The 288,358-nt window shown below is 43.9% G+C and overlaps 3 protein-coding genes, 1 long non-coding RNA gene and 2 other non-coding genes across 11 annotated transcripts; 3 read left to right on the forward strand and 3 right to left on the reverse strand.

Moving 5' to 3' along the window:
• Positions 1-53,889: 53,889 nt before the first annotated feature.
• Positions 53,890-212,380, reverse strand: USP46 (ubiquitin specific peptidase 46). 3 transcript variants are annotated; one of them, XM_044387728.3, is made up of 11 exons: positions 212,049-212,242; positions 188,635-188,715; positions 185,914-186,127; positions 184,258-184,487; positions 171,830-171,906; positions 164,068-164,151; positions 161,685-161,882; positions 160,761-160,839; positions 125,445-125,465; positions 99,120-99,183; positions 53,890-55,147 (listed from the first exon to the last, which is right to left on the reverse strand). In XM_044387728.3, the coding sequence occupies exons 1-10, from the start codon at positions 212,082-212,084 to the stop codon at positions 99,154-99,156; spliced, it is 1,050 nt and encodes a 349-aa protein (XP_044243663.1). In that variant the 5' UTR covers positions 212,085-212,242; the 3' UTR covers positions 53,890-55,147; positions 99,120-99,153. The 3 variants fall into 3 exon arrangements, with proteins under 3 accessions (XP_044243663.1, XP_057165630.1, XP_026364662.1); XM_057309647.1 differs by lacking the exon at positions 53,890-55,147 and having other exon boundaries at positions 94,566-99,183; XM_026508877.4 differs by lacking the exons at positions 53,890-55,147; positions 99,120-99,183; positions 125,445-125,465 and adding an exon at positions 156,525-159,932 and having other exon boundaries at positions 212,049-212,380.
• LOC130543221 (uncharacterized) lies at positions 211,955-238,897 on the forward strand. Of its 2 annotated transcripts, none has more exons than XR_008958391.1 (3): positions 211,955-212,127; positions 226,102-226,278; positions 238,434-238,897. It is a non-coding gene; the product is annotated as an uncharacterized LOC130543221 (long non-coding RNA). The 2 variants fall into 2 exon arrangements; XR_008958390.1 differs by lacking the exon at positions 238,434-238,897 and adding an exon at positions 234,305-235,027.
• A 5,125-nt stretch (positions 238,898-244,022) lies between these two features.
• Positions 244,023-254,357, forward strand: LOC113262487 (translation initiation factor IF-2-like). The gene is made up of 4 exons (XM_044387637.3): positions 244,023-244,055; positions 246,203-246,714; positions 247,494-247,697; positions 252,937-254,357. Exons 1-4 carry the CDS (start codon positions 244,023-244,025, stop codon positions 253,094-253,096), a joined length of 909 nt encoding a protein of 302 aa, XP_044243572.2. The 3' UTR covers positions 253,097-254,357.
• LOC113262579 (small nucleolar RNA SNORA26) lies at positions 246,983-247,104 on the forward strand. The gene has a single exon (XR_003318860.1). It is a non-coding gene; the product is annotated as a small nucleolar RNA SNORA26 (small nucleolar RNA).
• An 8,620-nt stretch (positions 254,358-262,977) lies between the features above and the next one.
• LOC130543239 (uncharacterized) lies at positions 262,978-271,887 on the reverse strand. 3 transcript variants are annotated; one of them, XR_008958436.1, is made up of 4 exons: positions 271,747-271,851; positions 271,322-271,460; positions 270,245-270,813; positions 263,926-269,853 (listed from the first exon to the last, which is right to left on the reverse strand). XR_008958436.1 is itself a non-coding variant. In XM_057309740.1 (3 exons), the coding sequence occupies exons 1-3, from the start codon at positions 271,812-271,814 to the stop codon at positions 263,618-263,620; spliced, it is 318 nt and encodes a 105-aa protein (XP_057165723.1). In that variant the 5' UTR covers positions 271,815-271,845; the 3' UTR covers positions 262,978-263,617. The 3 variants fall into 3 exon arrangements, 1 of the variants encoding a protein (XP_057165723.1); XM_057309740.1 differs by lacking the exons at positions 263,926-269,853; positions 270,245-270,813 and adding an exon at positions 262,978-263,728 and having other exon boundaries at positions 271,747-271,845; XR_008958435.1 differs by having other exon boundaries at positions 263,926-270,813; positions 271,747-271,887.
• LOC113262580 (small nucleolar RNA SNORA26) lies at positions 270,950-271,071 on the reverse strand. The gene has a single exon (XR_003318861.1). It is a non-coding gene; the product is annotated as a small nucleolar RNA SNORA26 (small nucleolar RNA).
• Positions 271,888-288,358: the final 16,471 nt, after the last annotated feature.

The raw sequence follows: 288,358 nt of genomic DNA on the forward strand, positions 1-288,358 counted from the left end.
TGCAGCGTGAAGCCCCCTGTTTTCTAGGGCATATGTCAGCTCACTCCGTGAGCCAGAGTACAGTCAGTGATGAATTGCCTTTGGAGGATTTTGTCTGACCCTAAAGCTCATTTTTAAAAAATGTAATATCAACTTTCCCCCCATCATCCAGAGCTTAACACTTAATGTATATCCAGCAGCAATACAGAGTTCACTATGCTCATGTTTAGATATTACATAAAATGTAAAGATTGCATAAAAGATTACATACAATGTAGTCTACACCGGGCTAGGTTTTTAAATCAGTGCCAAAAAGAAATGTTCACCCTGGATCTTCCTTAAATAGCCCTTCAAGTGCAGTATGGAAATGTGACACTCAAAATTTTAACAACAAGTATGGCACAGCCATGACCAATAAAATGGACGCCCTGCTTGTACATCTGTTGGGGGCACAGTCAGACCCAAGCAGGGAGATGCATCTCTGAATGGTGCAGAGCACATCAGTGGTTCCCAGTTGGGAAGGAGCCCTCCTGCCCCACAGGACATTGGGCAATATCTGGAAACATTATTTTGTTATCATGCCTAAGGTTGGGACTGTTCCTGGCATCTAGTGGATAGAACCCATAGATACTGCTAGACGTCCTGCAATACACAGGAGAGCCCCAACGAAGAATTCCCTCGTCCAAAATGTCATGGTGCTGAGGTTAGGACTTCTTGGGACATAGGACTCTGTGTGCGGTGTGTTTATGTATTTGCATAAATGTACCGTGTTCACAGCAATGTATTATTGAAAAGCATCTCTTTAAACACACAGTGAGATACACAAGCAACGAGCCTTACTGTCCAAGCTCAATGTTTCCATCTCTGCTCGCTGAGGCATTTGCTCAGGGAGAGAATGACTGGTGGGTGGCGTTGTTGGCACCCCCAGATTTTTCCATGTGTGTGTATGTGCCTGCTTCCTCTTATAGGTTCTTTCTTCAGCTAGGAACTGAAAGTTTCTTAAATCACGTAAAAGTAAGTCCCAACTATGGAAATCTTTAATGAACTGACAATTGTAAAATGGTTTATACTTGGACTTTTCACCAAAAGTTTTAATGATCAAAGTAATATATCATAATTATTTTAAAAATTGGCTAACATAGAAAAATAGGAAAAACTAAAACAAAATAAGAAATTGGACATAATGCCATCATCCAGAAAATATGACAGTTAAAATTTCAGTGGGGTTCCTTTTTGTATTTTTTTTTTGTTCTGTTTCCAGCTTTATTGAGACTTAGTTGACAACATTGTGTAGGGTTAAGCATTCTACACGATGACTTGATACACATATATATCGTGAAATGATCATCGCAACAAAGTTCGTGAACATATCTATCACCTCACAGTTACCTTTGGTTTTGTTTGTGGTGAGAACATTGAAGATCTACTCTCTTAGTAACCTTCATGTGTACCTTATAGTGTTGTTAACTATAGTTACCATGCTGTGCACCCTTTTGTATTATTTTTTTAAAAGATATTATTTATTTATTTAACAGAGAGAGAGAGAGAGAGAGAGAGAGAGCACAAGCAGGGGGAGCTGCAGAGGGAGAGGAAGAAGCAGGCTCCCCGCTGAGCAGGGAGTGCAATGCCGGACTCGATCCCAGGACCCTGGGATCATGACCTGAGCCGAAGGCAGACACTTAACCGATTGAGCCACCCAGGTGCCCCCGTATTCTTTGAATAAATGTATATTTTCTTCTGCTTGACATCATACTATGGTTTTACTGTTGCCCCTTAACTTTATGAACAGTTCATGGCTATCTAATTAAACCATGTGGATCACAACATACTTACAGATTTCATTTTTATGAAAAATTTAGATTGCTTACACTTTATTTACCGAGGTAAATTGTACAGCACTGAATATTTTTCTGTGTGACTCTTTCTCTACATTTCTGATCCTTAACAGATTTCCAGAAATGTATTTATTGGAGCAAAGATTATGCCTTTTTTTTTTTAACTATTAATGGACAATGCTCTTGTGAAAAGTTGCATCTAGTTTGTACTCCTGAGAGAAGCACAAAAGAGTGACCACCTCAACATTCTCTCCAGCACTGGATACCATTCACTGTTGTTTGAAAGCTTTGGCATCGGGCAGGTGAAAAATGGTATTGTGTTATTGTCTTAATTTGCATTTCTCTGATTTCCAGTTAGGCCAACATCTTAAACTCTGTTGATTACCCACTGTGTTTTGTTCTTCCTGTTCTCTTGATTTTCCCAGGCTTTTTAAGACTGGTTTTGATAGGCTGTTTATCCGATATCAGTACTTCATGAGTCTGGAAAACTAAATATTTCTATAAAGTTGCAAGGTTTTGACCCACCAGCCCTTTAGAAATAAGCTTACTCATCTTGAAGCTTGACCTGCGGGAAGGATGGCAGCTTCCTTTTTGTCTGTATACTGCTTGAGAATATGATTAGGAGTTTTCAAATTTTTCTTGGAGCTGAAACACCTCCTTGAGGTCATGTGATCTTTATGGAGCAACCTAAAACATGAATATACTCTTAAAATAACAAAATAAGTTGGCATTTGATCAGTTTCCATCTTGTCTTAGAGTCTAGTACTGAAGCTCTAAGAAAAATTTGGGTAAAATCTTTAACATTGAGAACGTGAATCCGATTAACTCACTCTACCCATGAGCTGGGGCAAAACCTCTCTTAGGCACTTGTTTTTAACAGGAAAACATGAAATTGAAACATAAGCATCCCAGAAAAACCTAATTTCGGGTGTAATGACATAGTCATCACCAAATCCTACATCTTCCACTAGAATGCAAATTCCCTAAAAGCAGGGATTTTTGTCTGTTATAATTACTATTGGCTTCTCGATGCTCAGTAAGCCAGACATACAACACTTGCTTAATAAATATTTCTTGAATAAATAAATTCTGCCTCCTTCAGCAGATAATATGGTGCCTTGGAAAGAGCACGTCTTTGGGATTAGACAGACCTTTATGGAAGTCAATTAATTTTTATCAGAAATAACTGCTAAGTACCTAGGGCACCACACCTGCTTCCCTTCTCTCTCTGAGCTAAGGGAGCCTAAGCCCTCCCAGGGACTTCTGGGAAAGGCTGCTTCCTGAAGCAGCAGTTCTTTCAGGGAAGGAGAAAAATGGCTATATAAAACTTAGGGCATAAGGGAATTTGAGCTCTTTGTAAGCTCTCAGATTATTTGTAATGAAGGACTAGATTTTTCTTTTTTTACTTTTTATCATCACAGATCAATACTTTTGTAAATACAAAGAAAAAATAATTACTAGAAAAATTAAGTGAAAAAATACAAAATATATGACCAACTTTTTATTATTATTAGATTCAGCAGACATGAAATTACAGTTCTATGAATGTAGTCATAACATAGAGAAAAAGAAAAAAATCACAAAAACGATAAATGTTGCTCATTAAAAGAGTGAGTGAGTATAAGTGATTAAAACAGAATTGCAATTACACTTGTAAATTTCTGTTTTCTGCAATCATAACAAAAGAATTAGTGAGTGAATAACCCATTTTAAACATCTGTATGCACTTAGAACAAACCCCATGTACATTAGTTTTTAAAGTTTAATGTGACTAAATGAGCTTGCTTCTTGCTGACTGATTTATGTCACCTATGCAGCCACTTTGCCATCAAACGATCCTCACAGAGGATAATAGATACCTTAATAATTTGTATATTTTGCTTTCATAGTAGAGAAACGAATCTCACAAAAGCATATTGATCAGAATGAAAGAAGATATTTTAAGGCAATTTCAGCAAAGTCAAGATATTGATTTTTAAATTTTATCCAAAATTAAGCAAGTAGAGCTATAATTTCAAACCTTTCATCAGTAACCAGTCATACCCACACATCTTGGCTCTGCTTAAGCCCCTCTCCCAGCTGGGAGTATAGCAAAAAGAAAGTGTGGAGTCAGAAATGAATTTGAGTTCTGGAAAATGTACAAAGTTGTATTTCTTCATGCTAGACTTTGTGAAAAGAGATTCTCATTAAATGTTTCATATATCAAAAAAAATGACTTTTAATGGTATCTTGAGAAACTCCTAAAATCTACCAAAGACTGCTGTTTTGTTTGATGAAGTGAAAACAACCCTTCTGAAATGTAACATTTTCAAAAACAATTAGCTTGGTAAAATGTCTTCCTTTAATTGGACCTCTTTCTTGTGTATTTATTTATTTATTTTTCTTTCTTTTTCTTTTTTAAATTTAAATTCGGTTAGCCAACATAGAGCACATCATTAGTCTCAGATGTAGTGTTCAATAATTTGTGTATAACACCCAGTGCTCATCACATCACGTGCCCTCCTTAGTGCCCATCACCCAGTTACCCCATCCCCCACCCGCCTCCCCTCCCGCAGCCCTCATTTTGTTTCCCATAGTTAAGAGTCTCTCCTGGTTTGTCTCCCTCACGGATGACTTCCCATTCAGTTTTCCTTCCCTTCCCCTATGATCCTCTGTGTTGTTTCCTATATTCCACATTTGAGTGAAACCATATGATAGTTGTCTTTCTGTGACTCACTTATTTTGCTCAGTATAATCCCCTCCAGTTCCATCCACATCGATGCAAATGGTAAATATTCATCCATTCTGATGATTCAGTAATATTCCATGGTATGTGTATGTGTGTGTATATATATATACATATATATGTATATATATATACATATATATGTATATATATATACACACACACACACACACACCACATCTTCTTTATCCATTCTTGTGTATTTAATGTAAAGGAGAATCATGTGTTCCAGAGAAAGATATATTTTCTAAGGTGTTAGGTTGGGGTCACAGCCAAATGGAACTTGGCAAAATGGGCAGCCCTGCCCAGTCGCTTTAAGCACCTTCCTCGGGGTCTGAGTAAAGCCCAGATGAACCCCAAATGCCAAGCACTGGAAAAAAAAAAAAAAAGAGGGAAACAATATACCGCTCCTCAGGCATCTCCTTTGGTTACAACTGAACTCACTTAGCAAACAATGAAAAAGTAAATGGAATGAATTTTGCTCTTTTTAATAGCTGACATGGCTATTTTGATCTTTTCCCATACAATAATAGAGGCAATCGTGCCAATGACAGATTTTATTCTGTGCAGTGACATTTTCTTAAAGGAGTCCCAAGTTTAATAAAGTGGAGAAACATTTTTTTTCAAATCAACATAAAGCTTTGTGTCTGTAAGTAATAAAATCTAGAAGAAAACACCTGTAGTACTTAGCCCAGTGTTTCTGTTTTCCCCCAGGGTGGTTGATTAACAAACTCAGGAAGCTAGCCAAAAAATTCAATGATGTGTCCACCAGCAAGAGAAAAATTGTCGTTGAATCTGCTTTAAGAAGTAATTACTATAAGGCAAATAATGACACTGTGGGATTAGAAGGAGGGAGAAAACCATTAAAATGCTCTTGGTTTACTCAAATTACTCTTGGTTTACTTACTTAAAGGAGTTTGCCTGTTTAAGTGAAATTACACCGGAGACCTCGGACGACCCCCAGCATCTGTTTTATTAACCACGAGGAACCTGCGTAGACACCTTGGCTAACCTCTTCCTTGTCGGCTGAGGTAAACGTGCCAGAAAAGGGATTGGGTTTGGCCAAGAATGAAACATTCTCTACTCCTCAACCATTTTCCCCCCTTTGTCATAAGGGAGTGCTCAACTGGTATTCCAAAGGCACACGTGCAAAATGGAATGATCTCTGCCTGGTTGTGGTGGCTCTTCCTGTCCCAGGACACTTTCATAAGGACTATGTCTGTCCCCAGTGGGACATGTGTGTCTTATAACTCCGGAGGGACGCTTACACTCCGTCTAATTGGGTGGTCAACATTTGGACTCAATTTTAAAAATTCTTTTTCTTCTGTTGTCCTTATACACCAAACAGAATAAAACAAGTGTGGTGAATTGGGTTGTGTCTGGGCTTTAATTCTCATCCATCTGTAGCTTGCAGCTTAAATTTGAAACAATTAGACCAGACGACTCCTGCCGTCAGAAAATCATCCTCTTGAGGCGTGTGCACGTGTGCACGCATGCGCGTGTGATTCCGGTACCGAAACACCAGGAGTCACCAGACTGTAAGCACTTTGAGGGCAGATCTCCTTTGGTTAAACTTTGCATTTCTTCGTCTCAGTTGAGTACCTGGTACAAAGCAGGCATCCACAAAGCGTTTCATTCAGTTATTTTTTTAATTTAATTCTCACAACACCACTATCAGGTAGGTACTATTAGTCGCACTTCCTAGGTGTGGAACTGAAATGCAGAGAGGTCAAGTAACTTCCCTGGGGTTGCACAGCTAGTAACTGAGGGAGCCCTTGCAGTCCGACTCTAGCACCTGTGCTCTTGATCACGCCACACACCCTGCCCTCCCCGCCAGTCCCTGCGCAGCAGAGGCCAGCCCACGACAAAGGGCTCCGTGTACCGAGGGCAAACTTTCTTCTTCACCCACAGTCATAACTTCAATAAGGAAACAGGATTTGGTTGAGCTGTACTGACTAGCAAACAAGCAGGAGCTTGATGAACCAACGTGAGTGTAAGGATTCCATTTGTCCAACATTGTGTGTGCCTCCGTGTGTGTGTGTGTGTGTGTGTGTACATAAACGAATACATGGAAGAATACTTACCAAAATATGATGCTTGTAATCTCGGGGTGATGGGATTATCAGGTGAATTTGACCTTTTCCCTTACATTTTCTTGTGTTGCTTGAATTTTCACAATATTTACGATTACACAATTTCTATAATCAGAATGAAACATTCTAAATTATTTTTTATTGTGAAATAAACAGGGATGGCTCTGGAGTCAGCTAGGGTTCGAATCACTTTGCTCCTGAACTTGGGCGAGTTTCTTATCTTTTCCAACTTGGGCTTCTTTATAGGCAAATGGGGCTCATGGAAGTACTGCTCGGGTCCCAGAGGGAGTGAGCAGGACAGAGGACAGTGCAGAGCCCTATTCAGCAGTGCCGCTACCCTCACCAGGCCTGAGGGTGACAAAGGATGAATGACCCTGTGTTCATGGAGCTCATGGCTTCTGGAGAACAAGTGGAATTTGCATGCTGAACACAGCCTCATTGCCGAGGACGGCCAGGCTACCCCGTGGCCATGACCCAAGCAGTTAGACAGGTTCCAACTCCATTTGGGTTGTTAAAACCCCTTTTCTGGTTTGTATCAGGAGTTCAGAACAGTCCCAGGCAGCAGCCCTCCTCATGACTCTGCCCCCCTTGGTTTTTCTTGCCTGGGAATCTCCATGTGAGCGACATTCCAGAATGTTTAGTCCATTCATCTCCTTTTATCTGGCCAAAGAGGAGGCATTTCACACAAGACAGCTACGGTAGTTCTTGTCCTTCATGCTGTCACTGCATGTGTGCTCCTTGAAAAGAACAGCAATTGCCAATAAAATCCATCTGGGACAGGAATGGAGGCTGGAGAGAACGGGGACCACCAGTTTCACGGCTGCTCGTGGGGTGGAGGACACTCCTGGACAAGGTCGTGGCAGCTCAGAGAAGAAAAATGCAGGAGTCCTGGGTCTGAGCCGTCATAACCACACCTTGTCACCTTCCCTGGCTGTGGGAGAACTTCCTGCTATTTGGAGGAATTCCCTGGCTTTCATGGCCAGGTTCAGTAGGCACCTGCATCCCTAGGTTTCCTAACTGCCAGGCAGGGCTTGTGACGGGGGCTCCTCTCACCAAGCTCACTCAGCTGAGACTTGTACTTCAGGGGGCCTCGTCTCCTGCTAAGGGCTGCATGGAGGTGTCTGGCTTCCTGAGGTGCCAGAGGTTTGCAAGGTCAGGTTCCCGGTGGAGCAGTGGGGCAGTGAACGTCTGGTGGGGCAGCCGTTGCAGTTCCTTGATCAGACCATGCTAGGCATTGTTTTGTGCCTCACTCCGGGAAACTTAGCCTCAAATCACCCCAAAACTTTTTACTAAACTCTCTCTTCGTGGTTAGCAACAAGCTTCTTTATGTTCTAAGAACGCTGAGAGGTGCAAGTGCTGAATATTGCAGGACAAAGTTGCCGCTAACAAGTCATGCACTTCGAGACTTTGAGCGCAAGCGCACTCTTTGCCCGCCCTTGTATCGCCGTCCAGGACAATGGTCATCTGAAGGAGCTGGTCACCACTTCGGCACCCTGGGTTTCTAATGCCCTCAGTGTTCGTCACATGAGTTTTGTTCCCATGTCAGTGGTTCTCACATTTTGCCACACATTACAGTCATCTGGGGAGCTTTTAAAATCTCTAATTTAATCTCAATCAAATTCAAAGAGTCCCCGGGGCCAGGGGTAGGGGGTTGTGGGCATCATTCATTTTTATGTGGTTGAGTCTCCAAGCCAGTGGTCTCATCAGTGATTCTAAAAGTGTCTCCCTAGACCAGCGTCACCTGAGAGCTTGGTAGAAATGGCAGATTCTGGAGCTGCACCTAGACTGAACCAGAAACTCTAGGGAGCGTTTGGCACCCCACACACAACAGTCAGTCCTTCAGGTGGCCTCGTTGCACGCTCGAGTTTGAGACTCACTGGCCTAAATCAGTCCCAGGCTGTCATGTAGGCATGTTTCAAGTTTACTCTTTCAGTTCAGTGCTTAAGAAAATTGTTACTCTTGCAACGAATAGGTCATGATACCGATTTCTGCATAGAGAGAATTTTTTTGTGTCCCAAAGTACAGATTCCAAACCCACTTTATTCCTCCCCCTCAAGTTTAGGGTGAATCCATTTTTTCAAAGCCCAAAGTATCTATTTCATTGTGTTTATTTAACCAGACTAATTCAATTTGGAAAGGTTGAACTAAAAAGAAAATAAGGGGGACGCTTAGCATAAAGAATACAACCAGAGACTCGAACCATAGCAGATACACACCTACACGGACGCACGCACACAAATCCACAACCACACACACACACAGACTCTCGCAGACACACACGCCATTCCATGAGGTGAGTATTGCCTGTCGCTAGCAGCACTCCTGGATCTAAGGGACAGGAAAGAACAGGTGGTTGTCCAGGAAAGACCTAAATGAGATACTGCTTGCCTAGCACAAGCCCCTACCGTTCTGGCGGAGGAAAGGTTGTGCTGAGACCTTTTCTGTGTAACAGAAGATTAGATGGGCTTTCAAAGTCAGCTTCTGTCACTTACCGGAAACAAGATGAGGATAGTGATTTTAATCCTGTAGTAACAAGTCCCATCAATAAATGGTTTTATGGTAGTTAATTTTATTATTGCTATTATCATCATGGCAGTGGGCACCTGGAGGGCTTCCAGATACAACCACCACTGGAGACTTGCAAGCACGGAGAGGGATTTTTCTCATCAAACTTCTTTTTTTCTGTCCAATCCTGAAAAAGGAACCCTCAAAACAGCCTGAAAGGGGAGGTTGGATAAACTTCAACCACAATGTCCCTCCCCAGCCTTCAAAATAAAATGGAGCATCCGGATTTCAGGAAGTCATAGAAGAAAGTGGGTAATTAAGAATGCTATAAGAGGTCTATTCATACATAATACGCTCCTATTTGCTGTTTTTAGGATAGCATTGTGATTAGCAGCTAACACGCTTCCCTGAAGGGCCTACTAAGGGACTAACAGTTAAGCACTCAGTTAAGCATCTGCTTTCAGCTCAGGTCATGATCCCAGGGATCCAGCCCTGCATCCGGCTCCCTGCTCAGTGGCGAGTCTGCTTCTGCCACTCCCTCCTACGCTCTCTCTCTCTCTCTCTCTCTCTCAAATAAATAAATAAATAAATAAAATTAAAAAAAAAAAAGAGAGAGATGTTTATGCTACGTCTTCTGCAGTGGAAGCCCTTAGAGGAGATCACACCAACTTAGAAATGAAGGAAGCAGAATGCCAGGGATCCCAGAAGTAATGGTAAAATCACAATCAACATTAATTAAGCACTTAATTAATGCAAATTAAGCACTGATTGTCAGGTCCTGAGTTGAGGACTCTACCTCATTTTATCCATGTCTAATCATGAGCCCTGGTACCGATGGAAACTGAGGGACAGGAACATTCCATAAATGGTCTTCCAACTGGGGAATGTCTAAATTTTAACCTGTTTGCCACCCTTGACCAGCCAAAGAGTAAGAGGTGACTACCCTCGTTCCCATGACGGAACCCTCTGGAGTCCTGCTTATCCCTGCTATAAAGATACCATCGTACTTACTGTCTACCAATTATGTGATCAAAACTGCCTGAGTTTGGAGGGGATGTGACAGGGGTTGAGGTAGGCACAGACCATCTTCCAGTGGGCATGCAGAATAATAATTGTGGTCGGATGTGATCGGTGTCACCCTGGGAGCTTCTCAGTGGGAGTTACAGCTGAGCTGAGACCTGACAGCGTCATCACTGGCCAAGGAGGGTGAAGAGAATCCCAGGCTGTGGAAACAGGCCGGTGAAGGCTCGGAGGTCAGAAAGCATGGCCCTTCAGCGAGATGTGAGGTCAGCGTGGCTGGAATGCAGCCGTTAGCTTCCTTAAGGGCTTCTGACTTGCCCTTGGTAACTGAGGAGTCATCGAAGGCCCTTAAATAGGGAAGGGTCTTGACCAGATTCGAGTTTTACAAAGATTGTCCTGATTGCAGCAGGGAAATGAATTGGATTTGGGTAGTTGCTGGCCAGAGGCAGGGAGCCCATCAACAAATATTGAGTGCTTACCATTTGATCAGCATTTGAGCATTGGCTTCTGTGGTAAACAAGACAGCAGGAGTCATGTTCTCCTGGAACTCACATTCTAATGGGGGAAGGAAAAAAGAGTAAGTCTCCAAATACAGAGAGGCCATGGTAACCTCCCTTCAGTGAGAGGCACCCCTCAACTCAAACTACCTGTACTGAAAGATTGGATTTTCCCCCCATTCATCCCAGACTGATGTGTGATTCTAATGGGCATGATTAGTACACCCTCATGCCACATGGGACCCCCCACCTGAATATGACAACACCTGAGTTGGCTGCTACTCCATTCCAAGTGACAAGTCCATTGATTTTGCACATAAATGTTCCAGCAACGGGAAATTACAATAAATATGCTAGACTCTTGCTCTCAGTGGCTCACAACTGGGGAAGTTATGAGATAGAAGGATGTCTGGAGGAAGGGTCCGTGTTGGAGGCACTGATGAGACCGGGGAATACAAGAGATGTCTGGGCAAATGGATCTGTGGGTTTGAATTCTAATTCACAAACTCAGGTAGGAAGGGAAATAAGCATGATCATTTCCATTAGTTCCTTTAAAGATTTTATTTATTTATTTGACAGAGAGAGAGACACAGCCAGCGAGAGAGGGAACACAAGCAGGGGAAGTGGGAGAGGAAGAGGCAGGCTCCCAGCGGACCAGGCTCTATCCTAGGACCCTGGGATCACGCCCTGGGCAGAAGGCAGATGCTTAATGACTGAACTACCCACGCACGCCCCCCCCCTCTTTAGTTCCTTCAAATCAACTTAAATCTGCTTCTGATTCAGTGTCCCAGCGTCTGGGATCAACTCATTTAAATGATAAAGCTTATTGCAAAAGACTCCTGGTGAAAAGAAACAAATGATATTGTTAACCAAATTCTCTTTCAGGGCCTTGAATGTGAACTGTGGTGGAGAAGGGAACCTGAGTGGAACAGACCCAGAAGCAGCATGATTCCTAGTATATACAGCCAGCAGGGTGACCTAGACCCTGCTGGTAGGAAACTGTATTTTCCCAAGAGGCCTTGACTCCCTGGTGAGGTCCTCCGAGGTCTGAACCCTGAAGAGAAATTCTTGTTCCCTCAGATGTTGGAAACAGAGAGAGATCCCAGCTTTCTCCTGTTGGGCAGCCAACAGTGGAATTGTCTCAATGGCCTTCCCTCCACTCTCACAGTCAAGCTCTGGGATCAGAGCCTGGCTCTTCTGATGGCCTTCAGCCCTGGGGCAGTGCCTGGCTGGCTGTAACCAGCCATCCCAGAGAAGCTCTAAACATCCCGGAGAAGCACTTCAGAGGCTTTCCTACCCCCAAGAGAATTTTTCTAACAAACATGGCATCCAAGGGAAAGGGCACACAACATTTCACTTTGCTTGTGGAGTATCGGGAAGACTGGGATGGGGGACAATTCTGCACTCCCCACCTCCCCCTTCCCTTGCCTCCTCTCACTCAGCCTTCACTGAAGGCTCCCGGAAAGCCAGTCCCCCTCAGCACTATTTCTGGGAGGGTGGGAAGGCCTCTCTGTCTCACCTCATTGTGGGAAAAGGCCTTGCCAGTCATCCCAAAGACGGTGTCAGATGCAGTCACAGACCAAGGTGTACGAACACATTGAGAGAAAACTATACCATGTCCCAGCACTAGGCCAACTACCATCATACTTTAAATTGATACTATTACAAATCTAATCCTTTCACGGAAACGCAGTTACAGTATATTCTATTTGCGTGTGTGTTTTAAAATACCAAGCAGTTAAGGGGCCCCTGGGTGGCTCAGTCGTTAAGCGTCTGCCTTCGGCTCAGGCTCAGGGTGTGATCCCGGCGTTATGGGATCGTGCCCCGCATCAGGCGCCTCCGCTGGGAGCCTGCTTCTCCCTCTCCCACACCCCCTGCTTGTGTTCCCTCTCTCGCTGGCTGTCTCTCTCTCTCTGTCAAATAAATGAATAAAATACCAAGCAGTTAAATATAAACATGTTTTAAATATTACAGTTACCATTTCTTCATTTTTTAAAAAGTAAACTGAGAATCTCAAATAATGGAATTTGTCTGGCCCTCTCCCTCCTTCTGAGACACTTCGCTTCTCCCTCACACATACCATCCGTAGGAACCTGTTCAGTTCATTTTCTTAGTTAAAAACAAACAAAAAAAAGAACAAGAAAAAAATGATTTTCCCAGCAGGGGGCAGCAAGAGACAAAGAATATAATACAGCATTCCGCTTCCCCCCCCCCCACCCCCAACACCCAACTTTGTCTGAAATCCTAGATTAGAAGGGTTTAAATTGGGAAGAGGGCGGTAGGGGAGCAGGGACGGAATCCAAACCACAGAACCCAAATTCATAAAGTTAAGTGGATGCAGAACTTGCTGGAACAAGATCTACCAAGAACAATAGCGAGACTGCCATTTTTTTGGAGCCCCATGGAAGAAGGCAGCCCAGTGGAATTTTTAAAGAAAATCTGGCTCTCTGTGGTGACGTCCACAAACTTGGTAATATGAATGTGATTTAGGAAATATCCCATGGATAAGAATAAAGAATGTGGTTCCCTTTGAATAAAATCTCACAACCTGTATTCATGCCATTATGAATTGGAAACACGGCTCTCACAGCCTGGGAATACCTGGGCAATTGGCATGCGCCAACAGTATGGGGCATCTTAAGTAGGACTCACCTGACCAGGTGAGAAGAGATGTGGGATGCTGGAAAGCGGGTGGAGGAAGGGAGCCTGTGGTCTGGCACAGAATCTCACTGGCCCAGGAATCCTTGAGGTGAGTAAAACTGTGAAACCTAGGGGCACCTGGGTGCCTCATTCAGTTAAGCAGCTGCCTTCGGCTCAGGTCATGATCTCAGGGTCCTGGGATCAAGCTCTGCATTGGGCTCCCTGCTCAGTGGGGAGTCTGCTTGTGCCCCTCCCCCTGCTCCTGCTCTCTCTCACTCTCTCGAATTAATGAATAAAATCTTTAAAACAACAACAAAAAAGCGAACCCTGATATAAAGGACCTGAAGGAAGAGTGTAAGGAGAAATAAGAAAGAAAAGGATTGTGGGGGGGATTTTTGGTTGGGAAATGCTTGTTTGGGGTCCTAGGCTGTAAACGGTGTGGTTAAAAATCCTGGCAACAATTGCATGGCACACATGGGCTTGTGTCCATTTGGGGGAATCTTTATTGGTTTCCCAGGGCCTCCAGAATAAAGTACCACCAACAGTGTCTTATTACCACAGAAATTTGTTCTCTTACAGTTCTGGGGACTAGAAGTCTTAAATAAGGTGTTCGTAGGGCCGTGTTCTACAGTCTTCAGAGAAGAATCCTTCTTTGTCTCTTCCTAGCTTCGGCGCCTGCCAGCAATCCTTGGGGTTGCTTGGTTGGTGCTGTATTGCTCGATTCCTGCCTCCATCACCACATGGCCTTCTTCCCTGTGCGTGTGTGTCTGTGTGACTGAATCTCCTCTCCTTTCTCTTACAAAGACACCCGTCACCGGATTTAGCGCCCACCCTGATCCGGTATGGCCTCATTTAGTGTGACTCATGACATCTGCAAAGACCCCATTTCCAAATAAGGTCACATTCTGAGGTTCTGGGTAGACATGAATTTGGGGGAGGACACTATTCAATCCAGTATGTACCCCAAAGAGTAGTCACGTTATGGCAATAAAGCTAGACAATGCTGCTCTCAGATCCTGCCTCACCCTCCTCCTGTCCCTTAGTCTCCCTAAACTTTGAAGGGGTAGCGAGAATCCCTAATGGGATTGTGAGACAGATCAGAAGTTATGTGCTTCATGCAGTCGGCGTATAATAGTGGTGCAGCCAAGAGGCTGGGAGAGGTGCAGTGGAGGCTCCTCTCTCCCATGTGCTGGCTGCCCCAAGGGACTTGTCCAGAGCTCCCAGAATGTTCCAGGCATCTTCCCAACTGCTTTGCCCCAGACTTTACTTTCAGGAGTTTTGCTTACTGTGTTTCTGCTTGGGATCGGATTTATTTACATTCACTTATGAGTTGGTGTGTGTCTCTTCCCAGGTGAGATACTTTTAAAGGGGACATGTCCTACTTAGATGCTTCAGCTTCAATGAGTGGTGGCAGGAGTCTCAGACACTGGTGCAGACCAGTGGGGAAAGCGTTGGGGGGACTTTGAGCAGGGGCCATGATTGCTCAACCCTCAAGCGACATCAAGTGACATCAAGTGACAGGGGGCGGGAGCAGCCTGGCCGTAGCAGGGCTTTGTTCTGGAAATTTGGTGCAATCAACAGTCACAAATCCTGGGGGTGGGGGGTGGGGGGGAGGCAGAAACATTCAGAGTTGTGCTGCAGGCTTTTCATGGGAATATTTCATGTTTCCAGTGGCTCTTACCTTGAGGCTGGTCTAGGCCTGGTTTCTGTGTTTAGCCTCCACACCAGAGTCACTGAGATGACTACAGAAGTTATTTGATATAGTATTCACTCATTTAGTAGTCTGAAGTCTTTACTGCATCTCTCTTGGACAAATTTACTAATTTCAAATGTGGGGTTTTGGGGGGCTGATAACAATCTTTTTCTGTTTAATCAAGGAAAGATTTTCTTTTATAAGTCCAAGATTTTTGTAAGCCTGAGTTTTTCTGAGTCAATGACAGCTCACTGAAAATGCTTACCTTCCACAGTCAGATTGGCAGAACCCAACTAGACACAAATAAACATTTTAAGGACATGCCCTCTCCATGCCCTACTGATTCAACAAAGCTGTAACAACATCTAACTTTCTAACAATTTGAGCCTTCCAATGAACAGTGAACAATATTTATTGTCTCATAGTTTCTGTGGGTCAGAAATCTGGGCATGGCTTAGAGAGCACTTCACTGAAAGGTGCTTTGATCTGGAAGTGTCAACCAAATAGATTGACTCTGTCAAGAGCGTCATATCATTTGTTCCTTCATAATAATTGGCATCAGACATATAACCTCATTTATCCAGCTATTCATTCAACAAATATCCAGCATCTTATGGGAGTCTGCTTTTAACATGTCTCTCAACCATCTCTACTTCTACTACACACTTATAAATATCCCCTTTCACATGAGCGTGGGCTGGGCTAAGTGACTTGCTTCTGATAAAAAGAACTGTGCAAAGTGATGGAATGTCACTTAAAAATTAGATTACAAAAGACTGACTTCTGTCTTGCTCTCTTTCTCTGTCCTTTTCTGTCTCTCTCTCCTCTCTCTGGTCTCTTCGCATTCGCTTACTCTGATGAAGTAGGCGGCCATCTTGTGATCTGGCTGCCCCAGGGGGAGGCTCATGAGGTGAGAAACTGAATCCTGTGACTATGCGAGTGAACTCAGGAGAATATTCTACCCCAGCCCAGCTTTGTGTTAACTGCATTCCAGGTTGACATTTTCATTCTGGCTGTTGAGAGACCTTGACTCCCAAGACCCAGCTAAGCCATGCCCAGATTTCTGATCCACAGAAACTATAAGACAATAAGTATTGCTACTTTAAGCCACCAAATTTTGGAGTAATTTGTTACACAGAGGTAGATAAGTAATACATACTTTACTGGCTCTGAAGATACAAATTTGAAAGAAAATCCATGATCTTTTTCTCAAGCCATGAAATAATTTTTAGGGGAAGCAGTGAATGCCCTCATTGGATCTCTGTTCAAAACACAGTGGTTATATAAATGAAGATGTGATCTGGGTTTTTAGTCTAAATATACAGAATTCATGAAACTGGCCAGGTGTTAAAGTGATTGGGAAGGATTTTAATTGTGTGTGAAATCTCGGATTGCTTAGAAAAGGTTCACTACAGACTGGAGAATATGGGTACACTTCAGAATAAAAGGTGTCTGGAGCTGGGAATAGGAATTACATCAGGGATTATATCTGCCTCTGGAAAACCCATCTTTATTAAAAGAACCACTGAAAACAAAACTAGATAAGGAGGTAATAAGGGTTTCCCACCCATTTCTGTCACCTCATTTTCAATCAGCATTATCTTTTTTACTTTAGAGCAGTTGTATGAAATAGACTACAAATAAAGTATACAAACCATATTCATGCCAATGGGAACAGAAAGACTTTGAAGGAAATCTAAAGGAAACACTCTTGATAAAATGTTGGGCCATGATGCTCTGACTCAAGATGCCGGACTTTAGGATCTGTTAGAAATAGCCTTATTTCTGCTCTACCCACATCCATCTTGCTAAATTTAATTCCAGAAAATTAGGTTCCTCTCTTCCATATGGAGTGAAGATAAGTAATGGAATATAAGAGCCTGGAGTTCAGGAGAAGGGTCCAGGCCAATGAGATCTCCAAGGGAGTGGTGGCGATAGAGAAGAATGGAGCTCCAAGGACTGAAGCCTGATACACTCCAATGATAGGAGGGCTGGAAGAAAAGGAGTCCCAGAGAAAACTGAGAAAGTCTAGCACAAGCCAGTCCAAAGCCAGGTTCACTGGGAATCGGCAAATGTTCACGTTAACTCGTAAAGATGGCGTGCTTCGTTCTTTCTGTCCTATGTCCTCACTGTTGGTTATCTCATTTATTCCCATGTCTACTGCATATTCATCCCCACGAAAATGACTCCAAAACCAATGTTTCTATTCTGACCTTGGGACATCTCTGCCTGGAAATGTATACCCAACTGGCGTCCCAGCACAACATGTCCCAAATAAAACTGTCTTAAATCTCTACACAGATGCCGTCATCTACAGAGAGACCTGCCTGGATCACCTTCCCTAAATAAATCTCTTATCCTTTCCCCAATCACAATCTCCTTAAGTTAAACGTTTTATTTTCAGTAATAGCACTTGCCAACATGATGTGTTTATTTCTTTGTTCCTTCTCCCTCTCCTATACTAGACTATAAGCCCCATGAGAGCAGGGACTTGGCCTGATGTATCCTTAGCTCCTAAAATGGTCCCTGGTCAGGCTTAATAAGTATTTTCCAGTTCTGATTTTTTTGAAGCCTCTCATTACTGGATTTTCAAAATCAAACCTATTATTTTAATAAATTTCGGTAAGTTTAAAATTAAAATAATAGTTCTAATTTTGAGATAATTTTAGGTTTACATGCAGTTGTAAGAAAGAGAAGGGATCCAATGCACCTGTTACCCAATTTCTCTCATCTTACAGAACTGCTGTGCGATATCACAACCAATAGTATTGACATTGATAGTCAAAACAACATTTCCATCAACCACAAGGATTGCTCGTGGTCCCTTTTATAGCCATGTTCACTTCCTTCTTAGCCCCCGAAAACCACTAATCTGTTCTCCATTTCTATAATTTTATCATTTCAAGAATTTTATATCAACAGAGTCATAGAGTACGTAAACTTTCGGAATTTGATTTTTTCATGTAGCGTAATTCTCTGGAGTTTGATCTGGGCTGTTACATGTATTACCACTTCCTTCCTTCTTGTTACTGACCAATCCTACACAGGATGCATGTGTCAGTTTGTTTAACCATTCAACCACTGAAGGACCTGTAGGTCGTTCCCAGTTTAAGGCTATTACAAATGAAGCTGCCATAAATATTTGTGTATAGGTTTCCTTGTAAACATGTCTTCATTTCTCTGGGATAAATGCCTCCAAGTGTGATTTCTGGGTTGACTGGTAGCTGCATATTAAGATTTTAAAGAAATTGTCAAACTGTTTTTTAAAGTGGCTGTACCACTGTACATTCCTCCCAGAGATGTATGAATGAGCCAGTTTCTCCACATCCTTGCCAACATTTTGTGTTTTCTCTATTTTTCATTTTAGCCATTCTGACAGGTGTGTGATCGCTTGTTGTAGTTTTAACTGCCTTTTCCAAAGGCCAATGATGTTCAGCATCTTTTCATGTATTTATTTTCCATCTGTATATCTACTTGCTGAAATGTCTGCTTAGGGCTTTTGTCTATGATTTAATTGGGTTATTTGGGAGTTGTTTTTTATTTTTGTTATTTTTACTGTTTCTAGAGTTCTTTATATATTTAAATACTAGTCTTTAGTGGATATATGGCTTGAAAGTGTTTTCTCCCAGTCTGTAGCTTTTCCACCTCTTAACAGGGTCTTTCATAGGGTAGAAGTTTTACTTTGAATGAAGTTCAATTTATCAATTTCCCTTTGATGGATCATGCTTTTGGTGTTAAATGTAAGAACTCTTTGTGTAACGCTAGATCCTGAAGGTTTCTCATTTGCTTATTTTTTCTAAAAGTTTTATAGTTTCACATTTAAGCTTACGATCCATTTTGAGTTAATTTCTATATAACCTGTGAGACTTAGGTCAAGGTTCACTTTTTTGCCTATGGATATCCAATTGCTCCAGCACCATTTGCCGAGACGGTTGTATTTCTTCCGCTGAAATACTTCTGTACCTCTGGGGGAAAAAATAGCAGGGCGTATTTTGAGAGCTCTATTTCTGTTCCATTGATCTGCGTGTCAACCCCTCTGGCAATACCGCACAGTCTTGATAACTGTAACTGTTTAATAAGTCTTGAAATGAAATAAACTGATTTCTCTCACTTTATTCTTATTTTTCAAAAATGGTTTTAGCTATTATAGTTCTTTTGCCTTTCCCTATGAATTTTGGAATAATATTGCTATATACAAAAAATACCTTGCTGACATTTTGATAGGAATTTCATGAAATATATCAGTTTGGGGAGAATGGACATCTTTGCTATTGAGTCTGACAATCCATGAACATGGCATATCTCTTCATTTATTTACATCTTCTTTGATTTCTTTCACCAGCATCCTGTAGTTCTCAGCGTTCAAGTCCTGTGCTTATCTTGTTAGATTTACACCTAAGTATGTCTACCCTACCCCTGCAACTGTAAATTGTAATTGCAATTGTAATTTCAATGTCCACATGTTTCATGTCTTACGAATTCTATTTGCTAATATTTTGTAGGATTTTTTTGTATCTATATATTAGTGAAGAATATTGGTCTACGCTTTTCTTTTTATGTACTGTATTCATTTGGTTTTGGTATCAGGGTAATACCACCTTTATAAAATGAGTTAAGAACTATGCCTTCCTCTTCTATTTGGTGGAAGAGATTGCGCAGAATTCGTTTAATTTTTCTTTATATGTTTGAAAGATTTCTCCAGTGAAACCACTTGTGCCTGGTGATTTCTTTCAGTGGAATTTTAAAATTACAAATTCAATTTCCTTAATGGTTACAGAGCTATTCAAATTATTTCGTATTGGGTGAGTTATGGTAGTTTGTGTTTTTCTGAGGAATAAGCTTATCAACACAATGTCAACATGATGTCAGATTTGTCATCAACAAACATCAAATTTATGTGTGTGGAGATATTCAGAGTATTTTATCCTTTGGTGTTGCAGGGTCTGTAGTGATAGTCTCTGTTTCATTCCTGATGTTGATAATTTATGTTTTCTCTTTTTTCTTTGTCAGTCTTGCTAAAGGTTTGTCAATTTTGTTGATCTTTTCTAAGACTCAGCTCTTTCTTTCATTGATTTTTGCTATCATTTTTCTGTTTCAACTTTATTGATTTCAGTTCTTATCTTTATTATTCCCTTCTTTCCACTCATTTTGGGTTTAGTTTGCTCTTCTTTTCATATGTTCCTGGAATGGTAGCTTATATTACTTCTTTGAAAGTCTTTTTCTATTCTAATGTACGCATTCAATGCTATAAATCTCCCTCTCCCACTGCTTCACTGTGTCCCACGGTTTTTTTTTTCAGTTTTAGTGACATATCATTGACAAATACAAATTGTATTTACTTAAGGTATACAACTTGATATTTTGCGATACACACGACCACTTAAGATCTACCTTCTTACCAAATTTGTGTGTACAATACAGTATTGTTAACTATAGTCACATTATTGTACATGAGGTCTCCAGAACTTACCCATTTCGCATAACTGAAACTGTCTCACATGTTTTTATATGCTGTATTATCATTTTCATTCAATTTTTTTAAATTTCTCTCGAAAGCTTCTCTTTGATCCCCAGAGTATTTGGAAGTGTGCTGTTTCCAAGTCTTTGGAGATTTTCCTGTTCTCTCTTCTATAGATTTCTAGTTTAATTCCTTTGTGGTCTGAGAGCACACTCTCAACACTGTATGATTTCCATTCTTTTCAATGTCCAAAGCTCAAATGAGGTTTGTTTTATGGCCCAGGATGTGGTCTGTCCTGGTATGTATTATATGGGCACTTGAAAAGAATGGGTATTCTGCTATTGTTGGGAGAGTACGCTATAAATGTCAATTCCGTCTTGGGATGGTGGTGGTGTTGAGTGCTTCTATATCTTTGCTGATTTTGTTCTGTTCAAGTTGTTGGAAGGGGACATTGAAGTCACCCACTATAACTATGGATTTGTCTATTTCTCCTTTCAGTTCTTTATAAAATGAGTTAAGTTTTGCTTCACATTTTTTGTGCCTCTGTTGAATAAACATTTAAGATAACTACATTTTCTTGGTGGATTATCCCTTTTATCATTATATATGTTCTCCTTTGTCTCTGGTAATTTTCTTTGTTCTGAGGACTACTTTATTTGATATTAAAATAGCCACTCCTTCTTTCCTGTGATTAATGTTTACATGATGTAACTTTTCCCATTCTTTTGGTTTCAACTGTCCTACACCATTATATTTGAAGTGAATTTCTTATAGACAGCATATAGTTGAGTCCTGTTTTTTAATTCACTCTGCTAATGTCTTTTAACTAGTGTATTTGGACAATTTCCATTTAATGTAATTATTGATGTTAGTGCATTAAGTGTGCCATCAAAATTTTTGTTTTCTTCATTTTTCTGTTTTTCCTCTTTCTTTTTTTTTTTTTTAAGATTTTATTTTTATTTATTTGACAGAGAGAGAGAGACAGCCAGCGAGAGAGGGAACACAAGCAGGGGGAGTGGGAGAGGAAGAAGCAGGCTCCCAGCGGAGCAGGGAACCCAATGCAGGGCTGGATCCCAGGACCCCGGGGATCACACCCTGGGCCGAAGGTAGACGCTTAATGACGGAACCACCCAGGCACCCCTGTTTTTCCTTTTTCTTTCCTTTCTGTGGATTATTTGAATTTTTTTAGAATTTCTTTTTTATTTATCTATAGTATTTTTGACTGTATATTATTATAGATTTTTTTTAGTGGTTGCTGCCCATATTACTTTATATATACAGAAGTTAGCACAATCTACTGGTGTTGCAATTTTGCCAGTTCAAATGAAGTGTAGAAAACTTACCTTCCTCGATGTCCCTTTATTTTCTCCATTTATACTGTAAATATTGTAGATATTTTCTCTACGTGCATTTAGAACCCTAGAGACAGTACTATCCCTTTTGCTTTCACCATCAAAAATAATTTAGAAAATGCAAGAGGAGAAGGAAAGTCTATCGTATTATTTGTATGTGTTCCTTCTTCCTTCTTGATGATCCGAGATTTCTTCCTTCCTTGTTTTTTGTTGCTTTTTCTTTCTTTTTTTTTCTGCTTAGATAACTTTAGTTAGCCATTCTTTTAGGGTTGGTATGCTACTGACATATTCTCTTAGTTCCTTCACCTGAGAAAGTCTTATTTCTCCTTCATTCTGAAAGCATATTTTCCCTGGGAACAGGATTCTGAGTTCATAGTTCTCTTTCAGCACTTGGGGAATGTTGTGCACTGGCTCCCATGGTTTCTGATGAGAAATGCCATCCAATGTCATTCAATTTGTTTTCCCCCTTTAGGTAAGGTTCTGTTTCCCTCATTGATTTCAAGATATTTTTCTTTGCCTTTATTGTTCAGAAGTTTGGCTATACTGTGTTTTGATCTTAATTCCTTTAGGTTGATCCTGTTTGGGATTCACTCAGCTTCTTACATCTTTGAACTCAGATCTTTTGCAAAATTTGGGAACTTTTCAGCCATTATTACTTCAAGCAATTTTTCAGCCCCTCTCTTTCTTCCTCTCTTTTGGAGATTCTGATGACATGAACATTAGATCTTTTGTTACAGTCTATCTTTAGTATAAGAAACGGCATTCTGATAAATTGCAGGGAAGGAGTTTGCCATTTTTCTTACAGTCCTTGACCAGGCACTGCATCCAACATGTACGCAGAAAAGAAACTTACGCCCACCGTGGATCCATTTTTCTCACAATGCAGTGACCTTCTGTTAGGGTTCCCATATTTCTTTCTTTATTAAAGGCAGGTTAGGACTTCACAGCATTTAATGGGCTCTTTATCTCTTACAGACAATTTTATAAAGGATATATAGGAAAAGCAAAATGAAACTTGGAATAATGAAAATAATTTTTAGAGAAAAAGATCAAAGTGGTAAAAAGATTAAATATAATGCTTTGTTAAAAGCCTGGCTCTGAACATAATACACCCTCAAAGAGGCTTGAAGAGAAATAAAATGGTGCTCTAAAACTCCTAATGCAGGCTTCAGAGCAGAGTGATTTCCACTTGATTAACAATTGGAAAGCCCTGTTATGGAAGCAGTTTGAGCCGCCCTTATTGAAGACGGGTGGCGCCGCTAAATTGTGTGTTTTTTTAATGTTTTTTTATTAAATTATGTTAGTCACCGTATAGTACATCCCTGGTTTCTGATGTAAAGTTCGATGATTCATAAGTTGCGTGTAACACCCAGTGCACTATGCAATATGTGCCCTCCTTACTACCCATCACCGGTCTATCCCATTCCCCCACCCCCCTCCCCTCTGAAGCCCTCAGTTTGTTTCTCAGAGTCCATAGTCTCTCATGCTTCATTCCCCCTTCTGATTACCCCCCCTTTCTTTATCCCTTTCTTCCCCTACTGATCTTCCTAGTTCTTATGTTCCATAGATGAGAGAAATCATATGATAATTGTCTTTCTCTGCTTGACTTATTTCACTTAGCATTATCTCCTCCAGTGCCGTCCATGTTGCAGCAAATGTTGAGAACTCGTTCTTTCTGATAGCTGGGTAATATTCCATTGTATATATGGACCACAACTTCTTAATCCAGTCATCTGTTGAAGGGCATCTCGGTTCCTTCCAAGATTTAGCTATTGTGGACAATGCTGCTATGAACATTGGGGTGCATATGGCCCTTCTCTTCACTACGTCTGTATCTTTGGGGTAAATACCCAGTAGTGCAATGGCTGGGTCATAGGGTAGCTCAATTATTAACTTTTTAAGGGACCTCCACACTGTTTTCCAGAGTGGCTGTACCAACTAGCATTCCCACCAACAATGTAAGAGGGATCCCCTTTTTCCACATCCTCTCCAGCAATTGTTGTTTCTTGCCTTGTCAATTTTTGCCATTCTAACTGGCGTAAGGTGGTATCTTAGTGTGGTTTTGATTTGAATTTCCCTGATGGCTAATGATTTTGACATTTTTTCATGTGTCTGTTAGCCATTTGTATGTCATCATTGGAAAAGTGTCTGTTCATATCTTCTGCCCATTTTATGATTTGTTTATTTGTTTCTCACATATTGAGTTTGAGAAGTTCTTTGTAGATCTTGGATACCAGTCTTTTATCTGTAGCATCATTTGCAAATATATTCTCCCATTCCATGGGCTGCCTCTTAGTTTTTTTGACTGTTTCCTTGGCTGTGCAGAAGTTTTTATCTTGATGAAGTCCCACAAGTTCATTTTATCTTTTGTTTCTCTTGCCTTTGGAGATGTGTCATGAAAAAGGTTGCTTTGGCCGATGTCCTAGAGGTTGCTGCCTATGTTCTCCTCTAGGATTTTGATGGATTCCTGTCTCACATTGAGGTCTTTCATCCATTTGGAGTTTATCTTTGTGTATGGTGTGAGAGAGTGGTCAATTTTCATTCTTTTGCATGTAGCTGTCCAGTTTTCCCAGCACCATTTATTGAAGAGACTGTCTTTTTTCCACCGGATGTTTTTTCCTGCTTTATCAAAGATTAGTTGCCCAAAGAGCCAAGGGTCCATTTCTGGGTTCTCTATTCTGTTCCATTGGTCTATGTGTCTGTTTTTGTGCCAGTACCATGCTGTCTTTGTGATCACAACTTTGTAGTACAGCTCGAAATCCAGCATTGTGATGCCCCCAGCTTTGTTTTTCCTTTTCAACAGTTCCTTGGAGATTCGGGGCCTTTTCTGGTTCCATACAAATTTAAGGACTATTTGTTCCAGTTCTTTGAAAAATGTCCTGGGTATTTTGATCAGGATAGCACTGAAAGTGTAGATTGCTCTGGGTAGCATGGACATTTTAACTATGTTAATTCTTCCGATCCATGAGCATGGAATATTTTTCCATCTTTTTGTGTCTTCCTCAATGTCTTTCAAGAGTGATTTATAGTTTCTAGAATATAGGTCCTTTACGTCTCTGGTTAAGTTAATTCCAAGGTAACGTATGGTTTTTGGTGCTATTGTAAATGGGATGGATTCCCATATTTCTCTTTCTTCAGTCTCATTATTCGTGTATAGAAATGTAACTGATTTCTGAGCATTAATTTTGTATCCCGCCACATTACTGAATTGCTCTATAACTTCTAATAGTTTGGGAGTGCATTCTTTTGGGTTTTCCATATAGAGTATCATGTCATCTGCGAAGAGAGACAGTTTGACTTCTTCTTCGCCAATTTGGATACCTTTTATCCCTTTTTGTTGTCTGATTGCTGTTGCAAGGACTTCTAGTACTACGTTGAATAATAGTGGTGAGAGTGGGCATCCTTGTCATGTTCCTGATCTTAAGGGAAAGGCTTCCAGCTTTTCCCCATTGAAAATGATATTTGCTGTAGGCTTTTCATAGATGGTTTTTATGAGATTGAGAAATGTACCCACTATCCCTACACTCTGAAGGGTTTTAATCAGGAGAGGATGCTGTATTTTGTCAAATGCTTTTTCTGCATCTACTCAGAGAATCATGATTTCTGAATTCTTCCTTCTGGATAAAATCTAAGACACTGATAGTTTTGTGAATGTTGAACCACCCTTGCATCCCAGGTATGAATCCCACTTGGTCATGATGTATAATCCTTTTAATGTACTGTTGGATTCTATTAGCCAGGATCTTGTTGAGAATTTTGGCGTCCATATTCATCGGGGAAATCAGTCTGTAATTCTCCTTTTTGATGGGGTCTTTGCCTGGTTTGGGGATCAAGGTAATATTGGCCTCATAGAATGAGTTTAGTAGCTTTCCTTCTGTTTCTATTTTTTGAAATAGCTTTAGGAGAAGAGGTATTATTTCTTCTTTGAATGTTTGGTAGAATTCCCCAGGAAAACCATCCGGGCCTGGAGTTTTGTTATTTGGAAGGTTGTTTATCACTAACTCAATCTCTTCATAATTAATTGGCCTGTTTAAAAAATCAATTTCTTCCTGTTTCAGTCTTGGTAGTTTACAGGTTTCCAGGAAGGCCTCCATCTCTTCCAGATTGCTTAATTTATTGGCATAAAGCTGTTGATAAAAGCTTCTAATAATCCTTCCAATTTCATTGGTGTTGGTTGTGACCTCTCCTTCTTCATTCATAATTTTATTAATTTAGGTCGTTTCTCTATTCTTTTGGATAAGTCTTGCCAGTGGTCTGTCAATTTTATTAATTCTCTCAAAGAACCAGCTTCTAGTTCTGTTGATCTGCTCTACTGTACTCCTGGTTTCTAATTTATTGATTTCTGCTCTCATCTTGGTCAACTGCTTCCTCGTGCGTGGATTAGGCCTGTCCCTCTGTTGCTGTTCCAGCTTCTTGAGGTGAGAATATAAAAACTGCATTTTAGATTTTTCTATTGTTTTGAGTGAGGCTTGGATGGCTATGTATTTCCCCCTTAGAACTGCCTTTGCAGTATCCCACAGGTTTTGGACCATTGTGTTTTCATTCTCATTGGTCTCCATAAATTGTTTAAATTGATTTTTGATTTCCTGGTTTATCGAATCATTCGTGAGCAGGATGGTTCTTAGTCTCCAAGTGTTTGAGTTTCTTCCAAATTTTTCCTTGTGGTTGAGTTCCAATTTCAAAGTGTTGTGGTCTGAGAATATGCAGGGAATAACTTCAGTCTTTTGGTATCAGTTGAGACCTGTTTTGTGTCCCAGAACATGGTCTATTCTTGAGAATGTTCCATGGGCATTAGAATAGAATGAGTATTCTTTGGTTCTGGGGTGTAGTGTTCTATATATATCTATGAGGTCCAACTCATCGAGTATGGCATTCAAAGCCCTTGTTTCTTTGTCGATTTTTTGCCAGGGTGTTCTGTCTATTTCTGATAGTGGAGTGTTGAGGTCCCCTACTATAAATGTATTTTTATCTATACGTCTCTTTATTCTGGTTAAGAGTTGGCTTGTGTATTTTGCTGCTCCCCTGTTGGGGGCATATATATTTATAATTGTCATATCCACTTGTTGGATACATCCTTTAAGAATAATATAGTGCCCTTCTGTGTCTCTAACTATAGTCTTTAGTTTAAAATCCAATCTGTCTGATGTGAGAATTGCTACCCCAGCTTTCTTTTGAGGTCCATTTGCGTGAAAGATGGTACTCCATCCCTTTACCGTCAGTCTGAATGTATCTTTGGGTTCAGAATGAGTCTCTTGTAGACAGCAAATGGATGGGTCATGTCTTTTTATCCAATCTGCAACCCTGTGGCATTTATGGGAGCATTTAGGCCATTTCCATTGAGACTGATTATTGAGAGAGATGATTTTAGTGATGCCATGTTGCCAGTAAAGTCTTTGTTTCTATAGATTGTGACTTTCTGTTCTGTATTACTCTTGGGGCCTTTTTACTTTTATAGAACCCCCCTTAATATCTCCTGTAGGGCTGGTTTCGTGGTTATGAAATTGGTTAATGATTGGCGATTCTGGAATGTCTTTATTTCTCCATCAATTCTGAATGACAGCCTTGCTGGATAAAGGATCCTTGGCTGCATGTTTTTCTCTGAAAGAGCTTTAAAAATGTCCCCCTCCCCCAACCCTTTCTCTCATTCCAGGTCTGTGTAGACAGGTCTGATATAATTCTGATACCTCTGCCTTGGTACGTGAGAAATTTCTTTCCCTGGCTGCTTTCAATACTGTATCCTTGGATCTAATATTTGCGAATTGCACTATGACGTGACGTGGCGTAGGTTTGTCGTGGTTGAGCTTGGGAGGGGTCCTCTCTGCCTCTTGGACCCGAATGTTTGTTTCCCTAGCTAGATTGGGGAAGTTTTCAGCTACAATTTGTTCAAATATCTCTTCTAGAACCTCTGTTTTTCTCCACCCCCTCGGGGATGCCGATGATTCTGACGTTGGAAGGTTTCATTGAGTCAGTAATCTCCCGTAACCTACATTCTTGAGCATGGATTTTTTTGAGTCCAGATTCTATTTTAGCTTTGTCTTCTACTAACCCATCCTCTAATTCACTGACACGTTCTTCTGCCTCATTCACCCTGGCCATCAGAGCCTCTAGTTTTGACTGCATTTGGCTCATAGAATTTTTAATTTCTGCCAGGTTCGCTCTCATTTCCGCCCTTAGAGATTCTATATTCTCATTAACATTTTCGTTAATACTTTTTTCAAGTCTACACATCATCTTGACTATTGTTACTCTGAATTCCATTTCTGATAATTTGGTTATATCCATATCCATTAGTTCTGTGGCAGAGGCCACAGACTCATTGTCTTTTCTTTGCTGGGGGGGACTTCTCCTTCTCATCATTCTGATGAGGAGAGGTTACAGGGTTGTCCAGAGCCCAAATTATTGACCAGGACCCAGGCCATGCGCCCTTGTTTTATAGGGATCTTAGGGACATGCGCTTCTTCTTTAAAGATTTTATTTATTTATTTATGTGGCAGCCAACCAGCGAGAGAGGGAACAGAAGCAGGGGAGTGGGAGAGGAAGAAGCAGGCTCCCAGCAGAGGAGCCCGATGAAGGACTCCTTTTCCGAATGCCGGGATCACGCACTAAGCGGAAGACAGTCGCTCAATGACTGCGCCACCCAGGTGCCCGGGTTGTGGTCTTCTTGATTTTTCAGCCTGCCTTCTGGGGGAGGGGCCCGCCGCGCCGATACTCAGGCAACCCTGTTTGGGTAGAGTCTCCGCGTCCCCTGCGAGGGGGGATGGAGATGGGCACACTGTGAGCCGGTATTTCCAGGCTTTTGTTCTCTGGCAGCTTTCCCTGGCGGTTTGCTGTGCCTCTTCTGAGAATCAGAGCAGCAGGGGCCAAATCTCAGCCTCTGTCTCAGAACAGAGGGATCTCGGCCCATTCTCCACTGATGTTCTGGCCACTTTAACTCTGTTTCTGTTGGTGCTGCTCAACCCTGCGGCGTCCCAGGTTGTGCGTCCCACACACGGCATCCCAGCCCTCACTTCCAGGGCCAGTGGGTCTCTGTCCTTTGAGTTTCTAATGCCGCCAGCCGCCAGTCGCCCCCACGGGCTCCGGAGCTCCTGGTCTCAGTCTGGTTCCAGTGAGCACACCGGAGCTCCGTTTCAGTCTGGTGGCGTGCGCTCCCGGCTCACGGTCCCAGTCCGCTCTCTCGCGAGTGCCGGTCCTCGAGTCCGCCCGCTCCCCCGTGCAGGTGGCTACCGCTTCCTGGCGCCCTAACGCAGCGGCTCCCTCCCCCTTCCATTTATCTTCCAATATCTGTGCGCGGTTTCACGGCTCCCCGATTCGTACCTCAATACTCAGTGCCGGAGATGTTCGTTTGTAGAGATCCAGATGCATCTTCCTGCATCTCAGGCTGGTTCCGTGGTTGTTTAGGCTGGTCTGGTACCTATCCAGCTCGAATCAGGGGACCGGCTGAAAAAGGGGACCCCTACTCCTCCACCATCTTAACTCCCTCCGCTAAATTATTTATCAGTGTTAAGATGACAAGTCCATCCCTTGTGTAAGCTCTGGTCTCCTCAAACATGGGCTCACACCTTTGCTACCCAGCAAACTAAATTTGGTCTGACTGTCAGGTGCAGAGTCTAATGAGGGCAGAACATCATTATTTGTCCACAAACCTCAAAGTGCTTCCAAAGCCTCCTGAACATTCCCTGTTAACATTTTTCACACTTTGCTGATATACCTTCTTGAGCATCTGTCTCCTGAGGTAGACTCTGCTCTGTGAGGTCTAACAAAAATCCCATCTTTAGGGGGCACCTGGGTGGCTCAGTCTGCTAAGCACTGGCTCTTGGTTTCAGCTCAGGTTTTGATCTCTTGGGTTGTGGGATCGAGCCCCAAGTCAGGCTCCAGACTCAGCGTGGAGTCTGCTTGAGATTCTTTCTGTCTCTCTCTCCCTTCCCCTCTCCCCCTTCCCCCACTCGTCTGCATGCTCACTGTATCTCTCTAAAATAAATGAATGAATAAAATCTTTTTTTAAAATCCCATCTTTTTAATCATCAAATGGGAGCCCTGAATAAATGTTTGCCAAATAAATGCCTAAATAAACAAGATCTCTCTAAAAGTATAGAAAAATATCTCCCCACTTCAAACTCTATACCTTATTCATTCAATCATTTATTCCAAAAAGAGTTTTAAGAAATGTTTACTATGTGCCAAGTGAGGTGCAAGACATTGTAAGTACAACAAAAAAAAAAAAAAGAGAGAAAAGAACATGATTTATATTCTGTCCAGCAGTGCCCATGGAAATATGTCTGACCTGTGCTCATCCTTATTGGCTTGGGCTCCCACATGTGTCCCTAGATCAGGGATTACCAAATTATGACTCATGGGCCAAATCTGGCCATTGCTTTTCTTTCTTCCTTTTCTTCTTCTTCTTCTTCTTCTTTTTTTTTTTTTGTAAATTAATTTTGTTGGAACATAACCACATTCATTTATTTATGTATTACCAAACCTGCTTTCACACTACAATGACCAGCAAATGCCTAAAATATTCACTATGTGAACATTTCCAGAAAAAAATATTGTCAACACCTGCCCTAAATCATGAATTGGGGAATGATTGACACACCCTCCCCTTACCTGGAAGTTCCTGCAGTGTCAAACAGGCAAAGTCATGATTCTATCCTTTAGTCAACACATCCTGTGGTCAAGACTATCGAGGGAAAAATAATTAATAAAGAAAAAATATATTGTCCCTAACACTCTCCATATCACATATTAGTGTTAACCAAAGAACCTGATTTTAATAGAATGTCTTTTATCTTCATTAAAACTCACAGAATAGAAACCCGAAAGGTATTCAGCAATCAGAGTTCAGGACAATTGCTTGGTCCCGTCATTTAGCAGGGGGGAACACTTAATGTTTATTCATATGCAATGTACAGCTCACATCCCCATGGTTTGCTTGGCATGTTTGAGATGTTTGGGGAATAGTCAGGGGTTCAGTGAGACTGGAGGGGAGTGAGTGAGGGGCTGCAGCGGGAGATAAGAGCAGAGAGCTTGGAGGGGGAAAGAGAGAGCCACTGAATGGATGAGCCATCAGTTGGTTTTGAGTGGAAGAGTGACCTGATCTGATCTGTGTTTTGGGGAGATCACCCTGGTTGATGTGTGGGGACTGGACTGTAGGGGTGCAAGGGTGGAATCGGGGCCATTAGTGAGAAGGCCATTGGAATGATCCAGATGAGACATGACAGTGGCTGAGCCCAGGGAGCCTAGTGAAGATAAAAGAAGTGGTTAGATTCTGCACGTTAGTGATGGAGCCAATAGAAATTTTTGATGGATGGAACATAGGAAGAAGAGGAGAGTCAAGGAAGGCTGCAAGGCTCTCGACCTAAACAACTGGAAGGATAGCATTGTCATTGACTAAGATGGGAAAGGCTGAGGAGAATCAGGGTTTGGGAATGACATCAAGAGTTCATTGTAGACACGGTATGTTTGACATGTCTTATTTTTTCTCAATTGTCATCCCTCTCCCTTGGGTTACCCTCATTCTGAAACCAGGACCTCTCCCTTCCAGTTTATACATCCGTCCACTCCCTTTACTTCATCAGCCTCCCACCCAGAGATAGCCCTGGAGCATGGTGGTTAGAAGAGTGGACTCTAGAGACAAAATTCTGCATTCAAATCCCAGTCTGCCATTTTCTAGCTGTGTGACCTCGAGAAAATTACTTAAGTTGACTGAAATATAGTTCCTCTATTTGTAAAGTAGAAAAGAAAATAATCATTGCCTTTCTCTCAGAATTAAGGTGAGGATTAAAAGGGATAATATATGTGAAATGGGCAAGTACATAGTAAGTATCGGCTCTCTGCTACATCCCAGGCTTTTATCTACCAAATCTTTCCAGTTTTCTGTGTCATATCTCAGGGCTGGGGTGTGAGGATGAGGTTGTTGCAGGGAGGGAGACAACGTGGTGCAGATGGGAGGGGAAGGAGCCAGGATCCAGTACAAGAAGCCCTGCCTACTAGAAGGGGCTGGAGGTTGGGCACAGGTATGACTGACAAAAGAGAGCTGACCAGGCAGACAAGTCACATTAGCACCTGCTGGTTCTTGGACATAAACCATGGCACCTCTCAGCTGTAGAAGAGGCGGATGAGGAGGTGGAAGCCAGGACCTGACATGAGGCAGGGCCAGGAGAAGAGGACAGTGGAACAGTAGCTGAGCAAGTAATGCCTGGTGTCCGAGGTTGAGGCAAGGAGCATGAAGATGCAGAAGAAAATCTTCTATTACCATTATGAGAATTCACACATCCAGAGAAAAACAATTTCGCTTCAGAAAATTCTAATCAAGGTGGCCTTTGTGTTAATTTTTCCTACGTGTGCAGCCCACATGGCTACTGCACCAAATGCCTTTTAATGCTTTTTAAGGAGATGCTTTACCATCGATTGTCCGGACTCTTGCCCTAAGGAGGCATCTGTGTAGAGTTCATAGCAAGACATTCTCCTTGAGCTCTAATCTGGTTCTCTAAGTTAGTAGAAGTGCTTTTGCAAAGCAACATGGTAGCATGTAGCAGAAGCCTCAAAGATGTCAGAAATTCTATTCCTAAGAATTTATTCTAAGGACGTGTTAATCAGATGGCAAAAATTATATGCAAGAAGATGCTTCCTGCAAATGTTACCTAAAAAATACCAAAAATATGAGGAGTGAAGTCACTGCACAACAATGTGGGAATAATTTAGTAAGTTACGGAATATTGTGCAAACACTGAAATTTTTAACTATGAAGGCTTTGGAAACATAGAAACTTCTTGATGTGCTGTTAAGTGAAATGGCAGAATTCAAAATAGACATTGCTTTGTGGCTGCAAGCGTATAAAATGCTTATGCGTGGACGAGCAGGGGTAGAAAATGGGCAAAAATGAAACACTACTTGAGGGTGCTGGAAATAGAATTTATCCCTTCAAAATATTTGTTTATGGCATTGCTATGACAACTTTTCAACAAAAATGTTTAAAATAATTAAGGAAACCCAAGGCACCAAAGATGTGGACTCCCCAAGCCTGGGTGAAATGATACGCTCTCATATACACTGATTGCACGACAAAATTCTTTTCTGTTGCTTAGACGCAGGTTATAGATTACCTGCTGACATTTGTCTTCTCACCGAGGCAGGAAGCCACGGCTGCCTGGTAAATCTTCAATACGTGACTCACAGACATCAAAGCCCCCAAACCTATGTAGCCAGAACTGGAAATGCTTGCAGCCTCCACCTGGAATTTTATAATGATTGATTTCCTGTTCCCAGAAACTGGGTCTGGCTAAAAGAAAAAGTTTGACTTATTTCCCTTTACCTATAGGAACCATATGGTCCTTGCTTTTGAATAATTAGCCCTCTAAGCCAGACGAGGCTTGTAAACAAATTCATTTTTTCCTGGCCCATAGTCATTCATTCATTTGCTCACTCACCAAGCCCTTATGAAACGTCTTTCATGTGTCCAGCATTTGCTCTGCATGAAAAATTAAAATTCATAAGAAATAATCTTACCAAGGAGCTCACAATCTAATTAGAAAAGACAGACACATCTTTAATTTCATATGATGAGTTAAGGTCTTGCTTTCATCATCTGTGAAGTGGAGGGAGGAATTCCTACTTCACAAAGTTAAGAGAGGATTTAATGAAATGACACATGTACTTAACACCCAGAAAATAAACAATACTCAGGAAATACTGGTTTCTTTCCCTTTGATATTGAGTGTTGGACTGCTGTGTCATTCTAACATGGAGGAAGAATAGAATTCCTATGATTTTGCTAATGATGGACAGGGAAGGCTCCTCAAATGCAGAGGCACTCATGCTGGGTCTGGGAAGATGAGTGGGATTTCTCTAGGGGAAAGAGAAGAGATAACACAAGAGAGAGGGGGAGGAGGAGAAGGAATCCCAAGCAGACTCCCCACTGAGCATGGATTCTGACGCAAGGCTAGATCTCAAGGTCCTGAGATCATGACCTGAGCCAAAATCAAGAGTCCTGATTCTTAACCAACTGAACCACCCAGGAACCCCCGGAGTTCTATTCTTATATATGGTCTGGCCACTGTCTGTACACTCAGTCTCAGGTGAAATTAAATGACCCAGGTGTCCCATCTTGCTTAGAGTGAAATGTTTCTTTTTCTTCCCTAGGTTTCACCTGAGGGCTTGCTGGTGTCCAAAGGATCAATTCTGAAGGCTTGGAAGATAACTCCACTGCAGCCCAGCCCCCAAGCTCCTTCCATGCGGTCATTACTGTCATTCCTTCTGCCATTCCTGGTCCTGGCCTTGGACCCTACCTGTGTTCTGTCCACAGGCACTTTCTGGCTTTTCTTCCCTCATTGGTGGAACCAGAACTCAGCTCACTCTTAGGAAGCAGACTTTGGATTATAACTGACAACAATTTTGACTATGATTCTTCAAAAGACAGATTTTTCCCATAAATGGGTATTTCTGATATTTCCCTCTACCAAAATAAACAAACAAAAAACTGAACTCACAACCTAATCCCACCAAAAGCACTGTTGTGAAAAGCTTGAATAATAGAGCCCAGGCCTGTTGTTTTTCTTTTTTTTTAATTATGTTCAGGTAGCCACTGTATAGTACACCATTAGTTTTTGATATTGTGTTCAATGATTCATTAGTTGCGTATAACACCCAGTGCTCATCACAACACATGCTGTCCTTAATGCCCATCACCCTGTTACCTCCCCCCCCAAAACCCTCAGTTTGTTTCCCAGAGTCCGTAGTCTCTCATGATTCATCTCCCTCTCTGATTTGTCCCCCTTCAGATTTCCCTCCCTTCCCCTATCATCCTCCATGCTATTCCTTAGTTCCACACATGAGTGAAACCATATGATAATTGTCTCTCTCTGCTTGACTTATTTCACTTAGCACAATCCCCTCCAGTTCCATCCATGTTGATGCAAATGGTGGGTATTCATCCTTTCTGATGGCTGACTAACGTTCCATTGTATATATGGACCACATCTTTATCCATTCATCTGCTGAAGGGCATCTCGGCTCCTTCACAGTTTGGCTATTGTGGACATTGCTGCTATGAACATTGGGATGCATGTGCCCCTTCTTTTCGCTACATCTGTATCTTTGGGGCAAATACCCAGTAGTGCAATTGCTGGGTCATAGGATAGCTCTATTTTTAACATCTTGAGGACTCTCCATACTGTTTTGCAGAGTGGCTGCACCAGCTTGCATTCCCACCAACAGTGTAAGAGGGTTCCCCTTTCTCCACATCCTCGCCAATATTTGTCATTTCCTGTTTTGTTAATTTTTGCCATTCTAATGCTGTAAGGTGGTATCTCATTGTGGGTTTGATTTGTATTTCCCTGATGGCTAGTGATGTGGAGCATTGTTTTCACGTGTCTGTTGTTTTTCTAACGAGCTGACTCTGGGCGGGGGTAGAAGAAGAGAACTGAGAGGAACAAGGAGTTAATATGCCGTTTGGATGGCCTCCCTGCTAATCAGATGTCTCAATCGCACTCTTGGCAACTGCTGAACTGCAGTCAATTCTTGGATAAATTCTCTGACAGGTGTTCAAAGTGATGATATTCTGGGTTGTTGATTAAAGAGTGATCCATATGTTTTCGATGCCAGATGTGTAGGCAGCAAAGTCAACAGTTGAGAAAATGGTAGGAGCTTGACTGGTATTTTCCCCAGATGGACTGCAGGGGCATTGGCAAGGGAGCGAAGTATTACTTTTTTACGGGGTAGGTCATAAAGCATGAAAGAGATCATTCTGGACTGCAAAATTAGAAAGCATATTTGAAAATCAGTTTTAATCTGCTTGGATCTCAATCAGTGTATTTTTAAATGACTTACTCTTGCATTTAAGGAAATAAATGTAAACTGAATGCCTACGAGACTAGCTTTCTAATTACTGTGAAGACAGGCATTTTCCAGGTACCCATAATATGAAATAAAGGGTAAGTATGATGTATTGGCCGATCCTCATAACACTGTTTTGAGCTAGGGCAGGGCTACCGGCTACCGGCCAATGGAATAAGGCACTTTGGCTCAAAGGGGATCTGTCCTCCACTTGCACATAGACCTACTAGATGCAAGCACTGTACTGAATTCTACTGTGGGTGATCAAAGCAAAATGACATCTGTCTAAAGCAGTGGTTCTCAACGGAGCCATTCTGTCTCCTGAGAGACGTTTGGCAACATGGAGGCAGACATTTTCAATTGTGGGACGCACTACAGGCATCTAGTGGACAGAGGCCGGGGATGTTGTTAAACATCCCACAATGCACAGGAGAGCCTCCCACAGCAAAGAATCATCTGGCCCCAAATGTCAATAGTGCAGAGGTGGAGAAACCCTGGTCTTGGGGGAACTGTGTGCTCGCCTCCCCTTTCTCGCCTCACCTTCCTGCTGTGCCCCATGTGTATCAGCCAGTCACTCCCTGGACAACCCATGAATGTTGACTAATACAGAGTAGTCTCTCTGCCTGCACATCCCTTTCCTCCTTTCTCTCTGGCAATTTCTTAACTATCCTTCAAGACCCTGTTTAAATGCTAGACACCTGCTTTCTGACACCTCCAATCCCCTCCTCCCAGCCCACCCTGTCTCTCTAGGCAGAAAAAACTCTCTCCTTCCCGCTCTCCCCTATGACATGCATCACACTGTATTATGATTGTTTGTTTGCATTATAGAGAAAACTGAGCTCCTGAAAAATTAGACATGGAGCCCTTTCCATCTCTGGGTTCCTAAGACCTGGCACTACCATTCTCACACCTAGTAGGTAAGCAATGATTTTATGCCAAGTTATTCCTTAAAAAAGATCCCCAAGTACTATGCCTTTCCCACAGGGAGCCCAAATTTCATAGAGAGAAACAGCTTTTGTTGTGACTCAGGAGAGCATGTGTTGTCTGGCTTGTATGTAAATCACCTAGCGGAGTGCCTGACACATAGATTTTATTAAATGAGCATCGTTTCCTTCAGTTTCCCTTCAAAGCAGCCACGACAGCTCGGGGAGACGCATGGTAGGTTTGGGGAACACACAGGTGTGAAGGTATCACACCACACTGCCGTTATAGACTAGTAATTGTCACTGAGCAGACGGTAATCCTGCCCCGTTCTCGCCATCGCCTTGCACCTGCATTCTGGGCCCGTTCACGTGTGGCGAAGGAGACCAGGTGTACAGCCAGAGCCAACCTTCTCGTCATTGCATGCAGGTGCCGCCGAGAAGAGCTGCCTAGTTAAGGACCGAGTGGTCCAGGCTCCTTGAATCTTGCTGTGGGCCTAGGACCGGTTCCCAGAACGTGAGCAGACGCGCTGCGTGTTCTGCTGGCCCAAAGCTTTTGAGAAGCAAGCATGTCTCCTCCACACCTTCTTTTCTCTTCCCCTGGCCCGGCATCCTAGGGATGGCAAAAACACTGGGGTTCCGGGATCCCTGCATTAGGGAGAGCTATTGCCGAAAATCTTGGGCCATTATACCAATGTGAAATACCCTTCTATTACATCAAATGCATTTTAGGATCAATGTGTTACAGCAATTTAGCCTACCTTCATCAACACAACACGCCCTGTTTTTATAATTTAAACAAATGGAGCAGTGCCTCAGATGACAAACTGAACATAATGTTTATTTCCTGTCTCCCATGATCACCCTAAAGCGACACTAAAGAATGACGGCCAGGACAGGAGGGAGCCCATCGGAGTAGGAGGGATCTTAACAAGGTCCCAGGAGACTGGAAGCAGATGGAAGAATATTGACCGAGGAAGCAGGCTGGACAGTGCAACTCCTAATCCTGGCAGGCCCTATAGGGACAACGGCCGGGTGTCCCCGGGGTCCTGCTGGCCAGAGTCCTGAGGACATGCCAGCCTTGCAAACTGCATATGATACAATGGAGGACAAAAATGAGAAGTGAGATAGAAAACCCAGGCATTATTTAAGAGTCAAATGGAACCAATGACCCCCAGGGGCATCCCTCCCCCAGTTCTGTGCTCAGAACAAGCAGCAGTCAGGCATTTAGCTCCCCTACCTCCACAAATGCATAGAGGGTTCTTCTCTAAAGAGACCCCAGAAGGAGAAAAAGGAACCCCTGTGCTCTACTGGGGGGAATGCAAATTGGTGCAGCCACTGTGCAAAACAGTATGAAGGTTCCTCAAAAAACTAAAAATAAAGGGGTGCCTGGGTGGTGCCTAGTCAGTTACGAGTCTGCTTTCAGCTCAGATCATGATCCCAGGGTCCTGGGTTTGAGGCCCGCGTTGGAATCCCATCTTGGCAGGGAGCCTGCTTCTCCCTCTCCCTCTACCCCTCCTCCTGCTTGTGCTCTCTCTCTCTCGCTCAAATAAATAAGTAAGATCATTAAGAAAAAGAAAAACCCTAGAAATAGAATTACCATATGATCCAGTATTTCCACTACTGGGTAGCTACCCGAAGAAAACTAAACACTAATTTAATAAGATATATGCATGTCTATGTTTATTGCAGCCTTATTTACAATAGTCCAGATGTGAAAGCAACCCTAGTGTCCCTCCGTAGATGAATGGAGAAAGAACGTGTGATATAGGGGTGCCTGGGTGGCTCAGTCGGTTAAGCATCTGCCTTCAGCTCAGGTCATGATCCCAGGGTCCTGGGATTGAGTCCCACGTCAGGCTCCCTGCTCAGCGGGAAGCCTGTTTCTCCCTCTCCCTCTGCTGCTCTCTTTCTCTCTCTCTGTCAAAAAAATTAATAAAACCTTAAAAAAAAAGAAGGTGTAGCATATATCTACAATGGAGTATGACTTGGCCATCAAAAAGAATGAAACCTTGCCATTTGCAATGACATGGATGGAGCTAGAGTGTATCATGCTAAGTGAAATAAATCAGTCAGAGAAAGAAAAACACCATATGATTTTACCCACATCTGGAATTTAAGAAACAAAACAAATGAACAAATTAAAAAAAGACAAACAAAAAAATAGGTTCCCAAATACAAAGACCTAGTGGTTGCCAGAGGGGCGGGGACATGGCAATGGGTAAAATAGATAATACCTGAAACTAATATCATACTGTATGTCAATTATACTTCAATAAAAATAATTGAAAATAAAATATATTAGCTTAAATTAAAAAAAAAATAAAGAAACTACATAAGCTGTCTATGAATAACCAGGATAACTAGTGTGAGTGTCCGTGTCTCAGATAAATCTCTCTGCATTCTGAAGGCCCCCCAGCATGAGGAACAGCTCTCTTCTTTTTTTTTTTTTTTTATTAATAATGATTTTTTATTATATTATGTTAGTCACCATACAGTACATCCCCGGTTTTCGATGTAAGGCTCGATGATTCATTAGTTGTGTATAACACCCAGTGCACCATGCAATATGTGCCCTCCTTACTACCCATCACCGGTCTATCCCATTCCCCCACCCCCCTCCCCTCTGTAGCCCTCAGTCTGTTTCTCATAGTCCATAGTCTCTCATGTTTCATTCCCCCTTCTGATTACCCCCCCTTTCTTTATCCCTTTCTTCCCCTACTGATCATTCTAGTTCTTATGTTCCATAGATGAGAGAAATCATATGATAGTTGTCTTTCTCTGCTTGACTTATTTCACTAAGCATTATCTCCTCCAGTGCCGTCCATGTTGTGGAACAGCTCTCTTCTTACCCTAACATGACCCCTGTTAGCCAGCAAGCTCTGCTCCCACAGACAGAGCTCTGAGCCCTCCTGTTTGTTGATTTCTATCTGGGTAGAAATAAGTAACCATGGATCTCCAGAAATTTGAGAACAAATTGAAATGTCAGAGAAAGACAAAGATAAGCAAACTCCTGAAGAAGCAGAGAAATTCAGAGAACTGATGAGATGCTTCCTGCCAAAATTTCTAATGATATCATCAGAAAAAGTAGAGAAGATACAGCTATGTGAGTGGGACACTATGAGACAGGGACCATCAGAGAACAAGTATGGAATTTTGGAAATTAAAAACGCAGTTACTGAGCAGAAGAGACAAATCTCCCATGCGGAAGAATTCCAAATAATTTATGTAGGTACTTGACCCTCAAAGAGGGAAGAACATAGGTCCTCACTCCTTAGGTGTGGACTGTTCATATTGACTTCCTTTCAAAGAACAGGGTGTGGAAAGGGGAAAGGGAAAGGGTAGCTCTGCAGTGGAGAGGCATGACAAGCCCTACCCCAGCCAGGCGATCAAGACCGGGGTCCGTGGTCCTAAATCACGTGGGTGGAACATGCCCTTGGTAGCGATGTGATGAAAATGACACTCTGCGGTCTTCCTCCCGATAATCCCTGACCCCCATTTATCATGAGAATAATATCAGACAAATTCCAATGGTTGGACAGGAGCCAAAAAAGACTTGACAATTCAATGTAGTGTGGTCTCCTGGATGGGATCCAAGAAAAGAAAAAGACTTAGGTAAAAGCTAAAGAAATCTAGATAAACTATGAACTTTAGTTAACAGGATATCAGTATTGGCTCATTAACTGCAACCAATGCGTCATACTAATAAGATGTTCATAATAGGGGAACTGGGGTGCAAAGTGCATGAGAACTCTCTGCACTATCTTTCCAATTTTTCTAAGACTGTTATAAAAAAAAAGTTTATTTATTTATTTATTTATTTTTAAAGATTTTATTTATTTGACAGAGAGACAGCCAGCGAGAGAGGGAACACAAGCAGGGGGAGAGGGAGAGGAAGATGCAGGCTCCCAGCGGAGCAGGGAGCCCGATGTGGGGCTCAATCCCAGGACCCCGGGATCACACCCTGAGCCGAAGGCGGACGCTTAACTGACTGAGCCACCCAGGCGCCCCCCCAAAAAAGTTTATTTTTTAAATGTGGGTACTGAATTCAAAAAGTCAATACACAAGCTGAATGAGAAAACAAGAATTTTTCCAAATGGAAACAAACAAAACAAGACAATGGGAATTAGTAGTCCTAAGGTAAGAGATATTAATGGTTTATTTGGTAGATTCAGTTACTACTCATCTGGGCTCTAGAAAGGGAAAAAAGGGGAAAATGGAGGGAGGAAATTATCAAAGAAAGAGTATAAGAACATTTCTGAAAGAAGACATTAGTTTTCAAAATACAAGTATCTACCCAGTGCCAAGCAGGATAAGCAGGGAAAAAAATATTATTGACTGTAATGTTCAGTTGTTGTGTTGTTTGAAAATACGCAATTCCGCTGTGGAAGAAAAGAAAACAAATAGATTGGATGAAACTCATCACATGTCTTAAGCATGTAAGTAGTAAGCAGAGCACGTGTGTGTTCAACATAGACAGAAAGGGTGGAAGAACGAAAACATAACTAATATCCATGAGCAACTGAATATATAAAAGGTCCCTGGATACTAAATATTCATGATGTGTGAAATATACACCAGACACCAAAGACTCCAAATTCACTGAATATACGGGAGGCAGGAAGCACTCAGTAAGTATTCAGGGGCCTAATTCAACCGGCCATTAGCGATGCCTATTCTGGTTCTACGTGTCCTCTGCTCAAGAAACAGTAACAAAATCCATGGCTCCTAAGCAGGCTAATTGGCTAGCCATAGCAGTGGCCCGCACCTCTCCAACGAAACGAGTCTGTAACACTGGCCCAGGGCCCCTTCCATCTGTGATCCCCCTTGCTTAAACCCTCTGGTCCTTGTAACCTACCATATTGGGGAAGACCGGAGTGGCAGAAAGAGAAAGAGAAAGCTGACACAGGTACACTGCGTACCCCGGGATCAGTAGTGTTCTTATACCCTGTTCACACCTTATCCCAAGTGTTAACTTACCCACTAACTTGTTTTACCTTCTTGCTGTATGCTTTCAACTGATGTAATAAACCATGTTCTTTGAACGTTTTAATTTGCTCTGCAAGCCTTTCTCTTCTGCCACTTCTGGAGTGGTACCCTAATGCTACCTCTACTAGCAAGCAGGTGTATTTGGAAGCTACATGGAGTCTAGGCGATTTCCCACGTTCCAATACCTGGGTCTATCATTGTGAAGTTTCAGAACATTAAGGATGAAGAGAACATTTTCATGCTTTCAGAACGGCAAAGGGTTCACATACCAAAAAATAAGAATTAGGCAAAAGACATCTCACTGACAACGGAGACTACAAGACAAATAAGCAATACCTTCAAAGATGTGTGGAGTTATCCAAAGGTAACTCCAAGGTTATTTTCAAACTATGATTCTATATACTATCGAAATATCAGGAAAGTGTGGATTCATATGAAAGTTATTATCAAGTGTGCAAGGATTCTAAAAAACTACCTCCCTTGTACCCTTGGTCAAAAGGTACTTGAGGATGTGATCTGGCAAAATGAAGGAGTACGATCAGGGAGACACGCAGATAGAAAACTGGAAAACAAAAGATTCATGGATGTTTCTAGATAATACTATGCATGTGGCTTAAAAATGCAGTTAAGAAAAAATAAAGGTTGGGGCGCCTGGGTGGCACAGCGGTTAAGCGTCTGCCTTCGGCTCAGGGCGTGGTCCCGGCGTTCTGGGATCGAGCCCCACATCAGGCTCCTCTGCTGGGAGCCTGCTTCTTCCTCTCCCACTCCCCCTGCTTGTGTTCCCTCTCTCGCTGGCTGTCTCTGTCTCTGTCAAATAAATAAATAAAATCTTAAAAAAAAAAAAAGAAAAGAAAAAAGAAAGGTAATTAGAAGCAACAGAAGAGACTAAGTCTACAAAAGGCAGAGCAGTAGAAGCAAAGCCAACCCTTTGACCCTGAAATGAACACCCTTTGTGTAGTCGTAACAACTAAGCACCACTCGCCAGCTTTGTACAGCTACAGCTAACGTATAGACGTGGCTTGATTACGCTCTCAGAAAGGAGCCTAAATGTTTCGACCCTAAGGGTGTAAAGATAAAACTACCGATGGCAAGAGTTGGGGGTAAAATGAGCTGAAAGCTGCAGTAAGGGGGAAGGAGACCAATATTTTCATCTTATAAAGAGGGGAGTCGAGAGAAAATCTTCGTATTTGATCATTCAAGAAATAATGAAGTAAATATTTTGTTGAAATGTTCAGAGGTAACCAATGTAAGCACTAGAAAGAATATTGAAACTATTTGGGGAACTGTTTTATGTGGACTAATCCCTCATCTGTCAGGGGGAAATTAATACATAATTTCTAAAGTTGGTAAGTTATATAGTCAAGTACTTAGTGACACGGGGGACCCATTGGAAGAATCAAACATAGAAACTAGTAAATAAATTATAAATAGTCATCTCTGGAGACTTGATCTTTGGAAGATGTTGACCAGGGGACTGTTGCTTTAGTTCTAAGTTTTTGGATATAATTTTTATAAAGCCATACACTCACGTTGCTTTGATAACTATTTGTTATGCCCCTGACTCTAGGCTGGCCCCGGGCACCTGGCTGGGCATCACCCCTCTGCAACCTGCCCTGAGGACTGAAGCTGAGCTACGGGGCATCTCCTCTCCTAGTAAACAAGCCTTGGGTAAGCTTAAAGGCACAGCGCAAAATAATTTTTTAACAATCAGGGTCATTTAGTTACAAGTTCAGCCCATACGGCCTGCAAAACATTGGTTCGTACAGGAGGAAAATGCAAAAAAAAGAAAAAAAAAGGAAAAACTGATTTTCTTCATTCTCTTCACAAGTTCTTTCCTCTCCTGAATGTCCCCTATACCTACCTCCACCACCTCCACTACCACACACACACACACACAAACTCATATACACAACCACATATATTCACACACACACACACAAACTCATATACACAACCACATAGATTCACACACACACACACAAACTCATATATACAACCACATACATTCACACACACACACGCAACCACACACAAAGTCACACACAACCACATACATTCTCACACATACACACTCACAAAACCACACACTCATTTTCATACACACACACACACACACACACATATCCACACAAACTCATACAAACAAATTCTTGCTCAATCTATTCACCCATCTGAGACCCATTTCACATAGTCTCCCCTCTCCTGAATGGTTTCTTCACCCACCACCTCCACCATCATACACAGACTCACACACACTCACTCACACACACAGACTCACACACACACTCACACACACACACACACACACACACACACACACTTGCACATACATTTCATCTCACCTGGAAAACTCCTAGCCAACTCTCAATGGTACCTGGCCCATGGTAGGGTCTCAAAAAAGTATTTATTGAGTAAATGCATCAGGGCATGTCCTGGGTATGAGTGTCTGCTTTCCCCACTATGACTGATCTCCTCCAAAGCAGGGACCATGCCTTTTCTGCTGTGACTCCATAGCAGAGTGATTCAAGACTTCAAAGCAATAAATGGAATTTTTAAAATACATCTACTCCATTGAAAAGTAGTGAATATTAAATGCAATAATGTAAATCAAAGAGTTTTTTAATTCAACAGGAATTCCACGAATGTCAGTGTTTTATTTTAATTTACTATTAATTCATACATTTTGACTAAGTTGTTATGCCTTTTTTTAAAAGATTTATTTATTTATTTTAGAGAGAAAGAGAGTGAGAGAGCATGAGCGGGAGGAGCAGAGGGAGAGGGAGAATCTCAAGCAGACTCCCCCCTGAGCACGGAACCTGACACGGGGCTCGATCTCACCACCCTGAGATCACGACCTGAGCTGAAACCAAGAGTCGATGCTTAACCAGCTGTGCCACCCAGGTGCCCCTGAGTTGTTGCGTCTTAAGTCAAACTCCATACTTTTGAACTCAAAACAGTTTTTCTCAAAATTACCTTCACCATTTTCACACTTTGAAAGAAGCTTATTTTCTTCATAATTTATTTAAGTGGGCTGTATTTGTTGGTGTGATGGTATTAGGCCCAAGCAAAAATATGGAGCCACTAAGAACTTGAATTCTAGAGTTAGATTACCTGGATTCAAATTCTTACCTCCACCACATAATAACTGAGTATTTGGGAGCAGACTGCTTTCCCCTATGTGCCTCAGTTCCCTCATCTTTTAATGGGAATAACAATAATAAGACCTAATATATGATTATTGAGAAGATGAAATGAATTAGTGCATATGTTAGTCTGCTATCGTAAGATACCACAGAATGGGTAGCTTTAACAACAGAAATTTGTTTTCTCACATTCAGGGTTAAGGTGCCAGAGTTCAATAAGACTCTCTGCTTGGGTTGCAGATGGCCGCCCTCTTGCTGTGTGCTCATTACGGCTTCCCTCCGTGTGTGTGTTTGGTGGGCGAGAGAGAGTGCGCTGAAGCTCTCTGGTGTCTCTTCTTACAAGGACACTAGTCCTATTGGATCAGGACCTTACCGTTGTGACCTCGTTTAACCGTAATTACTTCCTTGGCCCCATCTCCAAATATAGCCCCCTAGGAAGAGGGTAGGGCTTCCATAAATGACTTCTGGGCTGAGGCAAACACTGAGCGCATGCAGTACATGTAAGGCAGTGAGCAGAGTAGCTGGTGTACGGGGCCAATAACGTGACCTGTTTCTGTAAAGCTCATTCTAGTTACAAGAAAAATCATGCTGGACCCCTCAGATTGCATCCGTGAATATTTATTTTATGCCTCAGACTGTAGCGGCTTAAATTCGACTCCATCTGGACAAAAAGACTGGAAGCTAAAGCAAGGAGGTGAGCGTAAACCAGGCAAGATATTAATGGTGAGGGAAAGCCAGGAGTCGTGACACAGTAGCAGATCAGAGCACAGCTGAGAATTCAGAAAGAGAGGGGAGAGGGAGGAAAAGAAAGGGAAGGCAGAGCAGGGGGTAGGCAGTGAGAGACCGACGGACAGAGAGGAGGACAGGCCATCCGTTGACCCAGCAGAGCCTCAAGCACACCTGTCTGGGTGCTGTTGCATCAGTCCTGGGCTTGGCTCAGCTCCGCAGACTCGGAATCCGGATTTTGTTTTCTCGTCAAGAATAAGTCATCTTTTGAAAAGAAACTCCTGATAAACAAGTTGGTAAAAATAAAAAGAATTAATCATATAATTGATGTATTTATTTTTAACAATAGACGTATCTCCCTGAAGTCATGAATGTCAAGTGCGTGTTCCCCTGGTACTTACTATTGATTGACCTGAGAAGCAAAATCGGCGGATGTTCTTGGTAGCGTCAGATCCAAAAGCATCAGATCCAAAAATGGTCTAGAAGCCTATCTCCCAGGAAAGGGACCCATTAGAGAATAACCCTCACTTGCTTCCAGCATATCCAGAATACTCATAGAGGGTTTTTCTCTTACTTTCTTTGCTCACTGTCTCCCAGACAGAAGGATTAAAGCTTAAAAACTAATCTCATTCAAAATATGCCTCAGTCCCCAGAAGTAGGACCGGATAAGCACTTAGAAAGTCAGACTCCTAGCTAAAGGGTTTGTTGTTGTTGTTGTTGTTGTTGTTGTTGTTGTTAAGATTTATTTTATGTATGAGAAAGAGAGACCCTGCACTCGAGCAGGGGATGGGGAGGTAAGGTGAGGGGGGAGGGGTAGAGGTAGAGACTCTTAAGCAGACTCTGTGCTGAGCACTGAGCCTGAGGCAGGGCTCATCTCAGGACTCCGAGACAGTGACCTGAGCTGAAATCGAGAGTCAGAGGGTGAACCGACTGAGCCACCCAGGCGCCCCCTAGCTAGAGGTTTTTCAAGGGGTGGAAGGAGCAGAAGTCTTTGCGTCCATTACTTACCGCATACCAGGCAGTCCACTGGCTGTTTGAAATGTTTCATGACGTTTCATCCTCACAACACCATTTGATTCCTCCCTAATTTTCAGTTAAGGAAATTAAGCTCGGAAGCATTGTTAATGACCTAAGCAAGATCACACATCTGACCAGACTTAGAAGTCGGTCCAACTAGCAAACAGAATTGAACACAAAGACATGCAGACGTGAAGAGTCCACTGCCATCATGAGAGCTAGTGGTTGGAGAATGCGTAAATAGAACAGAATTATACGCTAACAAACACTAGTAATCAGAAAATAGTGTTAGTGCAATACTGATAATCTTGTCTCCGAACCCAGAGATGGAAGGAAAGCCTCAGTGATTTGTCACAAGGCACAGGTAGTTATGCTTCAAAGCTTATTAATAATGTAGGCTGTGTCTCTGAGCTGAAGCAAAGGGAACCCAGGGAATCCGAATAGATGTCTTCTAATTAAAAGCAAATGCAGCTCTTCGACAAACACGATTAGTACAAGTTATGTCGGATGTTAGGAAAGATCATCTGAGATTGCGTGATGGCAAACATCTGGGTTCGGGGGAATGGATGACTGGCTGAATGGAACTGTACATATTTGGACAGCTGGATTATATCATATTTAGGGCAGTGTCTTCTCACCACCCTTGCCCCGGCTTCCCACCAACCAAAAATAAGTTACTTCTCCAAAGCAGCGCCAGGTCATGTTCCTAATCTCCACTGGTGCGCAGATGGCTGGGGCTAGAAGCTATCACTTCCTCACGCCGTTGACCTGCAGCCTGAGGCCACCAGGGTTAGGCAGGAAGCTGAAAGCCTTCCAATCATAACCGTAGCTTTCAGGCGACTCAGGCAATAAACATCTCTCTCGGTTTCTGAAAGAAAACAGTCATGTCATCTCTTCCATCTCTCTTTGCTTTCTGCTTCGAAAAGGAAACAAGGTCATCATCAGATCCAAAGGTATTTTTTAATTTTCGACAATTCAAGGTCCCTGTTTAAAGTGACAATTTGGGGGCGCCTGGGTGGCACGGCTGGTTCAGAACTGACTCTTGGTTTCCACTTGGGTGGTGAGAACGAGCCCTGCTGGGTTTCTCTCTCCCTCACCCTCTCTCCCTCCCCCCACCCCCGTGGTCACACGGCTCTCTCTCTAAAATAAATCTTTAAAAACAAACAAACAAACAAATAAATGAAGTGACCATTTGGAATGCTTTTGTTCTCCGTAGGTTTCACTTGAGCAGGGATTATTTGTTCAGCTTCCTGCAAGGTGAGGAAGTGAAAAAGAGGTGAAAGCTGTGATCCCTGTTCATAAACAAGAATTTTCACTGTAGCTATATCTGTTATAATGAAAACAAGGAGACAGCAAAAATATCTAATAATAAGGGGTTGGTTAACTAGACCATGGAACCTCCGTAACTACATACTTTGGCACTATTAAAAATTGTGCATTTAAAGAAACATTTAATGACATACAAAAATATTCACAACAAAACATATTGACTGTTAAAAAAAAACAAAACAGGTCCCCCCCCCCCATTTTGTTGAAGAAACACAGCTAGTTTTAATGCTGGAGATCATTACAGTATAAGATGTACCCTTGGTATATCGTACCAGATTGCTGGTACTTTTTCAAGAAAGTATTTATTCCAACATGACCTTTAATTTCTCAAAAAATTGTCTGAAATCTTTCTCAAAAGTGCATTTTAAGGTTGTGGTAGATTGCAAAATGGCCCCAGTTCACCATCCCTCCCTGTAGCCATGTCCTTTGCCAGGGAACTTTGCCATGCCCTCCTGCTTGGCCTCCTGGCCGAGCCATGTGACTTCTTCAGACCAGTGGGATGATGACAATGCGATACAAGCAGGGTCTTGAACAACCAGCACCACAAGAACCGATCCAGGCTACCTGCTAGTGAACAAGGGACCGGGCAGCAGAGTGACGGTTGTCCCAGCTGAGGCCCGCCCCGGGCAGTGAACAGCCAGCCAACACCCTGACACTGAGGTGAGCCCAGCCAGGATCAGCAGAGCCCCTTACTGACCGCCCCACACATGTACGCAATAAACACCTACTGTTACATGCAGCTGAGATGTTGTGTGGTTGTGAGTCAGCTACTCAACATTGTTGGGGCAAGAGGTAATTGATGCCATAATTACTACGCTTAAATATATTGACCTTTTCGGGGCACCTGGGTGACTCAGTCGGGTTAAGCGACCTACTCTTGACTTCGCTCAGGTCATGATCTCAGGGTCATGAGATCGAGTCCCAGGTGGGGCTCGCACTGGGCATAAAGCCTGTTTAAGGCTTTCTCACCCCCTTCCCCTCTGTTCCCCCCCCACACACACACCTGCACACTCTCTCTCTCTTAAAAAAAAAGTACCGACCATTTCAATGGACTCCTCTCTGGGATCATAATATTTAAAAGTGAAGAATATTTTCTCCCTGTAAATGCTGAGGTACTTGGTAGTTTTGGAACCCACTGTGGTAAGTGGGGATATTCCCTTTTCTCTATATTTTTTCATATCAAATGTGTAACTATCCTAATTGAAATATTTTCTCTTTTCTTCTTTCGGGTTGCCATTTGGAACCTGAGGAGGAGGGTGGGGAGACGCTGGCGTGTGTTACGGCGGCTGGCGAGTCATGGAGGTGATAGGGGAGGGGCGGTGATGATTATGGCAGTGATGGCGGCCGTGCAGGTGCCCGTGGGTATCAGTGGAAGAAGAAGAGGAGGCCGTGGTCTTTATGTTTCTTTAGAGAGAATCAGTGTGTTCTGAGCAACACGTACTCCACGCTCTCTACATGTCTAGCTTCTCCCGGTGGCTTGAACAAATGGTCAAACTTAAACCATACAAGTGCCTCCCTCACAATTTTGACATAGTCACATCTTATCTTCTTTAAATCACTTGCTTTTAAAATTCGAGGAATATTATTTTTTAAGATTTTTATTTATTGTTGTTAATGGGAAATTTATTTTTAAGAGGAAACCCAATTGTTCATTTTTACAAATAAAAGCGATGTATCATTTGCAAAAATTAAAAATGCTGGTTGAATTAAAAACTGCAAAGAAATTCTCAACATTTGCTGCAACATGGACGGCACTGGAGGAGATAATGCTAAGTGAAATAAGTCAAGCAGAGAAAGACAACTATCATATGATTTCTCTCATCTATGGAACATAAGAACTAGGAAGATCGGTAGGGGAAGAAAGGGATAAAGAAAGGGGGGGTAATCAGAAGGGGGAATGAAGCATGAGAGACTATGGACTCTGAGAAACAAACTGAGGGCTTCAGAGGGGAGGGGGGTGGGGGAATGGGGTAGACCGGTGATGGGTAGTAAGGAGGGCACATATTGCATGGTGCACTGGGTGTTATACGCAACTAATGAATCATCAAACTTTACATCAGAAACCAGGGATGTACTGTATGGTGACTAACATAATATAATAAAAGAACATTAAAATTTAAAAAAACTGCAAAGAAAAAAAAAACCTTCTGTAATTAAATTCTTAATGCACCCAAGACCCTGAACCCATGATCTGCTCTTCCTTTGTTACAAAGACATTTCTCTAGAAATGTTCAAGCAGAATAATGCAACCCTGAGGCTCTCCCCTTCGTGGAATCCGAAGGACTAAAGGAGAACTGAAAAGAAAATGGTTTTCTCAGAATGGGATAAAATGTCATTTAATGGAGTATCTGTGTGTCACCTAAAATCATCTAAAGTCATATTCCATAGTTTAGAAACACTGTTCTAGGGAAAAGTTATTTCTGTGTGCCTGGAACACTGGGGACTCCTCTTTCTCAGAAATAATGGACTCATGAGTGAAGAGGCAGTGATAGAAGAGAATCGGGAGGGATAGAGACAAATAGGCAGGTCTGTTCCTGTGGCAAAGCCACTGAGAGATGGGGACAGGTGGTTCGCAAAAATACCTTTGCTTCTATTCATTTATTTATTTTTTTAAGATGTATTTATTTGACAGAGACACTGCGAGAGAAGGAACACAAGCAGGGGGAGTGGGAGAGGGAGAAGCAGACTCCCCACTGAGCAGGGAGCCTGATGAGAGGCTCCATCCCAGGACCCTGGGATCATGACCTGAGCCGAAGGCAGACACTTAACGGCTGAGTCACCCAGGCTCCCCTGCTTTTATTTTTTTTTTTTTTAAAGTACCATTAGCAAGAAAGAAACCATACATAATCGTGTGAGTACTTCATGGTCAAGAAGTCAGAAACTGAAAGAGAAAAAGAACTTCGATACCAACAAGCTTTGGAAGATGCCCATCTGAGCAAACACATGGTCGCTGGCAGGCTCACGGAACGCCATCTGCGAAGTGATAGAATGGCTGGGGTGTCATCGTCTGTGGAAATGTAAAAGTGTGTATTTCTTTTCTATTTGGGAAAAAAAAAACACACAGAAACTTGACATATGCCTCCCAATTTATGTAGCTGGTTTCTTACACTTTAAAGAATCTAATCATGTCTTCAACTGTAAGAACATTTTTTTTTTCCTCTGGGAAGCGGATGGAAGGGGTGAGACAGCCCTCTTAGGGGCTGCAACATGCTGTGGATATCTGAATAAATATTCTCATTTTTATCCTCACAACTGCCCTACGAGACAGATAATGCTAGCCTTTCCCTTATCTGGATCTGGGGTTCAGACACACTGGTGAACGGTTAGTCTGGGGTTTATCCCAAGTCCCTGCCTTTCCCACCATCCCCACTGCTCCCAGGCAAAGGGAATGATCTCTTTGGTGTTTCGGGCCGTGAGCGTGTGTGTGCGTGTGCGTGTGTGTGCGTGTGCGCGTGTGTGTGTGTGTGTGTGTTTCTTTTCCTCCTTGACTGTGCTCGTAGGGACTTCCATGCTTTGCTCAGCATTCCCATCAGGTGACAAAAAGCAGCCCTCAGCAATGTGATGGTTTTTCTACACCTAGTGATTAAGCTGCCTGAGACTCTGGTCAGCCCACAGACATAGCAAATAAGTGGGCAGAAAGCAAATGCCCAGCACTGGTTCCAAATAATATCCAGAAAACCCACTGAGTCATTCGATTTTAAGTCTAGGGTTTTCACATTCAGTATATACTTGTCTTTAGAAGGGGTTGTTATCAGGAACTGGGAAATGTCCTTTAGTTTGATGAATAGATATTAGCATCCCCGAGTAACCGTTACCCAGTGCTCACACAAGCATGTGAAAATTGCAGTATTGTTTGTGTGCATGCAAATTAATTAGTGGCTGAAATGTTAATAACAAGTATCTTACAAGTACCTCTAAAGAAGTTGCCAGATAAGTATCTAACAGTGACTGGAAGGGAAACCCTGTGGTTATAATCACACAGGGGTACTGAGCTGCTTCCTGCATCCCCGGATGATTTTTACTCTCCCACGGGCACCATTTAAAATACCCCAAGAAGCAGATGTAATGTCATAGAGTGAACTGCCTTCTGTTTATCTGCACGCCTCTACCAGAAAACTTTTCTTCTTGCCTCAGAAAGCACCCCGCAGCTGGAGAGTGAGTCAGTGACATTGTAATCGGTCAGTAAGCCAATGTTTAGGGACCGTCCTTGCGCCCAGATCTGTTTTCACAGAGGATCCAGGGTTACCAATTTTCTGAATGAGCAGATGATCTTAGGAGATGGATTATTCGAGATGGGTACGTGGATGGGGATGAAGACGATTTCTATTTCTACTTTTGCTCACTTGCTGGATCTTGTGAGATATGTTACATTTTATCTCTGTAAAATGAGGAAGAGTTAGAGTTCCTCCCGTTCCAAAAAGCAAGCCATTAAAAAAAAATTTTTTTTAAACCCCAAACCTCTAGAGGGTGAATTCCGCAGAAAATCTACAAAGTGCAGTGTTTCCCGATGCAAACTACCATAGTGAAGCTGAAACGTTAAAGAGGCTGTGTGATTTATCAGGTCTACAAGAATCAGAGCAATGACATCCCCAAGTCACTCTCTGCACGTGGTCCTCATCCCTTCCTCTATAGGGTTCCTGGAAGTAAGAAGAAAGCTACAGGTTCTCGGCTAGAGCCTGGTCTCTCCTACTGCACCTTAGACTAACCTTGGCTTTATTCCATGAGCTGATTGGTGCAGTCAGTTTGCAAATGAATCTTGGGGACCTTGGGTTCTTTTGTAAATTGCTGCTGCCTGTTGTCAAGCAGAATTTGGAGTTATGAAAACATGTGGTTAGTTGGCTTTTTTTTTTTTTTTTTAAAGAGACAGAGATGGGGAGGGGCAAAGGGAGAGGAGAGAATCTTAAGCAGGCTCCATGCCCAGCACAGAGCCCAACTCGGGACTCGATCTCATGACCCGGAGATCATGACCTGAGCCAAAATCAAGAGTCAGATGCTAAACTGACTGAGCCCCCCAGGTACCCCTGAAAACATGCATTCTTAAATGAATATATTTCAGTGAGCTTACTGGATACTCAGAGAGTATCCATCTCCACTGTTAAATCGGACACCAAGATTTAGTTCTACCTAGGTTTCAAGGACATGAAGAAAGAAGGGTATTAGAATTAGATTAGGCTACAAGAGACAGAAAACCCAGAGAAACATTGGCTTAAACTAGTGGAAAGTTGATTTCTCTTTTAGGTCAACGTAGGTCATCCATGTGCAGAAGTAGCAGCTCTGAAACTGCTCTGCTGAGAAAGGCTTGTTTGCAAGGTCAACCCTTAGCCGGCATCTGGAAATTTGGCTCTTGGTTGTCCCAGTTGACAATAGGCTGATATCGGAGAACAGTAGCAATCTCTTCCACAGAATGAGAGAAAATACTAGTGGATTATTATTATCTTTTAAAACTGAGATCTAGAATCTTATACCGGTGAACACTGGGCCTCAACTATCTGTTTACTTTCCTTCTGAGAATTTGGAATTTTGGTATGTGTTGGGCAGGGGGTGCCTAACGTGACCAGCTCTACCCTGGGCACTGAGTCTCTAACAAGCTTGCCTGTGCAGAGACATCTCACACATGTTACTACATTTTCACTGTGGGGGAAGAGTGAGTTCTATGTGACCCCACATGGGAAGGGGAGAGCAGAAGGAAGCCTGCATACGGATTCCTCCAGACCCTTTCTGTGTTCTTCCTTATAATCAGTCTGTGTATCCTCACTACACGGCTGTAATAAATCTTAGGCACGAGCACAACTCTATGCTGAATGCTGAGAGTCCTTCTAGCAAATCTCCAAATGTGGGGGTGGTATTAAGAAGCCTGAAACCATTCAGGACCAGTGGGACAGCTCCACAATGGCGGGCACTCGGGCTCTCCAACAGGCATCCAGGATGGCTCTTCCTTAAGTCTACATTCCAACCAGCAGAAAGGAGGAAAGGAACAGAAGAGATACTCTCTCCCACCGGTATTTAATGACAATTCCTAACTGTTACACAATCAATTACAACCCCTTCACCAGAATTTAGGGAGATAGCCACACCCAACGGCAAAGGTGGCTGGGAAATGGCATATTTGTACTGGGCAGTCATGTGTCCAGCCAGCACCCTGACATTGTCTACTAAGGCAGGAGAAAATGGGTCTCAGGAACAGCTAGCAGTCTCTGTCACAGAAGGCAAGAAAACAGTAGTGATTTTTTTTTTTAATTGAATCATGTTAAGAATCTTTATGCTAGTGAACAAAATTAGACAGCTCAAAGTATGACATGAATTTCAGGCTGGATCTTCTAACAGTGAAAAAGAGCCAGGCTTCTTGCCTATTAAAAGATTTATTCTGGGGCCAGTGACCAGCTGCTAAATCATTTATAAGCTGTTAAATGATTTACATATGGATGGAATTGAGAATTCCTGGACATTGAGTCCGTACCATTTTCCTCACTCTGTCACCTCATTTCTAAATATTTCTAAAAATAAGGTATTTTGACTAAAACTCTTTAGACCAAATGGAAAAGTCAAGCCTGTGGTACTTGGTTCTCTACACATCTCATGAAACACCTACTATGCAGGACTGTCCCAGGTCACCATATTATAACTCTTGTCCTGAAGGACTTTCCAACTTAGTGGATGACAGTGTTGAATATTATGATACTCTTTTATGCAAAAGTACTCCTACCAACCAGCCCCAGGTGCATGAGCTTTGAATCCAGACATTCATGGATGGGTTCTATGAATAGCCCTGAGAGATGCAAAATCATTACAAATGTCCTTATTCCTTTTTAGTTGATTTCATCAGTTGATCAAGGAAGTCTGATCAACTGGGATCCGTAACTCCCAAAGATAATGAATCTTTCCTTTTGTAGTTTAATTTCTAATTGTCTAGAGACGATAGATGTGCTGCGATCCATTCAAGCTGACCTCCTGGAGACCAGTGAAGGGGAGTATACCAGCCAGCTTCTCATTCAGGGCCAGAGGTATGGTCTGGACAAGAAATAGAGCAAAGCAGCAGGCCCGAGATGATTGGGCCGCACAAGCTAGATTTTAATTACAGATAGCTCTACCAAGCAACGCATTTTCTTAGAAGAAGTCACTCTTAAGCAACTTGTCTGACTTTCCTTTAGAATGGCTTATAGTCTTCTAGATCAGCAGTTAGTGCCAATCCAGGACCTTCCATTTTCCACGTAAAGCTCCTTCCACTGGGCCTCCTGTAGCAGTCTTATTGCTTTCATTACGTGAGTGTGACTTCTGCTGTGTCCTGGTGAGGGCTACAGGGGATCATTAGGGCTTTAAAGCAAAATTCAGAAGCCCTCGTTCAAACCGGTAGTGGATCTCATCTGCTCAGGTATCCTTCAGAAGCCAAGGTCCATGAGATCTGAGAACAAATGATACCATCAGTGTGACATTAGGGAATGGGGGGATGAAAATGGTTGCTTTTGTTTGGCACATTTCCTTCTCTACACATTTGACTAGAAGGCTGCAGGGAAATGTAACGGTGATCTGAGCCATTCTGCTCAATGATGGGAAAACACACATCTTCTGAGATTAGCAGTTGGGGTGCAAGAGTGATTACAGTCTCCTACCATGTGATGTTAGGTATGTGTAAGGCATGGTCTGACCGCTGAAGGCTGTGTGCCCTGAAAGCAACAGGGACCTCCAGGAGCACACGGTTTAGGGATGAAGCCTGGTGATACCAGAAAGCAAATAGGCCTTTGTCAAGGGGTCTTAAATGGTAACCCATCACCTTGGACCTTTTTTATATATCTGGAATGGGATGGCTGTGACACCCTAAGAGATTTTGAATAGTGTTCTTACATCAGGGAAATTATATTAGTTAGGGAATAATTTAGGAGACCAAAACATTACAATGGCTTAAATAGAAGAATAGAAGTTTCTCTTTCATTGACTGCCCAGAGGTAGGTGGGTGGTCTCCAAGCTGCCCTCCACCTAATTGTCCAAGTACCCACATTCTTTCCAGCTTGCTGGTCTGCTGTATTGAGGAAGACCCCCAGCACCGTGCCCACGTTCCCGGCCACAGAGGGAAAAATGAAAGTAGAGAGCAGGTAACCCCCCTCTTAGGATGTGACGCCCAGACAGCTCCCAGTCACCTTCGCTTCCGTTCTCTTGGGGAGAACCAAATCACAAGGTCACGCCTAGCGACGAGGCAAGCTTAGAGATGGAAGCCACAACTGGGAGGCCGTGTGCTCCGCGGAAACTGACGGCGGTGGGAGGGAGGCGGTTCTCTCGCTCGAAGGAAGAAAGGAGAACAGAGCTGTGGAACAACGAGCAATCCTGCCACAGTGTGAATTCTCTTTCGCACAACTAGTCAGAGGCAGGAGAGTGTAGTAGAGAGAGTAGGGGGTTCTGAGCAAAACAGATGCTTCTCGACCCTGTATGTCTCACTTCATATTTGTGTGATTTTGGACATATGACTCTCGTTCAATGAATCTCAGTCTCCTTAACCATAAAATAGGAATAGTATTTCCACCGAACTCACAGATCTGTGAAGATTAATTATATGTTCATAGTGCCTGGTCCATAGGAAAAAACAACGTGTATCCATAGATAACTTAACACGCCTATCTCTACCTCGTCTGTATGTATAGCTATCTATACCTCCATCGATCTGTATGTCCTTTGGCCAAGTTGTGCAAGGAGAAGATGCGGAGAAGGCAGTGACGAGGCTGCACTGACCTTGTAAACTGAAATAAGAAATGAGATAACTTGCCTTTGTAAATGTTCCATCTAGTCTGTGCCCTTAACTAAATGGCACGTTCATTTCGGAGAAGGGAAAAAGACAAAATGCTTCCCTTGTGTTAATAAGCCAGCAGAGGGACAGCCTCCGATGCTGTCGCGCAATGAATTGAGAGCCCCGTGCTGATGCTACACTTCAAAAGGTGCCTAAAGCTTCACCCAGAATGTTAAGAGTCTAAAGTGAGTATTTCTTCCTTCTCTATAATGTACTTTATCTTCTCTGATTTCTGGATCTTGCTCTTTCTTTAAAAAAAAAAAAAGATTTTATTTATTTCTTTGAGAGAGAGAGCACGAGAGGGGGGAGGGTCAAGGGAGAAGCAGACTCCCTGCTGAACAAGGAGCCTGATGTGGGACTCGATCCTGGGACTCCAGGATCATGACCTGAGCCGGAGGGAGTCGCTTATCCAACTGAGCCACCCAGGCGCCCTGGACCTTGCTCTTTAAAGGCCCAACTTATGAGCTACCTTCTTCCCCAAAGTCTTGCCTGTTCTCTCACAAACAACTGAATTGCTCCTTCCACCCTGGTTCCAAAACTGTGGCTTTCTGCCCCTTTCAAGCCCTTTTGCCTACGTGACAGCTGGTGGCTTACCTGACTCCTCTAGGAGACTATCCTCCGTATGGTTGTCTCTCTCCCTCTCCGGCCCCCCGTACAAAACTTCACACATAACACATCCAAAATAATCAAAGGGGGCTAAATCCCTCAGTGGAGGATAAATAAATAAATTCCTGCTTGGCCACTCCAGGTCAACATTTCAGGGACTCCATATTCTGAATAAAAAATTAGGACTTGATATCTGATAAAGGAACATATTGGGATAAAGTCCAGATTGTCTTAAATCTTAACCGTCCTGGGGAAGATCTGAAATATTTGGTTACATTCAAAAATCATGTATCTCTCAGTGAGTTAATACAACTTTAAGTTGGTTTTTTCTTAAGTAAGTCACATAGCCTTTACAGCTTCTCATTTCTTCTCCAGGCCCAATGTGGTAATAATAACACTTGAAGTGCCGACCACACAGGGTCATGGCGATGAGGAGCAATTGAAATCACAGTGTGGGCGAAATCTCCTTGAGCAATTCTAAATCACTGTAAGATCTGAGGTCATAGTTATGGAAGGAGCTCCCCATTTTATGGAACATAAAATTTAAGCCACCAATTTTGACTTCCTGGTCCCACAGCCCCAACATCTTTCGTGGTACAGGCTGGTATTTCTCCTTGCTTGGGGGTCAGTAACCTCTCATCTTTCATAGCTAAGAAGTTTCAAGACTTGGAGGTCACTCAATAAACTTGGAGGTCTGAGTTAATCCAAAGAATTTAATGGCCTGATTCGAACTTTCATTTTACCCCGTAAAGATCAGACCCGCTATTTCCTTTTTCTATCAGTGATGGACTCTCCTCTCTCACCTTTTGCCCCAGAATGTACGATAATCTACCATCCTGAAAGGAAATTCTACAAAAATAAAGTTTCACGAAATGATGGATGAAGGCCACCCTCGCTGTTAAGATGTTAGGTTTCTGCAAGAGCCGAGCAGACTGCAAATTGGAACCTTAACAGGAGTGGTATCAATCTAAGATACGGTCTAGTTTCCTAAGGCTACAATCTACTAACATTACGAAGAGACTTTGACCGAGGACTGGCTTATATGGTTTTAGAATTATGCCCGAGAGGAGGAAGAAGTGTGCAAAATTCTCCAGGAAGCAGGAAACGGTCCGAGGATCAAAAGCTCTTGTCCCCAAAGTAAGCTTTCATTATTCATACAGTCCTTTTTCAAAAACCAGAAGGGTCCAGAGGAAGCACGGCAGAGAAGTAACATCCGAGCGCAGGAGGCCTCCTCTCGGGTCTGAACCACACAGAATACAAAGGAGGAATTCAGCAGAAAGGTGTAGGGGCGCCGCTGCTGGAGAAAGGAGGCGGGGATGCCGCAAAGCTAAGAAAGCCCTGGAACATGATGCCTTTTTAAATTTCCACATTTTTTTACAGCGGGGCTTCTCAGCAGGATTGCTATTTTGGATCAGACGAGCGCGTGTCCGGGAGCGCGGATCTTTGGCGTGTGGGCTATTTAGCAGTCTCCCCGGCCTCTACCCACCAGATGCGGGGAGCACCCCCAGCTGTAACAACCAACATGTCTCTGGACGTTGCCGAATGTCCCCTCGGGGTTGAGAACCATCGTTCTAGAGCCTATGAGTCCTGGGGGCAAGGGGGTCAGTCCTTAGCCCCCCATACTCATGCTTAGTTCAGAAAGAAGTTCCCCGTGTGGTTCAAGAATGTAATGCTGCCCTTTGGTCTTGCTCAGACGTGAGTGGAGCAGGCAAAGCCGGTGCAGACAGCATGGGCTTGGGAGGAGGGCAGGACTGTTCTGGAAGGAACTCTAGGTATCTAGGTGAGGGGTAGAATGCTGGGCTGGGGGACGGGGAAGAGGTCCAACAGTGACACTGCAGGAAGACTGTTTATAGGTAAAGTCAGCCCAGGTGGGAAGAATCCAGTCAGTACCACAGGCCCAGTCAACAAGGTCAAGAGTCCAGAGAGTGAGAGAACTGACGCCAACAGCAGCAACGAGCAACAGTCAACACAAACGATCTCTGGCCAAGGAGCTGGCCCTAGGCTGCATCTCAAGTCTGCCGCACATTGCACTGGCTGTGCTTTGTAACTGCAGGGTTACTGTGCCCTGAATGTCGTGTCTCCTTGGAATGCTTCGGCTGCAAAGTTATAGAGAGATCCCCCTTTAGAATGGCTTAAACAACAAGACTATTGTCTCAGATTACAAAAAGCCCAGAGGTGAAACTTCCGGTGTGGATAACTCAGCGGCTGAACAATGTCATTGGACGCGCAGGTTCTTCTCTCCTTTCTACTCTGCCATTCTCCGTGGGTTACTTTGTCCCTAACTAACTCCCAGCTCCAGAATGGCTGCCACAGCTCCCAACATCACAACATAGAGGCAACAACAGAAGGAATCACTTCCTGTCTAGCTCTGGCTAAAGGAGAGCAATCATTTTCACTTGCCTCGCGGGGTCTGGGAGGTAGAGCTTAGTCAGCTCCCTTGAGCCTGTGGTTCTGCACATCGTCAGACAGCTGTGGTCCGTCAGCAAGGAAGAAATGGAGAACAGCTACTGAGCAGGCATCCAAGGAAATCTACCATACATGGATGATTTAATTTAAACTTCGCTACAGTTCTGTGAGGGAGGCACCAATACTAGCTTCATTTTATAGACAAGGAGTTTTGGCAAATTATTTCACCCAACATCATTCAGTAGGCAGGTGGTGGGTAAGGCTTTAAATCGGTGGTCTGACTTCAGACCTCACATTTCCTAAGAATCGTTCTATGGGGGACATCTGCATGGCTCAGTCGTTTAAGCATCTGCCTTCAGCTCAGGTCATGATCCCAGGGTCCTGGGATCGAGTCCCACATTAGGCTCCCTGCTCACTGGGGAGCCTGCTTCTCCCTTTGCCTGCTGCTCCCCCCGCTTGTGCTCTCTGTCTCTGTCTCTCTCTCTGACAAATAAAGAAATATTTATTCGACAGAGAGAAAGACGGAGAGAGAGAGCACAAGCAGGGGGAGCAGCAGGCAGAGGCAGAGGGAGAAGCAGGCTCTCTGCTGAGCAGAGAGCCCGATGCAGGGCTCAAACCCAGGACCCTGGGATCATGACCTGAGGTGAAGGGAGACGCTTAACCTCGACTAAGCCACCAGGTGCCCAATAAATAAAATCTTAAAAAAAAAAAAAAAAAGAATCATTCTATGGTAGACTGACGTGCACCCCCCACACCCAACCCACCTTATTTGTGCTGAACTAGGCTACTATTACCCTGCTCCGTGAGTTTCCAGAAATAGATCCCTGCAAAGTCACTTCTGAAGAACTCATAAGTTTTCAGAAAGTGTGTGTGTGTGTGTTTGTATAAACACAAAAACTACAGGTGAGCTTTACCTTTCTCTTCTTTCTTTTTGCCCTTTCTCCCCGCATCTCTCTCGACTCAATCTTTTGCTTTTTCTTTAAACACCTAAGTCAATAAACAGACATTTTATGAGGATATCACTTCTTTCGTTTTAACCCTCCCACGCAGAAATCTGTGGAAATATCTCCTGGACCACCCAAGAAACTGATAACCATTTCTCCAAGTTACAAATAGTTTGGTCATGATATGTTAAAGGGAGCTTAATGAAGCAAAAGGCAACCCAATAAACACCCATTCGGTGACACCCTCTTCAACAGGAAATGGAGGTGGTCACAGCTCACTACTGAATGGAACTCTAGGAATGAAAATTAGATTTCTGTGAAGTTCATTGGATGTTAAATCCCCTAAGAAAATTCTGTGCATGCAGTTAGGTGACACACCAGGTTAGCAAAACTGACATTAAGACGACTTGCCTCTTAGCATTCTCAAAGCTTATTAAATATTTTCGCCTACATGCAGATGGTCCTGATGTGTTTAGAATACAGAGAGGCCAAGTCAACAAATTCTTGTCACATGGCCACATCTTCATTACATTTGGGCAGTGCAGGAGCTAAGAGCACTACCTTCTCCGGAGCTTGGATTCTTAGAAATTACTAGAACGAGCCTGGAGCAGCCTCTCACTTTCTTGGGAGTTCATTAGCTGGTTAACAGATTATCCAGAATGCTGAGGCAACAGCCACATCAGTTAATGATTTTCTGCCTTTTCAGATAGAAACCTCTCTTTTAGTTCCCCTGGCTTTGTCAGGATTTGGCCACATTTAACAAGGAAGAAACTATGTGAAAGTGAGAGAGAGAGCAGACCTCTGCCACCATATTGGAGCTGGGCTTTGGAGAAAATGCACCTTGGGGGATGAACAACTTTGGAAGCCTTCTTCCTGTTGGTGAAAGTTTAGGAGTTTAGAGGATTTTTTTGTCACAAACTGTGTCATCAGAGGCGCCTGAGTAGCACAGGTGGTTTTGGCTCAGGTCGTGATGTCAGGGTTATGAGATCGAGCCCCACGTCAGGCTCTGTGTCCAGCGTGGAGGCTGCTTAAGACTCTCCCTCAGCCTCCCACCCCCACGTTCATGTGTGTGTGCGCTCTCTCTCTAAAATAAATAAATAAATAAATAAAATCTTTTAAAAAAATTAATAAATAAATAAACTGTATCATCAGTTTGTCTCTATTTTTCTGAGCTTTATCTATAAAATACTGAAATTCATCCAAGTGTCCAAATTATAACTTTATCATTTTTTTCAAGGATCCAAGGATGTTATTTTCCTCTCCAGACAATATGATCTTTAAGTCTTTTGCTATTAAAAGATTTTTCACAGCTCTAGTTAATGTTATGCATTCTGAAGTACTTGAGAGGAAGAATACTGATGTCTGCAACTTCCTTGAAATGCGTCAAAAAATAAAATGGATTGCCAGATGGGGAGGGGATTAGCTGGATGGATAGAAGTAGATAAATCCAGCATCCTAAGGTGTTAATTGTAGAATCCAAGTGGTGGCTATGTGGGGGATCACTGTAAAATTCTTTGACATTTTCTCTATTTTAAAAAATTTTCATAATCAAATGTTAAGTAAAATAATTAAAAAAAAAAAAGACTTTCACGACCCTTTCACGACCTCCCTGATTGTAAGTAGTCCACCCATTACCTCAAAGAGTTTGAGCTGTTATCAGACTTAGCTTCCATTATTCAAACAACAACAGCAACGAGAAGGATGTGAGTATTTGTGCCTGGTTTAAGATAATAAAGAGATGACCTTTTGATCAGTGTTTTAATGAAGCGATCTTAGAGCACTTTTATTTTATGAAGTCAAAGTGTATGATGATTTCACACTCTTGAATGATATTCTGAAAGTTATAATATCATATAAGATTTTATTTTTTTTTAATTTTTTTTTTAAGATTTTATTTATTTATTCGACAGAGATAGAGACAGCCAGCGAGAGAGGGAACACAAGCAGGGGGAGTGGGAGAGGAAGAAGCAGGCTCATAGCGGAGGAGCCTGAAGTGGGGCTCGATCCCACAACGCCGGGATCACACCTTGAGCCGAAGGCAGACGCTCAACCGCTGTGCCACCCAGGAGCCCCATATAAGATTTTAAAGGCAAGAATTATTGTAGCAGTGAGGGTTCATATTCTGCCACATTGCTGTCTTGTATTAGACAACTTATGCAAATTTCCAAGATGATGGTTTCAATAATACAAATCCAAAGAAATAATAGTTGACATTACTTCTTTTCTTTTTGTAATACCTGGATTGCTTTTAATCTTTCATATTTTAAATCTTACTTATCAATTAAGATTTATAATCCCTTATAATTTCTGTTGTTCAAACTTAGACATCACCTGTCTATGAAATGAAAGATGAAAATTTTATGGACAATCCATCTAACCACTGTATATTTTTTTTATCTCGTTAGCATTATCTGATCACCTCTTTCAATCTTAACTGTTCACAAAAATCTCAGTTCAGCTGAGACGTATAAAAGGGAAATTATTTTCACTTCCCCACACACTTTTCAAGTAAACCATAGACATAAAAAAACTAGAGATACTATGACCCCAAAACGAATTTCTATTTTGCTAAGTGTATACTTACTCAATAATTTTTCCTCTTGGAGCACCTGGGTGGCTCAATCAGTTAAGCCTCTGCCTTGGGCTCAGGTCATGATCTCAGGGTCCTGGGATCGAGGCCCGCATTGGGGTCCCAGCTCAGCAGGGAGCCTGCTTTTCCCTCTCTCCCTCCCCCTGCTTGTGTTCTCTCTGTCAAGTAAATAAATAAAATCTTTTAAAAAAACAATTTTTCCTCTTAGAATAACCTTATGCTAATTTACCTGCCTATTTAAAAGTTCAATTAAAGGAAAAAAATACAGGGGCGTCTGGGTAGCGCAGTCGTTAAGCGGCTGCCTTCGGCTCAGGGCGTGATCCCGGCATTCCGGGTTCGAGTCCCACATCGGGCTCCTCGGCTGGGAGCCTGCTTCTTCCTCTCCCTCTCCCCTGCTGTGTTCCCTCTCTCGCTGGCTGTCTCTCTGTCACATAAATAAATAAAATCTTTAAAAAAAAAAAAAAGGAAAAAATACAGACTCTTACAAAATATAAAAGAATACATTTTCTTTGGCTTAAGATTATCAAGATACAATTGAAGTATTTCTAAAATAGCAAAGGCCATTTCCTCCTTTTTTTTTTTTAAAGTTTCTTTTACTTATTGAAAGACATTAGATTCAGATCTGATCATTTTGTCTGGTGAAGAGAAAATTACCTCTATTTAAACATCTAATTCAATTAATTTAGCCAAGAAGAGCTAGTCAACTAACCCAACGTGCCCCTGCTCATGGCAGCTGCATTTTTCATTAAGTGAGCAGCTGCATAATAGTGAGAAGTTTGAGATCCCCTTCATATGAGGATGGAAGAAAAATGCGACACTCACGCACACCCACAATCACATGTGTATCCCAGAATTGCCAATACACCTGCGAAAGGAAGGTGTATGCGCGTGCGGGTGACGACACTACTAACACTCGCGTATTGTGCAGCTGTAACCTCTGATGACATAAAATGTAATTAAAATTATATAGCAAGAAAAGAGATTTGCTGTATAAACGCTCATTCCATTTTTACGGCATGAAAGCAATTCAATCAACTGCGTTGCAATAACTCTTGTGAATGATTTAGGGTTTGTTTGAGGGCCATACAGATGCCCTGCGCTGGCACTCATCATCCGATTGCTTCCCACACATAGTCTGCGCGAAATGCAGTTTCTCTGTCTTTGACGGTCACTACTCTGTGCAGACCTCTTGCTTTTCACATTGACTTAGGCTCTGCAAGGAAGTGCTACATGAAAAGAAGATGTGAAGTGAGCTAGCGTGAGGACCGCCAGAACACCGCTGCTCTCTGCACACGATTAGGACCATGTCCTCAAGTGAATTTGCTCCTGGACACAATGGTCTGTGAGCATTAGGCCTCCCCAGCTGAGACTGGGGTAGTTCCTGTTCCTCCAAGCAAAAGACCAAGGACCATTGACCTCGTGGGTTCAGGCACGGTACGAGTGGCCATTCTGCATCAGCGAAAGCTAAAACCACCCCAGTAACTTCTGGGAAGCCTCAAGCAAGCACAATGCCTTTATCTTGAAATGAGGGGCATCTTCCCCACAACATGTAGCATCCGCTCTCAGGGAGAGTAGACAACGTAGCAGAAGGACTGCCCTGCAGCTGAACTGTTGCTTATCTCAACACTGGCTGAATCGGTGTTGCTGCTGGTGGGAGCCATTCCACTGTGAGAACTTTCCACAAGTTCAGCTGCCAGGGCAGAATAATTACTGCAACCGTTCCCTTCCAGTGCAGTGCTATTCCTATTGCAAAATTTATCCTTTTACCAGAAAACAGCTTTTCAAAGTTGAAAATGTTCTCAAGTCATCATATTTCATATGTCTTCATCTGAGAGCAGAAGCCAAGGTCATGGTTGCCCGCAACTGCGCTGAGCTTCACCTGAGGTGGATGGCCGAACACTTGACATCTGCCCGCATCATCTGTCAGCCTGGAAGGAGCTCCACCCTCAGAGCAACCCTCGGGGTAAAGATGATTTCAGGTTACAGCAACCACAGGCGGTCTGAACGTTTCTCTCCCCTGGCTGTTTCCTTCATAATCCATCTTTCTAGCGACTTCTTATTTGCCCAAGTAAGTGGCTATCAGCCAAAAACACGATCTGGGTTAGCACAAGTTCAAGAACTCTTGTTCTCTGGAAAAGCTGGCCTGTATCACCTCAGGCCAACTATATTGAAAGATCACTAAGTAATAGATTAAAAATTCATAAAAATAGGAGAACTGCAAAGAGAACAGCCATGAACATCAACTGCAAATAGCTCTTCCTCTTTAACAGAAAAAAAAAAAAGATTCTGCCTTCAAAATCCTAAACTGATTAAAGACTTTTCTTCTGCATAAACCCGGTTCCAATGGTGACCTTTTAAATCCAGTAGAAATTTGAGAAAACTTGGAAACGCCAAGGAAGATGAAGATGCGGTTCAGATCTTAGCTTAACACCTGGTGTAAAGGCTTCAAGTTGGCCCACACTCAGCAGAGTGCTTGTATCTACTTTACATTCCTCCAGTCCCAGGGGTTTCCCTAGTTAGTAATTGCTTACTCACTTACTTTTCTATTGTCTTTGGTCCTTAGCATTGCCACTTATGGCAAAGGCAGACTGGTGCTCGTGCTTCTAGTCCTTGAACTAGAAGGGCTAAAGCTGAAGCGCTGGGGGCTGTGGCTGGAATTTCCCATCTACGGTAAAATATGGAGTGGGCTTAGGGATTAGGGGTTGGATTGTCACCAGCCGGTCTTAGAGATCCTTTGGAGGTAGAGTTCCCTCAGAACGTCCTAGGCTTTTGCTGTATTTGTTTCTATCAGAGTGTTCCAGTAATCACAGCCAGTGCTTCTGGTCTTATACCTAAAGGGCTTTACTTAGAGAATTTGGGAGAATAATTCTTGGAATTATTTTTTAACTTCGAGTAAAATTAACTTTTTTATGTACAGCTATATAAGTTTTGAAAACTACATAGGTTCATGAAATCACCTCTATCATCCAGATGCAGATTAGTTCCCTCGCTCCGAGATCTGCTCCTGCGGCCACTCTGTGGTCCAACCTCCCCGACCTCCAACCCACTGACCTGCTTTCCATCCGTATAGTATTACCTTTTCTAGAACATCATGTAAATGCGATCAGACTGTATAAAATGACTTCTTTCCTTTAGATAATGCATTGAAAGGCATCTATGTCATTGCAAGTACCAAGAGTTCATTCCTTTTTATTGCTAAGTAATATTCCATTGTCTGGATGAACCTATTCTGTTAATTCATTTACCAGTTAAAGGATAATGGGTTGCTTCTAGGTTTTGGTGATTGTGAGCAATGCTGCAATGAACATTTGCCTCCATGTTTTTATGTGAACATAACTTTTCACTTCCCATTGCTGGGTCATATGGTAGGTATATATTTAAATTTATAAAGAACTGCCAAATGATTTTCTAAAGTGGCTGTACCATTTTGCATTCCCACCAGCAATATATGAGAGTTCCAACCGCTCTACCCTTGCCAGCAACTGCTATTCTCAGTTTGTTCTTATTTTACCCGTTTTAATAGATGTGCCATGGTAGCACGTGTGCATTTCTCTAATGACTAATGATGTTGAGCATCTTTTTGTAAGTTTATTTGCCATCCATGTATCTTTTTTGGTGAAGTGACTGTTCTTTCGCTCATTTTTTAATTGGGTTGTTTGTTTTCTTAGTTTTCAGTTTTGAGAGTTATTTTCAGATACAAGTCCTTTGTTAGATATTTGATTTGTAAGTGTTTCTCCCAGTCCCGTTTTTTCATTTTCCAACAATTCCTCTTGCAGAGCCGAAATTTGGAATGTTGATTAAGTCCAATTTATCATCTTTTTCATTTACAGATTGTGCTTTTCATGTCATATCTAAGAGCTCTGTGCCTAAACCAGCATCATGAACATTTCCTCCTCTGCTTTCTTCTAGAAGTTTCATTGTATTACATTTTACGTTCTGGCCTAGAATTCATTTTGATAATTGTGGTATTAAGTGTGAAGTATACGTCAAGATTCATTGTCTTATGTATGGCTGTCAAATTTTTTAAGTATCAGTTACAGAAAAAGGCAATTCTCCATTAAATTGACTTTACACCTTTGTCAAAAATCAAATCAATTAACCATACATTAGTGTGGGTCTCTTTCTTAGCTCTACTCTCTTCCACTGATATCTGTGTCTATTCTTTCAGCAGTAGGACATTCTCTTGATTACTGTAACTTTATAGTAAGTGTTAAAATCAGGTGGTTTGAGTCTCCCAATGTTTTTCTTCTTTTTAAAAATTATTTGAGCTATTCTAATTACTTTGTATTCTGTATAAATCTTAGAATCAATTTTTGATATTATAAGAAAATCTGAAAAACTTTTGCTCGAGATTGCAATAGATCTGTAGATTAATTTGGTGAGAATTGACATCTTAACAATACTGAGTCTTCCAATCCATGAACGTGATGTATCTCTCCATTGATCTAGGTCTTTAATTTCTCTCATCAGCATTTTGTAGTTTTCAGTATGCACAGCCTGTCTATACTTTGTTGGATTTTTATCTAAGCATTTCATTAGGGGGCAACTATTGAAAATGATTGTTTTGTAAAATTTTTGTTTCCAATTGTTCAGTGCGCTAGAGACAGAAATACAGTTGATTTTATATATTGACCATGCACCTTGCAACCAGGCTAAATTCACTAATTAGTTCTAGCAGCTTTTTGTAGAGTTCTTGGGATTTTCTATGTAATCGTGTGGTCTGTCAATAAAGGCAGTTTTATTTCTTTCTTTCCAGTCAATATGTCTCTATGTCTTTTTCTTGCTTTATTTCACTGACTAGAGTGTCCAGTATGCTGTTGAATAGGAATTGTGAATATAAACAGCCTTATCTTGTTGCCGATCTTAAAGGGAAAGCATTCACTCTTTCATTAAGTAAGTTCTCTTTTTTTTTTTTTTTTGGTACTTTTTATCCATTAGGGTTTTTGCATGAATGTATGTTGAATGTTGAATTTTGTCCACTTTTTTGCACCTGTTGAAATGATCTTATGCTTTTTTTTTTCCTTTAGTCTGTTAATATAATGTGGTGAGTTATGTTGATTGATTTTAGAATGTTGAACTAGCCTTGCATTTCCAGAATAAACCACTCTCCCCACCCTGCTTTGGTAGTGATATGTTATATTTTGTATTTATAGTTAGATTTCAATCATTCATAGATTGTTAGGAATTTCTGAGCCCGTGTTGGTGAGGGACAGTAAGCTGTAGGCTCCTCCTCCTCTCCTTTTTCTCCTTCTTTTTGACTTCCCTAATTCTGCATGCAATGCATGCTGGCCTCATAGATGAGTAGAGATCGTGTGGAATTGATATGATTTCTTCCTCAAATATTTGGAGTAATTCACCAGTAAAATCATCTAGACTTGAAGTTTTCCTTGTTAGGAGGTTTTTAACTATGAATTTTATTTTTTAAATATATACAAAACTACTCAGGTTATCTATCTCTTCTTGTATGAGTCTTAGTAATTTGTATCTTTCAAAGAATTGATCCTTTTCATCAAAGTTGTTGAATTTATAGGCATAGAATTATTTATAGTATCTCTTCTATTTTCAATGTCAGTGTCACTGGGGTCTAACATGATATCTTTTTTATTGTTGATATTGGCAAAACATGTCTTCTCTCTCTCAGCTCAGTGCGGATTTTGTTCATCTTTTCAAAGAACCAGCTTTTGGTCTCTTTGATTTCCTCCTTTGTTTTTCTGTTTTCAACTTCATTGATTTCTACTGATTATTGTTTCCTTTCTTCTGCTTGCTCTGGAATTAATTTATTCTTCTTTTTCTAGCTTCTTAAGGTGTAATCTCAGATTTTTATCTGAGACCTTTCTTCTTTATTAATACATCTATCTTAATGTTTTAAATTTCATATTTTTATTTAATGTTTTATACTTTCCTATGAGTGCTGTGTTAGTTGCATAACAAAGATTTTGATATGTTCAAAATATTTTTAAATTTTCCGTGTCTAATTTCTATGTATCCATTTTCAAATTCCTTGACTTCTGACTTATCTCCATTCTGCTATTGAACCATTCCGTGGGACTTTTTATTTTAGTTAGTGTAAGATTTGAGGTCTAAAATATTCCTTTAATTCTTTCTTATAGTTTTTACTTATTTGCTAAAAATTTTAATCCTTGCCTTCATTTCCAGAGTGTTTGCCCTTACTTTGTAAAGCATGGATACAATAATTGCTTTAGAGTCTTTGTCTGTTATCTCCAACATCTAGGTCATCTTGGGATTGGAATCTGTTGATTATATTCCCATGAAAGTAGTTGAGATTGTCCCTGGTTCTTTGTATGTTGAGTAATATCAGATAATATCCTGGACATTTTGAATGTTTTGTTTTGAGTCTCTGGGTCCTGTTTAAATCCTCTGGAAAATGTTGATGTTTTTGTTTTAGCAAGGAATCAATCTGATGAGATTCAGAGTCTAACGCCTGATGCCCCTTTGTGTGCCGCAGCTTCCATGTCAGTTTCGTTTTCAAAGCCTTGCCGAACTATTCGAGTCTGCCCCCATGTGAGCGCTTCCTAGGTCTGGGACCTGAGAGGTGGTCTACACTGTAGTTTGGTTTCCAAACCTTCTCTGGGCTGCTTCCAGGTCAATTTCGTGCTCGTGCACCTCAGTGATGGGTCCGGGACTTGACATACAGATTTAGAGCATTTCTTTGTTCAATTCCCTTCACCCGCACTCTCCATCAAAGGGGTCCCTTTTCTGGTCCTCTAGCTAGGAACCTGGATGTTCATCCTCTCTGCAGTGTTACACACTTCCTGCAACTGAGTCTGCCTCAAGGACACAGCAGTGCCAGACCACAGTGCTTGCTGGTCAGAGAGGAAGGTTTTCTCTCAGAGACCTAGATGTCTGTGTTTTAGATCTGAGGTTTAGCTCATGGACAGCCTCTGCTGCATCCAGAAGTACAGCGTCACGGTGGGGGCTGGCCTCACAGTAGGGTTGGGAGAGCGAGAAGGAGAGAAAATGCAGGGGCATTTCTTCCGCGTGCTCTGCCCTACACAGGTCCTACTTCCTTGTCCACTAGCACAAAAGTGAAGGGTTTTCTTGGAGCTTTTTCTGTCCTTACCTCCGGCACCATTCCAAGATGCAGGCTGCTCTCAATTATGAACCAGAAGGAATGGTGGATTCCAAAATAAAGGAAGAAATTGATCCCTGTATCAGTCATTCCTCAAGAATTTACTTTTGGGACGCCTGGGTGGCTCTGTCAGTTAGGCATCTGCCTTCGGCTCAGACTGTGATCCCAGGGTCCTGGGATCGAGCCTCATATCGGGCTCCCCACTCAGTGGGGAGCCTGCTTCTCCCTCTCTTTCTCTGCTCCTCCCCCACCATTCATGCTCACACACTCTCTCTCTATCTTTCTCTCAAATAAATAAATAAAATCTTAAAAAAAAAAAAGATTTTACTTTTTGGCCCCAATGTGCCCACTAGTATTTACTCCTCAGGGTTCTCAGATAGTTGCATATGTATTCAGGGTGGAGCGTGCTTAACCCATTACAGCCACTCAGAATTTATTTTGTCTATGAGCTACATATTTTCACTTTATTCACTGACTTTAGAGTCTAACCCCTGATTTGAAATTCAACCCCACTCTTTTCTTCTCTCTTATCACAGCAGCTGTTTCACAGTGTCATCAGACATGGCTAGTTGTCATCTCTCATGTAAAAGCACTTAAAGCTGCAAAGGGTCTCACAAACAGTAACATCGTGGTGGGGTATGAGCACCTGGTTTGGTGAGGAAGAATTTGGGTCGAGTCCAGTTCTGCCACTTATCAGCCATGAGACATTGAGGAAGTTCCCGAATCACTCTGACTTGGGTTTCCTCATCTGTAAAGTAAGGATCACTACCCAAACCTCCTAAGATTATTGTGAGGAGGAAGCCGGACATTACGTGCGTAGGGCCTGCCTATACTGGGCACTCAAGAAATGGTAACTATTTTTATTATTAAGAACAAGTTGGCATGGTTAAAGTTCCTTTAGCCAATTTTGGTCTAAATTTTGCTTTGTAGTCTTGTCTCAGTGTTCACGGTCACAGTCACAGTTACCATCACACCTCAATCAAGATAATATCACACCACAGATGAGGCCAGTCAGAAGCATCTTGAAAACGAAGATCCGTAAGAGATCCATTTGTGTATTTTTTGAGGATGTGATTCTGACAGATGGCAGTGACCCTCAAGCCGCAAGAGCCTTCCGGAGAAACATTTACGAAGGATCTGGCAATCCTGAATGAAAGAATCAAAATAGCTGTGGAAAACACAGAAAGAGGGTATAAGAACATGATGACATCTTCTACCTTTGGCAGCATTTTTTTAGTCCACTAGGTTTTTTGTTTTTTGTTTTTTTTTATTGTATCTTGGACTCATGTATTTCTTTGTTCTCTGAAATATCCTGATAGCAATTCTTTTCTATTCATCAATTCTCATTGTAAGTTTAAGAGCTTGTCACTGCCTGGAATTTCTTTGTTGAAACTGAAGTAGTGTTTTTCCTAATCCAGCCTTTGGGGGGAGGCTAATTATCTTTTTCCATTTGCTAATTAGTGGTCATAACTGTTCCTTTTTTGCCCTTTCTGATTTTCTGTTGCCTTTCTCCCCTCTGGCGGGTTATAACTTGCTTCAGCGTTTGCTTCTTGCATTTGCCTTCTTGCTCGCTCTCTTGTTTAGGAGCTTTAATGCTTGCCTGGGACTTTTTAATTGCGCTCCATTTGAACACAAATGGCTTCTGAACTTCTTATTCTTCACATTTCTGCAATGATAATAAGTAATAGAGTCCAATTTAACTAAAGAAGAAGAATATCAAAAGTTCTCTAGAGCAGAACACCGAATAATACAGCATTTCATTAGTTTCCAACACCCACACTAGAAATCTCACTTGCTGATAATTCTTTTCCATTCCGTGGCTATTGCTTCTGCATTCACAATGTCTGCCATTATTTCAAAAGTGCCAAAATAAAGCAACTATTCCTTCCACAGGGAAATGTGGGGCTGAAATGAGCTGACTGCTAAGAATGGAAAAGTACCAGTTATACTGAATATTGAAATGCCATATCCGCCAACAACTGAGTGTCTGTGTTCATATGAGCGCCTACCATACACCTAGCGTACCGTACAAAAATAAAAATGAAATAGGGCCAAAGCTCTTCCCTCTCCACACCATCCCCTGCTTCCTTTCATTCTAGCCAACAATTTTTCTCCCAAGTATTCTTTCTTGAGAAGCATGAACCTTAAAAGCTTCGCAGGTCTGACTTCCCAGCCCCCCGTCATCCGTAGGTACAAAGGATGCCTAGAGCCGGAAGGAGCGCGCCCGCGGAGCCCACGATGGCAACGCGTAAGGCCACTCCGGTTTGCGAGGGCTCTTGCTGAAGTGACCCAGGACCGGAATTCGACTGTGAAGCTGGGGTACAAGGACCTCCTCTGTTTGGGCTGAGGAGTCTGGAAGTCTGCCCTGAAACATGTTCATGTGATCCGTTTTGTTTTTTCCTAAAGGATATTATCGTGATGATAGGAGGAGAAGGGAACATGTGAAGAGAGACCGACGTTAGCAAAACGTCCTGAGCTGCCATTGGGGTTTATTGCTGCCTTTTGTGTTTCCAAGATTTTTTTTTTTTTTAAAGATTTTATTTATTTATGTGACAGAGAGACAGCCAGCGAGAGAGGGAACACAGCAAGCGAGTGGGAGAGGAAGAAGCAGGCTCATAGCGGAGGAGCCTGATGTGGGGCTCGATCCCGGAACGCCGGGATCACGCCCTGAGCCGAAGGCAGACGCTTTAACGACTGTGCCACCCAGGCGCCCCCTCCAAGATTTTTAAACGTTTTTAGTCAGCTGTGGAAAAATACATCTTAAAATGATAATGCTGTGTCAAAAATAAATTTCTAGAAAGGATAATGAAAGTAAATATCTACGTTAAGAGGCTGTCAAAAGCCTAAGAGATATTTTCCTCCCAAAGTGATGGAGTAATTGATCCTGAATCAACCCTCCTATTAAAAACAAGTATAAAACTGAAAAAGATTTATGAACCAACTAATTTCTTTGCCTACAGGAAATGCAGAACTGTGATCTTCGAGTGAAGGGAAACGAACAAGGTGAACCCCACAAATGACCCAGCACCTTCTGGACTGTGGTACGGGAGGACATTGTTGGCTGCTGGCCATCTCCGAGAGCTCAGCGACACAGATTAGAATTCAGATTCCCAGTTGGCTAAGATGGGCGGGGACCACCTTGGCTGCTGAGTACTGTCCCGTCCGCTGTCAGGGCCTCCTTGAAGCTCCCTGCAAGGCAAGGTATAAAGGCGAGGCCTAAAAACTCTCAGGAGCAAGAGTGGCTCCAAAGGTCCCTGCCTGCAAGGTTAGCCAGCTGGCTAAGCCTTCACTGAAGTTTCACTTCTACCTTGAACCACACTCCTCCCTCTGCAAGTATAAGTGTTGTTCACTAAGAGACGTCTTTCACCCTCATACTCATCTCAGCATTCGCTTACAGAGAATCCAACAAAAATCTGCCATACTGGTGAATTGCGACACGTGAGGAAGTTATAGTAACAATATTGCGTATAGTCTGAAAATAGAGGAGGAGAGAATACTCCTACATTATATGGCCAGTGTAACACGATATCCAAAGTCTGACAAGGACATTATAAGAAAACTAATATCAATATCCTTCAAAACATAGGTGTAAAATCTTTTTTTTAATCCAACAACTTATAAAAAAAGAAAATATGTCATGTGAAATTGGGTTTATACTGGCAATGCAAGATAGAATTAACATCTGAAAAAATCGATAAATGTAATCTACATAACAAGATGAAAGAGTTAAGTCATGTGATCATTTCAATAGATGCAGAAAAAGCTTTTGACAAATTTCAACATAGCTTCGTGACAAAAACGCTCAGAAAAATAGAAAAGAATACCCTCTATCTGATAAAGAGCGCCTATGAAAAATCTACGGATAACATGATATTTAATGGTGAAAGAATGAATTTCTTCCTCCTAACATCAAGATTGAAGTAAGGATACTTAATGTCAATACTCTACCCAACATCATCCTGGAAGTTCTAGTCGGTTCAATACAGCAACGAAAGGAAATATAAGGCAAAAATCTCAAAAGAAAGGAAAAAGTAGGACTGTCTTTATCCACAGACAACATGATTGAGTATAAATGAAATCCTAATAAATATGTAGAAAATGTTAAAACAATCAAGTGAATTTAGTAAGAATGTAAAATAGAAAGTCAATATACTAAAATCAAATATGCTTAACTATAGGAAACTGAAGGTTGCTGGAGGGCAGGTGGGTGGGGGGATGGGGTGATTGGGTGAAGGGCAGTGATGTGATGAGCACTGGGTGTTACACGCAACTGATAAATTATTGAACACTACGTCTGAAACTAATAATGTGCTACTATATGTTGGCTAATTGAATTTAAATAAAAACACTTAAAAAATAAAAAAATAAATCATGTATATGTTCATCCTTAAAAAAATAAATAAAATAAAATGTACCTAATTATACCAGCAACAAAAAACTGAAAAATGTATTTTTAAATGATACCATTTACAATAACAAAAAATACTAAAATTTTTAAGAATAAACATAGTGAAAAATATGCATTACCTCTATTTTGAAAGCTGAGCAAATAAAGACTGAAATAACGGTAGAGTTGTCATGTTCATGGGTTGGAAGACTCGATTTTATTAGGATCTCATTTCTCCTCAAATCAACCCATAGACCGAAAGCAATCTCAATCAGAATCCCAACAGGCTTCTTGTAACAATTAATAAGCTGATTCTAAAATTCGTGTAGGAACGCTAAGACATGGAAGAGCCGCGCAATCTTGCAAAGAAGATCAAAGTTTGAGAACTTACTGTAGTTGATTTCATGACTAAGTATAAGGCTATAGAAACCAAGACCATATGGTATTAGGGAAAGGCTAGACAAATGGATCAAAACAGAATAATCAGTAGAGAGAGTCCAGACAAGGACCTTTATGGAGATTGACTTTGACTACGTTGTCAAGGAAATTCAGTGAGGAATGTTAACAGGTGGGGTTGGAACAATTAGATACCACATGGAGGGAAACCTCAACTCTTCAACTCGTACCATATAGAAAAATTAACTTGAAATGCATTCCAAGCCTATGCATAGATGCTAAAACTCCAAACCTCTGAAAGGAAACATATAAGAAAGTTTTCACGACCTTGAAAGAGAAAAAGATTTCATAGACAAGACACCAAAACCAGAAAGTATAACAGAAAATTTGATAAAATAGACTTGCATCAAAATTAGAATTTTCTCCCCTATGAAAGACATTAAGAAAATTTAAAAAGCCAGTTATGCGCTGAAAGGAAAGAAATGCAATACGTACAGTTGACAGAGAACTTAACTCCAAGGACTCAATATTAAAAAGACAGACAATGACATTTGTTTAAAGGGCAAAATACCGGGGCGCCTGGGTGGCACAGCGGTTAAGCGTCTGCCTTCGGCTCAGGGTGTGATCCCAGCGTTATGGGATCGAGCCCCACATCAGGCTCTTCTGCTATGACCTGCTTCTTCCTCTCCCACTCCCCCTGCTTGTGTTCCCTCTCTCGCTGGCTGTCTCTGTCTCTGTCAAATAAATAAATAAAATCTTAAAAAAAAAATAAAATAAAGGGCAAAATACTCCAGTAGGCACCTCACGAGGAGATAGAAAATGACTCAGAAGCAAATGAAAAAAATGTTCAACATCATTCAATCGTGAGGAACATGCAAATCGAAACCATGACATAGCACTTCACGTGCCCCAGGACGGCTATTACAAAGAAAGACAGATAACAGCGGGGGTTGGTTTGAAGATGGAGAAACCGGGGCCATCATACATTGATGGTGGGAATATAAAATGGTGTATCCTCATCCTCAGGAAAACAACGTAGCAATTCCCAAACATATTAAAATAGAGTAACTATGTGAGCCAGCAATTACACTACTAGTTCTACACTGAAGAGAACTGAAAACATATATCCACACAAAAACTCACGTACTGGTATTGGGAGCAGCCAGAAAGTGGGAACCACCTAAGCGTCCACCAACTGATTAACAGGCAAATAAAATGTGGTATATCCATAATGTGGAATATTATTTGGCCATAAAAAGGAATGAAATGCTGACACTTACTACAGTGTAAATGAGCCTCGAAAACATTCTATGTTAAGTGAAAGAAGCCAGACACAGAACGCAACGTACTGTAAGATTCCATGTCTGTGAGACGTCCACGATAGGCAAATCCAAGTGGACAGAAAGTAGATGGGTGCTTGCCAGGAAGTGGAGAGAGGAGGAGATGGGGAGTCACCGCTGATAGATAATGGGCCTCATTTTAGAATGATGGAGGTGTTCTGGAATTAGACAGTGGTGACGGCTACACAACATTGTGAATACACTAAACCCCACAGAATTGTACACTTTAAATGAGCTTTATGTTATGTGAATCATATCTCAAAAAAAGTTGGGTTTTTTAGTAGTACAGATATAGAATAATTGGCACAAATTCCCAGAACACTTCAGTCATTATCAGACTAGAGTTTCCATTAACTCCTTCCTAAAAACCGTTGCTGACATGACTTAACTTTTGGAACAGAAAATATGGTGACTGTACCCAGTGACATTACGATTCTTCCCAGCGTCTCCTCCAGAGAGACCAACAGTTCTCCTCTTCCTCCCACACGCGAGGGAGAGCAGGGTACGGTCTTAACTTAGATAAACTCTGCCCCAGCAAGCGGTTCATTTATTTTTGAGCTTTGACAAATCAAATCTGGATTTTCGTCTGCTTAGTGCAAAATGCTTACACTGCCTCTTTGTTCTAACACTTGTGTTTGCACTTTGGTGAGGCTGGCGTTTGCTTGCAGAATCCAACCACCAGTTCAGCTACCAGACAGGTTTTAAAGGCTGTTCTGTTCCAAAGCTGATCATTAAAATAGCAAAATATGTTTATTTTCCACCTCTTCCCATCATTTTAGCCTAGGAAAAAACTTCACATGAGAAGTAAATTTTTATTTTACAGTTTCTCTGGAGATTGTTCAAACAACGTGAAGCTTGAGATTGACTTCACTTGAGAAGCAGCCTGTGAATATGCCTTGTAGTGAAACAGTGTGTTTCCATCTGTAAGGTGACCTGGAATACAAGCAACACTCTGTGGGGAGAACATGAGAATGACTATTAGAAACTAGGTCTCGTCCCACATTTGTGGCTACCTGATTTGTGGGGGCCACAACGATTCTCTGGGCCCCAGTCCTCCCATCTGTTACATATAGAGACCAAGTAGTTGGTTTTCAGGTTTGGTTTGGTTTGGTTTTTAAAAGCTGGCTTATTAGTGAGGCTTACCCAGATAACCAGAACCAATAGCACATGGGGAGGGAGGGGGCAGAGGGGATTGTAAGGATTTGGACAAGGGATTACGGAGGCTGAGATGTTTCAAGATCTCCAGTCAGCAAGATGGAGACCCAGGAGAGCTGATGGTGTACGTGCCAGTCTGAAAGCCAGCAGACTCAAGGCCCAAGAAGAGCCCATGTTTCACTTTGAGTTTGAGGGTGGAAAAAGACCAATATCCCAGCTCAGGGCAGTTGGGCCAGAAGAGTTCTGTCTTTCATGGGGGAGGGTGAGTCTTTTTTGTTCTATTCAGGCCTTCAGCTGATTGGATGAGGCCCACTCACGTTAGAGAAGGCAATCTATCTGCTTTACTCAGTCTACGGATACAAATGTTAATATCCTCACAGACATACTCAGAATAATATTTGAGCAAATATACATGTACCCTGTGGCTCAGTCCCAAAATTAACCACCACAACTGGGTACCTCTTTGTTCAAACTGTATCTAAAGCAGAAGTCAAATATGTGAAACGAATGAAAGGAGATGCTGTGCCCGTGGGAAGATTGATTGCAGGGTCACCCTACCTCCTCATCCTGTGATGATGACCCCAAGGGTGGATGTGGAATAAGAGGCAGGGCAGCCACTTGCCCAAGTGGCAATCTCCAAGGGAGCACTAGAGATCTAAAGCTTCGTAGGAAAACCAACAGTTGCTGGGTTTAGATTGGTGTCCATCTTCCTATCCTCCAGGGCAATTTTTTAGCTGAGCGTCATGCCACTCTGAAGAAAGACCATAGAAGCTAGGTATCCTTGTGACTGGGTACAGGCCAAAGGGATGAGAATAAAGTTATGTGGGTCACTCTAGGTCCTGGCCTTAAGAGGAAGGCTGCACATCCTCCTTCCTCCTTCCGCATTCCAGCTGGCTGGAATACACTCATGGCGGCGAGTCATCTCGCACCACAGGGATGAGAACACCACCACACAGTTGGTGGGTCAAGAAGAGAGGAGTCTAGATTCCCAGTGATCTTGCAGAGCAAAGCTGCTATCCCAGCACAGACGTTTCTGTGCGAGAGAAATAAAGTTCTATTTCATTTATGCCATTGCTATTTTGTATTTCTCTTACATGGAATTGAAATTATATCCTAACAGATAAAGGAATCTATCAGAATTTCTCTAAGGAAGAAGAACAGGCATGTTTAGAAGGACTACTTGGAGCAGTGAGATCCTTAACAAAGAGCGTGCTTAATGGAGACATTTTACATCTGTGAGGTGGGAGTATTGGGTCAGTGCTAGACTGCTTGCTTCCAAAGAGATTGATAATGACCCTCCGTCATCCACCCTCTCACAAAACAGGACAAAGCTCATTATTTGGAGAAGACTCCAAATAAACTTAAACAAATGTTTTAAAAATATAAATATGAAGAGGAACTAAAGGACTAGCATGTGCAAGACATGACGCGTCCCCATCCGGTCTTGAGGGGCAGCTCTATGTATCTGGGTGGCAGCTCTATGTATCTGGGTGGCAGCTCTATGTATCTGGGTAGAACTCCCCTTAAAAATCATGGGGGGATATGGTTCTTAAGTGCCCATCCAACATCACCATTCTGTGTATATGCTTTCCAGATTCCAGTGTCCCAAATGCACAAGCATTGTTCAAATGTAAGAAGCAGTGATGTCATCTCATCTGAGAAACCCAGAGAAACAGCTCCTGGAAAGTTGTCTGGACTTCACTGTCCCTTCATATATTCTCCTTAGCCCACTTCAATCAGACTTGCATTCTACCACTCCTTTTTAAAATTTTTTTAATTTTAATTTTTAATTGAAGTATAGTTGACATAAAATACTATATTGATGTCATGTATACAACCCAGCGATTCGTCAGTGATAGACGCTAGGATCTGCTCCCCACAATAGCACAGTTACCTCCATCAGCACACAAAGTTATTACTGTATTACTGACTATATTTCCTATGCTGTTCTTTCCCTCCCTGTGACTTCTTTATTTTACAACTGGAAGCTTATACCTCATAATCCCCTTCACCTATGTCACCTATCTGCCAACACCCCTCCCCTCTGGCAACCACTAATTTGTTCTCTATATTTATGAATCTATTTCTCTTTGTGTTGTTTTGTTTGTTTGTTCATTTTGTTTTGTTTTTCGGATTCCACATGTAAGTGAAATCATGGCATTTGTCTTTCCCTGTCTGACTTTTTTCACTTAGCATAACACCCTCTGGGTTCAGCCATGTTGTCGCAGATGGGAAGATTTCATTCTTTGCATTCCCACATTCTTATGTATCTTTTCTTTTAAAATGACCGATGACTTCCATCTTGGAGAAATGGGTGGGCAGTTGTGAGCACTTACCTTACTGTATCTCGAAACAGAATATGACATGATCATTCTGTCCTCTTTGAAACACTTCCTTAATTTGACTTCTTCGTCCTGCTGGTTTTCTTGTCTCTCACTAGTTGATAATTCCCAGTGTTCTTTGATGGTTTTCCTTTATTCTACATGTTAGCACGCCCCTTCAAGCCTTGGTCCTCTGAGGTCTTCTGTACTTTTAGTATCTGAGTGATCTGATTTGGTCCTGTGGTTAAACCCCATTTCTATATAATGACTTTCAGATTTATAACTCCGGCACCAACCTGCACCTTAGACTCACATACCCAATTTACATAACACTTTAATATCCCCACTTCAGTATCTAACAAGAAATCAGAGCCGTAACATATCTAGAACTAGGTTTTATAAATGTATGCTCCATTTAAATACTGAGTATATTTTACCTCGAGTAAAATACATAGATTCTAAGTACAAATTGTGGAAGTTTTGATAGATGCATGTACCTGTCTATAAAAGTTATCAAGATACAGAACATTTTTTATCACTCCAGACAATCCCCTCCTATTCTTTTCTAGTTAACCTCCCTCCCCTCTGCCCCCAAAGAGGCAACCACTGCTCCGATGACTGTTAGCAAGGACCGATGTTCCGTCTCCTGGCAATTATTGAGAAACAGATGTTAATACACCCAATTGTGGTGTGCTTATTTCTTCCTTTACCTCTGTCAGTTGTGCTTCGTGTTGTTATTAAGTGCATTCATATCTATGATTTACTTGTCTTCTTCATGGATTGGACTTTTTATCATTATGAAAAGTCTTTCTTTACCTCTGGTAATCCTTTCATCTTGAGGTCCACTTTGTCCAATACTAACGTAGCCAAATCTTCTTTCGTAGTGTTAGTCTTTATCTATTTTTCTATCCTTTTACTTTCAAACTATCTTAGTCTTTATATTCAAAGTAAATCCTTTATAATTTTTCTTTAAAAAAAATGAGTCTGACAATCTCTGCCTTAAATTAGGGTGTATAGACCATTGACATTTACTCCAATTATTTATATGGTTGTGCTGATGTCTACCATGTTAGTATTTTTTTCTATTGATCCCATTGGTTGCCCTAGGGATTTTAACATGTGTCCTTAACTTTCACAATATACCTTGAATTACTACGATACCATTCAGTGTGTAATGTAAGAATCTTACTAAACTCCATTTATAATCCCTATTATCCTTTATGTTGTTATTGTATTATACTTTACTTCTACATTTGTTATTAAACTCAAAATATGCTTTAAATAATCAATTGTAATTTAAAATAATTAAGGAGATAAATAATTGAGGAGATAAATCAATTAAGAAAAAAAAAATCTTTTCTATCTACCCACATGTTATCCATTTCGTTTTCTTCATTGCTTTTGAATATCCAACTGGTCTTATTTTCCTTCTACCTGAAGAGCTTTTTTCAGCATTGCTTATAGTATGAATGAGTCTATCGAAGAATTCTCTCAGCCTTCATTTTTATGAAAACATATTTACCTCGTCTTCCTTGTTGAAGGAGATTTTTAGTAAATATAGAATTTGCAATTGACAGACTATTTTCCTTTCAGGATTTTAAAGATGTTGTTCCTTGTCTTCTGTCTCCGTGGTTTCTGATGAGAAGTTAGCTGTCATTATTGTCACTGCGCTCCTGTATGTGATAGGACTTTTTCCTTTGGCGGCTTTTAAGATTTTTCTTTCTGTCTTTGGTTATCAGCAGTTTGAGGACAATGTGTCTAGGTACGTTCTTCTTCACGTTTGTCTTCTTTAGGATTATTGAGCTTCTTGGTTATGTGTGTTGATGTTTTTCACCAAATTCGTGTCTTTTTTTTTTTTTTGGCTCATGCAATAGCCGCACTAGCCTCATGACTATTCCTCAAATAAGCCAAGTTCTTTCATTGGCTTTGCATGTACTCTTTAGTACAAATGTCACCTCTTCAAGGAGGTCTTCCTGGCAACTTTGTCACTCTTTAACGTCTTGTCCTGCATTGTTTTTTCGTAAGATTTTGCACCACTTAGCATTATAGTATATATACACTTGTTTGTTTTCTACTGTCTTCCTCATCAAACTCCATAAGGCAGATGACTTTATCTTATTCATCATCACATCGTCTATAACGATGCCTGGCAAGCCGTAAGTATTCAATAAATACCTGTTATCTGTTGAGTACCTCAAAGCAAAGTACTCTCAATTATCTAGTATAAAATGGTTTCCTCCTAAATTAGGCTCCTGGGAAGATAAATTCCTTTGTGCTGCAGAATTCTGAGAGGCCCTCATGGTGAAAGGTGGAAATATCTTTGTAAAGAGTGAGGGCTACTTTGACTATGGTCTTTGACCTCATAAAAGAACATTTGCCAATGATAGGAAAGCGAGGGACATTGCCTCAAAAAATTTTTGTGGACAATACGCTCATACCCGCCTCCACTAATACACTTGTGAGACTGTGAATCTGCAGCCAATCACATAGAGAGAGAGAAGATCTTTCCAGGAGCGCCTGTATCCACATCCAGAGGCTGGCTGGCATGAGACTACTCTTCTAGTGCAGAGACAGCCATGACAAAATGGATTTCAAGAATGTCACTGGGTGAGAACGACTGCCACTAGTTCCCCGATTCTGTTCTCCGGTGATAAAAAGAGAACTTTAGATAACTGAACTAGCTCAACTCAGTGTGACTTAAGAAACATTTCTCAAGCAGGCACTATGGAACATGCGCCATGAAAGAGGAGGGAAGCCATGAATACCTACGTCACAGTCTTCAACTGGGTTAGAGTTAGAGGAGTTCTAGACCAGTCGAGGCTAGCCTAGTTTAAGTGCAAAGTGCACTTCTTTTTAACGCTCCTGCACTTCTCATTATTTTGGATGGAGAATAAACTCTTTCCCCAATATGGTGATGTTTTGTTACATTTTAAAACAAGCCTACATGAAATGCATCCCCTTTCATATTGGCAGAATATGTTACAATAGCTTTTCTGGAATTGCAATAGTCTATTGTCCTCTTTTGCTTTCTCTGTGAAAACATGCTATACTTTCATTGGGAACATGTGGGGGAAAAGCTACAGAAATTCAGCTGCACTGATCTGCTGTGGCTGTCAACTTCAATGGAGTTTGTTGCCTTAGTCACAGTAATTATGGAACAATAGCTTTTAACAATCCCAGTGGAGGAGGTCTCTTGCTTTGACCTTGTTTCTGCCTGTTTCTTCACTGATAAGAAAGACAAATTAGGTTTACAGTTATGCCAGGGCTCTGCTTCGTTTGGAAAGGTCACATATTCCAGTCAAACGAAGGACCTGATGTTTAATTGCAGAGTCAAGAAGCCAACGGGTTCGCCGTTCTAGTTTGCGTTGCTACATTTTACAGCTAATGTTGGTACCATGCCAAAGCGGGTCTAACTCTAGAAATGTGGTTCCTGGAGAGATAAATTCCTTTGTGCTGCAGAATCCCGAGAGGCCTTTCATGATAAAAGATGAAAGTCTAACATGGAAATATGTTGTCTCCTGTTGAGACATTAACACCATGCATCTTCATATCCCCCCTTAAGGTAGATAGTCCAGGCGTGTTTAAAACCTAAGTACAGGGGTGCCTGGGTGGTGCAGTCATTAAGCGTCTGCCTTCGGCTCAGGGCGTGATCCCAGCATTCTGGGATCGAGCCCCACATCGGGCTCCTCCGCTGGGAGCCTGCTTCTCCCTCTCCCACTCCCCCTCCTTGTGTTCCCTCTCTTGCTGGCTGTCTCTTTCTGGCTGTCTCTCTCTGTCAAATAAATAAATAAAATCGTTTTAAAAAAAAATAAAAATAAGGGGCGCCTGGGTGGCACAGCAGTTAAAGCGTCTGCCTTCGGCTCAGGGCGTGATCCTGGCGTTACGAGATCGAGCCCCACATCAGGCTCCTCTGCTATGAGCCTGTTTCTTCTTCTCCCACTCCCCCTGCTTGTGTTCCCTCTCTCGCTGGCTGTCTCTATCTCTGTCAAATAAATAAATAAAATCTTTAAAAAATAAAAAATAAAAAATAAATAAAAATAAAACCTAAGTACACAGCTCATTTAGTTATTTTGGTGGGTCAGTGATTCAATTGCTGAAATTAAATTTCCTTGCTGGAAGTGGCTCAGCTTATGATCTGATTGGTTCCAGCTCCTTCCTTTTTTTTGCTCACCCTGCTGCCACTTCCACCTCCAACAATAAAGCATGCGTCATCAAAACCCTGAAAACTTGACCTCTCCCTAAACTTCCATCAGTTCACAAAACAAGCACAGACCTTCTGCTTTCAGATTTTACAGTTGTTTATAAACACGCTCCACACAAAAGCTCTAATATTTGTTCATCGAACTGAGAAAGACTTCAATATTTATTCCAAATTAATAAAGAGCAAAAGAGGAGAAGGAGAATGAAAGAAAGAGGGAGAAGGAAGAGGAGAAGGAAGAGGATGAGGAGGAGTAGGAGGGGAAGGAGGAAGAAGACACAAGACTAGTCAGTCTCTGAAAAGCCAGATAGAGTAAATGTTTTCTCCCTCTGCCCTTCCCACTTGTGCTCTCTCTCTCTAAAATAAGTAAATAAATCTTTAAAAAAAAGAAAAGAAGAAATATCTGAAATCTCTAACATTACTTTCCACCTTAAAGAATTAGAAAAAAGAAAAAAAGAGCAAACTAAACCCAGAGAAAATAGAAGGAAGAAAGTAATAAGGTTCAGAGTGGAGATAAATGAAACAAAGACTCGAAAAGCAACAGAAAAAAATCAATAAAACAAAAGCTGCTTTTTTAAAAAGATCAACAAAATAAATAAACTTTTATCAGACTGATCTAGAAAAAAAAAAAGAGCGAACACTCAAGTTACCAAAATCAACAACAGAAGTGGGGACATCACTAATGACCTTACAGAGGTAGAAAGGATTATAAGACAATATTTTAAATAATTATATGCCAACAGATTAGGTGTCCTAGGTGGAATGGCAAATTCCTGGAAACACACAAGATACCAAAATTGACTCAAGTAGAAATAGAAGATCTGAATGAACCCATAACTAGTAAGAAGATTGAATCAGTCAGTAAAAAAAACTTCCATCAAGGAAAATTCAGGACCATGTGGTTTCACTGATGAACTTTACCAAATGTTTAGAATTAAAAAGAATTAACACCGGTCTTTATAAAAATCTTCATAAAAATAAAGGAGGAAGAAGGATCACTTCCTAACTCATTCTATGAGGCTAGTATTAACCTGTAACCAAACTAGATGAAGACATTACAAGAAAAAAAAAACCTATAGACCAATATCTTTTTAAAATATAGAAAGTTCTTAGAAGACTCAGTATTGGGGCGCCTGGGTGGCACGGTCGTTAAGCGTCTGCCTTCGGCTCAGGGCGTGATCCCGGCGTTCTGGGATCAAGCCCCACATCAGGCTCCTCCGCTCTGAGCCTGCTTCTTCCTCTCCCACTCCCCCTGCTTGTGTTCCCTCTCTCGCTCGCTGTCTCTCTGTCTGTCAAATAAATAAATAAAATCTTTAAAAATAAAATAAAATAAAAGACTCAGTATTGTTAAGATACCAATTCCCCACAAATCAATCTATATATTCAATATGACTACAATCAAAATCTCAGGAAGATTTTTTGACAAGCTAATTGTAAAATTCCCATGGAAATGCAAAAGACCTAGATTAGCCAAAACATGTTTGAAAAAGGAGAGAAATCTGAGGACTTATACTATCTGACTTTAAGACTTATTATAGAGCCAAGTGACCAACATAGTGTGATATTGGCATCAAGAGAGGCAAACAGGTCAATAGAACAGAATAGAGTCCAGAAACAGACCTACCTAGCTGCGTCAATTTCTCGCAAAGGTATAAAGGCAAGTCAGTGAAGAAAGGATGTTTTTTTCAACAACTGGTGCTGGACTGATTGTATATCCAGATGGAAAACAATATAAACCACATACAAAATTACCTACAAAGGGGTCATATCCCTAACTGTAAAACCTAGAACTATAAAACTTCTAGAAAAAAATATGAGAAAATCTTTGTGACCTTGAATTAAGGAACGATTTCTCAGATAAGACTCCAAGTATGACCCATAATGGAAAAAATTGGTAAAATCAGTTTTCTTCAAAATTAAGGACTTCTGTTCTCTGAAAGACACTGTTAAGATAAAGAACAAGTCACAGAGACTGGGAAGAAATATTTGCAGATCATATAACTGATTAAGGACTTTTACCTAAAATAGATTTTTTTTAAAACTCAAAAGAAAATGATGAGAACATCCCAATGGAAAATAGGCAAATATTTGAATAGACACTTCAACAGAGAATATATGTATAGATGGCAAATAAATAAATATGCTCAACATGATTAGTCATTCAATTAAATACCAAGGAGATGTCAATACACACCTGTTAGGATGGCCAAAATTGAGCAGCCATTCCAAGTGTTGGTCAGGATGCGGAGGAAGTAGAACTCTCATACACGGCCGGTGGGTATTTAAAATGGTACAACGACACTAAAGCACTAATTCAAAAAGCTATATGCATCCCTCTGTTTATTGCAGCATTGTTTACAATAGCCAAAATATGGAAACAGTTCAAGTGTCCATGGTATATGTATCCAATGGAATAATATTCAGCCATAAAAAGGGAAGAAAATCTAGCCATATGCAGCAACGTGGATAGATCTAGAGGGTACAATGCTCAGTGAAGTAAGTCAGTTAGAGAAAGACAAATACCACATGATTTTGCTCATATGTAGAATTTAAGAAACAAAACAAACAAAGAAAAAAGAGACAAATAAAAAAACAGACTTAGCTATAGAGACCAAACTGGTGGTCACCAGAGGGGAGGTGGGGGGGTGATGAATGAAACAGATGAAGGGGATTAAGAGGACATTTATTGTGATGAGCACTGAGTAATGTATAGAATTCTCGAATCACTGTATGGTACACCTGAAACTAATATAACACTCTACGTTAGTTATACCAGACTTTAAAAAATAGCTAATTAAAAAAATAAATTTAAAAAAATTAAAAACAAAATGATACAACAGATCTGCCTCGACTTACAGTGGGGTTACATCCCAATAAGCCCATCATCAGTTGAAAATGTCAGAAGTCGAAAATGCATTTCAACACATCTTATCTACCAAACATCATAGCTTAGCCCAGCCTGCCTGAAATGTGCTCCGAACACTTACATTAGCCTGCAGTGGGACAAAATCATGCAACACAAAGCCTATTTATAAGAAAGTGTTGAGTATCTCATGTAATGTAGTGACTACTACACTGAAAGTGAACAACATAATGGCTGTCAATGCATTGGTCGTTTACCCCCAAGAGCACACGTCTGACGGGGAGCTGTGGCCTGCCACTGCCCAGCATTGGGAGAGTATGTACCACATACCACCCCCACCCCGGGAAAAGATCCAAATTCAAAATTCTAAGGTCATTTCTACTGAACGCATATAGTTTTTGCACCAGAGTAATGTTGGAAAATGTGAAGTCAAACTTTTTTGAGTTGGGGACCATTTGCACTTTGGGAAACTCTTTGGCAACTTCTTAAAATGTCAAACAAACACCTAGCATGTGACCCAACCATTTCTCTCCTCGGTATTCACCAAGAGATGGGAAAGTGTATGTCCATCCAAAGACTTACATACCAATGTTCATAGCAGCTTGATTTCTAACAGCCCCATCCTGAAAACAATCCCAGCGCTCATCAGCAAGTCTCTTAGTTCCACTGGAACTAAGCAAAAACCATACAGTGAGTAGTTTATAAACATTGGAAATGTATTTATTTTTTACATTTCCGGAGACTGAAAGTCTGGGAGCAGAGGGCCAGCACGGTCAGGTGAGAGCTCTCTTCCCGGATGCAGACTTCTCATTCTATCTTCATGTGGTGGAAAGGGCAGGCACACTCTCTGGGGCCTCTTCTGTAAAGGCACTAATTCCCTTTTCAAGTCTCTGTCCTCATGATCTAATCACCTCCTGAAGGCCCCACCTCCTAGTAACATCACCTTAGGGATTAGGTTTTCAACATAGGAATTGGGGGGCTGGGGCACGAACATTCAGACCATAGCATGGGTGAAGGAAGAAACACATTACACTATATCCACACAATGGAAGAATACTCAGCCATAAAAATGAACGAGCTTTTGATACATGCAAAAAGACAGGTGAATCTCAAAATAATTGTCCTGTGAAAACAGCCAGATAAAAAAGTGCACAAACTCTCTGATTCCATTTTTATAAAAGCCTAGAAAATGCAAGCTAAAATAGAGTGACAGAAAGATCAGTGGTTGCCTAGAAATGAGGGAGGCAGGAGAGGGAGGGAGGAAGGGATTAAAAAGGAATACTTTTGGGAGTGTGGTTTTATTCATTATCTTGATTTGGGGTGATGGTTTCACAGATGTATTCATATGTTAAATCTATCAAATCGTAGAATTTAAACATGGGTGTTTTATTGTATTTCAATTATACCTTAATAAAGCCACTTAAAGAAATAACAATGTTTTCTAAAACAAATTACCGAGAAAGGTGTCATTACTTGATATTTCCGCACATCTGTTTTATGTCACGCTTAATAAAAGACAGCTGGGTTCTCATATCTGCTTGCTACATTTAATATGTTGAATTATGTGTTTTTAGTTTCACTATATAAAGAAAATCCATCCTTGCACAAAGACATAGTTGGAAAAGGGAGAAATAGTTTAATAGCCTTTTCAGGTAATTGTGGGTATTCTTCCTTGATACCACATCAAAACTTGACAAGTGGTAGTTTCTTAAAAGTTAGTTGCGGTGTGGAATCTGAAAGCAGATTAATGAATTTTTCACACTCCGTTATATTAAAATCCCCTGGTTCCTTTTATAGTTTGAATGGATCTTTTTCCATGCGTCATTTTATAACAGCACGCATTGGTCATTTGGAAAATATTGGTTCCCTGAGTTACGCAGATCTTTCGAATGTTGACACATTTTATATGTATACATATTTCAATAATATATCACTGATCTTATCAAGAAGTCTGCACGTATTGGAATGCTGTCAAACTCACTGCGGTGAATACAAGTTTTCCAAAGTCTCTCATTTTCCCTTGAAAACTCAAGTTTTATAATGGTCAGCAGACGCGTTTCGTTGTTTTTCTCGAAGAGACAGCCTCTTTTCATTCATTTTCTGAAAAAAAGTCTGCCAAACATTCAAATCGAAATAACCACAGTTTCTATGTCAGTTTTTCTTTAAAAAAGAAAAAAAAAAGACTTTCCCTAAGGAGAGTGGGCAGTTCATCATGCAACTCAACGGTCTCCCAAGAGCTTGTCTTTGAGGCAGCCATTATCCTTCGGTGTACGGCAAAGGTGCTTCGTGCATACTTCCCATTCCTCACACCGACTATTTAACTGTTACTCAAGGATTGAGATTTAGAATGGGTAGTTTCCACATTGAGAACATTCTGCAGTGAAATCGGTCATTCTGCTTTGGCGAGTGCATGGCGGACAGTGTGGGGCTGCTGCTTTCACCCGTACTGCATTGTTGAGGGTTAACTCACCACCATTCCTGAACTATCAGTCCAAAGGCTAACACAGTGAAAAAGGGTCTCCGAGACCCCCATGGGTCCACAGGCCACATTTTAAGAACTGCCTCTCTAGACTGCAATTACAACGTGGCAGGCTCGACCCTCATTGTCCCGACTAGAAATCAGTATGCTTTTCACAAAACCAGCCAAGCTTCAAAGGTCCTACTCGTTCATCTCATAAGTGGTTACTGAGTGATTACTCTGGGCCAAGTCCTATTCTAGGTGCTGAGAAGAGAGTGAAGGAAATGTAAGCCTTGCCCCCTTTGATCTTAGATTCAAGAAGAGGGAGACAGACCACAAACAAACAAAAAGTAAGTATGTAGGATGCCTGACGATGGTAAGTGTTATGGAGAAAAACACAGGAGGGAGGTGGAGATGCTAGGAGGGAGCCTCCTTTACCAGAGTGTCAGGGAACGCCCACGGAGAAGATGCTTGAGTGAAACTCTAGAAGAAGTGAAAGAGCTGACTGGGCAGTATCCCGGGGCAGGAGCATTGCCCACGGAGTGGAGCAAGTGCCAATACAGTAGATGCATGGCTCGGTGGAGGGACCGCAAGGAGGAGGTGTGGCTGGAAGCCAGGAAGCCAGGAAACGAGGATGTAATATCAGAGGTGAGCAGGGAGCCTATCACCTAGAGCTTTGTGGGCCAGTGGGTTTTAATCTGAATAGGATGGGAAGCCATCAAATGACTGACCATGTGAATAAAGTGATCCACGGAATGTTTTCTAAGATCCTTCTGGCTGACCTGTTAGGAATGGACATTTGGAGATAAGGACAGAAGCATGGGAACCAACACAGAGGCTCTTCCAGAACCCCAAGCACAGAGCAGAGCAGGAGCCGCGGAAGAGGTGAGAAGGAGTCAGATGTGGGATATACTTTCAAGGAAGAGCCAGTCAGATGGTATAAGAGAGAGCAGAGGAATCTAACTCCAAGATTTGCACCTGGGCATCCAGAAAAATGGGATAGCCATTTACTGAGACCTGGAGATGGGCGGAAGGGCGGGATGAGAGGCTGGAGGAGGCTAAGAGCTCTATTTCGTACCTCGTAAGCACGAGACACCTTTGGCCACCCACGTCTCCCTTACTCTTTCCTCCCTGTAGTCCCGCTGCTCACGGAGTAGCTTTACGCCGTCTGACCCCTGGGCCGGTTGCACAGGCATGCAGTCTCCGCCAGGACCCCACCCTCCAAATGATACCTCTCTTAATTTAATGCTCTGCTGTCCCTGTCTTGAAACTCCTAGTAACTTCATCCTTGACCTTGTGCTTTGTAGGTGGAATCCGATCGGGCAATAGAGCCTGTCAGTGAGCGGCAGAGATGCCCCGGCCGCCGCCCTCCCCCCCAGGCGCAGGAGGCAGCAGCTTGGCCTGAGACATGCCCCCGGCCACCCCGAGCCCGTGTGCCTCCCTCAGGGCAGCGTGGACTCCGACCCCAGAGGAGCCAGGCTAGGACCTGGCCACATGGGGGCCACGGGTACGGAGGCAGAGCAGCAAGCAGCAGCCCAGCAGCAGCTCTGGTGGCCGCGGGAGGAAGCCGGGCTCTGCCTGGAAGCCACAGCCTTGCTGGGGGGCCGGCCTGCACGTCCCTCTCCAGAGCCCCCCTGCAGCACTGATTTTTTTTTTTTTTTAAGATTTTTTGTTTGAGAGAGAGAGAGCAGAGCAAGCAAGAACACGAATAGGGGGAGACGAGCAGAGGAAAAGGGACAAGCAGGCTCTCCGCTGAGCAGGAAGCTGGAGGCAGGGCTCCATCCCACCAGCCAAAGGCAGCCACTTAACCCGCTGAGCCACCCAGCAGCCCCAGCAGCACAGATTCCAACTTCCGCGGCCTGAGCACCAGGACCGGAAGTGCGGCCATCAGGCAGGGCCCTCTGCCAGGAAACCACCACAAAACAGAGGCATACACGTGGGTATTGCAAGGAAGACAACCAGGCTGTTATAATTAAAAGAAAATCCAGTTTTGCAAATGGATGTAACAGCACAAAGCAAATATCCACAGGCGTAGGAGGTTAAATGTAAAGAGCATCACATGTGATAGAAGAGAACACTATTTTCAGAAACCTTCAGACGAACCAATTATTAACGAGGAAGACAATTTTTAAATTAACTGTTGCTGTGATGAAGCCAAACAGGCATTTTGAGTTAGACCTGCGTCGCGAAGCTGCTCGGTTTCTTGCGCTACCCCCACGCGCTATGGGAACCATCGGAAGCAGCATTAAAATGTTATCGTATACATTTGCACTTAAAACTAAACTCAGACTTACACAAAGCAGATGTATATGAAGGGTTAAATCCTTCTAGGAAAATTGTCCTGTGATAATCATTAGCTCTAGATGTACTAAAAATTATATTTTGAAAGAATTACCAAAATGTAGGTTGGTGTTGTTTGAACTAGAATCTTAATAATTCCAATAATAGTAATGTCAACAGAAAAACACCTTCTCAAAATTGAAAATGATCAAATTATTTGCACTCTTGCATTTGTCAAGAGCAACTGATGTCTTTTTATATCATTTGGAAATAAAGTTACTAAAAGTACAAATTTTGAGAAACTAATAAATTTGCAGGAAAGTGAACCAGAAAAAAATCTTATGATTGATCAAGCTCTCACATTAATAAAGTATTATCATGTATTATATTACATAAAAATATAACAGTGAAACCAAATTCTTGCTGCCCACAAGCTTATGTGGTTACTCGTTTATTACTCTTACCCCTATTACATTTTATAAGTAAGAAATGGTTCTAATGGAAAATGCTTTATATTTTAGTAACTATAATAGCACTTTTTTCTCTGGTTTTTACACAAAAGGCTCCTGTCTGACAAAGACTGACCAAGCTTTCCTGGGTCTCAGTGGACTCCGACCAGAAGCGTGCTTCAGACTCTCCACGTGGTCCGCAAACCAACAGGACAGGGCCTGGAGCAGGCCTCTGTCTTCAGGTGCCCGCCTACGTGAGCATTGACGGAGAGGTGCACAGTCTCAGGGATATTCTGGCTCCTTTCCCTGGCAGTGCCAGGACACTTTGAAGTGACTTTTTAAGGAAATTGATTGAGTATGGAGACTAGAAGACACAACCAATTGTCACACGTAGTTTATTTAACTATGACCACCTTCATCTCAGAGTACGGATATCCTTTCTATGCAAAAGCAGTTTTACTCAAGACCAATATAAATGTCATTGACTGAGGTCCAAGTGTAATGAAGAAACTTATTCATAAGACTTTTAGGTTCCAGCTGGAGTCCGAATGACAGCCAGATATGTCTGGGTACATTTGGCAAGTTGGTGGGGTGGGCCTTCCAAATTTTGAAGGGCAGAAGAAAATGCTGGATAAAACCACGGGGCTCAATAAAACACCTGTGGTGACTAGAAGGAAGGGTAGTTGTTTAGAGCATGGTGGTGGCAACTCGGCTCCCTCTCTGGTCCGACCCCGTAGCTGGGTCCCAGGGCTAAAGAGAGCAAAGTAAAAGCCATAACAGCTGCTTGGCTAAGTGTGTAATTGGAGCCCAAGCACCTTTAACAGAATGTGGCAAGATGCAAGTACAGACAATCACATGGTGGGAGAGGGGGAGGGGCATGGGCCTCTGAGCCCTTTCATCCACCTGCAGTCCGTTCCCCAACCAGCAGCCAGAGGAATCTCTGGAAAACAAACAAGTTCTGCCTAGAGCCTTTCAGATTCATCTAAGGACATGGTTGTTCCAAGATAAGATCTGGAGATGAAAGCCAAGCTTAAGTCACAGACATGCCCACGGAACTCCTATGCAGAAGACAATGACGGAAATTATTCTTACTCCTAGAGAAGATGAAGAAACAGTTATCTCATCCCAAATCCTTAGTACAGTGTCCAACAGCCATGGATGCTTAGTGCAAGGGCAGGACCAAGGCAGCACAGGTAGCAGCTCATAGGCAGGACTCCGAGGAGGCCGGAAGAGCCAGAGTTCCCCTGTCGGTTGATGGAAATCCCTGGAAGACCACTGGACTTGCACATACCATAAAATGTGGTGTTCAAATAAATCTCATCTAGATCTCAAGGAACAGGGAGTTCCCGGTTGACATCTGAGATAAGGTTGAATGAATGGAATGAATGAATGAGTGAGTGAATGAATGAATGAGAGAGTTAGAGGTGTCAGTTACTTTGAAGTGGGAGTGGAGGATTTTAGCATGTTATAGACTTCAGTAATCATAGAGGAGCCTAGGATGATGCCTGAGTATCAGTCCAAAGTGTATCCATTTGATTAGAAATACCTCCTGATAGTACTCCTAGTCCCCTTAGCCCTAGATTTCTTGTTTTTATGAGTCTAAAACCTGGAGGCCGACCTTGTTTGCTCTCTTCCTCTCATACCCCACATCTAAGCTGTCAGTAAATCCTCATGCGTCTACGTCCAAAACATACCCAGAACCCAACCCTTCTCACCAGTCCACCGCTACCACCTCAGTCCAAGCCACCACAATCTCTTGCCTGGATTATTGCAGTAGCTTCTTTACTGATCTCCCTGCTTCCATGCTAGCCTCCTTGGAACTGTTCTCAACCCTTTTAAAAGTGCTCAGGTCACGCCACTCCTGCTCAAAACCCTCGGTTGTTTCTGTATCTTGGCTACTGTGGATAATGCCATTATGAATATGAGAGTACAGATGTCTCTTCCAGATAATTCTTTCATTTCCTTTGGATAAACACCCAGAAATGGGATTTCTGGATCATACAGTATTCCTGTTTTTCATTTCTTGAGAAACCTCCATACCATTTTCCACAGTGGCTGCTCCAGTTGACCTTGATGGATGTGTTAACATGAGAGGAGAACACTTTCACGACGTGTACAAGTATCACACATGTTGTATGCTTTAACTATCTCCCAATTCTATTTGTCAATTACACTTCAATAAAGCTAAAAGGGGAAGAAAACCTTCATCAGCTTCTCATCTCACTCACAGGGAAAGTTCCAGTCCTCACAGAAGCCCACAGAGCCCTGTGTGACGTGTGTGCCCTAGCCCTGCCTCTCCACCTCATCTACCGTTGTCCCACCCCTCTCTCTGCTTAGCCACACTGGCTTCCTCGCTTTTCCTGCATGTGTCTCAGGTCATGGCACTAGGCATCTCCACTGCCTGGAACATTCTTCCTCCAAATAGCTGTATAGCTTCCTCCCTTGCTTTCTTCAAGACTTCAAGTAAATATCACTTTCTCTGTGAAGCCTTCTGTGGGCACCCTTTACAACTGTGAAGCTGTCAACCACCTGGACACTTCCAATTCCCCTTTTCTGCTTCATTTTTCTCTAACTATACATCATCATTTGACATAAGATGTATCTCACTTAATGGTTTTATTTATTATCTGTCTCTGCCCAATAGAGTGAAAGCCCCATGGGAGCAGGGATTTTTGTCTATTTTATCAGAAGTGTATCCCTAGCTCCACTCACAGTCCCTGACCCTAGTAGGTGCTCAATAAATAAAGAAGTAAATGCATTGGTCATTCTCTTATATGAGGCCATTTCTCCTTGCAAACTTCAATTTATTTACAACCCTCTTCACACCCCCCTCTCCTTGCAGCTGACAGCAGCACATAAAGTAAATTGTGCTTAGCAAAACAGTCTATCATCAGAACCCCTGGACGCATTGCTAGGGCAACAGAGATTATGTTTTAGCTAGTTTGGACTCAACTGCTTCCTCTCATCATTCATAAATCTGGAGCTGAGATTATTGGCAGAGAACAAGTTGACTCAGGCCACCCAGCAGTTAGAGGAGGGACGTTTGATAGGACCCCCTGAGAAGTCTAACAACCCTGTCCGAGAACCAGCTGGACTCTGGCAAAATCCCCAGAGTTCTGGGAAGCTATGTCTCAGCGCAGGAAGCACTAATCTCCCTTTCTGGGCCTGCTGACTGACCATCCCCCACAGAGAAGTCCCTCTCCATAAACAACAACATGGCACCCAAACCAGACCAGTGCCCCTGCGCTGCTCAGGATACGTATGTTCCTCACCTACCCACTGGTGTTGAGAAGAAAACCATGAGATCTTAGATTAGCTGTGCATCTGTCCATGAACCACAATAATTACAAGTTGCCTTTTGATAATGCTTTCTGTAAGGATAGTCCCTGTTGGGGGACATTCTACAACAGGTGAGCTAACCTTGCCTGCCCCAGTCTGGGTGCTGACATGGGGCGTGTCTACCAATCCCCAGCAATTCTTCCTTGCTCTAACTCACCAAAACAATAGAAAGATTAGTCAAGAAGGCTTGCTGCCTTCTTTTCACCACATCTTATGGGCTGAATTGTATCTTCCCAAATTCGTATGTTGGGAAGTCCCAACCCCAATACCTCAGAATGTAACTGTATGTGGGGATAAATGTCTTAAAGAGGTGATTCAGTTAAAACGAGGCTCTTTGGTGAGGCCCTAATCCAACATGACTGGTGATCTTAAGAAGAAGAAGGGGTGCGTACACACAGGGGCAATCACGTGAGGACACAGGGAGAAGGTGGCCATCTAGAAGCCAAGGAGAGAAGCCTCAGAGGAAACTAACCCTTCGGGCACCTTGCTCTTGGTCTTCCAGCCTCCAGAACTGTGAGAAAATAATCTTTTGTTGTTTAAGCCACCTGGTTTGTTGTATTCTATAATGGCGGCCCCAGCAAACTAATACATGACCTTATTTCTCATGTTCCATTTCTATTCCTACCTGATCTATCAAAATCCTGAAATGCTGAAAATTCTGAAGATGTGAGTGTCTTCCAATGCAAACGCATTTAAGTGCCTGCTGCAAAGTTCTTGTCAATGCCTTTAAAAATGACAGCCCACAAAATGATTCCTATGGCAGTGGTGAGACATTTTTTAGAGTAAACTACCATGGCGATATAGGGTAACTTAGGGACAGACATGGAGTTGATTTGCAGGGGGAAAAAAAAGAATCTTGCTCTTAATTTTATTAATGTACCAGAGTTGGTTGAAAATAAGAATGCTGACTTTTATCATTCAAGCTCATTGAAATATATAAACCAACCTACAAGTGTATTACCTGACGGATTTTTCTCTTGCTAGTGACTAAAATACTGCTTCTTCTTTCTGAGGCATGGGGTTCCCACTCACAAAATACTGTGGAGGCCATATTGGCAACTGGAGATCAGAAGTGAGCTGGGAGTGTGGCATCGGATCAAAGAAAGGTAGTAGATAGTCATAGAGGTATTTTTCCAGGTTGTGCTCCCTGTGCCAGCACAGAGCTCCTCTCCAGACACCAGAAAGCTGGTGCTCCCAGAGAGCATCTCTCTCACGTGGACAGTGTCAGGGACACACTGCCAACTTTGAATGCTCCAAGCTGATCTTGCCCCTTCCTGTTCACGTACTCCTTATCCAAACAGGACACGATGAGATTGATTAGACTTTCTTTTTCTAACGACGAATCACATTTGAGTTGGAGTTTTTGCTGTTCTCCAAATCCTTGAGCCCTCATTTAGAGCTTATTGCTTTACTCTCAGAGACAACAATTCCTCATGTATGTGGATTTTATTAGATAAACACTGAGGGCAGCCATTTCTCTAGGTTTTAGGGAACACATTATTACTACAATCTCATGAATGGACAATGATACCTGGTTTTCAGTAGGGGAAAAAATGTTCTAGGCACTATTGCTTATTTTAACCCCCTTTTGCAATTCCTGGGGATGCCACAGCCCAAACTGAAGCTGTCTCTTGCTGCTCTTCCCCTGTTTGTGCCCAGTCGTGTGTGTGTTCAGCTGCTGTAGCCAAGTTCCGCTCATGGTGGCCAACATCTCTCTCCAGTATGTAGGACAATAGAAGTAACAAAATGTTCAAGGGATCTAGTCAGAATTTGTTTGGTTGCAAGAAATACCCAAACTAGCTTGAATAAAAATAAGACTTCCTAACAAAGATACACATCCCATGGGAAAGTGAAGCTATTAGGTCTACACCTCTCCCAGGCAAAGCAGCTCCAATTTGGTGCCAGTGCAGGGCTGGGAGGAAGGGACAGTTATAAGAACAGGGTTTTCCTAGCACTGCAGCAATAGATCCAAACTCTGTGAGATCTTGTGTAAAACACACTTCAAAGTTACTTGGGGGTCTAAGAAGAAAAGAAAATCATTAAAATCTATCTGTATGTGATTTCTGTTTAATTATAAAAAGCACTCTGCAATGCCTCAGGATGAGACAGTGTTTTGATTGCATAGACCCCCCTCTGTTCATCTTTCCTGTTCTTTCTCCAGCAACTGTTGGAAGATTGATTAATAAGAGTCTCTCACAGAGCTTTCAAGCAATCTTTCTGTGTCGCCCCCCCCCCCCCAATCCGGTGTCTCCGCCATTCCTCTTCCCATTCTTCCCCTCGCACTCCCGCTTGGCCAGCTGGCTTTCTCATTGGACAATGTCCACACCTTTTCCCTTAACTGAAACTTGGCACATGGCCTTGGCATTCCCCCATGGAGCCACAAAACTTATTCTGTAGGGTGTTTCAGTGCAAATTAGTCGTCTCTGTTACTCTCAAGCCAAATTACCAAGAGGGAGAATCTGATGGCCATCAGGGGGCTGAATAGGTCTGGATCCAGCATCCTCCATGATGTAATCAGCATTGAAAAAGGAAGGTGCCCACTTGCCATCCATATAGGATGGAGTACAAGAAGCCAAGAGGGAGTGTGGCAGCAAACAGACCAACCTGTTCTTTAATTCCAAGTCTCGGGGCTCTCCCTGGAGACACCGGCCCTGGAAGCCAGGTCTTCTGATGCCCATTCAATGCTGCGTCCACTACAACATTTGTAATGAATACGCTAACAGTAGAGATCCCCCATCCAGAAATAGACCCACATACATGCTGTCACTTGCTTTACAGCAAAAGTGCCACCATACTGCAGTGAGAAGGGATGGCCATTACAATAAATAGCGCTGGAACAATTAGATATTCATACGGTTGGGGAGGGAAAAGAATAAACCTAGCCCCTGCCTCAGGTCACACTCAAAAGTTAATTTGAGATACATCATGTAAATGTATCAAGTAAATGATAAAGCTTCTAGAAGACACGTAGAACAATATTATCTTGACCTATGCATAGGCAAAGATTTCTTCAACAGTACACCAAAAGTAACTGCGAAAGTAAAAACAAAATATTTTTTGATAAATTGGGTCTCAATAAAATTAAGAACTTCTGTTCTTCAGTATCAGTATAGAAAACAGACAAGCCATAGAATGGGAGAAAATATTTGTAATATATAATACAGTGAAGGACCATCTCAGAATATATAAAGAACTACTACAAATCAATAAGTAAAAGACAATCAACCTAAAATAAAAATGGGCCAAAAAAGGCTCTTCTCATAAAAAGAAAGTATCCAATTGGCCTATAAGCTTATTGATACAGTAATGAATCACGAATAGTCTTTAAAAGACTCAAGGCATCACAATATTGGGGGATCTTAAAATCACTTGTCAAGAAATCCACATATTCTCGGGGCACCTGGGTGGCTCAGTCAGTTAACCATCTGACTCTTGATCTCAGTTCAGGTCTTGATCTCAAGGTCGTGAGATCAAGTCCCATACTGGGCTCCATGATGGGGCCTGGAGCCTACTTAAAAAAAAAAAAAAAATAGGAAATCCATATATTGTCTCATACAGAGTGGAAAATACTGTTTCATTTTAGATGTTCTGGATGGTCTTAATTTTTCTCACAAGCTACCCTTAAACAGCTCTGGAAATCTGTTGCGTTAAGAAAAAACAAAGCAGGCAAACAGTTTTTATCTTCTCCATTCTGAAAAACAGCACAAGACACAAACACGAAACCCTGAAGGGATTTCTATAAGGAGCGACTAGAATGAATTGTTCATGCTATTTACCATGTGTGCGATGGCTTCTCCGGTGGCAATGCAATCACAGTGCAAGTGCTTCCCGCACGGTCTCCTGTTTGTTAGGAAAACAAGAAACAAGATGTGAGCACGGGGAAGATCGCTCTCAAGCAGAGCTCTGCTCCTAACAGCCGCCAGTTCCGGACCAAAGGGGAGAAGAGAAGGTGGTGTATGTATAGAGAGATAAAGTCTAGGCAGCACGAGGTCTTATCTGGAAGCAATGAGCAGAAAAGCAGAAATAAACTAGAGCAGATGGAAGCACTTGGTTCTGAATGACAGCTTGCCTTTACCCTTAGTGCCCTCGTGCCGACCTTCCAGAAAACTAGATTTGCGCCTGAGGGAAAAGTCTGCGTGCGTTTGTTTAGCCATTATTTATTTTTTAAAAATAATATTACAAAAGAAAATAATAACACTTTAAAGAGGGGAGAAAAAAGAGTGGGATTAGGGAATAGAAAGAAATTTCCAAGTATTTCTCAAAGCCTGGGTCTACCATGAATGGGTTATATGGCTTGGGACAAATGCCCCAATGTTTCTGGGCCTTGTGCTCCTTACTTGCAAAAGAGAGGAACACAGTTAGACAGTTTCTATCTGCCCTCTCTGCCTGATATTAGATTGCATTCCCATTCCATCTTCTCTGTTTAAAGAACTTTTTTAAAATGTATGATAAAGTTTCAGAAAGATGTTCATCAAATGTGCTTTCAAAACAAAAATTGGTACTTAAAGGGGTAAGCTTCTGGTAATGTGACATTTGACTCATTCGAGCATCTCTGAGCTGGTTTCATTCGGGTACTCTTCCTGTCTACATAGACGCTCTTCCAAATGCCGCTTCCTCTATTATCGGCAGCCTCAATGCAGAACATCAACCACCCTTGTTCTATTTCTTCCCCCGCACAGTCTCAGGAGCCCCAAATGGAAGGCCGCTAGAAGAGCAATTATCAGCTATTCACATAGCTTGTACCTGTCCACGTAGAGAAGAGATCATAATCACGGCTGTAGCTCCCTCCCTTTGAGTCCTGGAGCACGGACAGATACCAGCAACAAGGGCAGGCGGCTCGCCACTCAGCACCCCTACCAGGATTTCTCCACTGGGTCTCCAAGGAAACCGATGAGTATCACACCACACACAAAAGGCGCAGTGGATTTTTTCCTGCATTTACGTTATGCTGGATCTTGAATTTTTGCTGCCCTAAAATTGAGATCAAATCTGTAAAATGTCTCAAACAGAAAGAGTTCACAGTTCATGAATTCAATACAAAGGGTGTTTAACTTCGGATCAATCCAACAAGTTTCTGACTCAAGATGTAGGTTGTTTTTGTTTTCGTTTTTAATGGAATTGCCTTTTCTCCTGGACAGCCTGGCGGAAGACTGGATCACTAGCTGTACTTTATCCTTCAAGTTGGCCAGGAAGACATGGGATGCAAGTCCGCTAGGCTGAGAGAGTTAAAAATCTTCTCTTCATCCTCGAACGTTCTTTCTTTTAGTCGGAAGCCAGCAGGAAGACATAAGGCAAAATGCTTTGACCCCAGTTGACCTTAAAAACAGTGATTTGGTCTCCGAGGCCACTGACCACAGTCTTCAACAGAGCTCATGAATATGAAGAAAAATGGCGGCACTGAACACCACCCGCTTTTCAGACACCTTGCTCTCGTCTTTTTAACCTTTTTCCGCTTCTGAAGTTTGTACTCATAATTCCCAACCACAGTCACAAAATAGCATTTTAAAAAATGTAATTCCCAAAACATGATCCATAAACAACCATCATTAAAAAATCTACTGGGGGTAGGGCAGAAAGATGGGGGTGTTGTCCTAGCCAAAATGCAGGTTCTGGGGCCCAACCTCAGAGCAACCGAGTGAGACTCTCTGGAAACGGGACTCGGTGATACGTGCTTTTAACAAATGTACTGAGTGAGTCTAAAACACAAGGAATTTGAGAACCATTTATCCAGCTTCGCTGGCCTAAACAAAGCTGAGGTTGCACTGTCCAATTTTAACAACAGAACGCTCTGTGCCAGGAACTGGAGCGAGGTGTGAGAGGCCTGGACTCTATGGGCTCTACCCCTCTGGTTCCTGGATCACAGAAGTCCCGAGGGAGGGGTCCGGGCAGCTGGGGGCAGCAGGGACCATGAAGGGACTTTGAGGGACCTGGGATAGCAGCTATGGAAATATTTTAGTATTTTAGCCTCTTTGGCAGCCTCGCTTATATGACCAGCTTATGATCCAACCCGGCCACACTTCCTGTGGGGTTTTGTCCTTGGTTTGTCCCAGAGATGGGGGCCCAGAAGGCAGGTGATGGGGCCAGGATGGATGGGGTGTGCAACCCACAGATACACAGGCAGTGCAGCCAAACCTGGCAGCAAATCACAGCCCGGCCATGGGTTCTGCGTCACACTCCAGTCCCTAAGAGAGGAGGACATGGCAAGAGACCAGTTATTGGAGCCAGAACTTGGGCAGGGGAGCCAGAGAGGCCCCAATTATAGAAAGAACTTCACCATCACCAACCAGTTGGTACCAGATCTGAAACATAGCTTTTCATGGGGCGCCATCCTGCTCTCCTGATATGGTGTTGCTCTTTGAAATAAGAGTAATGGAAAACCCCAGCCCGAGCCCCGCAGTCCCTGGCCCCAAGGCAAGGAGGAAGGACGACAGCATCTGCCCGCACACCAGCTGTTTGCAGCTGTCAGTCTGCAGCTGCTCTTCTGGGTAGAACCGGAATGACCTTCTTCCTTCAGACGCCGGAGGGACGTGCTGGAGAGAGGCCCAGGGAAGGCGGTGGGAGCAGGAGTGCTTTTAGCTTACGCAGCACTTAAGAACCCAGATCTCCGTCTGTGCTTCCCCCAAAAAATGTTTTTGGTCTCTTTGAAAAGAACTCATTCATCTGATAAAAGTCATTAGGGAAATTGCATGGAACAGGAGGTAAAGGCAGGACCAGAGCATCTAGAGGCTTGAGGACTCACTACCCTGCTCTCCCCGTCTCTTTCTATCTTGTTCTGTGCTTGATCAATCTCTCTCCCCTCCTCCCCCGCCTTTCTCTCTTGAATCATGCAACTCTAGGGAGCTCTACTGTTTGTAAAAGATTCAAAACAATAATGCTTTCCAGTAGTGACAAACATTCGAAATGTTCAACATTCATCTTCAATGTCTGTTTCCCTTCGTATATGTAATATACATGCATATGCCCACACACATATCAGCTTGATCCCTGTGTGATCCTCAGTGCCTCACTGCCTTCTGTGACTTCGGGACGGGAGAGCTTCAGCTGACTGCCAAATCAGGAAGGTATCAGCCTGCCAGGATGTATCCGTTTCTGAAAGCTAGACGTACTGATAGCTGGGGAAGCCCTAATCTTCGCATCAGCTGCCTATCAGTGGGCAAAGCTATTTCATTCCCATTATGAAATGAACTAAGAAGATTATTTGGGTATTTTCGATGGTTTCCAGATGGAACTTGGGTCTTAGAACCCACCCGAAGAGCTCAGCTCCAGTCCTGCCCATGAGGGAGCTCGCCCTGCAACTTAAACTTAGAGGCTCCCAAAGCATTTTGCGTTGTCATCATTCATGTGTATGGGGCACTCAGCATTGACATGCTGGCAGTCTATGCATGCTCCCCCCCTTCCTCCCTGCTCCAGAGCTTGCAACTGCCTGGGCAGAGGGACACAGGGCATGAGAGGTGGACACCAGAATGCAGCCCTAGCACTGATGAAGTGACCATAGAACAAGGCTCTAGATCCTATACGAGTCAGCGAGCATAGGTGTTTGATCCCCGAATTGGACCGGATCGTCAATTACAGACGCACTCCTACAATCACAGACCCCTCCCCCTGAGCGCAGAGCTAGACCCCTTAACCTACCACATGCAGAGACAGAGCACAGCACACCCCTCTGTGGCCTGGCTTGTTTCAAACAAGAGTGATTGAGGCATTGGGCTCATTTCTTCTCCCAGACTCCATCCTGGAGAAGTCACTCCCCTTCCCTCTGGGGAGAAGGAAGAAGACACTGAGGAAGGACTCCAGCAGCGTTGCCCAAAGGGCTCTTCACTCGGAGATACAAAGAGTGGTGCTTCCCCAGCCTTTCTTGTCTTGGAGCCCTGCGCTAGTCATCTCCTTAACAAGCACTAACTCTGGAATTCCCAAAACAACCTTGTGCATTCAGCTCTGCCATTTAACCAGATTTTGCAAACCTGGAAACTTTGGCTCAGAGAGGTGCCCAAGATCACGCAGCCAAAGAGGGGCAGCAGCAGAATTTGAACCCAGGCAGTCTGATGCCAGAGCAGGCAAGTTTAGACCACTGAATGGTGCTGCCTCAATCCATCAGTTTTCCTAACGTCCCTGGAGAAGGAAAACCCGCAAAGGTTATAGGCTGAAAGCAGTTACAGCCAGCCCTTCCACTCTGAGAGAAACTCACTTACCTGTGCATAGAAACTCTGTACCAGAATGTTAAAAGTGCCGTTGTCAGTGAGAGCAAGACCCAGAAACAACCCAAATGTGTGTTGATGGAAGAATGGATAAATGAATGGTAGTCCCTCCCAACAGTGGCACAGGCTAGGGCAGTGAAAAGCAATGAGTCGCAGCACATGCAAAGATGAATAAATCTCAAGAACATAATGGTGGGGAGAAGCAAGCAAGAGTGAGAGTATGGTTCCATTTACCCTAAGCTTAAGAACATTTAAAACTAAAACATGCGTTGTTTAGAGACACAATCATAGGTGATAAAGCTATAAGGAAAAGCAAAGGTGAAAGAAGGAAAGAAAGAAAGAAAGAAAGAGAAAGAAAGAAAGAGAGGAAGGAAGGAAGGAAGGAAGGAAGGAAGGAAGGAAGGAAGAAAGAAAGAAAGAAAGAAAGAAAGAAAGAAAGAAAGAAAGAAAAAGAAAGAAAGAGGGAGGAAGGAAGGAAGGAAGGAAGGAAGGAAGGAAGGAAGGAAGAAAGAAAGAAAGAAAGAAAGAAAGAAAGAAAGAAAGAAAGAAAGAAAGAAAGAGGGAGGAAGGAAGGAAGGAAGAAAAAGAAAAAGCTTAATTAACAGAGAATTCAGATAGTGGTAACCTCCAGAGGAAGGGAGGGAAATTCAATCTGGAAAACACACTGGAAGCTTCTGGGCTTTAGGAACACATTATTCCCTGGCCCAGGTAATAGACACCCAGATGTTGTATTATTATTCTTCATATTGTACAGGTATGCTTTATATACTCTTGCATATAAGGTATGTTTTTTAATGTTTTTTAAATAAAAAGCATTAAGAACATTAAGACTTGAAGAAGTCTGCAAAGTGGCCCAAGTACAAAGTTCATGAAAGAGTTGAAAACAAAACTCAATCTTCTGATGCATGTAGATTACAATTGTTATGGCAAATTGTCCCCTAAATGCACCGAATCAACATGAACTCATTCCTTGAGAAACACGAGAAGATTCCTTGGCTTTGCGGAATGCCCAGCTGCCTATGGATATCCTTCGTCCCGGGGAGGCAGGGGTTAAGAGTGCAGGCCCTAGAGACTGACTGCATTTGTAAAGGAGCCTAAAAGTCACACCTATCTGTCCGGATTGATGTGTGTTAAAAATGGTAGTGCATATAAAGCACTTTAATCAGTCCCTAATAAAGCCGGAGTAAAGATTCGAAATCCATTGAGAGTTTTTATCAGCCTAGAGATGAAGAATCGTTTCAGAAAATTTAACTTTCAGGGCACTAACAGAGTAGATGTTTCACACCTTTTAGTATTTTTGTTTAGTTTGTTTAGTTTTGTTTAATATTTCAGTATTTAGTATTTTCCACCTGCCTCCAGTCTCTTTTGTGCCTGGATTTGCAGGGATTGAATTGCTCTCGGGTTTCTTCCCAAACTGCGGGGTCTCATGGGATCTCGTGGGATCTTCTTCACATTAGGGGTCTTGATCTTCTTACTCAAACTGGCCTAAGCCAGGGGTCTGCACACTCTGTTGAAATTAACCCAGACAAGGCAGAACTGGACAGGCAAATATGTTCTCCCGCCAATGCCTTTGACACCCACCCCCTTATTTCTTAAACTCTATCCTCACTTGGCTTCCAAGATGGCAGGACAGCACCCTAGTGTTGGGTGAGAACAAAGACTGAAGTATAACCAATCTGGGTAGAAATCCTAGGCCTGCTACAGGCTAACGGTGTGACCTTGGTGAGTTATTTACTCTCTCTAAGCCTCTCTATACCTCATCTGTAAAATGGGCATAATACCAACTTTATAACAATTTTGTTGTTGTGAGAGACAAATAATATAATGCATGAAAAAGTGTTTGGCATAGTGCCAGGCATATAGTAGGCACTCAAAACACACTAGCCCTTCCTGCACTCTTTTAGACGTTATCAGACTCGACAAGCACTCTGTTGCTTTCATTGCCTGCCTGCCCCTTCTCTACCTGCACCGTCAGGTCGGGGTTCATTTTCTCCCCCTGCTTTGCCTACGTACCCAGGGAACCTCACCCAGTCCCATGACTTTCGCTGCCCACCGCACACGACACACACACTGACGCTGCCCAGAGCTCTCTGTCCAATCTTGACTCTAGATTTGTATTTCCAACTCTCTGTTTCCCATGTCCCCTTAGAACCCACCGTCCTCCTCCTCCAATGCCCGTCACCTCTTGTCTTCTCAAGCACACTTAATGAAGTCACTCTCCCGGGGTAGAAGCTGTGAAGACATCCGCCGTCCCTCAAACTCCCTCACCGAGCCCTGCCGTTCGGAAATGTCTCCCAGCTCCCGCCCCGCCCCACCCCTGCCTGCCTGCCTGCCTGCCTGCCTCGACTGTGGTTCTGGTCCTCCGTACTGCACACGCTGGGTTGAAGGAAACAGCTTCCTCTTTGCTGCCCCTTGCCGTCCGACGCTGACTCAGCGGCATTCTCTAGTCTCCGTTCAATTTCTCTCCTTCAAAAACAAGCCAAGGACAGACTGCAACAACGCTCTCAGACTGCGGGAGAAAGGAAACATCTTTTTTTAAAGATCTTATTTATTTATTTGAGACAGAGAGGGCACGAGCAGGGGCAGAGGGAGAGGGAGAAGCAGGTTCCCCGCTGAGCAGAGAGCCTGATGCGGGACTCGATCCCAGGACCCCGGGATCATGACTTGAACCGAAGGCAGCCACTTGATGGACTGAGCCACCCAGGCGCCCCAGAAAGGAAACATCTTAACAAAAATTTAACAGTGAAATATTGGAGGCGTACACGTTAAGTTCAAGAAGCAAAAAAGATACCTAATAATAGTATTATTTAACAGGGTTCTGGTTTTTATCATTTGCCACGGGTAAACTAGCGTGCTCCCCGATAGCATTAGTGGCTCTGTCCCCTGGGCCCCTCCTGCAGCTGTTTCAGCACTTAACGTGTATGGGGACTCACCTGCCCCTCTGCCGAGCCTACATCACTGTTTTCTTTATATTTCCAAAATCTGCCCTCATGCCAAACACAGAGTCTGCTTGCTAACAAATAGAAAACAATCTTATGGTTGGCTTTTCCTGCTTCCCTTTAAAAGCAAAGACAATTGAATTTTTTCTTCAAGTCACAGAATGACAGTATGATTTTTTTTCAAGTATCAATTATCCTTAATAATTCAGAGGTTTTTGGTTTTTTTTTTTTAATTCCTTGCTAGGATCAAGGAATGGCAAGGCAGATTTGACCTATAATAAATAACTCTTTGCTGAGCTTTGAGTTGCAAAACAGGCTTTTTATTAAGGAAGTAGGAAGAAGTTCTTTTTTAAAAATTTAAATTCAATTAATTAACATATAATGTATTATTGGTTTCAGAGGTAGAGGTCTGTGATTCATCAGTCTTATATAACACCCAGTGCTCATTACATCACATTCCCTCCTTAATATCCATCACCCAGTTAGCCCATCCCCCCACCCACGTCCCCTCCAGCAACCCTCAGTCTTGTTTCCTATGATTAAGAGTCCCTTATGGTTTGTCTCCCTCTCTGATTTCATCTTGTTTTATTTTTCCCTCTTCCCCTATGCTCCTCCATTTCGTTTCTTAAATTCTAAGTATTAGTGAAATCATATGATAATTGTCTTTCTCTGATTGACATATTTTGCTTAGCATAATACCCTCTAGTTCCAACCACATTGTTGCAAAAGGCAAGATTTCATTTTTTTGATGGCTGAGTAATGTTCCATTGTATGTATATGTACCACATCTTCTTTATCCATTCATCTGTTGATGGACATCTGAGTTCTTTCCATAGTTTGGCTATTGTGGGCATTGCTGCTATAAACATTGGGGTGCAAGTGTCCCTTCGGATCACTGTCTTTGTATCTTTGGGGTAAATATCCAGTAGTGCAATTGCTGGGTTGTAGGATAGTTCTATTTTCAACTTTTTGAGGAACCTCCATACTGTTTTCCAGACTGGCTGCACCAGCTTGCGTTCCCACCCACAGTGTAGGAGGGTTCCCCTTTCTCCACGTTCTTGCCAACATCTGTCATTTCCTGACTTGTTAAGTTTAGCCATTTTGACCTATGTGAGTGGTATCTCATTGTGGTTTTGTATTTTAGGGAGAAAGTCTTAAAGGAACTAAAGCTTGGACGGTGGAGGAAACCAGAGAAGGAGATACTTGAAGGAAGCTCTTTCCCGCGGGAAGGGGAAAGCCTTTCTGTTGCCAGGAGACAGTCTGTTTCTCCACTTTGCACATCCAGCAATTCAATGTTATCAGTGCGTGCATGACAAACGCATTTGGGAGAACAGGCTTCACCCTAACTAAATTCATAAGAGATCCGTGCATAAAGCACAATGTCAGTTTGTTTTTTTAATAACCAATTCATTCATTTAAAAAGGAAACACAGCAAAAGATTAGCACCAGTTGCAGAGTCAAGCCACCAGGGCATGAACCTTCCACCAGCTGTGTGACGGGGCCACAGACGCAGTCAGCCTTTGTATTTGGTTCTTTAGCACAAAACTAAGACCGTTTTCCCTCTCCCGTAGAGTCTCAATCTTCTATTCTGCCCATGCACATAACACCCTTACATTAGTGTCTAGGAAGAGATCTGGAAATCTTAGCTATCGTTCTCCTTTGGCCCAGGCAAGAAGCTGAAGTTGTGGATACCTGGTTCCTGTCCCCATGGTGCTCCCTGAATGCTGGACTAGAGTTCTGGTGTTCCTCATCAACGCATTCTTCCCCTCCAGACAATCTGTGGAAGCCAAGTCAGTCTTTGCTATGCCCTTGGTAAACAGTATTCAAAGCCAGGGAAGTCAGTTGGACCATTGGTTCAAGTTGTCATACTCTGAAGCATCTTTCCCTCCTTGAAATCACAGATAGATGCTTCTGGAAAACAAGGAACTTGTTTATTGCAGCAGAAACTGCTGTGTGCGCGTCGAAGTCCATTGACTCTCCCTACGGGGCACACCCCTAACCTCAGCTCCCATGTCCCAGCTCCCCTTGCACTTAGGCGAGGTTGTGGGACTGGGCATTAGCCAATGTGATGTGAGCGGAAGTGGTGAGTGCCCTTTCTGGCCTGGCCCGTAGACACCCCCCACAAGCAATCCTCCGCACTCACAGAGAACTTGAAAGCCGCCTATTGAAAATGTCACAGCCATAAGAGGAAGAAATCTGGGTCCTCAAATTTCTACTTGGACGAGGCATCTACTCATGAGCCATGCCCATTGTGCACTTCATGTGAGGAAGAAACAAGCATGGGTCATGTTTGAGCCATTGCACGTTCTTCAGTTTATTTGCTACGTATTCCATAATTACCTCAACAAATACATCTGTCCTCATTATCATGAACTTATAGTTCCTACAGCAGTGACTGATGCATAGAGGGAAGTTATGCTCTCAGAACCCCAGAGCCTGGTGTTTAAACAGCAGAGTAAGGGTCATCATTAACCTGCGGGAGACAGATTCTGGAACTCTGCAGAGGACTGTAGGTACTGAGATTTCTGAAACAGGAGAAAGCTATCTCCAGCAAGAAAGTATGAGGTATTTTTCCCCAATTTCAGTTCTCCTCAGACTTCACAAATCAGATCATCCAGATCCAGAATTACCGGAAGCGTTTTCACTTAGAGACAATAGAAACCAGGGCATGTAAGTGTGAGGCGCGCAGCCGCGCTCTGAGAAGAGTCTCCGTTAACAATCACTGACGGCTATTTGAAGAGAATAGCAGCTTGATATTGAATAGATGGGGGGAACTCTCGGTTTGCACCACATGAAAACTGACCGGGTCATGTGGCCCCCGAACTGGCACTGTCCTGGGACACCAGCAGTGTTTGGACAGATGCCTGAGGGGAAAGAACAGTGTTTGGAAAGATGCCTGAGGTTTCATTCCAAACACCTCCCACCGCACCCACCTCTCCTCATTCCCCAGAACGTTCTTCCTCTGGAAAGAGTCCCCGCATACTGCGCTTGCCCCTGATGATGCACAAGACGCGCGTGTTGTTTCACGGCCCCATGAAATACTTCCTTCTTCTCAACGTCTTTTTTGACTAAAGAAGCAAAATCATTCCAGCTCTCCACACCTTGTCTTTGACTCGCAGTTAGAAAGTCATACTAGTCCTCTGTCCAAGTTAGGCAGGTGGCAACCTATAAAATGTGATCTTGGAGTGAAAAGATGAGCAATGGGCAAGAAAGTGTCATTGTAGGCGGGACTTAGAGGCAGCTACAGGTGTCTGTGGGACTGGAGAAGTCAGAACTCACCACTCCCATTGACCCCTCGTTAAGGGTTAGACTCAAGGATACTCACTTCGCAAAGCTGCTGATCTGTGAGCATAAATGGCCATGTTCTGTGCTGTGTGACCCTGGCCCCAGAGTCACAGCTGATTGAACCAGAGATGGACATCCAACCTCAGGGTGGTCAACTTAGGGTTGACCAGCAGCCTATGTGAAAGCCTGGTAAGAAATATCTTCTCCCAGAGAGGATGGTGGCTAAGGCATCAAATTCTCTTTCTTGGCAACGTGAAATGCAGACCGGAAGAGATTGGTAGCAGGAGGGAAGGACAGAAAACAACACAGGGAAAGGACAAATAGGATTGGAAAAAAATATTGGAAGATCGAGAGAAAGCAGAAATTATAACACGGGAGTTAGCAGAAGCTATGAGGACACAGAAGTCAAAACATACACCATGGAGAGAAGGAAGTCGTTATTCACAATGTGTGAGAAATATAAACCAGAGATTCACCCCCCCAATAGTCGACCACTTGGAAGATCAACACATTCCAGCTTCTGGGAGGGAGAAGACAGGAGATGGGGCCAGCAGCAGGGTCACTGGTCTCAAGGACAGCGTGAATGCTGCGTGAGCTTTCTTGTGCCACAATCCATTCTGGGCTCTGTGATGTTCCGCTGTGCTGTGGTTCTTATTCCCCTCGAGAGGTTATGTGGCTTTCCTTCGATTCCCAAGTGGCCAAGTGAACAGCAAGCGTGAGATGCCTGTTTTTCTTCTTTGCGTGTAGTAATACCTGCCTTACTTGAAGCGACACAGGTGAGTATATTCCTTTGTATTGCTTGCTACCAAAGAGTGGGGTGTGTGTGTGTGTACAATGTGCATCAGTGTGTTGTGTGTTGGGAAGATGAGGTAAGAAGGCAAAAGATGTCACGGGCAGCACAACAGTGATAAATTTGGGAGGACAGTGGGACCACAGGGTAGGAGAGTCTAGTAACGGGAGTGACAGAAATGGACAAACTATGTGGGCCTTTTCACACTCTGATCTGGCGCCAGTCTGGCTCCCTGTGTCCCTCAGATTCCCTTTCTCTTAAATATACTGCATACAGAGAGAAAAGGGCACGTGTCCCTTCCGTTTACATTATTGATCTGTTTTATTTACTCAGAAAGTCAGTTCATCTTCTAAAGAAAAGCTTCATGAGCTGTCTTGGTCAGGACTCTGGGTCGAAAAGGGCAGGAGCCCAGTTTGGGCTAACGTCAGAGTTGGTTTCTCCTACCTCCTCACAGGCCTGCTGTCTCCCCGAGGCTGCGGCCATGACGGGGGGCAGCTCCTGTGTTCACATCCTTGCAGCTTCACCAGCCAGACCACAGACACCCCTAGAGCAAGCCCTGTAGCCAGAAGGGAAACATCAGCACCTATGTGCGTCAAGCATTAGATCCTTGGCAAGGGGTGTGGGGCAGGCCGGCCAAGCCACTGGATGGGTTGTTGGGACTCCCCACGCACAGAGTCTGTCGCCCTGACTACTGGCCGCACTCTGGGCTGTGACCAGCACTGCCGGGCCGGAAGGGGACACGGGTATTCGACCTGCAGCTCCCCTCCAGCCCAGAAGGAGGCAGCATTGCCTCTCTTTGCGGGCCAGGCCTTGGTCTCTCCACTGGCTGGGATTCCAGGCTTCTGTCTCAGCAAGAATAGAATCAGAAAAAAGATTTTATCTCAGGAAAGCTATCAAGCCTCCAATGTCAAGACCCTCCAAGGTTAATCTAGATTTTCCTCCTCCTTATGAGGCCTCTCATTTAAAAACAGAATCAGGGCGCCTGGGTGGCACAGCGGTTGGGCGTCTGCCTTCGGCTCAGGGTGTGATCACGGTGTTATGGGATCGAGCCCCACAACAGGCTCTTCCGCTATGAGCCTGCTTCTTCCTCTCCCACTCCCCCTGCTTGTGTTCGCCCTCTCGCTGGGGGTCTCTATCTCTGTCGAATGAATAAATAAATCTTTAAAAAAAAAAAACAGAATCATAATATCCTAAAGCTGGAAGGAGGCTTTGGGATTATATCATGTCCAGCACTCTGGTTTAAGGATGAAGAAATAGGTTTATAGAAGAAATTTGCTTATAGAAGCAAAGAGACTCAAATATATTTCACATTTGGTGGCAAATCGCTGTCGACTGATTCAACCATAAAAAGCAATCAAGGAGAAGTAAAATACTGAATGAAGTATTGGTTATCAATTTCTAGAAGGCAAGACTGAACTTCCAATAGGAAAATATTATAAAAAACACCCAAATAATCTTTAAGAAGAAACACTTGCACAAATGATTTGGAAAAATACTGTGCACAGATGTTAAGTCAGAGATGTAACTCTAAAGTGGTTATTTGAACACTTTTAAAAGGTGGGGCACCTGGGTGGCTCAGTTGGTTAAGAGTCTGCCTTCGGCTCAGGTCATGATCCTGGGGTCCTGGGATCAACCCCCCCTTTGGGCTCCCTGCTCAGCCGGGAACCTGCTTCTCCCTCTGCCTGTTGCTCCCCCTCTTTGTGCTCTCTCTCTCTCTCTGTCATATAATAAATAAAATCTTTAAAATTTTTTTTAAAATAAAAAGAAACAGATGAAATTAATTTTAATGATACTTTAATTTTTAACCTGTATATTTAAAATATTATTTCACCATGTAATCAATAAAAAATCATGAATGCGATCTTTCACCTTCCTTTTCTGTACTAACCCTCCAAAATCTGGTGTATATCGTATACTTAGAGCACATGTCCGTTCTGACCAGCCACATTTCCAGGGCTCTGTGACCACACGCAGCTAATGGCTACTATACTGGACGGAGCAGAACTGAACACCGCATTCATTCTAGACCTTGCAAAATCTTCAGGACAGACATGTATGCTCACCCAGAGCCTTCTGGAGAAGTGTTTTATACACATAGAATATAGTGGGCTGATAACATTTGTTCAAAAGGAGCTTCCTCTTTCAAAACAACCTACTTTTAATTTCCTCTATCCTCCTCAGAGAAACTCCAGAAGGACGCATGATAATTGCATCATTATTATTCTTAAACAATGAACTGAAGTGGACACGGTCAGGTCAGTACGAGTGGGAGTTTGATGGAGCAGGCTGTCCTGTGTGACTCCCAGAGGGACTGCACGTGACCCACTGGGTTTTTCACAAGATATCATCAAGCCTGCTGAGAACAAATGGATATTTTTTCCCCCAGTGCTGAAATACCAGCCACAATTTTCATATAGCTGCCCTTCTTTTCTAGAGGCGATGATGGGAGAGGCAGGTTGTAATCACAGTGTGTTATCTGAGGACAAACAGCACATCAGGCAGATTGCTCTTTCGTAAAGGCAAAAGCGCTTTCAGGATTTTAAGTCACTTCTCAGGGCTCAGGAAAGAGTGGCTGTTGAAACTTGTCATCAAAATGGGGGACGGTCTCAGGCCAACCCGGGCACAGCAAGGAGTGGATTAAGAGTTCCCCAAGTCAGCTCATTCCCAGCAAAAATGGAGGTGCACCCCGGGGTCGCTTTGGGGGAGTGGATGCTTCCCACTCTGCGCTCCTCTAAGCAGCCCTTGCCCTATGTCTATCAGGTTTGCGCACACCTCCCACCACCTCCCCCAGGCCCAGGGGCTGCCGCTCCTCTGTCTTCCTTGCAGCCCTTGACAGTGACCTCTGCGGTGAGTGTTTCTCATGCAACAGTGAGCCGCACTGCAGGCAGACCTTGACCCAGCCCCGTCCTAACCGCCGCAAAGCACAACAAGCATGCACCCTAAAAGGAGGCTGAGTCACCCCTGTACGTCTGCAGTGTTCTTTCTACGGAAGAACCGTGGTGGGATATCTGTCATTCAGAGCCTCACAGTCTTTTGTTCTAAAAGCAAGGACTGACATTCCCTGACCACTGAAGGAGAGTCCCCTCTGGTTCCCAGACCTTGAGTTGTGGGGCTTCCTGGATGGCTCATTCAGTTATATGTCCAACTCCCGATCTCAGCGCAGGTCTGATCTTAGAGTCTTGAGATCAAGCCCTGTGTTGGGCTTCAGAGAGAGAGAGACCTTGAGTTGTTTTCTTAATACGTTTAGCTTGAGTCCCGTACACTCAAAAAAGTAATATAGCTACCTTTTATCTCCTCATTCTAAAAAATCTTCTTCTCCCAGTGTGCCCAATTTATTTATTTATTTATTTATTTATTTTAAAGATTTTATTTATTTATTTGACAGAGAGAAAGACAGCCAGCGAGAGAGGGAACACAAGCAGGGGGAGTGGAAGAGGAAGGAGCAGGCTCCCAGTAGAGGAGCCTGATGTGGGGCTTGATCCCAGAACCAGGATCACGCCCTGAGCCAAAGGCAGACACTTAATGACTGAGCCACCCAGGTGCCCCCTCCCAGTGTGCCCAATTTAAAGAAGTTCCCTTTACTTGGTTCTTACAAACTAGGCACCGTACTTCAAATAGCTGTGTCTAAAATAAACCAATTTTATTTACACCCTAGTGTAAGAGCTCCCTGAGGGTAGCAATTTCATCCATTTTGTTTATTTCTGTAACCTGAGCACCTAGCAAAATGCCTGTTAGATAGTAGGATTCGGTAATATTAGTGATGAACAAAGAGCTACACGTGAAGTTTCTCCCATTTCACACACGTGGTAACTTGCAATATATACTGGTTTGCATGTTGCTTTTTTTCTTTTAGCTCATTCATATGCATTGGAGATTGTCAACAGTTAGAGGGACAAGAGGTGGGAGGCAGGACTCTCATTTATGTAAAGAGTTTCAAGCAAAAAAAGCAACTCTCTGCTCCTGCTTCATGCACGAATCCCATGACACAGCCATCACTCAGCACGAACTGAACCCACTGTGTAGGGCATGCCTGGTATGTGACAGAGTCTTCTCTTTGTTGTTTTTAGGCAGATGACCCACACGATAGCCACTATTTCTTAGTCCACACGATTCAGGATCCTGCTAAATTTTTAAATGTCTATTTTGCCCTGTGGACTCCTTTTATCTTCCTATCAAGCTATATATGAGTGACTTCCACATTATAGGCAGTCAAACCTATAGGGGGTGTATTAAAAGTTAAAATGTACTAAAAAATAAATGATATAAATTTTTTTAAAAAATTAAGGTGATTAAAATAATAATGAGATACAGCTACAGTTTCTGGCCAAAATCCAGAACAGCGACAACACCAAATGTTGGTGACGACATGGAGCAACAGGAACTCTCATTCATTGCTGGTGGGAATGCAAAATGGCATGAGCACTTTGGAATCCAGTTTGGCAGTTTCTTACAAAGCTAGACATGCTCTTACCATACAATCCAGCAATTGTGCTCCTTGGTATTTACGCAAAAGAATTGAAAACGTGTGTCCATACAAAAACCTGCACACACATGTTGATAGCATTATTCATACTTGCTAAAACTTGGAAGCAACCAAGATGTCCTTCAGGAGATGATAAATAAATAAGCTGTGGTACATCTGGACAATCAATGTTATCCAGTGCTAAAAAGAAGAGAGCTGTAAAGCCATGAAAAGGTAGGGAGGAAGCTTAATATTACTGAGTGAAAGAAACCAATCTAAAAATGCTTCATACTACTGTATGATTCCAAATGTATGACATTCTGGAAAAGGCAAAACTATGGAGACAGTAAAAAGATCAGTGGTTGCCGGGGGTTGTGGGGGTGAGGTGGGTGGGAAGAAGAACAGGCAGAACACAGAGGATTCGTAGGGCAGTAATACTCTGTATGATACGGTAACGGTAGATATGTGCTATGGTCAATTTGTCCAAATAGAATGTCCAGCTATGGGCTTTGGTTGATTACGATCGATTGTAACAAATGTACCGCTCTGGTGGGGGGTGCTGATAACGGGGGAGGCTGTGCGTGTGTGCGGGGCAAGGAGTAGATGGGAAGTCTCTGTACCTTCTGTTCAGTTTGCTGGGAACCTGAAGATGCTCTAAAATATAAATTTCTTTTTTAAAAAATCAATACATTTTAATGTTTTTAAATAAGGTAGCCCTTGGAATAACCTTGGTGTTTAACACACAGGCTACTTGTAAAATTTAGGTTGCTTGTCCCAGGTGCCTGCCCGTCCGTCCTCTTCATGACCTAGAGCCAAAGTTTTCTATCTACATTTGGAGGTGTTGCCACTTCTATGAGAGGCGGCTAATTCAAGAGTTCCATTCCCAGACAGCAGTGTCAAAATTCTCATTTATGGCCGAGGACATCTTGGTTGCTTCCAGATTTGGGCAATGATGGCATTGTGGAATAAGGAGCGGGATATGAGCAGAAGTCTTGGAATCTAGAAGTTGTAACAGTGGGAGCTATACAGGTCATCAGAGATTGAAGGGGACCATTTATCTGAGATACTCTGGTCTAGATGGTGTTTCTTCAGAACATTTACATCACTCCCTGAAATCACTGTGACCAATAGCTTATTTATTCTCTATCTCCTCCCAATGGGCTGTATCTGCTCCATGAGAGCAGAGCCTCCATCTGTCTTGTTCACAATGGTATCTCCAGTGCCTAAAATCACTCCTGGCATGTGAGAGATGCTCAAAAGTTATTTGTGGAACGTGAATGAACTAGAGAGAAAGATAAAGGCGACTTTTATATTTGTACCAGTCCTGGTACCTAGGAGTTCTTCATTTTGGAAACCCTTCTGGAAATTACCTAAGAAAGCTTTTCCCATTCAAACGAGGTCATTGAGAAGGGAGCAACCATCTGGGGTTCGGTGGAAAAAATTCTCTTAAAATGTAAAATTACAACCTCATGTCAGTGGAGCGTGACTTCAGGAGTCCTGGTTATTCTTCAGGCTTTCACTAACACTCTTCTCAAAGTCGTTCCTCCCACCATCCCATTCAAAACTCGCACTCGTATTCTCAGGGTTTTGTTATGATGGCATCACTCTTCCAAGTACTAACATCTAGATTAGTTACCAATTACTGAGTAAAAACACTACCTCAGAATTATAGCTTAAAAACAATTGTGGTATAGGGGCGCCTGGGTGGCTCAGTCGGTTAAGCATCGACTCTTGATTCAGCTCAGGTCATGATCTCGGGATCATGGGACCCAGCCCCACATCGGGCTCTGTGCTGGGTAGAAGACTGCTTAAGATTCTTTCTCTCCCTGTGGTGCCTGGGTGGCTCAGTCAGTAAGGTGTCTCTCTTCAACTCAGGTCATGATCCCAGGGTCCTGGGATCGAGCCCTGCTTTGGGCTCCCTGCTCAGAGGGGAGTCTGCTTCTCCCTCTCCCTCAGTTGCTTACCCTGCTTGTGCTCTCTCTCTCAAATAAACAAATAAAAATCTTAAAAAAAAAAAAAAAAGATTCTCTCCCTCTCCCTTTGTCTCTCCCCACCTGCTCCTGCGAGCATTCTCTATCTATCAAAACAAACAATTGTGGTATAATGGGAAACATTATTTGTTCTTTTCCCCAGTTCCTGACACATCGCTCTTAAAACCCTTGGTATTTAATGAGTGATAAGTGTCTTTTACACAATAATGAGATGAGTGGTGGTTGGGGAGTCCTAGATCGCTTCAGGATGGTGGCTGGTCAAAAAAAAACCAAGGCATAACTAGCAGGTTGGCCCATCCCTCCCACCCACACCCCAAAGTCAACCAGTGGGGAGGGGAGTGGGAGAGGGGTAGAGGTTGAGTTCAATCACCAATGGCCAATGATCTAATCAATCACTCCTATATAATGAAACCTCCATAAAACCCCCTAAACAATGGGATTAGAGCTTCTAGGATGTTCCACACAGTGAGATGCTGGGAGGGTCATGCCCCCATAGAAAGGACAGAAGCTCCGCGAGCACAGGCCACCCCATACCTTGGCCTATGCATCTCTTCCGTTTGGCTGATCCTGAGTTTTATTTTATAATAAACCAGTAGTAGTAAGTACAGTGTGTTCCTGAGTTTTGTGAGAAATTCTAGCATATCATTAAATCTGAGGAGGAGGGGGTGGGAACCCCGATTTATAAGCTGATTGGTCAGAAGTACGAGAGGCCCAGACTTGTGGCTGGCGTCTGAAGTGGGGACAGTCTTGAGGGACTGAGCCCCCAACCTGTAGGGCCTGATGCTAACTCCAGGAAGTCAGTGTCAGAATGGAAGCTGATTGTCAAACCCCCACTTGGTGTGCAGAGGACGTGAGAATTGGGGTTGGGATGGACCCCCCGCACACAGTTGGCTTCAGAAGTGTTGTGAGTAGAAACAGGTCACCAGTCCACATTTACCACAGCCGAGTTTCTGTGAGGAAGGACTTTGGGAGCCGCTTCCCTGGGTGGCCGTGGATGGGAGTCTTTCTGTGCAGTTGCCCTGAAGACGTTGGCCCAGGGTGTGGCCCTCTGAAGGCGTGACTGGGCCTGGAGGTCCACTTCCAAAATGGTCGCGCTCACCACTGCCAAGTCGGTGCTGTTTGTTGACAAGAGGCCTTAGCTCCTTGCCACTGGGACCTCTCAGGGGGCTGCTCGGGACAGGACGGCTTCCCTCACAGCTAGTGCCCCAGGAAGAGAGATGAAAGCTATCGTGCGTTTCGTATTCTGGCTTCCTAAGTCACACCGCGCGGTTTCCACAATGTCCTCTTGGTTCCCAGGTCAGCCCCCATGCCTGGAGCAGGGAACCACGCAGAATGTGAGCAGCAGGAGGCAAGGAGCTTGGCAGCCATCTCGGACGCGCCAACGCACGGCTCAAATTCGCTTTTCAAATGAATGAATGAATGATTTTCAACTCCAAGTCCTCTAAACTCAGTCCACTTGAATCTAGTATTTAGCACAAGCTTAGGCTTCTGGCAACACAAAGCGTTTTATGGGCCTTCATGTTTCCACTCTGGAGAACCTCAGACAAATGATCCACTTTCATTGTGACTCAAGTCTGAATATGGGAGCTGTAAAATCACCATGAAATTAAATAACTTTAGAACCATGAAGAATGTTCATTATTAAAACTCTCCCACAGGCCTGGCCCCAGGCAAAGTTGTGAAGCCAGGGAAGCTCGGCGTTTCTAACCCAGTTCTGCAAATCTCCACAGCCCTCCCCGCTCCCACCGCCAGCTCCCCCTCCGCAGTGTTCACTTTCACGGCCAGGGGCATGGTGCGCAGATCTTGCCTTCACACCCCTCGAGAGAGTACCCGTCGGAGATGATAATGCCGAAGAAATGCACATTGAAGTACCTTCAATAAGGCCAGTGTTTCTTCTGGCTTTGAAACGCATCACCCAATCTCAGTTGAACATCAGATGCAACTGCCAGTTTACAACCAGGCGTTGCGGGACGTGAAGATCCTTCGCAGTGAGAATGGAATGTTCCTCGTGGAGAGATGATCCAGTATCCAGGTCTCCCTGACGAGCAGCAGGCTCCCACCCTCCACCTCCAGCTCACCCCAAGAACACGCAGAGTGCGTGGAAGCATCGACAGAGTTTACTTCTTTGTTCCTCTAAGGGCTATTTTCTGAGCCAGGCATCGTTCTAGGGGCCCATCTCTCATTTCAGGTCCTTGCTCAAAGATCAAGCCCATGAAGCCTCACCTGACCATTCTACTTAAAATTGCAGTTTAATTCGCAGCCTTCCCATAGCCTCACTCTGCCCGATGCTTGCTTGTTTCGTAGCACCAGCAAGTATGCCGGCAAGTAACAACATGTATTTTATTGCCTTTAATTTGTGTCTTTCTCCCCCACCCACACTCCATGCCAGAATTTCAGCCCAAAGGGCAGGCATCTTCACCAGTTTTGTTCACTGACATGGCTCCTGGGCCACAGCACATAGCAAATATTTGGTGAGTGAATGAGTGCTGGGTGCAAGAGTGAGTAAAACAGACAAAATTCTGTCTCCTGCACAGTTACCTTTCTTTCTCTCCCCCGCCCCTCCATCCATGCATACAGTTGCCAGTCACTGGGTTAAGTCCAGCCACGGGGCACGAACCCTGTCCTCACCTTCCTGTTGCTGCCTGCAGATGTCCCAGGCGGTCCGTGGCTTCTCGGGTCCAGAGCAGCCTAACGTGCCTTTGCTACAAAACCGAAATCCCCAGATCAACCCAGATTCCGATTTCACCCTCATTCTGGGGAAAATAAAGTTTGCCTTTCAAATGTAAACATTCCAGAGCCCCCGTCATGCTTCCCGAACTCTCTGCGTGGCCATACCTCTGGGCTTAGGGTGGAAAACCTATTTGTTTTTCCTCTCAAAATGTTCAAAAACGGGTCACAAAACTATACACTTTTGTCAGTAAAGATCAACACCCACCCCTTTCTTTACTCTGAAAGAGACTACGTTCACTACTCCCCAAAAGCCATAGTACAAGCCAGAACATTCCAGTGACTCAAGATTAATAAAAACACAGGACATGTCAAGAGGAAGCACACAGAGAATGACCACTGCAATCAAACAAGGCGGCTGGAGAGGCCAGATTTCATGAGCACCATCAACAACCACCAACCATAAACGTTTAAAGGCGGGTTGCGTTCAAGTTCAGGAGAGTGGTACCTGGCTTATGTAGCATCAACAACCTTTCTCCACAGATAAAATTACATTAGTGTGTGTAGGAGGCACTGTAGCAGACTGGATTTTCCAAAAGTGGCCTGGCAATGTTTTCAGTTCCACATGTTTTTCCAGAACCTTCTAGAACCTTCCATTCCCCAAGAGGTGAAATCTATTTCCCCTCTTCTTTAACCTAGATGGGCTTATGACTGTTTTGACCGATACAATATGGCAGAAGTAATGCTATGTGACTTCTGAGACCAGATCATATAAAGGATACAAGCTTCCTCAATTCCTCTCTCTGTCTCTGTCTGTCTGTCTGTCTGTCTGTCTCTCTCTGTCTCTCTCTCAGTGTGTACCCTTGGAACCCGTGGAACCTGAGCCACCTTATAAAAAGTCCAGCTACCTTGAAGTTGCAATGCTGAATAGATCATATAGGGAAGCAACAGAAGTAGAGAGAGAGAGATGCCCAAGGGGCCCCTGCTGTTCTAACCCCCGATGTTCGGCCCTTCCCAGCAACAACTACCAGCCAAGTGAATGAACGACTCACCAGATGAGCCCAGGCCAGCCTTCAAGGGTCCAGCTGAGGAGAGACGAGCTGTCTCTGCTATGTCATGCTCGAATTCCAGACCCGTAGAATCCAGGAGCATAATAAACGGTTATTTCACCACCAGGTTTTGAGGAGATTGTTACAACTGGAATAGCCACTCTGGGATCATAGAGGAAAACTTTCAGTCTACTTAGTGAAGTCAAATAAGATTGTCAAGAGCTGCTGATATTTGAGCTCAGTCCTGAAGGATGATACATAGAACCATGAGAGCAGTCTTCCAGACACAGAATAGAATGTGCAGAATGCAGAAGCCAGAGAGCAAAGCCTAATCTGGGAACTGTTAGCAGTCAGGTACAGCTGACACCTGGAGAGCTGGTAGGTGTGGTAGAGGTAGGAATTTCATTCGTTTGTTCTTGTTCATTCATCCAATAAGTATATATTGAGCCCCGCTGTGCCTGGCTCGTGTATCAGTTGGAATTATGTTTGGTGGCAAATCTTACCTCTGAAAAATATGGCTTAAACAATAAGGACTTGCTGCTTTCTTAATGAGAACATCAGAGGTGGGCTGTCTCAGAAATACTTTGCTGTCTCCAGCCAGTCTCTGGCCATCCTTCTAATACACTGACCCCAAATGGTGGTTTTTTCATCTTGATGCCTCATGGTTGCAAAACAGCTGTAGTGGCTCCAGCATCACAAGCATCACAAGCACCACATTCTCTCATACCACACCTAAAGGCAGGGAGCTCGCAACTCTGAGTCACGTGGTCACCCTAGCTGTGAAGGGGAAGGAAGGAAGGGTGCTGGGAAAGTCAGTATCTGAGACACAGGCAAGGAAAGGGGGACTGGAAAAAGTTGGGGCAAGACAACCCGCAGTGCCCACCACAGCGAGATGCAGCAAAGCAGTTTAGGCATCATCCCTGTTCAGGATGCCAGATGAGATTGGCAACACAGGCAGAGCCAGGTTATGTGATGCAGAGCCATGGAAAGGCATCAAAACATTGCAGCCGACACATCGATTTTGTCAGTAACACAGGGAGAGACAGAGGACAGAGAGAAGGGGAATGAGGGCATAGTAATTCCTATACCACATCTTCACAACTGTCACCAACTCTCTCTCCCTCTCTCACATACACACACACACACACACACACACACACACACACACGCACCCCATTACTTAATTAGTATTTAATTCAATAGAAGTACTCGGACCTATTAGAAAACTCTGGTGCTTGTGGGAAATGGATTGGATGGGACTAGGTCAGAGGCAGGAAAACTAGACTTCCCCCAAAATCCATCTTAGTTTCAAAACAGAAATTGGAAGCTAAGTGTGAAAACCACTTCACCATTGCAAGATCTGCCGAAATATAAAAATTACTGTCTCCAGAATTCCTTTAAATTTAAGTGTTTTAAATAACCAGAGAAATAGAGTAAAGGGAGAGGGGCAGAAATAGATTTCTTTAGATTCAAAGGACTTCCAGTGCATTAAAAAGAAACAAAGGAACTTTATAATACAAGGAAGGATGGGCACCAGAGAGGATGCCCAGCCCTTCCCGAAAACAGCATACTTCTTCATGGTGCGGGAGGGGAAAACGCTACTAAGTTTTCACTGAACTGTCAAACCTCATTTTCTCTTCTCCAATTCAGTCCTGCGGTTGATAGATAGAAAGTGTTCAAACAAGAAATGGCTGGAAGATATTCTAAAATAATAAAGCCGCATACACAACTGCTCGAGCTGAAAGTGTCTCTAAGCATTTTTCAATGGATAAGAAATATACATGATTACCTGAAGGCTCCGCGTGTTAATATGCAAAAGGCATATTGAGAGCAAGATTGAACAGGAAGGATAAACAGAACATAAAAGTAAGCTGGATTATTCTACTAGGAAAAGTTAACCTTTTTGAGAAAAAAAATGATTCCAACTATTAGGTCTTGCTTTTCTCCCAAATGAGTGTTCGACCAGGAGATTTAAAGAATCCGTAGCGATGAAAAAAGAAAATATGTAAATGCTATTGTATGGATTTCGGAAGGGGTTTGGACGTATAGCTTATCTGTCAAGGGTGGAAGGGGGGTGGAGGATTCCATCTAAGATACCCTAAATCCCCCTTTGGATTCTCCTCCCATCCCTGAGTTGCCCCAGCCAGGTGTGACCCTGGATGAAATGAGAAAGCCCCCAGGGGTGGGGAGGGTGGGGGGTGGCTGAGAAAGCCTGGCAAATAAGCATTCTCCAGTTGCCCAAGTTCCTCGGTGTCCTGCAGAGGCCTGATGGAGCCACACTTCCCCCCCGCCCCCGCCAACTCCCCAACAGTTCCCTGGAGTCAAGCCAGGCCCTCTAAGCGGCTATTCAGTCCTGGCAGAAGTATGGTACAGGTGAGAGAGTGACAGTCTGTCCCTCCCCCACCCCATACACATACACACTGTGATGACTAATTTTATGCATCAACTTAGCTAAGCCACACTATCCAGATATTTGGTCAAACACAGTTCCAGATATTTCCGTGAAGGCATTTTTCTTAGAAGAGATTAACATTTCAATTGGTAGACTTTGAGTAAAGTAGATGATACTCCATAATGCAGGTGGGCCTCATCCAATCAGTGGAAGGCCTTACTAGAACAAAGACAAGCCTCCCCTGAAGAAGAGGAAATTCTGCCAGCAGTCTCTGCCTTTGGACTCAAGCTGCAACCCTTTCCTGGGCAGCCTCTACTATTGTGTGAACCAGTTCCTTAAAATCAATCTCATTCTCTCTGTCTCCGTCTCTCTCTGTTGTTCTTATCTGTCATGCTGGGGGAAGCAGCAGCCATGCTGGGAGCAGCCCTGTGGAGAGGCCCATCAGGGCAAGAAACTGATATCTCTAGCCAGCCTCCAGAGAAGTTCTGAGACCTGACAAGAGTCATGTGAGCTGGCTTAGAAATGAATATTCTGCGGCCTGCCAACAATGACCCCAGTGAGCCTAGAAGACCGTCTGCCCAGGGTGCCTGGGTGGCTCAGTTGTTAAGTGTCTGCCTTTGGCTCAGGTCATGATCCCAGGGTCCTGGGATCCAGCCCCACATCAGGCTCCCTGCTCGGCAGAAAGCCTTCTTCTCCCTCTCCCATTCCCCCTGCTTGTGCTCCCTCTCTCACTGTGTCTCTCTGTCAAATAAATAAAATCTTAAAAAGAAGAAGAAGAAGACCGTCTGCCAGTCAATGCTTCCACAGCCCCAGGCAACAGCTTGACTGCAATTTCATGAGGGATCCTGACCCAGAGGCCCTTGGCTGAGTAACACCCAGATTCCTGACCTGACTGTGAAATAATGGATATTTGTCGTTCTAAGCTGCTAAATTTTGGAGCAATTTGTTACGCAGCAATAGATGACTAATACATTTCTAATGAAAGCCCAGCCACTTGGAAAGCAATTCAGCCAGTCTAGTAGGCAGAAGGTACACACGCCTTCAAACCCGAAACTTTAATCTGGAGCGTTATAGTCAACAGTTATTTTGCTTTTTAGCCACCAGATACCTCTGAAAAAAGTGTCCTCCATTGGAGGAATTTCCTACCCTTAGCTTCACCTCCCTTGGGCACAGGCCAGCCTCCTCTTTCGCAGCCTCCCTTGCTGCTAAAGCCAAGGGATGCGACCCAGGCTTCACAATTCAGATGCACCGAGATGAACCTGTGATTTAGAAGAGGGCAAGGTGGAACCAATCCTGGCATGGGGGGTATGTGCCGTTGGCCTTTTGGAGGCAGTAGACACAGGGTTCCTAGTGATGACATCCCCGCTTGGCATCCCAAAGAGAACAGCAGCACCGCTGCTAAGGGCTGCCACAGCGGGCTCCCACCGGGGCAATCTGACGTGTCCGTGGACCTGTTTCCGGACTGTGGGCTTCCAAATCTGCCTCTTTGCCCTGTCTTGAGATTCTATTCGATTCAGAACCCTCTCATAGCTCCCTGTTATGCATGTCTAAACCAGCTAGGACAGAGTCCATATTTTTGCAACTAAGAACACCAAGAAAGTTCAAGGAAGTGTTGGGTTCTGTCCTTCACTCTCTGATGATCAGAGGCTCCTCTGGGTGTCTTGGTCCATTTGGATCACTGTCAGAAAATATCATAGACAGGGGGCTAAACAAAAAACACTTATTTCTCGCAATTCTGAAAGTTGGGAAGTCCAGGACTGCAGTGCTAACAGATTTAATGTCTGCAGCAAGCCCTCGTCCTTCTTCAAGGGGCCACCTTCTTGATATATTCTCATGTGGCAGAGAGAGAGAGAGGGACAGAGAGATGGTCTCTTCCGCTTCTCATAAGGGCACTAATCCTATCACGGGGGCTCTCCCCTCACAACCTCATCCAAACCTAATCACCTCCCAAAGACCCCGCCTCCACAGAACATCGCCCTGGGAACTAGGACTTCAGCATATGAATTTGGGGGATGGACACAAATAGTCGGTTCATAACACTAAGGAAAGTTTTGCACTTTTGTGAACAAAAAGACATACTAAGATGTTCACGGCAAGCAGAGAATGGAAAAATTAACTGTGTCATATTTACAAAATGGAATTCTATACAGAGGTTAGAATGAATGAGATATATATGTATTGACATAGATAAGTCTGAAAATAGAATGGTGCATAAAAAAATAGCAAGTCTTTTTGTACCATTTGAAAAAGGTTCAGACATGCAATGCAAGACTCTTTTTGTTTGCTAGGTAGCAATAATAGTCTTAACATATACACACTAAAGATACGTACCAAGTCCGGGCAAATGGCTACCTGTGGGGAGGGAAGACAGAATAGGATTAGGAAAGTGTCTTAGGGGAACCTTACTCTGTTTATAGACAAACCTTGTTTTATTGGGCTTCACTTTATGGGGCTTTTCAGATACTGTGTGTGTGTGTGTGTGTGTGTGTGTGTGTGTGTGTGTGTGTTTTAATAAATTGAAGGTCTGTGGCAGCCCTGTGTGGAGCACGTCTATTGGGACCATTTTCCCATTTGCTCACTTAGCGTCTCTGTGTCACATTTTGATAATTCTTGCAATATTTCAAACTTTTTCATTATTATTATTATATTTGGTATAGTGATCTGTGATCAGTGATTATGACTCGCTGGAAGCGCAGATGATGGTTGACATTTTCAGTATAAAAATACAGCATTTTAAAAAAAGATTTTATTTATTTATTTGACAGAGAGAGCACAAGCAGGCGGAATGGCAGAGGGAAAGGGAGAAGCAGGCCCCCTGCTGAGCCGGGAGCCCAATGCAGGGCTCGATCCCAGGACCCCAGGATCATGACTTCAGCTGGAGGCAGACGCTTGACCGACTGAGCCACGCAGGTGCCCCCAAAATAAAGCATTTTTTAATAAGGCAAGTACTTCGTTTTTTAGCCATAATGTTATTGCACATGTAATAGACTGCAGCACAGAATAAACATGAATTTTATATGCACTGGGAAACCAAAAAGTTCATTTGATTAGCTCATTTTCCTTATTGCTGTGGTCTGGAACCAAACCCATATATCTTGGAGGTGTGCTTCTATGTGGAGCTTTATTTCTTTTTTTCCAACCATAGATAGTTGAGATAACGTTGGGTAAGTTAAGACGTACAATGTAATGATTTGATACACATGTATTGCATTATTTATTTATTTTTAAAGATTTTAAAGTAATCTCTACACCCAAGGTGGGGCTCGAACCCACAACCCTGAGATCATGATACACATAGATTTGCAAAATGAGCACTACAGTAGGCTTGGTTAACACCTCCATCACCGCACATAATTACCATTTTTCTGGTGAAAACATTTAAGATATACCCTCTTAGCAATTTCCAATGATACGGTATCATTAGGCATAGTCACCATGCTGTACATTAGATCCCCGGAGCTTATTCCTCTTGTAACTGGAAGCTTTTACCCTTTGACGACATGTCTCCAGCCACTCTCCTCCTCTTCACCCCAGCAACCACTGTTCTACTCCGGTTTCTATGATTTTTAGAGTTCTGTGATTTTTTTAGAATTCATATGCAAGGGATATCATACAGTGTTTGTCTTTTTCTGTCTAACTTACCTCACATAGCATAATGTCTTCAAGATCCATCCATACTGTTGCAAATGACTGAATAATAGCCATATATATGATATATACTATATAGTGCATATATGATATGTACCACATATATTACATATGATATGTAATATATGACATAATATATGTAATATTATATACGCTAGATCATATTACACATATGTGATATATAATATATAGTACACATGTATGGTATATAATATATTATATATGTATATCACATCTTCTTCATCCATTCATCCATAGACAGACACTTAGGTTGTTTACCTATCTTGGCTATTGTGAATAAGGCTGCAGTGAACACAGGAGTACAGATGTCTCAAGATCCTGATTTCGTTTCCTCTGGATTTATAACCAGAAGTGGGATTGACAAATCATCAATTAGTTCTATTTTTAATTTTTGAGGAACCTCCATATTGTTTTCTATAGCGGCTGCACCAGCTTGCGCTCCCAACAGTGCATGGGGATTCTCTTTTCTCCACACCCTCACCAACACTTGTTCTTTTCTTTGCCTTTTTTTTTTTTTTAAAGATTTTATTTATTTATTTATTTGACAGAGATAGAGACAGCCAGCGAGAGAGGGAACACAAGCAGGGGGAGTGGGAGAGGAAGAAGCAGGCTCATAGCGGAGGAGCCTGATGTGGGGCTCGATCCCACAACGCCGGGATCACGCCCTGAGCCAAAGGCAGACGCTTAACCGCTGTTCCACCCAGGCACCCCTTCTTTGCCTTTTTTTAAAGTTAGAACCATTGTAACAGGTGTGAGATGGTATCTCCTTGTAGCTTTCACTTGCATTTCCCTGATGAGGAGTGGTGTTGAGCGTCTTTTCATACACCTGGTGGCTATTTGTATGTCTTCTTTAGAAAAATGTCTATTCAAGATCTCTGCCTGTTTTTAAATTAGATTGCTTGGTTTTCCTGAAATTGAGTTGTTTAAGTTCCTTATGTATTTTGCATATTAACCCCTTATCAGATGGTTGGTTTGTAATTATTTTGTCCCATTTGGTAGGTTGCCTTTTCATTTTGTTGATTCTTTCACGGTGCAGAAACCTTTTAGTTTGATATAGTCCCATTTATTTACTTTTGCTTTTGTTGGTGGTGCTTTTGGTGTCATATGCAAAAAAATGATCGCCAAGACTAATGTCAGGGACCTTTTCCTCTATATTCTGTTCCAGGAATTTTACCATTTCAGATCTTGTGTTTAAGTCTGTAATACACGATGAGTTAATTTTTGTGAGGTGTGTAAAATAAGGCTCCAATTTCATTCTTCTGCAAGTGAATATCCAGTTTTCCCAACACCATTTATTGAAAAACTATACTTTCCCCATTGAGTATTCTTGGCTCCCTTGTCAAATATTAGTTCACATATATTCGAGGGTTTATTTCTAGAGTCTTGATTCTGTTCCATTGGTCTATGCGTCTATTTGTATTTTAGTACTATACTGTTTTGAAATCAGAAGTGTGATGCCTCCAGCTTTGTTCTTCAACTATCTTGACCTGGCTATATTCTTGCCCTTTGGATCTCAGCTTAGAAATAACCTCCTCGGGGCGCCTGGGTGTTTCAGTCGGTTAAGTGTCTGACTCTTGATTTCAGCTTAGGTCATGATCTCAAATCAGGTCATGATCCCAACTCAGGTCATGATCCCAGGGTCATGGGACAGAGCCCCGCATCTGGTCCATACTCAGCGGGGAGTCTGCTTGAGATTCTCTCTTTCTTCCTCTCCCTCTGTCCCTCCCACACTCATGCTCTCTCTCTAATAAATAATCTTAAAAAAAAGATAATAAATCGTTGAACACTACATCAAAAACTAGTGATGTACTATATGTTGGCTAATTGAACATAATAATGAGAGAAAGAACCTCCTCTATGAAGCCTTCCATAATGCCCTCTAGTATGTTTAAATTTACTGTCATGCATCATACTGTATGTACTTGCCTACATAACCCCTCTGTTTCCTTGAGGGCAAGATTTATTACTTACTCATTATTAAATGCCTGGATCCTGGAAGAATGCTGAGCATATAGTAGATAATTGTTAAATGAATGACTCTGGCTCAGTCTTTTATAATGCCTGAGTATTATTTTATGTTTGCTTTACGAGGCACTCACCACTCCACAAGACATCTTATGCCAGATTTAGAGAGTTCTAAATATCAGAGAAATAAGTCTTTCTTAAAATGGACTCACAGCTGCCTTCGTGTAATTTCCACACATTGGCCCTACTTCTGCCTTGCAAAGCTGCACAGAATAAGCCCAATGCCTGTTTCATCAATCACTCCATGAATGTTAGGAGTCATACTCTCCCTTTCCAGACAAATCACTTCTTTAGTCTTTAGATCAAGCATCTGGATACTTATCAACACATATGAAGTACGTATTTTCCTAGCCAATGCTGCTTATAGGAAACCAAATAGATTTCAGACCCAAAAGAAGTACGACATTTCTCAAGGCCAAGAACTTTAGATCTTTATATCCACTGCCAGCACTCGGTAGATGCTCCAATTAAACTATTTTGGCTATTCTTGTCCTTCCCAGTACAAAAGTGAAAAGATAAGCATGGCTTCACGATGTCTTCCCTAACACCACGCTTCCTCTTCCCCACCCCCAGCACTGACCCTACGTGTACTTCCGCAACACTTCCTACAAACCTATCTAAAAGTACCGCTAGAGATGTGTATTACAGTGAAGTTTCTGTGTCTGTTTCCCCACTGGACCATGAACCCCTGGGGGAAGGGAGGGTCTCATTTGTTATTATTGTATCACAACATCCAGCACAGTGCCTGGCACAGAAGAGATAGTCAACATACGTTGTGAGTAAATGCAATAAAGTATCTAAAACAAAATCACCTTCTTTGTACACAGGATTCTTATCCTTTCCATTTCTCCTCAGGGACAAAGTTCTGCTTTCCTGGGTCATTTTGTGGCAAGAAATGATGACTGTACCCCTATTATACTGTTCGGATAATTCGGGGATATCAGAAGGGTGTATCAGGAAAAAAGATACATGTTTCATGCTTCTGCGTAGTAAATTTGCAGAGCGCAGGGCGTCCCCGGAGCTGAGTTTAATTGCAAGATTGCTTCCTCGAGGGCACTCTGAGGTTCCAAGGCCCAGGCCTAGAGAATGAAAATAATCCACGTCCCTTCAGAACAATTTCCACGGAGAAACAGGCATCTGAGCCAATAGTCTCCCAAACCTACCCCTGGGGCGTGAAAGCTTTAGAAGTCAACCTTTACAATGAAATTTTTTCTTTCTTTTTTTAAAAACTAATCTCCATCATCGCTTTAATCCTCTTTGGGGACCTAATGGATTGGCGGGTTAGAAGTCAATAGCCATGACAGAATTTTCCCAGGAGGTATCTTCATCAGCTGTTATGAACTGGGAAGTGTGTGTGCTGGGTGTGGGAGTGGCAGACATGCCGGGGGTGACTTTGGTTCAAACAGAACCAGAGCTACTGGAATTTTGTGGAGATGCCCCCAAGGACAGACACTCAATCTACAAAAGTGGAGTGCAGACAGAGTCCATGGCAACCATCGCTAGGAGATAAGTGTATAGTGAGAGAGAAGGCAGCGAGGAGCTACTGATCGGTTTTTAGCTTGTAGCTATTGCAAAGCACGGAACTGGGAACTGTTCTTTTCCCTTTGGCTGTTAAGGGAACCAGATCCCCCCCCCCCCCATAGCCACCGTGCATTGACATTTTGTGCCTCTTTGCCGACCCCATTTTACATCTCTACCTTATTCTTTTTAAGTCCTCAAAAATTAGTTTGGAAACCAAGTGACAAATAACGGAAACTCTGTGTACCCAAGGTTTGTTGCCTGGTGGGTTTCTCTGGTAGGAGATCAGTCTAGAGATCATTAATTCTTTTCCCTTGAGATGCTTCGTTTTACCAAGCGGGTGAGAGAGAGAGAGCGAGAGCGAGAGAGCTCACACTGTGCTTGGGGTCTGGGTCTCTTTTATTGACAGCTGTTAACAAGGGGGAGGAATATTCATTAGTTTGGAGAAGTGCTGGGAGCAGGGTTTCCAGCTTTTCCTTCCTTGTCGGGCCAGGGTTTTCCGGCCTACTTTGTCAGCCATCTTGGGCTTGCCTGGTTTGATCTGGCTTCTCGTGGCTTCTTTCTAGAGTGCTGCCAGGACAGGCCTTGGACTTTCCCGAGAGCCGACCGGCTGGCCTCCAGGCACCCTGTTAGAGCCTAACTAACTGCCCCTAACAGTTTGGGAAGCTGGGAAGGTTTGGACAGGCAGCCCATTCTGTGCTAGGCACTGTGCTACATGCTGGGCATACCACAGGCAAGAAAATGGGGAAAATCCCTGCCCTCGTGGATCCTACATTCTAGTGGGAATGACTTAGAGCTTAAATTTAAAGGCAGTAAGACCAATTTTAGGAAAAATATACCTGCTCGTTCTAAATTGATAAGAAGTGATTCATTTAGGCTTTTAAATCTTAAGAACCTCAAAAAGGAACAGAAAAGGAGACAAACCATCAGACTCTCTTACTCTAGGAAACAAACCGAGGGTTGCTGGAGGGGAGGTCGGGGAGGGGATGGGGTAACTGGGTGATGGGCATTAAGGAGGGCACTTGAAGGAACGAGCCCCAGGTGTTATATGCAACTGATGAATCACTTAATTCTATCTCTGAAATTAATAATACAGTATATGTTAATTACATTGAATTTAAATAAAAAACTTTTAAAAAGAAAAAAAGATTCTCAGAAAGAGTACAGGCAATGGAGCCCTGGGAGCAGAATGGTGGGTTAGTGGCCTAGCAAGATTAGGCAATGTTTCCTGACCCCCCTTGAGGTCTGGAGTAGATGTCCCTCCGCACCCATTGCAGAGCTGGGGATCTAACATCCTAATTTCTAATGTCTGCGTTTTCTCCGTTAGACACAGAAACACATGTAAAGTGCTGAACACAATGCTTCAGTGCTGACAGGGTAGCTGCTGTAATTAACTGTCTGCCTTTCTACCTTTTGTTGTTCGAGGCTGACAGTATGCGTGTACGTTCCCACAAACACCCTTCTCGTCTGAGACTTGATTCTCCAAAGCACTTGGATTTACACTCTAGATAACATTTCTCATACAACCCTGAGCAAAAACACTGGGAAACTTGAGCTCTCCTTTTACTATTTAGGGAATTATAGACCTTTTCGTTATCTTAACGTGAAGGGTTAGGGTTAGGGTTAGGGTTAGGGATTGGGCAGGACTGGTAATGGACATTTGTTGATTTGGGGTCATCCAGTGTCCACTCGAGCTGCTTCCATGAGCAGGCTCTGTTCTCCTTGACTTTTAGGAATCCATTCTCCCTCGTTCTTATGGGGCTCAGATGCACACTGCCCCTCTCTTCCCCCAACCCATCATCCCCCTCAAGTCCCCAGTCACCAAGGATGAAACGCGTGACTTCAGCCAAGCAGCTCATTCAAACTCCCCACAGCGGTTGGTCTGAGGTTTCAGCATGTTCTAATTCGAACCAGGGAAACACAATGAGACCTTTCGCAAAAATGCTAAGAAGAAGCAAGAGCTCTTTCCTGGTGAATTTGAAGCTTAGACATCAGAAGGCCTAGGGCCACAGCCATCTTTGAACCTGGTGGGCAGGAAACAGAACTAAAACTGAGGGGAATGAAGCTGAGCGAGAGACACAAAGGACATAAAAGGAAAGAAGGAAGAGAGATGGGAATTTGGTAATATTATTTGAACCCTCGATCAAACCGTGCTAGCAGCTGAAGTTTTCAACCAGGTGAAGCAAACATCTCCCATTTCTGCTTAAGCCGGTTTGCATTATATGTACCGTCAAGTTTCGAAGAAAGAGCCAAGTTGATGAGCTGACATGGCTACCACCCGGAGGAGGGGGTACGGACGCCTCGCCCACGTGACTTGAAGGAAAACGGGCCCCGGACAGCAGATCTGATGGGAGACAAGTGCAAAGCAGCAGACCCTCCTGGTCGTGCTCCGCAGTGGGGAGCGCTGAGAGCTTGGGGGGAGGATACCGCTGTCTGTGTCAAGCACAACCGCGCCTACACGTCTGTAAGTAAGGGGAGGACGTGTGATTGGAGAGATGCCATTAGAACAAACTGCTTACTGGGGTGGATTTCCTGGATCTCTCAGATTTCAGAAAGGAAATGACTCTCTTGGGGCGCCTGGGTGGCACAGTCGTTAAGCGTCTGCCTTCGGCTCAGGGCATGATCCCAGCGTTCTGGGATCGAGCCCCACATCAGGCTCCTCCGCTAGGAGCCTGCTTCTTCCTCTCCCACTCCCCCTGCTTGTGTTCCCTCTCTGCTGGCTGTCCCTGTCAAATGAATAAATAAAATCTTTAAAAAAAAAGAAAGGAAATGACTCTCATAGGGTTCTAACATACGGAGTCATCAAAAGATCATTGAGTCAAGAGACAGCACCCAGTGTCTGCATTCTAAACCCAGAACACCTCTTTTTAAACAGAAGTGCAGAGTAAACCACTGTCAGCTCGGGCTGTTGGATCAAAACAGCACAGACCGGGCAGCTTAAACGCACATATATCTCTCACAGTTCTGGAAGCTGAGAGGTCCCAGATCAGGGTGCCAGCACGGTGGGGTCTGAGAGCCCTCGTCCTGGCTTGCAGACGGCTGGCTGCCTTCTTACTGGGTCCTCACTGGATGGAGAAGGGGGCAACTCTGGAGTCCCTTCCTCTCCTTACAAAGACACTACTTCCATCAGGGGGGGCTCTACCCTCATGACCTCACCTAAACCTAATTCCCTCCCCCAGGCCCTAGCTCTTGCTACCATTACTTTGGGGCTTCAGGCTCCCGCATAAGGTGGGTGGGGACAAACACTGAGGCTGTAACGGCCCCGCGGTGCTGCTGAGTTTCGGAGGGCTCCTGACATGCTCTTTACCTTTCTTCCGGTTTTTCAGAGGCTGCCGTGGTGATTGTAATTGCCGAGATTCCTGGCCTAGCATCCCAAACCGACGTGCCCCAGTTCTCATGGGGGGACGGCAGGCTTCCTCTTGCGTTTTCCTGCATTTCCGAGTTTGGGCCAGGTTTCTAAAGTGTGGTTGATTATGGTGACCTTCTAAAGGCGCTTAGCCAACAGAGGAATCCTTGCCGTTATGTAAGCCCCCTGCTGGGAAAGCTTAACTTAAACCACATTCCGCAAATCACAGCCCCCCCCCCAAAGCCTCCATTCTAAGGAGATGATTGCACTTTAAAGTAGACTCGAGCTCCTGTACATTTCGTCGGGGATTCTCCATGGATAACGAGATTTGGGAATAGGATTAATACCAGAGTATGTATCCCCGAAGTTTCTCAGAATTACTATTATGCAGATCCTGTTTTTCATTTTGCTAGAAAATGACATTAAAGGGACAGCAAATTGCTTGTTGGTTGGTGTGTTAATTAAAACACTACGGAGCAAGAATGCCAGCTTTGGTCAGCTCGGACAAAGCAGTCTCTATCCAACGGATGGACCCCTCCAATTCCAGAGTGTGATTTCTATCTGGTCTGAGCCAAAAGGTATAAATAAATAAATAAATAAATAAATAAATAAATAAAAAGGAAACTAGGCAAACATTCTCATCATCTCTATTATAGAGGGCACACTCACTATTGCAACAAAGAACCCCAATCTTCGTGACTATCACATGAGACAATTTTATTTCTTACTCATGCAAGCCTCAAGTGGCTGCTGGACAGGCAGCCTAGTGGGGGCCACCATCTTCTAGGCAAGCCTTAGGGTCACCCCTGGACCCTCTGCAGCTGGCCAGCAGACAAGGAGGGAAAGAGAGCAAGGAAAAGCATGCACGACGATTTAGTGGCAGAAGTCTCTCTAACAGCAAAGGAGGCCGGGCAATGCAGATTCAGTCTGTCCCCAGAAAGAGGAGGCATGGGTTTGGGGAGCCCTAGTTGGTTTCCACCACTCCTGTTATGCCCGTCCCTCTAAGTCAGTATGACAGCTTGCCTTCTCCTTCCCTCCGTCTTCCATGTAATCCTTGTCAAAATCACAGTATTTGCATAATACTCTACACTGTATAAATCCCTTGCCTGTGCATTCTTTCAACGAATCCTCCCAACCACTCTAGAAGGAGCAATCATTAATCTCCATGGGTTTTGAACCCAGGTCTTGTGGCTCCCACTGCTCTAGTTCCCCGGGGAGGCAGCGCAGCCGTGAGGCTGAGGGTCCCGGCTCCGGTGCCAACTGCCTGGCTGACGTCTGCGCTCTGCCGCTGGTGCCCCCTGGATCCGGGGCACAGTGTGGACCTCTCCGGCGCCAGTCTGCAACACGGGACAACGGAGCAGGGCCTCCCTCCCAGGGCTCTCCGGGGGGTTATGGCTGGTGATGGCCACGAAGTCAGCAAAGCACCAGACTTCGAAGAAACATCCACGGTGACTTGCCAACGGCAGCCGTGGGAAGAAGACTGAAAGCGTGCAGACTCCGCCGTGGGGCCCCTGCTTAGACCCGCAGGGTCTCCGAGTGCTGAACATCGTCACACAGTTCATTTTAACCTAAAGAAAAAGCTTTTCTGGGGCGCCTGGGTGGCACAGCGTTTAAGCGTCTGCCTTCGGCTCAGGGCATGATCCCGGCGTGATGGGATCGAGCCCCACATCAGGCTCTTCTGCTATGAACCTGCTTCTTCCTCTCCCACTCCCCCTGCTTGTGTTCCCTCTCTCGCTGGCTGTCTCTCTCTCTGTCGAATAAATAAATAAAATCTTAAAAAAAAAGAAAAAAGAAAGAAAAAGCTTTTCTGGGGTGCCTGGGTGGTTCAGTCAGTTAAACATCTGCCTTTGGCTCAGGTCATGATCCTGGGGTCCTGGGATGGAGCCCCAAGTCAGGCTCCCTGCTCAGTAGGGAGTCTGCTTCTCCCTCTGCCTGCTGCTCTCTCTTTCTTTCTCCGATAAATAAAATCTTAAATAAATAAATAAATAAATAAATAGATAAATAGATAAATAAATAAATAAATAAATAAATAAAGCATATCTGGCTGCATTTTCTTTTTTCCTCACCACAAAGGGGTGCCCCCTGTCACTTGGTGAGGGCCCCGGGGGGGGGGGGGCTAGGATCCTCTCTCCAGAGCGTCAGTCACGTCCATCCCTCAGCAAGCGCCAGGAGGCGCTCCACTGAGAGAGACAGGCTGCAAACCTGCAGACTGCTTCTGAGGGTCCAATGACAAGGATTGTCATCAAGGGGCCCCCAGGGGGCCTTTGAACTTGGGGTGTGCAAACACTTCAGCTGTTCCAACACCACAGGTCATTTCTGATTCTACCAAGGCTCCGCAAGTTTCTGGGGACTCTATCACTCACAAAGGCGTTTCTCATCGGCTCGCCCCACGCGTCCCCCGAGAGGGAGACCCGGCAGCTGTTATCACTCCCCGTTTCGAAGACTAAGGAAACCGAACTTCACCGAAATCACTTTTCCCAAGGTGATGTGGCTATTGAAGGCAAGGTTAGTACTGGAATGTGCCAGAATGTGAAGTGTTACTGCCTTTCTCAGGATGGAATCCTCAGAAGCAGACTCTTGAGACAAGGTTTCGAAGGCAAGCAGTTAATTTTAGAGGCGATCCCAGGAAGGGGAGAAATGAGGGACAGAAGGGAAGGAGGCCCGTGAAGTGTCCCCCGTGGTGCAGCGCTGGGAAGCTCTGGGAGGCCGTGTAACACCTGCCACGGAGGGATGTCCCTGGCTGAGGGATCCTCCAAGGGCATTAAGTCCCTGGCCTGTCAGCCTACCTCCCGCCCAGACGGACAGCAAACCTCTGCGTGGAGAAGCCCCGCGGCTGGCAGTAGGACACTTCTGCCGTGTGTCTGGGTGCGGAGGGCGGGGGGGACGTGGGTCGGCACCAACAGCACCTGCCAGGCTCCCGTGTGAAGCTGAGCTCCTGCCCCCTGCCCGTGCCCCTCCCTCACCCAGCCTATCGCCACCTAAACCAGGTGGGGGGGGGGTTGTTTGCTGCCACCTGTGACCTTCCCAAGGGCAGCACATGTAGCCTGAGAAGGAGGGGATCAGATATAGCTTATGATAGGGATGTTGGTTAAAGAGTGACTCCAGCTCTGCCATTTCCTGAGGTAAATAGCCCTAACCTATTAGAGCCTGTTTCTCCACCAGAAAAATAATATGTATTGCAGTGGTTTGTTGGGAGGATTAAGGATGTCAACACTAAAGGGTGAGCCCAATGACAACAGGAATCGCGCGTGTCTTAATCATCAGTACGTTCCCAGTGCTTAACACAGTGCTGGAGAGGGAACGGAAGGGAGGAAGAGTGGGGGGCAGGGGGAGAGAGGGGAAAGAGAGAGAAAGAGGAAGGAGGGAAGGAAGGAAGGAATAGAGAGAGGGAGGGTAAGAAAGAGAAAGAGGAAGGAAGGAGGGAAGGAAGGGAGGAAGGAAGGAAGCAAGCAAGGAACTGACAAATGTCAGCAGCACAGAACCTGGTCCACTGAACGCTCTCAAGAAGTGTCAATTCCCATCCTGCCTTGCACTTTCTTGGCCTGGTGATATACTAAACATCACAATAGCCAAATCAGGGAGAAAATGAAACTTAAGTACTGCTAAATATTGTTTCCTTTTCAGGGGAACCATGAAGTTTAGAGTTAGAAAAATATTTCCCAAAAAGAGGCTCACTGTCTCTCTAGCTCGCCGTCTGTGAAGCATGGTGTGGACTTGCCCTCTCTCCTCCCTCTGACTCCATCTTGTTGTTCCCTCTCCTACTGGGACTGGGAGTTTATCTGCCCAGGACTGCCGGGTGCAAAAGGCAGGGGCAAGACCAAAGCCCTAATGTTCTTGCTGCTTTTTGTACCTTTCCTCTTACGCCCCTCTCCCCTGCCACATCCCACCTCTGCCTCTCCCCACCCCAGCTCATCATACACCAGCAGAGAGCCCACAGGAGATCTCGTATCAGATAGAATCTTCCACCCATGTTGGGTTTCAGTGAATGTTACTGTGAATGCCCATATATCATGAACCGCAAAGCCAGAAACATGCTGTGCCCTTTAATATGGTCATAATGACAATGCAGAGACACCACAAGGCAAATCCTTCGTCCCACAAATCTTAATGGAGCAATTGCTATGTGCCGGGCACTGTGCCCAGCTCTGGGGATACGGCGGGAAATACGGTAGAACCTATCTACCCTCTTATGGAACTGGAATCATTGTGGGTAGGTAGACACCAAACACGTGATCACCCAATAAATATATACAGTTGACCTTTGAGTAATGCAGGGGTTGGGGCACCAGCCTCCTGTGGAGTCAAAAACCCACATTTAACTCTTGACATCCCCAAAATTTAACTGCTAATAGCCTAGTGTTGACTGGAAGACTTACCAATAGTATAAATAGTCCATTAACACGTATTTTATATGTTACATGTATTATAAGCTGTATTCTGACAATAAAGTATGCTAGAGAAAAGAATATGTTATTAAGAAAATCACAAGGCAGAGAAAATACATTTATAGTTCTATACCGTATTAATGGGAAAAAAAAATCTGCATCTAAGTGGACCCACATGTTTCAAGGTCAACTGTAATTACAGCCATATGCGAGGTAAAGGAAATGCATAAAGTCCTCTGAGATTCTATAATGAGATGTCACCTCAACTGGGAAGTGTCACCGAGGACGTGGCATTTTGTGTGTAGATGCTGCGTAAGAGAAGAGGTCTGAGAAGGAGGCGCGGCTGCCCAGCAAAAACCCTTCGGGAAGAAAGCAAGCCACCATATGCAAAGACCTGAGAGGTCCAGTGTGGCTCAGGCAGGTTGAGCAAGGGAGAGCAGGACCCCGGATGAAGCCTGAGGACTTCAGTGATTCTCCCCAAAGTCACACACATGGGGGGACTGGATTAGATCCGAGCTAGAGTAGGCGAGTTTTGCTTAAGTCATTCATTCCAGGGACATGTATTGAGCCCCTGCTATGGCCATGCACTCTTTTAGTCATCTAAGTAGAGAAGAGAAGAAAAAGAAGTCTCTTCTCTCAAGGAGTTTGATCTTCGTGATGGTGGAGCCCTGGACACCTGTGGAAGAATTTTCGGCAGGAGGTAGCATACTTGGGCATGGCGAGCACAGTGGGTTGCCTGCGGTGCAGTGAGCGGGTGTGCAGAGGGCACTTGGAGGCTGCTGCAGTAGGGTGGGGGTGGAACCAGAGCGTGACGGAGGGCTGGCAAGAAGTGGTACGTTCAAGAGGTATTTCGAAGATAATGTCTATGGCCTGTGAGCTTAACTGGATGTCAGGGTGAGCGTGATGGGGACATCACAGGCAACTTTCAGACCTCTCCAAGGATGCAGGGCCTTCTGCATCGTCAATGAATGGTTTATGTGCAACGCAGTTCACATATCTGGATTCCTTAAAAACATGGGTATTGCTGTGGGACACCATCGTTAACCAGAACCTGCCCTTTTCCCAACTATGTGTGACTTCGGATAAATAAAGGGCGAGGGTGGGGCGCCTGGGTGGCACAGCGTTTAAGCGTCTGCCTTCGGCTCAGGGCGTGATCCCGGCGTTATGGGATCGAGCCCCACATCAGGCTCCTCTGCTATGAGCCTGCTTCTTCCTCTCCCACTCCCCCTGCTTGTGTTCCCTCTCTCGCTGGCTGTCTCTATCTCTGTCGAATAAATAAATAAAATCTTTAAAATAAAAAAAAAAAAATAAAGGGCGAGGGTGTGAGGAAGGGGTGTCATTTGTACTGGCAGAAGTAGAAGATCTAGGTCTACACTGTGACTTTTTTCAGTTTCTGATTTAAAATTATTCGGAATGTTTTTTATTATCATAAGTGTTATAGGGGTTTCCTAATACAGCCACAACAAATTATCACAAATGTGGCAGCTTAAAACAAGAGAAATTTATTCTCTCACAGTTACAGAAGCCAAAAGTCTGAAATCAAAGTGTTGGCAGGGTTGGTTCTTTCTGGAAGTTCTGAGAGAATCCATCCCCCATGCCCCTCTCCTAGGTTCTGGAAATCTCTGCTGTTCTCTAACTTGGTGACACATCTCTCCAAGCTCTACCTCAGTCTTCACTGGCTTTCCCCTTGTGCCTGCGTCTCCTTTTCTCTCTTATAAGGACCAGCCCTTGGATTTAGGGCCCACCCTACATCCTGGATGATCTCATCTCTAGCTCCTTGGCTGATTATACCTGCTAAGACCCTATTTCCAAAGAAGTTCACATTCACAGATACCAGAGGGTTAGATCTCAGACACTTGTTTTTGGGAGATACATTCAACTGTCTACCACTTATTTATATTAGAATATATATATTCTATTGGAATAACCACTTACTTATATTAGAAAATATGATTGCAGGAAACTGATTTAGAGAGTTTTTTGGGTTTTAAGGATGTACATAGAAAGACACCAGCTTTCTCTTTGCTGCTAAAAATTAATTACTGTACTCTTTTTTTCCCTTCCTGAAATGCCATAGAGAAGAGGAGAGATTTCAATAGTTACAACCCACAGTTTATATATAAACAGAGGAAACAAAGGATTTGTTTCATTGTGCCTGGCCTTGGAGATACATTCAAATTCCTTCAAGCTAGGACTAATTGTTTAGTTTAAAGGTTGGTAATTTATTTGCCAAGGAGTCAGAAAATAACCAGAGATTAAAGAACAGCTGTGGATGAATTAATTTTATCCCCAATCACATGAACGAGATCTGGAAATGTACCAGGAGGAAAAGGAAATAAATGAGTTGAAAACCCTCGCCATGTACATCAGACTTAAGCTGATCATTTTCAATCTATTTCCCACTGCAAAGAATAATAACAGCTCAAAACATTGGACATTTACTTTGTGCTTGCCAGCCACTGTTCAAAGCACTCTGCGGGTATTAGCTCATGTGATCCCCGCAACAGTCCAATGACAGTTCTCACCCCCACAGTGCAGAAAAGAATATTGAGGCAGCAGGGAAGTCAGTAGCTTGCTCAAGGTCACAAAGTCACTAAGCAGTAGAGACGCCAGGATTTGAACCCAGGCACACATCGGAGCACCTATTTTTAATCAATATGCAATTTTGAAAGTCTTTTTTATTTCAAAACTATACATATCATAGTGGTTATTTTTCTACTAAAGGCAAAATGTTGGGTAAAACCCTGCCAGTCTCTACCAAGCACCCACACTTGTAGTTGACCCTCATCTTCCTACCTTCCAAAATGATCATTGGAGTGTATTTAATGTCTTTCTCCAAAAAATGATAGGTGTAAAAATGTCTCTTAGGGCAGGTTGTCTCTATTCGCATAGCTAGCCAGGATATCCGGGACTCCAGGCATTGGGGCAAGGTCACATGGAGGACACCCTCCAAGATCAAAACCAAGAAAATCCAGATTATGGATTTTGTTGGGGGCGTGGGGCGGGGGGGGGGGGGGGGGGGGCGGGGAGAAGGATAAGACAAAACTTTAGATTAAAAGAGCCTGGAAAGACACAACCATTTTTTAAATGATGAAGAAGAAATAAACCATAATGCCTAAGGATACACACCGGGTAATAAAACGATTGTAAAAGCACAAGAAAGTAATAGCAGGAAAAGCCAGCAGAGAGGCTCCCTCAGGGAAAGGAGGGACAATGATGAGGATGGAGCACATGGAGGCGTGTCTGGGTGTCTCAGAGAGTTCTGTTCCTTGTTTTGGGTACAATTAAAGGAGGTCCGGCTCGCTGTACCCCATTACTGTGCTCATTGACTTCGTGTGATGCTTTGTACTGGTACTTCATTTTACCTTAAACACATTTTTAAAATTTTAATAATCATTAAGCATATTATTTACAAATATAGAGGCGAACACCAGGAGAAATGGCTAGAACAGGTGAGGGGCGATTGCTTCTGGGGGGTTGCATGACTTAAGGGTGATGAGCGCCTAGATTTCATTATAAATCTTTTGACGCTGAGTTCTGCTTAAAACAATAATTTTTTACAAGATTTTATTTATTCATTTAAGAGAGAGAGACAGAGAGAGCAAACCAGGGAGAGAGGGAGAGGGAGAGGGAAAAGCAGACTCCCCGCCGAGCTGGGAGCCTGACACAGGGCTTGATCCCGGGACCTGGAGGTCATGACCTGAGCCCGAGGCTGATGCTTAACCACCTGAGCCACCCAGGCGCCCCAATAAATTAATTTTTAAAAGGAAATAAACCAAGGGTAGTAAAACCTTACTCACCGGACTGTCCAAAGATTTAATTATGAATCTGGAGCACCCAGAACCCAGCGCCTAGGCTGCGACAGGCAGTCAGCAGGTGGGTGTGGTTATACTGACTCTCCGGTGCCAAACTGCAGGCTGCAGAAATGCGTGCATGAATCCCCAGCCCTGCCTGGCACGTAGTATGCCCTCGCTAAATATCTACTTATTAAATGAGTATGTGGATATAGAGGTTTCTTTAAAAAATTAAAAATATTTCAATATAAACCTCTTGGCAAAACCTTCCTAGTTCTGGTTATGAACCAGCTGGGAAATGCCACATCATATTAAGGCATTTGCAATTAGCATTAGGGAAGTATTGAAGCAGGGTCTGATTACAACACTTCAAAAGAACATAGCCCCTCTGCCCCCAGAAGTAGTTGAAAGGAAAAAAAAATTAAATTCTAAATTGCAAAACGAGCGTGTACACTGAAGTTTTTAAAGCTGCTTTTGTCTCCCCACCCCCAGATGTGAGCTGGATATAGTGACTTGTTTCCAAAGAATGGAGTATGGGATGGGAAAAATAATGTTACAGGGGCGAAGTCTGCAGATACGACCTTAACCAAGAGACCAAGATTCACACGACAGTGATAAGTCCTGGGGTAGCATGCACCCACTGACTGCATGCAATGAGAGGACACCTCACCTCTGAGGACTTCTTTCCAAAAATTCATATCCTCAATCCAAGTATGAGAAAAGCATCGGACAAACTGAAATCGAAGGACATTCTAGAAATTCTCTGACCAGTCCTCCTCAAAACTGTCAAGATCATGAAAAATGTGATGACTAATTTGATTGTGGTAATTCTTTCACAATGTCAATATACATTAAGTCACTATGTTGTACACCTTAAAAAATAAAAGTTTGTTGAATGATAAAAAATAATAATAATAATGAAAAACAAGGAAGAAAGGAAAAAGTGCTCCAGACCAGTGTGGACTTCGGACACATGATGACTAAACGCGATGCTGTATCCCAGATGGGATCCGGGGACAGAAGAAGAACGGAAGTGGGAAAAGAGGTAAAATTGGAATAAAGTCAGGAGGTTGGTTAATAATAATATGCCAGTCTTGACTTCTTAGCTTTGACAAATGTGCCAACGTCATGTGAGATGTTAACATCAGAGGGAAGAGAGGAGGGACTTTACAGGAACTCCGGAATATCATTGCCACCTTCTCTGTAAATATAAAGTAGTCTACAATTAAAAGTTGCTTTTAAAATGCTGCCTTTTAGATTCTCATGTTAAAAAAAAAATCTTGAAAAAACCAAAACACCCAAATTGAAGCCTGTCCCTTGGAATTCGGGTGGCACATCATAGTAGCCAAGTCCCAGCTCTAGCTCGCCCTGCCTTTGGGGTGACAATCCAGCGTGACAAGATGAAGCAAAGAGAGCAAAAGACAGGTGGCCTTAGGCAGGTGAAATGTTTTTAACAAAAATCATTTTGCAGTGACTTCCATTTTCAAAATAATGGCAATTCCTTAGTCTAGGGCTCTTTTGTAGCTGAGCTCCTGGATCGTCCAGACAGGCCAGCTGCAAGTGGAATGGGTGGGAAGAGCTTCCCAGGGACCGGGTTGACCAGCTGGAGGAACTGAAAGAAGCCCCGTGTGGCCAGAGCGCAGGGAGAGGAGGAAGAGTGGGTGGGAGGAGGTAAGGTTGAGAGAAGCAGCCGCCAGGATGTGCCTGGCTTAGCAGTCAGGGTATGGAAAGGCTTATTCAGTGAGATGCCCCTGGAAGGTGACTAACCCCACAGTAGCACCATCTGACTTATGGTCCCTCGGGCCCCTGATGTGATGCTCGGAGGAGGAACCCACCAAAAATGAATCACCTGCATTTACTCGTGAAGAAACCTCAGACAAACCCAAAGGGAGGGGGGTGTTCTGTAAATGACTGGCCTGCACTCTTCAAAAACCCCAATTTATGAAAGACAAATGCAGTCTGAAGTTAAAAAAGGCTAAAGATAGGACCACTAAATGTATGTAAATGAATCCAATCCAAATCTAAGGAAAAAAAATTATGAAGGATATTTTGGGGACAAGTGGTGAAATTTAAATACGGACTGTTCATTAATCAAAGCGTTGAATCAACGTCAAATTTCCCGAATTTGATCATTGTACTGTAGTTAGTATGTAAGAAGATGATCTTGTCCTTAGAGGATACAGATGGAAGTATTTATGAGTGAAGGGCCATGATGTCTCCAGTATGCTCTCAAGTGGATCAGCAAAAATAGTAATAATAATAGTCATAGCGACAGTAATAAGACATACATATATAAAGAGATAAAGCAAATGGGGCAAAAAAAATACAATCAGTAAATCTAGGTAAAGGTATACAGGTGCTTATTATTCTATTCTTGCAACTTTTCTGTAGTTTTGCGGTTTTTCAAAATAAAAAGGTAAAAGAAATCCCTCAGGCTGCTGTGCCATGAATAGATTGGAGAGAGCAATCAAGAAGGTTGGTCCAGGCAAGACAGAAAAGTGGCTTGGACAAGGCATTTGACAATGGACATGAAGAGACGCCTATGCGGTTGACGTATGTCTCGGAGGTGAAGGAATGGGGCTGGGGCATGAAAAGACAGAGGTATCAGATTTACATTTGTCATTGTCACAAGTCTATATGTCAGTTTCTTTCAGGTTGGTCTATTAGCATAATATTATCTTTCAATATATTACGATCATCATTCAAGTCACCATAAGTGTAAATGGAGTGTTTTCGTTAATGTAATTATTACAGACTACATACTAATAACTTGTTTCCACTGATGTAACAAATGTTCGTGGAGGAACTTTAACCACTCCAGAAGGTGTGAGTAGTTCAACGTGGGCTACGTGGGGGTGACTGTGCCACGGAAAGCTTCCGCAGGCTCCGAGGCATGGTCAGGTCGGAGAGCCACTGCTCCGGCGTAGTCTGGGTTTGGATTCCTGTCTCTGACTCCTGGTGCCTTTGCCTCTCTCAGTATTTTGAAGCAACCCTCCCCTCAGGCTAGAGGGGGTTTATTAATCACCGTCCCAGTGACTGACAGACTAACAAAATTATTCAGGAGACTTTAAAGTCAAGGTAAGGAGTGAAGGCATCACTTTCACGAAGACTTTAAAACAGTCGCTTCTGAAGTCCTACCTGCTCCTTTCCAAGTCCTACCCTTCAAATTTCACATCTCTACATTTTATCTCAAGACTAGCAGCAGGAGAATACGTTTTTGTGGCATTTGCAATTTAAATCATGTGACTTTGGCAACTGTTAAAAAACAATCCCAAATCAAGGGAAAAACACTTCAGCAAAAAGGCAAGTTTCACAACTGAACTGATTGGAAATTCGAGACCCTGGTGAAAGGGTAACAATGGAAAAACACACATTATCAACTTTCAAGCCTCTCTTGGCTCTAGGATACTTGAAAGAATCCCAAACACTAGACGAGGATAGACATCCAGTGCATTTTGCACTGTCTTCCAGCAAATTTAAAATCACGTCTCCAATTACTCCCCTTAGATGATGGCTCCAGGGTCTGTGTGTGTTAAACACACGTGAAGCTAAAAAAATCTCTTTGGGCGTTCGTAAGCCCAAGGAGTTCTGAAGTTCAGTGTCAGCTCTTGTCCGAAAGGTTTAACAAAGGGCACCTCTCTGGCTCCGTCGGTTGAGCATGCAGTGCTTGATCGCAGGGGTCTGAGTTCGAGCCCCATGTGGGGCATGGAGATTTCTTAAAAAAAAAAAGTTTCATGAGTCCCTTGCAAAGACACTTACTACAAGGTTGCTTATAATAGCGAGTAAAGAACCTCAATGTTCTTTAAATAAGTTTATGGTATAAGTACGTTTATAATCCATGTTATAGAATTATATGCAATGATTTTTTTTTTAGTGAAGTAGCCGTGGTATAGAAAGATCTTCAAGACAACTGAGTTGGCGGGAAGCAAGCTCCAGAATAACATTTAATAACATTTTTAAGTTTTAAAAATCAAAAGTAAACACCCGTGCGTGTTTACCCGTCTACATGTAATGCAAGAAAAGGTCTGGAAGGGCCTTCTACAACTTTTCATTACTAGTCACCTTTGGGGAAGGAAATGCAGTTGGGAGAAAGGGAAAGGGGACTTTCGGTTTTTACCCTATTTTCAGGGGTAGTTTCGAATTTTTAACTACAATCGTAACCTGTGTATCACTTACGTAAGTTGAATGTGCAAAAAATAAATGTCAAATGCTCTTTATTTTGAAAATAATGCAAAGTATTTTTTCAAAGAAAATATAAACACGTTGTCTGACTGGGGCTAGGGAAAGCCTGGTGCTTCTGGAAAACAAACCCTCCAACCCAGGCGGCGATCCCTACGGGGCTCAGGAAAGGGGCTGGAAACTGCTACAAATCTGCAGCCGCTGGGCTGCTGGGCCAGTCTTCAGCGGCCGGGCAGGCAGCGAGAAGCTGTCGCCGCGGGCCCCGCGACTGTCCCTTTGGGCCCAGGAGAGGCTGCAGCGTCTGTGAGTCGGGCCACCGCCAGGCCTGCCGAGCCCACGTGCGCGTGCGAGGCAGGCCAGCAGCTGGCAAGCCCCTTGTCCTTGCGTCCTTTTGCAAGGGCGGAAACCGCGCTTTTGGAGAAAATGCTGACTGATTTAGACCTCAGCAGCAGGAACGGCTCCCAGGGGGCACAATTTGTCCCAAAGCTGCTTAGGGAAGAAGTTCACTCAAAGTGCAGGGAAGATGACTTGATGGTCTCAGCTCCTGCTCTTTCACTGGTTGGCAGGAATAGCGCACACCTATGCCAGCCCCTGATCTGCTCACTTCGTGGCCCTAAAGCAAAAGAAGATATGAGGCACTCATCTTATGTTCTCTGACGGGAAGTCTCTGCTCTTGAGGCTTAAAATACAAGGGGCTGGGGAAGGCGGGAGTGGGGGTTGGAGGGGGCACGAATTCCTGCCCTCAGTAGTAGCTTCGCTGTTAATCTGTTTGGGCCTAGAAGTGTTCCTCATCTGTAAATGCAACTTAAAATCTAAGCCATGAATGTTCTGTTTATTAAAACAAAAGTTTTCCATGAAAAACAAAACCAACACACATACACTAACCTTAGAACCAGGTCACAGCAGACACCCAACATGAGCTAGTGTCTCTCAGAGAATCAATCGGACCTCAAAAGCATAAAAGAATTAATCTAAATGGTGTTGGGGTGCTTGGGTGGCTCAGTCGGTTAAGCATCTGCCTTCGGGGCAGGTCAGGATCTCAGGATCTTGGGATCGAGCCCCGTATCAGTGTCCGTGCTCAGAGGGGAGCCTGCTTCTCCCTCTCTCTCCGCCTCTGCCCCCCTCAACTCATGCTCTCTATCTCAAATAAATCAATAAAATCTTAAAAAAAAATAATCTAAATGGTGTTAGCATAGTCTTACTTCTTATCTTAAATTAATCCAGGCAGCTTCGTTTGTTCCTATTCTAAATAGGTAAGTGGAAGATTTGACTGGTACCGTTGTGTTCAGCTAGTCCAGACCTATTAATGAATTAATAATGACAAAATAACAACTAATAATTTCTGAACACTTATAGCATCGCATGTATTGAATGCACTGAACACAGAGGCGAGAGTTGTGCTACATGTCTGATATACTTCATCTCATTTAATCCTTATAACACTTACACGTAAGTACTGTTATCATCGTCATCCCCATTTTACAGATAAGGAAACTGACACTGACCAAGAACACACCACGGGTAAACGACAGAGCCTATATTCTAGTTCATGTTCATTTGATTTCAAAGCCTGTGTTCTTAACTGCTGTGCTACTTATGGAAAATCTATTCTTTCTATGAACAAAAGCGGGGTTCTAAACCCCCTCGTCATTTGTGCCTGGAATTCAACCCAGGTAGCTTTGGTGGTACCAGGACAAAGAGCTCCAGAACAGCAAGCTTCATAAGTGCCAGCCTCCGTTTCCCCATCTGATAATACTAGACCCCATCTCACAGGGTTGTTACAGGAACTCAAGGAGATAACTCATGTAATGTGCTTAGCGTAGTATTTCGCACACAGCAATTGCTCAATAAATATGTAAAACAAACAACTAGTACTTGCAAAAGACTACCAGTAGGTATAGCAGCTGAATTGGTTTACCAGTATAGCCAGCAAACACCTTGCAGAAATAGGGTCTGAGTCATGGGATCCCGAACAGAGAGGAGGAAATCTTGATGGAAGGACTGAAGAAGCCATGAGAATTAAGCCCACATACTTGATCATTTTACTTGGCACTGGAGCCCCCCCAGGCAGAACGGGCTGGCTACTTTATCCTCCGTTCTATCCTCTGACCAACAGTGCGATCTTAGTGAAACAGAGTTAAAATGAGCTCCACCTTATTTGAAATTTGCTAAAAGAGTAGATCTTAAAAATTTTCGCAACAAAAAACCAAAACACTCTATTTGAGGTGACGGATGTTAACTAAGGTAATTGCGGTAATTATTTTGCCACATACATGCATATCATATCATTACCTTGTACACTTTAAATGGATACAATGTTATATATCAATTATACCTCCAGAAAGATGGCAAAAAAAATCAGCTCAATGTGCTCTCTAAAGGGGGAGAAAGCCATGAAAAGGGCAGCATTAAAGGATGAAAGATGTTTGGGTAAGGAAATAAAGGAAGCCTTACTTTTGAGATTTATTTATTTTAAAGAGAAAATGAGAGCTCGAGCATGAGGTGGGGGCAGAGAGAGAGGGAAAGAGAGAATCTCAAACAGACACCCCATTGAGCTTGGAGTCCGACACTATCCCAAGACCTTGAGATTATGACCGGAGCCAAAAGCAAGAGTCTGATGCTTAACCGACTGAGCCACCCAGGTGCCCCATGGAAGCCTTACCTTTTGAATACCAGATTGGTAGTTTTCAAACTGTGTTCCATGGAACCCTGCTTCAGGGGTTCCAGAAATGTTTTCATTAGGATTTCACTTTTTAAATATAACTTGGTTTAATAACCAACAGACATACTCAAGTGTGTTATAAATCAAATTTAAATTCATTGGAGACTTCCAACTGAGTTAACTTGGGAGGTTAACTTACTTTTATGAAGATTTCAAAAATAAAAGATTCCCCACTCTCTTTCTGTACTGAAAAGAATCCCAGAATATATAAGACAGTTTTTTAAAAAACAAACAAAAAAGTATTATTTATAATCATATATATATAGATCCGTGTGAACTTGGATTTTCTTAATCCTATGTGAGCAAAACAAAATTCATAAAGCTGGGTGCTGAAACCAATAAAACACTGTCACTTCCAAAAATATCATGGTCATCAAGTAGCCTCATTGTTCTCATTAACTTTATAAAGTTAGCTTATAAAAAGAATGTATATTAATAAAATGTGACATCAAACACTGTATACACCCACAGTAAGGTTCTACATAAGATTTTGTTTTTCAAAAAAAGATTGTGCTACTAAATGAAAAATTTGAAATCCTAAGCCTTAGCTCATTTGGACGATGGGGTGGGGAGGGTGAAGTCCCATGTGTAAGACCCTCAGGTTTCTGCTCTACTCCCGATTGCTAAAACCACCTGTTTCTCTGTCCCTGCCCAGACCCCTGCAGTTCTGAGTCCCCGACAGGGGACAGAGGTGGAGATGAGATTTGGAGAGCTAACACGGAGCTTGCAGCCCTTTCCTGCCACAAGGGTCCACCACACACACACTGGTGGCCCTGCTTCAATGCCAAGGCGACCTCTGCCAGCCCCTCCTTCCTTACTCTAGGTCATACCAGCTTGGAAAGCAAAGCAAACAAGTCTTGCTAAGATCTCAGGGCTTCCGGTTCCTTGTCTCAGCTTTGGGAAATTTGTACTGTTACCTGGGACCTTCCTCTCTGCTTTGGCATTCTTCAATTTCATCTATTAATCAGTGAAATCTGTTCATGACATGCCAGGAGGGAAAATACCAACAGGAAAGGGTGGAGACAAACAGAAATATTGAGCCTGGCTCCATCCCTCTGGGAAAATTCCAGAAAGATAAGGGGTACACGGAAAGGTGAAGACCTAGAAGAGAAGACATGTGAGACAAATATGAGCAGTAAAACATAGCACTTTTCAAATTTTTTTTTTAAGGTAGGCTCCACACCGAGCATGGAGCCCAACTCGGGACTTGAACTCACGACCCTGAGATCAAGGCCTGATCTGAGATCAAGAGGCAGATGATGCTTAACCGACTGAGCCACCCAGGTGTCCCAGAACTTTGCACTCTTGCCTAACCATTTTTTTTTAAAGATTTTATTTATTCATTTGACAGAGATAGAGACAGCCAGCGAGAGAGGGAACACAAGCAGGGGGAGTGGGAGAGGAAGAAGCAGGCTCCCAGTGGAAGAGCCCAACGTGGGGCTCGATCCCAGAACTCCAGGATCACGCCCTGAGCCGAAGGCAGACGCTTAACGACTGAGCCACGCAGGCGCACCTGCCTAACCATTTGTTAAGACTATATTCTATAATCTACATTAGCTTATAACTGATAGAAGAGCCATTATTTTCATTATAATTTTCCAAATAAATGTGGTCACCCTCAAACCCTGCAGCTTCAGTTTCATATATTTCATGTTATTTAGCCAGTATGCAAGTTAAGCCTGCTTCAACTGTAAAACCTCTGTATTGCAAAATGTTTCCACATTTATGCAGAAGCATTTCAGGTTCAAGGAATGACACATTATTTCAAGTTAGAAGAATGACAAAATAGACAGGTAATCCCTTGGAACGGGTTGTTCATCCGAACTGTGCTAACACCTCATATATTTCGCCTTTATGTGTTTAGATACCCAGAAGAATTGGAGGCTTATGAGTTTTGGTAACTTTCCAGTGCAATCCCCCGAAGATTCTATCAACCTAAAACAAGACCAGCCGTAATTAACTGTTGAAGACGAGTCATGGGTTCATGGAGGTTCAATACTCTATTCTCTCTACTATCTTATAATAAAGTTTAAGTATGTACATGTGTATCTATTTACATAATCTGCTCTCCCCGAAATCTATTGTAGAACAGACCCCATCAGTCCGCTTCATCTAAATCTTAGTGTGACAGAAGTTATGCACTAAGCAGCCATCCCTGAGAAGAATAACCGCAATCTCTCTCTGTTCCCTTCGGCTCCGCTTTGCAACTTTTCTTCGTGGATGTCCTTCTCACACGTACCTCATTCCATCATTCCCAGTTCCTGTTCTCGAATGTCACTATAGACTTTCTGTCCGTACATCACTCCCTCACATATCGAAATGGAGAAGAGAATAATCCTGAGCCTCATGTAATTAAAATTCTGTGATATATCCTATAGTTTGGAGTCAGCAGACATGATTACAAATAAACGCCTCTAGCAAGAATAATGTTAAGACTGCTCCAAAATGCAAAATGATTTTCCAGAAATTCAAAAACAATAAATGAATCCCTACCCCCATATCAGTCTTGCAGAAGTCTTACAGTCTGTGTGCACAAAAACTAACAGCTTGCAAAGAATTTTAACCAAATTGTGGGGGCGCCTGGGTGGCTCGGTTAAGCACGTGCCTTTGGCTCAGGTCATGATCCCGGGGTCCTGGGATCGAGCCCCACCTCGTCGGGCTCCCTGCTGAGTGGGGAGTCTCCTCCCTCTCCCTCTGCCCTTCCCCCTGCTCCTCTGCATCCACGATCTCTCTCTCTCTCAAGTATACATATAAAATCTTTCAGAATTTTAACCAAATTATGAATAGCAGGGCGAGGGTGGGGGTGGGGAACGACAGTATGTTTGCCCTTGGGCAAAACTGTGAGGATTAAAATTATGCCTTGTCATCTTAGCTGGCTTGCTGTGGGGCACTCTCCCTGTTACCTTCCAAAATAGCAAAGTAGCTGTCAGATGTTTCTCTTAACTTCCCTTTATAACAGTTCCTCGGTGATGCCATTCCCCCCCCCTTTCTTCTTCTGTTCTTCTCTTCTTGCCTGTAACACTACAAGCTAAATGGGACCAGTAATCAATTGTCCTCTCCTCTTAGGCTCTTCCCCTTACGCTCTAGCCTCATCTGCAGCACGTGGTTTTACTCGAAGACCTCTTCCAGGCATGAAGCTTCAGACAGGAAAGGGACAAAGGAGAGAAGAAAATGATCACTTTGAAGACAGACAGTATGGCTTTCCCGTCTGAAGCTTCATGTCTAGAAGAGGTCTTCGTTAATGTTACAAGACCTCCCATACTTTCCAGCAGTTTCTGCATATCGCAGTCCAGCTCTAACTTCATTTTACAGGTCAGGAAAACCTGAGTCCAGATTTAGCCGAAGTTACTTGTAAGAAGCCTCTCTCTGCGTCTAGACCAACACCACCATCCCTTCTGGGCAGGAGTTCCTGTGGACCAGCTAGGTACCGGGACACTAACGACAACCTTGAACGCATGTGGCTCGTTTCCCTTGCAGCCACGAGAACAGCCCATCCAGGCTGACCCCGGGAAGTGGCTGCTCTCGGTCTAGCACACTCCTCTGCGGCTCTCTCCAGCCGGACGGAACAGGAACACAGCTGTGGCTGAACGATCGCGTCTGTTGCTCACAGCAGCCAGACCGCACACGGTGGGGAAGCGGGGGGCAGCTCAGTAGGAGCGTGTGAAAGAACCTATGGGAGTGGGGCTTCGGTTGGGTCATTTGGGGGAGGGTCCAAGGAACAGGGGTTCACTCTGGCTTGGGTGCTGTCCAGAAGTGGGGACGATTCTTGGATCGTGGACGACGCTCAGTCTCACCTGGGACAGACGGCAGCACGGTGAAGGCCGTGGCTAGTGAGGCGGCGGCCGTGAGTCAGGTTCATGGGACGGAGGAATGTCTGGCAGCTTGTGGCTTGCAGTGACCTTGTTTTTGCCTGTGCTTAGATAAAACTACGAAGGGGTCTTGTTTTTGTGTCACTTCATCATGGTCACAGCGTGACCCTGACTGAGGCTGGTGTTCCGTGACACTGTTTATGTCCAACCAGACAACGCCGAGGCCCCGCTGGAGCACCGGGTCAGCTCCTACCAGAGCCGAAACGTGCCTGTCGGGCGCTACTTCCTGCCTGTCGGGCTGTGCTGCTCGCTCTCCGCTGTCTGGTCTTGCCTCTCGGGCCTGGAAGATGCGGTGAGGATTCGATCAAAGGAAGCAGCCTAGCATGGTGCCCCACGACGTCTTCCTCATTGACACCAGCTCCTCTAGACCCTCCAGTTTTCGACGGTTGTGTTTTTATGCCCCTCGCGGCCCTGGGCAGAAGGGCCCCTTTGCCAAATACCATTCGTGAGCCCGCTAACCCCAACATCATGTCCAAGATCCGACCGAGGCGACAGACCTCTAGCGCCCTTGGACCAGCTGCCCCGTGAGGACTCGAACGCAGATCTGGCCGCTCCCGAGCCGTTGCTTTCCCCACGTGCTCTGCTGAGAGCACCTGCGAGTGGCCGGTCCCTGTCCTGGAACCCGAGCTGAGCCCAAGTGCAGCGGGCTTTTCCACACTATCTCTGGACGGAGACCGAAGCTGTCCCGCCAGCGATCCGGCTCGGGGCCGTGACGGAACTGGCACGGCAGCTGTAGGCTGTCCCTCGGCTGGAGGGGCGTCCGGGGTTCGCTGGGCTTCACCTAACCCTGCACGGCGCTCCGAGGTTGGGCCCCGTGCAGCAGCGCCACCCAGGCTAGAAGCGGAGCGGTGACGTTAGAAGGGTCTTAACCCGATCCCCCGCCCTTGTTCTTCCACATTCTGTACTAATTGCCACTTGAGGGCAGATTCTGAGGGAAGCTCGTTCCTCATAAACTTTCTGACTTCTCACAGGACATAAGTGAAAGCTGGGTCAATCAGTGAACACCCAGGAAGAGGGATCCTCTCCACTCCGCAGCCTTCACCCCTGCTTCTGCTGAAGCCTCGAGAGTCCAGATGGGCACAGACGACCTACACAGGCTGGCAACTCATCCTCACCTTTGTTCTCCGGGCTTGGGGCTTGCAGGGGTGGACAAATAGGCAGAAGCATGTTTGCAGCATTTTTCAAACAATTTATTCTGGGGGAGGGGGAGGCAGAATGAGTCTTCACACAGGTTTCATAAGCATTAGAAAATATTTTTCTACCCCTCAGCATGGGATACAGGCAATTCTCAACCTGGAGACGAGCTCTCTAGTGAAGAGACTTCGCTTGCTTCCGGAGGGATGAAGGCTCATTCTTCAACGGTTCCTGTGTTTATTTTCAGTTATCTTAGCACAGAATGTTCTCTCAGGCAAGGTCAACTAAGAGACTCTTTAATACAAACACGTTTGAGTTGGATCACAGGAGACCTTGGTTAAATACACAAAATGGTGGCTTCAACTATCAAATTATTTTGCCTCCTGCCAAGTCAAATCTACAGCTCTGTTTTCTTCTCCAAGTTCCGTACTACGAGGCGGAGGTAAGAACAAAATAGGGTTTCAACCCACCACACAGGTGCCCAACCCTCCCACGGAGAGCCTCGGTGGAACCTCGCACCGTCTCACGAGAACCCGTGTGCTCACTCGAGGCTGGGGAGAAAGTGAAGGCCGCGGAACTCACAACATGAACAGGAGACCCCGGGGTCGTTAATAAAGACTTTATTATGAATCATCATGTGGGAAATGAGCACAAAATTAGGAATTCGTTTTACAACATTTAATGTCATTTCTGATTCTGGTGTCTCACAACCAAAATGAAGCTTCTCGTTTGTAAGCTCCTCGCGTGCTTTGTTCAAAGCACTTTTAAAACACAAGGGAACTCATAAAGGGGAACACGGGTTGATAAGTCAATGAAGTCATTTAGTCACATAACTTAGAAAGGCTCATGCCGATTGGTTTTGCTAACGTTTGGACAGGCTGTTAATTATTTGGTAATAATGTAAAAGGACTGATTATTTTATTCATAAAACCCTCTGTTAAGACTTTCAATATTCTGGCTCCTATGACATGAAATTAAGAGGCAAAATGCTCAAGGCCATTTCTACAATATAACAGATTTACAGTTTTTAAAAACGTGTTGTCCCTTGGAAGAGCAGGCAGGGAGGCAAGTGGGGCTCCAAGAGGGGGCCCCAGGGAAGAAAGGAACCGGCCTGCTTTATCTAACTGCCCATCTGCTCCCTGAGACCTAGACCCAGGCCAAAGGCCAAACTGTGCTCAACTGTGAATTCCCCTCAGGCGCATTATTTCCACAATTTAAATTTCTTTTCCACGGACTTTTTTTTTTTTTTTTCCTGAGGTAAACAATGAGAAAGGGGGTCCTCTCTGCTCCCCTTCGTTGTCCCCTGACTCCCAAAAAATCTGGTGTGTAATAGGTGCTAAAGGATCCCTTCTTTAGAAATCTCTCCACTTGGGGCATCTCTAGGGCAAGGCTAAGTGCTTTGTCTTTAGTACCGTCCCCATAGTCAAAATCTTCCCTCAGGGGGAAAAATGACTTCACAAGGATTTTTATCTTTATGTAAATAGAAGGAAGGAAGGCTTCGCTCTGTCGAAGGTGTTTAGGTATCAATGTACAGAAATGGAGGATAAATGCAGAACACATCTCATTCCCCAGAAACGGGGTTCTGCTGGTGGGGACCCACCTATGCTGTATACCCCATTTAACAGATGGACAAAACCAGGCCTAGAAAAGAAAAAGACTTTCCTAAGGTCTTCCCCTCCTACAACTCTCATGGCGGCTCCAGGTGACTTCCCAGTTCAGTCAGGTTCAGCTGACTTGCCCCGAGAGAAGATGGATGGAAACTGGTCTGTGGATTTTTATTTCCCATAACTGGGCCCAGGCAAAGGCATTCAGATGACAATCTCCTGCCCACACACAGACCCCTTGAAGGGACTGGCTTGGGGCGGGGGGAGAGCGAGCCTTGAGCACCTTACCAGCAAGCCTGAGTCTCGGGAAGGAGGTCACATGCTGCTCCCACCCAGGCAGGTCTCTGTAGGGAGTGGTGTGCGCCCTGCTGGGGGCGGGGGTGGCCCACAGCTCAGAAACCACCGGAAGCCTAGGGCCGGCTGTCAGTACAGGGGGGCCAGGATCACATTCCTGCTCAGGCCTAGAAACCAGATGCTGGAAGCCACAGTCTTATTTGGGGAATGGATCTTTTCTTTCATAACTGGTAAAAGGAGATTTTTATACGCAGAGTCCCAGCTAAGGAATTGACTGTGATATCTAATATACCTGACCCGAATTTTTAATTTTTTCCCCCCACTGATAGCCTCAATTTGCTATTCCCCAAATATAGGACTCTGGATCACTTCTGTTGATCTATTTTGTAAACCCAAAAATAGGACTGGGTTACCTTCAGAACACTGACTTTATCAACCTTCACAGCAGCCCCACATTTATCTATCACAATGACCAGGAGGTTCTTGACATTTCCACTGCTTCAAAATTAAGTTTGGACTGATGACCCGGACGTGAGACTGGCCCTAACTCACATTTTATAAAAAGGATTTTAAGTCCATGTGTGTAACATTACCAAGATATAATTCCCTAGAAGAGAATTCCTATTTTATTTATTTATTTATTTTTTGCAAACAATTTTAGAGGCAGGGTATTAAACTGATTGAACTTTCACAAGATTGACGTTATTGCTTAAAGTGCTTGAACTGGTTACATTAAAAGAAAATTAAGGTACAGATTAATTTAAATAAAAACTAAACTTTTTTTTTTTTTTTTTTTTAGCAACAAAACCAAATGAATGCCACACAAATACAGTAACTATTTTGGTTACAAAGAAATGGAAGCCAAAAATAAATTAATGTAATACTGGAAAACAAATTTAATTAGGCAGAAAAGTAGGAAATAGTTTTCCCTGACCCATGCCATTTACATGAGTTATTCACAATAGTGCTGATAAATGCCTTGACCGTATGAGAGCAAATGAGGGCAAAACATTTAGTGCACGATATTTTAATACACGTGAATATACAAAGTTGATCAAAATGCAATGTTTAAAGATAAAATCCATCTGTAATAAAGCTACACTCCAATATCTAAAATAAGTCCTAAGCTCCAGTTAGAACATAGTTCATTGTTAGGCATGCCCATGAAATTAAGCATATCCATGAAAATAAATGCATAGGGACCAGTCCTGTCATTTTTTCCCCATTTCATCTGAAATCCAAAATATGCCAGGCCGTAAATCCAAATACGACTGGCTTCCAATCCACACCAACACCCTCTCGTATTGTGCCTTGGCTCTCTGCGAACCAGCCCACTTCACGCTGCCTTGGAGTGGAAAATGCATCCATGTAACAGGACTGGATGTTAGCATTTTGCCAAAATTGGCTTTAAACAAATGCCTTTTCAGCAAACTGTACCCTAATCTAGGTGCTCAGCTAGTAAGTAACCAATAAAGTAAATAGATCTTCTCTCTTTTAAGTGTAAAACACTGTACCTTAGTGTAAAACCCGCAGCAGTTAAAGGAATACAGCAGGTCTCCTCACTCCTGCCAGAAATAGACACGCAAAACCCCTGCGATCGGAGGGAATATTGCCGAGCCTTTGTGCTATCGTTGACCTCAGAACGGTCTCACACGTCTCACACCATTCTCTGCTTTACAAGATGAATGAGGGATGAAAAATCAAGTGTTTGCGTGCTACTGTCTTTACAAAAAGTGAAATGATTCAGGGGAAATGTAGCTGCCTCGTGTCTGTTTCATTTATCGAAGAGGAAAGAAATGACCAGATAGCTCTAACGTTTAAAAATCTGATGAAGAGCATGTTGGTGGATATGTGTGTTTTAGTCTTTCTCCAATCTTCTCTTCCTGCATCACACAACCAGTTTAACGCCTTTGCGTTACCTTTCATACTTGGTCTTTATTCCTAACCTCTATCCAGGAATACTGATTTTTAACTGACCCTTTCGATTTCTTCTGTTAAGTCACTGGGAAAAACTCTTTACACATACAAAAAAATAATATTAGTAATAATAAAGAAAATGCACTGAATCTATGACTTAGCATTTAGATATTACTTCTGTAGGCTTCCAATTGAAACTTTTTTTTTCTAATAAATTAGCTTCAAGAGTCATTTCAAAGATAATTTTAATAGTTTTTCTTATGAATCAGTTCCAAATATATTAGATAAGAACCATTATTCTTTTTTTAAACTTTGCAACCTGCAGTCAAATATATGGGTTATATATAGTACAAACAGTTCCTTGTATCAGTCACCTTCAATTGCAAAGTGTCTCTCCTTAAAAACAGAATAAATACCTTCCAGGTAAGTGATTACTGCATGTTTCATGGAGGAAAAAAAAAAGACAAAATATTTATAAATATGAATTTGCCTCTAAACAAGGCAAGGTATATTTTCGTCACTTGTATAAAACAATAACGTGAAGATCACCCTGTTTTTGTCTCCTCCAGTGAAAAGTAAAACATTTCACTTCAAGCATGAACAAATGAAGTGTTGGCATGTATTTAAGTTCTGAGCAATAAACAGTTCAAGATATCTCAAAGACAAGAAATCCAGTTTTCATCTAGATAAAGTGCTATGCTCTTCATTGTTACAAAATGGCCGCTAACATTTTCAATTTCAATTTTAGTTCACATTATGCCAAACATCTGCATGTTCATTTGCTGATTTATTAGGTAACAAAATAATACGTTCACAGTATATTATAGTGTATGGAAGTCAGCTGACTTCCCAAAGGAAGCCAAGATCTAGGACTCATAGTTATTTGTAAGAATCCAAAAACCAGCTCAACAGCAAAACACCAAATTGACCCTTTTAATAAAAGGTACCAATACTCAAATGATCTAATAAATACATATATAACAAAAGTGAAAAAGGTAAAAGTAACTCTAGTGAGATGAGGTTCTTCCAAAAAACTCTCTTGTCAAGCATTCTGGGAGTCTGAGCCAAAGAGACGCCACCATTTTGTTCATTCCTCCGCCCACCCACTCACACTTCCTCTGACCCACCTTCACACCCAGCTAACTCCAGTAATCCCTCTACGGAAGGTTCTCTATGAGCCCCGGGGCTCGCCAGTGCCTCCGCGAACACACGGAAATGTGAAAAAACCAACAGCTGTAGAACGTGGCCGATGGCGGTGAGGGCGCAGCGCCGCTGTCCCTCCTGATAGAGGAGGATGTGGGTGCCAACCGGCCAAGGACAGCTGGGCCGCAACAGTCACCGCAGTGTCCCAGCCCTGCGACCACAGACCGCCAAACACCAGCAGGCCTGGCATCACCCCTGGGAAAGCTCAGCAGTGCCAGACAGAGGACAGGGACAACTCGCGGGACCTTGTGGAAGTAGAGGGTCACTACAAACAGCATAGGGTTCTTTTCCTGACACGTGGTTTTGGTAGAAAGATAAGAAAAGTAACTTGTCGCGGTCCACGCAAGCTTCCTCCTCTTGGCTTCGCCTGCCCTGAGCTGCCTGCCTTCCTAGCCTCGGGGGGATTCTCAAGGCTGGGAGAGCACAGCCCGGGGCAGGCCCGAGCCCCCAGGAACAGCTTCTCTTCACCCTGTTCCACCTGGACGATGGTTTCAGTATTGAGGTTACTCACTTTTACACGTTTTCACTTGCACACACTTAAAGCTATAGTTGCAGCCCTAAAAGGTGAACATCTACCCAATTCTTCTGTCCTTCTGGCAGAAAAGACGCAGAGCAGCAAAACCGGGGTAGCAGTGCTTCCAGGGACAGGTTAAAGGAATGCATTGAGCCGCGATCCCGGGAGGCATTTAGGCCGTTCAGCAGAGACCCAAAACAGACTGTAGACATTCGCAGGAAACGTCACTCGGATTCGGCCAGACACAACCAGTGCTGGAGCGCTTACCCGATCCTAAAATTAGCAACTGTTACTCATATAAATCTTACTACAATCTGATTGCAGTTAACTCTACCTCAGACTCAAATAAAACCACAAGTAGTGCTGCATGTAAAAAAAAAAAAACGAAACAAAAACCAAAGGGGGAGAAAGTCTAACACAGCCAGACCATCGGACTTGGCGTCATACCACTGGTGGGCCGCTGGGGAGGAAAGTCTGCAGGGAAACCGCGGAAGAGTGCTTGGAACATTTCCCCCCATCTGAATTAGTCCCGCAGGTCTTTAAGTTATTCTCTTGACTGATAGAATAAAATATATCCAGATTCTGAATTTTTTGATATGTCTGACGTCAGGCCATAGAATTCCTCAATAGCTTGGGCATCTATTTTCTGCAACAAAAGAGAGACGGAACAACAGCACTGTTTAACATGAGGACCGAGAGAAGGAAAGAAAAAGGAACGGACTACAGTAAGAAACACTGTTCTAAAATCACAACCGGGAACTCTGAACAGCAACCGGGCAATGCCCCAGCCCTGACAAAGGGGCACGAAAGCCACCCTTTAATCGACGAGGCCACCGTATGTGGGCACTTTTTGAAGAAGCCAGGGCTTCTGTCTTTCAAATGGTAAACTGGGGGGTCTTAGGAAAAACCTTAATTCTTTCTGGTCATCAGAGTTCATTCCCTTTAGTGTCACCCTATGAGTTAAAATGGACATTGTGTGAGAGTGGAATTCTCTCCAGCTAGTATTTCTTTACAACAAAATCAATACACGGAAGGCTTGAGTGTGATAGAACGATTTTCAGGTCCAACAGACTGAGAAAGTATTTTTAACAATCAATACAAGGAAAATTTGGTATAATGAAAGAATTCTAATAGAACTTTTTAAATTTAAGTTAATTATTTGGTCTGTACCAGAGATGGCTTCAGTCGTAGTGGAACACAGGACTGACATATAAATATGATTTCAGGTGACACAGAGATCCCGAATCTATGGCTGATCGGTTAACAAGAACACGGTATTAATGAGCCCCCATCACACTCCTTTCTCCCTTTCACAGAGAGGGAAGAGCAGCAGAGTTGAGCTTTGAGAGAAATGTAAATTGTTTTCAAGCCAGACTCCAGGGAAACAGGCCTGTTTTAGGAAAGGTCCACACACACACATTCCCCAAAATACAGTCTATGCCCCGCCCCCTGGTAGAGTAATCTGCACACCAACCTCTACAATGTCATCGTCAAACAAAAGCCAGAAGCCATGACTCTTCACGATAGTAATATAATGGCCACGGTTAGGACCACTGGAAAAGAGCAAACAACAGTTACCAAGTTAACATCTACTTCTTTAAAAAAAATAAAGAGGTAGCTCTTTATAAGCAGTGAATTACCAGAACAAAGGCTCTCGTCAGGACAGAGAACTGGCAGAGGTCCTGTCTATGCCCACATTAGTTTGGCCACACGTATGGAGGAAGACCCGCATGGCGGTGTTGTGTGGAACAAAGACGCAAACGCGTCAGTCTCCTACAGACCCCGTGCGGCAAGCAGATGTTCGCACCCAACAAACACAAACAGCGCCCGCGCACCTACTAAGCGCCAGGCTCTCCTCCGGCTGTCAGACCAAAAAGCAGTGACCACAACAAAGTTCCCGCTTTCCCGGGGGGAAGGCCTGGATGGGCAATGAACACGCTAAAATACAAATACATTTCAGGGGGTAACAAGTGCCATGAAGAATCCAGCCGGGGTGAGCATGGGGAGAGAACACAGACCCGTGCCGCCTGAGCGGGGGATTACCAACAGGTGCATTTTCAGGGGGCTTTTCTACGCTTCTAACTACAGCTATGGAATAAAAAACGACTTGCTCAAAAGGACTTCCAGCAAAACACTACGCATCTCTCTATCTAGGGGCCTTCTCTCTTACTCTCTTTTTTCTGATTGGGTAAAGACGAAAAACGGCATGAAGAATATTTTTAAGAGTACATTAAAAAAAATTTTTTTTTAAAAAAGAGTATATTTTAGATTTACTTTATGATGATAAATAAGAGCTTGGGAGACATTCTCAAAAGCACCATGACCAGCGAGTCTCGCGGCCCAGGAAAGGCGCGGCTGGGTCTCCTCGGGCACGACCCCGCTTCCCCGCCGGCCTCACCTGCCACAGTGCACCACCACGGCCACCAGGTCGTACATGCGGTCCAGGTTCACGGCGTCGCTGGACGTGTTGAAGAGCCGGAGCTCCAGTGGGAAGACCACCCGGTAAGACAGCTTGGTGTATCTGTGCAGCTGCTCCATGTACTTGAACCGCTTCAGGTGCAGGGCCAAGATCATGGGCAGCTTTTTCACTCTCATCCTAAGAAACCACAGACAGACCATCAGTTGTCCCCCGCGGCCGTCAGGGGGAAAGAACACGCTGCCGCCACGCGAACGGACAGCAGGAGGGCTCGAACGGGCTTCAACCCAGCCTACCACACACCGCTCGCAAGCCTGAAGGGGGGCATGCTTGCGGAGAGCTGGCTTCACCGACTTTCTCGGACAACAGGGGGCACAGCCAGCGAGAGCCAAGTGCCACCGCAGGGCGCTGTTTTGGTTTGGTCAAAGGAGACCATCCCGAATTTCTGTACCTATAAAAAATAGGACGTGCAATTGCTCTCCATGACCGCCTGCTGCCTTCCGGAAAGGAAGAGTGTTTGGACAACCACACCCCCTCCATCCCACCTGGAGATAGGGGAGAAGAGGGCTGACAGCTTTTGAGAAAAGGAAGTTGGAGGGGGGACAAGCAGAAGGCTGAAGGTTGCGCTTCCAGGTTCCGAGGCCCGGCGGGGACGCTTCCCACACCGCAGTGCTGGCAGTCGGGGAGCCAGGCACGCCAAGCTCCCGCTCGCTCACTCCGGGTAGGGCATTCCCCGGGTGTGGCTCTCCGTTTGGTCGTTGGGAAAATGCAGGGGTTGGCTCACGGCTACCCTCCCCACACTGGGCTCGCTGGAGCACTGGCAGTGTTAACAGAGCCGGGGTTTCTGGGGCCCGTTTGGACACGGTTACTCTCTATTCTGAAGTTCCTCCCTGCGCACTTGGCACACTGAAGGTTTTGAGAAATCCTACGGTGAAGGAACCATTCATTCTCTTTTGTCGGATGCAGCCTTTCCCAAACTCACATGAACACAGAAAGCTTTTTTTCACTAGGTGACCATTAATATTCCTCGGTAAAAAATTCCCCAAAACAACAGTTCATGTAGGTAATTCTGCTAGAATAGAGGATCTTTAGTCACCTTCCAGGACCCTCACCCTGAGTCAGGGTCACTGCTGTGCAGCTTGTACACGTTTTCAATGCATATTATTTGAAAACGACAAATTTTAAGAGACTATTGTTCAGGAATCTATGGAGGTAAAACCCTGTTCATAAAAATAACCAAAATAGCAATGTCAGCAGAAACATAAGAATCATGGGGGAGCCCCATATTTTACAATTTCTCAAGAATTGTGGGGAACCCCATATTTTATATTAGTTATTGTGTGGGAACCCCATACAATATTTTAATCAATAAAACCTCCAGGGCGGAACAAACATTCATGCCACCCAGGAAGGCCTGGGCTGGCCTTGGGCAGGCTGAGATTCTAAGGACAGGGAGCAGAAATGAGCTCCCCTGATCACTCACAACAGTTAACCACCTCTGCCCTCTACTCCCATCTGCCAGATTGACTAACCTTTTATGAGTTTTGATGCAGTGAGGGAAGATGTACATGTCTGGGGCAGGCGGGGAGGAGAGCTGGGGAGGCTGGGCAGGGGAACTATTTCCACCTCCCAGATCCAGACCCCGGAAGGTTTCAGACGGCAGTAATGAGCTGCTGTGAGTTATTCTGAATATTATACAACCATGGGCAGGGTGAGTTAAACTCACAGTAAGGCCTCACGGCATAATTAAAATGTCAGTTTCTTGATTTCTGGGGCAGATAGCAGAGAATCCCTGATTATCGCACCCTGTCCAGAGGCTGTAACCGGCTAGAGCTGGTAAAAAGATAGGCAAGCATGGATCCCGTATCAATTCAGAATGTGGTGACTTCTTATCACCCACCCATATAACTGATGTGTTATTGAGTTCCTCGTGTTTCCGAATCAAATTATTAACTTTTTTAACCTCTTGTGTCTCTGAATAAGAGGTTCCAATATTTAGGCAATACCAACAATATTACTAGATATCTACTATGTGTTATATGCTACATCCTTTTTATAATTTGCCTTTCATCCCAAGAGGACAGTAATTATATCTGATCACCACTCGTTTACCCAGCAAAGTATCTGGCACGGCACGCAGCATGCAATAAATATGTGTTGAATGAACGAACGAACAAATGACCCAACAATCAGAGAAATGGACAAGTCTCCAAGGCAGGCATTCTTATCCTCATTTCTCCAGGAAGGAAGGCAACTGACTTCTCCAAAGCTACTTGGCCAAGAGCCCATGGAACTGAGATTCAAAAGCAGACATGGTTCTTTCCTTCAACACAAAGCCACCCTCTGGGCTAAATCCTGGACGCACCTTTTCTGGGCCTCCTGTTTGCTGCAGCATGTTTCACAATAATATTTCTGTTCACTACACAGTGTTTCTGTGTTGCTGAAGTCTCTGCAGAGAAAAATATTTTCAACTCAAAACACAGTCCAAAATGTATTGCTATACCATGTTTTAAACCCTTTATTATCTATAGGGTAATTTTAAAAATTATTTCAGAGAGAGAGAGAGAAAGAACACAGAGGAGAGGGAGAAGCAGATTCCCCCGCTAAGCAGAGAGCCTGGCTCAGGACTCAATCCCAGGACTCTGAGATCAAGATCCGAGCCAAAGGCAGACACTCAACCGACTGAGCCACCCAGGCGACCTGCAGGGTAATTTTTAAGTGAATGTGGGGGAAAATGTAATGAGAAGAGATCTCTCTCATGAGTAGGTGCTATGACTGCCATTAGTCCACGTCTGCTGGCCTGGGCTATGACTTCACCACTGGAGATTTTCAAGGAGGGAGAACTTCATTTCATGGGACACGGATATAAATTAGGGTTTCCAATGGATTCAAAAAACAAATCTCAAGGTTTAACAAGACTACCTGTACCCTGGAGATTAAAAATTGGAACAGAAAAATACTCAATTATTGTAACAGCCCATTGTTACACTATAAGTCAGGTCCAAAAAAAGTCAAGCACAGAAGATGCAAGGTAACATTACCCTGTAATGAAAACCAGTGTCTCTCAGGTGGTCTGTATTTTCATAGGGCACAAAGGTAAAGACAATGAAATTTCAATCATATACCATTGCCCTTAGATTGAACTAAGAAAATCCCTCATGACCAGGAGATGCCTGCTTCCTACTATCCCCTGCTCCCCACCCTGCACCTTGGCTCCTTTTGAGAACAAATGCCATTGTGATGTTCTATCTGTATTCACCCCTCTCATGAGGTTTTACTGCACTACTTAGAGTTTCCATTTTTTAAATGTCACAGCTTTTCATTCTTTCCTGGTCATTGAGATTCTACTTAACATTCCTGCGGTACTGCTTCAAAGGCTAAGAAGAACATCCAGAATATAATACCCTAGAGTTTGGAGAGAGCCTGTGATATTTTTTTATTCATAGGGAGTGTCCTAGCACCAGAATGATCAGATTTTTATTAAACAGAAAATGTTATTTACATGGTGTTATTGACTCACACACTTAAACAGAGCTTATCAAAACAAAACGTAGATTGTTCATTCATTCACTACTCAACCGTTAACCGACAGTCCACTGGGTTTGGTGCTGGGGGTTCATTCACAGAAGCACCTGCCCTCACGCTGCCCCCGGTCTAAGAGACCCGGGCAAGTGAGCCATTTACAACAGGCAGTGTTCCATGCAGTTAAAAAAATCATTTCACGCAATTCTCACACCTAAAACCCTCCAACCGTTCCCCAGTATGCTTAGGAATAAAACCAAATACCTTGCCAAGGCCGACAGGCCCTCGGTCCTCAGAGCCTTCTGTTCTGACCTCACCTCCTACCCTCCCTCCCGAGTGCCACCCAGCCTTTCTGCCTCAGCACTTCTGCATGTGCAGCTTCCCAAAACAGCACCTTTCCAGATGCTTTCATGGCTGGCTCCGCTCACTGTTCAGAACTCAGCATAAATGTCACCTGCTGGGAGAAGACTTCTCTGTCCACCTTCCGCAAATCCACCCAGCCTCTATCCTGTTTGCTGTCTTGTTTTCTGCTGAGCACTCAGCACTAGCTGAAACCATCCTCCTATTTGATTACTTGCCTCCTCTCTCTGTGGGCAGTGGTTCCGTCTATCTCACTCACTGCCACATCCCCAGCTCTGAGAACAGGCCCAGTGCAGCATGGCACTCCATTTGTTGGCTGCATGAAGACAGAAGCAGGTGTATCAAGTCCAGGGGAAAGCACAGAGGAAGGAGAAATGAACTTGAACTGGGGTAATGCACATCATTTCCAAGGGCTGATGCTGAAGTCAGGTGCTCAAAGAGGGAAAGTGCGCCAGGTGGGTAAGAGTCAAGGATTCCAGACAGAGGGACTGCTGCAGCACAGGGACATGGAGGCAAGGGAGGGAGTGTGTCTTAGAAGCTGGCATGGACCCTTTGCCTCTAGAATCCCACTAACAGGTCTCAGCAAGGAAAAGACATAATTAGACAGTGCTTTTGAGAAATACCATTTTTGGTGGCACTATGGAGAAAGGATTGGAGGGACCGAGAGGCAAGAATACAATTCAGAAGGTGATTATACTCAACTCTCAGATCTCAGGTGCTTGGTGCATAACACAGACCCAGACTTAGCTGAATGAACACAGGCTAACTCTTTAACGAAGTAACTGACGTGAACGCTTTTCTTGGCCTACGCAAGACTGGGGTGGAACTGGTGGGGGGGGGGCGGGAAGAGGGGGAGGAGAGTCTGGGTGACGATGGAGATTCACATCGTTGGCATGCCCACCACAGATGCACCTCTTCATCCGGCTGAAGAACGACAATGGTCAAGGCAAGCACAGCAGTGGAAAAGGATTGAAACACTTTCTACTCTTGTTTTTCTGAAGTATTTGCAGACCCAGATAGGTGGAAATATACCAAAGTTAGTGCTTAATTTAAAGGCCCAATTTATAAGTAGCCACCACCCTGCCCCGCCCCTGCTGGCTGAAGGCTCATCCCTCGCCCCCACCAAGGGACATGGTAATGCTTCCAGCGCCTCTGTGGGTGGAGAATGGACAATGCGGCTAGTTTAGGAGAAGGGGCTGACCCCAGCGTGCAACTAAGGTACAGCAGGTCTGTCGGGAGATACTGCACAGAGGCCCTGCGCCGCCTCCTAGGAGCCCGGGGACCCACACACACCTGTAACCTCTCCCCTGTGGCACACCAGTTGGGAAGCTTTGTTCTAAGGATGACATCAGCATCACTGGCAGTTCTCCAGGCCGCCCATTAGAATTACCTGGGGAGCTTTCAAAACAATCGCAGTGCCTAATCCCTCCCCTTGGTCCCCCCTCAGTTACATCAGAATCTCTCCAGGTAGAGCAGGTGGTTCCAATAGGCTTGGAAGTCTGAGAGCCACTGCTCCCAGGGCTTTGTCGACCTTAGCACGCATTTGCATCACTAGAGATCTTGTCAAAATGCAGATTCTGGTTTGCTCTTTCGTTCTTGGGGGAGACCTAAGATACTGTTCTAACGAGCTCCCAGGTGATGTCAATGGTGCCAGCCCATGCACCACCGTCTGAACAGCGAAGATCCAGAGCAGTGGATCTCCAACGTTGGTGGTATTAGAATCACCTAGAAAATTAACTAAAAAGAAAGGCCCAGGCTCACTCAAGTTAGATATGGCCAGGGCCAAATCATGGAAGCAGCCCAAGTGTCCATCGATACATGAATGGGTAAAGAAGATGTGGGGTGTGTGTGTGCATGTGTATTATTCAGTCATAAATATTACTCATCCATAAAAAAGAATGAAATCTTGCCATTTCCAACAACATGGATGGAGCTAGAGAGTATTATGCTAAGCAAAATAAATCAGTCAGAGAAAGACAAGTACCATATGATTTCACTCATATGTAGAATTTAAGAAACAAAACAAAGGGATAAAGGAAAAAAGGAAGCAAACCCAGAAAAGACTCCAGAAACTACAGAGAACAAACAGATGGTCACCAGAGGGGAGGTGTGTGGGGGGAGGGGTGAACTGGTGAAGGGAGTTAAGAGAACATCCACCATGAATGAGCACTGAGTAATGATGTACAAAATTGTTAAATCACTATGCTGTAAACCTGAAGCTACTATAACACTGCACGTTAACTATACTGGAATTAAAATGAAAAACTTAGAAAAAAAAAAGAATATGATATCCAAAACAAATAAATCATTGTTGGGCTCTGGAAAGAAAAAAAAAACAACGAGGCCGAGGCTCACTGAGGTCGACTATGGGCTAGGCCCCTATTTTTGCCAACTTCTGCAAGGTGATTTTCATACACACCAAAATTTGAGAACCACTGAGAGTATTAGAGAAGACTGAAAAAAGAAATGCATGAGAAACACGTGTCAAATATTAGAAAATACTACACATCAGTAATAAGCAAACACAGGTCAGAGAAATAGAAGAGAGAAACCAATAGATAAGCATGTGGCAATGGATGGGTGGTGGTGGGGGCATATGAACTTTGTATACAGAAGTTTCTCAGGGGGGCGCCTGGGTGGCACAGCGGTTAGGCGTCTGCCTTCGGCTCGGGGCGTGATCCCGGCGTTATGGGATCGAGCCCCACATCGGGCTCCTCCGCTATGAGCCTGCTTCTTCCTCTCCCACTTCCCCTGCTTGTGTTCCCTCTCTCGCTAGCTGTCTCTCTGTCGAATAAATAAATAAAATCTTAAAAAAAAAAAAAAAAGAAGTTTCTCAGGGACGCCTGGCTGGCTCAGTCAGTAGAGCACGAGACTCTTGACCTCGGGGTTATGAGTTCGAGCCCCACATTGCGTGTACAGATGACTTAAAAGAGGTTTCTTAACATAAGTAGAAAAGGAATTCATTTTACGGAAGATAAATTTTAAAAACAGAGCTGCGGGAGAATGACAAGCTACTTCCCTTCCAGCTGACCTCCCCAGCACCGGGAGAACAGGCATTTTGAATGCGAGGAGGGCAGCACAAGGGAAAGTGGTTTCAGAACGTGGAGCTTAAGGTGAAGGTTTCTGTGAAGGAGCCACGGGGAGGGACTCAGGCACTGAAGTGAAAGGCAAAAAAATACCCAAAAGACCATGGAAGGATAATTAAGATAAACTTCACGTATTTGAAGTTTTTGCCTGAGGCCATCCCTGAGCTTTTCAAAAGAAGAAAAGAAAAAACTTTCCCGGTCTTCACTTGTGATACAGACGGCTCACCCTGCCTGAGACGCAGGACTGACGTTTGAAATGTGAGGATTCTAGTTCAGTTACAGTATGGATTTAATGGTTTCTGTAGCCTGGTATCCTGAATGTAACCACTACTTATTTCATCATTCCTCTGGGACGAAAGCCGTGAAACAAGACTGGAATTAATCATCTGGAAGGAGGTGGCAGAGACCTTACATTCAAATCCCACAATTTTAGCTTGATCTGTAACTTCTTTTTGGTCATCAAAATGAAAGAAAGATAACATATCGCATCAGAAGACAGATGCAGACACGGTAAGAAGAAAACTCAGAGCTCTAATTTTAAAAACAAACCCTTAAGAATGCAAACCGACCTGAACGATGAAAGGGGCCCAAAAGATTGTAATCATTCCTTCTCTTTAGCCTCAGATGGGAAACGCTAATGGATTAGCTGGCATCATTGATTCCCTGGGCCTTTCTCTGGCACTTCGTTCTTTCGGGATAGGTTCAAAAACTGCCACTCCCAGCCCAGAACTCTGGGAGCGTGAGGGTGAGTGGCAACAGCCAGCACAGGCCTGTCTTCCTGGTGGAGAGGTGCGATCTCAGGCACGTGTGAGGGCAGGGATGGGTAAGTCAGTCAACGTCTATTTTAGGGATGATGTAAAATGGGGGGTAGGGCAGGCAGCGTGGAATCATCAGCCCAGTCAGTCCAATCAGATGCAAATCTAATGTTTAAAGGCATCCAGGGGCACCTGGATAGCTTAGTCCGTTGAATGTTCAACTCTTGGTTTTGGCTCAGGTCATGATCTCAGGGCCATGAGATCAAGTCCCTTGTCTGCACTTGGGGGAACTCTATGAGATTCTCTCTCTCTCTCTGCCCCTCCCCCTGCTCAAATGTGCATGCACTCTCTCGCTGGAATAAATGAATAAATCCTTAAAAAAATAAAAAATTTTAAAAATAAAAGGCATTCCAAAGCTCTTTCATACTCTCCCATCCCAACTTTAACATCTCCAAATGCCCTCCAGCCTGCCTTCCTCAGGTATGCATGACCAATACATGTATTTCTCAAGTCAATCAATCAATCAATACGGGTAACATAAATCTGAGTTATATTTCTTCATAAGTTTCCCCCAAAGATTAAAATCATAACTCACCAGTAAGCCCTCTACCTGGCTGACTGAGATCTCAAGGCTACAGCCACTGCCATTTGCCCTTTTGAGCAGCCCAGGAATTTCTTAGAAGGGAGGAGAAGCAGTCAACCTAACCCAAATCTCCCTAACTCCAAATCATGAAAAAAAAAAAAAAAAAAAAAAAAGGTAGGGGAATAGGCAAGTAATATCTTTCCTCCTATTCCTTCATCTGTAACTAAAGTTGGCAAAACCATAACTTTTTCCACTCCCTGTGATCATTAGACCTTGGGGAAATCAAATATGGCTTCTTGTCACAGGAATATTAGGAACCCATTCCATACACAGAACCATTCAGAAGAACACCCTGGCCTACAAAACACTTTGCAAACAAAGAATTAACACACTCGTCCTACGCACCTGGACCTGGGGCACTTGGACGCACGGGCTGGTGCGCCAAACCAACAGGAAGTGCTGTGTAACTAATTCATCAGTGCGGGGAGCGGAGGGGGACCCGGGGCCCTGGGAAACCAGAAAGCAGTCAGCGCCCTCACCACCCACTCACACAACACACGACAGCTCTTTCATGCTGGCGTTGGTGCTGCCCCCGCCAGATGACTTTCTAACAGCCAACCACCACCGCCAGTCCCCTTAATCTCTTTTTTTTTTTAAAGATTTTATTTACTTATTTGACAGAGAGAGAGACAGCCAGCGAGAGAGGGAACACAAGCAGGGGGAGTGGGAGAGCAAGAAGCAGGCTACCAGCCCAGGAGCCTGATGGGGGGCTCGAACCCAGAACACTGGGATCACGCCCTGAGCCATAGGCAGACGCTTAACGACTGAGCCACCTAGGCACCCCTTAATCTCTCCTTCTAAAAGGTTCCAAGTAATCTGAACTGAAATAACACTTCTGTCACCCAATCGCCCTTGACAAATATGCACGCTGCCTTGTTAGACACTGTAAAATGTCTCTGAGCTATGGTGCCCTAAACAACGGGAGGCCTGCCCTGACCATGAGGTCCACACTGGCATCCCCACAACCAACTACTCTGGAGACCTATCTAATTTCCTTCAAAGCACCAACCGTTGCCTGTGGATTCCCCCCAGAATGTAAGTGCTGTGAGAGATGGACTGTGTCTGATGTTCCCTCTCCACACTCAGTGTCTACAGCAGCGCTGGGCTGTTTCTAAGCCCTCACGACCCACTGAAAGCAGGAGGGGGAAGAAGGGTAAAGGGAATCGTGTCTGTGTGTGGACTCCCAGGCACATTTTCCACGTTCAAGTCAATACACAATATGCCTGGAATCCCAGGCATGTGCTGTTCTGCGCTCCGGGCTCCTTACCTTCGCTCAACCCTAACAAGGAGGAATTTCTTTCCACCACTCATCTCCACAGAACGCTGAAAGATGGAGGAACAGACGGTTCCCTCACTGGCTCTCAACTCAAAAGTACATAATTTTTCAAATTAGCTTAGAAAAAGAGTAACGTTAGGAAAGGGTAGCGCGTATTAGCCACGTGGGTCAGAGAGAGAGAGATGAGAGAGAGAGAGACTGATGAAAGCCAAAGCCCACATCTGTATGAAAGATTAAAACTGATTTTTCAACTTAATGACTAATGACTTCCACTTGATCCTCTTTCTTCTCAGCAGGATCCTTCTTCTCTAGACCACATACACTTATTTTTAATCTCTCTTGGGAAAGAAGAAATAGAAAATAATAGGATTATATGGGTTTAACAGAAAGGAAGATTACCTCCTGAGGAAATACAGTAGCCCCCCCCCCACTTACTCACTAGCCTGATCAAAAGCTCAGATCATTGTCAGAATTCACGAGGTTACCTCAGACAGTGGGTAATAGATGTATTCTGCTCCACATCGACAGAAAGGTCAAGAAAATCTTCATCTTTGCTACTAACCTGAAGCAAAGAAAAAAAGAAAAAAGTATTAGGTACAAAATACATAACAGACATAGGAGATAAAATCTTCAACACTCACCGGTGACCAAAACCCCAAACTGCGGTCATGTGCGGTTTTGTATACTCGCTGACAGCGAGTCACACCAAAACCACCCCAGTCTAGGGAAAATCCCAAATTCTCAATTTACCTGAATTCCCATTCCAGCTTTAATTCAGAACTTTTAATAATTAACACGCAATCAGATTTCCCTTCCTCTTCACTCATTCTCCCCCTCCTTTCAAAGTAGGAAGCATCAGACAAAACACCCATCTAGCCCAAACTGGCAGAATGAGAAAAATGGAAAAAAGACAAGAGACTTCTAAAACTCACTACTCAGCTGGCCAACCTCTGGGGGGCCGCCTGCATCTTCTGCCAGTCCCCTGACCTCACTCGCTCCTGTGCCTCCTCATCCAAACTGTGCCCGGGGCCAGGGCGATACTGGGTGCTGGGCTGGAGGGTTACACGAACCGCACGTGCACCTGTCCCTGAGCTGGGGAAACGGCCATCATTGGCAGAGGCCTGGGCTGTCTGTGATCAGCTGGGCCTGGAGCTGGCCTGCAGCCCTGGCTCACACAGACCCCCATGCCGGCGGACTGCTCTCAGGAGCTGGCTCTCTGGCCCAGCTGTTTCTCGGCCCCTGCCGTTCATACCACACCAGTCCTGGCTCTCGTACTTAGTGAGGTTCACGGAGTGAAACTGCTTGCATTCCAGCAGTTCGCGGGCAAGCCTGGCGTTTTACTCTTGTGCAGTGGGAGGGACAAACTAGCTCCGCAAACACCTTGACGTGTCCAGTCAATTGGCAGCAAAATGAGAAAACACTCCTTTAAGTGGGACAACTACCCTATGACCCAATACTCCACCACTAGGCCATTATCTGAAGAAATATTCAGAATGTGGACACAATCTTTTACACTTTTATTAGTATACACCAGAAAGGGTGTGGAGACAGACTTTCCAGTTCCAGATCCTGTCTCTGCCACTTACGCAGTGGATGACTGCAGGCCGGTTACTCAGCCTTGGTGTACCTCAGTTTCCTCATCTATAAAGTGGGGACAGTAAGAGTATCTATTTCATCAGGCTGTTACAAAGATAAAATAATACATGTAAGGCGCTTTCAAAAGTAAACACCCAGTAAGTCGGGGAGGGGTATAAAAATTGTAAATGGCCTAGGGGCGCCTGGGTGGCACAGCGGTTAAGCGTCTGCCTTTGGCTCAGGGCGTGATCCCGGCGTTCTGGGATCGAGCCCCACATCAGGCTCCTCCGCTATGAGCCTGCTTCTTCCTCTCCCACTCCCCCTGCTTGTGTTCCCTCTCTTGCTGGCTGTCTCTATCTCTGTCAAATAAATAAATAAAATCTTTAAAAAAAAAATTGTAAATGGCCTAAAATGAGCAAAGAGCTGGGAATGGTTTACTACACGGTGGGTATCATATCATATTAAATGAATGAGAAGGCTACACATCCTTATATAAGTGAATTCCAGTTTTGTATAAAAAAGGCATGTATATATTTACACACATACACATGCCCTTACACATATACACACACTCCACCATTCTGCCTTTTTTTTTTTAAATGGCACTTGTTACTGCTATGGTAAAATGCAGGAAAGGCCCAGATCTTCACCACTGCCCACACTGGCTTCTTTGCTGTATGACTTTACAGATCCTCTCATCAAGAGATATGCTTCTCATCCTTGATTCTGAATCCAGCCATCCGACTTGCTTTGGCCAATGGGATGTTAGAGGACATGTCATAAGCAGAAGCTTGAACAAGCACTTATGAAATTACTCTCTTGCATTTCTGTCATCACCATAAGAAGGATAAGCGCAGGCTAGTCCACTATTTTTTTTTAAAGATTTTACATATTTGAGAGAGAGAGAGCATGCGTGAGAGGGGGGAGAGGCAGAAGGAGAGGGAGAAGCAGACTCCCCACTGAGCAGGGAGCCCTATTTGGAGCTCAATCCCAGGACCCCGAGATCATGACCTGAGCCAAAGGCAGCCGCTTAACCGACTAAGCCCCCAGGGGCCCCCAGGCTAGTCCACTATTCCCAGGAAGAAGATGAGAGACCCATGAAAGGAAGCTGTTCTCACTAAGGTGCCCCAGCCAAGCCCAATCTAGAGCAAAATGCCTAGCCAGCCTGCAGATACAGGAGTGAGCCAGCTGAAATACAAACACACGAGCTCAGCCAGGTCCAGCCTAGATCACGTGACCCTCAGCCACCCCAGAGTTGAATGAATTATAATAAATGATAGTTGATTTGAGTCTCAGAGTTTTGGGGTGGTTTATAACAAAGCAATAGATAACCAATACAATGACTTCATATTATAAATGTTTTATTTGCATTTTTTTATTGTCTGACTCTCCCTCACTAAAATGAAAGACTGGCTCCAGGAATGACTAAGATCTTGCCATTCCTACACTCCTCCAGAAAACTATAAAACTCAGCTAACTATGTCCCCCCAATGTCCATCACCCACTTAATGGGAGACATTCTTAAGACAACTGAACCAATCCTCAGCTGATGCAGATATTGAAATTAGCAGACGAGATTTTTTTTTTAGCAGATAAGAAATCTCAGCAAATAGGAAAAAAAAGAAAGGAAGAAGAAGAACCAAATGGAAATTCCAGAACTGAAAAATTAATACACCAGATGGACCTAACAACAAACTGGAGATGACAAAGGAAAGAAAAAGGGGATTGGAAGACAATTCAACAGAAAATTATCCAATGAGAAGAATAAAGAAAAAGAAAAGATGAAATAAAAATTAACAGATACTCAGAAAACTGTTAGAAAATATCATACATATAATTGGAGTCTCAGAAGGGGAGAGAGAATAGAGCAGAAAAGCTATTTGAAAAATAATGGCGAAATATTTCCTCATTTGGTGAAAAACATAATTTATCGATTTATCGATTCAAAATGCTCAACAGACACCAAGTAAGATAAATACAAAGACAATTAGCCAAGGCACAGCATAATCCAACTGTAACAAGTCAAAGGTAAAAAGCAAATCTTAAAAACATGGAGAGAAAAATGACATATTACAAAAGAATGGTTCAGTTGGAAGCTGATGTCTCATCAGAAATTATGGAGGGCAGAGACAGTAGAACAACATCTTTAATGTGCTTAAAAAAAAAAAAAAAAACCCAACCCGTCAATAGCCCATAAATAGATCCTTCAAGAATGAAGGCAAAATAAAGAGAATTCATCATTAACAGACCTGCACTGCAAAAAAGAAAAAAAAAAAAAAAGGTTAAAGGAAGTTCTTCAAGCCAAAGGGAAATAATACCAGATGGAAACCCTGATCCTCAAGAAAGAATGAAGAGCATCAAGAATAGTGACTTTGACATTGCCCTGTGGGGTTTATGATATATGTAAATGTAATCCATACGACAACGACAGCATAAGGACAAGGCAAGGTGGGGGCAGGCAGAAGGAATATGCACCTGGACAGTTACAAGCTTTCTGTTTTATATGAAACAGTGACATTATTAACTGTACGTGGACTGTGAACAATAATTAATGTATATTATGATCTCTAGAGAAACAGCCAAACAACAACATACACACAAATACATACTAAGATGAATATTAAAATGGAATCGTTTATACAAATATATATGTACATATAACTATATATATATATGTATTAAAATAATTTTTTCAATAAAAGCAAAGGAGGAGGAACATAAAAACAAAAAACTGAGGGGAAATAAATAGAAAACAAATAGTAAAGTGGGAGCCCCAAACCCACCCCTACCAGTAATTACATTAAACATTAATGGAATAAACATTCATTAGTGGTGGCCTGAGGCTGGCAACAGAGATTAATTGCTAGGTACAAGGGATCTTACTGGTGTAATAAAAATGTTTTAAAACTGGATTATGGTTTCCAATAAAAATTAGGAAAAAAAACTGGATTATGATGATAGCTGCACAACTCAGGAAATTACTTTAAAAATTACTGAAAGGATAAACTTGATGGCATATAAGCTATACATCAATAAAGTTGTTTTTTAAAAAGTAAACAAGGGGCGCCCAGGTGGCTCAGTCAGTTGAGTGACTGACTCATGATTTTGGCTCAGGTGGTGATCTCATGGGTTGTGAGACTGAGCCCTGCGTTGCCTTGTCAGGCCCCACACTCAGAAGGGAGTCTGTTTGAGATTCTCTTTCTCCTTCTCCCTCTGCCCCTCCCCCCAATTCATGCTCTAAGATAAATAAATCTTAAAAAAAAAAAAAAAGTGGGGCGCCTGGGTGGCTCATCAGTTGAGCAGCTGAGTCTTGATTTTGGATCAGGTCATGATCTCAGGGTCTTGGGATCAAGCCCTGCATTGGGCTCTGTGCTCAGCAGAGAGTCTGCTTGAGGATTCTCTCTCCCTCTATCTGCCCCTCCCCCTGCTCTCTCTCTCAAATAAATCTTTAAAAAAAAAAGTAAAAGTTTCATGAAGCAAAAACTGACAGAATTAGAGGAAGAAAATAAAATTATCCCACAACTATAGTTAAGATTTTTTTTAAAAAAGATTTATTTATTAGAGAGAGAGACACGGAGAGCACGCACAAGCAGGAAGGGCAGAGGGAGAGAGAATCTCAAGCAGACCCCCCGCTGAGCACGGAGCCCAACAACGGGGGCTCAATCTCAGGACCTGAGCCGAAACCAAGAGTTGGATGCATAACTGACTGCACCACCCCAGTGCCGCTACAATCGTAGTTAGGTATTCTAACACCCCTTTCTCAGCAACTAATAGAAAGACTGTGGGGAAATCAAGGAAAACATAGAAAATCTGAAGAACTCTATAACTACAAAATATATATTCTGTTCCACCAGTGGTTCTCAGCAAGGGGAAATTTTCCTTCCAAGGGATATCTGGCCATGTCTGGACACGAGTTCGCTGTCACCTGCTGGGGGCTGCCACTGGTATCTAGTAGGTAGAAGCCAGGGAGGCTGCTAAACATCCCATGATGCACAGGGGGCAGCCCCCACAACCAAGAATTATCTGACTTTAAATATTAATAGTTCCAAGGTTGAGAGACCTTGTTTTAAAGTACATTTACTGGGATAAACCATGTGTTAGGATATAAAACATGTCCCAGTAAATTTTAAAAGACTGAAATAACACAGAATATATTCCCTAACCACACAGAATTAAATCTGAAATCAATAAAATTAAGGCATCTAGGGAAATCTAAATAATTGCAAGTTAAACAACTTACTTCTAAGTAATACATGGATCAAAGGGAAAAAAGCACAAGAGAAATTAGAGAATATTTTGAACTAATGACAAAGAAAAGTCAGAATTTGTGGGATGCGGCTAATGCAGTGCTTAAAGGGAAAAGTATAGCTTCAAATGTGTATATTTAGTAAACAAAAGAGCGGGGACTATCTTTTCTGTCTGTTTTAAATGCTATATCCTTAGTACATAAAATAATTTGCAGCATTTAGTGGGGACCCCACAAATATTTCTTAAATGCATGAATATATAACTGAACAAATGATTTCTAATAGCCAGTGGTGGCATCTGGATAGCAGAATTATAAATGATTTTCTTTTTATACATTCCCGTGTCTGATTTGTAAAAAATAATCCATAGGTATTATATCTTTTAATTAGTAAAACTTTTTAAACCTAAATGGTCCTTCTCTAGGGGAAAATAAAACAATCAGAGCCAACTGAGATCGTATATAGTTTAGAGAGGGAGTATCAGATGTAGGAAAGCTTTTACTTGAAGGGTGCAAAGACAAAGAAATATTGTCTCCTGCTGGATGCAAATCATTTCTTAATTATTTTAGGGAGGGGAGAAAGGTACAAACCTAATTAACTAAATGAAAAAAGTTACTGTAACTTCCCCAATTCCCAGTGTAAACTGCTTCCAGAATTTAGAGTGTGAGAAAACACTACTCAGATAGATCAACCCTTTGGGGGATCTGAACACACATGGCTCTAAACCCTTCCATTAGGGTTTTTCTCTCCCCCGACTCAGAATGAAACAGTCAAAAGCAATGGGTGATCAAACAATTTTTTTCCCTATTTTTTTTGCCTTCCTGTCTCCCCAGAAAGCTGCCAGATAATGAAACCATTTTCTTCCCACACTCAAGGATCGCATTTTGGTCTAAGTGAAAATACAGCTTGTCTCCAAGGAAACATATATGTCACTGAGACTCCAATACTCCCAGCAAGCACAGGCTACATCTTATTCTTTCTTCTCCCCAGTTCTGGGCATGGAGTTACCCCAAAACTGGCTTAAAAGATATCTAGGAAAATTAAGTGACCCTACCTGCTCTTCTGTTTAATTGATTACAAATCAACTAATAGGACAAATTAATATGTAGGCATACATATAAATCATGAGCTTTCCAAAGGTCCTGAGTAATTAACATCATACTCAGATGTGCTTCGAACCCCCAGACTCCTTTCCTTGGCTTAGCAGAAAAGGTGGCCAGGCGGCTCTTCTGCGATGATCAGCCAGGAACTGAAAATGTGCTGTCTCAGGTCAGTGACAGAGCCGCGGGCTTAGGACAGGTGGTAACGACAGCCCACCCCGAGGGACTCAGAATCATGGCTCAGTGATCTCACCTGGCCACATCTCCCATCCCCACTCCTCTTCTGTAAAGGGCTCAGAAGCTCTACTGAATCAATTTTAACCTCTGCAAATGAAGCAAGAAGGAGCCGTGCAATTGGTACTTAATAAAGCAGTTCTTTAGATAAACTTTTGGCTCCAGTGACAGATATAAATGTGCCTTAAAGCCCCCAGGAAGCACTAAAAACCACAGGTTTGCAAAGCAAAAACTCAACTTAAATGGAAAGGGGGGAAATTAACAACAACAACAAAATTAAGCTCCAAGTGGCCCCGCAGATCTTATGAACCAAGCAAAGAACAACCAAAGGAGCCCTAAGGCTAGGCTGGAAAATCCCCAGGCCGCAGTTCTTAAGTGCCCCGATCAAGGTTATACGGGAAAGTGTGCACTGAATTACCCGCCTTAAAATAGTCTCTCCAAGTGTATTGCAGGGTGAAACTGTTTGTCTCCATAAATCTCTCAGCTGACATTTGCACTGCAATCACAAGCAACATTTACAACGGGTGAGACCAAGGGGGGAAAAATCATATTTTCTGAAAGCCAGAAGGAGGGCACAAAGCGTTTTGCGCAACTGGAGGAACCAGCGGCTGGGGTGGCTACAATGGCAAGGCTCCCCGCTCCCCCGGGGGCTAATTTGCAGCAGAGGATCTAGCAGAGCTGAATCCCACTGTGAGCTTTCACAACGGTGGCTGAAGCACCATCTAAAGGCTGCTCGCCTGCCTCGGGCAGAGGACAGTACTCAAAGGGGGCCCCATATTTCTCATCCTGGGAAAGAAAACTTAAATGGTAGGTCTTCTTTTACACTAAGTCCTCAAAAACAGCCTGCAGGCTATGGATTTTCTTAGAAAGTAGAGGGCTTTTCTAACAATTAGAGCTTTCTAAAAATGGAATGCATCGCCCAGAGAGATTGAGTTCCCCATCTCTGGTCAGAGGCCAGCAGATGCTGGTGACCAACTGGCTAGGATGTCACAGAAGGGACGCGGGCACTGGCAGGGAAGGATTGGATGACTCCTAGGATCCCATCCAGTTAAAGGATCTAAGAAATGGAGGTGATTACCTAAGTAACACCAGAGAAAACTCCTGCCTCAAGTCTAATCACTTTAAGAAATAAAAAATACAGGGATGCCTGGGTGGCTGAGTCGGTTAGGCATCTGCCTTCAACTCAGGTCATGATCTCGGGGTCCTGGATCGAGCCCCACATTAGGCTCCCTGCTCAGCGGGGAGTCTGCTTCTCCCTCTGCCTCCCCTCGCTCGTGCTCTCTCTCTCAAATATATAAAATCTTAAAAAAAAAGAAATAAAAAATACAGGTTTTTCAGAGCATGCCATCCTCCATAAAGACAGACTCATACATTCAGCTTTTACTTCCACAAACCAAGTATAATGGTTGGAATCCTGTTATAACAAACTATGGCATCACCCAAAAGTTTTTTTTTTTAAATATTTTATTTATTTATTTGATAGAGAGCAAGACAGGACAAGCAGAGGGACCAGCAGAGGGAGAGGGAGAAGCAGGCTCCTCACTGAGCAAGGAGCCCAACACGGGGCTCGATCCCAGGACCCTGGGATCATGACCTAAGCTGAAGGCAGATGCTTAACCAATTGAGCCACCCAGGCATCCTGCCATCATCCAGAAGTTTTGAAGGGGATCTCTGGGTACAGGCGTCACATCTAATGGTAACCCTCCAGGAAAGTAACAGGCTAGGTGATAGTTTCTGCCATACAAATATTTGAGGGTGCATTATTTGCATTTTTTGGGATCGAATAACCTGTTCATAGATAAAGAAACTACAAATGTGACTAAGCCTATCATCTGAGCCTTCCTGAAAACTCCTACCGAGTTTTCCACAGGATGGTTTTAGTAACTGTGTTAATTTCAAATATAACCAAAAGGACCAGCCCAGCTACACCGTCTGCTGCAGGTTTCCCGGCTAACCGTAGAAATGCACCAACCCACTGTTCTGGTTCCTGTGTCATAAGCTCATAGGGTACTCTGTACTTCTCCTTCATAGCATTTTACAATTGTCATGACAAAACTCATTATACACTTTGTTACTAATGTCTGTCTCCCATGTGAAAGTTCCAGAAAGGCAAGGCTCTCACTGTATCCTCAGTATCTGTGCCTTTCCACAGCAGGTGTGAGGCAGGGGGAGGTATTTACGGAATAAAATAATACTCAGCTACACAGCCACTATATTACCCAAAGTGAAGCCATCTAGGAAGAGTAAGTATAGACAGCAATGTGGAGAAATGAGAATGATCATACACTGCATGTGTAAAATGGGACAAGCACTTTGGGGATTTGAAATTTTCTGATAAGCATACCATAGGACCTAAAAAATATAGAGAAAAAATATATATAGATAGATTTATGTACACTTGATTGCATGCATTGGAATGTTCACAGCAGCATTGCTCATAGTTGCGCCAAACTGGAAACAACCAAATATCCACCAACAGTGAAATAAACTAGTGAACTGTCACGTATTCACGCATGGAATACTATACGGCAATGAAAAAGAATGAAAGCATCATGCAACAACACAAATGAATCTCACAAGGGATACTCAACAAAAAAGCAAAACCAAAACACAGTACACAGAGGAATACACATTGTATTATTTCATTCATATAAAGACAAAAGACAAGCCAAACTGAACGATGTGTTTTAGGGATACAAAAATAAGTTGCAAAATCTACCAAACAGTCAAAGAACAGACAGATTGCTATTAGTTGGACTGGATAGTAACATGGAAGAGGCAAGCGAAAGGGCAGAAAATCCGGTAAGAAGTTACTGCAGTTTAGCAGAGATTGCCAGTCAGGAGCTGAGGGGCGCCCTGAGCCAGGGTGTGAGCAGTGGGAACTGAGAGAAGTAGAGGATGAAAAAGAGATACGACAGACAGAACTTGGTGACAGAACAGATGCAAGAGGAAGATGAGGATGGTGCCAGGAATACTCCCTTATTAAAAAGAGGGAAGAAAGAAAAAAAAAAAAAGACTATAAATCTGCAAATTATAATATTTACAATATGGCCCTGATTTTGATGTTTAAAAGGGAATTAAGTTATTCTAAAAATACATTCGGTAGCAAGAAGAATAAAAAACTGCAATGGATTTAAAACATCTGAAATGTTAAAAATTACGAGTTTATCACAAAACAATAACACAAAAGAAGGAAAAGGAGATGAAGTATTCCATAAGTTCCAGCAATGTTGGGAAAGTGGTAAAAAATTAACTAAGGCAAAGATGTATATTGCAGTCTCCAGAGTAACCTCTAAGAGAATTTGAAACTAACAATACAGTAGATGCAAAATATTAAAAAATTATTTCATTGGGGCGCCTGGGTGGCACAGCGGTTAAGCGTCTGCCTTCGGCTCAGGGCGTGATCCCGGCGTTCTGGGATCGAGCCCCACATCAGGCTCCTCCGCTAGGAGCCTGCTTCTTCCTCTCCCACTCCCCCTGCTTGTGTTCCCTCTCTCGCTGGCTGTCTCTATCTCTGTCGAATGAATAAATAAATAAAATCTTAAAAAAAAAAAATTATTTCATTGATACAAAAGAAGGCAAGAAAGAAAAAAGAATAGAAAATAGGGTTAAATAAAGACAGAGTAGGATGGCAGAAACATACTGCCATTTTACTGTACCTGTTAACAACACAGGATGCTTCCAGAATGTGGGAAATTCTACAGGACAAACATGATTTCTTCAATAACGAAATTGCAAGGAAAAAAGGAAGGGAGGGGGAGCAGTGGGTGGTAACTTATAGACTGAGACATAGCTGGTTAAAGGCAGTCTGTGGATGATGTTTAGATCCTTACGTGAATTAACCAACTGCTAAAAAAAAATACGACATAATCAGAGAAACCTGAACACTAAGTGAATAATGATTTAAAGGAATTATTTTTAGGTGTGATAATGGTACTGTACTTTTGTTTAAAAAAAAAAAGATGTCCTACCTTTTAGAGATATGTAACAAAGTGATGAAGAAACTATAAATGAAATGATAAATTATCTGAGATTTGCTTAAAAATGACCAGGTTGGCAAGGGTGGGGGAGAAGGCATGAAACAAGAAATGATCGAGATGGGCCGACGTGTTAACAAGCATAGTAATACCCATATGGGATTTACTCTACTCTTCTACTTCTGTATTCATTCGGATTTTACCGGAATATAAAATATAAAGGGACAGAAGGAGAAAGGGAGGGAGGAAAGATCTCTAGATAGAAAAGTATGTGTAGAGAATGTTTTGGCAGGATATATTTCAAAATGTTCAAGTGGTTCTCTCTGGGCAAATGTGATCACAATTTTTAGAAAATGTTTCAAATTTATCATCTCTGGGTGGGGAGATCACTGGTAACTTTTACTCTCTTTTTCTCTTTTTGCTTAGCTATATTTTCTAGTTGTTTCTACAATGAACAAATCAGAATGTTGATTTGAAAACTGTTTAAAAGGACAGGAGAAAGACTGCCAAAAAACAAAGAGCCTCCCACTTATATCCACATCTTAATCATTTCTGGGTCCTAGTTCCTTTGCAAAAACTAATGAGAGGTACTCGCTCTCTCTTCCAGAAAAATGCACAATCCTACAGAATTTTTCCTATGATGTAAAGAAACTCTGAGACTGCTAATGAACTCAGAGATTTGCTATGTTGTTAGTAGTTATAGTAAACAGTAATAGCTGACATTTATTGCATATTTGCTACGTGCCAAGCACGGCTCTGTGTGCTTTCCAACTGTTAACTCATTTCATCCTCCCAAACGACTCTATGACATAGGTGCTCTCATCGATCCAATTTACAGATGAGGAGAGTGAAGACAGAGAGGTTGAATAATATGCCCAGTCACCCATAACTAAGGCACAGGAGAACCGGCATACAAACTCAGCAGCCTGGCTCTAAAGCTGGGCTTTTTTTTTTTTCTTTTTTTAATAAAGATTTTATTTATTTGACAGAGAGAGAGAGAGACAGCCAGCAAGAGAGGGAACACAAGCAGGGGGAGTGGGAGAGGAAGAAGAAGGCTCCCAGCGGAGAAGCCTGATGTGGGGCTCCATCCCAGAACGCCAGGATCACGCCCTGAGCCAAAGGCAGACGCTTAACGACTGAGCCACCCAGACGCCCCTAAAGCTGGGCTTTTAAGCACCAAATTATGAGGCCACTCACAGAGTTAAATCAAATATACCAAGCAAACGCGACATCCTGAGTCATGCTCCAGAGACCACGTCTTCGAATTCAACTATAGTAAGTGCCTACCGTGTGCCAGACTCATCCAAACACATGAGCCCGCCCAGCCCTGGCAACAGCACCGTAAGGGACTCGCCAAACGCCCAGCTAACTGCAGTGGAATCAAAAGCCAAGCCCGACTTCCAACTTCAAGTTCACCAACCCACAGCTGATTCCTTTAAGTTGGGGAGACGGTCTATTCTACGTCTCGCATGAGCAAAATCCAAGACAACTGGTGGAGTCCAGTTTAACAGTTCAATTTGTGGACCTTCAAATTTGCCCATGACTCAAAGCAATCCAGTTTTTGAGACTTTCCCCTCATCTGTCTGCTTTAGCCAGCAGAGACACCTTGGATGGAGACATGCTTCCAAAAGTTTGCCCCTGGGGCTCCTATACATCAACAGAATCATCCGCATATACCGCGGACGACTGCTGGGCGCTGCAGACCACAGCACACTCATGCAAAACAGAGCCTGTACAAGTACGCACAAGCAAATCACACGAAAGCCCTCTCAGTGCTTACAGTTTCACAGTTCAAGCATCGAGTTTCATTGGTCAGCGTTCCCTGAAAAATCTCATGGACCCAGGTGAGTTCTGGTTTGTTATTCTCTGCAGGTTCATTCATGTTGCCATTTTTTAATTTTCCGTTTTGTTTTTCCTGTTTCTTTTCTTCCTGCAGGATGTCCGCAATAGTGTTTAGCAAATAATTTAAAAACTCGTGAGCATCCTGCTGCATGTAGTTATCAAAGAGATCTGGAAAAGAGAAGGTCATTATTTCAACCTCTGGTTCTTGAAAAGCAAAGTAAATGCTGAATTCTACGTGCCCACTTCAATTTTTATATTGAAATGTCAAGTGGACAGGTAGCACAGATGATACTCATCTCTATTTTGCAACTTTAATGGGTACACTGTAGAAGAATTTTTGTTCATTATCCTTTTCTCTACCACTCACCAAGAACTACACTTACCCTATCTCCCTAAAGTCATCACGTATATAAAATGCAACCAAAATTTTTATTTATCCTACAGAACACCCCAGAAATGATTTCACGGGTTCGCTGATAAAATATCAATATTTAATATGACGTGACTGCCAACGATCAATTATTCATTCTGCAATTTATCTAGAGCAACTGGGGTCTCTTCCCAAAGATCATATTAAACCCCGGACCAGACTGGAAGCAGTTTAGATGAAACACACCTGGGAGATGGGGGATACGTGTATCTATCTGATGGTGTTCTGAAACCAAATACAAACGACTCCAGAAGCCTACTGCTGTTCCCTGCCATAAGGACAAACCATCAAGAGATGCGTGCAGCTGTGAAACGTCATTATTAATCATGTTCGCCACGAGGCTCGGGAGCGCTCTGCTTCCCGCTCACATTATTTTTATTCTGGTACGTATAAACTACAACAACTTTAAAAGACAGCAATCAAATTAAATGAGACTTTATAAAACAAACATCTGATTAACTGTGCAAGTCTGCTGGAGTAAGGCGGAAATCTAGGATAAACACAAGTTGCCATATCAACTACTTCTAGTCGTAGAAATTACCAACGCAAAGCTTCTGGAATAACTGAGTCTCTACTACCACTTTTCCCGAAAAAGAAGATAGGAAAACCAGAAATGGAAAAAAAAAAAAAATCAGGTGACAGCAGGGCATTTTTATAATATAAAGATATCAATTTAATATCTTTCAATGGTCATAGGCAAAAGTCAGAGGTATTACTTTTAAAACAGCAAAGGCTCTGATTAGAGAATATACATTTACTTTAATCACTTATGACAAGTTTGTAAGAGTACTATTTTATTCCATTATTGCACCAACCTATTTATTCCAATCAGCGTTCTGCTTAGAAGGCTGCCTTGGGCAATTTCTCTCGCGCAAAGGTCCTACCCAGAAAAAACTCCTCCCAATGTGGGGCAAATAAAAGACCATTCCAAAATGGAATGATAAATCTGAATTGATAAGCATGTTTTTTACCCAGCTTTATTTTATGTTTACGAGGTGGGAAAGGAGAATTACAATTTCTTTTTAAAAAAAGTGATTTTCGAGTAGTTGGCCAAACTCTTTACCCTTTTTAAAAAAAAAAAAAAAAAAAGGAAGAGGGGAGAGTCATGTGGAGCAGCCGCGGAACTATGCATTCTTACTTCAGACCCTTACACACATTGCTCACCGTTCTCCTTTCTCAGCCGCGAAATGAACTTCTTTGGTGGGATCACGCCAACCTTCTTCTTCTGTGTGGCGATGCTGTGGAAGAGGTCTGCCAGGCACGTCAGTAAGTTTTCCTTCTTTTTTTGCTGGGCCTTGTATGCCAGCACATTCTCCCGGAACGGCCGGCAGAAGTACAAGGCCTGAAGCACGGAGTTACAGTAGCACGTATTTCCGAACTGCCAAAGGACAACAGGGATGTTTCAGCTCGTGGTCCGGAGACGTCCAGCCCCCAGGAACCGGCCCAGATTTCCCAGTAGCAGCACCCCGCCATGTTAGAGACTAGTAAACCACTTGCAACGCCAGGGACTATCTGAGCAACAGGGAAATGAATACAAGTTTACATCAGCCTGGGGCCTCTCCGGCCCAATAAAAGTCCCTAAAATGATAAGCACTGAGCCTTGATTTAAAAAAAAAAAATCTAAGGAGACCTTCTGGTGGTTAAAAAAGAGAGAGAAAGGAGAAAAATGGACATAATATGGCGACCCAGGAAAGTAGCTGTCTAAGAGAGGTCACAATGCAACACATGGAAACTCCTACAACAGAAAATAAAAATCCAAATCAGAAAGAAATCCAGGAACCAGGAACCACTTGCCTTAACTACACGGGAACTTGTTTTAGTTTTTCTCTTTCGAGATTAGCTAGTGCCCCTGCGCGTTGCTTCAGAACGCATGTCCTCACTTTCTCCAGGGCAACGGAGGCAAAGAGATGCCCCCCCGAGGTCATCCCACCGGCTTCTTCCCCTCAAACTCCTCAGTCACCCTCCATCTCGTTTCTGCCAAGATGGCAAGCGTCCCAACACAACAGCGCTCAGTTCCTGGTCTCCTACATAATCCCATTAGGGCCCACACCATATTTTGTTCCTCTCAAAAACCATGGATACTCAGATTATGATGAAAGAGATGTCATCATCTCACTGGTTTCCAACCAACTGTGACACCAACTCTGGGGAAGAACACAGCTGCGACGATCCCTATCCCTTTAGAATTTTCCACACACACGAAAATGAAAAGGAAAAAATTTAAAGAAATCACAAGATTAATAACATAGCTTTCAAAATGCTGTGTAAGATTAAAATAGAACCTGAACATCTTCTCAAGACTGGGTGTTGGCTTGTGTGTCATTTTCCCAAGAGTGAGACAGATGCTCCGCCATACTTAATGTGACATTTCTACGCATGCTAAGACAGAACATTTCCTATTTTTACATATTTTAATCTACTTTGACACAATTATGTAATAGGAGACAAACCTCTTTTTAAAGAGAAGCTGGAACTTTCATGAATTACCATTGGAAGTGAACATAAATGAAGCTATTAATAAATTTAATCTCACAATGCTTCCACAAACTAGGAAATAGCCTTAATTCTTTTTTCTCCCCATTTGTATTTTCCCTAGCTCAAGCAGAATTTCTCACAACTTGAGTGACTATCTTCATAGAGCTAAGCAGAGACCTGTGCATAATGGCTAAAAAAACTATTAAAATTAGAAGTCAGTATTTTGCCAACACAATGCCCTATATTCTAGTACTTTAGACTTCCTTCTTAAAGCCTTTTCCCTTGGACTCAGTGTCTCCACCTTTACCTAGACACCCTTTAGTAATGCCTGGCCTCGATCCAGGGAGTGACTCCTGGGAAAGAAAAGGAACCAACATTCACTGAGTGTCCACAGTGTGCTTCAGCCTCACGTCAGGATCTTCAACAGGAGCTCTCACGGATCCTTCACTATAACCCAAGAGATAGATGTCGTACGGTCTCCATTTTACAGATGGGGAAACGAAGGCTCAGTGAGGCCAAGTGACTTGCTCCAGATTACACACAGCTAGTAAACAGCACGGGCACAATTCAGACTTAGGTCTGCATTACTTTAAGGCCAATGTTTTTTCCATTAGCCACAAGTGGCATTCACTCGCTGCGAATATTTTTCTAGCTTCCCCAGTGGAAATTACTCCCTGTTACACTTGGGTACGGACAGATTCTGCTCAGAGCAGTTATTCCAGAAAACCCGGTACTTATGAGTTAACACCTGATGCGTGGAAAACCTTCGTGCCAGAGGGAAAGGATCAGGTGAGGAAGAAAGCGCGCAACAGTACTGGATAATACTTCCTTACTACTTAGTCATAGCCAACTTACCAAGGAAGCAGAGCCTGCTTAGTGTGGCCATACACAGGGGAGCCACTGCTGAGCACAGATAAAATGAGGCCAAGGAATTCTGAGATACACTGGTCCTGGTTTTCCCCCCACAACCCACCCGTTTTAAGCACCACTGTCAAGTTATATTGTTAAAGAGTTGCTGGTGATGAGCTGGTAACACTGTTGAAGTGTACTGGTTGTACTGATGCATACTGAAACAAAGAATGCCCAAGGAGCTCGTCCAGATGATACAAGCAGATCTGGCCATAAAGTCTAATAAAACTGCTCCAAAAGTTATATATACAAAGGATATCTCATAAGCAGAGAGGGGCAAGTGAGAATCCGACCCAACAATGCAGTAATTAAATCCTTTTTTCTGGGACAACTGACGCTTTTAAAAACTGGACTAAACTTCTCCCTCCCCAACATTTGCCATTCCTAGGAACTAAGGCACGTGAACAATTACTTAAAAATCGGTAATAAGGAAAACTGTCATGGAGTTGCTTCAAGTATTCTAAAACATTCGATAAAAATAATACATTTTTGAATACTTACGTTGACCAATCCAAAGTAGTGTTCATTGATTGGAAACTGCTCTGGACCAATGTCTTTTTCCAGAGCAGAGGCATTGGTGCCCTAAAAGAGAAAAATAAAAGTTCTGTTGTAGGTGAAATGGACAACAGACTCTTAGGAGAGTCCACTATTGATCCCCCCGGTCCTCATGGTGGTTGGTGATGTTCGTGCTAGGAAAAAGGTGTCAGAAGTAAATCAGTAACTGAGTTAATAATGTCAGCCTTATTCTTCTCCTCATCCACCTTAATCATCCCTTCAAACCTGTTCTACTTGGCTTCGATTATCTTCTACTAGGAAAGCTGGTTTGAGATACGCAAATAAGCAAACTATCATTAAGAACTTGTGAATAAAACATGTTTAAGCTCGGCAGATTTTGTAACACTTAGTGGTATAAAGATTCATGCCCCCACTCTCTAAGTCAATTTTCTCATCTGATGAAGATTTCTTGTGTACCCACTATGTGCCAGGCACCGTTCTAGGCACGACACTGTAACAGTGAATGAAACAGACAAGGAAGCCCACTCTCATGGAGCTCACAATGCGGCAGATGAAGATGGCTGGAAAGAAAAAGCAAATACGCCAGACAGTACACTGGAAAGTGGTAAGTGCAGCGACGAAAAATAAAGTAGGAAATGAGGGTGTGGACCTCAGGGAGAAGGGGTGGAGGAGAGGCATGGGCGGGCTGGAGAGTAGATAGTTAAAGCTTTAAATGGGATAGTCAGAGAAAAGCCTACCCGGGAAAGTGAAATGTCCAAGGAATATTGTGAATGAGGGAGCAATACGCTTTAAAACCCAACACTTCCCAAATGCATCAAATTGGTAAGTCATGTGAGGCCAAGTTTAATGCTCCAACAAGATGGGGGAAGTTACTGGGTAGTCCCACTACGTGCCGGGGACTGCACTGTTTATTCTCACAACAATCCTACAGGTAAGTACAATTATAATCCCCATTTAACAAACAGGAACATAAGGTTTACGACAGTTAAAAATTTGCCCAAGAACCACAGTCAGTAAGTGGCAGAGCTAGGACTTAAACCCAGGAGTCACAGTTGGGAGCGCACGATCTTAACAAATGCTATGCACAGCAACCGTATCGAATAAACCGCTAAAGGCCAAGTGGCCACAGCAATACTATACCGATCACCACTGCTCCCCAAAGGCCCAGACAAGTCTGCTGGGATGAGGAAAAGTGACCAAAGTTCAGTCCAACAAGGTCAGCAGTTTGGGCAGGGGGGAGGTCAGGCTCCACATCAACCCATGGCTCTGCCACCATTCCACAGCCTTCTCACATCCTCAGGCTATCACAGAAGACCCAGTTCACAGAATCTCAAAGATGAGGGGACAGGTATTATAGAAAGGAAGAGACACCACTATGTTTTATAAAATATAAATCTGTTGCTGCTACTTATTCTTTTTTTTTTTTTTTTTTAAAGATTTTATTTATTTATTTGACAGAGATAGAGACAGCCAGCGAGAGAGGGAACACAAGCAGGGGGAATGGGAGAGGAAGAAGCAGGCTCTTAGAGGAGGAGCCTGATGTGGGGCTCGATCCCAGAACGCCGGGATCACGCCCTGAGCCGAAGGCAGACGCTTAACCGCTGTGCCACCCAGGCGCCCCGCTGCTACTTATTCTTGATTCGTATAACTGGCATCTCCTCTCACAGGAAGAGAGGGCCGAGAACCAGTCAAAATGGTCACTTGTCAACAAGAAAATGTTAAATACAAAATGACCCAATTTTAAGTAAACAGAACCACAGCAGAAATGGCAGTTCCATCCCCTTGTCATAATATCCTGCTTTCCCGTGTCTTCTACGCCCATTAGACGGCCCACCAAGCTGAACTCCTTTTCCTGTCGTCTGAGACTTTGAGTCCAGTGGTCACCTGTGCGTTCGACAGTTTCACTATCTTTTCGTGTGTGTGTGTGGTTTTCATCAACAATAACGCAACCCCATACACAACACTGAATCTTTTAAATAATACTTACCATATTATAGCAGGATTTTATGGTATAGACACAAATCACTAAAATCTTTCAAAAAAGCTACATCTCAATCATCAATCAATATAAATAATGCATATTAAATACACCCACAGCCATATCTGAAGCAACATTAGAATATATGGCTTAGAGCCCAGGAGGAATGTCAGATATAAAAGTATAGCACATGGAGACAGAGCTCATTAAATCTCTCTTTATGAGGTAGCCATATATTCAAGTTAATCCATGATTTTTGCTATTCAGGAATTCTTGGATCGAGTCTGCTTTTTTCTACCTATCTGAATACGTTCCCACTGGAGGGGGAGTTGGGGACGTGATTACTCATATGAAAGGCAATGTTTAAGAGAAATAACCTGTTCAAAACACCTGCCCTTCTGAGGCCCACGTCTAGCAGTGCTTGCAAGGCCCTTCCTGTCTCCTCTTCTTGGCTGCCCTCCACTCACAGAAGTCCTACCTTTATTCCCCATCTCCTGCCATCATCTGGGGTGGTCTCCATCCCCATGTGGAAGAGCAGTCCCACAGCCTGCTCTCTCAGTAGCTGGATGTCCTATTTTCCAGCTGTCTTTTACTCCACTCCACTCTAGTGCCTCACTCCCAAAGACGTACTCTGCATCTGGTACTGCCCTGAAGTCGATCCAGGCTCAGCCCTGCCTGATGGATTCCTGAAGCATCCCAACACCCCAGCTCCATTCACTCCCCAGAACCTCTCACTCCTTTCTTATTCAGCTTAAGAGTCCAGGGATCATGATTTCCGCTGCTCTTACAAACAACCCTAACCTTGTCCTTTGGGCACACCACCTAGCAAAAAACCAACCCAGTAGGAACCAAATTGTCCACTTTCTCTGAACATATACACCCACACAGATGTGCAATGCTAAATGGAAGTCACACAACCAAGTGGACTGGATTCACCCGAATTCACCGAAGTAGACCTGAATGTGTCCTGCTCCCGACAATGTCTCTCCAGGGCACTCATGCACTCATTCTCCATGCCATGATGACTATTTCCAACTTCCCCGGAGCTCATCAAAACTTCCAGTCCCCTAGATCTCCTTTGTGTCTCTCACTGGCATCTGACTCAAAAGGGAAAAATTTTTTTTTAATTGAATGAAATTAAACCAGCAGAGAAGAACTCCCTTCATTTCACTCCCAAACCTTCCAACCTATGTCCCTCTGTTAAGGAGACCCCTCTCTCGTCCAAACCGATCTCTCCTCTATGGTTAGATCCTTCCCATCAGAATTGAACGTACCTGTCGTGAAGGCTTGTGGCAGGTGCTGACACCATGTCATTTCTGCCCAGTGCTCTGACTGTCAAAGTGAAGAATTTAGCATGCCTTAGTGCCCCTCCCACTAAAAATACATATGTGCACACTCTCCCACACCTCTCCCCCAGTGACCTCCCCCAGTGTCACCGTCCCATCATAGCTCAACTTCTTTAAAGAACTCTCTACTCTGAAACAACTACATGTGAGTCAGATAACTTCTAAACTTTGTTTTAAATAATCCAGTGGTGAGGGGCACCTGGGTGACTCGGTTAAGTATCTGCCTTTGGCTCAGGTCATAACCCCAGGGTCCTAGGATCGAGCCCTGCTCAGCGGGGAGCCTGCTTCTCCCTCTCCCTCTGCCACTCCACCCTGCTTGTGCTCTCTCTTGTGTGCCTGCACGCTCTCTCAATCAAATAAATAAATAAATATCTTTAAAAAAAATAATCCAGTGGTGAGTTGGGGAGAAGTGAGGACACAATTGCGTTGTTGAAGCTGAATGCTTGGTACATGGGGCTCCTTAAACCATTCTGTTTACATTTTAACACGTACGTGTAGAGGCAGGGTAATGGTCCTCCAAAGATGTCCATGTTCTAATCTCCAGAATTTGGGGATTACCTTGCATGGCAAAGGGAGATTCAGGTTGTAGATGGGATTAATTTGCCAATCAGCCGAGCTTAAAATAGGGGGACTGTTCCGGGTTCTCTTGGTGGGTCCAATGTTATCACAAGCATCCTTAAAAGTGGGAGACAGAAGCAGAATGACAGATCAGAGTGATGACGTGTGTGAAGGACGTACCCGGCCTTTGCCAATTTCGAAGATGAAGGAAAGGGGTCAGGAGCCAAGGAACACAGGCAACCTCTAGAAACTGGAAAAGGCAAGACAGTCTCTGCTAGAGCGTCCAGGAAGAACACAGCCCTGTACTGCCTTCATGTTAGCTCAGGGAGGCCCATTTCAGATCTCTGACCTCCAGAACTGTAAAATGATAAATCTGGATGGGTAAGGCACAGAGTGAATGGTAACATGTTATAGCAGCAATAGGAAACTAATACAATTTGCTAGAGATTGTCCATGACACTCTGTAAGACTTGTCTCTCTTTCTTCACCTTCACATCTCTCACCTGAATTCTACCCCCACTTCATCCCTGATGTGCTCCAAACACTGCCAACTCCAGGGGGCACCTTGAGCTGCTGGCCTTCTCCAGGCACTGAGGCCCTCATCCCTCTTCTCCATGCTTCTCTAGGGTCCAGGCAATAACCACTCATGGGGCCTCAAGCAGCAGCTACCATTTCCAACTTCATCTTCATCCCAGAAAACTTACTTCTGAGCTCATTCAGACTGGATGAGTATTAACATGGCTTCTCTCACAGGCCCCCAAAACCAGTCTATTCCAAACTAGAGCATTCCCTTCTCCTTCCCCCCAAATCCAACCTTTTCCTGGTGTTTCCCCACAGAGTAAATGACAATGCTGCCTCCTTCCTGGCCAACACTAGATCTAGCTTGGGGGTCCTGCCCAACCCACCCACCACCATGTCTTTGGGTTCACTCTCCTTCAATCTCTCAGGGCCATTCGCTTCTCTTTAATCTCCTGTCACCACCAGCAAGGCCAGGCCACTGGCATCTCTCACCTGAATTATGACAGCCTCCTAAGTGGCCTCTAAAACCCATATGCCCACCTCTAACCCCACGTCAACATGTCAGCACAAGTCAGCTGTCAACATGGCAGCACAAATATTCTTTGTAAATACAAATCTACTCTAAAACCACCAGCGACTCCCCCTGCTGTCTCCATAGTCACCTCTTGCCACCCACTGCTTGGCCTGTCACAGCGGCCTTCGTGCCATTCCTCACACACCCAGGCACACCTCAAATTCCATCCCACCCACTACCTGAAGGCTCTCCCCCAGCTTCTTCACCTAGCTGTACCCCATCATCCTTCTCAGCGAATTCCTCACTGACCACCCTGAGGCTCCGGGCGTGCCTGTCACAGAAAGAATAATGGCCCCTCAAAGATGTCCGCACCCTAATCCCTGGAGCCTGTGAATCTCTGACCTTACATGGCAAACAGGACTGTGCAGGTACGATTAATTTAAGGATCTTGAGATGGGGAGATGACACTGGATTATCTGGGTGGGCCCGGTGTAACCACAAGGGTCCACAGGGGAAGGAGGCAAGAAGCAGGAGTCAGTGAGGAGACGGGCCAACAGAAGCAGAGTTCCAAGGGGATGTGAAGGTGGAGGAAGGGCCCTGGGCTGTGGAATGTAGGCAGCCTCCAGAAACTGGAAAAGGCAAGGGAATGCATTCTCCCCTAGAGCCTCTGGAAGGTGTGCAGCCTAGCTGACACCTTGATTTTAGGACTTCTGACATCTGGAGCTCTAAGAGAATGAATGTGTCATTGGAAGCTACTAAGTATGTGGTTATGTTTTTACAGCAGCAATAGGAAACTTCACCCACACAACCCCCGCCTCCCACCCAGGGCACTTGTACGGCATCCATACCTAGCTGCAAGGGAGCCTGGCAAGTGCGGTCTTCACCCGAGCAGCTATGACTACCGAACATTAGAAATGGAAAATGGAGGGGCGCCTGGGTGACTCAGTCAGTTAAGCATCTGCCTTTGGCTCAGGTCATGATCCCAGAGACCTGGGATCGAGCCTCCTCCCCTGCTCGACGGGGAGTCTGCTTCTCCCTCTCCCTTTGCCATTCCCCCTGCTGTTCTCTGTGTGTGTGTGTGTGTGTGTGTGTCAAACAAATAAATAAAATCTTTAAAAGAATAGAAATGGAAAATGGATATTGAGAGAACAACCAGCAGTCAATGTCTCAGAGGGTCCTCATGGCAAGGTTTGTAACAGAAAAAAAGTTAGAAACAACTTGAATTGGTTAAAACGTTATAGTAATCCATATGATGGAATACCATGCAGCTATTTAAAAAAGTAAAGTTGCGGGGAGCCTGGGTGGCTCAGTTGGTTAAGTGTCCAACTCTTGCTTTCAGTTCAGGTTGTGATCTTGAGGTTGTGGGATCAAGCCCCACGTCGGGCTCTGCCCTGAGCTCATAATCTGCTTCAGATTCTCTCTCTCCCTGTCTCTGCCCCCCTCCTGCTCCCTCATGCGTGCTCACAAATAAATAAATCTTTAAAAAAAAAATAGTAAAGTTGCCACACAGGTACTGCTATGAAAATCTGTCCAAGATACAGTAATAAGTTAAAACATGTGAGAGAATGACAGTGCGTAGGCCAATACTGGAAATGTCATTCATTAATCAACAGACAGTGAGCCCTGCTTTGTGCCCAGCACTTGACCCTGGGACCCACGTGGGAACACAGCAGACCAGGCCTGCCTGCATTCACTGCCTCCCTGCTCACGGAAGCCCCTTCAAGAATCCCAGAGAAATTATTAACACTATCACCAGGGTCTAGAAGTGGGGCTGGGAGATGAGGAGGTCACCAAGGGGCTTCTCATCTTCTCTTCCCAACATTTATGTGTTTTACTCTGAGCATATATTATTTTTGTCATATAAAAAGTTTAGTAAAAATTAGCCAACTAATATCCTGCAGACCAGTTATCTAAAGCCCACAGCATGTAATTCAGACTGTATTTGGCCATTTTCTTCCTCCCAGTAGGACTTTGCCTTTGGTTCTGGTCACTCCCCTCTCTTGGCCTTGGTTTCCTGGCTGCGAGGGGAGGGTAGCTGGTATCCAGCCAACCTACTGCTCGCAGGGGGCGGGGAGAATGAAGCAAAACCCAGAATGTCATCAGCACGATGTAAATTGCAAGGTACACTACAAACCCGAGAGCCTACACTTCTGCTCGCCCCCCGCACAGAAGCACAAAAGGCGAAGTGGAGGGCACAGAGCATAACTGCTCCATGACCAGATGCTGAACAAAAAACTCCTCTGTGGTGGTAAATCACAGGGTCTGGAGGTATAGAAACACAGAGATCTTATTTCCATCAGTAAAAAATTTGGTAACCTTTGAAAAACAATGTGCCACGCTTTATTAAAAATAGAATCTGGGCTGGGACAAGTTCCAACAAGAAGACTGTAATGTTAGCTCTTCAAAGCCCTTCTGAGAGCAATTCTGTGACTGCCGAGGGGGGCTACAAAATCACCAAATAAACAACAACAACCGGGAATGATGAATCATAAATGCCTCTGATGGATAGAAAAAGGCAGTTCTTTTTAAAGCGATTTTAAAAGCAGTTTATAAGGAAAGCATATTAGAATTTCTTCCATGGGGGGATAAAAAGGACGTAGAATCTTGCTCAAGAGGATGATATAATCAGAACAACAGCACTGCAAGGTCTATAAAAGCCGATGAGAATATTGCCATAATATGGAAGTCCCTGCAGAGACCAGGAAGCGTCCCTGGAGATCCGCTAGACCCATTTCACAGACAAAAAACACCAAGGCCCAGAGAAGTAAGCCTCCTTGCCCAAGATAACCTCAGGACAGCCCATTTTTTCGCATCCTAGGAGAGGCAGCCTCTCTTTCGAGTTTGTACAAAGAAGGGACACACACAAAAAAGGCCGAAAACGACATGTAAGGATTCCTAAGTACACAGAGAACGGGTCATTAGTTATAAACCAGGAATTAAAATATATGACAGGCGAAGTGAATGTTGTTGCTGAAAACACATTTTTAGGTCTACGTTCAAAAGCCCATTCTACTTATCAAGTTAAGTTTTCAAAGTACAAACATACATAAAGACCTAGCTTTCACAAGGACTACTATTCCCTGGCTTCTGATGATTCAAGGTCATTCCTACAGCCTTACAGAGAGAGTGAAACACAAATGAGGAGATGCAGCCCAAGATCTCAGGATGAGTCAGGAGCCACCTGCCAGAATTCAAGGATGGTTGAGGAGGAGTTACGGCCACCCATCCCCCAGCTGTAATTAGTGATGATAACAACAATAGATAACACAAGTCATCCTTACTGCGTCCAGTCACTGACACAAGGACGTGATGTGTATTTTACTCCTTTAATCCTCACCTCACAATTTAACTCTCTGAAGTGAATGCCATTATTGTCCCCATTTTAAAGGTAAGAGAACGTGGACCCAGACAGGGTATGTAACTTTATCCAAGTTCACACAGCCAAGTGGTGGAACTGGGTTTGAACTCACACCAGTATGCTCCCAACCACAAAACCATACTGACTCTCAAGGAGGGTCGGGAGAATTCCATGATGGCAGAAATTGAAAACTTGAAGAGGTCACAAAGGTGTACAAGCAAACCCCTTACTCCAAGGCACCCCTTGAAATAGCCACAGTGAGCAGCACACCTGTCCTTTTCTGTAAAATATAGGATACTGAAACCTGTTTAAAGGAAATGTAAAATTGAGGCTGAAAGTCAGGAATAACTCAGGATGTAGTCAATAGGAAAATGGATTTTTCCTCCCCAAATGGTTTTAAGCTCTATGAATCTTTAACCAAACAGGAAAAGAAAGTAATATTAACTTTAACAAGGCAAAAGAGAAAACAGTATCAAAAAGCAGAAATGAGGGCACCTGGGTGGCTCAGTTGGTCAAGCATCTGCTCAGGTCATGATCCCAGGGTCGTGGGATCGAGTCCTGCATCTAGCTCCCTGCTTAGCGGGGATCCTGCTTTTCCCTCTGCCCCTCTCCCCTGCTCGTGCTCTGCTCTCTCTCTCTCTCAAAAATAAATAAATAAAATCTTTAAAATAAAGTAGAAATGAGTTCTAAGGGATAAAACATTTTATACCTAATAATGAAATAATGTGCAATCCTACTGCTCTAATTTCTAAATTTAGATATTGACAGTAATATAAGGAAAACAATGTAATAGAATAAGAACCTACCAGAAGAATGCATAATATATTTTTTTAGATTTTTTAAAAATTATTAAGTAATCTCTCACACCCAACATGGGGCTCAAACCCACAACCCTGAGCCAAGAGTCACACGCTCCAGGGACGCCTGGGTGGCTGAGTCAGTTAAGCATCCAACTCATGATTTCGGCTCACGTCATGATCTCAGGGTTGTGAGACTGAGCCCCCCATCGGGCTCCGTGCTCAGTGCAGAATCTGCTCGGGATTCTCCCTCTCCCTTTGCCCCTTCCCCCACTCATGCTCACCCGCTCGCTCTCTCTCTCTCTCTCTCTCTCTCCCGGAAAAAAAAAAAAAAAAGTTACATGCTCCCCTGACTAAGCCAACCAGACACCCCAAAATATGTTATTAATATAGCTCACTCAATTCTTAGTGTTAAGATTATAACACGGGTGAGGGGGATGGGGAAGGGGGAGAGAAATGGTATGAATTATATAACAAGAGAAATTTTCTATTATTTTTAATCTAAAGCAAGCTGCAAACTATCTGTTATACCTCTAAAAAATAGAAATGCAGGCTGTAATTCTGAGCAAACTATCTGTTGTACCTCTGAAAGATAGAAATGCAAGCTGAGAACTAGTGTGGCCAGCTCCCTGGCTCCGTGAGCTAGCCCTCCCCCCCCCCCGCCCCCACCTTTCTTTCTCTGGCTACCTTCTCACCATTTTGCTTCAATGCCACTTCTTCAAAGCTCCCTTTCTTGACCTTTTTCTCTCACAGAATCCTGTATGTAACTTCATAAAACCTACCATGATTTGTAATAATATACTTGTGATTATTTAACATGTTTTTTCCCACTGAACCACAGGTTGGCAAGTGATGGTCCATGGACCAAATCTGACACAACTACTTTGTAAATAAAGTTTTATTGGAACGTGGTCACAATCATCCATTGATTTATTGTAGCTACTTTCACAATAGTAGAGTAGTTGTGACAGAAACATCATGGCCCAGAAAGCCCGATATATTTACCATCTAGCCCTGGACTGGAAAGCTTGCTAATCTCTACACCAGACCATAAACTCTATAAGGACACACTCTATTAAGTCTGATTGGTTTGCCAGGACCTAGCAGAGCATCTGGCATATAATAAGGCACTTACCTAAATTTGCTAATTGAATATTTGGCAAATAGGGGGGAAGGGTAAGTGGTATGTGGCACTCACTCAGAGACTTCATGTGTCTATCTTCACTTCACCTTGTCCACTAGCCCACGCCAGATCACACTTATTATCCCCGTCCTACTCGTGAAGAAATGCAGGGAACCTGCCCACAGTCGCTCAGCCTGTACAGGCAGAGACAGGACTCAAATATAGGTCATTCAGATTCAGAGCCCAGACTCCTGACCACCAGTCCGGGGAGATGAACTTTTCATTCATATTTTTAGTAATTCCAGAGCTGCTTCTGAGCATGTGCTCTTGGCTCTCGGTCACACATCACCTCATCACCTAACCACCAGGTGCGTGATACCCCAAGGTGGCTATGAATGCCCGTTCCGCTCAGATAGCAGAGGGGTCATCCAGTCCCAGTGAGCAACACTAAACAAAACTCTCCCTCCAGAAAAAAATCACTCCCAGGGACCCACTAGCCCCATTTCACAGCTAAAGGAAATGAGGTGAATGGGGGTTAAGGACCTTGCCAAGGTCAGGTGTTCCTATGAAGCAGAGGTCTGTTGTGAACCCGCGATCTAAATGCCATCACACTGCAAGCCCAACTCCGGGTGCAAGAGCACTCACCCGCCTCCCGGGCCTCCCCAGGCTTTCCCCGGGGGCCGTCATCCACAAGAAGGCACTTCAAGTACATTTCCATTCTGCACCATGGTAGCGTGTCATTTCCATGCCTTATAGGATATTGGGTAGGGAGAAATAAGCGAGAAAAAAATCTCAACATGACTTCATTTAATGATCATAACATAGAAACAAAAATGTCTGCTACTGAAGAAAGATGACCCTGGGATACATAATGATTCCAAGTCATCACGGGAAGGGACGTTAAAGAGCAGCTAGAGACTCTGGTTTGTAAAACAGCTCTCCACACGTCTAGCGACAGCGTAACAAAGTCCTCATGCAAAGAGAAAATTTCAACACAAAAGCAGAACAAAAGATCCTGCTCTGTGTCTATCTTCTGGCTGAGGGGGGAGAAAAAGGAAATTTCACCCCCAGTCACTGAACTCAGGGCGCTAGAAGCAAAAACTCCTTCCCAATCCAACGTTCTGCAAAGCCACCAAGAATGCCGCCTTGCTTATGAGGTCTCTTAAGCTCCTACTGTACCCGGGAACCCCTCCCATCACATCACGTACCAGAAAAGCAGCACAGGTGGCACGGGATCCTGGCAAAGCCCCACGTCAAAGAGGACAATCTGCAAATTTGACTGATAGGGGCGTTTTCCACCCACCCAACCCCCACTAGTAATTCAAGCTCGAGGTCTTCCTCAATGAAACACCAGGACACCAGCATGCCATCACAGCACGGGAGAACGGAAGGTGTCCGTGTACCCGGGTGGGTCTGCATGGCACCCCTGCCCTCTGGATCAGTCCTGCACCATCAGACATATTTTACCTTAATGGAATGAAAGCATCCAGTACTGTGAAATAGAAAATATAAAATTCTGTACTTTCTTCTCTCATCCCCAAACAGGGTGGCAAGGGGAGAAAAGAGACGAGTAAGGAGTTCTTTACAGCAATATTACTCAAGGTGTTAATTCTGCCATGAGCTAAGTTCAGAAACTAAGAACGGGCAAGATCAATGGATAGAGTAATTTTGTATCTGTCAAGTTTAATTATAAAAAAATAGGGGTTTGTGTGCTTACGTATCTTTGGAGTTTTTAACTTCATTTTGCTAATAATTCTTTTTTATTGTATTTTACAAAAATACCAGTCTGTGACAGATTGAAAAGAAAAGTAAAACTGGTCCTTCCCTACAGACTTGGAAAATAATTGCCAACAACCAAAACAGTTAAATGAAATTGAGCTTGTTTTCCTGAACATGTGAATAGCTGTTCAAGATCACTTTTTTTTTTTAAAGATTTTATTTATTTATGTGACAGAGAGACAGCCAGCGAGAGAGGGAACACAGCAGGGGGAGTGGGAGAGGAAGAAGCAGGTCCCAGCGGAGGAGCCCGATGTGGGGCTCGATCCCGGAATACCGGGATCACGCCCTGAGCCGAAGGCAGACGCTTAACGACTGCGCTACCCAGGCGCCCCTCAAGATCACTTTTAACAAGAGAAACGCAAACTAAAAATATACTAGGACACCATTTCCCCCTCCCCCCACGACTGGCAAAGACCACAAGGTTTCTGGAGAGCACAGTGCTTTGGCAAGGCTGTGGGTAACAAGAGTCGCACATATTGCTGGTGGAGGGCAATTTGGAAAAATCCATCAAAATTACAAATGCAAATCCATTTCTAAGAAGTGAGCCGACAGCTATATTGCCACACATGCAAAATGATACATGGACATACGGACATATGTTCCCTACAGCCTTGTTTGTAAAAACCAAAGACTGGAAAACTACCTTTACGCCCATTAGCAGGGGCCTGGTTAAGTGAATGCAGTACATTCAAGCAACTGAATACTCTGCAAGCCATTAAAAAAGAATGAGGATGCTCTTCACAGACCAGCACCCGCCCACCTCCAAGGCACAAAAAGCAAGGGGCAGATCAGGAGAGATCAGCACATGCTGAAAGTACTATCTGTGTTTTTAAAAACCAAAAGAGAAATAAACATATCTGCTTGTACATGCATAAGATACCTCTGAACGGAAGCAGAAGAAACCGTGAAGGGTAACCATGCCAGAGACAAGAATCGGACGGTGCGTATGTTGTCAATATTATATCCTTTTGTACAACTGGAAATTGCTACCATGTGAACTCATATTATCTTTCCGAAAACTTAAAGTTTTTTAAAACTTTTAAAACTTAAAGTTCTTTTTTTTTTTATTAAAAAGAAGCGGAGCTTAGGGCTGCCTGGATGGCTCAGCTGGTTAAGCATCTGCCTTTGGCTCAGGTCTGACCCCAGGGTTCTGGGATCGAGTCCTGCGGTGGGGGGAGCAGGTGAGTCCCTTCTCAGCACCTTCTCAGTGGGGAGTCTGCTTCTCCCTCTGCTCTCTCTCAAATAAATAAATAAAATCTAAAAAAAAACAAAAACAAAAAAACCCAAAAACCTGAGCTTTGCTACTTCACGTATTTCTCAGCTAGGAACACCAAACCTTGTACGCCAGGTAATACAAAAGAGTTTGTTAGATGCCTATTAGATGGCGAAAAGTCTTTGACTACATGCTGTGCCCTCATTATCAGGAAAGGGAAAAACACTGTATCCTATACAGATGATTACAAAAGTTTTGCCACACATCATTAGCACCATGTCTACCATAGACATTTCGGTGGGAAATCACAGCTTCTTCCTCCTTTTGTCCCCTCTGGGCTTGCCCCATCCTAGTCTTGTCTCTCATTGGCAGCCAGGCTATTTTGCAATGTGGCGCTCCTCTTCTCACCACTGCTCACCAGCAGGAATGGTTCTTAACATCTCAGACCCGGAGAGGCCTAAGTCACCTGCCTGATTGATGTCTGGAAAGCTACAAAGTGGCAGGGTCAACAACTGGCACCTGAGACCCTGGATACCAGGACACTTCCCATTACATTGTTTGGACTCCAGGCTAGTGGAAAAACCAGGGGCACTAGAAGAAAACAGTAAAATGGTCAGGCCCTGGGCTAAGCTCTAGACATTAATGATTCCATTTCAGCCCCACAAGGCCCCAGGGAGGGAAGTTCTCTGGTCACCCCCATGTTATGCGTGACAAGCAGCGTCTCTGAGAGTGGGAACAATGGCAACTCTCACACCCAACCAACAGCTGTGTGGAACGTCCAACCAGATCTCCTCCACGAGCTAACCTGCCTCCCAGGAAGCCGACCAACCTGTAATCTCCAAACTCTACAAACCAGTTTAACAATGTTCCTCCAGGGGCGCCTGGCAGGCTCAGTCAGTACAGCATGCAACTCTTGATCTTGGGGTCGTGAGTTCAAGGCCCACAGTGGACATAGAGATTACTTAAAAAAAAAAAAAAAGTGTTCCTCTAATAGCCAGTTATTTGAACCACCATAAAGAACCTCTTATCTGAGCTAATGCCCAACCAAAACTGTAACCATGAATCCCCGAGGGAGGTGAGGTCATCTTAGGTGGCACAAGTATGAACACTTTCAACTCTAGCAATTACGTGGTTTTTTAATTGAGGTATAATTGACATACAGCATTATATTAGTTTCAGATGTACAACATAATGATTTGATATTTCCATCTATAGCAATTATGTTTTTGATATGCATTAGAAAAGCATATAACTAGCTCATCAAACCCATTACTTCACAGATGTCTTCACACAAAACGAGGCCAAATTAAAAGAAGTTGAACAGATTTAAGGAAAAATACTACATTCAAGTGGTTCAAAGACATAGGGAAAACTTGGGAATAAAAAGACAGAGTGAAGGTTGGGAATAAAAGAAACTGTAGCATACAATACACACTAGTTTTGAATGTCGCGTTTTAATTTTATTTTTACTTGCCCTCCTCTCTGTATACCACACTGCCTCTCTCAGGTGGATAAGGCAGTGTCCCCAATAAATAAAGTACCCTGAAATGCTGCATTTAAATGGCAGTGTCCTTTGGTGGCTTAACCCTGGGTTGACCACAGGCCTGGTCTGTCCTGAATAACTCTGATTATACCTACAGTAGATCAGTAATACCCAATAACTATTTAGAGCACATCCCCCCACATTTTAAGAAGTGCCTGACTTGGGAAATAAATCAGAGAGCCTCCCTACTGTCCCATCATCTGCTACAGTGCAGAGCGGAGTGGGAGAGCGCTGTGGGCCTCTCTCTAGCCCCATTCCTTCCCTTCCTCCCCCTGCCACAAACCAGTGAGAAGGGAACCCCCACTTCCCAGCACCTGCAGTCAGAACCACACCACGAGGTGAATTTTGCCTCTGCTCTTGCCCAACCTCCCCTCCCATTCCACTCCTCCCAAAATGCCCACGAAATGTAGACAGCAAGTCAAAATGAACGCAGAATTCCAATAAACCAGTGATTCTCAGATGTCAGTGAGCTCTCCCTCGTGGTGTTTGGTTTATCTGTAAACTACCTGAACTTATTAGTAGCTTTCCCTAAATCTGTTCAATTTTTTTTTAAAACAATAGCTCTGTGCTTTGAGCAAACTGAAGGAAACCATTAATTCCCTAAAAGAATGAGAATTACAAACCGTAATGTGTGTGAGAGCATCACAGTTCACAAAACACTCCCACAGGCAGCAAGATCGCCTTTGATTCTCCCCAAAACTGCTGTGAGAAAGGTATTTTATCATCTGCCTCTTCGTGTTATATAGAGAGGAGGAAGCAGGCTTCGAGATCTACCAAGCAGGATTCCAAATCCCAAACTGGGTTCACTTTAAAGCTGTACGGAAGAAAGAACTTGCTTTCTTTTCCCCGTCTAGGGACGTGCTGTTCTAGGTGTGCTGCCCAAGCCAGGAGAACCTGGCCAGGCTGGCAATGCAGAATCTCGGCCCCACTCCAGACCTACTGAATCAGACTCTGCATTTTAACAAGATCCCCGGGTAATTCCTGCGGACAATGAAATCTGAGGCGCACTGCCTTCTGCCACGGCACTTCTTCCATTCCAGCAAGCTACAGCTCTTCTCTCAGTTCTCCAATAATCGTTTGTTGAGCACCTCGCACAGATGTGCCGGGCCCTGTGCTGAATGCTGAGCAATCAGCAGCGAAGAGGTTAAACAGCTCCTGTCCTTGCGGAGCTGTCCATCTAAACACTGTGGTTTTTCAGCTTTGGAGGCTTATCAAAATCAGTTGTGGAACCAAAAAAAAAAAAAAATTACAGGTGCCTAAAACCCACCCCAGACCTACCTATACCTCCGTCCGGTCAGAAACTCTGGGACTAGGGCCACAGAAGGTAAACATCAAAAAAGGTCCGTGTCATGCAACCATGCTGGGGAGCCACTTGGCAACATCCAGGAAAGCTGCAGACAGGCACATCCTCGGAGCAGCTTTTCCATTTCAAGGCCTGCATTCTGGAGAAATGAAGGCACGTGTGCAAAGAAGACAGGAGCAGGAACATTCACTGCAGCACCATTTCCAGAGAAACACACTGCCTTTCTAAAAGAACTTCAAAAAGCAACTGGGTAAACAGGAAAACTCCTGAAGTCCGGTCTTGTGGGTGCTCTCAACAGATGAGGCCCCGGACATGATGTTCACCAAAGCCAATTCCAATTCAACAAAGCACGAACAATGTAACTGGAGCGGAGAGACCTGGCCAGCACAATAATGTATCCCAAATTTACTCTCAACATTCAGTAAATGTATCTTCTCACTTCTAGTCTGTAATCTTTTCGCTACACCTTTTCACCTCCTTGTTATCATTCTCTCAAACTCTAGCTTCCATTCCTTCTCTACAGTTCCGGACTTGTTCTTTGGTCTCCCCAGTCCCCCCCCCCCCCCCGCATCCTCCCTTTCCCTATTTTCTGACAAAACCAACACTGCCATCCTGACTCTCAAGCCCTAGAAAACTGCCCCAGAGTCCCTGGATTAAACACAACCCAGCCCCATAAACACACGAAAAGATGTCCCACTTCGTTAGTAAACAGGAAAGTAAACATTTTAAATCACCGAGATACCATTTCACACCCGTCACTCTGGCAAAACATCAAGACTAACAGTATCAGGTGTCTGCAAGCCTGTGGAGCACCTGGAACTCCCCAACGCCGCTGGTGGGAATGCAAATTGGCACAACTGCTCTGGGGAGCAATCCGGCAATATATTAAGAGTTGAAGATGCCCATTTCCTTTGATCCAGCAATTTCTCCTCAAGGTGTATACCACACAGAAACTTTAAACATAGGCGTGGGGAGACAAGTTCAAAACAGTCACGACAAACACAGAACGTGATAAACCCATGTGCTAATCAACAATAAAATGAATACGTGGTAGCATATTTGTGATGGAATATTATACAGCAGCGAATAACCTAGAAGTACAAAGCCATAATTTAAACAAAAACAAACTGCGAAGGAGCTGTTCAGTATCAGCATGTCTAAAACACGAGAAAATGATAATATATCTGGCTGATGGATATATACATATCTAGTAAAAGTCTATAAACACACGGTAAACGTCAAATTCGGAATAGCAGTCACTGTCTGGAGGAAGGGAGAGTGAGATGAGGAAGGGTTCACTTGTATTTGTAGTATTTTATTTCTTCACTGGGTGGTGGATGGAAGCGCACAGGTATCCCATTATTCTCCATATTCCTCTGTGTGCCTGAAATTTACCACCACCCAGAAAAAGAGTCCCGAGTCTAAACTACTTGAAAACATCATCAGGCTCTGAAAGTGGCATCAGAACTGGATGGACAGGAGAAGACTGGACCAACAGGTGGAAAGTGAAGCTTTGAGAACCAACGGGGTTTCCTCTACACTCTTACAAACATCCAGCACAAATAACCATTCTTAAAATTGTAGTAAAATTTCATGTCGAGGACTTACGACATACCCCAAATTCCTGGCAACAATCTCAGAACAGAAACATTCCAAAAAGCCTTTAATGCCGGGATTGATTGTTGACACAGAATTTATCTGTCTTAAAAAAGTATTTGCTCCTTCAATCTGGGGTGGCTTTTTCTCTTAAAAGATCAACAAGGTCTTTCAAACCCTAGATCAGATTTGGTTTCACCACAATTGAAGATATGTTATAAGAATGTGCATTAAAATATTTAGGCCAGAAGCACTGACTACACTCAAAGACACCAAACTCTTCCAGTCCATTTGCTTCAGGCTGGCTCCGTGAGTAGGCTAGAGATAAAACCACCAGGAGATACCTTTCTGATGATACCACAGAATTACACACTACCATAAAGCCTCAAGTGATTTAAAGGAACTAGACACACCAGGCTGGGAAAGAGGGATATGTGAACTACAGAAATCTCTCTTAATTGCTAAGAGGACCAAAATTGAAAGTTACTTTCAATTACAAACCCAAAATACCAAAATTCCACATTCGTTAAAAAATATATAGGTTTTATTGTATGGGTGAACTGGAACAAAAATTTAATATCTAGAAAATAATATTACAATCTTTCATGCTAACTAAATATTGGCATTCAACTTTGTGTTCCTCTAGGAGTCCAAGAAAAAACAGAGAAAAATCTATAGGCCTAATTGTCAGGTCCTGACCCAATACAAACATCTACATATTACACCAAGAGACCAGAAGAGAATTTTTCTTTAAACATTAGCCCACCCCACTCCAGGCTGCAATTTTTAAAATCTGACAACTATCATAGTAGACCCTGACACATGACTTTAACCACTCCCAGGTGATACATTAAACTAAGCTTACAGTCTCCAATTATCTTTAAGAATGGAAAGCAACAGTAACAATATTAGAGGAAGAGACAATTATGTCTTCTCTGGAATTATAAGATGTACATTTTTTTTAATAGTTTTAAAGAATTTTTCCAACTAGTCTCAAAATACTGCCTCAGGTGATTGACTTAGCAAGATAAAACTATCCATAAAATCCTCTAGCTTTGTTTCAAATTTTTATTAATTCTGTTCCTTCATATCAGAGAGACTTCATTTACTTAAAACAATTCAAATATGGCACTCACTGCAGTGTCCAATAATACCCCAAGACTGTTCAAAGAATACTAAAATGCAAATATTGGTAAATTCAAGTTTTAAATAAGGTAGTTAGGTCCTTAAATGGTTGAGAGCCAATTAAGAGAAGGATTTTTATTTACTTTTTTACACTTTAAATATGTGCCAAGTACATATGTCAATAAAGCAATTAAAAAAAATAAAATTATAGTGCTTGGTTCATAACATACTGTGTTGAGGGGTTTCAAAGTGAAGTAGTGACAGGTCAGTCCCCATCTAGGGGCTGGTACTTCTCCCGTGGTTTGCGGTGCTGGTGAGGCCAAGGCCCACCCCTCCGTCCCCACAGGACATTTTGCCTTCCACAAGACTTCCCATCTGTGTGCTGGAATCTTTGGTCAGTCAACGGTAGGTAGGTGCCACTGGCCCAAAGAAGACTGAGAAAGAAAGTGAACCCACTGGCCATAGACCAGCCCTTTGCCCCACCCAAGGTAGACCCTCTTTTGTGGAATTCTCAAAGCGTATATCCTTCCATGAGCTTCTGACAGCAGCATTCTCAGTGATGCACTGTGGATCAGCTTGTTGACCTCTGCAAAACCTGGTCCCTCCCTCTTCATCAGACTTTCCACAAACTGCCTTGAACTGATCTTTCAGAGGCTTGCCCCATCTTGGGAAATAGATTTTTTTTTTTTTATAAAGACTCTAAGAAATACTGTTCACTAAGAAACTTTGGACAACCCCCCAAAAATGTATCAGCTTTACAAGGTGAGAAAGACTAGGGTCCCAAGAAATACAATTTGTCAAAAGTTACCATGACACTCATGCTTAACTGCAGAGACAACCACTGGGACAGATGCCAGTTCTAAGTATGATGACTAGAATCATGTCCTCACATAAAACAAAAAATAATCAAACTTTGGTCAACTGCAAATTATATTAAAGAAACATCCTGCTGTGTTCATCAGTCTTTTCCTTGTATTGCTTCTGAGATTCTGTTCAACCTTTATCTGTGCAGATAACACACCATATTGAAATTGTTCAGTCTTTACCAATGTTACGCCCACAAAATAAGAAACTGCTGAGCTCCTTAGGCACAGGGACTCACCCCATTCGTTTACGAAGCACCTACACACAGTACATGCCAACGTGAACACAGCAGGTCCTCAACAAACGGGTGCTTATGGGAACGAAAACGCAGTCTGACACACAGCATTTTCTCTAGGGTACATCTTACAGCGCTATTAACAAATGAAATAAAGATTCGATGATTCAGACCAATTTGCATGGTACAGGTCACATTTCTAGAGGACACATTTGGTTTCTCCCAACAAATGCTTGCCCTTCAGAAAATTCCTCAAGCTCTTCAAACCCAAATCTTACTGGGAAGGCGGGGGGGGGGGGGGGGGGGCACTTTGTATTTGTAGGGCCATAAAAATACACAGGAAGTTAAATACATTGATCTGGACAAAATCAGAGGATTATCAACAAGGGACATTTCCTCGTGCTTGGCAGCAGCTAGTGTATTTTAAAAATTACAACACACCAGCCCGACAAGCTTTCCTCTCTCGGAAGCAGCCACGGTGTGCGGCGAAGCTGACACAAGCAGGCTGATCAAGAATCACTGTGGCAGGAGTTCACAGGAACACAGAAGTCAAACAAAGAGGAACTAGCATTCAACTTCCAGGGGACAATAAAACCTCAGTGCGTAAGGAGGCAAGCAGAGGGATGTGGACAGTCCCTAACACCCTCGTCTCTAAAGCACGCAGAAGGGTGAGGGAAAGAGAAGGTGTTCATTCCTCAATCACCTAAAGGATTTGCTACAAGTTCTGTAAATTCTACTCTGCTGGGTCCTTTCTTCTCCGGTAGAGGAAACAAGTCTGCTTTTCAATGCTAGGTCGTGTCTTGTTCAAGTCTTACCTGGGAGGATGGTGTCTTTTATCACCCTTTCTGGACATTTTAAACAGTTTAAATATGCCAAACAAGCTGCTTAAAAGAAAATGGAATTCCCACTTGCTCTTACTACAGCTATGGAAACCAGCGAGGACCTGATCATGTAAGGAGCGGAAAGACCCATTAGAGCCCCAGAGAGAAACTGAACAGTAAACGGAGATTCAGAGAAGACCTACCTGGAAACAATTCATGATTCAGTGAAGACTCTAAAGAGGGGTCTAGTGAAAGTGTACATCTGATCAGGTGAAAAGACAGCAGTCTCCTCATCACCAAGCCTTCTCGCGTGGGAAGTGAGACTGGGCGGGACACGGGTGACCTGAGCAGTCTTTTATAAGGGGCGGGGTTAAGAATTCCCAGCCCAGCCTTTGTATACTGCCTCCCTCTTGGCTGGGTTTGCATAAATGAACTTTGCATAAATGAACGTGGGCTTGTTTACATTAGTGGCTGCTTCTAAGAGCAGATCATCTTCATTGTTCTTTAAACCACTGGAAGGTGACATAATAATGAGAAAGATGTTAATAATAACAGCTGGCCCTCACTGAGTGCTTGCTATGTACTAGGCCCTGGAGTGCAGGAGCTCATTGAATACAACAGCCTAATGAGGTAGGAACCCCTGTCATCCCCCTTTCCTAGGTAAGGAAAGTAAGACAGCAACTTGTTCAAGGACAAAAAGCTGGTACGCGTTGAACGAGAACCCGCACTTGCTCAAGACACAGCGTCCAAACAGGAACAGAAAACTCCCAACTTAGGAATTATGAGCTCCTTACTTCACCTGCGTGATGGGCCTACCTTTGGTGCCTTTTCAGGGACTCCACGTGAGGTGTCAACTCTGCAGACACGGTACTGATGACTGCCCTGCAGCCTGCCTGTGTGTTACTGGAACCTGGTTGTGACATTCTGCCCAGGTGTGCCAAGAAGCCCCAGCCGCCCTGAGGGCCGGCGGGGGGGGAGGGCGCGGAGCTGGACGCTGGCTTCCTCTTGGGACATGTTAGCTCTCAAGTTCCCAGGCTACTTCACCACAGCGAGGCATCACCACACACAGGCAGGAGGGGAACACCACCAAGAGCTGGGACCGTGCCTCACTGCCCTGTCAGCCTGAGGCCACACAGCAGGCGTGAGGGAGTATTAGAGCTGCTCTGGTCTCACGGTGCCCCTCAGGGACCGGTCTTAGCAGAGAGAGAAACTGAGAAGAAAGGCATCACCTTTTCGCTGCACCAAGCCAACGTGAATGCCACTGGACAGGAAGGAGCAGGAGACCTGTCTCTGCGTGGAGAAGGAAGGAAAGGAGAGGAAATGGAACTGCTCCAGGAGCCACCCACCCCCTCTAACTGGTCCTGCGCCAATACCTTTGCCGCTCTCACTCTGGGAAGCCTCAGCATTTGCTCCTCGGGCCACCGCGGCAGCAGGCGGCAAGGGCCAACAGTGCTGAAAACTGAAGCCAGCGCTGGTGGGTCTTGATTCCACTCCTGAGCTAACACATGGCTCCTTAATGCTCCTTTGCCGGGTGTGTTAATCTTGCAGGAGAATGTGGGACAGAAGATTTTAAAAGCTGTGTGCTGGGGGAAGGGTAGTCAGATCACCTTACCCCAAGGCTTCTCAATCAAGCCTGCTCAGATTCCCTTCAGGGGCCTGTATTATTAGCTTCGAGGGAGGTTTTCCCCAAACTGGCATTAAATGAACACATGTTCCAGCTGAGGGAGGGGCCCTTTGATGGAGCGGAAGGGGACCCTGGAGAGTGAAGGCAAAGCACACACTCTCTCACCCTGCAGAGGAAGGCAATTGCCTTATTCCGGGGGCAAGCTGAGCTTCCCAGAGCTCTGACAAGTGGGGGTGCCAGCGGGGTGCACCCTGGGAACCCAAGGGCTGGAGGCTGTTCCTGTAAAAACTGAAAAGGAAGGAAGAGCAATGGGAGAAACCCAAGTTAAAGTGAGCACTACATCATGGACCCTGCCCCACCAGAACCCAAAGATGTCCCCTTGCTGCCACCACGCTCACCAGCCTCTGAGAGGTCTACAGTAGATCAGGCAAGGTAACTCACCTCCTCCACGCCCAAAGACTGCCCCACCCTCAGGGCCTCCAAACGTTACTGCCAAATAACCCTGTCCCTCTTTCACAGGTGGGGAAACTGAGGCATCCAGAACAAATTACCGTGCTTCCCAAACCAGGTAGAAGTTCACTTCTGTAACCACAATTTTGCACTTCTTTACAGCTTTATTACATTTCAAATTTCTCCAGATACTCCGATTGCCTTTGCAAAGTGAATTTTAAATATAGTTTAAGGAGTGAACTCAAAATGAGGCGAGGGCGGTCAGGCAGACCGGTAGGGCTTTATCTACCGCAAGGACAGGATGGGTGCCCCCCATCCCCAGCTTATCCCCCACCCCCTCCTCCGCCAAGACGCTTCCACCGCAGCCCGAGGGCGGAGGCACCGCGGCGCGGCCGGGCACCGGCGGGCGGGCTCCCGGGTCCCGGGTCCGGGAGCGGGGCGGGGGATCGGGCCCCTCCTCCGGCCGCCCCGGGGGCTGCGGCCCGCACGCCAAGCGCGGGGGCCGGGAACTTCTGGCCGCGCGGCGCGAACCCCGCCGCCCGCCGCCGCCCGCCCCCACCCCGGCGCCCGGCGGGTGTGCGGCTCGGGCGTCCCTTTCTTCGCCTCGCCGCGCCTCGGTCGCGACCCCCGAGGCGGCGGGGGCCGCCACTCACCATATTACAGATGGAGGCGATGTTTCGGACAGTCATTAGTCTAAAGGTTGCAGCGATCCCGCACCGCCATCTTTATAAGGTGAAAACAGGACTGTCCATGGTGGAGAGCTCGCGGGGAGGCCGGGCGGCAGCGGGGCGGCGGCGGCGGGGAGGCGGCCTGGGGTCCGGCTTGCAGTTTGGCTGGGAGAGGGAGGCCGGGAGGGAGGGAGGAGGAGGAGGAGGTGGAGGAGGAGGAGGCGGGGAGGGCGGGGAAGGCGGGGAGGCGGGAGGGAGAGCGGAGGGGCGGGGAGTGGCGGAGCGAGGGAGCCTGGGCCGCGGCCGGCGGCGCGGGGGAGGAGGGGCGGCCCGGGCGCGCCGCGTGCAGCCAGCGCTCCGAGCCCTCCCGCCGCGCGCCCGGCCCCGGCCCGGGCCCCCGCCCCGCCTCCGCCCGCGCCCGCGCCCGCGCCCACCCGGCCATCCGGCCTTTCTCGTCGCCTCTTTATTTCCTGCTTCACCCTCTTTGGGCTGGAGCGCGGGGCCAGGCCCTCGCTCGCGTGGCTGCAGCAGCCGCCCCTCGGGGGTCCCCCGGACCGACCCCGACGCGGCGGCCACTGCCGCCAGGGGCTGGCGGAGAGCCAGGGACGGCCTTGGGCGCTGGGCTACTGGAAGGGCCGCGCCTCGTTCGGCCCGCGGGCTGGGGAAGGCGGGCGCGGCGGAGAGGGCCGGCGGGGACCCGAGGCCGCTTCCCGTCTAAGCTCTTTCCTTCTTGCCGCTCGTTCCCCAACGGCCCCGGGTTTTTCGTTTGCGGCGAGTGAAGAAGGCAAGGGGCAGGGATGACTACATCCAACTTTTAGTTTCTCCCCGTGGTTCCAGCCAGATGGCACCGGCGGGGACGCAAGAAGTAAATGGGGTCAGGACATGGGGTTGTCGGAAAGCCCTGGCCGGCAGCGGGCCGACTGCCTGGTAGAGGGCGCCGGGAGGAGAGCGGAATCTGGGTCTGGGTGGACGCCAGCAACGGCGCGCTCGGGCAATTTGTGACATTAGCAGGTACAAAAGACAAGTCTGGGTTCTGGGTGAGGGCTAGAGACTGTCCAAGGAGCGATTTGAATCCGAAGAGACGGAGAACCAAACTTTTCCGCGTCAAGAAAACAGACCTCTCTCTCGGGGACCCAACCTCTTTGGGTTTGGAGAAGGGTGCTGCGTCGGTGTATACACATTTCCTAAAAGTCGTGGCTTCTGGCTCAAAGCGCGCATCTACACGGTTTAGCCGATTTGATCACCTGAAATGGAGAAGCCCATTTCCGAACGTGAAACAATTCTACAAAGTTGCAGTTCAGTGCTTTCAACAGAGGTTGTACAAGTAGAACCCGTGATAATTCTTAAACCGATGTATTTAATGACAAATTGAATTAGAAGAGAAACTAATGTAATTGAAGGTAGCTTTTTTCTAACCAAGGCTCACATACTGGGAAAATATCATGCTTCCTATCCTCCCATGTTTAGAAGTGTTACTCGTGTCAGGTGTGCGAGCCATAGATCGCTGATATCTCCAGAACCTGGGGTGTAAAGAAAGAAAAGACAACTGCTGAGTGATGTTCTCTGGGATCATGGTGGCTCTGTATATTTCAATGGATTTAGGGAATAATACTCCTGCTTACCTTAAGTCATTCAGACAACATCTTCTTTCCAAAAAGAAACTGATGGATAATAATTATTAACTATGATTTCTTACCATTGTCAGTCGTGATATTCTTTACATTCATGACCTTCAATCTCCACCATAACATCAGATGATTATTTTTGTCTTTTGCAGATGGGTAAAAGACACACACCCCCCCCTTGGAGGGTCAGGCGTCCTACCTCCACTGTGTGACCCACATGTCACAAATGAAGTGGGTCTGCTAAGCTGGCAGCGCACCGAGGGAGAGTAGAGCACAGCAAGACACCCAATATGGCCGGTGGGATAAGAGGCCTAGAGAGGTTTTAACACTTGAAGAAAGTCACAAAACAAGCTCAGGAGCAAACTTGAGTCCACAACTCAGGCCTCAGGACTCAATTTCACAGACATTCCATTTTAAAGGCATTAATCCAAAGCTTTCAATGATATGGAAATGTTATACCATAATAGAGTTCAGTATTTCTGCCAATATCGGCACAGTGGCTTGCAAAGTCCACAAGACCGAAAACACCACTGACACGATGAAAATTGAACACCATCTGATTACTGAGTGCTATATCAGCATGTTCAAAGGATCTTTTGCATGTCTTCTAACAGCCTATAGCCTAAAACTGAAGTGTTCAATATAGACAAACATCCAGATTGAAACCCAGGCAGTGAATTACATACACAACAAATCAATGAACACAGCAGATCTTGTCAGATTCATGAATAATTAAATACATTTTTACCCTACCACAAGGTTAGTATTCACAGGTCTAAACTGGAAAAGGCATCAGTTGAAGAAGAAGCAGCCTAACCTCAGCTTCACTCCGTGAGGAAACATTTGGAGGAGATAAGAGGTAAAGTCATAAAAACGTTGACAAGTTAATGACAGGACTTGGAGGGAAAATATCTCACACATACGGGCCAGCTAGTATAAAGGTATAGAGTCAAAACTGAGAAAAGTAGGCAAAGGGAGGGATGGGATACAGGCTAGCACTAAACAGCCTAAATAAATTTGAGGGAGGCAGTCACTCCAGGTGGTATGCCCCTTGATCCACAAAGTGTGGTCCATGAACCAGTAGCGTTGGCCTCACCTGGGAGGCTGTTAGGAGTGCAGACTCTAAGGTCCCCCCCACTCCCGCCCCGACCTACTAAAGGAGACTGCCTGTCACATGTGGGGAGGACTGCCCCAGCTGAATACTTGTGGTGGCGTTCCCAGTTTTTGCCTGCCCAGTTTCCAGATTCTTCTTTGAGCAACTTTCCCATTTTCAGAACTTAGGGTTCAAGTATGGCTGATCCTGCCCTCTCCTTCCAGAGGAAGGCACATGATCCAGGCCTGGCCAATGAGAGCACCTCTCATGGACCAGCGACAGTGATTGGTTCAACAAGGAGAACGTAATATAAAACTGAGCCAATGAGAGTCCACGCGGGGCCTTTAGAAAAACAAGTACACCCCCGCCCCCGGTCCTGAGTTTGCAGAAGTGATAGGAGAAAATCTAGAGCTCCCATATTTCCACGGCCTGAGACCCAAGCCAACATAGAAAAATGGAATTGAGGAATGGAAGAGAGATCCTAACAACATCATTTAGCTAGTTGCTGCCAGATCTATATTCTGGACTTTTCAGCAACTCAAGCCAGGAAAGTCGGTGTTTTCTCTGACCAGTTCAAATTGAGTGCCTGCTACTCGCAATTGAAAGAATCCTAATAACCAGTGTCTTCCTGTGCCCCAAATTAATTAGGTTCAGTCTGAGTTCATGATGTTTCCTTTTCCTATCTTCTCTACAAACTAAACCAATATTTCAAGGTCTTCCCTCAAATCTGCTTTCTCTATGAGCCGTTCTAGATTCCTTCCCCTACCCCCCACCACTACCAATGAACCACTGTATCCAGGTAGTTCCATACGCTCCCCTCCGTTGCTACCAGTTTTCATGTCTTTCCCTCTCCCACTACCCCTCTTTACTTGGTTGACACTCCTCAGCCTTCAGACAAACCAAGAAAAACTGAGACGCCCTCGTTAGATGTTCCTATAGCACCATCCAGCCTCCCTTCATGGACCTTATAAATATATCTATGCCACGGAGCACACAGCATGGAGTCCGGTTTTAAAAATGAACCCTGGATCCAGACTGCCTGGACCAGCTGTATGACCTTGGGCAAGTTTCTTAACCTCTTTGTGCTTCAATTTCTGTCTCTATAACATGAAGATAGTAAGAGCACCCCTCATAGAATGTGACTGCATTAATTCATGTAAAGTACTAAAAATATGCCTGGCACCTACTAGCCACTCTGTAGAATAGCTGCTATCATTATGCATCTGATTATTTGATTAATGTCTAATTCTCAACCCTTATCAGACATAACAAGACTGAGAGCCAGTCCTGTTTTCACTCACAATTTTACGCCTAAAGAAAGGCACAGTGCTTTATACAGAGGAGGAGCCAAGAGAGTGAATATTACATTTTTGGACAATTGCCTTTCTCCAAGTGGCCTGGAAGCTCCTGAAGGGAAAGAAGCTTGTCTTGTGCATTTGTAAAAAATCTCATCCGGTCTCAGGCACTGTGCCTGGCACATTCTTTCCTTTCTTTTTTTCCTCATTGCCAAATAGGTTATTGCAGCTCATTTGATATGCAAATGCTAGTAAACATTTGGCTGTCCATGGGGAAAATATTTTGCTGGCTGTAGAGTTTGCAACCAAAGTGGTTTCTCTGGATTATATTTCAATTCTGTAAGGAACTTTATGGCAGCATTTTTCCTTTTCATCATGTATCAGACACCTGTTTACTAAAGACATACCTTGTGTCAAAAGCTGTGTGAGTCCCTGGTGATCCTTGGATAAAAGACGGCAGTCCCAGTGTCTGTACTGCTTGATTTCTAATGCAGTATTCATGGGCATTGTTTATGGATATCTTTGCTACTTTTTGCATGCAATTAGTATAACATGAGGATAAGCTAACTTTGGACTGAACATCAAATTAGAGTTCCTACAAAAGGGAAACTACATCAAAGATCATGAGTGTATTTATGGGTGGTTAAGATTCCCTAAGCCTTCAGAACAATTGGCTTATTTTGAAGTGCCAATTGAAATGCCATGGACAGATTTTTAAGCTAGGTTGGAACATGATTAGATTGTTATTTGCTTATACATTTTGATTAATTGAAAGAAAGCTGGCTACCATCTGGGGAAAGAAGGTTGAAGGAGCAAAAGCACTCTTTGTGAGGCCAGTTAGAAATCTGTGGTGAGAGTCCCAGAGTTGTCAGTAGCCTGGGTTTACTTAAGAAGCAGCTGTGGGAAAACAGAAGTGGACAGATTGAAGACTTTTTGGGGATATTCAGCTGAATTTGGTGATTGACAAGGAGAAGCCGAAGATGAATCCCAGGTTTCCAACTGGAATGAGAAAGAATGTCCTTTTTTTTTTTTTTTTATGGGGGGGGGGAGGGGCAGAGGGAGAGGAAGAGAGACAATCTTAAGCAGGCCCCATGCCCAGAGTAGAGCCCCAGATGGGGCTCAACCTCACAACCCTGAGATCATGACCTGAGCCAAAATCAAGACTCCAATGCTTCATGGACTGAGCTACCCAGGCTTCCTAAGAATGTTATTTTTTACCATAGGGAATGCTGAAGGAAGAGGTTCCGGGGTAGATGGTTGGAAAGAAGTGAGACTGATTTCACAGGTGCTGAGTTTCAGATAACCATGAAGAACCTGAACAGTTACATCAAGTACAAATCTGGGGCTCAGAAGAAATGTCAGATTGGAGATACATCTCAAATTAATTAATATATAGGAGATAATGCAGGACGTGCAGTTGTGGATGGAATTGCTTAGGGAGAGGGTGTAGAGTGGGAATGGACAAGGGGAAAGTCATGAAGAGCTCCACCGTGGAAGGATCAGGTGGAGGAAGAAGATCCAAAGAAAACTAATACAAAGCTTCTAAAGTGGTAGAGGAAACGCAAACAAATGTGCAGCATTGCAAAAGCCAAAGAGCAGTCCACGTCGGAGGGGGTGGTCAAATGCATCACGTACAGCTAAGAGGTCAAGGAAGATAAATAATAATAGTAACAACGTTCAGTTCTTGAGCAAGGCTTTAAGATGTATTTAATCCTTCTGACAACCCTTTGAGGAAGGCAATATTATAATCCCCATTTCAGAGACAACTGAGGCTCAGAATATTAAGTAATTTGCCCTGATTCCTGTAAGTATCGTCTCAGCAGAGCCTATTACTCAGGGGTCCTTCGAATTCTCTCTAGGGCAGGTTGCAGGGGATGGTTAGGATAGGACGCCTATGGGGACAGTTAGGATAGGACGCCTATGGGGACAGGTGGGTAAGTCGAAGGGAGAAGACAGAGTAAAGATGTTTGGCTTTGAAGGGAAAGCGATGGGGTGGTTGAGGATAGAAGAGCTCCGAAGTACCTTCATTATTTTTTTTAAAGATTTTATTTATTTATTCGACAGAGATAGAGACAGCCAGCGAGAGAGGGAACACAAGCAGGGGGAGTGGGAGAGGAAGAAGCAGGCTCATAGCAGAGGAGCCTGATGTGGGGCTCGATCCCATAACGCCGGGATCACGCCCTGAGCCGAAGGCAGACGCTCAACCGCTGTGCCACCCAGGCGCCCCTCTGAAGTACCTTTAATGGCTGCCTCTCTGCCTGGTTTGCAAGGACATGACTAATCTGGCTCCGCCCCGCCTCTTCCAAATTTTAAACCAAACGAGTACATCATTCTCATTTCATGCTTCCGGGTCCTCAGGCTCGTGACTCCCCTCCGCCCACCCTCAGCCAGTTCTTCTTCCTTGTATTTCAAGTCCACTCATTCCTCAAAACTCAGCTCAAACCTTACTTCCAGGGGAAGTCTTCTGAGTCTCATCTTCCCTTGCTAAGTTTTTATCAAAGGTCACTTTCCGTATTTCCCTAGAAACCTCAAATTCCTGGCACAATGCCAAGCACACAATAGGAGGCTCTCGATTAGCAGGTAATGATTTTACCTGAAACACTTGGCTCACTTGCTCAGAACCATTTTACTCAACCATCCTGCCTTCCTGGTGGTTTTCTCTCTTCTCCCAGGTCTGATCTGAATTCTATAGAACTAGCAGCTTTCATGGGTAAGGGGAGGGCAGGGCTTGAAGGGAAGTGCACTGTAAGGAAGTTGAAGCAAATGAGCCCCCCTTCGAAATGAGATTTTTCTAGAGAAGGGTGCCTGGGTGGCTCAGTCGGGTAAGCATTTGCCTTCAGTTCAGGTCATGATCTCAGGGTCCTGGGATCGAGTCCTGCATCGGGGTCCCTGCACAGGGGACATCCTGCTTCTCCCTCTCCCCTCCACTTGTTCTCTCTCTCAGATAAATAAATAAGATCTTTAAAAATTAGAAAAAAAGAAATGAGATTTTCTAAAGAGATTTGGTGATAAAGAGAGATCTCAGCAGCTTAAGGGAGGCAAGAGAATCAGTGGAAAGTTTTGGTCATTTATTTGTCCCTTTTATCGTGACTATTAGAGTGAGGAGACACTGAGTATGTTTGTCATCTAAAAATGAGGGGCTAGTGAACCTAGCAGTGAGGCTCGCTGAAGATAGATATAGTAGGGTAGAGGGACAGAGCAGGAGCCCTAGAGCTTTGGGAAGGAAGAAGTCCATCCATTAGGTTGAGCAAATTAACACAAAATAGCATCTATCTTCTCTGTAAAGTAGGCAGGAAAGAATATAATTTCCACAGTCACTCCTAAGAGGTTTCGACTGCTTTGTTCACTACTATATCCCTCAGAATAGTAAGATATGTAGTAGGTGCTCAATAAATACTTATTGAATGGGGATATGATTGAAAGTGTCTGAAAGAAGATTGGAAGACCTCCAAGTACAGACTCTAGGTAAAGTGAGTAGTTGTTCTATGGCCTGATCAGCAATAGAACAGGCTTTCCTTGGGGGCTTTTACGTTCCTTCCATATCCATAAACACTATTTTCAATAAAGGGAAAGTAGGTCTTTTTGCTAAATTATACCCTCATGCCCTAGCAGCCCATACGTGATCATCTCCATAGCTTTAATAAACCCCATTGCCACCTGGTGGGAGGGCAGGGATTCACACGTGGCGCCTGGAATGAGTTCTCCTTCAGAGCGCAGTACCTATAATTCTCCTCTTTGGTCCTGCCCTTCTAGAAAGTCGGCAACCATTGAAAACAAGATACGACTGTCCTGAACTCTCTAACTGTTCAGCTTTGTCCCCAGTTGGGGGGGAGGGGTTGTTAAGGCTCTACTCTTCCATTTCTTCTTAGGAAACAGAATCAGGCCAGATTAAGGATGCCACTGACAAGGCCACTTGACTGGCATCCTCCTGGTGGTGGCCGTGATGCTCTGTACCTTGTAAAGCTCTATACACATCCTATCCATCACTCACCATCAGGATAATCAAAAAGAGGTAGACTGTAAGCAACTGACTGGCTTAGAATGCTGTATTCATTGACTAAGCCTTTTAAGATCTGCATGAACTAGGCAAACAGATTCAAAAGTTTCAAGAGTAGGCAGAGGCTGCTGGGAAGATGGCAGAGTAGGAGGACCCTGGGCTCACTTCTCGCCCTGTGGCCGCCTAGAGAACACCCACACCGGTATAAATAACCCAGAAAGCAACCGGAAAACTGGCAGAACAGACTCTCCACAGCCTGACATAGACAAGAGGCCACAGCAAAGCAGATCCACCCCCCCCCCCCGATTGCTCTTGGCAAGATCCCATCAAAGCAGTGCCACAAGCCTGGCGGTGTGCACGCAACCCAGACAAGGGCCAACACCACTCCAAAGTGAGTCCTGCCCCAGGGAGAGGGGAAGATAACCACACACACCAGTCTGACTGTGACCCCAGCAATGGGCTGGGGGCAGGCAGCTGGTCTGACTGCAGGCCGCACCCACCAACAAAAGCTTCTCAGGAGACAACACAGGGAAAGTGCCAGCAGTTTGGTGCTACTTTGTCTCTGGCAAACACCTGGTCTGATTCAACTCGAGCACAAGGCAGCCCCCGACTGGCCCCCTAATGCTGCAGGCACCAGACTCTGCCCACAACAGGCAGAGAGTCATCACAGACTGGACTGAAGGCAAACACAGGTCCACCACAACAGTAGGACAACCTTGTAGCAACACACGGAGGAAACACCCCTGAAGCACCATTTTCTGGTGAAAAGGAGACCTTGCACTGCAGGACCTCTTCCTCATAAAGCCACTACTTTCACGTGAGGAGACATAACTGACTTTCCTAACACAGAGAAACAGACAATAATAGACAAAATGAGAAGGCAGAGGAATATGTCCCAAACGAAAGAGCAGAACAAAATCAGAGCAAGAGACCTAAACAAAATGGAGATAAGTAATATGTCTGATAACGAACTTAAAGTAATGCTCATAAAGATACTCGCTAGAACTGAGAAAGGAGTGCAGAACCTCCATGAGACCCTCCACCAAGAGATAGGAGACGTAAAAAAGAACCAGTTAGAGCTACTGGACTCACTAAATGGAAATAAAAATAGACCACCTGGAATAAATAGCAAACGAGAGAAAGTAGAAGAACAGATCAGCCACCTGGAGGACAGAGTAATGGAAAGTAATCAAGCTGAGCAGATGAGAGGGGAAAAAATACACAAAATGAGAACAAACCCTGGAACTCAGTGACACTGTCAAGCATAACAGTCGCATGATAGGGATCCCAGAAGGAGAAGAGTGATTAAAGGGGGCAGAAAATCTGTCTGAAGAAATAATAGCTGAAAACTTCCTGAATTTCGGTAAGGAAAGAGAAATCCAGATCCAGGAGGCACAGAGAGCCCCCAACAAAGCCACCCCAAAGCAGTCTGCACCAAGACACAAAGTAAGTAAGAGGGCCAAAAGTGGTGATAAAGAGAGAATTTTAAAAGCAGCAAGAGAAAAGAAAGCAGTGACATATGAGGGAAACCCCATAAGGCTATCAGTAGGTTTTTCAGCAGAAACTTTGCAGGCCAGACAGGAGTGGCATGATAAATTCCAAGTGCTAAAAGGAAAAAAAAAATCTGTAGCCAAGAATACTCTATCCAGCAAGGCTTTCATTTAGAATAGAAGGAGAGATAGAGTTTCCCAGAAAAACAAAAGTTAGACGCAAAACCAGTCACATCCCTGTCACACACGATGGGCTGTGGGTCCCAAATTCACAGTCCAGCCGCCCTCCTGCCCAAGTCAGCATGCATAGCCTGCCACCTGCTCAATGCCAAGTCAACACGTCTGGCAGTGCCTCAGATTGCCAAGGGCTCAGACGGACACTCTTCCCCTCAAATTCCAGCCCCTGTGCTCAAGTCTGTGCACAAAAGTGGGCATAATTATAACAGCAGAATGAAGCAACCCTAACAGTGACACTAATTCCGTGGAATATATAATGGATAAAAGGAGTGTGACAGACTGAGCACATCTCCAACAGGCATATCGAAGGACAATACATACAGCATGATTCTGGTTAGTAAGATAAACCCGGGAAAAATAAAACAAGATGAAATCAGAGAGGGAGACAAACTAAGAGACTCTTAATCATAAGAAACAAACTGAGGATTGCTGGAGGGGATAGCGGTGGGGGGATGGGGTAACTGGGTGATGGGCATGAAAGAGGGCACGTGATGTAATGAGCACTGGGTGTTCTAAGCAACCGATGAATCACTGAACTCTACCTCTGAAACTAATAATACACTATATGTTAATTAATTGAATTTAAATTAAAAAAAGGACCCCCCCCCCAAAAAAGTTTCAAGAGTACTACTTAATTCAAATAATTACAAATGGTTTATGCTGTTTCATTGGTTTTCTGGTTCAACTGGAACCTTTGTAACAATGATACTGTAGATGTTTTCATTTTAGGCACACTACACTCATTGCTGTGTGGACTTTTTAAAAAAATAAGGACAATTCAAGATAGCTTACCTCCCCTGCCCCCCAGGGAGAATTATGAGCCATTTGGTCAAAGTCAGTGTTATAAAATAATGAGTTTCAGCAGCAGCTGTTACTGAGTCCTATAGATTATTATAACTTTTTAAAGAGCTATTATTATTTTGACTCAGCACAAAGCTTCAAATTTTTCTGTTTTTAATATTTTTAATTAAAACATACATTCAGAAAGGTGGAGAAGTCTTAAGTGAATTGTCACAAAGCAGACACACCTGTGCAACCAGCACCCAGGTGAAGGACTAGAACATTACCAGCATCCTTGAGCCCGTCCCCACGCTCCTCCAGATCCCTGACCTCTCTTCACCAGGCGTAAGCCCTATCGTGACTTCTAACACCGTAGCTTAGTTTCGCCTGGGTCTTTTGTATGTGTGTGTTATGTAACCTTTTTGCCTGGTTTCTTTTGCTCAATATTATGTGTATGAGACTCAGCCCCGTTGCTCGGATTAGCTGTAGTTCATTAGTTTTTGTGGCTGTATAGTATTCCATCATCTGAAGAGCCAACAATCTGTTTACAAACACAACGCCAGCAGATACTTGGTTTTTCTCTAGCCTAAAGCTATTACCAAAAATGCTCCTGTGAGCATTCTTGTCTGTGTTCTTTGGTGTAACATACACACATTTCCGCTAAGCATATATTAAGCCACAAAATGTTCAGTCATGGAGCTTGCACGTGTTCGACCTGGGGAGATAATGCCAAACACGTTTTCTTTTCCTTTCTTCTTTTTTTTTAAAGATTTTATTTATTTATTTATTTGTCAGAGAGAGAGAGAGAGCACGAGCAGGAGAAGCAGCAGGCAGAGGGAGAAGCAGGCTCGATAAGGGAGTCAATCCCAGGACCCTGGGATCATGATCTGAGCCGAAGGCAGATGCTTGACCGACTGAGCCACCCGGCTGCTCCCCACTAGGTCTTGTTAAAGAACACAGTTCAGCTGAGTAAATTGAAAGATCTGATTGGCTTTATTTAAGACTTAGGAGTCAGCAGCATCCCATCTAACAAATAGGAGGCTAGTCCAAGGAGCTGTGTAAAATGGACGGCTTTGATAGGCAGAACGGGGTGGGACAGGGAAGTTAACTAGCAGAAGAAAAGAAAGGATGGTTTCAGGCAAGGTCACCTTCCCTTTGGGGGGAAGGGCAAGGGGTCTTAGGCAGATTACCTCACCTGAGCTGATCTGGAAATTCCAGCGCAATGTGTTTAAAACCTAGAGAGGCTGAAACTGCAGTTAGGTTAGACACGAAGTCTTGGTTACTCCATTTGGGGCCTGTTGTTTCTTTTATAGCAGTTCCCCTCTTTTAATCCAACTCTCAGCCTAACTGAGAGATGTGATCGAAATTCAAGGCATTAGCACCACTCTCAGCTACCGCTCTAGTTCTCGAAGCTTTCATTCAACCTGGGTTTTGCTGACTCTCTGTGGCTCACAATTTTTTAGTTGGTCATTCTCTTTGTTCCTTTTTTGTCGTTCCAGCCTTAGGGAGATCATTTGCTTGATATTTAGTGGCTGTAAACATGCATTTAAAGCTCTCAGGGGAATACAGCACACCAGGGAGATTACTGTACCTATAAGCAGGATGATTCCCAACATTTGGAGTGCACTTCAGAGCCATGGTCCCCAAGACCAAACCAATCAAAGAATGACCCCATTGAAGGAGTCACCCTTTTAAGCCAAGTGCCTTGCTCGGAAATCTTAGGTAACTGAGTTGCAGCCTCCCCAGAAGCATTCATCCATGTGAAACAGATTCTGTTGGGCACAGCACAGACATCTCCTCACTCCAAACAGCTTTGGCCAGAGAGTCTTAGGATCTTTGCTGGGCAGCTGGTGTCTTAGCAACAGAATCTGCAGTGTCTCCAAGAGTTGAGAGGTTTCTAATCATATTCTTATTTGTGTTTACTCCTAAACCAGGGGTCAGTCAGGGTTTCAGCATGTGCAGGAAGAGAATCTCCAAACCTGAATTGAAAGTCATCTTAATTGCCTTACAAAGATGGGTGCTGATGGTGAGCTCTCTCAGTGAGTGGGGGCAGGTCTGGTCTAGATAATCATGGGAACAGAAGGGTCCGAATGTGGTAAGATTCACATTGGTAAATGTGTCTAACTGGGTACGTACTTCTAAGTGGGGGATGGGTGGGGGATTTGACATTGAGATTTAAAGAGAAATTGGTCCCAGGGAGGCTCTCTTGCATCATGACAAATCTAGCAATCTGAGAGTTTACCCCCCACCCCACCGCCCCACACCCTTAGCGATGGCCTCAGGGATACAAGTGATGGCATTATCTCTCCAGGCCAATGCCAGAGTAAAGAAAAGAAAGGAGAAACGGTTTCATGTTTAGTTATAGTATGAGGTCTTGATCCAGCATCTTGGGTGAAGGCAGTCTACTTCGCTGTCAGCTACTTCTCTTCCTTGTCAATTGGATTTGTAGGTCTGCATCATCTGCCGGGGCCACACGTCAGGTGGAGCCTTCTTTATCCGTGAGACATGTACCCAAGGGTCAAAGTGTTCTAGTTTTGCAGTAGGGTGTGGTCAGGAGCACTTGGGAAGGTCCCTTCCAATGAATCCCAGTCCTCCTCTGATGACACTTCCAGAAGACCTGGATACTAGGCTCTAGACTGCAACCAACAGGATTCCTTGAAATGGGATCCAGAAAAGCTTCTTTAATCTGCTGATGATATGCTTAAGCAGAAGACATCAGCAGAAGACTTCCTGTAGCTGGTCATCCTAGCCTGAAAGTTGTGTCTTCAGCAGAAGATTATATACCAATCAATAGACATTGATCTGCCAGCGACTATCTTGTATAGAGTGACTTTCCCAAAGGGAATATTGTGAACAGTCAGCAAGACCAAAGATAGTACTGTGAGGCATGGAAATCCAGTGGTTTCTGCAAGTTTTGATATTTTAAGTTTAAGGATCTCGTTAGTTCCCTCAACTTCGCCTGATGATTGAGGGTGATAGGGACAGTGGTAATCCCAAGAGGTTAGCAAGGTGTTCATTAAGGCTCATATGATTTGCCCAGTGAAGCGGGTGCCTTGATCACTGGAGATTATAGAAGGGTATACCCCAAGTGGGAAACACATTTTCTTTCCAACAGTTTCTTGGCCATTGTGAGGACATCAGCCTTGTGGCAGGGGAGGCCTTCAGCACACCTAGAAAACACGCATTTGGTAACAAGAACATATTGATAACCCATATACCAGTGGTAGTTGAATGAAGTCCAGCTGCAGGCATTCAAAGGGTCCCGAGGGAGGAGATCTGAGGCTTCTCGGGACAAAAATAGTTTGCCAGGATTATGGCTTTGGCAGGTCAGACATGGCTGGTAGACTGTTTTTGCAATTTTACAGAAGTGTCCCCACCAGTATCTATTTATAATTTGGGTCATCTTAAATGCCTTAAGGTAGGGGAAGGAATACGGAAACCGAAAAATGAAGTTAGGTTTAGGTCCAGCTCTTTGTTTCATTTACAGCCATTGTTCACCCATCTTAATTTCTCTGACTCAGGAGCAGATTGTTGCCATGTCACCAGGATATCAGGATAGCAAACAGCTGGCAATGAAGCGCCATTTTTCGCAGAAGCAGAATGGACTTCGTCCACGTGTGCCACAGTCTATAGAATCCGTCGCTTCCACCTTTGCAGGAGAGTCAGCCGGGACACCCCTGGGACTCCGTGCTTTCAGGGTGAGCCTTCATTTTGATGATAGCAATTTCAGAAGAGAAGAGCCATAAGATCATTTACTTGTTGCCCATTTTTGATTGGGGTCCCAGAGGATGCAAGAAAACCCCTTGGTCTCCATAACATTCTAAAATTATAGATGACTCCAGGGGCGCCTGGGTGGCTCAGTCGGTTAAGCATCTGCCTTGGGCTCAGGTCATGATCCCAGGGTCCTGGGATGGAGCCCCTTATTGGGCTCCCTTGTAGGTGGGGAGTCTGCTTCTCTCTCTTCCTCTCCCTCTGACCCTCTTCCCCCGCTCATGTTCTCTGTCTCTGTGTGTCTCAAATAAATAAAATCTTTAAAAAAAAATCAATTTAAAAAATAAAATAAAATCATAGATGACTCCAAAGGCATCCCAGCCATCCGTATCGATATTAACAGTATGTGTTTCTGATAACTGGCACGCTCAGGTAAAGCATGGAGCTCTGCGCGTTGTGTAGATTGAGCTTGTGAGAGGTTTCCCCTTTCCAGCATGTCATTCAGAGTAATACCAGCACAACCAGCCCGAAAATTTCCTTTTTCACCTCTGCTGTATGACCCATCAACAAATCAGAGTAGAGCGGGATTGGTTAAAGGGGTATCTCCTAAGTCGGGATGCGGTGTCGTGGAACGGAACTCCCTACCTCGGCTCTGAGGCTCAGCTTCATCAGCGAGAGGTAGTAACAGAGCCAGATCAAGGGTGTCGCAACATTTAAGATGTAGATTAGGCGGTGAAAGCAGAAGGATCTCAGGAAGTTAGTCTACTTGCCGAGAAATGTGGCGTCCGTTCAGAGTGAAGACGACTTGGGACAAAGTGTGAAGTTTCCAAGTAAACGCCGTTCCCTAGGGTCAGATCCGCAGACACTTGGGCTCACTCCACAGCTGTGGCTCTGGCTTGAAGACAGCTGGGCGAGGCACGAGCCGCTGAGTCACGCTGCACGCTGGCGTCAGCGCGTGCGCACAACGTTCCCGCGTGAGCATTCCCAGGGCTTGATTATCCCCGCCCCGCACAAATAAGGTGAAAGGTTTTCAATAGTTAGGTGGCCCTGAGGCAGGTGGCTCTTCCAGCGCCTGTTTTAGTCTTACAAAAATCTGCTCATGTTTATCTTTCTAAGCAAAGCATTCGGGGATTGAGATTTTAGTAAGTTTACCGACTGGAGAAGTTAATAGAGAAAAATTAGGAACCCATAGTCTGCAATAAATCCACAAAGCTGTCCATCGCTTGTAGGTCTCAGAAATTCCTGAATTCGCTTAATTCTTTTTGGAGACAGCTGAACTGCTTCGCTCATGACCCAGGTACTGAACAATGTCTGGAGATTGTTGTAGTTCTGCCTTAGGACTCAGTGTCCCTTTTCAGCTAACTGTTAGAGCAAATAGAGGACCCCTCTTTTGTAACTAAGCTCAGCAAAAGGTCATCTACATGTTACAAAAGGTTCGGTTTTGGAACTGGAAGATACTTAAATCTCCGTGAAGTTACTTGAGAGAAGTAAGAGGGGGTCTCGGTGACCCTTTGAGGCATAACTAGGTACAGTGGCGATCGTTTCAGGTAAAGGCAGATAGATATTGGCTGATGATGTCTCCACTGAACATAGGTGCACAGCAGTGACATGTGGGTCGAGTGGAACTTATGACATAAGGGTGTTCGGGTTGGGAATGACTGGGAAACCGGAATAACCATCTTATTCATAGCTCTCAAATCTGGAGCAAACTGCCCTCCCTGCCCATTAGGTACCAGGATTAACAAAATCGATAGGGACTAGCTCAGGGAATAATTAGACCCCGGGCAGTAAGGTCATCTACTGTGTATGAGTATGAGGCCTTGTATGGCCTCAGGCTGGAAGAGCCATTGAGGTAATGTAGGGAAACGGTTACTTGTATCTGTCTGAATCTTTATGGAGTCTGTACTTCTTATTCTTCCAAAGTAAATATTAGAAGCCCACAGATTTCCGAGCTCCTCCATTAAATTCAGGGACTTTTGTTGGATTCTTCCTCTTCTGTGTCAAGGACAGACTCTAAGGAACATAAAAGATCAGGTTCAGGTTGGTCAGGAAATTCTAAGGTGAAGTCTCCATTGGAGGCAAAATGTATTAGCCCTTTTAATTCAGAAAGGGAAGCCCTACCTAATAGATGGACTGGAACTGACACAACAAAAAGGAATGTTTTTCCGTAAAAGGCCTGAGTCATTTGTACTGGTAGAGAGAAAAATTCTCTCTGAACTTTATCAGACAGCCCCCACCCCCAACAATGGAAACCTCCTGTTCACTTTGAGGGATTTGTCATCTTGAGGGTGGGGTGTAAGGTAGAATGTGTAACCTCGGTATCTATTAAAATTTGCCAAGGTTTCCCATTAATTTTAACTTTAGCTTTTCTCTTGGCAATTTAAGGGAGTTTCTAGTAATAGTCTAGCAGAGAAGCCCTCAGGGTCCCTTCCACTGTGTGAGGGGCTCTCCTTTGCAGGTAAGTGGAGGGCATTTGAGAAGAATTTACATAGGACCTTTGAGGACGGTCTCTTTCCCGGTGCCCCAGTTGATGACAGCTGCGACCTTGATCTTTGGACCAGCGTTTTGATAATGGACCCCTAGGAAGGTGTAGCGCTGGAGGCCCAGGTGTTGTTTTGGGTCTCTGGCCTTGGAGCTGTAAAGCTAATAGCTTGGCAGATTTTTGTTTGCAATCTTGCTCCAGGGTCCTTTCAAAATGCTCAGCTTTAGTCACGAGTTCAGTTAGACTAGTGGCTTCCCATCCTATTTTCTGCCTTTTTATTGATCCGCTAATCTCGGGAGATAATCCATGTACAAAGAGGGCAGCCAGAGCAGGCTGGGTGACCTTATTTATTGCGTGGAACCCCAAATGCCGCAGAGAAAGGACTATACACAGGCTTTAAAGTCCGCCAGAGAGTCATCTTTCGTTTGCAAGTTTGTATAACAGACCAATAAGGACCGGCAGGGAAGACTCTAGGAGGGGCTTATAAAAGTTTGGCTGCTATTTTGTGAGCTTTTGCTAGTTCCCGAGATGTTGAAGGCCAAGATCTCAAATATCATCTTTGGGAGTTTGCCATCTTGCTTCCTGCATCCAGTTTTGAGCTTCACCGGTCGTACCAACATCTATACAAGCTGGTAGAGAAACAGGTAGCCTCGGGGCACAGACCCTAATAATGACTCTAAATTCTTCAAAAAAATGTTGGGTTCCTCCTTAGGTGTCGGGCATTCTTTAACTCTGGCCCTGAGTTTCATCTTTGGCCAAGGTGTGAAGGGTGCCTGAGGACGTTCACCTGCAACCTCAAAGTTTTCTTTTAAAAGGAAACTGTCTCTTGGTGTCTTCAGCATGGAAGGGCAGTTCAGACACACCATCAGTAAAATGTGGGTACTCAGGTAAAAAAGGACGGGGGAGTGGTAGCAGTCACGTCAGTCTTACTATTTTTTTGTTTAAGGTACCTCTTGTGTCTTTAATTTTTTATTAGCCTTTTGTAACTAGTCTTTTAATGAATCTACTTTGGAATCTTAAAACCTTCTGGAAGCTTCTGCCCACCAATTAAAGTAGGCATCCCATTCCACGTGTCCAGCTTGGGATCGCTTGCTCTCAAATGTGTTTCTTAAGTGAGCAATCTTGCCTAATCAGAACATTCCCCGTCACAGCCATTGTAGTTCTAGGTTATCTTTAGTAAGTGTTTGCCACTGTGCTAGATATGTGCAGCTCCCAAACTATAGATTTTATTTATTTATTTGTGAGAGAGAGCTCCCACGAGAAGGGGGGGGGTGGGGCAGAGGGAGAGGGAGGAGCAGACTCCCTACTGAGCAGGGAGCCCGCTGCCGGACTCGATCCCAGGACCCTGGGGTCATGACCTAAGCTGAAGGCAGCCGCCTAACTGACTGAGCTGCCCAGGCGTCCCCGGACTAGAGCTTGTAAACATGAAAGTATCAGGTGTGCCAGAAGGTGGCGTGCTCAATTCTTTGGATACAAAGGATCCCATTTCTTAATTTAGCTAGGTCTTTGGATTTGCCGGAGCCAAACTAATCCCAAAGAGGTCCTATCATGGGAGTCTTCTTGCAGTGGTGCACCTACAACACCCTTTAAGTGCTCTAACTGTGCCACCAACTCTTTTGACTTCTGAGATTCCCATTAGCAGCTGGCCCTTATGTAATATTCACCCAAGGCCTTCCACTAGACCCTGTCTAGCCCAAACTGGACCCAGTCTGACCCTGGACCCAGTTCAACAACCACCAATACTGGGTGGAATCTGGGGACTGGTGAAAGATTTGATACCCCAAAGAACTGCAGACTGATTGCAGACAGCTGCCACCAGCAGTCCTCAGTGTGGGGTCTGGGGACGGAGCCACAGGCCCGGGTTTCTAGTCAAATAGGGAACTGTGGAGAGTCAGATCAAGAGCTCAAAGCAAAGAGAAAGGAGCTCAGAACTGAGAACATATCAACAGCCCTTGGGAACAGGATGAGAGAACACGAAGGGTTCATGGGTGCCACGCCTGTGTTTCTTGTTCCTAAAGCTTCCAGAAGTTCTCTTCAATTCACCACTGCCACCAAATCTGTTAAACAACAAAAATTCAACTGAGTAAATGAAAACATCCGATTGGATTTATTCAGTGTTTCATGAACCAATGCAGCATCCAATAGAAGGATGTTCCAAGAGACTGTAGAAAATGGAGTGCAAACTGAAGGCTTCAGAGGGGAGGGGGTGGAGGAATGGGATAGGCTGGTGATGGGTATTAAGGAGGGCACATATTGCATGGTGCACTGGGTGTTATACGCAAGTAATGAATCATGGAACTTTACATCAAAAACTAGAGATGTACTGTATGGTGACTAACATAATAAAAAATTATTAAAAAATGTATATAAAGAAGATAGGCTTTTTCAGATTTTACCTTAAAAAAAAAAAAGAAAAGAAAATGGAGTTCTTGGATATGCACAACTAGGACAGGACAAGAGAGTTATTTGCAAAAGAAAAAAAAGGATTGTTTCAGTCAAGGTGACCTTCCCTTAGGGGGAGGGGCAGGGGGTCTTAAGCAGGTTACCTCACAATTGCTGATCAGGAAATTCCAGACTGAGGAGTTTAAAATTCCAGTCATAGGAGAGGCCAAAACTGCAGTAGGTATTAAGGTATTAAGTCTTTGTGGGGCTTAACATAAGTGACTCCATTTTGGACCTGTTGTTTCTTTTGAACAGTCCATATGCTGTAATTAGATAGCCATGCTTTCTGTCTCGGACTAATTAGCAGACAACTTGACACTGAAATCTAATCCCAGCAGAACATGTTATCTGGCTATCACTCCTCAGAAAAACAAAAGCAGTCTGTCTCAATTCCTACCACCTTCTTTTCCTGCACGTCAAGCCTTAGAGTTTTCATAAAGCAATCCACATAAATACTCAACTCTGTTTTCCTCTGAGGATTCGAGAAGGGGGGCTAGCTCTGTAATGTGATAGCTTCCCTGTAGGAAGATGTCACCATTGACCCGTAATCAATAGAACGTGAAGTTTGAGTTATGGCTCTGCGCTGAACCACACGCATCCATCCCGAGCTTCTAGGTGACCAATGGCACCCAACTGCAAACTTCTAGCCTCTGGCCAGTGACCAGAATAGAGCTAACTTATCCCTGTAAGGTTTATGGCTTGAGTCTCTGCTAATGGCATCAGCAAACTGGCTTTAGACTCTAGCTTTTACTCATCTTGACCTGGGAAATATAAGATCTCTTCCATTTCGTTGTGGTATTAATTTACAGTACAGGATCCCCTAAATCAGAAGCCCCAAAATGGTGGTCCCCAGACATATTTAGTTTAATAATCACTGTGTTTAAAATCTGTTTGAATTAATGCCCACATTTGAAATCTAGAGAGTTCGCATACGAATTCAGATTGTTGGCCTCTCTTGGAATGTCAAAAGCTCTCTCCATTCACGGTCCACATTCCTGGCCACAGCCAGAAGGGACTGAATGGAGGAACTTGCTTCAGTAGAGATCTGGCTCCCTCACTCACAGTCTCCTACCCTGGCCTCTTCACTCCTTTATGCTACCTTCCTCGCCCCCACAGACATTGGAGTTTATGACTGCCTGCTCTATTCAAATGGCCTCAAGCCCGGGTTTCTGCCCGGAGGCAACAATTCCAGACAGGGGCAACAACTGGAAGAATGCACATCTGGCTCCCTGCGGGGTTGCTCAACCGGGTCTTCTGCCATGCCCTTTCCGTTGGCTGGATACTGGCACAGCACAGGGCTTCGCTGGCATACACTGCGAATTTCATTCATCCAGAGAGATCTGGGATTTGTGTCATGTTCTAGGACCCTGAATCCCATTCTCTCTTCCCAGGTACATGGGCAGAAAATGCCGAATGATAGCCTTTAACTTTCTCTGACCTGCAAAAAATTCCAATTGACAGGCAAGTTTGTTTCATCTTTCAAGCACCTGTATTTTTCTCCCCGTGTGTGTCAGTGCATTTGACAATGCTATTTAAAACTCATAAATAAAGGCAAATGAAATTATAAAAATGGATCATCATTTTTATGGAAAACCAGTTAAAAAATGTTTGGCTTAAAATGTCAGGCATTAGGGGACTTTAATAAAATACTGAAAGTGAGTTCCCTAGAGGAGATGAGCAATTCAAAAATAGAACGTATGAGAACAGTGCTAATTGATACTTAAAATACGAATGGCACTCCGTGTCCTAACGGTTGAGGAACCATGTTACCCGATCAGATGACACAGATCATGCGGTGGGAGTCTCTGGGGCCCCGTGAACAGCAGCTGTGTGGGATCTGAGGCTGTGGATGTGAACAGCACTGGTCCATGAGAATCCACAGGAGAAATTAGTTCAATGCCATGTAGAACCACACCGTGCAGGTTTTAGGGTTGTTAAAGTTTCCCAGAATTCTAATAACAAGTTGTCGTCAGAACCTAGACCGTCTCAACCACGGTATAGCACTGCAGAGAAGCCGGTGGTCTATAGCACTGCTCTTGTCTGCCGGGCCCTTCTTGAAGGACCTACGTGTTTGTTTGTTTGTTTTTGTTGTTTAAAGATTTTATTTATTTATTTAACAGAGAGAGAGAGCAGAGGGAGCAGCAGGCAGTGGGAGAGGGAGAAGCAGACACCCCGCTGAGCAGGGAGCCCCACGTGGGGCTCGATCCCAGGGCCCTGAGATCATGACCTGAGCTGAAGGCAGGCACTTAACAGACTTAGCCACCCAGGCGTCCCTTGAAGAGCCTAGTTTATCCACCTTCCCTTCTCCTGAATTATCAGTGGTTAATCTCATACTCTTAATTTACAGTAACTGCTTAGATGTGTCCCCACTTGATGCTTTGTCCTCAAGCTCAGACGAGGTGGTCCCCAAAGGCTCTCCATTCCAAAGCTGTTTGAGAAATCCCTGGAGGGAGTTTCTTACGCATGCCAATTTCAGGGCTTATTCCCAAAGACTTGAGCCTGTAGGTCTTGGTGGGGACCAGGAATTCACTACGTATCAACAAATGTTCCAGGGGATTCTGATGTATGTGTGGCCATGGCTGTACCTTAAGGAATTTGTTATCTCAGAAGGCTGATGCCAACATTTCACGATTCCATCTTCAGCAACAATTTAAAAACTTACTTTTGATGAAATGTAAAACATATAAACGTTCTGAATTCATAATAATATGAAACCTCCCTGTCATTATTGGAGGTTGTATTACTCTGAAATTTGAAAAATAAAGGAAAAGTATGAACTGTTCCGGAGGTAACCAAATCATGTTTGAGGGAAAGTTGTTCTTTTTTTTTTTTTTTAAAGATTTTATTTATTTATTTGAGAGAGGGAGGGAGAGAGCACACAAGCAAGGGGAGAAGGAGAGGGAGAAGCAGACTCCCTGCTGCGCAGGGAGCCCGATGTGGGGCCCCTGAGATCATGACCTGAGCCGAAGTCAGATGCTTAAACGACTGAGCCACCTCAGTGCCCCAAGGGAAAGTTGTTCTTTATAGAAGTCCAGCTAATAAATGTAGAAGAAATGATTTTTAAAGAATTTCTAATTGCTATTTTATAGCTACTAATGGGATGAAGAGTATAAGAAATGAACGTAAGTGGAAGCCGAAAACATTCAGTAAAGGCTGACGGCTAACTTCATAATGCAGGGAACACAGGGACACCACCGGACCCACGAAGGAAGCCTACAACAACGGCACACTTGTGCCATTATGTGCCTCGCGATGTGATGCACTAGCAAGTATGACGTTTTCTTGCTCCCAACATTCAATTCAAATCTCATCAAGCCCGCTTATAGAAAATAAAGAACCAAGCTGAGTGACTCCAAAGGGAAGCAAGAAGACAAATCCAGAATGTAGGTCATTTTCCAGGACAAATGACCCAATTTCTGTAACAAATCAGTGGTCAGGTGAGTAAGAGGATTGTTCTAGAATAAAAGAGACTTAAAGACATAACCAAATGGATCATGTTTGGATTCTGAATAGAAGAAGCTAAGCGTAGGGCACTTGGGTGGCTCAGTTGGTTAAGCGACCAACTCTTGATTTTGGCTCAGGTCATGATCCCAGGGTCATGAGCCCCCTTGGAGTCAGGCTCCATGCTGGGAGCAAATACCGTAAGATTCTCTCTCTCCCTCTCCCTCTGCTCCTCCTACCATACCCCTGTCTCCCTCTCTTAAAAAAAAATGCTAACCATGAAAAGACTGCTCTGAGACAATTGGGGAAATCTGAGTATGGACCTGGTATTAGATGACAAAGAAGAATATTGCTAAGTGTGGTGGTGGCATTGTTCTGTTCAAAATGTTTTTATTGAATAGAAATGCATATTGAAATTTTTTACAAGTGAAATAACACAATGTCTGGAATTTCCCTGAAAATGCTTGAGAAAAGCTAGATCCATTCAGGTGAATGAAATGAGATTGGCAAAAAATGGCCAATTGCTGAAGCTTGATGTTGGGTATGTGGAGCTTTATAATATTCTTCTCCTTGTTTGGGGGTGTGCTTGAAAATTTTCCATAATACAAAGTAAAAAAAAAAAAAAAACAACCTTTTGCTGTAGGCACTCACTCCTTAGTCAGGCTAAGAAGTCGAGAAGCTGAGGTTATTATTACTGGGGAATTAACATGCCTTTCAAATGATAGCTCCCCTATAAACACCCCAGGAAGGGCATTTGAAAGTCAAAAGTCTGTTTTCATCTCCAGAAATCTTTTTTTTTTTTTTCCTGCTCAAGGCCCAGAAATCACCGGTGGTTTTTCGTCAGCCACATTACCCTTTCTATAATAGCTTAATGAGACGCACAGAGTAAATGGAACTCCATTTGCTGCTTTGGCTGCTTGAGAACCATTAAAAGACCCTTAAAAGCATCACTCATGTATTAAGTGAAAGAAAACTCGTCATTAAATTAAGGGAAAACATCTCTTCCCACTCAGGAGTTTTTGGTGTTGTAAAATACACTAGATAATGACCAGCGTTGAAGCAGAAATGGTTATGCTGTGTCGCAGCATATTTCTAGAGCACGGGGAGAGTCCCCTCCTCTTTGCCACCTCCCCCCCATGGCTTCAGATTAAGAATTAAAATTTCCTGAATCAAAAAGTACTCTAATTAATGATCTGGGCATACTTGTCCATTTTGAGCTCAATACTGTAAGGACCTGTGCAGTCCTTTAATTTGGCTCTCCGTACTTTTAAAGCTAAATTTGGCAGCTTCCCTCACTCTGGGGTAGCTAATTAACACCCACAACACAATTCTCTTGGCCAGGATTCCTTCAAATGCCTATCTCCAACCCACCAACATCGGCTAGGATATTAACCTAGGCTGTTTTGAATAATTCTATAATACTTCCAACTTTATTTTTAAAAAGTCTTAGCCAGTCACCGACCATTGCTTTTATGGCTTTCCTGTGGAACGTCAAGTGCCATTGAAGTCAAGGTCGAAGGACACCCAGCAGAGTTTCTCAGAATAGGTTCTGGTAATACCCTCAGCGGAATCACCTGGTGCGTTAAAAATACAGATTCCTGGGCCCCCCCTCAAGTCTACTAAGTCAGACTCTCTGCTGATAGGGCCTAGATTTCTGCACCTTAAGCAAGAGCGCCAGGTGGTTCTTCCACACACAATTTGACAACCAAGTTTTCGAGAATGGGGGTTTCTCTCAAGTCTATGAGAAAAACAGGATGGAGCAACAAGTGAACCAGCATTAGGAGGAAGCAGTGAGCCAGCGTGTGGAACAATCTGCAAGACAATGGGCCTGGTTTCTTCAAAAAGTCAATGGCATATCCATCAGCTGATAAAATAAAAAAATGTGGTATATCCAATCAATGCCGTATTACTCAGCCATCAAAAGGAATGAAGGAATCCAGCACTATATAGCACTACCCTTGTCCACTGGGCCTTGAAAACATTATGCTAAGTAAAAGAAGCCAGACACCAAAGACCACATGTTGTGTCATTCCATTTACATGAAATGTCCTAAATAGGCAAATCCATAGAGACAGGAAGTTGATTGGCGGTTGCCAGAAGACATGGGGGTGGGGTGTGGGGGAGTGACTGCTAATAGATCAGTTTCATCTTGGAGTGATGAAAATGCTCTGGAATTAGATAACGGTGATGATTGCCCAAGTTTATGAATATACAAAACCCCACTGAATTGTGTACCTTAAAAGGCTGAATGTTACGGTATCTGAATTGTATCTCAAACACTGTTAATAGAAAAGTTGAAGTTGATAAAGTTAATTCCCGTATCAGGACTCACAGAATGGAGGCCACCCCAATGGCCTGGCCCTCGTCACGAATCGAAACCTAGGTCAACCTGTACATACAGGAAGCACCTGTCGAAGAAACCTTACCCCAGCATACACTCAAAATACACCCACTGCTTATGAGACATTGTACTCCCCCAATCCGTGGACTGTTTTTCCTTGAATAGAGGACATCGATCCTGTTACTCAAGTGTTTGGGTTTACTCATTTGATAAAGGTGTTGGGGAAAAAAAAGGGCATTTTTTTCTTGACTAAAAGAGGCTTAAAAGAAATGGGAAATATAACCAAATAGAGGCGTTAGATCTTGTTTGGATCTTGATCCAAACTGTAAACTAAACAATTTTAGGCAATGGGAAAAGTTGAATATGGATTGGAATTATTGTTTCTTTTCTTAGCAATCATACTGGCATTGTTAGGTATGATTATATCTTTTCTTTTGAGATGAATACTGAAATATTTAGGGGTGAAATAACATGATATCTGGGTTTTCTTTAAAATAATTTGACAAAATAGTCTGCACAATAAATGTTTTTGGTTGATAGTTGTGGGCTGAAAAATAAATACACAGGGATGTGTTGAATTTTATCTTGGTGCATAGTTGGATATTTTCATGATGAAAGTTAAGAATAAAGGGACTCTAGGGGCGCCTGGGTGGCACAGTGGTTAAGCATCTGCCTTCAGCTCAGGGCGTGATCCCGGCGTTCTGGGATCGAGCCCCACATCAGGCTCCTCCGCTATGAGCCTGCTTCTTCCTCCCCCACTCCCCCTGCTTGTGTTCCCCGTCTCGCTGGCTGTCTCTATCTCTGTCAAATAAATAAATAAAATCTTAAAAAAAAAAAAAAAAAGAAGAAAGGGACTCTAAATTATCTTCATTTATTTTGATTCCAAAAATTTCAGTTCCATTTGTATGCTTAAACACTACAAGTGTTAGGATGCGATTGAAGGGCAAATATTAGAGGTAGGTCTTTAGTTTTGAGCTTTTCAGCAGGAAAAGGCCAGAGGGAGAATTTTGAATACTTCCTTGAATTCAGAGAAATGAAATGGACAAAACAGAAAGGCACTGGGCTCAAAGTTCCTTGGTCTTAGGAAAAAAAGAAAAAACCTATTCAAAGTCTCTCCTCAAAAGCATCTTGAAGTTCTAAGAGGATGACATTATTGCTAACTAAATATGCAGTTGATACATTAAGCAACGAATTAATTTCACATCAAAATACATTTGTGTCTAATATATCGGGCTCACCATTTTATTGTGTAGGACTTCCTGTGGTGATCTGTTGCTTCAGAACTGAATTTTACTCTTATCATCTTACTAGAGACATTAACTTGCCTTAAAGATCTGCGACTGTACACACACACAACTTAATATTATATAAACTTATATATGTATGCTGAATCTTTGACCAGGGAATTCACCCAAATTATCACATCTTTCTTATAGGAGCGTGCCGTCTGATTTCAGCTATTGATTCTGCTTCAAAATCCGAATCCCATAGTCTTCTCCAATGTCCTCTGGCTTGACTGATCACCCTCTTGCCTCATGATAATGAGGATTTGGAAAAAACATTGACTAGGAAACATTCTACCTGGACGTCAAAAATCTTGGACGCATAAACATTTGAGAGATTCTTTTCAGGATATTGATACTGAGGAGGTTGGTGGCAGGGCGCTCTTTATGAAGATCCATGGAAGAGTTTCTTAGAATATTTGTGTTTCCCTCGAGCATCTGATTGGTTTCTATTTTCTAATTTTTGCATCAACTGCCAGGCAGCTCTGAGCAAGATTCTTGGTCTTCTTCCAGCAAGTGTATAGAACCTCCAGGATTATATTTTGTGTACTTGCCCCCCGGCTCCAATTTCCTGTCTTCTTAAAACTCATTGCAATGTATTTTTATAGACTACATTTAAGTCCTCTTTGAACTAAAATGGAGGTATAAACAATAAATAAATAAACAATAAGTTATAAATAAGCAAACACAAAAACAAATACATTAAGAGTTGCTTTCAAGTACTTGGTTAAACCATTTCACTTTTAACACATACTACTTCCTTCTTCCTCTGTGCATGGGTGTCTGGCTCTCTTCTGACATTTATCACCTGTGAACAAGCTGGGTTTACCACAAAACATGAGGAAGGGAGAGAGGGCAAGCCTCAGAGGGCTTTGGTGTGTCATTAGAACGTTCCTACATTGGAGAGCAAAAAATGTGGCTTCAGAGATGGTCTGAGAATAATGCGTTTGTGCGCAAGATGGGAAAAAAGCAGACCATGTGAGATATGGTCCATCCCAAACAGGGTGGAGAAAAGCAGTGTCAGACTGTTGCCTGATCATTCCTAGCAGCCTTTTTATCAGAGGGCTTGGTGGCTTTTCAGAGAGGGCAAGCAATTGACCTTCTTCTTTTTTTTAATAGATTTTTGTCTTTTCTAAAAGATTTTATTTATTTCATTTAGAGAGAGACAGTAAGCAGGGGAGGGGCAGAGGGAGAGGAAGAGAATCACAAGCAGACTCCCCACTGAGCAGGGAGCCCAATACAGGGCTCGATCTCACAACCCTGAGATCATGACCTGAGCCAAAATGAAGAGTCAGATGCCTCGTGACTGAGCCACCCAGATGCCACTAGCAATCGACCATTTTTATGTTTGAGGTTGTGGCTCTCAGGGAACCTTTCTGTAGGTTGACCCATCATTTCTGAGTCTCTAAAACCAATCTCATTCTCTAAAGGGGAGATTCCTGGGGCTCAAAACCAAGCTTCTCCACACCTGCCCTCCAAACTTGGCTGAGACCTTCTGCCCAGTTCTGATAACTGGGTCCATCTTCTAGTGACCTCTCTGGTCACTTATAGTCCTGCTCATTCTTACCAAGCTCTTCCTAGAGCCACCGTCACGTGGTGGGTCCCGGCACGGTGACCAGGCCCCGCTCTCCTCCACCAGTCGTAGAGTTGGGCAGAAAGAGCACTGTGGCAGGAATTCAAGAGCTGGAAACCTGCTTCCGCCTCTCCCTGGGTTTCATCTTCTGGGGCAAGTTCTCACCTGTCCGGGTCTCAGTTTCTACATGTGTAAAATAATATCATAACATTACATATCTCTCAGCATTAGTTAGTATGAGGATTCAAGGAGCCAACACATGTTAAAAACTCAGAACGTCGCCCGACACATAATAATGGGCGTGCAGTGAAAGCCCACCATTATTCTGATGAGTCAGCAAGAAGGCTTTGCTGTCTGAATACGGAATTTTCTCCTTAGCTATGCTGTGCTGGAGATGTTACTGACCTTTCCCCCAGCCACCCAAGCAGCACGACGGATTTATAATGCAGCTGCTGGAGTCCAGTGTAGGTTCCAGGCCTGGGAGCGGTTCTACAGTGCGTTCACATGGTTGCGTATTTTTGTTCGATACATAAAAGTAAGATGTTTTTGCATTCTTTTTCAGAAGAACGAGCACTCAGATCAGCTGAGCTGAAGCCTCCCAAAGTCTGGCCATACCTGGTAGCAAGTCATTACATCTCTGGTGCCCCCCACAGGGCCAGACGGGTGCTGGCAGCAGGTAGGCTGATTGGCGTACAGTCATACGTATGACTGTACACGTTACAGAGGCTGATTTAAAACACTGTCATTTGCTGAGATGAGCCACCTTTTCTCTAAAAGAAAGAATATAAATGTTCTGATCTGTCTTTAGAACTGCATGAATGCTTACATCATACCCTGAAGGGGTAGCTTCTCTCCAAAAAAACGCCTTCACCTTGCTGCCTAATCAAATTGCACACCACTCCCTGCTTTTGTAGATAAATTGCTGTGCGGAATGTTTTGGCCCTGGGCTATGTTGCCTCCTCTGTGTGCGATGGTGGCCTTTTGTGGCCCTACCTTACAAGGACCCACGGGTTCCCAGGGCTGAGCCCACTAAGTCTTTGCAGAAATTGCATTCCACGGCTCAGCGGAACACATTTTGCCACGGATTTAAAATAGCCTCTATAGGTAACTGTCATGCTTTCTTTGGTGAGGAAAAAAATTGCCAAACCTTAGAAAAGAATGGAAGGCAACAGCCAATATACAAAAACACTGGTTCTTTATAGAGCAAATCCTTGATGCTTAGGGCCAACTGAGACACCACCCAAGGCGTCCGAATGCCTCTGCAGTTACCTCTGATGAATCTCGGTGACCCTCTTAGTACACCTAACCCCCCTTTTAGTCTACAGCTATAGAGAGGAACCCAGACAGGGGATGGAGAGCAGATTGTCAACAGTGTTAGGATCTTGTCTGTCGGGGGCACAGGGTAGACATGAAAGAGAGCACCAAAGGCATCACAAGGGAGATCATGATGTTTTCTTCATCTGATTTCAGTCAGTGGTGGCCAATGCCCAGGCTGCCCCTAGCCCTTAATGCAATGAGTGTCCCTAACTGTGGGAAGTGTCAGCTCTCCTTTTTGAAAAGCGCTATACAGTTGTCCCTTGACCAACACTGGTTTGAGCTGCCCGGGTCGGCTTGTATGTGGATTTTTTTTTTTAAATATAGTACAATACTATGACTCTATTTTCTCTTCGTTATGATTCTCTTAATAACATTGTTTCTCTAGCTTTATTTTAAGAATACAGTATATTAACATATAACATATGAAATGTACATTGACTATTTATGTTATTGGTAAGCATCCAGTTAACAGGAAGCTGTTGGTAAAGTTTTGGGAGAATCAAAAGTTATATGTGGATTTTTGACTATGCCGGGGTCAGTGCCTCTAACCCCCATGCTGTTCAAGGGTCGACTGTACTTTGTTCTGATATCATGTCCATACAACTATTTACAGAAGGGTAAAAATAGGCTTTCTTCTAGTTTCTGTAATGAAAGTGATTATTATTTTATTTTCTGATTATAAATAATATAGACTCATTGTAAAGAATTTGAATAATTCAGAAATATTTAAAAGAAGTAAATACATGAAGTCCTACCATCTTGAGAGAACCACCATTAACAGTAACCATCTTTGCATGTAGACACACAGACTATAATATGTATATATATATGGATATAGATACAGTATACAGATACAGAGAGACTTGGGATTACAAGATACATATGGTTTTATCATAAACATCTTCTCTCTCCTTCTCACTCCTCCCCACCCACCCTCTGTCCTCCAGATAATCATACAAAGACTATGTTTTGTTCGTAGATGCTGAGTCTTGAGGGATAAATACGAGTTGAGGAGCAAAGGCGGAGAGGTGACAGGCAGTCCAGACAAGGAAAACAGCACATGCAAAGGCAAGGAAGCAAGAGCTCTCTGAGCAGTGCTTCCTGAAACTTCAATGTGCATACAAGTTACATTGGCTGACATGCAGCTTATGAATCAGCAGATCAGGGGTGGGGCTGAGATTCTTTACTTCTAACAGGCTTTCAGGTGAGGTCCCTGCTGCTGGCTCACACTTGGAGATAAAAATTGCTGTGCTATGCAGTATGGTATCTACCAGTCACTTGTGACTATTGAAATTTAAATTAAAGGTAAATAAAAATTAAAAATCAGTTCCCTTGTTGTATTAGTCACATGTCAAGTACTGACTAGCCACATGTGGCAGCCATATTGGACAGCACAGTTACAGAACGTTCCCATTATCACAGGGAGTTATATGGGACAGCGCTAGACAGAGCATTCGGGGAGCTACAAATAGTACAGTATGGCTGGATCATAATAGGTGTGTGGGGTGGGAGGAAGTAGAAAGATAGGGAATTGGTGTTGGTCTGGGTGGCAGTGAGGAGCCATTTAAAGATTTCCAATGGAGATGACAGCAGTGAGGAGGTTGTACTAGGGGAGGGAAGGCTGGAGGCAGGGAGGCTGAGTGGAGGCTGCCGCAGTTGGCCAGAAAGTAGATGATGTGAGTTAGAACTAAAGTAACAGGGAATGAGGAGGAGAGGGAAGACCCACGGGATGCTCTATGGAAAGAACTGACCGAATAGAAGGAGGTGAGGAAGCAGGATGCTGAGAATGGGAGGAGGAGGCAGAGAGAGGACATCATCTGGGCTGAGTTCTGGACAGCTGGGCTGAGGAATTGTTGTTAATCATCAAGAGGACACAGAAATGTGGGGTTGGAAGAAGAGCAGGAACTGTGCCGAGACAAGCTGATTTTGTGATGTCTCTGGGTCTTCCAGATGAGGACACGTGCAGGACTTGTGGGGATTTGGTACTTAAAGCCAGGGAGAGTGGTTTAGGCTGAGGGAGCCCCTCTGCCTGGGAGGGGGGGGCGGTGGGAGAAGGAAGGCAGGCTGGGAGTCCAGCGTGGGCGTAAGTTGTGCAGTCTGGAATAGTCATTCAGACTTTCTCGGCCTCAGTTTATGATCTCTAAAGGGATGATAATGGTATTTTTATGTAAAAGACTAAATTCTATGACTGGTTCATAAGTGCTCATTCAGTGTTACTAATGATATTCCTGTTATCTGCCTTGCAGAATTATCTTATTTTTTTTAAGATTATTTATTTATTGGACAGAGAGAGAGAGAGAGAATAAGCAGGTGGGGCAGCAGAGGGAGAGGGAGAAGCAGACTCCCTGATGAGCAGATAGCCCGATGCAGAATTTGATCCCAGGACCTTGGGATCATGACCTGAGCTGAAGGCAGACGCTTAACCTACTGAGCCACCCAGGCGCCCCACAGAACTGTCTTATGAATTAGGGATGGCCTGTGTAAAGTGTCTGGTACTCAACAAATGACTTTTATTATTGTCATTCCTGGGAAGTTGGTCAGCCAGAGTGTACAGAGTAAAAAGAGAAGAGAGTTGAGAAAAAATGTCACCAGAACCAGCACTTGAAGGGGAGGACAAAAGAGGAAGAAGAAAGGGCCACGGGTGTAGGAGGAAAAGCAGGGATGAGCGGAGACTCAGAAACCAGAGGGAAGGAGGAATCAAGGAGGGACTGGTCAGTTATGTCAGAGAAGCTAGGGAAGATCAGGAGTGTTGGATTTGAGAGATTGCCGGTGGCCTCGGAGAGTAGTTTCAGGGGAATGGGGAAGAGGAAAGTCAGACTATAATGACCCGAGGGCTGAATAACACTGACGCAATGGAGGCCTATGTCCGCATGGTCTTTCCAAAGGTCTGTTAGGAAGGGGAGGACAGTGTGGTATCTGGGGATTGGGGCACATCTGATGGAGGGAAGGTTTATTCAGGTTGAAATTGAGACAGTATATATAGAGAAGCTAAGAGCCAGAGAGAAGAAGTGAGAGACAAGACAGAGAGGGAAAAATACCCCCAAATAATGGATAACTTGTGAGGCTGAGGGAGGCTGGTAGGAATGGAGCCTGGAGCCCAGGGGCTGGGATTTATTTACTGGTGGTCCAGGGGAGACGTACCTGTGTACAGAGGCGGGGGGTTTGGGGAAATAGGAAGACAGTACCTGCCTAGCAGTTGTCCTGTGCTTTTTCACCCGGCTCTCTGGTCCTCTAGGTCGAGCTAAATTCTCTCGTGCTAGACAGATTTCTCTCAAATAATCATTCTATTTTCTTTAAACTGAATTATAAGCATTCTTCATACCAAATACAGATTACCCTGAATTTAACTCAAAAAACAGTTATACAATGGGTTAATTTCACTCCATCATCTCTGTATTAATTTTAATTATTTTTTTAATAGTTGAGAAGACATTTTTCCTCTACCCCAGACAAATGGTTTTTACCATTTCAAATGAACGGCAGTTGTCATTTGCCCAGAGGCCTGATGTCTTCAGATTGAGGCAGATTTCTCCTGAGTTCAAGTGAAACCCTACTGTAATTCTTTCATAAACTTGTTCTGTTTTTATCACCTGGTTCAGGAGGAAAACATTCTGCACAACTACTTCCAACCCCACTAGGTCGCCGCTGAATTCCTACATTAGTCTCTTGGCTGAGGTTTACATCTCCGTCCTAAGATTCTTCCCGAGCAACTTATCCACATTCATTGACATAACTGAACGAAAGGTAATACTGTCAGCTATCCAGAGGGACTATAACAAGAACAGATTCAAAACTAGAGACATGTCTAGAAGATTCTGAGGTAAGAAAGGTAAAGGGACAGCAAAGTGGTGTTCCCTCTGTCACTTTAACCCATTTTACATTCATCTTATGAACATCTACAAAGTAGTGAGTGGCTGGCTTCCAGGATTTATTAATAAAATTTACTCCGTTTCTTCTCCTCAGCAAAAGCATCTTAATGACTCCCAAACCATGCCGTACGTCAGATCCTATCATTTCCTCTCCTAAAAACTGTTTGAAGAGTTTTGCATTGTTCTTAGCATAAAATACACACTCTACCAGGGCCTCTGGCTTGGTCTGGCCCCGTCCACCCTCATCTCAGGCCACTCTGTTCCTACATCCTTAAATTCTACTTACACTTTTGGGTCCTAAAAGGGGTCAAGTGCTTTCCTGTTCTTTGGGCCTGTTGACCCCCAATCAGCTGGGAGATGGCCTAGCTTGATCAGACAATCAAATATAAATGCTATTTGTTTCCCTTCCCACCCCACACACGTGAGGGGGGGCGGTGTGGGATAGTGTTTGGAGGGGCTATACTTTCAGACTTTTGGGGTTGAAATCCCGGGTCCACCACTTGCTAGCCACTCTGTCACCTTGGAAAGTTACTCCACGTGTCTGTTTCCCCACTTACAACGTGGGGCTGATAAAAGGTACTTAAAGACTAAATTTGTTAACAGATGGTAAACTCTCAGGGCTGTAATACAAGTCCTCACTTTAGCATATTCTCCGATTTTACTCCACTTGTGTATCAAGTTTGAGTCTGTCACCTAGGGAGGGTTTACGGTGCTCCCCAAGCCCCTGCCGATTATGGTCAACCTACTGAACTCGGCTAATGAATGAACAGCGGTCCTCTCAGAATCAGGAGGGGCCCTGGGTGAGCGTGGTCAGAGAGACGAGGGCCGGCTTCGCTTTGAGCTTACAGTTCAGCAGGTCGGACTCAAACACACGCCGGACCGGTCTAGTTGGAGGAACGGGAAGCTCTGGGTTGCAGCCCAGCCCTAGAGGAACCGCGACCCCGCCCAGGAGGGGCCCCGAGGAAGGCACGTTGCCTGCGAGAACCAGAACCACAAGGGCCAAGGGGAGGCGCCAGAGCTCCGGAGGTTCCCAGAAGGATGCTCAGCGCAGGCCTGGCTCGTCCTCCTGCCGCGGAAGAGCCAGAAGGACCTGGGCGGGCCGAAGACCGCGGGCGCCAATGGCCGGGCCCGCCCCGCCCCCGGCCGGACGCTTCCCGGGATAGGCTGCCCGCCGCGCCGCCCCCTTGTCGCGTCGCCGCGCAGCCGTCCTTGTCGCCCCGCCGCCGTCCCGATCTCTGCGCCGGAGTCCCGCGGAGGTGAGCCGCCTGTGTGGGTGGGTGCGGCGGCGAGGGCGCCCGGCCTGCGGGCCCGGCTGGGGCTGCGCTCGCCCCGCGTCCCCTCGAGCTTTGCCCGCGCGGAGCTGCGCTGCTCCCGGCGGCCAGAACGGAGGGGTAGAGCAGTCCTCGGAGGCCCGGGGGGCGGGCGGCCCAGCTCGTCCCGGGGCCGCGCGAGGCACAGACATAGCGCCGAGCCGCCCGGTGGCTTCCCCGCGCCCAGGCCCGGGCGCCCTAACAATCTCGCGCTTTCCTCCCCCAGGGCGCCGCCGCCGCGACTTTGTAGCGGGTTCAGGGCCCGCCCGCCCGCGGCTGCGCAAACCCCGCCCGGCCCGACCCGGCACCCAGGGAGTGTGTCTCCGACGTGGGCGGGGCTGCTGCGGCCCGAGCTCTACGCGCAGGTAGGTCCCCGTCCCGGAGTGAAATGCGAGGACCTAGGCCCGGAGCACGTGGCCGGTGGCGACCGGGGTTCCCACGTGCTGGGTTCTAAGGGCCCCAGATTGTCTGGCCCTCAGAGGGAATGCACGTTCCCGGGCTCCCCCCGCACAACAGCAGCTTCGGGTGGGTTTTCGGACTCGTGCAAGAAAGCGCTGCGATCCAGGGGATATTGACGAGGGAGGCGTCAGGGATCCTAGAGAAGCCTGTCAAAATCCCAGACCGCCCTTTCCTGTGCCCTTTTAAGGCTGACGCGGTGCCTTGAGAGGCTAACACAGAAGGGTAAAGGAAGTCTCCATAAAACCCAGGGAAGAGATTGTAAAACTCCTCTTTGGATCCTGTCTGGAGTCACAGCTGAACCAGAGGAAATTTTTCTTTTGGTTCAAGCACCTTGTGATATTTTTTAAAGATTTTATTTGAGAGAGAGAGCACGTGTACAGGATAGAGAGCATGGGTGGGGGGGGAGGGGCAGAGGGAGAAGCAGACTCCCCACTGAGCAGGGAGCCCAACTCAGGGCTCCATCCCAGGACCCCCTTTGTGATATTTTTATACAGTTCCTAGCCCAGTGACAAATTTAAACCTAGCCTTAGTTTTGATGATACCTTATCTTTGAGGGAGGGGAAAAAACACAGGTATACACTGTCCACGAGGCGTTTTGTGGACATCCTTTGAGACAAACTGAAAAGAATATACCTCAAAATGTTTTCTGTTTGAAAGGTCATTTGGAAATGTTTCTTTTTTATAGGTTGAAAACTACAGGCACAAGCGGTGGAAGCTGGGCTATCGCAGTGCGGGTACTTTTACGGGCTTCCACCCCCTCTACGGTTTACAGTACCCACAAGCCTCTGAGGGGGAGATATTCTTCCTTAACTTGTAGCAGCCGTGTGTCCAGCGCGCCCTTCACAGGCGTTAGCGGGACAGTGCTGGTGGTGACAGGGCGGCATAGCAGGTATTTTATTTTTCATCCTGTTGTTTAGTTCTGACAGCTCTGTGAGGTCAGTACTATTCTCTCATTTTACAGATGAAGCAACAAACAGGTCAGGTACTGACTGAAGGTCCCGTCACATGTGTAGCCCTGAACAAGGCTCCTCATGTAACTTTCTGGCCATGTGACCATGGAAAGTCACTTCTCTCTCTTGGCATTTCATGTTCTAGTGGAACCGTAGTAATATTGAAACAGGTGAGGCCGTTTGGTCAGGGGGACCCCAGCAGAGCTATTAAGAGTGGAAGGTCTTCATAGTATTTAATTATATGGAACCTACAGAAGTTACCCCAAATTTGGCACCAAGGGGGCATCTGTCAGCATGTTAGGTGTTTTTGATGAATGAGCATAACGAGCTGTGAAAGGGGATTTAAAGGATACAGTGGTGCTAGATTGTTAGAATATGAAAATCTTGAAGGTGATGGGGAGGTTTTCATACGGGAAGAAACAATACAGTGTAGCAAGAAGAACAGAGCCTCGTATGTGCTAGTTTTTCATGCTGACCAGCCCCAAATGTCTGCAAATAACCTCATTTTCCAGAAGTTCTCAATAAAGATATTTAAATAATATTCGCCTTGGAATCACTCTGAATGCTTGTTTCATAACATTGTTCCAGCCTTTCCTTCTAAACTTCATTTTACACTTGCATATTACACTGTAAAATCCAGCCTTATCGTTTTTTTGGTAATTTATTCAACAAATATGTGAGAAGGCCCTAATTGCTAGAGGGGAGAAAAGAAGGGAAGGGGAAGGGGAAGCACATGTGTATGCACTGTGAGTAGAGGACATAAGCTTAGATAGGGCTGGCCAGGAGGACCGGGGATGAGACCAGGACATGCTGTGGTTCTATATGTATTTGGGTGAAGAACGTTTTAGGCAGAGTGAAAACAAAAAGCCCCGAGGAAGAAGCATGTGAAGGTTCGGGGGAAAGCAAAGTGAAGGTGCAGAGAAATGACCGCTTGTATGTGGGGCTAAGGTGGATATTTTGCACTTTCTGGCCTCCCAGATCTCTGAATGCTGTAGTTTACCTAGGAACGCTCCCTAGCAGCTCCCTAGCACCCGGACTCTTTCCTGCTCTTACTTACCCAACTTTTCTGTGGCCACTATCATCCCTCCCCTCAGTCCCCATAAGTGCTGTTCTGGAATTCTCTAGCATCCTGTAGTATGCCTTGTCATACTTAGAAGTCTCGTTTGTGGTTGCCTGACTGCCCTGCCCCTACTTCACTACAGTAAAGTCCGTCTTGGTTCCCACCATATTCCTAGGGGCTAATCAAGCTCCTGGAATAATATTGATTCTGATATATTTGAGCCCTAAATCCACCATGACTGTAATACAAGGAGCACTATCATTTATAATGAAGCATAATATCAGTAATACTGGGTTGATTTCTATATGGCATCCAAAGGAATGGCTTACAGCCATCTATTCTTAGAAGCAGGAGAACACTAGGTTCGAACCCCCACCCTTCCATGTGATCTGAGACCAATTACTTCTTAGCTTCAGTCTCTGAATGGCTAATCATAGTTACTAAAGTTGAGTCTATACATAGTAATTACCTGGTGAGTAGTGAGCACTCAGTAAATGTCATTCATTGGTAGTACCATAAGGTCATTTTTATAATACTGTGTGTTCCTTGTAATATTAAAATGACAATGCTGGTGTTCAGTATTTATATACGAAAAATGCTGGCTTTAATTTTCATTCAATAAATGGAGCGTGTATTACGGACCAAGTACTGCTCTAGGTATTGTGACCACATCAGTGAAAAAAACCCACAAAAATCCACGTATATGGTTGCAACTGATTCACTGATAGAGTCTTCCATTGTAAAGACCTGTGAGGCTTCCTTGCTCAGTGTTGGAACCAGTTAGCAAGGTGGAGGATAGGGGGTGGTTTGTAGAACAAAAGTTCCGTATCAGGTGACTCCAAAAGCTAGGTAAAGGGAAAGAAAAATGGAGAGTCCTAAAGCCGACAGGCTGCAGCAAGTTCTGGCAGAACAAGGAATTCATTAAACACTGCAACAGCGGTCAGGTGATCGTAGGCCAGGAAAACGACTGTTCTCTAGCTACTGTGTCAAGTGTAAAACTACAAGTGTTCAGGTCTGAAGGCGGTAGCAAACAGTTGCCAAGAATAACCCCTGGTCTCAAATGGCTCTGCTGCACTGAGTCCTAGCGGTGGTTTCTTGGCCCTAGAAGTTACCTGGACTGGGTGAACAGGTGGCGACCCTGGGCCTGGCATGGATCCTCCTCCCTCTCCCACCACTGAACCTCAACCAGGACAGCCCAATTTATACTTTGGTTTTCCATTTTTTTTTTTTTTTTAAGATTTTATTTGTCAGAGAGAGCATGAGCAGGGAGAGCAGCAGGCAGAGGCAGAGGGAGAAGCAGCCTCCCTGCTGAGCAAGGAGCCTGAAGCGGGACTCGATCCCAGGGCTCTGGGATCAGAACCTGAGCCGAAGGCAGCTGCTTAACTGACTGAGCCACCCAGGTGTCCCTGTAGAAAGGGTTTTGATGCTAAAAAGTTTGAAGCGCACTAGACTGAACAATAGCCGGTGAAAGATGGGAGCAGTCTGAGGCAGTGAAACATGCGGGGGGAAAAACGTGAACGTTTTTGTTGTTGTTGTTGTTTTTGTTTTTAAGGGGCCTCAGAGTCCAGAATTTAGAACTATAGACACTGGAACTGCACTGCCCAGTATGACAGTCACCAGTCACATGAGGCTATTTAAGGTTAAATCAAAACTGAATAAAATGAAAAATTCAGCTCCTCAGTTGGATTAACCACGTTTCAAACGCTCATTAGTCACATGTGGCTCGAAGCTACTGTCCTAGACAACAGATAGAGAATATCTCCATTACTACAGAAAGTTTCATTGGCAGTACTGTTCCAGAGATTATGTGGGGTTTTGCAGAAGAGAAAAATCTATGGTATAGTAGACTGAATAATGACTCCCAAATCTAATCAAGTCCTAATTTCAAACCCATGTTACCTTATTTGGAAAAGGGTCTTTGCAGATGTCAAGGTTCTTGAGATGGGAAGATTATCCTGCATAATCTGAGCCCTAACGCTAATCACAAGGGCCTTTAATTAATCTATTAATTGGCTCTACGCCCAGCTTGAAGCCCAGGATGAAACCCAGCACGGGCTTGAGCTCAAAACTCAAGATTGAGACCTGAGCTGAGATCGAGAGTCCGACGCTCAACGAACTGAGCCACTCAGGCGCCCCCACAAGGGCCTTTATAAGAGGGGAGCAGAAGGAGACTCCATGCTCAAGGGAGGCGGCCATGAGAAGACAAGCAGAAAGAGATCTGGTTTTGGCCTTGAAGATTATGGAGCAATATGACTTCAGGCTGGGGGAAGCTGGCAGCCTCCGGCTCTGGCTCTGGAAGATTCCAGAAATAGAACCCCCATCCCCACCTTGAGAGTGTGCACTTGTTTGACCCCAGGAAACTGATTTCTGATTTCTGGCCTCCAAAATTGTGAGAGAATAAATTTCTGTTTTAAGCCACCAAGTTTGTAGTAATTTGTTGCAGAGCCTGGTAACTAATCCAGATGGAAAGCTTAAGATCACGGATGTAGCTGGAGCTGGAACCCCACCACACTGCCTCCTACACTGTTTTTATTAGTGCGTTATGGGTGTGGGGGCGGGGGTAGATCTTATCTATTCATTAGTCAATTTTTAAAAATTTCAGAGGTATGGCAATGAAGTTAAACTTCATTTAGATTTAAATCATGAGTGACATGAGCATGTGGCTAAAATACAGAGGATTAGCACATTCCTCATAAAACAACACAGATGATCAAAACTAATGTAAAAAAATCAACTTATGCTTTATTGGGATGTCAGTTTATGGTTTATTTATGTATACTTCCAGTAAATTTCATTTACACAGTACAAAGCATCTCCAAAAATTAAGTTGTAAAAATTGAGTAATGAAAACAAATTGAGACAATATGAACACCATTATTCTAATTACAATTTTTGCCTTGTGGGCCATACAGCTTTGACCAGCAGGGTCCCAGAGGTAATATAGACCATTAAAATGAGACAATTTTTCCATAACAACCTCAATTAGTTTTGGCTCATGTTCCACAAAATGTAAACTTGGATTTCTGGGAGTCTTTTAAAATAACAACAAAAAACCTTAAGAGTAGAACTAATAAAACTAGTCTTTTCAGAGACACCACCATAGGGCTCTGACTTAAGTCCTATGCAGTAATTTTCGTGTGTCTAAGTTGCAACGTACCAATACTGAATGATGACAGCATCCTACTGCAGACTGGGAAGGAACCTGGGGCAAAAACACAAGTTTCTGAATGAGAAGTTCATTCTGCAAATTTCTTATGGGAAGGCACATGATTCAACTAGCTCCTTAAGCTAAAATGCTAATATTCATGGACAAAAATATCTGAAATTGTTTTCTAGGTTTACCAAAATTTATGTGAAATAATCTTTTACCTATTATTTCTGTATCTCAACTGTGACATGAATTACCAATGCTTTTTTATTAGTGTTTCGGCAAAACTACCAGTTGCCTTGACCATAATGTGCTTAAAGCAGTTGGTGGCCAGCTGAGTATGCACGGTAATGCCTTCCCTTTGATGAATGCTTATTAGAACTGAAGCTTAGGATAGGACCGCCACATTCAGTCAGTAGTACACATGGAAAAGGTGAAGGTCAAAACTCAGCTCCTTGCTCTTGATGAAAAGATTGTGTCTGTTCATGTTTTGCTAATGGCAGTAATGCCTTCCAAAACTCTCTCAATGCATGGGACCTTATTCTCCTGATGAAAGAACATAGGAACAAAATTGAGCTCTATTTGTCTACCCTTTGTACCAAATTCCAGACCCAAACAGTTTACATATAAAAATCTATTGAAAATTGAGATTTAGGGGATGCCTGGCTGGCTCAGTCAGCTAAGTGATACTTCGGCTCAGATCATGATCCTAGGGTCCTGGGATCGAGTCCCACATCAGGCTCCCCGCTCTCTCTCTCAAATAAATAAATAAATAAATAAATAAATAAATAAATAAGATCTTTAAAAAAATTGAAATTTAGATTATGTAAAGACTAGAAAGTTTTGTGGGCTTTGACCAAAATCAGGTTCTTATTTGGGGAACTGGAGTGGTGGTGGAAGGGAAGAGTATATTTTTACTGAAACTGCCCACTATTCCTTACAGCCTGTTCTGTTTCTTTCTTGATGACAGATTTGAACACCTATTTCCAATGTCTGAGCTCAATTTCCCACTACAAAAGTCTCATTATTACAAGTCTGAGTATCTCTGCCTAAAGATGGCCATTCTTCTCTGTTTTGAAATATCTCCATATAGAGTAACGTTGAACTCTAGCATACTCTTGAAAGTTTAACTGCCCAGCCTGTAGGTAACCTAGTATTTATTCAAATGAGCTCACCCTGAAGAAACGAGGTAGAAATTTAAGTCCTGTGGTAAGTTTGCTGGGTTCCTAATAAACCTCGAGCTCCAGGCTCTCTACTTTGTCACACTCAACTCGACGGGCTTGACTCTGCTCAACTCATATACCTACAAAGCCAACGCAACATGTCTGAAGACGCTCAGCTCATTCTCGATTCAGACAGAAGTTACTCCAAGACCAGTGAAACTGAACTGTAGGATTGTGCCCTGAATATACACCCAAGTGGCAGATTCCCGAGCAGCTCTGTTTTTGTTTGGCCTCTGCAGGACCATCAACCACAACGGAATGAGATATAATCCTCCTAGAAACTTTCCTAATGTGCAAGTTTACTTTCAGCATGAGTCGGTTTGTCTAAATTTAACTTTTCGGCCATTTTTCATAAGTTAATTGGCTGTGTGAGCGAACCAAATTTCTGACCCTCTCATTGTTTTCATGTGTTCTGTGGCTAACGGGACGGCCACTTCCCACATCATCATGGATATCACCTCTGCCTTCTTTAAACTTCTTGTGCCAGTCAAAAACTCTTGCTCTTGACATTACTTCTTCACCATAAACTACTGTTAACATCTCAAGTGTCTCACTTGCAGATTTATTTAACTTTACAAAAAGCTTAATATGACCTCATTGCTCTAAATAACAGTCACTCATTTTTATGGTGGAAAAAAGAATAATTCTACTCACATCTACTCAAAGTTAGCTGGCAACCTTGAAAGCACCGTTGTGGGCAGCTAAACATATTATAATCGGGCAACAATCACTCCTCCTCTGATTTCACAAGCCACACATGAAAAATTAGTTAAAATTAAAACAGAAGAGTGCCAACAATCTTTGGAGGAGTTGCTGAAGGTTTCAGCATCATACCACCTCAGCTTGAATGTCTTCTATTTTCTCATCTACAAAAGGGGAGAAAATAAATCAGCATTTTCTTCCTTGTCGAATGGCTAAGAAAATGATCTTTGAAATACATGAACTATATGCAATAAACATTTACCCTCCTCATCTCCCCCAAACCTCCCCCCCCCCAAGATAAAATCCATCCTAATAAACATATGGAAGCTGCCATCTATTTTGGCTGTATGTTTAGAAAGAGCTAGTTTGAGATTATATTTTTTTTCTAATGAGGTTTATGGATAAGGAGCCCAAATGCAAGATACCAAAATAGTTTATTTCCAAATATATAACAAGAGAATGGATGCTGTTGTCTCCAGTCTATATAATACAATGTATGCAGTTGGGTGTCTAGGAGTTCCAGACACATACTACCTAGTGTATTCAGAGCTTAAAACAAACACACATACAGTGAAAAATAGCATCTTGTAAGCTTTGAACATGAATTTCTTTCATCTAGTTTTCAAATCAAAATTTGAATAGTTTTTCACAAATTATGTTTGTACAATGCAGATTCTGGAATTAAAACAAGGCTTTCCCGTGACTGGTTGCAACTTTAGGTTGTATTTATTGATGAGTTTTGCTTCTTGTGTGTGTGGTGAAATATACATACCATAAATGATTTTTAAGTGTATAATTCAGAGGCACTACTTACATTCCCAATGTTGTGCAACCATCACATTTCCAGAACTTTTCCATCATCCCAAACAAATTCTGTACCTATTAAACAGTAACTTTCCATTCTCTCCTCTCCCTAGACCCTGGTAATTACCCTCTATTACTTTTTGTCTCTATGAATTTGACTAAGTACCTCATATCAGTGGAATCATACAGTATTTGTCTTTGATTCTGGTTTACTTCACTTAGCACGTTTCAAGGCTCCCCTATGTCGTACCAGGGACAACAACACCCCATTGCACGTATATACCACATTTTGTTTATCCACTCATCTCTACAGTTATTTGGGCTGCTTCCACCTTTTGGCTATTGGGAATAATATTACTATGAACACGGGTGTAAAAGTAACTGTGTCCCTGCTTTCAACTTTCTGGAGTATAAGAAGTGGAATTGAGGGATCATATGGTAACTCTGTGTTTAATTTTTTGAGAACCCATCCCACTGTTTTCCACAGCAGCTAAACCATTTTGCATGCCTACCAGCAATGCACAAGGGTTCCAGTCTCTCCACCCATATCCTCGCCAACACTTGTCATTTTCTACGTGAAAATTCAGGTATCTACAGGATGAGGTATTTGCTTCGGGATTCTCCTTTGCCTCCCCCACCTCCCCCTCCCCCTTACTTTTCTGGCAGTGCTTTTTCCTTCAGTGAAAACACAGACTCGGGCTCAAGACTTTTTGTATTAAGTATAAAGTACTTGAAGCTAATTTTGTGGTTTTTGACAAGTGCAAGAATTCAGTGTATATCGACATGCCCCCTTACCGGAGGAATCTGCATTACCTTTTTAGGAGGTGAAAAGGGCAGCTTTAAGGGTCTGCATCAGAAACGGAGTTCAAAATGTAACTGTGGCGCCACTGAACGCTCTGTAAATCAGCACAGTAAGCACGTGCCCCAAACGGGCTGGCACCCTTCGGTAAGGCGGTTAATCCCTGCAAGCATGGTATACTGGAGGTACTGCACGCACTCAAGGCATGTTCGCAATAGAACCGCCAAGTTCACTATTTTTAATCCAAACGTTCCCTTCAAGGTTGCATACAACACAGGAGTGCGCGTCAGTACCTGGCAGGGCCTAACCAGGTCGCGCTCTCCTACCCCAGGGTCCTGCCAAGTGACAACAGAGCCGCTCCGCAGGCCAGTCTCCGCTGCTGCGGAGGAGAAGGCGGGTGAAGGCGAGGTCCTGCCCGAGAACCCCAAGCCCGGGCCGCGCCTTACCTCCGCCTGGGGCACGGCGGCTGCAGGGTGGTCCGGAGCGGCTGGACGCTCCGGGTGTCGAAGGAGCCCGGCCACCTAACCACCTAACCACCTAACCAAGCACCCTTGAAACCCGCACCCTCCTGAGACACGGGAGAAGCTCCGACAAAGCGCGAGAAGACGGGGAGACGCGTTGTGCCAATCAGAGGATGGAGGCGGGCCCGAGCGCATTCAATTGGTTAAACACGGGAAACCTCGAGCCGCACTGGCATCTTTTGTGGCCCCAGCTCCACCTCCTTGGCCTGGATCCCCGCCCCCTTCAGTGGCCCCACCTCTGAGCCGAGGCGGTAGGGAGGAGGCGCTGGGTTCTGGGTGCTGGAGCTCCGGCCCCCCAGTAGCCTTAACCTCTTCCCCGTGGCCCCGTAGGAACAGACCACGCTCAGGTTCTGACATGTTCTGTCGTGTTCGTAACCGTGGCCATTTACTGTGCGATCCACAGCACCCAGTCTTGGGCAGGGAGGTGATTTTACCTGTGCTTGAAACAAGGCAGGGTTGCGTGGACCTTGCCAAGTTAAGATGTTTCCTTGAAAGCTTCCTAATCTGAATACTTTATATCTTGCTCTGCATCGTATGCAATGAGCATTGACTTTTTGTTGTTTGTTTGATTTGGAACAAATCATTAAGTCATGGAAATAGCCAATGAAGTAGCTACTGTTACTTCCAGTTTTTTCAGTGAAGAAAGGAGGCACAGGGGGATTTAGTGACCTGTCCAAGTTCTGTCTGTTTGTTTCCTAAATATCAACTATACTCTGTCCTTGTCAGCCCTATTGCCCTACTTTATTTCAGGCCTTCATAATCGCTTGCATGGATTACTTCTGTAAACACCCCCGTAGCTCCTCTCCTTGCTATCCTCTCCAAAGCCAAGGATTAATCTTTCTAATGCAAATCTAATCCTGTCTCTCAAATCCTTCTCAAGTTCTGTGTCCCTGTATTGCCCATAGGTTCTGGCAGAAGCTGCTTTTTATTGAAATATTACATACTTCCAGATAAGTACATAAATCATAAATGAAATGTCACAAACGGATCACACCAGCAACTAGGTCAAGAAACAGAACATAGCCAGATCCCCAAAGTGTTTCCTTCCAATCACTAACCACTTCTCTCCCACCCCAGGATTATCCACTATCCTTAGAATTCTGAGTAGTAAGTAGAGTAGCAGCGTTTGTACATGATGAATGGGACCATCATAGCACATACTCTTTTCTGTCTAGTTTCTTTAACTCACTGTTACGTTCGTTAGGTTCGTCCATATGTCGACTCCATTCATAGCTTGTTCATGAGGATGCTGTACCGCATTCCACCGTGTGAATGCGCCATGTTTTATTTATGCAGTCAATTGTTGATAGACATTGAAATAGTGTATATTTTGGACCTATTAAAATATTGTTATGAACATTGTAATAGAGATCTTTTGATCAACATGATGAATGATAAATGCATTTCTCTTGGATATATACCTGGAAATGGAATTGCTGGGTCATAGGTGGTGCCATGTTCAAATTTGGTATTTCAATAAGTTTTCCAGAGTGCACCAGTTACACTATCAGCAAAATACGACGGTTCCGGTTGTTCCAAAGTCTCATCAATACTTGGCGTTTTCCATCTTTTTTCATTTTGGCCATTTTGGTGGGTGATAATTGTGTCTCTTGTTATTTTAATTTGCATCTCCCTGATGATTAATGAAGTTAATTAATTGAGCGCCTTTTCACATGTTTATTAGTTGTTTAGAAATAACTTCATGAAGTGTCTGTTAAAGTTTTGCCCATTTTTGTGAGCTTTTTTTTCATTTGTAGTTTTCTTAACATGTGATTATAATAATTTTCAAATATTTAGCAAAGTATTTTAAAGATTTTATTTATTTATTTTAGAGAGAGAGAGAGCGTGAGCATAGGGAGGGGCCGAGGGAGAGGAAGAGGGAGAAAGAATCTGAAGCAGACTCCACACGGAGTGCAGAGCCCAACGTGGGGCTGGACCCAGGGCTCAACCCCACAACTGAGCTGCACAACTGTGAGATCATGACCGGAGCCAAAACCAAGAGCTGGATGCTTAACCAACTGAGCCACCCAGCTGCCTCAAATATTTAGCAAAGTTTAGAGAATTTTACAGTAAACACACATAATCTACCATATAGATTGTATGAATACATTTTATAAAACTTGCTGTTATATTTCTATTCCTTCATCCATCTTAATATTGTTGCATTTCAAAGTATACTGCAGATAGCAATACATGTCCTATGAGTAATTTAGCCTGCATATCACTAACTAAAATTCAGTGTCTAAGGTTTCTTTTGATGTACAACTTCAATGAAATTAAATCCACAGATTTTCATTGTACATCGGCTGAGTTTTGAGCATGGGAGTCTTGAGTTCCATGCCTCCTCCCAGTCAGCCTTCATTTCCACTTTTCTGGGGGCTACCCCCGTTCTAATTTGTTCTCCACTGCCTAGCTTTATGTGTTTCAAAATTTCATATTCCTGGAGTTATACAGAATGTTCTCTTTCGTGTGAGCCTGCTTTCACTCACATACTGTGTTTCTGATTCCATGTTTCTGCATGTGTCAGCAATCCACTTTTTTATTGCTGAGTTGTGTTCCACTGGGTAAATCGCTCAGTCTGTTTATGTATTATAAGAGGGTTGCTTTTTTTTTTTTTTTTTTAATGTGCATCCTTTGTCAGGTCTATATGTGGCAAATATCTTCTCCTATTTTGGGTTTCTTTTCAATCTTTGAATGAATGAAGTCTTTTAAGGAAAAAAAATCTTAATTTTAATATTCCAATGTGTCCATTTTTATGGCGAGTGTTTCTGATTTAAGAAGTCTCTGTTTACTCCAGGTTATTAAGATTTCTCTTCTGTTTTCTTCTAAAAGTTTTAAGAACAGTAATCCATTTGGAATTGGTTGTTGGAAACGGTGGGATATAGAAGTGGACCCAGATGCCGTTTTTTCCATGTGGATATCCAATTAACCCAACATGTTAATTTAAAAGATCATTTCCCCCATTTACAGTTATCATAAACCAGGTGGCCGTATATGTGTAGACCTAGTTCCCAACTCTATTCTGTTTGATAGATTGGTTTTGTCTATCTCTGCGTCAATACCAGTCTTCATTACTATTTGTTTTATAATAACCCTTGATAGTGCATCACTGAACTGGATTTTGAATTTCATTCCATTTGAATCTAAGTAGTCATTAGCTAGTGGCCACCAAATTAGACGGCACAGATGTAAAACATTTCCATCCTCACGGGAAGCTGGTTGACAGCACTGCTTTAGAAGACATCTAGAGGCCAATGCCAGATACTTCGTATCACAGCTACAGGCCAACTTGAGTTTATCGCTGGGCTGCTCTTCAAAAATATCTGTGTAAAATCTCGTTTTAGAAATTCAAAACACACCTTCCCACGCATACGTAAGACACCCAGTTCTTTTGACCTTACACTGTTAGCAATGAAACTATTATTTCAGGTGTGGGAGAGCTTAATGCTTCGGGAGACATTTCCTATGATCAGACGCCATAAAATACGTAGCCCCAAATCACATGAAAAGATTCCTGCTGTAGGACCATTACATGGAGTTTATTATCTGTTCTGGTCCAAGTTCACACCGAATTGTCTTTTAGAGGCCTTTCCTGGGGTGTCACTCGCTGTGTTTGAGCGAGTTTGCACTCAGATCTGCCGTCAGAAGGCTCAGTCGAATCTGGCTCCTGTGTGTAAGGAATTCTTCAAACCATTTAGTCCTGTTTATTCCATCAGAGACATTGAAGTCTTGTGCCATAAAATGACACATATTATTATATACTTATTATTACGATGTACTTCAGGTGTTACATATTATCAGTATTATTATTATTATGTACTTCACATTACTATGTATTGTATGTATACTTTTTACATTAGATGTATTTCTCCCTACCATACTTGAATTTGATAACTGTTTCTTTTTTAATGTCTTGTGTTTTATAGTATTGCGATGGCTATTTTAATTTATCATTAATTTCTAGACTTGAGTATAGCACAGGGCTTTTTAGCTGTGATCTAAATTTCCACTGGGGCAACAGATATGTATTGAGCACCGACGCTGCAAGGTGCCCTGAGCTGGGCCCTGGAGACACCCCAGTTCAAATCGCAGAAAATACTCACCACTGAGTAGCTACTGTAGCCCGCACGCTTGCACTTGTTAGTTTTTAATGATCATAACGACACTACAAGGTAAATATTGTTACCTCATTTTTCAAGTGATAAAGCTAAAGTTTTTTGGGGGGGGGATCAAATTTCTACAGCTAATAAGTGCTGGAGCTGAGATTTAAGCTTTTGAAATCCCCAACCTCCCGCCCACCTCTGTGAGACCCATCAGACCTCAAAGGGGCTTTGTTTCCTCTCAAGGAACACCTTGTCTAGTAAAGGAGATAAACACACAGTGACCACAACCCACGGGAGAACAGACGCTACAAAAGGGAAAGGGAGGTAGGTGAAGCCAGCCTGTGGGAAATGAGCCACATTGCCCAGCAACTTGGTCTTGTGAACGAGCACTGCAATCCCTTATTCTTCCCGAAGTCTTTCTAGAATGATCTGGAAAGCAAAAGCCTTCCCTCTCCCTGTCCTCATTTCCTCTGACCCTAGGTCTGAGAAGGAGGCATTGCTAACCTGTGGTCAGTGCCCTCTTTAGCCATACAATGCTCCAATGATCACCTCAGAACCAGCATCTGTTAGCACCTCCAGAGCAAACAGCTGAGTCCATGTGGAAGAAGGACCTCCAAGGATGGGCCCTTTAAGGAGACTGAATGTAAACGTGGTGACTGGGTCTCTATAGCGGTTTTGGCCCATAAGGATAAGGACCACATCCTACATGTTATGGGTTGAATTCTGTCCACCCTCTGCCCCAAAAACGTATATGTTGAACTCCAAACCTCCAGTATCTTAGAATGTGACCTTCTTTGGAATGTGATCTTATAGGGTCACTGCGGAAGTAAATGGGTTAAGATGAGGTCATACTGAAGTAGAGGAAGCCCCTCATCTAATACGATTGATGTCTTTACAGAAAGGGGAAATTTGGACCCAGAGCCACACACAGGGAGACACTACAGGACATCAAGGTGAAGAGATCCCTCTATAAACCAAAAAATGCCAAAGACTTCTAGAAACCTACCAGAAGCTGTGGGAAAGGCCTGGAACAGATTTAGCCTTACAGTCCTCAGAAGAAACCAGTCCTGTAAACTCCCTCATCTTGGATGGCCGGCCACCAGAACTGTGAGACACTGAATTTCTGTTGTTCAAGCCGCCCAGTTTGTGGTACTCGGTATGGCAGCCCTAGCAAAGGGATATACTAGAGATGGAAAGGGAATGAGGTGACAGGAATCTGCACCCCCGAGGGCTTTATGGAGCACAACTTTCCCATCAGCCTTGGTGCAGATACAGATAAACATCTGCCTTGTTTTAGACACTCACACTGGCCCTCTGTCATCTGCATTCAAACCAATCCTAATTGACACTCGGGATAAAGTCCAAACTCCTTATCATGACATACTCTGCCCATCAGGATTTGGCCCCTGCCTTTTTTCTGCCTTGCCCCTTCTGATCCCACAGAATTCAGCCATATAACACTACTCCCAGACCCCTCTCTTAACCTCTTTCTTCAGAGCATGCTTCTCCCTCTCCTGATACTTTCTTACCCCCTTCTCTCTGCCTATATTCTTTCTTACCCTTCGTGGCTTGGCCATCGCTTACTTTGGATTTTACGTCCTCCAGAATTCCTTCCCCCTAGGGTCAGTTTAATCTCGTGCTCCCACTGCTTCCTGTTATCATGTGTATTCATGACGTTGCAGACTGTGACCTACTTTTGGAGTTCAGTGCCTGGCCCGTCAAAAATACTCATTAAATCTTTGCTCAATGGTGAAGAATCACTAGGAGTTTTCCTCATGCTATCTATGGGGTGATAGGTTCCAAATCTCTAAAAAACAAATTTATGTAGTTTTTTTTTTTTTTTTGAAGAGCAACAATAAACTCAAAATGGCTACAAAATGAAGCATCTGATTTTGGCTTTTTCTTTCCTTTTTAGTCATGAGTAGCTTTAAACATCTTTTTTATTATTTAAGCATAGTTGACATACAATGTTGTATTAGTTTCAGGTGCACGTGTAGTGATTCAACAATTCTATACCTTACACGGTGCTCACCGTGATCAGTGTACTTACCATCTCTCACTTCAAATGTTATTCACATTACTACAATAATAGTGACTATAGTCCCTGTGCTGTACTTTCCATCTCTATGACTTACTTATTTTATAACTGGTATTGGCTTTTAGACCACCCTAAAGCAGTGTGGTCTATAGAAGCTCCTGTGAATTTGAAAATCTTCTGTGTCTCTACCGTCCAAAATGGTAGCCACTAGCCACATGGTTATTTAAATTCAAATTTCATTCCATTCAAAATGCAGTTCCTCAGTAAGGTAGCTTGAATAATGGCCTCCAAATATATCCACATCCTAATCTCCAGAACCCGTGAATTTTAACTTATATTGCAGATGTGATTAAACGAAAGATCTCGAGATGGAGAAATCCTGGACTATGTGAGTGGACTGTAATTGTAGTCGCAGGTGTCCTTACAAGAAGAAGACCAAGAGCGGTTGGACAGCAGAACAGAAGAAGCAGTGCTGCAGCTGAGGCTATGCTGCTGGCTTTGAAGACGGAGGAGGGAGGCATGGAATGAAGCTCTGGAAGCAGGAAGAGGCAAAGAAATGGGTTGTTTCTGGGGCATCTGGGTGGTTCAGTCGGGTAAGTGGCTGCCTTTGGCTTGGTTCATAATCCCAGGGTCCTGGGATCAAGTCCCACATTGGGCTCCCTGCTCAGTGGGGAGCCTGCTTCTCTGGCTACCCCCGAAGCTCATGCTCTCTCTCTCTCTCCTCTAAGTAAATAAATAAAATCTGAAAAAAAAAAAAAAAAAGAAGAAGAAGAAGAAGAAATGGGTTGTTCCCTAGAGCCTACAAAAGAAGCAGGGGCCTGCAGACACCTTAATGTCTTCCCAGGGAAACTGGTTTCAAACTGTAAGACAGTAAACATGTGTAGTTTTAAGTTACCAAGTTTGTGGTCATTTGCGACAGCGGTCCTAGGAAATTCATACACACAGTAGCGCTGGCTGCATTTCAGGAGCACACTTCTAGACAGCGCAGGTCTAGAATCCTCTGCTTGGGGAGCAAGTATATGTGACAGATCTCCTAGCCACTACATCTTTCAAAATCGAGAAAAATTCTAAATATGAGCAGTTTGCTACCTGCCTCCAATATGAATTTATGATACAATTCTCTTGCATAGGAAAACCAAGCCAAGAAAGCTTACCTAGCTTGTGCTAAAGCAGGTGATCACAGCAACAGTCACTCAGAGCCTTCCTCCGATCCTGTGATCCATTTCTCGCAGTTGAGACAGTTTTTAAACGGCCTCATTCACTTCATGAAAATTGATACCAAACAGAGATGCTTCCATTCAATTTATCTTTCTCTTTGGAACACCAAAAGCATTAGGAAGTCAGATACAAATGATACCTCTCCGGATAAATGTCATTTCATCATTGTCACGTAATGACAATGGTGATTTTGGTGTCTCAGTTTTGTCTGGTGTGTCCATGGGCGGCCCAGGCAGGAGCACGTCAAAGGTGCGAGGGGGAAGGAGGCACATGTCTGATCCCTGCTTCCGAAGGCCCCACACGATGGGCTTCCCAGCGCTGCGCTGCCCACGGCGGCTTCGCGTCTCCGCCTGTCTGCACAGGGGGGAAGGTTTTAGGACAGCCAATCGTTAGGAAGGGAAAAGAGCAACCTTCTTTGCAAATGGCGCAGGGGGAAAGAACCACTACCAGGCAAACTCTATTAAAGCAATTACGAAACCACCCTGTCTTCCTTCACAGCAACGCTCCAAACCTAGTTGGAGACGGCGCTTCACAGCCCACCGCGGCAACCGTTTTTGTTTGACTTATTTTATTGTTGTAAAACATACATAACACAAAATTTGACCATGTTAACTGTTTTCAGCATCAGGACCATTCACGACGTTGTACAAGCATCACCACCAACCCTTTCCAGAAATTTTTCATCTTCCCACACTGAAACTCTGTACCCATGAAACAGTAACTCCCCACCCACTTTCCTCCCAGCCCCTGGGAACCTCTGTTCTACTTTCTGTCTCTATGAATTAGACTATTGAAGAACTTCATACAAGTGGACTCATGCAGTGTTTGTCCTTTTGTGTCTGGCTTACTTCACTCAGCATGATGTTTTCCAGGTTCATGCGTGCTGTGGTATCTGTCGGACTGCCATTCCTTGTTCAGGCTGAATAATAGTCCATTGTGCGTATGCAGCACATTTTCTTTGTCCACTCACATTCATCAGTGGGCACTGGGTTGTTTCCATCTTTTCACTACTGTGAGTAATACTGCTATGAAAGTTGGTGTGCACAACTGATACACACACACACATATACACCTATACATTTATGGTATATAGATACCTATACATATATGATAAAATAGTTCATTTTTTTCAGAAAAAAATATATAGATTGATGTGAAAAGTTGGGGTTTGGGAACAAATGGTCAAGAAAGAATTCTTGAGACGCCTTTGGTGTAAAAAGGTGGTTTTATTACACCACACGGACAGGATCCTTGGGCAGAAAGAGCTGCATGGGGTTGTGAGAAGTGGCTGATTTTTTACCTTCAAGTTGAGAGGGGGTTAGGGATGGCGTAAGTCTCTAAGGAATTTGGAAGCAAAGTTTCCAGGACCTTTAGAGGCTAGCTGTTGTTAGGAAAAGATCATTTATTACTGTCTAGTAAAACCTTAGTCATGAGACCCTTCAGATGTGTATCAGTGGGCCATATGCTTGGAGAATGATTGCTAAAATTTATCTTGGTGGGGGGTTGAGATAAAGAAGTTTCCGAAGGGATTTTTACAGGATCCTGGAGGTTGGGCTAATGTCAAGCTAAGGTGGCCTTTTGCCTCTAGGAAAGTAGTAACAGTGGGCAGCTAAGCTCGCTGGGGAAGGTCACTCAGCCTGTCCCAAGTACTTGTCAATGGGCTGTAAGTTATAAGGAAGTTTCATTTTTTCTGTATTTCTTTTGCCTTTGTGCTCCACATCATAAATGAGTTGGGGAAATCGGTATGAACTAATTTATTTTACTATATCTAGACATAGAAATATAGGTATGGGTGTGTACACGGATTCATGTCCACAGCTTTCCTAGCTTTGTCCACCAAGGGTGGACACCCTAGTAGCAGTGCCAATGAGCACATTTTGTGCCAATTTTGGTCTCTAAATAACATTATCAGTAAAAGGAACCATGGTTCCTTAGAAAATGACTCATTCTAAGATTGTGCAGGAAAGATATAAGATGAGGCTGGAACATCTCTATGTTCCAGAAAGGAAGTGTTAAAAAGAAGACAAAGGATGGGCCTATGTCAAAAGGTTGTAGGAGCCAACTTCAAAGAGCTCTCAGGGGCCCAAGCTGGGACAATTTGAGCACTAGTCGAAATGACACATTGCGTTACAGCCAAAGAATACTGTGTATGTCTATGCATCCATACTCATAAAAATGATTGAAATCAATCTTCCATACAGTAGAATTCAAAGTAATAAATGGAGAAGTAGAAAATCACCATTTAAAGACCATGGTAATAATTGCAACGGGCAAGGTCTACTGTTGAATGCTACAATTTTGTGAGTTAAACTTTCATGAGAAACAGGACATTTGCATAATACTTCAATTTTGCTGTTTTTCATTCATTATATCAAAACTTCTAAAATGGTATCAATTTGCAAACAAAACACTTAAAAAACAATGTCTTTTGGAGAGCCATCATAATCCTATTTGTAGGTTAAGATGTTCAAATCACTTGCCATTGTTAACAATCATTCAAAGGATTACTCTTAATTCAAAAAGAATTGATTACAACGGCCCTTGATTTGCGGCAATGCGGCATTTTTCATTGCGTCTCAGTAAATGTTGATAAATAATTCAGTGATTTGCTAAAACACCCGGTGGGCCTTTCGAGCTGGCTAATGAATAATAAACACTTTTCCCAACCAGTGTATTGTGCTCTGTTGAATAAGGACAAAGATATTTTTCCCGTAAGTTTCAAATATAGAAAATGTCTTTGTGTCCATCATTAGTAACTTGAAACTATTTTCTAGGACTTTCCATCCCTTACAAACTTTACATATGGAAGCAGAAAATCTTCTTATCCTTTAATCTAATACTGTAGGCCTTAACATATCTCAAAACCACTCATGCTCTTTGATAAGAATTCATCCTCCCAATAGGCATCTCCTAACATTCCAATGACTGCACTCTCATTTCACTTTTCCTCATAACTTTGTTCATACTTGACATCGTGGAATTAATGGGCTCAATAAATATATCTGCATGTATGTGTGAGGTATCTGATAGACCTGAATACTTGGAAGGGAAACAAAGTAAGCCAGGACAAGAACTCCCAAATCTTTTTTTTTTTTTTTAAGATTTTTTGAAATTTATGTGTTTGACACAGAGAGAGAGAGAGAGAGAGAGTGCGAGCGCACAAGCAGGGGGAACAGCAGAGGGAGAAGCAGGCTCCCCACTGAGCAAGGAGCCCGATGTGGGGCTCGATCCCAGGACCCTGGGATCATGACCTGAGCCAAAGGCAGACACTTAACTGACTGAGCCACCCAGGTACCCCAAGAACTCCCAAATCTAATTATCAACTTTATTCAAAAGTTTTCAAATTCACACCTGACAAGAGTCAATGCAAAAGTTCCAATCTGCCAGAGATTCACATTGGCTATGGGTGAACCCCATCTTACCTGGAGCTAAGCAATGCCAATGGTCAACCGTGAGGGCTTGACCTGCATTCTTTCATCTTTACCGCACCCTATTCATTGTGATTCAACAAATACATCTGTCTTTGTGAAGCTTACATTCTAGCAGGGAACAGACAACAGGCACACAACAGATAATCGAGTTTGTCTTAAACCTCTTTAGCAGTGACCGTGAGCACTGAATCCATGGGCCAGTGGCTATCGACCTTCTAAAATGAAATTAATAAGACTCATTTTTATGGCCAAAAAAGAGGAGTAAGCCGTATTGGCCCTACCCACCCTTTACTGCTTATGTCCATTTTACAGAAGAAAGTGGAGGTTATCATGAATCCAGATGTCTTTCCCAGCATTTTCCCTCAACGGCGTTACCCTTCTGCACTCTAACACAGCAGCACCCTGCACCCTCATCGACCATATGACCCGCACACCACACTCAACACCCAAAGCTGCGCGCTTTCTTTAATGGCTTCTCCAGTTTCAATGCCGAGGGTTCAGCTGCATTTGGTTTGACATACACAGGAAAGCAACTGATGCGGGTCTTATGCCCAGGAGGTTTTATTATGCTCTGAACCACTGGACTAGTCTGTTTCTTCACTCTTTTGACCACATTACTACGGGCAATAATCCCACCTCTGAGGGCGTACCCAGAATTACTGGATTATTTTTGCATAACTTGGAAGAACCATTTTCTCTATGTAAGTTGTTAGTTTGCTAAAAGGTTCATCAGTTTGTTTATATTCAACTTTTAAAAAGGGGGTGGGACTCTCACTGCCCGTGCCCCTTAACATAATCACTTCCATTAGCTTCTGGCCTACCCTTCCTGAGCTGTCTGTTTGCAAAACGGAGTAACCACACGTACGTAGACATACACGTTCTTGCCTCTGCTTTATGAAAGGCGGCACACCAGACACTCTGTTCTGCATCATGCTCTTGTTTTTAGTAATGATGTAATCTTCAGCAAGTTATCTACCCTTTGAGTTTATTCACCGGCCAAATGGGAAGGATTCAATAGAAAAATGGAAGGACCTCACCACGGGCCTGGGCAGATGACGTGCTCAGTACAATAAGTGCTACCTCGTCCCTACAACCCTACCCCTCCCTGCTGCTGCCCATGGGGCATCAGATGGCCACGCCTCACACCCGACACACTTCCCCCTTAGACTGGAGATGACATGCATACAGATGAGCAGAGCACGCCAAACCCTCTGGCTTCAGTGGTTTATAGCTTTCTCCGGAAGGGAAGTAAAGAGAGTCTTCAGTTATCAAACATACATACAGGGTCTTAGGTTCAAGTGGTTGGGGGCCTGTGAATGAACAGATTAATTGGAGGAAAGTTTATTATATATGTATGTGGGAGTAGGCTATCAAGGGCAGCTGTCGGAACAGCCGGGGATACGGTTTTATCTACCAGCTTAACGGCAGAGGGGACGGGGTAGTAAGGCTTCAGTGGGGAAGTATGGAAGGAGCAGATGGGACTTACTGACGCAGCTCTTCGGGATGCCCTGATACCAGGTCAGTCTCCTCCCTTACAAAAGGCTCCCTCGGGGAGGGGTTTATGACAGCTGAATTCTCAGGAAGGCCTGCTTTACTCATCAAAGAGAAGTTTAAAGCAGGCCTGATTCCGCAGCTGCTGTTTGTTCAGATGTTCTCAATTTAAAGGGGTCTTTACGCCCTCCTGGTGGGGCTCGCCCCGAGCTCCTTGTCTGAAACCTGACATGAAGCTTCACAGGCAAGCAGCCCAGCGTTCTGCTGTGAAGAGGAGACTCGGGCTGGAGGAGGTCTGTGAATGGAAACACAGATCAGGACGAGGATGAATAAGCAGAGAAGAACAAATCCAAACACACGGCCCCATGGGCCACTGAACCAGTCTCCCACGCCTGAGAACAGGTCCGCCCAATTAAATGCTCATTTACTCCTTCGATGTAGATTGTTGCCAGGCTCCTGCACACGGCTCGGACGAAACACAACTTCTTCTGAGTTACATACAGGCAGCGCTGTTTGCCAGTGATTGTACGTGTCCTTCCCTGTTGAGCAGCCCGTACATCAGACGGCGACCCTGGAGTGCAGAGAGTAAACGGCTAACTCTCGACTGGTGAGCTTCCAGGTCTACACCATGGCAGCGAATCCTTGTTCTGGTACTTCGGAAATGTTTAGTAGAATTGTTTCTTCTAGGTGGGAAGTTCCCCGACTTGGAGAAGGGTCCTTGTTGAATTGGTGTTGTGATAAATGGGTGATTGTCTATGATGTGATGCTACTTTACGTATTAAGGAGCTTGTGTCTGTGACTTGGCTAGCATAGAAAGTGGGATACCTGGTGACGGCAGGTGCCCCGTAGCCAAGTCCACATCGCCCTGACCATTTCGGTGGGAACTCCTCATACGCCTTACTACCGCCTAAGATAAAAACACCAGAGTTGTCCATGGACAAGGTCAGAGTGGAACGTGTGACCCACCGGGCTGGCATCTGGTGCCCATCATGACCTCTGTTGCTAGTTATGTTGGCAGCTGCATATCTCCATTTACCATGTGCCTCTGTCAGGCTGGAAGAGCAAAACCGGTTGCGGAATACTTGCTACAGAAGACCTTTGGTTTGATTTTGGCAGCTGTAGAGATGGGTGTCATTACCTAAGCAGGTCATTTCAGAGTTTTGGGCCACCCATAGGTAGTCTTGGGTATTGGGCAGACTTGTGTGGCCTGCAAATCAGGAATATTGTCCAGTGACTAGGCAAACATCTGCATCATAATAATCAGTCTTGGACTCATTTACAACAGCTATAGAAGGTCTGAAGGTGCCATCTGTGGAATCAAACCGTAGTGCTGGAATACAGTATTGTTTGGGTACGTTACCTAGGAAGGGTCCAGTGCCATTTTTATTTTCAGTGCAAAGAGGAAAATTTCCCTCCAAAACCTTCACCTGAGTAAATGATAGACATTGAGCTTCTGTAGAAGTTTCCTAATGCCAAGAAGAGTGATTTTGTCCTCGTTTGTGGATACCGTTCCCTTTTACACAGCCACTGTACAGAATGGGTCCAGCAGGTACTTCCCTGGGCAGGAACAAAAACTGGTTCAAGTTCTTGTGTGTTATATAGATGTTGCTTAACCAGCAATCAGATAAATTAGCTAAGGGGCCAGGGTTTGGAAGAGTGGTGGGAGTGGGTAATGGGGTTTTGCCATTCAACAAATAGAATTGTTGAAAGAGCACCAAGGGTTAGTTGAAGCAAGACACTGTTTTTGGAAGGGAGACCATAGTGGGGGGACAGAGGGAGAATAGGTTAAACAAGCAACCTCCAGCCAATCTTTCCATAAAGAAAAGAGGAAGCGTTTTTTAAAAAAGATCTCTAGGTCAGAGAATTTTCCAGGTCAGGGAGAAAGGTTTCAAGGGAAGATAAATGAAGACAACATTCTTGATTCAAGATCTTGCACAAAGCTGCTTACTTCACAGTGTCATCTGCTTCTGGAGCCTGAGTAGATCACTCATAGGGACAGCCTTCTAACTGTTACGGGGTGACGGTCTGGAGCTAGCTTGGGTGTGTCTCATGTGAATCCTGGAAGATTTTTATTTTGATGACAGTGTAGATGGTTAACAGTATTGAAGCCTTTCCCAGTGAGCTTTCCCAGATGCATATTTTCTTCTAAAAACTGATATATGCTCCATCTCCTGGTAGAAAGGTATGGCAAGGCTTGTTAGTAGCTGAAGATCATGGATTTTTTTCACCTGTTCATGATATGCTCCAATAGTTCTTATATATAACTAGTCAACATATTGAATTGTTCACTCCAGGGCCCATATGCTCACCCAATCCAGGAATGGAAGGTTTAGAGATGTCAGCAGCCATGGGGTGACCAAAAACTATTTCCGAATGGCTCAGTTTCATGTATTCTGGATCTGCTGTTTCTACCCAGGGAAGTCTGGCTCCAGAGGCTTTATGACCTTTGTCAGCCAGTGCCTTCAGATGTTCTCAATTCACAGTCTTTATAGAGTCATTCTCGTAGGTTGTTTCCGCCTGCAGTGACAAATGCCAACACTTTCACTGAATGTACCATCAATGCTAAGGTTAAGTTTGATTTCATCACGTGTGCTCTGAGCCGTATTAAAATATCACAAGGTGCTTGAACCAAAAGAAAAATTTCCTCTGGTTCAGCTGTGACTCCAGACAGGATCCAAAGAGGAGTTTTACAATCTCTTCCCTGGGTTTTATGGAGACTTCCTTTACCCTTCTGTGTTAGCCTCTCAAGGCACCGCGTCAGCCTTAAAAGGGCACAGGAAAGGGCGGTCTGGGATTTTGACAGGCTTCTCTAGGATCCCTGCATGCCTCCCTCGTCAATATCCCCTGGATCTCAGCGCTTTCTTGCACGAGTCCGAAAACCCACCCGAAGCAGCTGTTGTGCGGGGGGAGCCCGGGAACGTGCATTCCCTCTGAGGGCCAGACAATCTGGGGCCCTTAGAACCCAGCCACCGGCCACGTGCTCCGGGCCTAGGTCCTCGCATTTCACTCCGGGACGGACACCTACCTGCGCGTAGAGCTCCGGCCGCGGCAGCCCCGCACACGTCGGAGACACACTCCCTGGGTGCCGGGTCGGGCCGGGCGGGGTTTGCGCAGCCGCGGGCGGGCGGGCCCCGAACCCGCTACAAAGTCGCGGCGGCGGCGCCCTGGGGGAGGAAAGCGCGAGATTGTTAGGGCGCCCGGGCCTGGGCGCGGGGAAGCCACCGGGCGGCTCGGCGCTATGTCTGTGCCTCGCGCGGCCCCGGGACGAGCTGGGCCGCCCGCCCCCCGGGCCTCCGAGGACTGCTCTACCCCTCCGTTCTGGCCGCCGGGAGCAGCGCAGCTCCGCGCGGGCAAAGCTCGAGGGGACGCGGGGCGAGCGCAGCCCCAGCCGGGCCCGCAGGCCGGGCGCCCTTGCCGCCCCAAGGGACCTGAGAGCTGAGCCACACTCACCGCCCAGATCTGCGAGACAAAGAGGTTCGAGACGCCCGCCCCCCTCCGACACCTCCCTCCTCCTCCATCCTCAGACCCCCCGGACCCCGCCAACGGCGCGGGGCTGCAAAGTGGGTTGGGAGGGTGGCCAATCCCGGGGAAGGGGGCGGGGCGGGGCGAACAGCCAATCCTTGTAAAGGCAGGGGCGGGCGGCGGGGAGAGCAGCCAATCCTCGGGAAGGGGGTGGATGGGGGCGGGGCCAGCCGTGGGCTCTCAAGGTTTCAGCTCCAGGGGCTTTTGGCTCTTGCTTTGGTGGGAAGACTAGTCCAGTTGAGCAGGGCATCATTTTTGGAGCCTGAGGGCCCAGGCGGGATAATGGCGTCCCTCAGGACCCTCTTGGATCTGGTTCTTTCAGGCCAGCGTTCAGGCCAGCGTTCCTTCCTCGGGGACTCCCCTGGCGAGGATTCGCTGTTATGTCTCCCCAGCTCAGCACTGGGCCACAGCTCTAGGTCATACAGCCCCCTAAAATGCGGAGCTGTTCCTTCCCGTGCCACATTTTTATTCACATTTGAGTACCTTTCTAATCCTGAAATGGATGAAACAAAGGCCTTAGTCTGACATTCTAGTGGAGAAGAAAAATCAAGGCGTAAATAACCAGTATGTTTTATGCTAAGGAGAAAAACATAAGTATTTATTACAACTTGAAAAACTGAAGGTAGCAAATAGTCATTCCCGTGAACAGTCATCCCCTCTGACTCTAAGAAACAAAGAAACAAAATTCATCATAACTGGTGGTAGTGGGCTCTTTTGGAAATCTATTTCACTGCAGAGATAACTAAATATGATAAAAGACTCTTTAAGGAGTGATGCTTGGTTGGCACCCTGCACACCGGTAGGGTCCTATTTTGGTCACTATTTGATAACGCAGAGGAGACCAGGATGGACAAGGGCCATTGCCCTGGGGCACACAGTTCTAGTGGAAGTCACTAGTAAGAGGAAACTTATGAAGAAGATTAACTGTAGTAGGGATGGGATAGGGTCTTCAAACCCTTCAGCTTCCCAGTCCTTCCGAGCCCCAGAACAGGCCTGCAGTAGTGGCTTACCCACTACTCATACTGCTCCTTGCTAATGTTGGCTCCCCGCCCCATTTCTAACTATGTTTATTTCATTGATCTCTCTTTTCTTCCCTCTCTTCTTAAACTGAATCTTGCATTTTATTTTTCCCATGCTATTTTAACCTACTAAAATATGTGTATTTTCATAGCATAGCTAATACCAGGTGTGAGGGGAACAGGGATTATGAAATAAAGTGGAAAGAGAGAAATGCTCAGTCCTTGAGAGTCATAGCCTCATACTGGGCTATGCTTTTGTGTCTATAGAACCTATATGTATTGAGAACCTAGCATATGCCAAACACTGTGGTAGACATGGAGGGATATAGGTAGTGAGAAAAAAGCCCAAAACATGGACCTTGCCCTGTTGGAACCTTTAGTCTAGTGGGTAAAGCAGACATGAATACAAGAATCACATCAAAAATACAAAATTAGCACTTAAGAAGTGTTTTACAATGGAGGTCAAAGACTCAGCTTTCTGATTAAGCAGAAAACTGCAGATGAGTTTATGGGGCAAAGGAGAAGACCCTGGAGTACATACAGTTCCACATAGAGGGGAGTGCATGTGCGGGGTGGGTATTCTAGGAAGGAGCTCAATGCTTTCATGGACATGCAGGAAGGCTGCCACGACTTCTGCACAAAAAACCAAGGGGTGGGGCATGGAGAGAGATATAGAGTGGGCTGTAGTGGGGGATGTGGCAGGGGATGCTGGTGGCTGCCAGACCACGCCAGACCTTGAAGACCATGTTAAAAATGTCCATAAATGATGCTTATTGATAATGTGTTATATAAATGCATGTCAGTAAAATGTTGCTGTTTGCAAGGCTGGCATGTGTCAGGCCAGTGTGTTACAGATAGAAAGCGCTAACCTTTATGGAGCACTTACTACCTGCTCTGTGCTTACGTTGCTCTGTGCAGATGATCTCATTTAATCCTTTCGGCTACCCACTGGGTCCAGTAGGCATGATGAAATTCCTCCTTTTGGTCCTGAGGATCCCCATTTTGCTAAGATTTTGTGAGAACTATTCTATTCCCAATCTAGTAGTATAGATGGCTGGTGGTCATGTTAGGGTTTCTAAGCACATTGAAACACTGTAGCACAATGACTCAAGTTCCGCCCCAATACTTGTACATAAATGCACAAACGTAGGGAAGGAAACTGAAATCATAGCTGCAGTGGCCAGATGGTGGACACAGGATGGCAGCATGGAATTCTCAATTTCTGAAACTTTGAAGGTGCTTTTCCTTAACAGTGATTGTGGGATTGAATTTAGAACCCTTTAAAATCCAGAATTATATTAAGGCAGCCATATTAGAGTCCCATGTTGACCAGTTGACCCTAAACAACAGTTCGCTCTCCTATAATTGTTGATTATATTGGATTTTAAATATTGCTCTTTCTTAGAAGAATTCCTTAAAATGATTACATGCTACCTATTATGTTTAGCATCCAATGTATTCTATGAAATTACTGTATAAATGATACTTGGTTGGTCGGTTAAATGAATTAGCATAAGGTATCCAGTTGAAAGCATAGCCAAAATGAGCCACTTACTTCCATTAAGGAAAATTGAGTGAAGAGGTAGACCTGCGTCTTCTGTAGCACAATTTTAATGAGATTGCTTGAGTTGAGTCCTGTTCTATATCAAAAAAGGAACATGAATGCGTTCAGGTTCTATTTCTGGCTCTACCACAGGCTTTGCTATTATACCCAGTGCAAGATGAAACCTGTTAACTTCTTTTCCATTTGCAAAATGTAGGCAGCGCTTTTAGCCTTTTTCACAGGAGTGGCAGAATTAATGAGCGCCACAAATGACCTTGACCTGTTTTGTAACTGCAAATGCATTTATATTGCCATATTTTCATGAAAAATGAAAATCTGCTAGCTTTTTGTTTCCCTGCAGAGTTGATACTAAGTTAAAACTTTAAAGTCTGGAATATGTGCTTTATCAGCTGCTCAACATTCCAGTTTCCAAATTTAAACAAAACGAGAATAAGATAAATCTTGCAAGTGATAATCAAAACAGTAGAAAGGAAGGGAAAGAGTTGCCTTGTAAATGGAAGTCTATTTGTTTTTTCCAAATTGCACTCTTTATTTTCATTAAGATAGGGGTCAGTGCAAGATGGTGGAGGAGTAAGGAACCCTAGTTTCGTCTGGTCCCAGGAATTCAGCTAGACAGCTATCAAATCATTCTAAACACCTGTGAACCCAACTGGAGACCTAAGAAAAGAATAGCTGCAAGTCTACAAATAGAAAAGCGACCTCTTTCCACAAGGTAGGCGGTGCAGTGAAGAGAATCCCAGGTGTTAATATGGGAAGATAAAGGGCAGGGAGAGGGAACCTCTGTAAGCTGGCACCAGAAAGTGATACAGTAGTGGACGCACAATCAGAACTTTGAGAAGTCTGCTCTGGTGAGGGACGTCCCTGTCTGAAAGGTGCTCAGGTGGCGAAGTGGGGTGGAATCCTAGGGAGGACAGTGTGGTCTCAGTATCCTCCAGGGTGCCGGGGTGTGGCAGAGCTCCCAGGCATCAGCGCCTGGAAGCGGGCTGCAATCAGCAAGCCCGGGAGTAGCCTCCCAGCTCGGGGTTGCCAAATACTGCAAACCGTGGGGCGGTCAGGTGACCACTGTCTGAGCAGGGGCCCAGCAAGCAGCAGAATTGGGGAGACCCCCACTTCCTCCCCTGTTAGGAGTGGCTTTGGAGACTGGAAATGGGGTTGCTTGCCTGGTATACAAATGCTTGGTCACCGGCCGGGTGAGCACAGAGTGCAGATGGAGACCAGGGAGACAGGAATGATTGACTGCTTTTCTCTGAGGGCTCACGGAGGAGTGGGGGCCCAAACTTTCCACCCTGGGGCCAGAGACTGGGAGGCAGCCATTTTTAGTCTTACCCTCTAAAGCAGCTTGGAAAACGTTGGGGAAGGAAAACCACAGAGAGCAAACCAGAGCAGATTACTTAGCCAGGCCCCTTGGCAAGGGCGGTGCAATTCTGCCTGAGCCAAAGACACCTGAGAATCAGTACAACAGGCACCTCCCCCCAGAAGATCGGCAAGGACGTCTGGCCGAGACCACGTTGACCAATCATGGAGAACAGCAAAACTCCAGAACTAGGGGAAAATAGTATATAGAATTCATGGTTTTCTCCCCATGATTCTTTAGTTTTTCAATTTTAATTTTTTCTTTCCTTTTTCAACCAATTTCTTATTTTATCAACTCTTTATAAAAATCTTTTTTAATTTTCATTTTCAACACTTACATTCTATCCTTTCATTGTATTTAATTTTTGTATATATATAAGTTTTTCTTTCTTTACAATTTTAGGATGCAGTTTCTTCTAACAAACAGACCAAAATACACCCAGAATCTTGTGTATTGCTCTGCGCTCTTCAGCTGTCTGATTGTATTCTTTCTCTCTCTTTTCTTCTTCTTTTCTCTTTTTATTAAAGTCTTTTTTAATTTTCTCTTCACAGTTACATTCTATCCTTTCAATGTATTTAATTTTATTTTTATGTATACATATGTTTTCCTTTCTTTACAATTTTTGGGTGTAGTTTCTTCCAACAACAGATCAAAATACACCCAGGATATAGTGAATTGCTCTGTTCTGTTCACTTGTCTGATTATATTCTCTCTCTTTTTCTTAATTTTTCTTTTTTCTTTTTTCAGTTTTGGGCCTCTTCTGATATGTTCGGTGTATATTTCCGTGGGGTCATTGTTGCTATTTTAGTATTTTGTTCTCTTGTTCATCTATTCTTCTCTGGACAGAATGACAAGGGACCTAATCAGTATGCATATAAGTAAGATGTCAGAACTAGAATTCAGAATAACGATTATAAAGATACCAGCTGGGCTTGCAAAAAAGCATAGAAGACACTAGAGGATCCCTTTCTGGAGAAATAAATAACCAAAATCTAATCAAGTCAAAATAAAAAAAGGCTATTAATGAGATGCAATAAAAAACGGAGGCTCAAACTGCTAGGATAAATGAGGCAGAAGAGAGAGTTAGTGACACAGAAGACCAAATGATGGAGAATAAAGAAGCTGAGATAAAGAGAGATAAACAACTACTAGATTACAAGGGGAGAATTCAAGAGATAAGTGATACCATAAAGCAAAACAGTATTAGAATAATTGGGATCCCAGAAGAAAAGGAGAGAGAGGGGCGCAAGGTATATTGGAGCAAATTATAGCGGGGAACTTCTCTAATCCAGGAAAGGAAACAGGCATTCGAGTCCAGGAGTCATAGAGAACCCTCCTCCCCAAATCAATAAAAATAGGTTAACACCTCGACATGTAAGAGTGAAACTTGCAAATCTCAGAGACAAAGAGAAAACCCTGAAAACGGCTCGGGGGATAAGAGGTCTGTAACCTACAAGGGTAGAAACTTTAGACTGGCAGCAGACCTATCCATGGAGACCTGGCAAGCCAGAAAGGATGGGCATGACATATTCAGGGTACTAAATGAGAAAAACACACAGCCAAGAATACTTTATCCAGCTAGGCGGTCATTCAAAATAGAAGGAGAGCTAAAAAGCTTCCAGGACAAATGGAAACTAAAAGAATTCGTGATCACTACACTAGCCCTGCAATAAATATTAAAGGGGATCCTTTAAGTGAAGAGAGAGCCCTAAAGTAACAGACCAGAAAGGAACAGAGAGAAAATACAGAAACAGTGACTTTATAGGTAATACAATGGCACTAAGTTCATATCTTTCAGTAATTACTCTGAATGTAAATGGGCTAAATGCCCCAATCAAAAGACACAGGGTATCAGATTGGATAAAAAAGCAAGACCCATAGACATGCTGTCTGCAAGGGACTCATTTTAGACCCAAAGACACCTCCAGATTGAAAGTGAGGGGGTGGAAAACCATTTATCACGCTAATGGACTTCAAAAGAAACCTGAGGTAGCATCCATATATGAGAAAAATTAGATTTTTAACCAAAGACTGTAATAAGAGATGAGGAAGGACACTATATCATACTTAAAGGGTCTATCCAACAAGAAGATCTAGCAATTGTAAACATTTATTCCCCTAACATGGGAGCAGCCAATTATATAAACCAATTAATAACAAAATTGAAGAAACACATTGATAACATACAATAATAGTAGGAGACTTTAACACCCCACTCACTGCAATGGAAGGATCATCTAAGCAGAAGATCAACAAAGGAAACAAGGGCTTTGAATGACACACTGGACCAGATGGACTTCACAGATATATTCTGAACATTCCATCCTAGGGGCGCCTGGGTCGTTCAGTTGGTTAAGTGTCCGCCTTCAGCTCAGGTCATGATCCCAGGGTCCCGGGATCAAGTCCTGCACTGGGCTCCCTGCCCAGCAGGGAGTTTGCTTCTCCCTCTGCCCCTTCCCCCTGCTCTTGTTTTCTCTCTTGCTCTCTCTCGCAAAAATAAATAAAATCTTAAAAGAAGAACATTCCATCCTAAAGCAATAGAATACACATTCTTCTCAAGTGCACATGGAACATTCTCCAGAATAGATCACATCCTGGGTCACAAATCAGGTTTCAACTGGTACCAAAAGATCGGGATCATTCCCTGCATATTTTCAGACCACAGTGCTTTGAAACTTGAACTCAGTCATAAGAGGAAATTTGGAAAGAACTCAAATACATGGAGGCTAAAGAGCTTCCTACTAAAGAATGAGTGGTCAACCAGGATTTTAAAGAAGAATTAAAAAAATTCATGGAAACAAATGAAAATGAAAACACAACTGTTCAAAACCTCTGGGATGCAGCAAAGGTGGTCCTAAGAGGGAAGTATATAGCATTACAAGCCTTTATCAAGAAACAAGAAAGGTCTCAAATATACAACCTAAACTTACACCTAAAGGAGCTGGAGAACAAGCAGCAAATAAAGCCTAAACCCGGCAGGAGAAGAGAATTAGTAAAGATTAGAGCAGAAATCAATGAACTAGAAGCCAAAAGAATAGTAGGACAGATCAAAGAAACCAGGAGCTGGTTCTTTGAAAGAATTAATAAGATTGATAAAACCCTGGCCAGATTTACCAAAAAGAAAAGAGAAAGGATCCAAATAAATAAAATAATGAATTTAAGAGACGAGATCACAACCAACACTGAAGAAATACAATTATAAGAACATATTATGAGCAACGATATGCCAACAAATTAGGCAATCTGGAAGAAATGGATGCATTCCTAGAGATGTATAAACTACCAAAACTGGGCTCCTGGGAGGTGCAGTCAGTTTAGGATCTGCCTTCAGCTCAGGTCATGATCCCAGGGTCTTAGAATTGAGCCCCACATTGGGCTCCCTGCTTGGCAGGAGGCCTCTTCTCCCTCTCCCTCTGCCATTCCCCCTGCTTGTGATCTCTCTCTCTGTCAAATAAATAGATAAAATCTTTTAAAAAAATAAAATAAACTATCAGAACTGAAACAGGAAGAAATAGAAAACCTGAACAGACCCATAACCAGCAAGGAAATTGAAGCAGTAATCAGAAATCTTCCAACAAACAAGAGTCCAGGGCCAGAAGGCTTCCCAGGGGAATTTGACCAAACAATGAAAGAAGAATTAATACCTATTCTTCTGAAGTTGTTTCAAAAAATAGAAACGGAAGGAAAACTTCCAACCTCGTTCTATGAGGCCAGCATTACCTTGATCCCAAAACCAGACAAAGACCGTGCCAAAAAGGAGAATTATAGACCAATATCCATGATGAACAGGGATGGCAAAATTCTGACCAACATACTAGCCAATAGGATCCAACAGTACATTAAAAGGATTATTCACCACAACCAAGTGGGATTTATTCCTGGGCTGCAAGTGTGGTTCAACATCCATAAATCAATCAATGTGATACACCACATTATTAAAAGAAAGGACAAGAACCATGCAATCCTCTTAATAAATGCAGAAAAAGCATTTGACGAAGTACAGCATTCTTTCTTGATTAAAACTCTTCACAGTGTGGTGATAGAGGGAACACATCTGAATATCATAAAAGCCGTATACAAAAAGATCAAGGTGAAGATCATTCTCATTGGGGGAAAACTGAGCACTTTTCTCCTAAGATCAGGAACACGGCAGGGATGTTCACTACCACCACTGCTGTTCAACATGGTACTAGTAATCCTACCCTCAGCAATCAGACAACAAAAAGAAACAAAAGGCATTTGAATCGGCAAAGAAGTCAAACTCTCACTCTTTGCAGGTGACGTGATACTCTATGTGGAAAATCCAAAACACCCCACCCCAAAATTGCTAGATCTTAGGCAGGAATTCAGTGGAGTGGAAGGATATAAAATCAATGCACAGAAATCAGTTGCATTTCTATACATTAACAATGGGACAGAAGAAAGAGAAATTAAGGAATCAGTCCTATTTACAATTGCACCAAAAACCATAAGTTCCCTAGGAATAAACCTAACCAAAGAGGCAAAGGGTCTGTACTCAGAAAACTACAGAACACTCAGGAAAGAAATTGAGGAAGACACAAAGAAATGGAAAAATGTTCCATGCTCATGGATTGGAAGAACAAATATTGTTAAAATGTCTATGCTACCTAGAGCAATCTATACATTCAATGAAATCCCTATCAAAATACCATCACCTTTTTTCACAGAGCTGGAACAATCTTAAAATTTGTATGGAACCAGAAAAGACCCCGAATAGCCAAAGGAATATTGAAAAAGAAAAACCAAGCTGGTGGCATCACAATGTCAGACTTCAAGCTCTATTACAAAGCTGTAATCATCAAGACAGTATGGTACTGGCACAAAGATACATAGATCAATGGAACAGAATAGAGAACCTAGAAAGGGACCCTCAACTCTATGGTCAACTAATCTTTAACAAAGCAGGAAAGAATATCCACTGGAAAAAAGATAGTCTCTTCAACAAATGGTGTCAGGAAAATTGACAGCCACATGCAGAAGAATGAAACTGGACCATTTCCTTACACCATAAACAAAAATAGACTCAAAATGGATGAAAGGAAATGTGAGACAGGAATCCATCAAAATCCTAGAGAACAGAGGCAGTAACCTTTTTGACCTCAGCCGCAGCAACATCTTGCTAGATATGTCTCCAAAGACAACGGAAGCAAAGGCAAAAATGAACTATTGGAACTTCATCAAGATAAAAAGCTTTTGCACAACAAAGTAAACAGTCGACAAAACCAAAAGACAACCGACAGAATGGGAGAAGATATTTGCAAATGTCTTATCAGATAAAGGGCTACTATCCGAAACCTATAAAGAACTTATCAAACTCAACACCCAAGGAACAAATAATCCAATCAAGAAATGGGCAGAAGACAGGAACAGATATTTCTCCAAAGAAGATATACAAATGGCCAACAGACACATGAGAAAAGTCTCAATGTCACTCGGGCATCAGGGAAATACAAATCAAAACCACAATGAGATACCACCTCACAGCAGTCAGAATGGATAAAATGAACAAGTCAGGAAATGACAGATGTTGGTGATGATGCAGAGAAGGGGGAACCCTCTTGCACCGTTGGTGGGAATGCAAGCTGGAGCAGCCAGTCTGGATAACAGTATGGAGGTTCCTCAAGAAGTTGAAAATAGAGCTACCTTATGACCCAGCAATTGTACTACTGGGGATTTACCCCAAAGATATAAATGTAGTGATCCAAAGGGGCACCTGCACCCCAATGTTTATAGCAGCAATGTCCACAGTAGCCAAACTATGGAAAGAGCCCAGATGTTTATTGACAGGTGAATAGATAAAGAAGCTTTGGTATATATATATATATACAATGGAATACTACTCAACCATCAAAAAACAAAATCTTGCCATTTACAATGATGTGGATGGAACTAGAGGGTATTATGCTACGTGAAATAAGTCAATCAGAGAAAGACAATTACCATATGATCTCACTGATATGTGAAATTTGAGAAACAAGGCAGAGGATCATAGGGGAAGAGAGGAAAAAATAGAACAAGATGAAACCAGAGAGGGAGATAAACCATAAGAGCCTCTTAATCATAGGAAACAAATTGAGGGTTGCTGGAGGAGAGGGGGTGTGGAGGGATGGACTGGCCCAGTGGTAGACATTGGGGAGAGTATGTGTTGTGTTGTAATGAGCACTGGGTATTGTATAAGACTGATGAATCACAGACCTGTATACCCGAAGCAAATAATATATGCTAATTAATTGAATTTATTTATTTATTTTTTAAAGATTTTATTTATTCATTTTTGAGAGAGAGAGAGAGAGACAGCCAGCGAGAGAGGGAACACAAGCAGGAAGAGGAAGAAGCAGGCTCCCAGCGGAGGAGCCTGATGTGGGGCTCCATCCCAGAACGCTGGGATCACACCGTAAGCCAAAGGCAGATGCTTAACAACTGAGCCACCCAGGCGCCCTGCTAATTAATTGAATTTAAATAAAAAATTTAAAAACCAGTAAGTTGGTATATCAGGATGTGGTATCCACCTGAGTTTACCAGTTGAGAAGTTTGTGATAATATGCTTTAGAGTGATTGCTGACCCCTCTGCGATCGATCTTTCCATCAAGTCCAAAACCGATGTTGCAGGCCTGGGGCTGACGGTACGAAAGTAAGAAAACACTCCTACCCAGAGCTCCACCTGCTCAGAAGACTCCGGTATCCTTCCTAGGCAGCTCTTACGGGTCTACACGCTGTGGGCGGGGGTGGTTCTTAACCGCAGCCATAAGGTCAGACACACATGTGATTTACTTGTTTTTGAAAGACAGAATCTAGGTCAGAATTGCAAGAAATGAAATAGATTACTTCGAAATACTGAGCAGGTTAGTGGGAAGAGCTCGAGTCCCCACTCCTATAGATTCCAGGTAGAGGTATTTCCAGTAGGAGAACGTGCCTGGCTGTCTCTGCTCCCTTCCTCACTCTTCTGCAGGGAGGAAGGAGCTGCTTCTGTCACTGGTGAAGAAGGACCAGAGCCAGGGAGCGGCAGCCTCTCTCTACCCCCATGCCTCTGAGCCTGGCGGACTTGCAAGAGATGATGTGAATTCTGTTTTCTGTAACTGAGTCCATCTAATATATTTGCTTCGTGTTTTGGCTGTGTGGATAGTAGTGTTTGTTATTTGGACTCTGGCATGAATTTTACATGAAAAATGAAAATAAGCTCTATTCATAAAATTCTCCCCAATCAACTCTCACTTCATTTCAGTGACTCAGAGGAGGACGTGCCCTTTTAATCTCTGCTGGAATTGAGATGAAATTGGAAATAGTGAATTTTCTGTCTCTTGCTCTTGCTCACATTCCTCTGTGGCTGTAGAAGCAGAGTGATGTGAAAAGGGTGATGTTTTTACATTTGACCAAGGCTACTCTTATTTTAATTAAGACTGTGACTATTATCCTTGGACCTAGTGCCATCGCCAACATGTTGTCGAAACTTGACACATGTTTGTTGACTAACGAACTACTAAATTCAGGGTATTTTGATCGAAAATGTTTAAAAACCATTCTAAGGTATCTCATAATGCCCCGAGTCCAATCCGACAGCATAGCAGGTTGCTCACAGATGATCTTTCCCAGCTGGGGGTGTTGTCAAGCTCCCACTGGGATGTGCTGTTCATGGAGGACAGGGGTGTGCAGAGCCGAGGAGGCTGTTCAGCACTTGTCCCACAAATGAGGGCACTGCCACGTTAGCCTGGACTTCACCTAAATGCATAATAAGTAAATACAAAGTCCCAGCCAAACCCTTCTGCATGGGAAGAGTTAAAAAGGATAGAGTCCATCTGGACACTGATCACATGGAAGATACTGTCAGCCCTCTGGGGCCCAACGCTGGAGCCCAGACCCCACAATGGCTGTATTATCATCTCTGTCACCTTTAGCTTGTGCCTAATGCACTCCTTTCTAGTAAGTGTACTTCCTCTGACTCCCTGGACCTTTCCACATCCCATACTCCCACTGCCCATCCTTTTTCCAGTTGACCTGTCCCCACCATTCTCATTTGAAGGGTGGTCTGTACTTCCATCCATGCACTTACTATGTGTTGGGCACTGGGCTATGTGTCTGGGATGCAAAGAAGATCCAAACAGGGCCCTGGCTCTCTAAGAGCTCATAGATGGTGCCATACAGTAAGTGACGTGGTTGAGGAGGTTGTCCTGCGCGCTGTGGGACACCAAAATGAGGCATCGGACCAGCCTGGGAAGCGTGCCAGGAGCAAGGCCTCCTTCCTCAGGTCGCCATGTTCCTGAAGAGGTGGAGGTAGAAGCGAGAATTTCAAGTAAGCCCCAGACCCAGATCAAAAGGCTCTGTGAATCTCAGCATGTGTACTCAGGAGAGGAGGATGGAAAGGAAAACTGCACACAGCTCAGAAGACGTTAGGTCTTTAGATCCCCGGCTTAGAAAGAACACCATCCCTCTTTATGATGGGGCTCTGTCGACACCCTTTTAAAATTGGTGTTGGAGGGTCAGGGCTAAGAGGTAAAAAGAGTCCATTTGCTAAATTCTCTTATAATACATCGGGAACACATTGTGTGTGTCCTGTAGGTATTTTTACTGCCAGTTTAGAGGAGGTTTATTGTTTCCTAACACGCTTCATTCATTATAATGCGCACACGTGTATCAACAAGTTGAGGAACAACCCGATTGACATTAATCTCAAAGGTGTTGCTGGGAAGGTTTTTTGTCTGCTCGTCTTTGAAGTGCAGATCAGAGGCGATTCTTTGCCGCCCACAAAACTTTGATGTTTTCCTGCACTACTGCTCACAGCCAGGACGTAAACACCAACATACGCAGGCAACATCCATAATCATTTTATGACCACGTAAGAAATTTGTGGAGGGAAATGTAATTTGTTACTGCTCAGTGTGACTTTGAAATGTTCCTGGGTATTCTGGAAGGAAAGCTAGTTCTAGAACAGAAGTGTTAACGTCCATTAAGAAGGTCTGCATAAAAACCGGTTTAACTGACGACAAATGAATATACCAGAGTGGCAAAGAAAAGCCTTATGTAGGACAGCTGGTGTGGGAGCAAATTAGGCTGTGGGTCCCACTGCTGGGTTATTGGACACAGCTGAGGTTTTGGAGCTGGACGGGCTCGGCTTGGACTCCTGGCTTTGTTATTTACTAGCTGTGTGCCCTCAAGAGAAGTACACCCTCCCCGCTTCCTCATACACAAAAGGGGGATAGTAACCTTGTCAGGATTAAGTGCAATTACATAGTTAAGGTGCTTAGTATGTAAGTATGACTCAAAATTGTAGATATGTGGATCGTGAGCAAAATAGTCCTTTCGCACAATTTTAACTCTGAAGTCTCAAAGGATATGCCTTAGTTTTCCATGTACTAAATGCCCTGCTTGCTTAGGTCTTCTTGGTGTGATATTGGCTTGTCTTTCCTCGTGGCCCTAGAAGGCTGAAGGTGCCAGACATGACTCATCAGAGGATATGGACGAGACCTGGTAGAGAATCTGAGGACCTGTGTATTCACACATGTAACTACAATGATGCTACATGTTAGAGTAACCGAGGCATAGATGATTAATGCTCTCTGTTATAAATATTATCCTCTCCTTAATTTAATTTGTCCTCTCTTTGATTTACACATAGAAGGAGGTGAAAGTATGGTCCTCCAATCTCTGGGGAAGCCCCACTGTGCCTTAAAGCCTCAGGAGAAGAGAATAGGGGATTGAAAAGTGGAGGAACTCTGTGTGGCCCGTCAGAACCACCAGATTCATCCCTGCATCCATCAGTGCAGCTACCCATGCATCCATCCATCTCTCCATCCACTGCCAAGTTCAGACGCTTGCCCAGCATCAGAACTACCTTCCTGTTTGGGGAATTCCCTAGTGTATGCATCTTGGCCGAAGGCAGGACCTGTCTTCCATTGTAACAGTTCACATGCTCAAACATACACTTTCCCCCGCCCTTCAGCACCTAGGACATGGGAATATGCTATAGGCTCAGCTAATGGGGCTCTTCGGCCCAGGAGTTTAAGTCTGGAGCAAATCAGCAAAGAACCAAGGATGAGAGAGAAAGAGAGAGAGAGAGAGAGAGAGAGAGTGAATGCTATGAGAAACAGCATCAAATGCCCACAAATAGCAGTGTCTGTTGGTATGGTCCCCTCTAGTTATGGCGTGATTTTGCCTTGGTCTGCTCAACTCCTCCCCTCCCCCAACTTTGAGGTGAGTCCTGTCTTGGCTTGCCGATTTCTGGGTCTTTGGCATTTGACATGGAGAGAATGTGTATGAGTGACAGGGCAGGACACAAGGGAGGCAAGAGTACAGAATAAAGCTTCTAGGAAAGAGGGAAACATTGAGATTCTGAAGCAGTGTAAGAATATGTACGAGTACAGCCCTGAGATGAAAAGGAAGTGTTGCCGCAGTATCCGACTCGGGCTCCTGTACTGGCCTTTGAACATACAGCTAGTGGCTACGGTTACTTTGATGATGATGACGACGTCCAATTAGCCAACATAGAGTGCGTCGGCGGATCTTAATGTAGTGTTCTATGATGCATCAGTTGCATACAGCTACTTTTTAATTACTTTCTGGTTTCTAGACTTTCTCTTTGTGTTCAATATTCAGTTTGGCAGGATGAGCCCCAGCAGACAGGCTACACTTGAACGATCCCCCCTTTCGTTGACTTGGATCATTGACTCTCCTCTGTGACTAGTTGAGTCTGTTCCTTCTTGCCCAGGGGAACCGGCCAGCATCTTGTCACAGGTTGAGGATGAAGCTGACACAGAGGAAGGCAAAACCAGTCAAGCCACAAGCAGACAGCATCACAGCCATTGAATTCAGATAATCCTGAATGGGTTCTGCCTCTGGACTTTCCAAGGAAGTGTGCCATTCAATTTCCCTGTGATCTTAGTAAGATCAGATTGGACTTTCTGACTTGCAGTTGAAAGCGTTTTAAACTGATATGGCCACATGGTGGAAAGAAGGCCTCAACATGCAGCAGAACACTTGGTTTACTCCCGGCGTGCCACCAACTGGCTGTGTGACCATAAGTAAGTCACTTCACCTTCCTCATCTGGAAAGGGGAAGCTTTTGAACTAGATCAGTGGTCTTCAACCATGGGTGGGTCTGCTCCAAAAGAGATATTTGGGAAAATGTGGGGCATTTTTCATGATCACAGTAATTGTGGAGATACTATGGATATTTGACAGGCAGGGGGCAGGGTTACAAAATGTCTGCAACGCTTGGGATGATCCCATGCAATGAAAATTTGTCTCACCCAGATTGCCTCTTGAGATACTGCTCTAAATATTCTTCTTATCTCCTACTTCTTTTCTGACTCTGCGGTCATTTATTTATTTCTCTTAATTTTCTGCTTTTTTACTCTCTGAAATTTGCCAGCCTCTTTTTGGCTGTCTAGATAGAGCCTACATATCAGTGTTTCTCAGTTTTGGTCCCAAGGACAGTATGAATCACCCTAGGGAAATTGCTAAAAATTCAGATTCATGGTCTCACTTGAAAACGACTGATTCAACACCACGATCTCCAGGTGAGGTGTGTGAGGTCTCTAATTTGCTTTACTTGCTTGTCCATCTCACTAGGCCATAAAATGCTGACAATATAAAAGTTTTCTTATAAAACTGTTAAATCACAGATACAGAGAAGAGATTGGTTGGTGCCAGAGGTGGTGTGGGGGGTGGGGAGGTGGGTGAAAAGGCTGAAGGTGGTCGAAAGTTACAAACTTCCAGTTATAAGTCCTGGGATGTAATATATAGCATGGTGACTATAATCAATAATACTCTATTATATTTGAAAGTTGCTACAAAAGTAGATGATTGAAGTTCTTCTCACAAGGAAAAAACTGTAGCTACTTGTGGTATGGATGTTAACTAGACATTGTGGTGATCGTTTCACAGCTTATACGAATATCAAGGCATCACATTGTACACCTGAAACTAATATAACTAATATACTGTTATGTCAACTATATCTCAATAAAAACCTTATACATCTTATGAAGTCATTTATCATATTTAAAACATGTAGTCATCATCCATCTTGGTATTTGAGTGCCTTACATAAATTATTTTACTAACCCTCACAGAAACCTAATACAAAAGGTAACTGTCCTCATCTTACAGATAGAAACACCGAACTTCCTATCGCCATTTTGCAGATTAAGGAAAGCGCTTCCTTATCATCACAAGCTAGCAAGTACAAGGGATAGGATGTGAGCCCAGAAATGCTTGACCCCAAAGCCTGAACTCACGCCCCCCCCATACTACGCAGTCTCATGCTGGTCCCTGTCTTTGTGATATTAGCTACCAAATAGACACACCAGAAACGCATTGGCTGCTACTTGCAGCCATGCTCTGTTCACACAAATGATGTGCATCTAAAACACACGTGACAGGTGTATGAGTCGATATATTGTTAATGAAAAAAATCCAGTTAATAGAACAGTATGTATAGTATTTCTTGGCTCTATTCCAAAATGTTAATAGGAGTCTTTACAGAATATACTTTTTGATGTAACTGCATTACTCAAGCATGGCAGAGATGGCCGGCTAACACTCAGGTTACCCCTTTCCTTAGCTTAGAGTTATCACTTGGACACAGCTC

This window comes from Ursus arctos, unplaced genomic scaffold, assembly GCF_023065955.2.
Source record: "Ursus arctos isolate Adak ecotype North America unplaced genomic scaffold, UrsArc2.0 scaffold_9, whole genome shotgun sequence".
NCBI classification, from domain to species: Eukaryota; Metazoa; Chordata; class Mammalia; order Carnivora; family Ursidae; genus Ursus; species Ursus arctos.

Bases quoted from the DNA above. Each gene is read 5' to 3' on its own strand.
- USP46 (XM_026508877.4), bottom strand. From the start codon at position 212,084: ATGACTGTCCGAAACATCGCCTCCATCTGTAATATG. The intron at 164,152-171,829 runs GTAACCTCGTGA...TTTTCTCTGCAG, and splicing joins TCTATTACCCACTGTCTGAG to AGACTTCAGCAACACAGAAA. The intron at 159,933-160,760 runs GTTGGTGTGCAG...CTTTTGTTGCAG, and splicing joins TTGACGATGACATTGTAGAG to AAAATAGATGCCCAAGCTAT.
- LOC113262487 (XM_044387637.3), top strand. From the start codon at position 244,023: ATGGAGGCCTATGTCCGCATGGTCTTTCCAAAG. The intron at 246,715-247,493 runs GTAGGTCCCCGT...TCTTTTTTATAG, and splicing joins GGCCCGAGCTCTACGCGCAG to GTTGAAAACTACAGGCACAA. The intron at 247,698-252,936 runs GTATTTTATTTT...TCTTGATGACAG, and splicing joins GTGACAGGGCGGCATAGCAG to ATTTGAACACCTATTTCCAA.
- LOC130543239 (XM_057309740.1), bottom strand. From the start codon at position 271,814: ATGGAGGAGGAGGGAGGTGTCGGAGGGGGGCGGGCGTCTCGAACCTCT. The intron at 271,461-271,746 runs GTGAGTGTGGCT...TTCCTCCCCCAG, and splicing joins TTGTCTCGCAGATCTGGGCG to GGCGCCGCCGCCGCGACTTT. The intron at 263,729-271,321 runs GTAGGTGTCCGT...CCCCCTGTGCAG, and splicing joins GGCCGGAGCTCTACGCGCAG to ACAGGCGGAGACGCGAAGCC.